The following is a 288,358-nucleotide window of genomic DNA, read 5'->3' as shown; positions in this document are numbered from 1 at the left end:
TCCAGAAGGGTCTGCCTCTCAAGGACCTGGACATGGAGCGCTGAGCATATGCGTTCCAGGACCCTCATCTGGTGTTCCGACAGGTGGCCCCGGCGCCCCTTAGCATCCGCTGCCTTCAGGAGGCACCGGGCCTTGTTGAGGGTCCTGGACCTGAAGTCCTCCCAGCGCTTCTTGACATGTTGGAATTTGTGGACTGCCACCCCCTCCGCATTGATGGCAGTCACGATGTCCGTCCAGATCCTGGTCCGTCCTTCCTTGTCGGTGCGCGAACTTCCGAAGAGGGCATCATACTGCCCCAGGACTTGCTCCACCGGGACACCAACTTCGGTGGCAGTGAAGCTGGGGGCCCTCTGCCTCTCTGGCTGGGGGTTGCCAGTGGTCTCAGATGGTGGTGTGCCCGACATGGCAACCCCAGAGGCAGGTGTGGGTGGGCAACTGGGTCCTGGGGCTGGGCTGTGGAGCGATGGTATCCCAGTCAGGAGTCTTCAGTTCCAGCAGGGGGGGTCACAGCAACTGCACCCCTGGCTGATGTGCAGGCAGCAAATAGCAGGGCACGTGGGCAGCAGGCAGGCAGGCAGCAGCAGATGACAGGTGGGAGCGTGCTCAGGGCTCTGGGGGGCAGGAAAATGGCCTTTAGGGCAGGAGCGTGGTCTTCCATGTGTGTTCCCGTGGCCAGCTTGATACGGAGTGATTTGGCACGTGAAAATCTTGCACGCAGCGTGTAATTCGAGGAAAGACCCTTAGCGCGTGAGCAGGTCAGCGATTTCATTGGACCAAAGGCCCTTCGCGTGTAAGCGCTTCTGTGACATGAGGTGCGGGGGCGTGAGCAGGCGTTTCCCCCATGACGTGGGCATAGTGGATTAGCGCGCGCGCGAAAAAATGCACGTCCCGGTGTGAATGCGTGTAAGCCAAGGAAAGGGCCTAAGTGCGTAATTGACGTGATACGCGCAGGCGTTTCCCTCAGCATGGGTTAAAGGAGAGCGGGGCCAGCAGTTCGCTGTACGTGCCTTTTGTGGAGACCGACGTGTGTTGCTGCTTCCTGTTGTTTCGCGCGCCATCACAACTTCACAGCTATCAAGGACGTATCTCTTCTTTTGGCGGGGGATTGGCTACGTGTGTTTTTCTGCATCGCGCTAGTCAGACGGTGAGTCGCGCACGCTATTTTTCCCACTGCGGGTGCCCCTGTGTATCGCACCGTTTTTGATGTCATAGTAGCCTCCGTGTCCCACGCGTACACGATTTTACTACATCACCGGGGTCACATACAGCCGTGCAGGTGCAGGGGAGCTGTTAACATCTTGCTTCCCATCCCCTTCACCCCAATTGCCCAGGTCAATTGTGGTGTACACCTCCCATTGGCACTACTCCATCTGTGCTGGCACTACTACATCTGTACCATGGTTGGGAGGCCACCAAGGTGAGGGGCGCCTCAGCTGGGTGTACTCCTCGTGGCGGGCGTGGTCAGGGACGTGGCCGGGGTGACCAGGGAGTAGGGGGACTCCAGGGTGTCCAGGGCAGCCGCAGAGGGGGAAGAGGCAGGGGTGCGCCACTTGAGCACGATGTCGTGCCATGTGTCGGTGCAGTCATGCCACCACCCCCTGTGGTTCTGGGAGATGCAGCTTCTGCATCTGGCACTGGCTCCCGTGTGACCCGGCAGTCTGTTCCATCGACTGCCACGGGCCCAAGGGTAGTGGTAGCTGCAGGTGCAGCGGGGACAGTGCCACCCAGGCTCAGGGTCTGCCAGCGAAGCCTGCGTTGGCACTGGAGGAGCCCTTGGAAGATTTCCAACAGGCCAGGAGGGAAACCGTAGGGGCACGCAGGGCTGCCCTGACCAAGACACGTGTCCCTGGGACAGTTATGTCAGCTGCTGCCCCAAACAGCCGGGTGTTGGCAAGTGCAGGGGCAGATGCACCCAACAACACCCCGGTTGTGAGTCTGCCAACCAGGACAGTTGTGGTCAATGACCCTGCCACAGCGGATGTTGCTGTGCAGGGTCCATTAGAGGGCACCCAGCTGCCACTGACAGAAGTCAGGCCTTTGGTCGTCCCTCCACCTGCCACTCCCTTGGCTCAATCCACCGAACCCACTGGCCATACTGGTCAGGGCGGCATTAGCCTGCCAGGGTCTGAGCCACATTCCAAGAGGAGGAAGGTTGCACCTGCAGCACAGGCTGGCACCTCACACACAGCCACGACCTCCTGCACGTCGAGGAAGAAGCCTTTCTGCAACCAGGAACTGGACTTCCACGTGGGCTACGTGCTGGGCCACAGCCGTGACATGCTAGTGGGTGCCAATAGTCAGACTATGGCTGCCCAACGGGATACCCACTGGAAGCATGTTACGGAAAATGTCAGTGCATTCGGCCATGAGGTTGCGCACGCTGCTGTTAGGTGGAAACCTGTGCAGTCCGCTCTGGGACCACTGCAAAAGATTTAGGACTACATGTGTTTGGCAGTAAACCCACTTGGTAGCAGTCTGTACCACACAGATTCACTTGGTAGCTGTGGCTGAGCAGTCAGACTTCTCTCAAGAAATGTTAGGCAGTATGTGGAGTATACAAAATAGGGCAATTTACACAGTAGAACAAGCAGACACGGAACAGAGCTTGGGTGTAAAGATATATATTTATTTATTTATAAAGACACATCTATGAAAAACACACTGGCACTAATGCGGTAAACAACTTCAATCACAATTACTATAAGTATCTCACTCCTCTAACAATAGTTCGACAAGTCTAGGTTCAGCGGCACCACTTATTTGCAGACAGAGGGGAATGCTTTAACCTAGATGGCACTCTAGTATTCGTTAGGATGGGAGAGAAATGGCAGGGTATGAAATCAACTCGGTACCAAAACTTTTACGAACAAATGCAAGACAAGTAAGGCAGGGTCTACTGTAGATCGCAAAGTTCAGAGGCCTGGCCCAATCGGAGAGAGGCAAGGCGATATGTCCCAAAAAGTATCACAGTGGAAATGCACTTCGAGTCTTTGTCGCAAATTGTCACAGAAAGATTGGACCAGTTCAGAACAGAAAGGTAAGAAGGCTTGGAGGCGACCCAATGGAGAGGCAAGGATTAAGATACCTCACGCTAACCGTCACAAGGGAAGCCAGGCGGACACGGTACCTTGTATGTGGCGAGACAGCTCCGGCGGGGGCAGTTGTTCCTGGTGGTGGATGCAAGTCGGGGCTTTGCCAAAAGAAGAGATGATCTCGTCGTCGAAGGAAAGTTGAAGATCATTGCACCACCAGGGAAGAGACCAGCCGCGGAGTGCTCCGTCACATGGCACCACCTTTTGGTCGCGGTGGGGGTTAGTGGCTATCCGGTTGCCGGGGTGCTCAGCACAGGCAATTCGACCACTACGCCCTGGAAGTGAAGAAAAAGCAAAGGGGATTGGTTGTGCCCACCAGTCAGGGGAAGAAGACTCTCCGGCGGGGAGATCTCCTCTGTCGTTGGGAAGTGGTGAGTCGGTTCAGCAGGGCTCCACCGGAGGTGTCGTTGTTGCAGGTCAACTCAGCTTTACCCTCGTCAGATTCTTAGGTCCTGTGGTGACTTCTCAAGATCCAGTCCCAAAAGCCCTGCTTTTATGCAGAAAACCCCCATTCATTCAGCCTAGCTGTCAATCAAAACACGCTAAGTGGTGAGCGGGGTGGCTCACCACTTGGGCCAATCACACCAGAGTGCGACTTGAATTGGCAAGGCAACTCAGTCCAGGGTGCCTAAACCCCCTCCCACACCCCATTTGTGGTACCCAGACAGAATGACACCACTTTGGAGGGCTTCTATGTAGAAGCCCGCCAAAAGTGGAACAAAGGGCTCAACCTTTGGTTCGGAGTTACAGAGACGAACACAGACGCCATTTTAAAAAACGAGTTCTGGCAGAAAATACCAACCGGTAGATTTATTTAAGACAAATAACCCGGCGGTATGTTAGAGATTAACGAGAAAAAGTATTAACCTCCAGCAATGGGAAGAATCCCATAGAGTTATATTTGGGGTCCAATATAACAAGTAGTTTCCACTCCCACCAGCCAAAACTCGACGAGGGGGGATGGGACAGTGCCCCCTCGAATAAAAGACCAGGGGGCAATCAAATTACCCCTACTAGTACTTCCACAATAGGATGGTTTGTACTAGTTCTGTTAGTAAATTTAGGGCTAGTAAAGTCAATGGTGACTTTACATGACCTGGCAGACAGTAGTCAGTCCCAGGGTATGGAGTCTATGGTGGGGGTCCTCTAGGACGCCCCAGTGTTACGGCACGGAGGGTGCGGTGTAACACACATAGCAAAACATACAAGACCCTATGGAGTAAAAGACCCCATAGCCCATAGAACACATTGACATTCAAAGGAATTATCCACATTCATGTCCAAGAGTGGGAGAAAAAGTGTCCCACTCTTGGCAGGATGGAAAAAAACAAACTCCAGTAATCCAGCAAAACTGCTGGGGGACTCACTAGGTTAGGAAATTCAGCCTAAACAGAGAATTCTCCCTAACAGCCGGAAGAGTGCAAAAAGCATGGCAATAACATCAAACACAGCGCTATCGCTAAGCGTGCCTCAAATTACAACTTGACTCTGGTGACTGGCGGTGGGCCTGCACCAGAGGAGGAAGTCCTCACTCCGCATGAATCACTTGTTGCGGAGTTCATACCATCTGAATAGGTCGGAGGAGTGGGAGAGATGCCGGACTTTGATGCCCAGTCCAGTGAGTGTTGATGCGTGTTTGTTGAGGACGTGTGTGTTTTACTTGTGGGATGTGTTGTGCATGATTGCCACTATATGTGAGGTGTACATGGTTCGGATGTGCAAGTAATGCAATGCTTCCGTGATGCATGTCTAATCTGCTGGATGGTGGACATGTGGAGCAGACGGGGATTGTCGGGATCAACACTATTGCATCCTACTCACATGCTGGTTACCAGGATGCCCCTACGGTTCATGTCCCAGCTCACTGGCCCTTCTGCATGTAGCGTGGGGTGACCTTCCACTCAGCCCAGGCACGATGTCATAGCATGACTGATGTGCATGTGTCCTCTGCCTGCATGCGGGTACTCCATGTAGGCATGCTCCCTTGCCCCTCCACCCCCCGCTCTGCACCCCAATTCCACCTTTGCACTGGTCTGCTTCAATATTGCTGTTGGGTACTTCCCTGTTAATGCGTCCTGTGTACATGCAAACTTCCCACAACCAATCTGCCAGACATATGCTGCGTGGTACAGCCTTAGTTCTTGATGCAGGGTATCTCACTTGTACTGTGCAGAGGTCAGATGCCCAGCAGGGACATGAGTGCCCATTCATGCTCCATGTGCATTGCACGCATGCCCCTATGTGTCCTTGACTGGATGATCACTGTAATAAAAGTCCTGGGTGACATACATTGCATGGCGTTTCATCAGCCTTCCCATGTCTACTGTGGCTCAGTACTGCGTTGCACACATGTTTAGGGTCTGACAATCTGGGTGGGTCACAGGCCTCAGCCTGTTTAATGGCCAATGACTCTGTCCAACTGGTGTAGTGTCCTCTTCACACATGGGTGGCCTCCAGACATTTCATCATGTGTCCTGCTTACTGTCCCATCGTCATTTGCAGTGTTGTCACTTGACTCACATGAAGCTGTCGATGCTAGTCAACACTGTCTGTCAATACACAGGTCTATGGTCAGCCTTTTGATACCATGCTAGGCATCCCTGCTTTTGCACTTGGGTGGAGGGGTGCTTTGCTTGTAGATATGCTACCCATTGAATGCACATTGCACATGATGCCTGATGTTGACCTTGCACTGCCTTCACATTTTCTGACACACACCATGGGGTCCTTGTACATGCAGGTAGTGAGTAACATACATATTTGCTGCACTGCATAGACCCACTTCAATGCAGACTGCCACCTTTCAACAGGCCTGATCACAGAAGCAATTCCAAGTTGACCCAGCATGCATGCCAGGTTCTATTTTGTGTGTCACATGTCTGCCTGATGTTGTTGGTGTGTGTGTGTGTGTGTGTTGTGTGCTTCTGACATGTGTAGTGGCCTTTTTTCTCTCTATTTTTCAAATGATGATGCAATGGAGCCGGAGGATGGTGTTGTCATGCCAGGCACAGGGTTGGTAGAACTACATCAACCCGGCACAAGTGGGGTCGTGGGGTGACAGGCCACGAAAACCCCCAAGTGCTACAGGCCTTCTTGTCTCTGGCTGCCTATGAGTCCAGCCCTGATGACGACTCTGACGTCCATGTCGAGTTGGATGAGCATCAGGTCCATGTGTCAGGGGTGAGTGATTCGGATGTGGACACTCCTCTGTCTGCGACACCTGCACTGAGGGGTCAGACAGTCTTGGAATCTCTGCCCATGGTGGATCGGGACGCAGGGTCACCCTCCACACCAGTCACTGATGTGCTTGGGACATCACACCGACGGGGGCATGTATTTGTGCAGTTTCCTTGGGTCCCACAGGGGTCAAGCCCAGCAACACGGTCGCCACGTGCAACCGCTGTATACTGAGTGGGAGCAAGACATGACTGCCAATTCAGAACGGCAGGGGGCAGCAATGGAGAACATCGCTGAGAGCATGGAGCGTGTGGCCCGATCCGTGCTCCCCCCTGCTAGGTAGGTGCTTCTCCAGCAGCAGGCGGCACGGTCCACGGCCCGCTTGCTCAGGCTGGGCATGGCGGCCTCAGACAGGGCACGCCAGGCTGAAATGTCTTCTCTGCGTCAAGCAATTGCTGCTCACGCAGAGGCACACATGGAGGCCCTGAGGGAGGAGTATGCTTCCCTCAGATCCACTCTGGGTGTCCTTCTGATGTCCCAGAGGGAGCGGTCAGAGGAGAGGTTTGCACAGCTTGAGCGTACCATCTCGGCTGAGCTACAGGCTTGCCGGGAGGTACAGCGGTTGCAAAGCCAGGCCTTGCAGGAGGAACTCCGTGTTACACGTGCTACCATGCAAGAGGAAGCATGTGTATCATGGGAGGTTCTGCATGCAAACCTATGTCTCATCGCCACACAGAACCAGGCTCACCCGTCTGGCACACTTGCTGCCAGCGAGGGGCAAGCTGCTGCTAGGCGTGGCCAGGCTACTGTGCCACGTCCTCCTTTCCAGGATGAGCCAGACTCGGATGACCATCTATCTGCCACAAAGGTCGGGCTGTGCAGGCGTAGAGCCCATGGAGGTTTTTTTTGGCTCAGCATCATCGCATGTGGGTGTTGAGCAGCACCCTGTACCGCCCCCTCCTGGGTGCCCCCCCGGGTCATATGTGGCCATTTTTGATTTTTCTTTTAGTTTAGTTTCTGTTTGATAGTTAGTTTAATTAGGGAAAGTAGGTTTTTCGTAAGTAGTGTAATTAGTTACCGTAGTTTAAAATTGCTTGTCTATTGTGCTTTCATGTGACATGTGGTGCTTTGTGGCTTTTGAAAGCATCCACTTTCTGTTCCAGCTGGGCCCTTCAAGCTTGTCTTGTGTATGTGTTTGCAGCTTGGGGTCCTTGACTCACATATGCCACTCCTGCTTCCCTTATCCATGGGCTCGCAAGGATGGTTCGGTGTAACAGCCTATTACACAAGGGCTTTGGACTGTCATATCTGTGGCATGTCTGCTGCTGTGGAACTTGTGTTAACACCCCTAGTGGGGATGATTGGGGTGTTATTGACCACTGTTCTGCTTTTGCTAGATGGGGTGTTTCATGATTCATGTGTACATTCATTGCCATGCATTGTGTAGTATGCTTCTTATCTTTACTGTACATGTGCTTGTTGCAATTCATGCCGTAGATAGTGTGTTCCACACTTTGGCTGTGAAAGACGGACTGTGGTGTGATTTCTGTTGTACATCTCTGACATGGTCCAGTGATGTGATGCCTGAAGAGACACACACAGATGAATCTAATGCATTAATCATGTGTTTGTTTCATGCCCTTTCTGCAGGGGGATGAGCCTCCAGACCACCTTTGCCAGCAGACATGGGCCATTGGACGTCTGGAATCTGGACACGCTTGGTGGTGACCACATGCACATGTGTGCGCAAGCAGAGGCATAAGGATTGCAATCATACATCCGAAAACTGCTGACGTGTTTCAAGGGACTCCAGGCAAGGTGAGCAAAACAGGGGGGCCACAACACAGCAAACCTTCCACCAGGCCAGTTGCACATGTATGCTTAGCAGCAGCACTGAGGGTGAGCTTGGACGAATATTGGTGGTGAAAAGCACAATACAGCTCAGATGTGTTGGTGGACTCATGGCTAGTTGATTGTAAGGTTGTCTGGGGCACCTGCAGGGGCAGTGGCACATTACCTCTGGTCCACCATGGTCCATTGAGGCACTTGTATCACCCAAGTAGCGTTCCAAGATATGGAAAGAAGCAGCTGACAGGGACAGACGGCAAGGGACAGACTCGGGTGCAGTGCATTTCATTTCCATGTAGAATTTGAAACATGCACTGCCTACTTTATTTGGGTCATGGTGGAACACGACTTGTTTGGAAGTCATACCTTGCTATATGCGTCTGTCTGCTTACCCAGGGAACATTGCATGTTGTGTGATTCGTGACACATTTGTGTTCCATTTGCCACGCACCCACCGGCGCCTGACTTACTGCATTGACTATGTATGAACCATCACAAGGGTTATGTTACGTATGGGTACGAAGCATCCACACCAGATTGTCTGTTTGTAGAGTAGTTTGTTACTTTGGGGCATATTTGGTGGTGTGTTTGTGTGTTATGGGAATGCACAGATTTTTAACTGTGGCTCTCTTTGCAGCATTGAGGTGCTCCTGTTACCGGACCTGAGAGTGCGCAGGCAGGAGGCCAGCACTCACACCAGATATAAGTTTCTCTTTGACTTCCATTTCAGTGAATTACTGCTATGTTTATGATGAACAAGTTTGGTATGATTGTGTATGTGTTAATGTGAGTACTACATTCTTGGCCATTCCCTACTTTCCTGTGTCAATCCTACTCCCCTCTCCTGCCCCTCATTCCGGTTATCCAGTATGCCAATGCCTGTCCCGTCTCCATATACCTGACCCTCCTTCCCCACCAGGGTCTCAGAGGCCTGTGTGAGTTTGACTTTGCAGGCACCCAGACCACGGTGGGGGTGGTTGGTTCGTGCCACTCCTGCACCTGTACACGGGAGCAGTGACAGTACACATCCGTTTGTGGTGCTTCATTCTATGTACCACACATGGTACACATCCTGTTGTGACATTGTTTTACTGTGCTACCTTGGTTGTTACGTCATTGTGGTAGTACTTGGCCTTTGTGAGGTACTGCTACTTCAAGTCATCTACTGGAGGCTATTCTGGTTAGTTTTTCTGCCTGCAGGCTTTTTGCTTGGCTTCTGTGTTGGCCTGCTTTGAGTTCTCTTGGATGTAGTGTTTTTGCAAATCAAGGTGGACTCTGAGGGTGCAGGCAACTTTTTACACACAAAGTGGGAGATGGTGATAAAGTGGAAGGGTGATCCTGTGGCCAGGTGAAATTCAAGGATGTAGGCTCCATAACCCCTTTGCAGTTGTTCAGTGGGTCATGGTGATTTGTGAGGGAGGGGTGGTGCTTGGTTGGTGATAGTTTCCTTGCCCTGAAGTGTGATGTGCACCCGGACATTGTAATTGTGGTATCCTATGTACATGATGTGTTCTGCTGATTAATTCCTGTTCATGTGTTGTGTTTACCTTTCAGGTGTGAGGGGATAGTTGTGGTTTGACATGCTGGGGTGTACACATGGTGAATGTTCACATGTGATATGTAGAGGACACTGATGGTCACTTGATTGCAGATACATATGTTGAGTGCATGTCCCTACTGACCCACACACTCGCACGATAATGCATTACATGTACAAGCACCCTTCCATGTCCACGTGTACACTCTGTTTTCCTTCTGGTGCCCACTGTGTCCCTGCAGCACATGTCCTATGACCAGTTTGGGATCCTGTACATGCCCAATTTGCTTTTTGATGTGGTTTGTCGCTTAGATGTGAGTCTCACGGTGTGCATCACGCGCAATGGCTGTTCACTGTGCTGTGCACTGAGCAGTGTGTTGCAGGAGGTGGACACGGCACAAAGAAGCTGCAGTGTTGATTTTTCAATGCACAATGTGCATGTAGACAGGCATTCATTGTTATGTTACAACTTCAACTTTTGGAATGCATTTGGGTATGACTTCTTTTGGGTGGGAGGTTGTTGGTCAGTCATTTCATCTGATTCCATGTCAGGCATCATTTTCTGATGCCAATTTACATTTTTCACATGGCAACGTGTACCTTATTGGTACTGTGTTGGTGAATGGCTATTGCTTGCCATGTCATGTTGTGCTTTGGGAGGGTTTGAGTGACATACCAGTGATAGTCATGGCCTGTTTTGCAGGTGTGTGTGATTCACACCTTGCATGTGTGCCTTTTGGTCACACAGGATTGCTTGTGTTTAAGTAGCTAGGGATGCACACAATGTGGCACTTCCATGGCAACAATCTCAGGGTGGTAAGGTTGTGACAGTTGACTGTCTCTTTGCCATCATTGATTGTCACCTGGTATGTTTTAGGCCTGTGTGCACTCTGCAGGGGTGGGAGTTTACATGAAAAATGTGTCCACAAGCTGGGTCCGGGCATCCTCGCCACGTGCCCTATCCCCACCCATGGGCAGAGCCTGTACCACCACCATGTCCACCGGCACGCCCTGCCGTGTTGCAACATTGTGCAGGACACATGCTGCCACAATGATCCTGCACACTACTGGGGGTGCATAGAGTAGCTGCCCACCAGAGCGGTCAAGGGAGCGGAAGCGTGACTTGAGCACTCCGAATATGCGCTCCACTATGGCCCTGGTTGCAATATGGGCCACGTTGTATCTTACCTGGGGTGGTGTGGTGGGGTTCCGGATTGGCGTCTTCATGTGGTTGGTCAGAGGGTAGGCACTGTCCCCTGGAGAAGTGATAATGGTTTTGATTATTGGGGTTTGCGTATTTGTGTGTGTGTGACATGCATGTATGTGCAAGGGCATTTGTACTCACCTAGGAGCCATGTGTCACCATGCTGCCCAGCTTCCAGGGCCCGGCTCAGGGCAGACATTCTGTATATGAAACTGTCATGGGTGGAGCCAGGGTAGTTTGCATAGACAGAGGTGATGATTCCCTTTGCATCGCATGCCACCTGTACATTGATGGAATGCCAGTGCTTGCGGTTTCGGTAGATGTGCTCAGTGGCCCTAGGTGGACGTAGGGCCATATGGGTACAATCTATGGCACCGAGCACTTTGGGAAAGTGTGCCACCCTGGTCCAGGACAATGGCCTGCCTTTCTGCGGGTGTTCTGGGCATGTACATGTGCCTGCGGACTGAGGGGCGCGCTGTCATGATTGCCAATACCTGGTGTAGGCAGCGTGACTGCGTGGCCTGTGAGACCCCCCCCACTATGGCAGTAGTCCGCTGAAATGACCCAGTGGCCAAAAAATGCAGGACATTGAGCACCTTCTCCAAAGGGTTCAATGCTTGGGAGCAAAGGGTGGGGGATGTAAGGTCATCTTCCCACTCCCTGACCAGGTATAGGATGATACGGGGTGGAAACCTATACCTGACATAGACCTGGTCACCAGGCATGCCAAAAAGGCTTGTCCGTGGTGAAAGAATGCGTGCCCTGGCTATTCTCCTCCTCCTGCGGTGTCCCACGATCAGTGCTGCGAAAAATGGGGCATTCATCGTAGCTGTATATGCGTGTTTGTTTTTTGCGCGCACTTTTATACTGTGCACGGGGACGCTTCCGCCTGCCTTCGTGTGGCGGACACATTCACGCCTGTGTGCGTCTTTTGCCGTGTGCAGGTTTCCTGTATTCGTATCCATGAATACAGGTTGTTTGCGTGCGTTTGGGCGTTCTGTGTAGTTCCCTGCAGTACTTCCCCAGTTACGCCTTCTTTTTCACGCGTTATTCCCCATTCTGCGTGTTACGCCCACTGTTCCGCCTACTTTTGTTGTGTGTGCTGCGCTATGTGCGCTTTTGCTGTGGGCGTAGCGCACGCCGTTTGATGACGTGTGTGCCCGCGTGCGACATGCACCGATTTGGCACACAACCAGTGGGAAACAAGCGCAGCGCCTTCCTTGAATCGCACGCATGCGCGTGCGCTTGCTTTCTCACGCTTGCGCCACCTTGCGCCTGCTTGCGCTGGGATTTTCAGCGCACGTTCGTTCCATGAATCGGCCCCTAAATATCACTGTCCACATGTCCCTGTACCCCCTCTCCATGTGCCACCCCACTATCCCCAAAAACTCTGCAGCAAGAAAAATGTTATGATGAGACTTTACTACCTTCCTCCATTACCATCCATCATGTGCAAACCGCTAATTCCCCCGTATTTGTATCCGTTTCTGCTTCCCCCTCTCTTTCTTAATTTTTATATTTTATACAATAATCAAATATTAGGTGTGTTGTTAGTATATTCCTCTGTGTCCTATTTTTTAAAAAAAGGCAGTTAGGGGGTCCGTGGACAGCACGGCATGTCCGGGATGTCCTCAATTAACCAAAATGGGGGTGTCCTAAGGACACTATACCTGTTCGCACTGTCCTCAATCAAGATGGAAGTACCTTTAGGACACACAAGATATCCTCCGGTCCGTAATTAACCAAAATGGGGGTATCCTAAGGACTCTATACCTGTTTGAATTGGCCGTAGTCAAAATGGGGGTGTCAGCAGAACACTAAAGGCATCAGCATGTTCATAGCTATGCAAAACAAAGTGTCTTAAGAACATTCCCCCTTGTTTGCATTGTTCGTAACTAAAAGAACATATGTCCGTAGAACACATAGCCCGTCCGCCTGTCTGCAAAGTTGTGACGCACATTTGTTTTCTTTGGGGACCTGAACACTGTCCGTAGAACACCTGCATGCATGCGTAGCGCACCTTTGGCCCTATGAACATTGTGCCTGTCTGCAACTGTCCGCCGCACGTGAGGCGCATTTTTAATTAGTTCGAGGACTGGAACACTGTTCATAGACCATCCGCACGCATGCGTACACCCTACCCCGTGCATTTGGTGTCCTACGGACAGCCGTCCCATTCGCCAACGTGTCCTAGACATCATCATGTGACCGCACCCGTGCTAAGTGTAACGAACACTCGCTGGGCCCCCGGACACCTACGAAGTGTTTTTTTCAGAAATCCAAGGTATTTTCCTGGGAAAGTTCACCCTTGGTCATGTCCCACACCATGTCCCCGGCGATCTGTATACTTTATGGCATTTTTTTGCGCCCTTTCTTGGTGTTCGAAGTTTCCTGGGACAGCGCGGGTGTCCATGGACACACTGAAAAATCAGAGCATAGGGAATTAAAATTGAAGTAGTGTACCCCATTTACCATTTGAGGTTGGCTCTGAAAAGAGCCTTTTTTGGTTTGTTTGCAGATGCTTCAGAAACACCTTTTATTTTGTATTTTTTTTTTTGATTTTCCTCCAAAAATCTTCACATTTGCTTCTCCAAAGCAACCCTTAGGTTGCAAAACAGCATGGGATTTCCCAAAAAAGATAATGATATGCCATCTTCCAAAAGTAATCAACATTACCAGAGTCAATGTTGTCATTGTTGCAAAAGAACATGAAAGCTCTAGTCATAAAAGCAAACATACCTCAGTTGATTAAGCACCTACTAACATTTTGCGCAGGACAAAAAACAGAACTATTGTCCCATATTCACCTAGGTATCAAACCAGAAAAATGTATCTTGGCATTTGGAAGTAGTTTCATTACTGCCTGAACCAAGTTTTGCAGATCTTGCAACAAAGTAGGGGCACTGACATAGCCCAAATGCAAACAGTGCAGAACAACCACATGTGGACTATTATACCTAGCCATATCCTGACAAACTTCTAGCATTGCTTGCAAATTAAAGCCATTCACAGCGCACCACACCACCTCCACTCCTTTTGTTTCAAAATGGTTAGCCACATTCCTACATTTAGCATACTGCTCCAAACCATTCACAAACATGCCTCCAAGCCCCACCACCCTGACTTTCTCCACCTCAGCCATCTTCACTACACACAGCCTCTCTCAATACAAAGCAGAACCTCAACACTTGATTGGCTAAGCCTCAGAATACACTCCCATTTCATGCTCGGAAGCCCTGGATGTAGCATGTCCTGTCTATGAACAGCTGCGCTGTCCGTGGAGCGCATAAGTAGCACTGGGCAGCCATTCTACCCTTTCCACTTTACTCTCTGCACCATTCCCTCATTGGCTACTGTTAAGCAGTCACACAACCATCCACCAATCACATGAAAGACCGCTACATCTAACTCCATCATCACAATTCAGCACTTAAGATATACTGTTGATCACTTCGAGTACAATTGTGCTGTCATTGCAAAGCACCTACAGCAACTACTGCTAAACTCTCCAACATTTTTACTTGCAGATTCATGCACATCCACATTCATGAACACAAAGTACAGATATGAATATTTTTTGCACATTACATCATACATGCTATCATTCCGACCCACCTGGAGGGACATTAACTGGAGACAACATTTGTGTCATAAGAATGCATCAGGAAAAGTTGTATTTTCAGTGGGAGAAAATGAAAAATAACAATATTTTTCACGGAATAATCGGGAGTCTCCCACCAAAATCGGGAGATTTGGCATGTATGGTACTGTTGGGTATTTTGTGGAGATTTGGGGCCTGACGGTATTTTATTACTGCCGAAAAATAACTTAGCAATAATCACTCCTCGTATTCAGATTGGGCCCTGTACAACAATAATACAGTGGACATGCATTATTTCAGCACCCAGACATGCATATTTGGTGTGCGTGGTTGGTATGCGTATTTGGTGGTATTTTGGTGAGCATTATTCCCTTGTTTTATTGGTGGCCCCAATGTCCAGAATCCCTTATCTTTGCTTAGATTTTTCGTGTAATCACTAGAGAGACCTCAGGCCTACATTTCAGGAATACCACATTTTCAGTGTTAGTGTTAGTGTGCCACCATGGGCAATCTCACTGAATTATTTACGACAGAGAGCTATATGTGGTAATTTCCAATACCTTATATACGGTAGGGAACTATGTCCAGAGAGTCTCTCTTCCCGTTGGCTCATGTACCTCCAATGAGCTATGCTACAATCACTCACAACTGTTCATACTGAATCTGATCATGCAAAATGACAATTGCACTGTTTAAAAATCTCCCCTCATCAGCACTGTATTGGTAAATAGAAGACACACCACCCGTCTGCTTTCAAATATTTTTCTGTATTATAAAAGTTGCATTTAAACACGATCTCACTCTTTACAGAAATAACTAAAACAGCACATTAACAGCATTGTCTGAAGTACCTGATTTCCATAGGCATTTCAGGTGAAAAATAGTGTGCATTTTTAAATGAGCACGTGTGCTTTTAACTGTAAGAATAGATTTGCATCTTATATGTTAAAATCGTTTTTGACTGAATAGCCTGTCTTTTCTTGTTAATCTGGTAACACATATAGCAATGCACCGCACCCATGTGGTGGTGCTGCAAAAAAAAATTGCTACCTGTGCAGTAGTGCTGTACTCTGTGCTGTTTGCTACCTGTGCAGTAGTGCTGTACTCTGTGCTGTTTGCTACCTGTGCAGTAGTGCTGTACTCTGTGTTGTAACACGCCAAATATCCTTACATACCCTCCTTTTGTTTTTAGAATCTGGCTACGATCCAAGCCAATTCCTAAAAATAATTTGTTCTTTTTCTTCTTTTCACAATATAGCAATCCAATAAAATGAATATTCATGTGCATCAATGAAAAAGTTGCAATCAATACAGTATTCATCTGAGTTCATTAGTTTACAAAATGTTCTACATTTGCCTTCTCAGTGGAAGTGGCATTACTCTAAGTTTAGTTTTTTCAAGTCAATTAAAAACAATGAAATAAAACAACTAACCAAAACAAATAATTAATATAACAAATTAAAATAAATAATTAAAATAAAAAAAACTGGCAGAGAACAGAACATAATTTGCAACATTACCGTGTGATTAAGGCACCGGAATCTCTTTTCCTACTCTGACTGAACATTCTCGTCTCATACACACTTAGCTCCCACACTTATGTAATTACCTTATCTGTTCAGTCAAGTTTTCTTTAGCTGTTCTCTTTCTGAGTGTGGCTCCCTTGAAGATTAACCCCAGTAAAAAGGATCGCCTTTCCTTCTCAAACCGGGGTCATTGCCTGGAATTCTCAGCTTTTGCAGATAGGAATGCTCCAACCAGGAAAAAATAGGTCCTTCCCCCAGCTCTGCCAGATCTTGACTGCCCTTCTCTCTCCGCAAAACTCCCCCCAGCAAAACTCTGATCACTCCCTCTAGCATGATACTTGCTATGACGCTGCTCCAATCAGAATCAATCATGCCATCTCCTCCTTCTCTACACAATGGCTCATTTTTATAGTAATACTTTGTAACCAACTGATTTCCTGTTCTTTAGAGCTCTTTTGCTTCCTGTAATTATGTGGACAGGGCAGCAGAGAGGAGAAAAAAAAATGGATGTGCGTTTAAAAGTTCACTTTCAGAATAGGCCTAATTCTGCAGTGGAGACACATTTTTATTAGTGGATTATGTTTCATTAGTCAGGTTAGTTATGTTATGTTAGTTGTTATTTTCAATTGTGTCTCTCGCACCATAGGCATTTCAGGTGAAAAATAGTGTGCATTTTTAAATGAGCACGTGTGCTTTTAACTGTAAGAATAGATTTGCATCTTATATGTTAAAATCGTTTTTGACTGAATAGCCTGTCTTTTCTTGTTAATCTGGTAACACATATAGCAATGCACCGCACCCTTGTGGTGGTGCTGCAAAAATAAATTGCTACCTGTGCAGTAGTGCTGTACTCTGTGCTGTCTGCTACCTGTGCAGTAGTGCAGTACTCTGTGCTGTTTGCTACCTGTGCAGTAGTGCTGTACTCTGTGTTGTAACACGCCAAATATCCTTACATACCCTCCTTTTGTTTTTAGAATCTGGCTACGATCCAAGCCAATTCCTAAAAATAATTTGTTCTTTTTCTTCTTTTCACAATATAGCAATCCAATAAAATGAATATTCATGTGCATCAATGAAAAAGTTGCAATCAATACAGTATTCATCTGAGTTCATTAGTTTACAAAATGTTCTACATTTGCCTTCTCAGTGGAAGTGGCATTACTCTAAGTTTAGTTTTTTCAAGTCAATTAAAAACAATGAAATAAAACAACTAACCAAAACAAATAATTAATATAACAAATTAAAATAAATAATTAAAATAATAAATACGTGGAACTCCATATGTCAGCACTCTTGTCTGCCTCTGATATGTCCCGACCAGCGATGTTATTTGGTTCATTCGAGTACACTTTCATCTTGGCAATCTTAGATCCATAGGGGTCATCTTTTTCAGCATTCTGGTTATCTTGTCTTCACCTCCACCTGGAGGCAGGCATCTTTTGGTCTTCATCCAGGGGACTCCAGGACTCCATCGTCTCTCCCGTGGGCTCTGATCCCGGAACCTCCGACCAAATAATGTTAATTGTCTAAATCAAAATAGAAAATAAACAAATTAAGTACATAGCATAATACTAACTTCATCCTTTTGCCAAAAATAAAACATGCTTGGTAAAAATATTTCATTTTTTTTTTTTTTTTTCCTGAAATTAAACACAAGTTAAAAGAAAACAAGCAGATATTCAATATTTAACACACTTTCTCTCTGCACACCAACCATCACACCAACCATGAGCTTCCATTATATGTGCATTTATTTATTTATTTATTTATATTATATATTTTTACATATATTACAGTGTTTATGTACCATCATAACAATCAACTTTTTTTTAACTTCTTTGTCACTGCCTCCTGATTACACCCATTTATTTTCTCTTTTTGTGTTCAAGGGACTTTATCTGTTTCTACATGCTCAAGCTGCCTGATCTCATGTCTGGGATGGCATGGTTTGATTTGATTTACATGGACAAACTGCTCTATTGCTGTTTCACCTTCATTTTTCAAAATTTTATAAACCACAGGAGAGACCTTATCTATAATTCGAAATGGCCCCTGCCAGGCTGCTAGAAATTTAGAATTTTTCTGTTTACTTTTCCCAAAATGAAACTTGTACACCTGATCCCCTACACTGTATTCCTTCACTGATGTCTTTTTATCATAATACGATTTTTCACTGTCAGCAGCTCTTTCCAGATTTCTCTGCACAAAAGCAAATGCATGTTGCAAATGCCTCCTCAGTTCATCAATATATTCATGAACTGTGGATGCACTCACAAGGGTTTGCTCATGTGTTCTGTATAGTAGGTGTTGTGGTAACACCATTTTCCTACCTGTTAAGACCTCATGGGGGCTAACACCTGTTGCTTTGGCAGGAGTCGACCTGATTGCCATCAAAACCAACGGTAAACGTAAATCCCAGCTGGAACCTGCTTCTGCCACAAATTTCTTTAAAATATCCACAACAGACCTATTGCTTCTTTCAACTGTACCTGAAGACGCCGCCCGATATGCGATATGTAGTTTCCTTTTCACACCTAGTATTTGCCATACCTTACTCATTAGAGTACTTGTGAAATGACTTCCTCTGTCTGACTCAATTCTTTGTGGCAACCCAAACCTTGAGAACACATGGTTCACCAGCAATGTGGCTGCTGTTTGCGCACTACAATCTGCTGCAGGAATGCATTCAATCCACTTCGACATCAAACATACCACACTCAAAATATAACGGTGTCCCCTGCTCGACCTTTTTAAAGGACCTACATAGTCTATTTGCAAATCTGACCATGGGAGAGTTAGGCCTCTTTTCATCAATGGTGCTCTATGCATTGGTGAAGCAGGTTTAAATTGGGCGCATACTAGACATCCTCTAGTATATAATTCCACATCTTGGGACATATGTGGCCAGTAAGCATAATCTTTTAGTATTTCTAATGTTTTTTGTGAACCTCTATGGCCTGCAGTTATGGCATCATGTGCATGGTGTAGCATTAGTCCTCTGAATGAAAGGGGTACTATCCACTGTATTTGCCCTGTTATGGACTCTCTAATCATGAGTCCATCCTGTAATCTAATTTGTGTTTTGTTCTTTAATAACACCCTCAACTCTTCTTTTCCCATACAATCATTTTCTGTTAAAGGATTTTGTTCGGGGTCTATCAAATGATTATAATAGATTCCCAAAATGTGATCATTCTTTTGTGCCTCAATCAAATCTTGGTCTGGCGTGTCATGACTCCACTGCACCACCGGTTGATCTACCTCCTTTGGTGCTTTAGAACATGTGACTGCATCAATTTGTATTTCACCCATTAAGTAATCAATAGGTAGCAATTCTCCCATCACAGCCTCAATCTTAGCCAGGTGGTCTGCCTTATCATTTCCCTCCTTATCCTCTCCTGGTGTTTTTAAATGCCCACAAATTTTTCTCCAGTATATTGTTAAATTATTTTCTGACACCAATTTGTCTATGGCTTGTATCATTTTTCCATGTTTAAGTGGCTTTTTGTTGTATGTCCCCATGCCTCTTGCTTTCCAACCAGGCAAATACTCCACAAAGCTATTCCGTGCATAGTCACCAGGACAATTTCACTGAACTTTTTATCAACTGCAGTAGCAATTGCTTTATAAATGGCTGCCAATTCCGCCACCTGACTGCTCCTATCTCCAATCCTCATCCCTATACTGGGAACGCCTTCACATTTCAACCAGACATTTCCTATTCCTGCCACTAATTGTTTATTACTGTCATTTTCAATGTGAAAAGCACAACCATCCACATATACAGTTGGCAAATCCTTGCATGTTTTTTCATCAAAAGCTTTGTGTGGTGATTGTTCAAATTCTTGCAAACTAGTTTCCACTTCCATTTCATTTGTTATTTGTTCAGCTGCACAGTCATGTAAGTCAGCTAACCCTTGAGCAATTGGGCTCTTTTTATTTTGTCCATATCTCACTTCTACGGGAAAACCTTGTAATGCCAGCGTCCATGAAGTGATTCTGGATTGTGCTAGATTGCCTGATCTAATTCTTTTACTCTCTAAAAATTGCGAAGGTGGATGATTTGTTTCAATAATCACCTTTTCTCCCTGAACAATGGGGCGGAAATGTTGTAGCGCCCACACAGTGGTTAATAGGGCCTTTTCACATTCATTAAATTTCATTTCAACTTGGGAAAATGCCTTACTTGCATATGCAATGGTTTTGTGATTCAAATCGTGTTTTTGTGATACCACTGCTGACATACAATGTTCAGAAAAACCTATTTCTATAAAGAAATCCCTGTCTTTTTTGGGGTATGCTAAACATGGTGCCTTTACAAGACATTCCTTTAATTTAGCCACTGCATCAGACTGCCCTTTCTCCCATTTCCAGGGAGTATTCAGTTTAAGCAGTTTAGTCAATGGTTGAGTGATTTCTGCATAATTTTCAATGAACTTTCTGTTATAGCCTGTCATCCCTAATAAACTTTTTACTACTTTCACATTTTTAGGATCTTTTATTCTTTGTATGGCCTCTATTTTCTTCTTTTGTGGATTTAGCCCATGTTCAGTCACTTCATGCCCTAGAAAGTTCACTTTTTTCTTGCACCATTGTGCTTTTTGCAAAGATACTTTGGCGCCTGCTTTCTGCAATTGGCCAAGTACATGTCTTATTTCATCAAAATGGCTTTTCAAACTTTCATTTTTTATCAGGACATCGTCCACATAAACTATTGTTCCTCTTTCCGCTGCATCCGGCATGGCCTTTCTCAAAAATATGCCAAATTCACTCCCACTATTGATGTACCCGAACGGAGCTCTAAGCCAGGCATATTGAGTCCTGTCAAATGTAAAGGAAAATAAATTCTGTATCTCCTCTGCCAATGGCACGCACCAATATCCAGAGGTGAGATCTAATGTGGTAAATACATTTGAACCATGTATCTGAGCTAGGCCCTGATCAATGAATGGCAGTGGCCATCTAGATATTGGTACTCTTTTATTTAACTCTCTCAAGTCTGCACATAGCCGCCATTGACCATTTGGCTTCAATACACCTAAAATAGGTGTATTGGATGTGCTATGAATGGGCCTGATGATTCCCCGTGATTCCAAATTTTTAATAATCTCTGCCAATGATTCTAAACATGCCAGCGGTAGTCTATACTGGCGTACAAACACTGGGTTTCTGCTACACCCTTCTGGCAGTGTGGCCACATGTAAATCAGTTAAACCACAATCATAAGCATCTTTTGCAAATACATCCTTAAACTCCATAAATATCTCCCTCAGATTGTCCCTCTCTTCATTGCTTTCACATGCATCCGCTAAGGAGATCTGCTCTTCTACCATTTTGGAAAATTCTGGAAAATCTTCTGGTAAGGGAATCTCGGCGCTTTCTTCTAACTGTGTGGCTGTGTCTTTTTGTAAAGCTGCCACTTTTAAATATTTTGGCATATCAGCTTCCACTTCAATGGGCTGATTTTCTGTTTCATTTTCATTTAAATTAAATATTATGCAATCCTCTTGATGGCAGCACACCGTCTCATTTGAATCATAAGGATATACAGAATGAATTTTAAATATTCCTTTGGGCTGAGAGTCCAGGTGTTCTGGCAACTCGCCCTTGGCATCTACATATTTTTCAGGAATATTCCCAATCACCATGTTATTTAAATCTGCCGTATAATGTGATTTTTGTATGGCCATTCCTAATAGGGAGTTTTCCTCTAAATGAATATCCTGACAACCTTTATAATTTACCATGATTTTTACAGATCCCTCACCAATGTCTACCAATGGAATGTATTCATAATCCAGGCCTTGCTGTTTTATGGACTCATTCAGGCATACAAATGCATCAGAGCCTTTCATCTGCTGTCCATTTTTGCATTTCAGTGTTATTGCAAACTGTTTTGTAAATGCAGGAATAATAGTATTTTTCCTCATTTGTAATTCGATTGCATAAGGAACCAGTTGTGCGCAATGATAAGCCCTTCTTTTGTCTTCAAATTCAGGTGCCGGACCACCTAGGCGTGACCATATTTTTTGATTAAGGAAATCTAACACCATACACATTCTGTGCATGATGTCATTTCCCATGTAAAATTCATTTTGTGCTCCACTCACTATCCATACATTATGGTAAATTGTTTTCTGCCCAATGCTAATTTTAAGCATGCATCTGCCTGCAATTCGGTTTTCAAAGTCTGGACTGTCCAAGCCAGAAACATATTGGTTTTTAATCCTAAATCTCGGGATTTCTTCCCTTTCCATTATTTTTTGCAACAATTTCTCATTAATGAAACTCCTTTCATGTTCAAGCGCTAAAGTGGCTTTTATTGTTTTAAAATAATCATTTATACCAACATGAACCCATGGTTGCTCATCTTCCATGTGTATTTCTGCCAGAGTGGTAATGTGTTTTTCTGAATCTGTTTTAGGAGCAATATTCTGTTTGCACGTTTTCTCTTTTAGATACAAACATAATGTGTGCTCATCTATGGCAGTCTGCCAATCTTTCCTTGGGTCCAAGTATATTTGTACAGGTAGTTTTTCATTGTCGCTCTGCATTTTGTCTTGACACATTAATATGACAGTGACACTAGGTATGCAGCTATTCTGGAGATATACCTCCACAGCATCATTTGTTTTGGCAACGGTGTGACATTCATTTATATTGCTGTTTTGTGATTTTAGTTTCTTAGGCCTCAATGGTTTTTTGGTTAAGGAACACAGCACTCCATTCACCCCATCTATGAGAGGAGACAATCTTTTCAGGCAATCTGTCCCCATCAGAAATGGAATTTCACAAATAGATGTGATCAATACCTCTTGTTTCATTGTGTGCTTTCCTATTTTTATGTCATCCTCAGTTACACCTATGATGGGCACCTCCTCCCCATTAAAGTTATGCACTGGGCCTTGATTTTCCTTCAATGTGATCTGACTCTGTGGAGGCCTCCCTTCATTGATACTCTTTACCAGCTCCTTGGACATAATTGTGGCCTGTGCGCCAGTGTCAATCATAGCAAAGGTGTGGCATTTTTCTTCTACAGTGATGGGTGCATAATATCTGTCCTCAACTTTGTCTAATACACATAAGAAATGTGAATTCTTACTGATTTCAGGGCTCACCTTTCTCAGGTCTTTTTCACTTTTGGCTAAGCACATTGGTAAATGAAAAGACATTTTTCCCTCCTTTTTACCCATTTCTGTGCGAGAGATTTTATTCATTTCTCCATGTTCAGAGGTTTTTTGGAGTGTGGCCACTGTTCGCCCATCCATCTGGGTAACATCAGAGACCACATTACAATCCTCCAACTGAACATGTGTAACAACATCATTCAGCAATTTGTCATTTTTTAATTCTGTGCATTTGTGATCATTTAGTGTAATACCAGCCCTTTCAGCCTCTTCAAAAATATGTGGCTCAAAGAATTCTTCAGGTGATTGACTTGTACCCTCCTTGTGAGTATTTCCTTTTTCTGTCTGTGTTTGGTCATTGTTTTGCTTGCCCAGGGAAGGAGCTATAGCATCCCCACTTACTCCCTGTTCACTGGTATTCCCCATGCATGAGTCATTTTTCTTAAATCTGTTCCTTTGTTCTTTTGGAATTCCTAATGTTTCTTTTTCATTTGTGCAAATCTTTACTGTTTTATTTAGCTCTAAGTTAAACCGTACCTCTTTTTTAGAAGTATTTGCACTTTCAGTCACAATTTGATTTACTGGTACTTTCATTTTTAATCCATTAGGCATCTCAGAGTCGTTATGCAAAATTATATTAGAGCAATCTGTCATTTTGGTACTGCAGTTATCATGAGTACTTAGTCACTTTTCGGAAGCCCCCCGGTCATTGCTATGGCCATCAGCCCCCTCTTTGGAAGGTTGTTTTTGCGCTGTATAGAGCTTTCCTATTTGCTCAGCTAACATTTTCACTTGGGCCTCAAGGCACTGGAACCTTTCCATCTCTCTAGGATCCTCTTTCTGTGGCCTAGGTCGATATTGGTTGTTTTCCCCCTGATTGGATCTATTCTGATATCTCTCAGGTGATTGATGTCGGTTGGGATGGTTTCTGAACTCTTGATTCATTTGTGGAGGGGAGCGGGTTGCACCCATCCTTTGATTATAGTCCCCTGGTGGGGAATCATTGTACTGGCGTGGACTGTAGTTCACGTTTTGCCTCATGTCCTGTCTCTCAGATTGTGGGTACTGGCCCCTAGGTTGATTTCCATTATCAGTAAATCGATCCACATATCGGGGCCTATCCTGATAACCATATATCATGGTGCTGGGATCAAATCTGCTCTGTGTCCCCAATGACTGGTAGGGACCATCATTTCTTTGATCTTGATTTTGTCTCTGGTTATTGTTCATACCTGCCATATCAGGCCGGTATCCTACCCGGGGTCTGTCCCCTAAATACCTAGGGCTGATGTAGCTCTCTCTATTACTAGGATCATGTGATTGGAACATTGGTACAGGAAATGGCGATCTTTGTTGATTACCCCTTTGTTCAGGTGTCACATTATTTTTACCTTGGCTTTGAGCAGACTCAAGGGACATTTTGGCTGACCTGATTTCCATTACTGTGGCTGAGGGTTCTTTAGATTTAGGTCTAGTATCTTTCATTTTATCACTTTCTCTACCCTGACAATAGAGTACCTTATATAGTTTTGTGCTTTGATGTACAATCCATTCAAGGGACTTGTCACGGTCAAATTCACGGACCAATTGGGATATGATGTCTTTCTGTAGCCCATAGAAGTATGCAGTTTTAAACTCATTGGAATTTCAGTCAAAAGATACATCAAAGCGAGAAAATGCTCTTTTTAAGTCTTGTAAAAATTGGCGAGGGGATATATTAGGTCCAGCAGTAATCGTGTACGCGACTTTCTTTGCCTCCTGCAATGACTGAAAAGGAGAAAAATGACGCCTAATTTCTTTTTCAAACTCCAGCCGTGTCATATTCTGCTGTTCATTTAATCCCCTTATAATGCTGGCCGTCGGGGCATCTAAAGTTAAATGAAAATATTGTCTGTACTGTTCCTTAGGTATCTGGAGTGCTTTAAAAATGTCATGCACCGCTTCTAAGTGATCCTCAATGCAGCATTCACCTCCCTTTTTAAATGGTTTGATCAGGGCTTTAATGGATTTCATTATTTTTATGGGGCTACTTGTTGCAATGCATGGAATTGCACTATTTTGTGATTCAATCCTGTTTTCAGGTGTATGAGATTGGTGGCTGCCCCCAATGGGAGTATCAAATCCCCCAAGGGCGCTGCAACCAAGTTCAGTCACCGGCCCAGTCACTGGAGCACTAGCTCTTTGGGCAGAGCTAGAATTCACCTCCACTCCATTGAATGTGGTACCCTGCCGCCTCTCCTGGGACCTGGGAATGCACATTTGCTGTTCTAAGTCCTTACACTTTTTAAGGAGTCTGGTTGCTTCATTTTGCAAATAATTATTTTCATCACTCATTTTATTAATCACCTCCTGCATGTCGCACATTTGCATTTGGCATTCATTGAACTCTTTATTTCTCTTGTCTCTTTCTTGAATCATTTTAATCATTTCTTGTTCTGCACTCTGGAGATCACCTTCTTTTTCACAATGTTCTTTTTGTAAAATCTGCATTTCTGAAACAACCTCATCTTTATCCTGCCTAATGTGATCCACTAAGGCTTTTAAGTGTGCCAATTCTTGCTCACTATCTTCAAATTGTTTCTTGCTTTTGGATAACTGAGTATCAAAGTCTCTGCATTTTAATTGCATGTCTTTTTGGCATACATCCAATTCTGCTCTCAACATTTCCTGATTTTTACTTGCCCCCTCTAATTCAGTCTTTAACCTGATAATTAGCTGAGTATCATTCTCTTGCATTCGCAGGGACTTGTTTAAAATAAACCATATTTTGCCGCATAGCCGTATTAAACAGTCTTTCTCTGCACTTTTATCGGCTGCATTCAATAATCTTGTAAGGCAGACCTGAATTATGCTGCCTTCTGCAAAAATATTGTCTAATTTTTCTTTCTGCACCTCACCCTGAATGCGGTTACTCCATTCCAACGTGCTATTCGATGACCAATTCCCATGTGCAAACAACTTTGCCTCTAAATATTGCACTAGATCTGAGAATGGGGTTTCCCTTTGTGACATTCTGAAATTCGTTTTTAGTGGCACACTGCTATTATAAAATGGGTTCCCTTTAATGTGCAAATGGCAGTGTGAGACACGCTTGCCACGCCCAGTAGGTACTCTATGATCACTTTCCCGGCCTGCAACGCACCATAAATATGTTGGGTATTTTGTGGAGATTTGGGGCCTGACGGTATTTTATTACCGCCGAAAAATAACTTAGCAATAATCACTCCTCGTATTCAGATTGGGCCCTGTACAACAATAATACAGTGGACATGCATTATTTCAGCACCCAGACATGCATATTTGGTGTGCGTGGTTGGTATGCTTATTTGGTGGTATTTTGGTGAGCATTATTCCCTTGTTTTATTGGTGGCCCCAATGTCCAGAATCCCTTAACTTTGCTTAGATTTTTCGTGTAATCACTAGTGAGACCTCAGGCCTACATTTCAGGAATACCACATTTTCAGTGTTAGTGTTAGTGTGCCACCATGGGCAATCTCACTGACTTATTTACGACAGAGAGCTATATGTGGTAATTTCCACTACCTTATATACGGTAGGGAACTATGTCCAGAGAGTCTCTCTTCCCGTTGGCTCATGTACCTCCAACGAGCTATGCTACAATCACTCACAACTGTTCATACTGAATCTGATCATGCAAAATGACAATTGCACTGTTTAAAAATCTCCCCTCATCAGCACTGTATTGGTAAATAGAAGACACACCACCCGTCTGCTTTCAAATATTTTTCTGTATTATAAAAGTTGCATTTAAACACGATCTCACTCTTTACAGAAATAACTAAAACAGCACATTAACAGCATTGTCTGAAATACACTGAAAAAAAAAAACTGGCAGAGAACAGAACATAATTTGCAACATTACCGTGTGATTAAGGCACCGGAATCTCTTTTCCTACTCTGACTGAACATTCTCGTCTCATACACACTTAGCTCCCACACTTATGTAATTACCTTATCTGTTCAGTCAAGTTTTCTTTAGCTGTTCTCTTTCTGAGTGTGGCTCCCTTGAAGATTAACCCCAGTAAAAAGGATCGCCTTTCCTTCTCAAACCGGGGTCATTGCCTGGAATTCTCAGCTTTTGCAGATAGGAATGCTCCAACCAGGAAAAAATAGGTCCTTCCCCCAGCTCTGCCAAATCTTGACTGCCCTTCTCTCTCCTCAAACTCCCCCCAGCAAAACTCTGATCACTCCCTCTAGCATGATACTTGCTATGACGCTGCTCCAATCAGAATCAATCATGCCATTTCCTCCTTCTCTACACAATGGCTCATTTTTATAGTAATACTTTGTAACCAACTGATTTCCTGTTCTTTCGAGCTCTTTTGCTTCCTGTAATTATGTGGACAGGGCAGCAGAGAGGAGAAAAAAAATGGATGTGCGTTTAAAAGTTCACTTTCAGAATAGGCCTAATTCTGCAGTGGAGACACATTTTTATTAGTGGATTATGTTTCATTAGTCAGGTTAGTTATAAGTTATGTTAGTTGTTATTTTCAAATGTGTCTCTCGCACCATAGGCATTTCAGGTGAAAAATAGTGTGCATTTTTAAATGAGCACGTGTGCTTTTAACTGTAAGAATAGATTTGCATCTTATATGTTAAAATCGTTTTTGACTGAATAGCCTGTCTTTTCTTGTTAATCTGGTAACACATATAGCAATGCACCGCACCCTTGTGGTGGTGCTGCAAAAAAAAATTGCTACCTGTGCAGTAGTGCTGTACTCTGTGCTGTTTGCTACCTGTGCAGTAGTGCTGTACTCTGTGCTGTTTGCTACCTGTGCAGTAGTGCTGTACTCTGTGTTGTAACACGCCAAATATCCTTACAGTACAAGTACATCTCTTGTATAACTGCATATAAACAGAGTAACTGACACTTACCCTATGTAACCTGTAAGAAAATCTTACTGTAATTTCTCCCATCTGCTATGATCAAGTGTCACTTGCAAAGTTAGCTGCTCTACAAATTTGTATTCACCCATAATAGTAAATGCAATGTACAAACTGTTATTTTCTTCATTCATTCTATCATTTCTATAACCACTGCCACATATTTAACCACATTTCAACCATTATAGCATGTAATGCAGTATAGTGCATACAATTTACAGACAATTTCCTTTCTGTAGATTCTGCATATTTCACATGCATTCTATCATTTCAACTTCCTTTACAAATGACTATATTAGTAATCAGACACAACACGCATAGCTATCTAACAAAGTGTTATTTCATGTTAAAAGATGGGAGAAATAACTGCATAATTATGGAAAAGGCTTTCTAGTGTGTTATAAAATTACACGCAGCAAGGGTGAGTACATACATCTTTATTTATGCACACAGATAGCCAATATCATTTGAAAGGCTCCCAGCTGAAACAACACCACTGCCTCTGCAACTGTTCCTCCAATCTGCACAGCTCTCTCATTCCAGCTGGTTACCCATTCCGTTCTAGATTTCACAACAGCATTCAACTATGCACAGGTGCAGTCATATCTATCACATCATCTACAAATATGTACAGTGCTGTAAAGAAACACATACAAGATCTCCCCCCTTCCCTTCAGTCTGCAACACAAGCACCAGGTCCTTTCTTGCAGCCCTCATTTCAGATTCTTCCACCTCGAAGCACCACAGAATCACCCAATACCTTAGTAATCACCTACCGAGTAATACGCTGCTGACCCCATCAAATCCTTCTGAATTATTTCCCACACCTTCCCAAATACATACATTGCATACTTTTCCATACAATTCCTGCCATTAACCCTGTAAAAATAGCAAACAAAGCATGCAATTATTTCTTCTATCTCCTAAAATCCAATAACACGGCCTTACAAATCCAAGTGTGCTCTATGTGCTTACTATTGTAATCATTTCTAAAGCACATTCAACTAACAGATACTAAATTAAATATACGAAATGCACATAGGCAAAGAAAAGTGCATGTACATGCTATGCACAGTTATCAGAAAGCATAACTACTGCATAAACAAAGAAATCTATGTCTACATTAACAACAGTGCTATTACCACACATATTTACAAGTTTCCAACCCACACCTTCTTTTTTTCTCCAACAGACCCCAATGACTGCCTACCAAAAACAGACTCTGTAGAAAGCAACGCAAACGTAAACTAAATCAAACTAAAACTCTTCAAAATAAGCATCCACCTCTAGCAGAATGTGGACAAAAAGTTCAAACAAAGCAGCTAATACAGTCATTAAGCGAAACAAAACAAGCTTCCAGTATAGAAACTTTGACTCCTCTTTCAAAATGTAAAACGAAACAGAAAGTGAGTAACAAGACTGCAGCTCCCACTAATGCTACCAGTGCACCTATAAATCGTGATGTACCGGCAAGTAATCATGCCAAAAAAAAAATTTCAGAAACATTTCCCACCACAGAGTCCTTCAGAACCTTATAAAAACAGGAGAGAAATCACGCACAACCCTTAAAACCTACCGTAAAAATTATTCCTAGAAGCTGTCATAGACAGTGCAATCCATCTCAAAAAGGAAATTATTTATTTTAGTTTTAAACAGAATGAAACCACTAACCAAACTAAGCACTAAACTACAAAAAAGAGTTCTCAATAAATGAACTATCAACAAAGATAACTTCACAACCATCTGTGGAAGTGAATGGAGTCACACCATGAGCACATAACCATATTTCAAGAAGCATACAAACAAAAGCAAATAAACCCAATTGCAATACATAGCAGTGGACGAGGGTATGCACAACTTAATAATACCATTATGGAACAGAAACGCTGCTCACACAAATATCCCCAGAAAAATCAGTATCACCTGTCCATTCCACTGAACCAATATGTCCAGTCTACAAATGGTTGTCCACATCAATGTGTAACATTGACAAAAAATCTTTCGCATCTTTACAACAGCCCCTCAATCAGTATGTGAAAGGCAAAGACACATTCGAAATTAAATTACTACAAAATATCGACCCTCTCCAGTTCGCAAATACACGGGACTACAAGGACGTTCATTAGCCTGCATTTCTGGATCTATTTGCAAAAGCACCTTCCACCATATCAAATTGATATCAACACATCATACAACTATAAGAAATCTGGTCCATAAACTGTACTATGCCAAAAGTTCTGCTTTAGCTCTAGTCAACTTAAATAACAATCTTCTACATGGTACAGTCAAACAGCTACTAGAAGAAATAGAGCATATCCAGAGAAAGTATTTTGGAATTGAAAGTCACTTACAAAATGCAATAGATTTACAACAGACTACCAACAAATGTACAGATGGCAACCTTCTATTACACACATACAAAAAAGAAATGCTAAAGTTTAAAAGTACATCTGCTGAAGTACCCAACCCCAGGGCAAGGTGTGCATTACAACACAAATCCATTTGTGTGTATGTTGCCGCAGGACTTTTTATAAAAATAGAACAAATACTGTAGACATAAAGTACAAAATAGAAGCGAATGAAGATTCCAAATTGTTCCAATTAGCTCTCTATCTTATAGCAGAAAACAAATACGAAATTACTGACCGCTTAATACTTTGCAGTTACTGCACTGCAAAACTTGACAACAACCAAACACCTTCACGTGCTATGAAAAATAACTTGGAATTATTCCCATTACCAAAACCCCTGCAACAACTCAACTTACATGAGAGCATCATCATTCAAACAGTGCACCCATTTCAAGCAATAATATGCCTTCAAATAAACTACCTCCCTCTGAATTAGTGAAAGGCATTTGTGGCAAAGTAGTTTATTTGCCATTAGATCTCAAAGATAATGTATACACTCTGGGAGTGCAATGTCCAATAGACCAATCTTTAATTATCTTAGTAAATGGCATACCTACAAAAGACAAAAGAATTTGGCAACAACTTGTGGATTTACATAACGTTAGACAAGCCCTGCAATATCTAAAAGACAACAATGAATACTACAGAGAAATTAATATTGAAGAAAACCTGAGGGAAACCACTGAAATAATTCAATTGTCATCAGACACTGGTCAATTTCAACTTCTAGAACCTTCTACAGAATCCAATCAGCATATAGGAATAAAGTGTAGAAGCATGTGCCTTTCCTCTACTCTTTCCTACTGGCAAAGGAGGAAGGTACAATGATAGACCCACACAAATAACAGCATCAGAATACTGCTCTTTATAAATGTATTCTGAAGACTCAAGATTCCGACAAAACGTGGAATACATAATCTTCCTTCTCTTTGAAAGTGAACTAGCAACTCTATGCTACGGAGTTGCACATGCATTGAAATCAGTTACCCATTTTAAAAGATGTCAACTACGGAATTACTACAAAAAGTGCAAGAAAAAGATCAGATTTTACAGTCAAGCATTACAAATCTTTTAGCAAACATGCATGGTACAAAACAATACTGGTTCTGACGTCACAGAGATGTACGCTGTATGATAAGAAACTTTGGCCCACCCACTTGGTTTGTGACATTAAGTTGGGGAGAATATGCATGGGAAGATTTACACAATTTCATATGCATAGCAAACAAAAATAAAAGAAACATAGATATAAAAACACCAGGAGAACTCTACTCTCTAGATCCTGTGATTGTATCACAATATTTCCATCATCACTTGATTGCTATGCTACACTTCATTTGTAATACAACTGTTCCTCCCCTCGGAGAAGTGCAACACTTCTTTTGGAGAAAAGAATACCAAGCCAGAGGAGCACCACACATCCAAATGCTTTTGTGAAATCCCTTCACAAACAACACATAGTGATCTTCATGCACAAATTTTACAATTTCAAAGACACAAATGTGGGAAATATTGTAATTGCAAATATAAAAAAAAGGGAAATACTACACCAAATGCTGCTTTGGTTTCCCTAGACCGGTATCAACAACAGGTCAAGTAAACAACTTCATGTCTTCAGTTAGACATACTGTCAAATGTAAATCACCTAAGAACACAAATTGCATAAAAAGAACAGAAGAATCAAAATACATCATTTATTACAATGCAATCATTGCCCTCCTATGAAATGCAAAGATAGATGTGCAGTGCATTGCAGACAATTCCACTGCAGTTTCATGATATGTCAAAGCCCACTTAACCAAAGCAGATAAAACAGAGCTTCAGGACCTCTGGGATGACATATCATCTGACAAAACACTATCACAGAAATTGTACAGGTTAGGCATGAAAATGCTCTCTCATAGAGAATTTGGCTGCTATGAAGCTGCAGACTGTTTAACCGGTACTGCCTTATATGGAAAATCTGACATTATAATATGGCTAAGTCTTGGTCCTGCTAAAACTAGAAAAAGAGTTCTCAAATCATACGAGGACATAGAAACAATAGCCAAAAATGATCCCAATAGCCAAGACATTTTGAAAAAATATTTACTAGACACATACTACCCAAAAAGGAGTACCACTTTGGAAAGCATGTGCCTCTACCACATAGCCCAAAACTTCACATACAAAAATAACATTAAACCAGATGAAAAGAAAAGCAGATACAGAGTAGTAAATTGTGAAGGCAGCTTAGTGAAACTTGCCAAACACAGCTTAATTAATCATATCAAATTGTGATTAAAAACTCCTCAACATAAAGACATGTATTAAATGTCCCTGCTACAACGTTTAAACCTTGGGGAAAAGAAGACAAGTTACTAGATACAAATGAATCCTATGAAGACGCTTTCAAAGCAAATGATTACATAACAGATATAAACTTAACACATTACTAAACAATGTTGCACAATGAACAGCAACACAAAGGAGAACTCCAGACCCAACTGGATGTGAACCCTCCTTACAGTAGTCAACCTTCTGTAACAGGAAGCCAAGAACCACTTGGACAGCCACTAATATCAAATGAGGCACAATTATCCATGGCAGAAGTAGAAAACACCATCAGGCCGATTCATGGAATAAATGTGCGCCGAAAATCCCGGCGCAGAGGGGCCAATACGTGCGCTGCGCCGAAAATAAGCGAAAAGCGCAGGGAAACCAGCGCACGTCGATTCATGGAAGTCCGTGCGCAAGAAAAGCAGAGGACGTGCGCTGAAAAAGCGCGCGGCGCAGGCCGGCGCACAGGTCAACCAACGTCGTGCGCCACGGCCACTGCGCTATCACTCCGAGCGCAGCGCACAGCTCTAAAGTAGGCGGAACACAGGGCGGGACACTCGGAATGGGGAATAAAATGGGGCACAACACTCGGAATGGGGAAGAATGTGGGCGGCACGGGGAAAGTATAGGAGGCAAGTGCGCGGAACGCCCACACGCTCGCATACAACACGTATTCATGGAATAGAATAGGGCAAAAAAGCGCACGCTCAAAGCAGCGCACAGGCACAAACAGGCACAAACACGACCGCCACAAGAAAGCAGGCGGTAGCGTCTCTGCGCCTGCAAGAAATGTGCGCTAAAAGGTGCACCAACAAATAGCACCTATATACAGACATGATCAATGTCCAATACTGTGGCCCTCCAGGACAAATGACGTACAAAGGGGTACCCACAAACACAGACACGGGCTGAGAGAAAAAATAAACGTGTGCGTGCATACCGGGGTGCGCGGGAAGTTGCACACGCGATATGGCCGGGTACGTGGATTACAGGGGTGCGCGGGAAGTTCCACACGCGATTAGTCAGGGTACGTGGATTGCAGGGGTGCGCGGGAAGTACCACACGCGATATGGCAGGGTACGTGGATTGCAGGGGTGCGCGGGAAGTTCCACACGCGATATGGCCGGGTACGTGGATATCAGGGGTGCGCGGGAAGTGCCACACGCGATATGGCAGGGTACGTGGATTTCAGGGGTGCGCGGGAAGTTCCACACGCGATATGGGAGGGTACGTGGATTTCAGGGGTGCGCGGGAAGTTCCACACGCGATTAGTCAGGGTACGTGGATTGCAGGGGTGCGCGGGAAGTACCACACGCGATATGGCAGGGTACGTGGATTGCAGGGGTGCGCGGGAAGTTCCACACGCGATATGGCCGGGTACGTGGATTTCAGGGGTGCGCGGGAAGTACCACACGCGATATGGCCGGGTACGTGGATTTCAGGGGTGCGCGGGAAGTTCCACACGCGATATGGCCGGGTACGTGGATTGCAGGGGTGCACGGGAAGTTCCACACGCGATTAGTCAGGGTACGTGGATTTCAGGGGTGCGCGGGAAGTACCACACGCGATATGGCAGGGTACGTGGATTTCAGGGGTGCGCGGGAAGTTCCACACGCGATATGGCCGGGTACGTGGATTTCAGGGGTGCGCGGGAAGTTCCACACGCGATATGTCCGGGTACGTGGATTGCAGGGGTGCGCGGGAAGTTCCACACGCGATTAGTCAGGGTACGTGGATTTCAGGGGTGCGCGGGAAGTACCACACGCGATATGGCAGGGTACGTGGATTGCAGGGGTGCGCGGGAAGTTCCACACGCGATATGGCCGGGTACGTGGATTTCAGGGGTGCGCGGGAAGTACCACACGCGATATGGCCGGGTACGTGGATTTCAGGGGTGCGGGGGAAGTACCACACGCGATATGGCAGGGTACGTGGATTTCAGGGGTGCGCGGGAAGTTCCACACGCGATATGGCAGGGTACGTGGATTTCAGGGGTGCGCGGGAAGTTCCACACGCGATATGGCCGGGTACGTGGATTTCAGGGGTGCGCGGGAAGTTCCACACGCGATATGTCCGGGTACGTGGATTTCAGGGGTGCGCGGGAAGTTCCACACGCGATATGTCCGGGTACGTGGATTGCAGGGGTGCGCGGGAAGTTCCACACGCGATTAGTCAGGGTACGTGGATTTCAGGGGTGCGCGGGAAGTACCACACGCGATATGGCAGGGTACGTGGATTGCAGGGGTGCGCGGGAAGTTCCACACGCGATATGGCCGGGTACGTGGATTTCAGGGGTGCGCGGGAAGTACCACATGCGATATGGCCGGGTACGTGGATTTCAGGGGTGCGCGGGAAGTTCCACACGCGATATGGCCGGGTACGTGGATTGCAGGGGTGCGCGGGAAGTTCCACACGCGATATGGCCGGGTACGTTGATTTCAGGGGTGCGCGGGAAGTTCCACACGCGATATGGCCGGGTACGTGGATTTCAGGGGTGCGCGGGAAGTTCCACACGCGATATGGCCGGGTACGTGGATTGCAGGGGTGCGCGGGAAGTTCCACACGCGATTAGTCAGGGTACGTGGATTTCAGGGGTGCGCGGGAAGTACCACACGCGATATGGCAGGGTACGTGGATTGCAGGGGTGCGCGGGAAGTTCCACACGCGATATGGCCGGGTACGTGGATTTCAGGGGTGCGCGGGAAGTACCACACGCGATATGGCCGGGTACGTGGATTTCAGGGGTGCGCGGGAAGTTCCACACGCGATATGGCCGGGTACGTGGATTTCAGGGGTGCGCGGGAAGTTCCACACGCGATATGGCCGGGTACGTGGATTGCAGGGGTGCGCGGGAAGTTCCACACGCGATATGGCTGTGTGCTCCCAGGCATTACCTGTACACCCTCCACGGCCCCTGCAGGCAGCACACACCACAGGGAACTACCCTGCACACCTGCTCATGTCTCCCACCACCCCCACCCCCCATCCACCAGGGACACCCTCCACCAGGCCCCCACCCATGTCTCCCACCACCCCCACCCCCCATCCACCAGGGACACCCTCCACCAGGCCCCCACCCATGTCTCCCACCACCCCCAGCACTGTGGGGAACCTGCCAGCAGGCCCCCACCCATGTCCAACCCATGTCTCCCACCACCCCCACCCCCAGCACTGTGGGGAACCTGCCAGCAGGCCCCCACCCATGTCCAAACCATGTCTCCCACCACCCCCACCCCCAGCACTGTGGGGAACCTGCCAGCAGGCCCCCACCCATGTCCAACCCATGTCTCCCACCACCCCCACCCCCAGCACTGTGGGGAACCTGCCAGCAGGCCCCCACCCATGTCCAACCCATGTCTCCCACCACCCCCACCCCCAGCACTGTGGGGAACCTGCCAGCAGGCCCCCACCCATGTCCCCCTGGCCCCAGGTCCTGACGATACACAATCATGGCAGTAATGGCCAGCATACCCAGCACAAACACCCAGGCAAGGATTGCATGCACCCACATAGTGAATGCAATCACATGACACAACCCCAAAGGCAAGTATGCAAAAGAACACATGTCTGTCACACACACATACACAATGGGTGCAAGTGAATGTCAAAACCCATATCATGACATGTAAGAAACCAAAGAGAAAATAACACAAGTGTAAGATAATATAAAAATGTATTAAAAACACAAATCAAGAAAACCAATAAAACATACAACTATGTGGCAAAGTAAATAAAAGGTCCATGTCCGAGAACAAAAATGATAAACCAAAAAACAAAGGATTAAAAAATCAATATAATTTGTCCAAAGCAAAACCATGTAGTAGGAAATCAAAGAAAAACCATTACGTCATGGTGTAAACAATAAAAAAATTAAAAAATGTATCTCCCAAAATATAACAATATATACAGGAATGTTCCAGGGTCCATGAGCCCAACTGCACAAATGAAACCTAATGCTAACTAATAAAATAAATATGTACAAAAAAGTGGCCATTGTCCGAGCGGTCCAAAATAATAAAAATAAATAAAGGAAACCTAGCACTAACTAACTAAAAAACTATATACAAAGGCAGCGGGCTAGTCCTGCGGCTCACTTGGTGATGCTGGCCAGGGCATCCTCGAACTCCATGTCAATGTCCTGGAGGCGGGACTCTGTCCTGGCCCCGAGGTCTCGCAGGGACAACCCCATGTGCTCACCAAAATCCCTGCGAGCCTCCTCGAGGCACTCAGCCCGCCTCAATGCCCGATGCATGGAGATCTCCGCCCTGGCCATGGCGAGCCGCTCCTCTTCCGCCCGCTGCCGCTCCGCACCTATCCGCTGGCCAAACTCCTCCCACACGGAACACACCGCCATGCCAGGGTTGCCCTGCCCTCCGGCCGATGCCTGCCCCTCTGATCTTGATGGCCCTGAGCCATGATGCCTCCCACGTCGAGCCCGCTGCTGCCTCCGACGCCACTGCCTCTGCCAGCACGACGGCATCCAGGCTGATGGTAACCACCGACGCCGTCGTGCACGTGCCCTGCCCGATGATGCCGGCACATCTTCCATCTGCTGGGGTCCACTTGCTGTGTCGTCCACCCCTGCTGGACCTCCGACTCCCAACTGTGGCAGGGATGGGATCCCCACCGAGCTGGCTGCATTGGTCGGGGCAGGTCCACAGGGGGCCATGGTGGCATCTTGGCCGGAAGACGGCAAGGAGAACGACCGTTGGATAGCCTGCACAGAGGAGGAGAGGGCCGTCAGATTGGCCAACACATGCAGGAACCCCCCGAACATGGCCGATCCCAATTGGGCCACGTCGGCACGGTGCACTTCGTGATGACGTGCGTGCTCCTCCCGGGAAGCACGCACGTCATCACGAATCACAGCCGTGCGCATCGCGACCCCAATCAGGACCTGCTCCACGCGGCCAGGGGTTCCCACGGCCGCAGGTGGAGGGGAGTCAGTTGACATGGACATCCCCACTACCTGCGGACGGGCCTGGGACGGGGCATCCCTGCTGGTGCATGGTGGTGCACTCACAGGGTCAGGGACAGCGACATGCACAGGCACCTCCACGGTGACCTGTGCTGCCTCCTGCCCCTGGCCCTGGACTGCACCACTTGCACCAGCAGGGATGCTCCCACCAGGCCCCATGTGTGCACCAGTGTCGGCCTCCTCCTCCTCTGTGCAAACCACCAACCTGGATGGCTCCTCACCGTCTCCCGCCGTAGCAGGCCCCTGTGGGGGCTCACCCACCCCTTCCGCTGCAGCCGTGGGGGCATCCCCGCCCCCTTGCTCCACAGCGCCGTCTCCGCCCTCTTCTTCACTAGCCGCTGCGTAGAGGGAGACAAAGGACACAAGCATCAGGCTACTGTAAAATGGTCCCCTAGACAGGAAGCAATAGCAGATGAGCACCCCTGTCAAAGTACACTTCCATCATGTCCCTCCACAACACATGGGTCAGTCCAGGCAAAACACACACAGTAACAGGCATGGTGCATGCCATGCACATTTCCATGCATGTCCAATTGACTCTTGAAACATTCAATGATATGTGACTCACATGCATCATGGCTCATGCATATCACATGCACACACTTCACCTCAGTCACATCCATCTGGCCCCAAACACAACGAACACAGGCGAAACAAGGGTTAGTTGGGTGCGTCACAGAATCTGTGCATTGTCACACACATGTGTCATGCATCCATGGCATGCACAAGTCACAGACACGCAGGTCAGGCACACAGACATGGCTACCATATATGTACCTGGCATCAGCACCCATCCTTCACCCCCATCCATGTCCAGGTACAGAGACTGGCATGCTCTCATGTCCTAAATCTGCATAGGGCTCCCCATGCCACATTTCAACACATGCAACAACCATGTGGGTCACACATCACTGGTCGCACATGCATTACCATGATGTCCCTGCACACATACATGCATACATGGCCCATGGCACACATACAGGCAAGTATCATAGAACCAGCACACCGCAACATGCCCTGTCTCACACAGTAATGCTTGCACACTTACCGCTCAACTCCAGACGGGCCTCCCTCTCAAGGACCTGGGCGTGGAGCGCTGGGCGTACGCGTTCCAGGACCCTCTTCTGGATGGAACTCATGCGGCCCCGGCCCCCCTCCACGAGGCGCCGGGCCTTCACAAGGGTCCTGGACCTCAAGTCCTCCCAGCGCTTCTTGATCTTCTGGACGTTGCGGGTTGCCACCCCCTCCGCGTTGATGGCAACCACACAGTCGGCCCAGATCCTCTCCCGTCCTTCCTTGCTGGCGCGGGACGATCCAAAGAGGGCATCATACTGCCCCAGGACATGCTCCACCAGGACACCAACTTCGGTGGCAGTGAAGCTGGTGCCCCTCTGCCCCTCTGGCCTGGGGTTGCCACTGGTGCCAGATGTCGAAGTGCCCGACATGGCAACCCCAGAGGCAGGTGTGGGTGGGCAACTGGGTCCTGGGGCTGGGCTGTGGAGCGATGTAATCCCAGTTGGGAGTCTTCAGTTCCAGCAGGGGTGGACACAGCAACTGGACCCCTGGAGATGGCTGATGTGCAGGCACCAAATGGCAGGGCACGGTGGCAGCAGGCAGGCAGGCAGGCAGGCAGCAGCAGATAGCACGTGGGAGGCTGCTCAGGGCACTGGGGGGGCAGTAACTCAGCCTTCTGGGCAGGAGCGTGGTGTTCCGTGTGTTTTCGGGTGGCCAGCTTGATACGGAGTGATTTGGCACGTGAAATTCCTGCACGTCAGCGTGAAATCCGAGGAAAGGGCCTTAGCGCGTAAGTGCATCAGCACGCATACGCGATTCTATTGGACCAGAGTCCCTCACCGCGCAAGCGCGTCTGACGTGATCCGCACGGGCGTTCCCCACTCAGCACGTGATGACGGAGCACACGTGGAAATACTGCACGTCAGAGTGTCATCGCGTGTAATTGGCCAAAAGTTCGCGTACACGCGATTGGGCAATGTACGTGTATTACATCGCGTGTAATTGGCCAAAAGTGCGCGTACACGCGATTGGCCAATGTACGTGTATTACATCGCGTGTAATTGGCCAAAAGTGCGCGTACACGCGATTGGCCAATGTACGTGTATTACATCGCGTGTAATTGGCCAAAAGTGCGCGTACACGCGATTGGCCAATGTACGTGTATTACATCGCGTGTAATTGGCCAAAAGTGCGCGTACACGCGATTGGCCTATGTACGTGTATTACAGGGGTGCGCAGGCACTTACACACGCAAGTACGTCAGCGCACCTGTATGCCTGCTGCGTGGGAATTTCCACACGCTATTGGAGTGGGAACTAGATTCCAGGGGTGCGAGGGTCACACGCTCGCCTAGAACACGCGCAAGGCATTAATTTGCGCACTTATCAATAAACAAGCCAGATGCCAGGATGAACATACCGTTCCTAGCAGCTGTGGCAGTGGGCTACCAAAGGAGGAGGAGGAGGAGAGTCAGGGCCAGAATATTCACACCCAGAACCAGCCTATTCGGGATGCCTGATGACCAGGTGTATGGGAGGTACAGGTTTCCAGCACACATCATACTGGACCTGGTCAGTGAGTGGGAGGATGACCTCACATCACCCACCCTGTGCTCCCAAGCACTCAGCCCCCTGCAGAAGGTCCTGAATGTACTGCACTTCTTGGCCACTGGATCCTTTCAGCGGACAAGTGCCATAGTGGGTGGTGTGTCACAGGCCACGCAGTCACGCTGCCTACACCAGGTCTTGAACATCATCACTGCACGGCCATCAGTCCGCAGGCACATATATCTCCCCAGGACTCATGCAGAAAGGCGGACGTGCATCCAGGAATTCTATGGTGTGGCTCAATTCCCCAAAGTGCTTGGTGCAATTGACTGCACACATGTGGCTCTACGTCCACCCAGGGCAACAGAGCACATCTATAGAAACCGCAAGCACTGGCATTCCATCAACGTGCAAGTTGTATGCAATGCCAAGGGAATAATCACATCAGTATATGCCAACTATCCCGGGTCCACCCACGACAGCTTCATCTACAGAATGTCTACACTATGCCGGGACCTGGAGGCTGGCCAGCATGGAGATACATGGCTGCTTGGTGAGCATGAATGCCACTGCACATGCATGCATGTCAGATACTGGGTCATGACACAACACCACTAATGATACCCATCACCACCTCCGCAGGGGACAGTGCCTACCCTATCAGCCCCCACATGATGACCCCAATCCGGAACCCCACCACGCCACCCGAGGTAAGGTACAACACAGCCCACATTGCAACACGGGGCATAGTGGAGCGCACATTCGGAGTGCTGAAGTCACGCTTTCGCTCCCTTGACCGTTCTGGCGGGCAGCTGTTATATGCTCCCCGAATAGTGTGCAGGATCATAGTGGCAGCATGTGTCCTGCACAACGTTGCAACACGCCGGGGCCTGCCCGTGGACATGGTGGTGCCCCCACATCCACAACCACATGCACGCCCGCTGCGCATGGGAGGGGAAAGGGCACGGGGGGTGGCAGCCCGTACGCAACTGGTGGCCAACTTCTTCACCTAGGAATCACAGTGCTGGCTAGTGCACACTGCTCTGGCACATACCATCTGACAATCAATGATGACACTACCTGACAATGTCACAAAATTACTCGACAATAAACTGTCAGATACACATCAGCCTGAGATTGTTAACATGGAAGTGTCACTATGTGTGCACCCCTACCTACACATACACCCGCAATGCATCACAACGAGAAGACACAACTCCATCAATCAAATATGCATTGCCACAGGCGATTCACTACATGACAACATTGCCATGTCACCCATTCCCTTCACAGTCCCGCCACTGAGGACACCATGTCATGGTATGTGAGAGCAAACAAACTGGCCATCACAACATGACACCGGTGTCACAAATAGCAGTGCCCCAAATGGAACATAGCCGCACTTGAACAGCTAACCGCGCTGGAGCCACTACTACACACCTGTGTAAGAGTAATTTCAATCAAATTACACACCAACCCACCTTGAAGCCCACCCAAACAAGACACAATGCATGTAATCAATGGTAGTCTCATTACCTGATTCTGCTGGTATGTCCTCACCGTCCAGATGTACAGTGATGGCGCCACGCAAAAGTGTCAGTGCACATCTACCGACATGTAGTCTGACTCCAGAGAGTATGCCCGTGTGAAGAACTGTGTGAAATACCTGCAAAACATGAGCAACATATGTAAGTAGAGGCACATATCAAACCATCATGCATAGTTAGGTGCAACAACAATGTACACTATGAATGTCTACACAGTATTGACTATGGACTGGCCAACAGCTCATGGGAGTCCAATGTCACCGTGTAATTTGCTGTCACTTGGGCACACCCTTTGCAAGCCCATGTAAACGGAAGCAGGAGGGGTGTGGATGTCTGCTACCCAAGCATCTAAACCAAACTCAGGACAAGCCTGCATGTGCCCAGCCACAATACAGTGTATGCCCAGGTACCCACACAAGGCAACACTCTTGGAAAAGAAAAAAGAAAATTGAGAAAAAATGGCCATGAAAGGGCCGGCGGGGGGGGGGGCACCTATGAGGTCCGAGGACAGGATGCACGCCACAATCCACCTGTGTGGATCATGGGAAACTAAAACACCCCATAGGCTCGTGGCCCACACGGCTACTCTGTTGTGGGAGATGAGTCGCTATCGCTCTGGCCAGACCCTGCAGCTGACTCAGGAGGTGGGGGAGCTGCCTCAGAAGATGGTGTGACAATGGGAGGCAGCCCACGCAAAGCACGAGTTTGCTCCTCCATGGCTGCAAGCAGGCGGGTCTGGTAGTTCTGGTTCTGGGTTATAATCATGCGGAGGTCCCCATGCAGTAACTCCCGGGATGACCTGACCTCCGCACGAGTTGCCTGCATCTCGGCCGAGAGCGTCCGTGTCAGACGCTCCAGCTGCTCCTCTGTCCTTCTATGGGATGAAGCCTCAAGCTCTAACAGGGTCGACCTGAGGTGACGGAATTCTTCCCTCAGGCCTTCCCTGTGGCGCTGGGACTCCATGGAAAGTGATTCCCGCAGAGTCGCCAGTGCCGCCCGCCTGTCCTTGTTGGACGCCAACATATCCTCCCTGTGTGCCTGGCTGATGGACTCTGTAGCCTGCTCCAGTCGCTCCATCAGCCTTTCTGGGGGGACAATGGAAGTGGCCACCCTATCCATGGCCTGTGCAATCATCTCGGATGATGCTGCCTGTTGGTTGGCCATACCGTAGATGGATTGCTCCCAAGCGGTATTGCCAGGTGGCATACGGCCACCACGTTGACGGGCACCACACCTGCCTGGGGCAAGGCGGACTGCGCCTTGCTGTGCCGGCAAGGCCTCAGGCTGCAGGACTGCATTCCCTCTCTGATCTGCAGCCCCAGGAACAGGATCAGAGATTGTGTGGTGTGGCCCTGCATCCGTAACCACCGGAGGCTGAGCTGCCGACACTGACATCCCCATTGAGGGCAATGGCCCGGCTGCAGGTGGGTCGGACAGAGGAGATTCTCTCCCAAGAACACTCACCTGCGACTGCACATAGGTGTCATCCTCCGAGTCTACACCTGAATACTGCTCGGGGGAGGAACCCCCAGAGACACCCCTCGACAGCACGACCTGCAGCACTTGTGGGTTTTCACCCACAAACACACCACGTCCCTCACTTGTGGAAGGTCGGCCCGGGTTGCCCTCCTGGGACGGCTCAACCACCACATCCCCAGCATCAACAAGTGCTTCGTCCCCTGCAAAGACATGAAAGAGAAAAATGGAAACAGGCATTAGCACCATGGCATGCAACAAGGGCTGATGAACAACAGAGGCAGTAGTTCTACGACACATGTCCCACATGACTGGGAGACCTCCTATGCATTCACCATCACTGGGTCTGTAGGGGAGGCTCAGGGCATACAATGTACAGATTGGAGAGCAACGCCTGCTCACCATGCTGCCTAGCACTGCCATCACACATTGGCCGGTGATTGCCATGTCAAAGGCACATGCCATCACACACATGGCATGTGACATAGCCACCAAGTGAAGAGGGAGAGGAGGGCAACTTTTTTGGATTTCTACCACTCTGGTCCTGACATTGCATCATCACATCAATAAGTTGACATGTTGTACATGGATCTGCTAGTCCAAATTGGCCACGATGCACAGTGCCTTGTCTACATCAACAAAATGCAGTAAACAATGAGATTCCACCTCCCCATCACCTGTAAAGGAATCATATAGCATTCGTGAAGCACCGGTCCAGAAATGTATGAAGGTACAGCGGAGCACTGAGGGGTGGTGGGGCAGTAGGGGATGCCAGTCAACAATCCTACTGGTGCTGGTGTCATTCATGTCACGCAAGTGCAGGGGTGGGTGGCACAATGATGTGCAAGGGGAAGTGGCGGCTGGAAGTGCTGTACAAGGTAAGTAGGACTTAACGTCAAGGGCAGATGGTGTTAGGCGCAGACAAGTGCTGGGGGGGGTGGCCTATAGGGGTACAGAGACAATCATGCAGTGCTGTGGGCTCGGAGGGGACAGGGGAGGTACACACTGCATCTGGCTCGGCAAGGTCCTTGCAGATTTCTATCTGTCCTGCAGAGTTGTCACATGCCGCAGATATGTGCCCTTGGATTGGGGATCTCATCTTGGTGAGAAGGGTGAGGCGCTATTGCCTTTGGAGCATGTGGCAGGCCAGTTTGCCAGAGGATGAGCATGATGCAGGACATTCCCTCTCTGCCACCCGGCACCTGTGGTCTGGGTTCACATGATCCGAGTCATGCCAGGACTCTGCATTGGCATGGGGCTTCAGACAGGTGGTCATGACCGTGGCAAAGACATCCAGTGTACCTGACATAGAGTGGAGCATGGAGTGGGCCCTGTCAGGATGGGAGTGAGCCTAAGGGGGAGCTGGATGGGGGGGAGATTTTGGCAGCATGAGCCTCGACTGACACACACTTCATGGGTTGGAATACCAAGAAGGTGTGTGACAGTGGTGAGGGTGGCTTTGCCTGTGGTGTGGTGAGGGTGAGCTGGGAGGAGAGGAGAATGTGATCACTCCAGGAGAGAGGAGTGCAGAGATGGACGGAGAGGGGAAAGTCAGATGAGATCAGAGCATCAAGAGTGTGCCCTGCAGAATGAGTAGGGACAGACGGGAGTCTAGAGGGTGAGAGGGAGTTGCTGAGGTCACAGAAAGGTCACGTGGGGGGGTCAACAAGCATGCAGGTGGATGCGTACAGCAACAAGGAAGAGGATTTCTGTGTCTGGGGACATGAGTGAGGAGGAGAGGTGAGGACACTCAGAAAGGAAGTAGTACATTTGACCAGTTTTCCCAGACACAGTACGCACAGTTTGTGAATGTCAAGGTGTGGTAGAGAGAGACGTCACACAAGCCATTCCAGAGTGGAGTAGGTCTAAGTAGGAGTGACAGTAGCAGGAATACCCTCAGGGAAGCCAAGGGCACACCCCCCCTGCACAGTAGTGGCGGGCAAAGGAGAGGGTCTCCTGAACATCAGGTAGGAGTGTGTGAAGGATGCAGACAGAGCTGGCCGTCAGACATGTTTCCATGAGACCAAGGATGTCAAGGTGCATAACCTCATGTAAGTGACAGATATCGGAGGAATGCCTGATGCAGCCGCAGTGAAAGGAGTGTAATTGTGGAGGAGGTTGACAGCCTTGGAGGACTTACGGGGAGTGCTAGAGATCAGAGGTGCAGCATGTGTAGGAGTTGGAGTGGGAGGCGGAGAAGGATCATGGGAGGGTGCAGGGAGGCAGTGCAGGATTGATGAGGAGAGAGGAGGGGGGACAGCAGGAGAGGTAAGGAAGTTGATGAGATGTGGCTAGCATTTCTCAAGGAGAATGAGGTTGGCCTAAGGGCCTTGGACTGAGATGCTCCCATTACCATGCACATCAATTGTGGCCTCTGAGGGTTGGAAGGAGGCCAGGAGTACACCCCAACGGGTCCCACCATTGATGGTGGAAGAGGAGCAAGGAGAGAGGACAGGGACCATGTGAAGGGTCTATGGGACAGGCAAAGGCATGTATGAGCAGATGTCAGTGAGAGTTGGCTTTGAGTAGGCTCAGATGCACTTGTCAGCAATAGGGTGGGTCTCATTGGAGGGCAGGGTGCCCTCATTTGACTGTTAGCAAGCAGGTGTCGTGAGTAGGGCACGATGGTCTGAACTGTAGAAGTCAGGGAAGATAGACCATGAAGAGCAGCATGGAGTGTGAGGGAATGGGGCTCGAAACCAGACGGTACCAAAGCACACAGGTAGGAGGTGGATGTCAAGGCAACATCCACAGTATGACAGCATGTTGGTAGGCATTTATATACAGAGGACGCATTAGCATGTGGTATCATTGCATGTCAGGCATGTGAAGATGAAACTTGATTGGCTGGGGGAAAGTATAGGAATGGTATGTAAGACATCAGATGAATAGACAGGGGAGTATGAGCAACAATGTAGTGACAAAATGACAATTCAAGGGCAACTTCCATGGTGTAGGGCCATATGTGCACTGTTGCCAGTTGGGATAGTGCTGTGGGAAGATGGTGTTGCACTGAACATACTGGATGAGGCACATGGGTGCCACTATCTACTCTGCCACACACCCCCTTGACAGGCACCCAACATGAATGCTTCACACACACACCATGCACATGGATAATACACACATGCATGTGCACTCACCGGATGATGCCTCGTAATCAGGGAGATCTCCCACACCTTGGAGTTGTCCCTCGGTGACGTAGGATCCAGCTACGGACTCGTGTGGTGTGAGTTCTATTTCCTGTGCTGGGGACCCACCTCCAGTCACCAAGGTTGCGGCATGACTTGAGGCCAGCTTATCCTTTGCCCTGCGCTTAAGGTCATTCCAGCGCTTCTGGCAATCACTAGCTGTGCGCCTCACTACTCCAAGGGCACTTATTCTGTCAGCAATGGTCTGCCAGTGTGCCTGGCGTCTGGCATGTGTGGTCTTGGACCCTGCAACGATGACCATTTCCCTATCATGATCTGACACATACTGAACAAGTGCATTCAGTTCGGCGTCTGTGAAGCTTGGCTTCCTTGATGGGCCGGACTGTGCAGCCGTGCCTGGGGAATCAGCCTGTGCCGGACGTGCACTCTTCCTCTTGCGCTTGGAAGGGGGTGGGGATCCAGAGTGTCCTACGCCGCTGTGGACACTAGGGGCAGGAGCCGTGGTGGACTCAGTACTGGGTGTGTGGGATTGCACACTCAGCATGGGAGTAGGTGCAGGCATTGGGGGTAGTGGGATGGGGTCAGGCCTGATCTGAGGTGCATGAACTAGGACCGACACAGTCTTGGCAGGGTGTATGAGAGGTGGGGTGGATGGAGCCACACCCTGGCTACGGGGGCCAGCAGATGACCTATCTGGCATAGATGCGCGTGCCCTGATGACACCAATGTGCACCGGTGCACGTGCAGTGGACCTGCTGACCTGGATGTCAGCTATGGGATCACCCTCGGACAGGTCTGCTGCCACAATGGGCTGGTCCAACAAGGGCTGATCAGGGTTGGTATCAGCCACATGACCCTCAACTGGGGGGGGGGGCATGGGTGTCCCTGACTGGTCCTCCAGACTGGGGGGGACAGGGGCACCCTGCAAGTCACAACCACGTCCCCTAGTGGATCCTCCACGGCCACCACGTGTGGCTCGGCCACCTTTGCCACCCTTACGGCTTGCACGCCTCCCAACCATGGCACTGATGTTATTGTGCGTATGGGAGTCGGTGTGCACAATTGTCCTGGGCAATTGGGTGTCAAAGGGGTTGGGTACCAGATGGTATTCGTACCCTAGTGCAGTGGCAAGGCTATATGACACCCCTGGGGAAAGATGACGGGTCACGCAACGCACAGGCACCCCAGAAAAGTTAAGGAACGTGCACAATACCCCTCCTAGACCACGTGTGCTGATGGAAAACCCTGCACTACGCTGTGGCATCCAGTAACACAATGAACGTGTGCGTGTCACACGCAGCCTAGATTGACCTCTGAAGGGGTAGGCTACACACGGGGCAAGCACAGAAGTTAGATACGTGCGTGACTCACCGTCTGCCAGGTAAAAGAGCGTGAAAAATGAGCGCGTTTGTTTGGCAACACCCCCGCCAAAAGAAGATGTGTACGCTGTCTGAGGAGACAGGACAACAGTAGAAGGGGACACTGTTTGAGGGAACAGGCCCAGGTAAACCAGTACAAGAGGAAAAAGAGAAAAAGCTGTCAGAGGTAACAGGGAGTACGAACTGGAAACGCCGTGAAGTAAATCGCGTGTGAAACGACAAGAAGTACAGAATTCACCCACTCGCTCTCCACGAAAAGCACGTACAAGGAAATGGTGTTCAACACTACCTTATATACAGGCCCACACGTACAGCGTCACTTACGGCGTGTATGTGCTTGGCCCATGTTCACCAATCACACGCTTTGTCACTTCTGCGTGTGGATCCTTTTTCACCAATCACACGCTTTGACACTCCTGCGTGTAGCTCACTTTTCACCAATCACACGCTTTGTCACTCCTGCGTGTAGATCCATTTTCACCAATCACACGCTTTGTCACTCCTGCGTGTAGATCCATTTTCACCAATCACACGCTTTGACACTGCACGTGCAGGTAACTATAGACGCACATATGCTGGTGACGGGTTTTCGCGCGATTCGCTGAGTGTGGGGTTTTCACGTGCAGATTCACTCCCTATCAGGCTGTCCACGCGTTCAAACACGAAAGACCACGCTCCTGGCCAGGAGGCAAAATTACAGTCCCCCAGAGCCCTGAGCACGCTCCCACCTGCCATCTGCTGCTGCCTGACTGCCTGCTGGCCACGTGCCCCACAGTGCTGGTGGGTGGGGGGGGTGGGAGACATGGGTGGGGGCCTGGTGGAGGGTGCCCCTGGTGGATGGGGGGTGGGGGTGGTGGGAGACATGGGTGGGGGCCTGGTGGAGGGTGCCCCTGGTGGATGGGGGTGCAGGGGGACATGATCAGGTGTGCAGGGTAGTCCCCTGTTTTGTGGGCTGCCTGCAGGGGCCGTGGAGGGTGTACAGGGTACACCTGTGAGGGCCCACCCAGCCTAATCGCGTGTGTAACTTCCCACGCACCCCTGTAATACACGTACCAAGCCAATTCGCGTGTGAGAATTCCCACGCACCCCTGAAATACACGTACCCTGCTGAAGTCGCGTGTAAAACTTCCCGCGCACCCCTGTAATACACGCGCCCAGCCTATTCGCGTGTGGAAATTCCCGCGCACCCCTGAAATACACGCGCCCAGGCTATTCGCGTGTGGAACTTCCCGCGCACCCCTGAAATACAAGTACCCTGCTGTAATCGCGTGTGGGACTTCCCGCGCATCCCTGAAATACACGCGGACAGGCTATTCGCGTGTGGAACTTCCCGCGCACCCCTGAAATACACATACCCTGCTGTAATCGCGTGTGGGACTTCCCGCGCACCCCTGAAATACACGCGCCCAGGCTATTCGCGTGTGGGACTTCCCACGCACCCCTGAAATACACGCGGCCAGGCTATTCGCGTGTGGAACTTCCCGCGCACCCCTGAAATGGACGTAGCCTGGGATTTGACGTGTGAAACTTCCCGCGCACCCTTGAAAATCGCATGGGCCGCTTGCCGTGATGGTCCAGTGTTAGCGCAGCCCCTTGCGCTGGTTTGTGATTTTTATGAGATTTCCCAGCGCAAGGGGCGTTCCTGGGGGCGTAACTGGCGCTGCAGCGAGTCGCTGCGCCACTGTGCACCACGGCTGCCTGGGGAAGCTAAAATCCATGAATACGCTGTGCGCCGGATTCGGTTTTGGCGCACGCGGCTGGCGCAGACTATCGCAGGCGCACGCTGTGCGCCAGCCGCGTGCGCTACTTGTGCGCTGGATTCTATGAATTACCCTGCATATGTCAGTATGAGCAATCTACAGAAGACTTTGCTGTACTGAAATCACAATTAAACAATCAACAGCGTATCATTTTCCAAGAAGTAACAAAACAAATAGAACATGGTGTGCAACATGAAAAAAAAATGTACATGCCAAGATTACAAACCTATACTGCTATACATGACTGGTCAAGCTGGTACAGGCAATACATTCTTAATCAAAATCATTAGCAAGTTCCTCCAACAATTGACAAAGAACAAACTGTCAGCTGTTGTAACTGCCCTCACAGGTTTAGCTGACTATAACATAGGCGGTGTCACATTACACCGATTAGTACTCCTTCCAGTAGAACACCAAAACAAATTAGACTATTGCAAACTTTCTACAGAAGCTGCAATGGAGCTATGCAAAGTTTTCAAACAAATTAAAATGCTGCTAAAGGGATGAGTTGAGCATGGTCTCCAACCTAATGTTGGCTTTGATTCACCACAGACTACAAGATGTCCTCAAAAAACACTACGAAGAGCTGTTTGGAGGAAAACACATTATTGTTTTTGGATATCTTCTTCAATTAACACCAGTGAAACCGAACCTATTTTTAAAACCTTAGGGCACAAACTGTGCCATAAAACTCTTGGCAGCATAGGAAATGTCAACCTTTGGCAACATTTCCAATACAGAGAATTAACAGAAAATATGCATCAGTCTGCAGACCTCACATACGCCAACATTTTAAAAAGTATTAGAGTTGGTGTACTATCTCAAGAAGCACAATCTATATTACAAACCAGTCACAACCAAGGCCATAACTCATGTGCTACTGATGTCATTGAACAATTAGCACACAAAAATGTCAATTCTATGTCCTTGATGCCAACTCTTGCAAGCTGTTCAAAATTTAATGTAACCATGTTAAAAAAAGAAATGCAACCAATAGTTCAAATTGCCTCTACAGACAAACTGGACGTACATGGTATGATACTACCCATGTGTCAACAAGCCACAACAAGGCTAAACACCTTGGAAAACTCTATCTCTAACACAGCTAGTTTGGAGAAAATATTAAAATTATCTTTAAACTGTAGAGTAATGCTCAAACGTAACCTTGACGTGGAGCAAGAACTAGTTAATGGAGCACTTGGCACAGTTGTTGGCTTTCAAACATACCCATGTGACAACAACATTCAGTTTGTCAATATTCTCTTTGACCAACTATCTGAAGTTAAAAGGATAGGACGCTCAACAGCCCGCTTCCTTCTTTTCAAAGACATGTATGTACGCAGAGAACAATTTTCTCTAACTCTAGCATATGCAGTCACCATTCACAAATCACAAGGTCTTACCTCAGATAAAGCATTGATAGATATTGGTTGCGCAGTCTGTAAAGAAGGCATGAACTATGTAGCACTATCACTCTTACGTACACTTGACAGACTATTTCTAATCAACTTTGATACAAGTAAAGTAAATGCTGATATTTCTTGCATTCTAGAATACAATAGACTGTGTTCACTATACACCCCTATCTAAAAACCTATCCTGTTCCGCAAAAAGCAAAACGTTGAAAAAGAAAACTACTTCAGACTCTATCAGGATCTCACAGCAATTTCTCCAAAGAAAGTAATAGAAGCTAATACTTCATCAACGACCACAACTAAAGAAGAATCTGCTGCTCAAAGTAACTCAACTACCTCTTCGAAGAAGCAGCACACACCCCCAACAAATGATTTGGACACAGAACTGTCAGGTCCATTTAAATTTCCAAATATAACTGGTGTAAATTGCTATGAAAATGTAGCAATAAATATTCTATTCAAATTGTCACCAATTTTAGACAACATTTACTTACACGTACTTCTCACCAATTGTGTTTGCAAATGTTAGTCCTCTATAGAGATGCAACCAACAATCCTGACAACGGTTACAGTGTTTCTGGAATAAGGCAGGAATTGGATTACTGTGCTGGAATGATCAAGTTCACTTTAAACTCACAAGAAGATCCACAAGAATGTCTGATTTACTTGCTAAAAGTACTAGCAAACAAAAACATACCTATAAATGAAATCTTACAGATTTCATACATGTGGAAACATACATGCACTCTTTGCAGGCATGTAGTACAAGAAGAAGTTCCTAATGAACGCTTCGTGTATGTATCCATACCTAACTGTGAATCCATTCCAGTTCAGCAACATGTAAAAAATGCAAACCATGGCAGATTATGTACTACCTGCAATTCCGATAATCTTTCCACCTTACAAATACAGACACATAGTAAATATGTAATACTATTGCTTTTACGTTATAATGCAGATGGTATCAAAAAGAACTGCAAGCTGACTGGATTTACACATGGTCAAGTATCACTTGGTAAGAAAACCTTCACAACAATAGGTATAATCTACCACGCAGGAGCCACAACCAATGCAGGTCACTACACTGCATATATAAAAAGAAATGTGGATGGTTCTAATGTAATGATACTACCATTACTCTAAAACAGATATTACCAGCAAATCTTGTAAACACTTACTTAATATTCTTAAAACCAAAATTTAATAACGAATTTGTGTATGAACATAAACAAAACTTGAACTTCAAAACTATAACCAGTTAGAATACGCCAACAGATATCTCACTGCCCCAAGATTCTGTAACAAACAAACAGATACATGAATACCACTAAAATGGAAAAAGAAATAAACAAATAGAAACCACCAATACACCTATTCAATTCCTCCTATTTAAATCAATGAAAGAAATTTAGTGTACCACAATGTAGAACGTTTTTTTTTTTTTTTTTTAATCCAGCATGGATTTCTTCCCACATACCCAATGATTTAATGAACAAACACAGGAACTGAGCAAATTGCACAGTGCACTGGTTTGAACTATAATACTTCTAAAGTACTTACTATTACTATGAGGGTCGACGAAATACAGAAATGTGTACTATTCAATATTCATTATAAACTACCTACACTAACATGTGATTTTTTCTTTTATGACAGTGATTGAAAAAGAATGTCTGCTCCAACTACCCATGTCATGAAAAAACTGCATACAACCACAAAAGGTCAAACAGTAAGTATATAACGATTGGACTCACAAACACCATAGCATAACACACCCATTCAAGCAAACACCTGACCATAAACCACATTCCAAAATGTTTGCTTCCATGGGTATCTTATGCTGCACTGCTTGTTGCCAAACACTACAATCTTGACTGCATGGTCTGGCCAAAACTCTTCATACAGCCTCAACAAAGGAAACAGTAAGGATATAATAATTAAACTCACAAACACTGCAACATAACACAGCCATGCAAACAAACACCTCACCAATAAATACAACTCAAATTGCCTAGAGTCTTCAATATCAACAATCTGAACAGAATCCAACAAACAAACAAACACACATCATCTCACTATCCTATAAACACTATTACACTACTACCAATCAGTACTCACACATATCCCCTAAGCAGCCCACATACCACAATTAAAATGTTTGGTAGCAGTGTAGAGTTATGCTGTGGTGGTTGTGGCCAGGGCTTAGAGTCTTGGGTGAATGGCCTATGGCCTACGGCCTTCAGCCATGCACCCAAGACTCTAGGCCCTGGCCACAACCACCACAGCATGACACACCCATAGAAACAAACTACTACCAAATGACCACAACCCAAACACATAACACAATGTAGGTGATGTCATCAATGATATTTGTGATGTCATATTTCCTGTCCTGGGTGTTAGTGTTAGCAATGCACGTAGATGGTGCGAGTTATGGTTGCTTAGCTTACCATAACTGGCGAATTTCAGGGGTTTTTCGCTTTTACTTGTAACCATAACGTCCTTTTAACAACATTTTATTACTGAATTGCATAGGTTTTTATTAGTGCAACTTAACCATAATGTCCCATTAACAAAGTTTTCTTTTGTAGTGAATTTTGCAGGTTTTTAGAAGGAAAACGTAACCATAATGTCCCTTCGGCAAACCGTTTTTCACTGATTTCCATAGGTGTGCAGTACTGTAAGTGAATGATAACATTACTTTACCAACATTTTTACAATGCATTTATCAGAATTCTAATTGTAACATATAACCATAGTGTAAAGGAACATTTGACTTAACTGCCCACCTGCCAAAGTATTGCACATTAGCATATGCTGGCGCACAGGTCACAATATCATGTGTGTATCGTTGATAGGCCCGAAGGACATTGTATATTGTTGTACTAACTTGTAACCGCAACATTTCCCGTGCACCACTCAACAGGGCAATTGTGCAGCACAATACAAGCAAGAGTGCATACTGAAGTCTCTGGAAGAACAAACCCCATTCCTTCTCAAAAAATGGGGGTAGAATGCCATTAGCAAGCGAGATTGTACGGCAGTAAGCCGTGGTACCAAAAAAGAGGATTTGTTGTCTTTAATCGGAACGCCTCCGGTGTTCCCGTTTGAAGAAAACAAATCCTTTTTCAAGATGGCCACCATGGAAAGGGAAGGCGGGTGTTGCATAGGTGTTGCACAGAAACCCTTTTTCGCTTTCCATTGTAGCTGGCAGTACATATTGTGTGTAAAAATGTGCGTAGAGAGGGCAAAGCAGTAGGCTTCGTACGTCTGGACAAAATACTAACAAAGTTTTTGAAGTAAAGCGCAATTAAATCAGAAATAGTGAAAGAAGACCATTGCCACTAACCTTTAGACACATAATTTTGTAAGGTCACAGGTCGAAAGGTTTGAAGATGTGTCCAGTGGGAGAGTGTAAGCATGTATTATTTTACAAACATTTCATACAGCAAACATTTGTAGTGCACCTTACCTCATTTTTCCTCTTTTAAAAAGATAGCAAAGGTGACAACATAGCGCGTGAAGCCTGAACCAATCTTGGTCATTGAGGCATCTGGGTGACAGAAATTGGCGTGACGGCACGAAAGCATATTAGATGGGTCTGACCGCTGTTTACCCAAACCAAGTGGTATGCAATACCATTCGCGGTAATGTACCGTGCCAGCGTATGGACATGTGTAATGAATATGCTGGGATCTACAAGGTAGCATGACACATTTTGAAGTAGAAGAGCAAATTTTAATAAAAAACACTAACATGTAAGAATTAGTATCGTAGTTTTATTTCACAATAGACTGTGCAAAATGGTCGCCTTTTTCTCATTGCATAGAAATTGAAAGTTTGTGTCTGTGCTGGACAATGACATTTGTAATGGTGATGGAGTCATTGTTGGTTTGGAACACAGAAAGAATGCGTTGTCGGCACTGTAGTTCTTTTCCTCTCACATTCATTGGCATTACAAAATGAATTGCTGTGATGTACTGCATCAGAAAGGATGGTAGGTTATTGAAAATGTTAATGTTACAGGGCACGTTGTTGTTTACCCAGACGGAAACTGTGTGTTGTCGGCACAGTAGTCATTTCCTCACACATTCATTTGCAGGACGATGTCAATCGCTGTGATCTACGACACCAGAAAGGATGGAATGTTACTTCTTATTGCGACAGCTGTATACGGGCATAGAGGTCCAATGCGGTCATCCCATTTAATAATGATGGACAGACAACCGGTAACGGAAAGTTGCATTTTACGGTTAAAAAAACCATCACTGGGGCATTGGAAGCCGTGGCAATCGCAATACGGAAGGAAATAGCTGTGGGAGGAAGAAAAAAAATATCAATATGAAACCTTTGCAAAAAGGAAAGGTGCAACACATAACATTTGTAATAAATAGCAATGTTCGATGGGGCATTGTAGAACGACCATACAAATGGTGACAATTTGCAATCTGCATAATGGGTAAAAAAAATACAATGGCACAGAAATGTCTTAATTCAATGGAAGGAAATGTAGTGACATCCTACAGATGGTGCCAATATGCAATCTGCATAAGGGAGGTATGCCAATAGTAATATAAATGTTGTATGGTAGTAGCTAAGCGACAAAGGAAAAATACAAAAGGTAGCAGTAGGTAACCTCTGCAGAAATCAAAGTTGTAATACATAACATTTGAAGTACATAAAAATGATAAGATTGGAAAGGGCGAGCCATTTTTCAAACGGTGAGAATGTGCAGTCTGCATGATGGGAACAAAAATTAGAGCGGCACAGAAACCTTGTATTTCATTAGTAAGAGCACAAGTTTTTTTGTGGAAAATTAACAAGGTAATGGCAGTTTGTGGTACAGACGTCATAAAGAAACTTACATTATGTGTACAGGTTCCATTGCGTCCGCTACAGGCAGAGAGTAGGTTGTTTGCTGGAAACCTTCTTCGGGAACTGATATTTCATGTGTCGTGCAAAGGTTTTTGAAGGATAACATTATCAAAGGGAATTTGGTTCAAACTGTGACTGCCTGCTTTTTTTTTTGTTGCTTCCCTGTACCCCAAGGTCAAAAAACAAAGGACGCTTATGGGTTTTGAGACATCAGCGGCCATACGGAGCGTGTACTGCAAAAATGAAACCTAGTGACCTTTACTCAGAATGGAAATACATGCTCTTTTTGCAACAACATATCATCAGGCATTCATGAGAAACGTTACTCCCATACAAGAGCAGAAGTGCTGTGTGTATGAATCAGTGCAGGTGGGTGCCTCAGAATGGAAACGGTAGGACAGCAGTCTGACCACAGGACTGTTGTTTATGTCCTGTTACATAGACGCTGTAAGACCTTCTTGCACATTGACTACCAAGTTGCACTTTACGGAATGACTGTGGCAACAAGAATAAACCACTGTTTGACTTGCTACTGCCACATGTAAATAACACTGACCTTTCGACACTGTGTCCCAAAAGGGTTTGTTTGCGGCGATGTCTGCGTACAACACAAAACAAAATGAACATGGCGGGTGGGCGTATCGAGAGAATGAGACGCTCTGCATGCTGTAGCGGAACCAATCGGTGAAAGTGCAACTTGTTTGCGTGCAGCATGCCACGGATTAGCCAATCGAAACCTTCTACACGGAGCGAACAGGGAAATGTGACCGCAAAGCGGACATAGATATTACTAATGTTCTGGCAGCTATTTTTTGGTCATTTTAAAGAAAAGTATTGCACGGAAGGGCACCAACTTTACAAAAGCAGCCTTTCGGGCCCAAGGCCCTGCCACTGCCACAAATTTCGTGAAATCCGTGCAGCGGTCTGGCCTGTAGCCGTACGCAAAGTTTTTCCCCCATTCAGTCTATGGGAAAAAAAGATGTTTTGGGACCCCCCCCCATAACTTTTTCACCCCAGCATCAAACATCACCAAACTTTGCAGACAAATTCAGAGTGGGCCATATACTTTCTCTGCAAGGTTTGGTGAGAATTCGCCCAGGGGGACCGAAGTTGTAAGCCACCCAAAAAGTGCTCTTCCTATGGAAACAGTAACTTAACCATAACTACATGGCCACTACCGTGTATGTATATGTGGCATCACTAATGACATCACATGTGCATTTACTTTTCATGAAAAGTCTGTACAAGGGAGTTTTATTATAATGTTGACAAAAAAGTGTCAAGGATCATTGGAATAAATATCATGAGCTATGTAGTGCATTAAGCAATGCATTGATATAAATAGCATTCTCTTACAGTTTAGTAAGCCACTCATGTATAAACATAAGCATTGTGTGCAGCATACATGATGGAGGTGCAATAATCATAATCTTCCCATGTTGAATAGTGAAATGATAAATGCTTTCTTGTTAGAGTTTTGCGTACTGTGCAACATGTAATAAGTAGCTAATAAAACCCACTTACTACATAATTTCATTATTACATACAAAACACAAAGACAAAACAACACATACAAATATGAGTATATAAAGGGAAAGTGAAGTAGGCAAAAAAGCAGCAGTAGAACCAGAAAGTGTTCATAACCTAACTAATTATCTTTATGCACAGAAATGATTGCTCTGCTGCAAACCTACTACTTCCCTATGTATAACTATCACATGATGTGACTTCACCCTAAAGAAAGTAATGCAAATGCAAATTTGAGCATATCCAGAGAAAGTATAGCAATAAAAAAACAGCAGAACAATAAAAAAGTGTTGATAACCTTACTGATTGTCTTCATACACAGAAAGCATTGCTTTATTTCAAGTGTGTATTTTCCTAATGTATATGTTTCATGTGCTGTCAGTGGACCCTAAGTGAATTATTGTAAGAACATATTTGAAGTATAAGTCTATACATATAGTACGTTTTGAATTTTTTGTTCCTAACTATTACTGGCCAAGATATATCACTAAAGGAAAAGAAAGCGAGTCAGACATGTGATGTAATCAGTGATGTCATCAATGACATTTGTGATGTCATCTTTGATGTCCTGGGTGTTAGCAATACACAATGGTGGCGTGAGTTATGGTTGCTTGGCTTACCATAACCAGCAAATTTCTGGGGTTTTTTGGTCTTACTTTGAACCATAATGTCCCTTTAACAAAGTTTTTTTACTGAATTTCATAGGTTTTTAGTAGCACAACATAACCATAAGGTTCTCTTAACAAAGGTTTTTCATTGAATTCCCTTTAACATAGTTTTTTCAGTGAATTTCATTGTTTTTTTTTTGCAACTTAACCATAACGTCCCCTTAACAAAGTTTTTTCAATGAATTTCACAGGTTTTTATTACTGCAACTTAACCATAACGTCCACTTAACAAAGTTTTTTCATTGAATTCCATAGGTTTTTATTAGCGCACCTTAACCATGATGTCTATGAACATCTGACTTCATGTCAGACCTTCCGGAGAGTTCTTCATTTGACCATATGCTGGCGCGCAGCATGATGACGTGTCTGAGAACCCGTACACACTTTACGATAAGATCTGTGCTTCACGGACAGTTCGGAACTGCATTTTCTACTGATCTAGGAACTTTTAACTTCAAAATTTCCCTTGCACAGCTCCAACACCCATTCCTACTCATCCATTAACAATGTAGTACACAGTACATACTTGTAGCAAAACTGCTATTTATCTTAAAATAGAATCAGCTAATGCCATCTCTCCTCCCCAAGAGACACCACCATTGCTGTAATCAAGGAGCATGAGAAACACTGCCCCTTATCTCAGAAATAACACACACGCAACATTTTCCCCTGTCCACCTGCCCCTCCATATTAGTGTTTGGTGCCTTGTCCCTCATTTCTCTCCCCACTTTTCGTTCTAAGCTCACCTGCCAAAAACAAAATAAATGTTCCTTTAGTAACCACCTTTCACAGTTAAAAAATAGAACTAAATAAAAGTATAGACGCCATCTACTTTATATTTCTCAGTAAAGTACATAGACTCAATAAGATTTTCCAACATTTCCATTTGCATTTTGTCTTATGCTAATGGGAATATTGTGGCATTCATCCTCTGTTCCAGGGACTGGAACGGTGGATAACGGCCCAGCATCCCAAGTTATCAGGCCAAGCGAAGCAAGGGTAGATAACAAGGTCTCTGGACCATTATCCACCCATACCAGCCCCTGACATGGGGGATGAAGGCCAGTAGCAACCTAGGTTTCCAGTGTAGGAAGGAAAATCCTTTTGCAAGATGGCCACCATGGAAAGGGAAGGCAGGGGTTCACACTCTTCTCTTTCCATGGCAGCCTGCAGAAGCCAAAAAGAGAACCCTATGACCATATTACCACAAGCACATTTTTCTTCCCTTTCAAATCCATCCTAATTTCGAATAACTTTACCACAAAGCCAGTCCCAGGTGGACATGGCACTTTAATCCTATGTTTTGTCCCTTGTGGTCATGGCCAGTAGCCAGATTGTCCGGATCATTACCTTATTCCATGACCCAGAAAATCTGGCCACTGCCCATGGCCACAGGCTACCCCTCAGTCACTAAAGGTATACTGCTATTTTTTGTAGGTACATTATGACACTTGTCAAAAAATAAAACACTGGCACATTTCCAAAACCATGCTTGTAGGTCCTTGCCAATGCTCCGTATGCAGGTTTGCTGGAAATACAGCCATATTTTATTTTTTTTAAAGTGTCAAATTTATGCACAGACAAACGTCATATAACCTAGCCCCCACTTGACAAAATCCATTCAGACTTTTACGAAAACATTTACATCTAGATCTATAATCATTTTGCAAACCTTTGTGTAGATTTGTCAAATAGCACCACATTAATAAGCCTTTACAATATTTTGGGACCTCCCCTCTAATTTTGCTCCCTCTTGACAGAATCCCACCAAACTTCGCTAAAACATTTATATCTAGATCTATTATCAGTTTGCCAAATAAAGTGTAGATTCGTCAAATGGCACCTTATTAATAAACCATTACATGATTTTGGGACCCCCCTCTAATTTTGCTCAAGTGTGTGGTTCAGGGGTGTTGCTAGCTCTGGAAAGGATTGGGGGCTAGGCTAATGTTGGGACTGTCGGGACTGGGGGCTAGCTAGTCTTTTGATTGTATCCCTTGAGCTTCTATCCGGGGCTACAACCAAAAGACCCGGGGCTATAGCCCCCTTAGCCACCCCCTAGCAACGCCTCTGGTGTGGTTTCTGAGTGGTTTTATAAGTGAAAGAGAAATATAACTGATTGTAACATTGAAGCTGCACTAGAATAGTCTCATTAGAATGTGTAAAGAAGGTAGATGCCCCCACACAAGTAAGTTTGCCCCTCCCCATCGTCTCTGAAGTTAGCATCTCTGCCAACATTTTGGGGGGGTGCCAATGATGCTTCCTGCCTGGGGTGCAATCTGGTCTAAGACCGGCCCTGTGCACGTGCACAGTAGGAAAAATGTGGGGGCTGCCCTTGCTCGATGATCGTGGCACTGCTAAGGGGTAGGGAAACTTTGCAATGACATAATGCGCCCTACTCCAACATTGATGTAGAAAGTGTTTCTAGCAATAGCCCCATCTATGCTTAGGTGACAGACTCCTTCACTTATGTAGCCTAGGTCTCATGCCTTTTGTGGGATTGTAAGACAATTGTAAAAAGTTGAATAGTTGAAAAAAGAAATTAACAAAGAGGATACATTTTAACATATAAATTGGATGCTTTATTTGGACACTTCTAAAAAACATTGTTGATCAAAGAAACAGATGGTAATCATTTGTACCTGGATTTTAACTGCCCCATGAGCTCTGTTTTAGGTGGACAGGGCACGCTGGCAATGTTTTATGTTTTCTGACAATGTATGTGTACTCGGAACAAAATCACACGCAATTCCATGATTATACATCTCCATCCCTTGAATGCTGAAATGCATTCTCTTTGGCCTGTACTTTAGGCACATATTGTGGAACACCTCCAAATCTACCGTGTGACAAAATGCTGTGAGTCCCGTCAGATCTCTTGAGAGTTTTATCAAACACAATCTTCTCAAGTGCTTTGTGTGGAGGAAAAGATGGAATCAACCACTTCTTCCGTTCCTGCACAGGACTGTTCACAAACATCCTGTTTGGAATTGTGCGACAAAAAAACACCAATTCTTTGCTTCTTGCAGCCATATCCCATCCCATCCTCATCACCCCTCACCGCCCCAGAGATTATTTGATAAGTTTGACAAGTGCAATGTTGTGTTTTTTAATATGTTTTTACCGCAATGTCCGCAGACACCAAACAAGATGGCAGGCGCATCAAAACAATCCCACGCACCTCACGCTTCATCCCAGCCAATCAACGGACACGTTGCATGTTCGCGGACATGACGCAAGCCAATTAGCCAATCGGTGTCCTGTCTGCGGAGCGAAGAGGGAAGTTCGTCTGCGGAGCGGACATAGATATCACACATTTTTTGTGACCTACTTTTTGGTTGTTTTAAAAAAGAACTACCAGACGGATGTTCACCAAATTTACAAAAGCACACTTTTGGGACCAAGCCACTGCTCCTGCCGCAAATTTGGTGAATATCCATCCAACGGTTTGGGCTCTAGGCGTGAGCAAAGTTTTTTCCCCATTCAGTCTATGGGAAAAAAATACATTTTGGGACCCCCCTATAACTTCCCCCCCCCTGGACCAAACCCCACCAAACTTTGCAAAGAAATTATGTGTGGGACATATAATTCTTTTGCAAAGTTTGGTGTGGATTCGTCCAGGGGGAGCAAAGTTACAAGCCGCCCAAAAAGTGTTCTTTCTATGGGTTTAGCAACTTAACTATAACTACACGGCCACTACCATTTCTTTTTATGTATACACGTGTGAAATAGCTTGATCTCTCCCTTATGTCTGCAGCATAAATCTCTTCATCTTAATCCCAAGATGTCCTCAGTCTTCACACTTTCTTGATGCCTTAAAGACTAGTATATATTCTCTTAGTTTCTCCATCTCTTCTCTATTCATCAGCATTTTCTGTTATGACATCACTGGTGATGATGACATTAGCATTCTTCTTTGTCATTCTTTTTCTCTGTTTCTTCAGGGATTTCACTCATACGACCATCATATTGTCTCGTGTGCAGGTATGGTTTTCTCAATGGGAACCTTGCCTCCCATATTCTCCTAGGTATTGGTACTTTTACTGGAATCGCCCATGTTTCTGTTGGGATAATACTTTTATTACTTGTATTAAGCATCAGTTCTTTATGGTCTAACATGTATCTGTACATGTAATCATTTGTACATTGATTCGTTCCTATTCTGTTCTACTGTGAGGTCATGTATTCTCTTTAGAGTTTTGCTCTTTGAGAGCATTCCATATAGAGTCAGTTGGTGCCTGCTGCTTGAGGCAGTGCCTGCTGTCACCATATGTCAAGCTAAATAAATAACTTAATGTACGCACTATTGACCTGGCCCTAATTCTTAACAGTTTCCCACTCTGGGACCCAACATACAGGTGCTGCGGGTGAGATGGTTGAGGTGGGGGTACTTAGCTCCTTCTCTACAAAACCCAGGCCTGGTATGCTGTCTACCCTCACCAAACCATACACATAAAACCATCAGTTGGCAACCTGCCTATCAGCCAGTGCACATTATACAAATGGTTAACATTATAATTATTGATTGAGTGCCACTATAAATGATAAACCCATATGAGTGAGACTTTCATTACGGATAGAAAAGCATAGAGCTGTCCCCAAAGGCATTAATGCACGTGGAATAAAAGTTTCCAATGTGTTTTTTACTGTATTTTTATTATTTTCAATTATTGAAAGTAAATCCTTTCCTTTACCTAAGATTCCTGTACAGAAGAATCCTAAATACCCATATACCAATTGAAATATTAGGTTAGATTCAACAGGTCATTCATGCATGGGAAGACCTTTAAATCATTCATGGGTAGGAATGCTGACAGGTGTGCATGTGCCTGTGTTTCACCTCCTCTTAGGATTTATGAAAATGGATTCTGATTTGTAACTGCCAAGACAGTAACAATTCTTTCATTCTCTTTCACGTCTAAGACATTTTGTTTGTTCCTTTTGAATAAGTTTCTGTTAGTAAGCAGATAGTATCTTAAACGATCGGGTGCATAGGGTGGGTAAACATAGGCTTATTTAGATCAAGTGAATTAATCTGATTCTGTACCATTCATCTTATGTCTTCCCTCAAGAAAGAGAAGAATTCCTTCTCTGCAAACCTGGGTGAAAAATTGGTGCTATAAATTGAATCCTCAGGGTGAGGCCTAGTTTCTGGATGAGTGAGATTTTATGAAGGAGAGAATGTACTTGTTCTTTATAATTTCAAGCTGCCCCGAAAAATGATGCATATAGTATTGTGTATGCTATCTTATAGTTCAAATACTGCTACCTGTGAATCATAATAAACTTGAGTCCCTGGTTGGTAATTAGATCAGACGTTTTGTTAAATGTGTGTAGGCATGTTGTAGAAAGAATTCAATGTTGTATAAATGTGTTCACCTTTCTATGTTGTGCATCATTTATATAAAAATACAAATACTGATTTGGCCTTGTTTTGGCATTCCTTAAGACTGGTGGTCTCCATAATCGACACCTTAATAAAGAACATTTAACGCCTTATGAACCACTAAGCATCTAGCCCCGGTTCTCCTTAAACAAGTATGGCAGGAAACGTATCGATTGTACTACCTCTAGCGATTATTGCCGTTTTTTTTTATTCTTTCACTTATTCTCTTATGAGAAGACAAAGCACCAAGTTTTACTACTGTTGCTCTTTGATCGGAACCCATCACTAATTTCAGCTTGGATTCCCACAAGATACCATTTGAAACAAGCCACACACTGTAAGACATCCGCCACCCTCTTCCTTGGAGGTGGTGGCTTCTAAATAAAGAGCATTTATGCCTAATGAATGATACAAATAAGTTCATCCAAGTGACCATATATACCCTGACACACTTTCCTCTGCTCATTCTTTGACATACCCTACCAGGATTCCACATTCAATGTTCAACCATTACTTCTTTTTGTTTGTCCTGATGATGGCCACCCAAATCCAAGCTCACTAACCCAGCTACCATTGGACGATACACACCTTATGTCAACATTCTTTTCTCCAGTGGCTTATGCCAACACTGGCACTATTATTGGTTGTTTAAATCAACTTGTTCTCTTTGAAACAGACTTTTCAATCCCATAACATTGATGGGAAACGTTTTTACTCTATGCTTGTCTTATACAAAATGTATTGACAACAATGTATGTTGATTTTATGTAACACTTGTATACTTCTTTCGTCCTGTCCAATATTGATTTGTCATTTCACTAATGTCATTATATACATGCATTTGAGAAAAGTCAAATTGATTTGCAAAATAACAGCACAGTTATATGTATTGGTGTGACTCACTGAATTACACAGCTGGGGGGGTTTAGTCATTTGGTCACCCTGATCAATTGTGTCTCTGCTTCTTGTTCTACTTGAATAGGTCAGGGATTTGCCAGGAGCCCTATATACTGCATAGTATTAATCACCTTACATCAAAGTTTAGTAGATAGATACCTGAGAATGCACAGGCACATGACAATACTATACAACGTATATCTTCATTCAACCATTTTTCAGCCTACATGTTCAAAGGTGAAACTAAGGCAAGGTCATGCCACTTTTATCCAGTTACTGTACAAGCAAGACAAGCACACACATAGTCACACAAAGGACAGACACAAGGCCTAATTGAAATCTCTAAAAGAGGTTCCAAAGAAGGGCTCCAAATGAAGGCTGGTGTTTCTTCCTGGTCTGAACAACAGCAGAAATGATTTAATAATTATTTAAATAATAGGGACAGTGTGGATAAATATAAATATGACAAATGTAGGAATGTAGGGATAGACATAAATCAGAGAAAACAATTGGTTGGATGAATTAAAATAGTTGGCAAGGAAACTGACCAGTGAAGTAACTGGTTATCCACGTGCCCCTGCATTCTACGCAGGATGGAGAGCTCATCCTTTAAAAACCTAAGGTGAGATTATTAAAAGAGACATCGGAGGTGATTAGAGGGGAGAACAGTGGGGGGGGGGGGTATCACTCAAATCCACGGGTGGCTAATTCCCTTTCTCCACTTTCAGGAGAATACTTCTTCGGGTCAAGCAGACGAGATTAGGTGGGCTAGTCCAGTCTGTCATCTCTGCACTACGCGTCACGTGGGTGGAAACCGCAGCTGTCCAGTTCCGATCGATGCCCCTGTGGGAGCCAGGTGAGCGTAACAGGAGCCAGAGGATCAGAGACGTGGAGTACTGGATCCTAAAGAGACATGTAATTATGTTTGTTTCTGTTGTCTCAGGATGTAGAAAATAAACATTGAAAATTATAATTAGGGGCAAATTAAGACTTAAGTTAAGGGAGTAAATATCAAAACTGTGATCTAGGGGAATGACTCAAAATAAAGTGAAATGGGAAAGAGCCAGGACAAAGACCACAGTATCCCAGATAGTGGGCACAGCAGCATATTTTACCTACATTAATAATTGACCAGAAACGTGCAAGTATCTAGCAGAATGGAGTTGCATGTTGGCACAGGGAGACACTTCCTTGTCAAAGGTACCTCTGATTTGGTGAAAACTTTACTATGATGCTTCCCATTAAAGGGGAAGAAGGCACAAGTAAAATCAGAAGAAAGTGAAATATCCTTTAAATGGTTTCAGAAATGCTTTAAGCCGGGAATTGAAAATTGGGGGCCAGAAGGTAAAAAATATAATGCTGGTACATGAATTGGAAAAGATAAAGAAATAGAGAAAGAGACAGGGAGGAAGGGTGGGTTTATGGCCACCAGACCCAAGAATACCTGTTACATATTTGTATCAATATTGCATAGAGAAAGGCATGGATAAGGAAGAGAATAGAGAGAATAATTGGGAGGATGTCATTGAGACTTTTGTGGCTTCAAATTAAACTGCAACTACAATGTCACCCATGCACCAGCTGGAGTGTTGCAACCTCAGCTTGAAGGTACACAGCTAGTACAACCCCAAAATGCGATCATTCCAAGTACAGGAGACAAACACAAATACAAGTCCCATCCAGGCAAGCAACTTGTATATCAGCATCTTCGCGTATAAGCCCTTGTAATGGTTCTATGTCCCTACATTGACAACTTTTGTTTTTAAAGTCATTTATAACAAAGAAATGACTTTAAATAAAAACTTCACATATATATTTTTTTAAATGTTGTGGGTCCCCCATGCACCCTCTTTGCTAATGCCATTATCCCTTCCCGACCCTCTTCCAACCCTTTTTAACCTCTGACCCCATATATTTCGTTAGGTATTTTCCAAATAATTGTCTGTGCTGGGACTGGGAGCCAGTGAAGGCTTTGTAGAGCAGGAGAGATGTGGTCCCTGGGCTTGAGGAAATGTCTTGCTGCCCTATTATGGGTTAGCTGGAGGGGTGTCATGGTGGATGAAGGAAGATTAAGGAGGAGGCTGTTGCAATAGTCTAGTCTGCGAGAACCAGATCATGGGTACCATTGAGTCTTTGGGGGAAGATGGGGAAGGGTAGAGTTCCTTTGAGAAGGAAGAGCTGAAAGTAGGGCTTCTTGACAATGGCCTGAATATGAGGGATGAAGGAACGGGAGAAGCAGAAAATAACTCTGAGATTCCTGGCTTTAGAGGAGGGTGCAGGGGGTGAGCTCATGGAAAAAGGCCAGAGTGAAGGGAAGAAGTAGGGTGCAGGGGACTGTAGGAGGTTTTGTCTTTTTGGGGCAAACTCTGGATTTGGCGGTATTTCCTTACAGTGTTATTTTTTCAGTAAACTGGCGGTAAACTGGCCTTACCATTAGAGATAGTTCAGTATTACCCTATTTTGGTGATAATATAGTGTTAGCTTGTATGGGTGGTACATTTTAGTTTTATATTACTTTGTGGTATTTTCAGAATTACCTTATTTTTGTGGTATAGTGGTGAGCATATCTTTTTTATACTACAGCCCCATCATAAAACACACCTTACCTCTATATTGGAATATCTCTTGGTAGCCTGTAGAGAACTCCCCAGACCTATCACACTTTTAGAGAACCCAGTGAGTTTATTCAGAATGCCACCTATTGTATGTGGCTTGTATTACTGGCTTTTTTTTACATCCAGTAACGTATGTATCTCATCTGTCACAGCATTCTTTTCCGCATGCAAAAAAGGACTCATTCACACACACACTTCTGTCTTGCTTATTTGTACACATTTAGTCTTCCCATAGGGGAAATGAGGAAGCACAATTATTTACCACATTGGTATAACACTAGAATTACCCATTGACTCTTCCCCCTAACACATTAAACATGGGAGGCATAAAAAAACAATAAAATGCCCCCAGCTTTGCTTTTAGTTACACTATATTTATGTTATATATAATCCAGTTTACCAATAGTGAGCATAACCTTGTCTCTGGTAACAAAACACAGTGAAGAGAACAAGCATATAGAAACATGGAAGAAATACCAACATTGTGTTCAATTCTTTTTAGAATAAATGCATCAAAAAGATATCAAAAATAAAACACATTGAAAAATGAACTCAGTGTTCATCATTTTTTTAGCCAATGCAAACATGCTTAGAGAGACATATTTTCTTTTTAAAATTAAATGACTACTCTATCCTTCAAAAAATGTATTGCATTTCATACATGCCCACGCTCCTCATCTTTGACTGACTCACCAAAATAAGCGAATTCTGAAGTACTTGTCATCGGAGCCTTATCTATGCGAACCCCCCAGCACACTCTCAGAATACTTAAAAGTCAGGCAGCTCTCCCACTCTCTTTTTATCTTCAAGACTGCAGCCACAAATCTCCCATCCCTGGAAGTCACCATATGCACTCAAGACCCAAGCAGCTATGATCTCTTCATCTCACTTTGCCCATTAAAACAACTCTCCCTGTCTATCAACTGACATCATCTGGCTGTCCCACCTCTCTTTCCCTACCAATCATAGTGCAAGAATGTTTTGTAAAAAAAAACTCTCTCTCTGCTCCAGAACAATGAAAGCTTCATCCCAGCAAAACAATTGTTGCAATTTCCTTTCCTGCTGGTGCATATTTCTGCTTTTCATGAAAAAATTGAATGCATATCACTGTGCTCACGAACTGCATTAGAATGTTAGAGGGATTGGGCTTAATATATTAGTAATACAATTGGTATAAGGTTAGTTAATTATGTATTTCTAATGCAGTTCCACACAGATGAAAACATCCCAATTGTAAAATATGCACATTTTTAAAATGACAGCACACTGTGCTAAATGCTTCCAAAAGTATACCCATCTTTCTGGTTTAGCTGAATGCTTTTTAAACAAATAATGCTTGCTGAAGAACTGTGCCTGGCACCTATTTCTAAATGGCTGCATTGCTATACTGCATACTGCATACTGCCAATAAACGACATGCTTTTAAAAATAATGCTTGCTGAAAAACTGCCTGGCTGCCTTTCCATACTGCATACTGCATACTGGCAGTAAAATCCCCATATATATCCTTACAGGACCCAATAGGGAGAATCTCTGTTTTACTGACATTGAGGCAGAGGTCATTAGCAGTGCACCAGGCTTGGATGGCAGAGAGTCATTCAGGAATAAAGGAAGGTGCATGGGCACCAGTGGGAAGATTGAAGTTGAGTTGTGTGTCATCAGCGTAGGACTGGAAGTTTGGGAGAAAGAGGCAATGAGGCATGTTAGCAGAGAAAGATATATGTTAAAGAGCCTGGGCAATTTCATGGAGCCCTTTGGGACACCAGAGGTGGAGGAGGAAGTATGAGAGGATAAAGGGCCCGGAATGATTTTGGAGGAACTCTCAGTTAGGAAGGAGGTAAGCTGGTCCAGTGCCCATTCCGAGATACCAAGGATATCATGGAACCTTTTTATGAGGATGGAATGGTTCACTGTGTCAAACCGGATGTTTGTTGGCTGGGCAGGAAGGGTCTGCAGAGGGTTTTTTAAGGAGGGGGCACACAAGGGAGTGCTTGAGAGAGGATGGAAAAGAACCAGTAGCAAAGGAGTGGTTGCAGAGATCAGCAAGAGCAGGGTCGAGAGGCGAGATGTTTTCCTTGATGGTTCAGGATGAGCACGGGGCAACCTGTTTAGAAGAGACCTTCATGGAGTTGACAACAATGGTGACTTCTTCAGGGGAGACAGGAGGAGGAGGAGGAGGAAGGAGGAGCGTGAGTGATATTGGGGAGGGGAGGGTTGGAAGAGTGCGTGACAAGGCTGTTCAGAATATCCTGGGTTTTGTAAAAGAAGTGAGAGGCAATTGCATTACAAAGGGACTGCAAAGGAGTACGGGCAGAAGATAATGCGGATGGGTTAGCAAGTTCCCTGCACATTTTGAAGAGTTCAGCCATGTTGTTGGATGCATTGGACACTTGTGCCTGAATGTGTGCTCTTTTATTGGCATGGATGGAGAGGCTGTAGTGTCTCTGGATCAGACGGCATGCCAATTTGTCAGAGGGTGAGCCTGAAGTGTGCCAATTCCAGTCAGCAGACCTACACTTATGTTTTTAGTCTACAAGATCAGAGTCATACCAGGTGTTTCGCTTGGAGGCAGGTTTCAGGCAGATTCTCATGACTGTGGCAAGGATGCCAAGGCTGTTGGTAATGGATTAATAGAGGTTTCTGAGGTCAGAATCAGTGGTAGAGTCTGTGTTGGATGGGCAAGTGGGGGAATGCAGGTGGAAGAGAAGGCAGCAGCTCACGTTGGCAGAGTTTTATGAGGAGTTGTCACAAGTCCATAGGGACCGTGGTGAGAGGTGAGGAGAGAGTGGTCAGAACAGGAGACAGGGGTGACCAGGGGAGTAGAGAGTGTGAGGTTTGATTGGATGATGGCATCTAGCGTGTGTCCAGCAGAATGGGTGGGGCCAGAGGGAAGAATAGAGAGGGATAGGGAGGAGTAGAGGTCAGTGAAGAGGGTGGTTGTTGCACAAAGGGAATCTAAGTGGATGTTGAATTGACCTAGTAGTAGCAGGTTGGAGGTGGTAGAGAGTAGGGAGGTACAAAGTCCGCCCACTCAGAGAGGAACAACAAAGAAGTACCTGGGGGCCGGTAGATGGTAGCAATGGACAAGGTGGAAGAAGGAGAGATGACCAATTTGCATACTAGGCTCTCAAAGGTCGAATAGGGCTGAGTGTGTAGGATGGAAGAAGGAATCCACTATAGGAAGATTACAGCAACCCCACTGCCAGCACAGTCGGGTCAGGGCTTTGCAGTGATCTTAAAGCTGTCGGGTATGAGTGAGTCATAGGATGTAAATGAGCTGGCAGTGAACCAAGTTTCAGTGAGTGCAAGTATGTCCAGGTCAGTGTCTTCAAGGAGAAGGCAGATGCCAGCAGGGTGTTTGATGTCTGAGCGTGAGTTGAAGGTTGCCAGGTGGAGACAACTTCTGCCTTTGAAACAGGACTGTGCCCGTGAAGTAGACATTGATGCAGCAGCTGGATCAGAAGAAGCCGCAAATATGTGGAAGAGAAAGGTGGGAGAGTGGCATTGAGGTGGAGGTCCATAGGTCAGGAGATGGGATAGAGAAAAGAATGTCAGTGAAGATTTCTCTTGAGGATGCACTGACATAGGTGTCTGCAATTGGGAGGCCACGGTTTACATCAAGGATGTCTTTTCTATGCTTTTTCCATCCAGATGCTAATAGTAGCTGCAGCCTAGCATTAGGTGTGGTGGTATTTGATATCAGTTGAATGTGTGCAGTCTGGAGGATGGACACCAAGACCGGTTGCTAGCTGCGTTAGGCCTGTGTCAGACTCTTATGTGTGCAGCTAGGCCGGTTTTCATGGGATATAGCTGCATTTTATTAGCATGATGAGGTGTTTATGGAGTAATGTTCGTATGTGAGCCAGATTGATTGAGGGGTGTAGCTGCACTCTAATTGTGTTTTGGGGTAGAGTAAAGAGTAAGCATAGTTGTATAGGAAGTGAGTGTTTGGATGGAGTTATAATCTAAGGAGCTTGCTATTCTGGATTTCAAGCACGCGTTTGCTTAATAGTGACTTAATAAGCATATTCAGTGGCATCATTGCTTGGGATCTCATTGAGCATTGTCATCGGCCTGCAGGTCTTAGTCGCCTCAGGTGGTCATAGTCGACATTACGGAAAGAGACACATTTTTAAGGCTTTACGGAAGGTAATATATTCTTGGGTGTGTCGAATATGTGGGGGCAGTGAGTTCCACAGAGTTGGGGCCATGGTTGAGAAGGCAGATCCTCCAATCCTGACAGAGTTAGATGTTGTAATCACTAGAAAGAGGGCAGTGCTTGATCTTAAGGTGCGAGATGGGAGGTAGGGTTTTTATTTTCTCTTGTAGGTACATTGGGCTGGTTTTATGCACTTCTCAGTGATTAATGCATAGGGTCTTGAAAGTGGCCCTTTGTCTGACTGGGAGCCAGAAGAGGGTTCAGAGAGTGGGTGAGATGTGGTCTCTGTGTCCCAGGGCGAGGAGCAGTTTTGCAGCAGCGTTTTGGGCTATTTGGAGTTTGTTGAGTTGGTATGCCGGTGCTCCCAGTTATAGATAGTTGGCATAGTCCAGTCTTGACATTACAATAGACATGACTGTGGCAAGTCTGTTGGGGTAGTCGATGTAGGGAAAAATGTGTCTAAGAAGTTTGAGGTGGTAGTGACAGCATTTTGACACGTTGCTGATCTGACAGAAGTTGGTTAGGCCTGAGTCCATAGTGCAGCCTAGGTTTTTCACTATATTGGAGGGGCCGGGAGGTGGGCCGAGGGAGGGGTGCCATGGAAACGGATGTGGGAGAAGGGCAGTGTTTTATCATGGTTCAAAAGGAGGTCGTTTTTTGTCAACCATTAGTCAATATCATGGATATAAGTTTCAAGGTCGGGATGAGGGTTGGTCTTGTGGATTCTTAGGATAATTTGTGTATCATCAACGTAGTTGTAACAGGAGAGGTTGTGTGTGCGGAGATTCCAGGTAGAGTGGTCAGATAGAGGTTGAACAGGAGAGCAGATAGGCATGCGCCCCTTGGGAACTCCAGTGTTCCCCCGAGTGGGCAGTTGAGACAAAAGATTAGAGGTAAGTTATTTGTTTCCTATTGCAGAGGAAGGAGGCAAACCATTTGAGAGCAGTGCCATGGATTCCTAGGGAGTGGAGGGGTTCAAGGAATATTGAATGGTTAACCATGTCAAAGGCTGCAGAGAGATCAAGCAGAATCAGTGCTGCGCAGCCCTCAGAGTCTGCAGTGACCTTGAGATCATCCCAGATCGTGATCAGAGTGGTTTCTGTTCCATGTCTCGGTCTGAAACCTGATTGTGAAGGGTCGAGGAGATTGTAGGATTCTACAATGGAGATGAGCTGGGAGTATGCAGTCCGGACAATGAGGTTTGCAAGAAATCTGGTGTTGGAGATCAGCCTGTAATTCTTGGGGTCCAGGTATGGCTTTTTTAGAAGGTGCTAAACATGCGCTATTTTGAAGCCTTCAGGCAAGATGCCACAGGTGAGAGAGTCATTTTCTTTCGATTTGCACGTTCTCCTGCGCAGGTAGAGGAGAACATTTCTTTCAGGACAGAGGTGGGGCAGGGGTCGAGGGGCGACCCCGAGGGTTTGCTGGCTGATAGAAGGTAAAGGAACTTGTCTCTGGGGATAGGTTTGAAGGAGTCAAAAATAGGTAAAGTGGGCAATCGGGGCAATGGGATCAGGCAGGGTCGGTGAAGGGAAGGGGGAGAGCAATGACAGTTTGGTGTTAATGGTTGCCATCCTGTCAAGTACGGTGTTGAAGAAATGTAGGGAGAGGGAGTAACAGAGTGATTGTGTGGGGGCGGATTGGCCAGAGTTTCATGTAGGTTACACAAATTCCGATATGATCATGTTGAGTTCTTTGCTGCAGTTGCCACAGTTGAGAATTTGTTTATTGTAATAGGCTTTTTTGGCCTTTCGGATATCGGATTTGTAATTCCGGTAGTACAGGGCAAACCTATATCTGCTGAGATCAGTTTAAGTACTTGCCATTTGCGTTCAAGAGAGATATTTTGTTTTCTGACATCCCTCAGGTGTGATGAGAACCATTTGGGGGACGGTCCTTTGTGTAAGGTTTCTGGGTGCAAGGGGGTGAGAGGAATTAATGAGTTGTTAAACCAGGAGTCGAAGGAATCAATGGCTGTGGGTCTATCACAGGGCTGCATAGCAGGGGGACAGAGAAGCATGGCTTCAGCCAGGTCGGGGACCTTGACTTTGTTCCAGCATTTGAGATCAGGGGTGGAGGCCAGGGGAGCTGTAGGAGGAGGGCAGGAGTGTGGATAGAGAAAGGGATGGCAAAGTGGTCAGTCTAGATGAGCGGTTCAGGACAGGATATATAAACCGAGTCATGGGAGGTGAAATTTGTATCAAGGGTGTGCCCACTTGAGTGGGATGGACCAGTGGTATGTTGAGAGAGGTTGAGAGCATCAAGACTGTAAAACAGTGGATGAGTCATGGGGTTGTTGGGCATATCAAACCAGATATTGAAATCTCCCATGAGTGTAAGAGAATTGTGATTTACCTGAATGGTAGCTATAGAGGTTGTTGGCGAAAATTCTGTTGTATCCATGGTGTCTGTAGATGAGTAGGAAGCTGTGGATGAAGGTTGATGGTAGCGAGAGTTTTACCAGAAGGTATTCACAGGAGGTGATGGATGTCTGGGATTCAACGAGTGAGGCGAAGAAATGGGGTTGAAGAGGATTGACACTCCACTACCTCTGGAGGGTCTATTGTGGGTGATAAGCGAGTAGCCAGGGGGGAACGCTTTGTGTGCTACTGTGGCAAAGGGTTCCATGTGTTAATATCCCCGCAAAAATATTGTGATACAAAAATATTGCAATATTTTTGCGGCAATATTGACCCATGGACCCTGCACGGGGCACCCCCGCAACCCCTGCATTCTTTTAAAATGTGTGTGGGACACCCCTGTAACCCCCACTCCCTATGGCGAGACAAACGGCCATATGTATGGCAATATTTTTGGTGGGGATATTTTGTAGGGATACCGTGGCAAAGTTGTCTGAGAACCAGGTTTCAATGATACAAATGAGGTTTGGATTGTCAGTGGATAGGAGGTCAAAGATGCTGTGTCTATTTCTTGCTACGGAGTGGGCATTAAAAAGGATGCATGTCACTTTGTGAAGGGAGGTGGTTTTCGTGATCCTCATCACAGGGGGAGCTTTGCGAACATGGGTGCCCAATGGGGTGGTGGGTGTGGTAGGATCATTCAGGGTGGTAGAGAGCGGTAGAGGCAGGGTAGGGGGAGGGTGGATTCATGTGGACATTTAGTGTCAGGTGAGAGGGTTACGTCGATGGGGGTGGGAAGAGTAGGAAGGCGGAGGTAGGAATGTAAGAGATGAGGGGCGGGTGAGGGATGTTTGGTAGGGTGGAGAGTGCATCATTTAAAGTGTGGGGGTTTAGGTGGCTAGTTTTTCGATTGACTCTGGCAGGCACTGGGTGTTTAGGTGTACTGGGTGAGAAGTCAAGAGCAAGGGAAGTGCGAGAGGGAGAGGGGAGTGTCCGAGGGTAGGGGAGGGAGAGGCTGGGAGGTTGGACTGAAGCAGAAGTGGTGAGGTTTGGAGGGTCGAGGGAGAGGACCAGTTGCATTTTGTGTATTGTGTGGGTTTTTGTTGCCATAGGAATGTGAGAGTGGGAGGGGGGGTGAAAGGGGGAAGGAGAAGAGGCTACCATTCTAGCAAGGACGAGACAAGCTACTTTCAGAGAAGGAAAGGGATATGAAGGGGGTCTATTGGCAGGCGTCAAGTACGGGGTTAAGGGGGAGGGAGAGGGCGGCATGGGAGGTAGGATGAGAGGATGGGGTGCCCCAATGGGCTAAGGGGGAGGGAGAGGGTGGCATGGGAGGTAGGATGAGAGGGTGGGGAGTTCGCCAGAGGGCTAAGGGGGAGGGAGAGGGTGAAGAGTTCCTCCGTGGGCGCAAAGGTGGTGTGGTAGAGGAGGTGGATTCATGCTGTTTGGGGCGCTAGAGAGCTCCTCTGGCTTGTGAATTTGATAATGGGTGTGGTGCATGGGTGGGGGGTATGATCTTGTTCTCAATGGATGCCAGAGGGAAAGTGGATGTTGATGTTCTTGGGAGGAATGAGGAGTGAGGGATGAGTGTTTGAGGAGGCAGGTGTTTGACGCACCAGATAGAGGAGGATGCGGGCCAGTATTCACAGTACAAACATAGGAGGGATTTCTAGGTGTGAGTCAGTGTACCATTAACAATTTCTAAGTGAGCAGCAAAGGCAAGTAAAACACAGTAGTATCTCAGTGGGCACTTTCTAGATGTGAGTCAGTGTGACAAGAACAGTTCTAAGCATGCGGCGTGGACACTAAATTAAATATCTAGCTGTGAATCAATCTAACAACCGCAATTTCTATGTATGTGGTACAGGTGAAAAACCACAGTATTCTCTCAGTGGGCACATCCTAGATGTGAGTAACGCTAACGAGCAATTTTAGGTGTGTGGTGCAGGCAAGTAAATCACAGTAATATCTCAGTGGGCACTTTGTAGATGTGAATCAATGTAAGAAGAATAGTTACTAAGTGTTAAGCGCAGGCAAATAAATCACAATAATGTCTCAGTGGGTACGTTTTAGATGTGAATCAATCTAACAAGAACAGTTTCTTAAGTGAGCGGAACAGGAAAATAAATCACAGTAATATCTCAGTGGTTACTTTTTAGATGTGAATCAATCTAACCAGAACAATATTTAGGTGTGCTGTGCAGGCAAATAAATCACACCAATATCTCAGTGTGCGCCCTTTAGATGTAAATCAGACCAAACAAGAGCAACTCTAGGTGTCGGGCAGAGGCAAAAAAAAAAGAAATCACTGTACTATCTCAGTGTGCACCCTCTAGTGTGCACCCTCTAGATGTGAATTAGACCAAAGAAGATGTGAATCAGTCTAACAAGAACACTTTCTAAGTATGCGGCACAGGTAAAAAAATCACAGTGGGCCTCATTACGACCCTTGCGGAAATGGAAAAATGATGGCGGAAATGCAATACCGCCATCGAACACCGCTCGTTGCGATCATGACCCGTCACCGTAAAGTACGATGCCATTAGCGACACCGCAGTGAACGGCAACGCTAACTGCACCAAGTACGCGCACGCGCGCCTTGCAAAACCGGAATCACCGCCATGGCGCAACGGTACGCGAATTCTGACCCTAGCGGACATGTACTGAACGCCATCAAGCACGTCGTAAAGTACCATTCCGCCATGGCGAGAAATACGGCAACGCGAACCAACCGTAAATGGCCCACTGAGTGCCTGTACTCCACTCCCTGGCCTCATTGCACAACTCCTGGCAGGCGCAATGTACTCACACTATGCAACCAGTGAAATCCACTATTCACCCATGCATGCCAACGTAGAAAAGCATGCAGGGGCTCAAAGCGCCCCGTGAGTGGGCATCCATGTACGGCATGTCACCATAGCCGTACTGACGCAGCACAGGCATGTGAAGGTACAACACATCAAAATGAAAATCAAGAACACATGACACAAAACAACAGTAGTCCCCCATCGCTTGCCACCAGCGCAAGGCAACATCCACAACAGCATCCTGAGGGGGATTGCACCAGCCCTGTACTCATGCCAGTAAACAAACCAACCATCAGCAGAAGCATGTACCACACAAGTCGGCAGAGTGACTGAGCAGCCAGGCTCATCCCAAGAGGGGCCGATGGGAGCTGCAGGGCACAGATGGCATCAATACAGAAGCAATTCCAATGGACATGACCCCAGTCCCCCTCCAACAAACGCACGCAAACACAGTCACCTGTGACCAGCCACATTCTGAACAACCCATCATTCCACCAATCGACCTGGCTGACAGGCACCAGTCGGCCAAAAGCCAATCCCCCGCCCCTGAACAGCACATCATGTAAACAGACACAATGGCAGCCTCTATCCGTGACCATACTGTGCTACGTAGGCAAACGCGGCCAGTACTGTACCACACAACTCAACTCAGAAGGCGGAACACAATGCAGATCATCACGCAATACATACCGCCACAAAGCGAAAATCGCCACATCACCTGCAAAGAACAACGCAACACGACAAATATCGGAATACAATTTAAATGCACATCCAAATGACAAAGGCCCCACATCAATTTGCAAAATCCCACCAAAACAACCATCATCACCGAGGGCTGCATCTGCAATAATTGACCGGCTTCCACTTGTGTGACGCCCTGTACCATCATGGCACACAGGGCTTACATCAACGTTCCAAAAGGCAACATGGAAGCGGCAAGAACCGCAGGTCCGTCCCATGAGGCAGGCACTAGTCGAGCTGAAAGGCCGAAATGTTGCACCTAGCCACCAGTACAGCGTAAGGGCATGTGGCCCATTGGCGATCGTCCCATATGATCGAAATGGTGCTCCACTGATTCACCCGAAGCTGCAGGAGTCGAGAGTAAAAACCATCTGGAGGAGTGGCGTAGAGATGGCATCTGCAATAGGGCAGGAGATACCTGTCACCCAAAAGAAACACAAATCAACCGATTGCATTACGGGTCTCATGATGCATTACAATCTTCATTCAACACACCAAATCCACACCCATATGCATGCTAGCCCACTCCAAAGGAATATACACACCCCTAATCCAGTATCGAATCACAACGAAACCAATCGAGCTAAATACACCATTGGCAACGTCGGTTACTGTGCATGCGTCCGTCAAGATAGAACCCATGACATGGGATTAGTAACGTGCCTAGACACAAGTGTATGAAGGCGCGTCGAGACAGGGAGGATCCGACAAGGGCAGAGAGACGTATGTCCCACTATGGCAGCCTTGCATCACATAACGCAGGGGAAGGGGAGTGAACCAAAAAACCCATGTACATGGCAGACCCTAAACGGATTCATCAGTCCATGCATCCACACATCATTCCCTCATCCCGCAATGAAAACGCATGAATATTCACTCACATAATATGTGAAACTTCCATCGCGTCTGTGCGTAATGCAGTCCGCAAAAACCACTGTGCCCCTGGCCGGATCTGTAGTGTTGTGAAGCAAGATGGATTTGGGAACGTCCTGCCTCATCGTCCACTACGCTATTGCGCATCCCCTTCAATTCATATCATTCATTGCCTGCTCGTTATGGGCCATGTCCCAAGGACATTCTACAATAGAACGTTACATTTCCAGCCAGACCTGTGGGCGTATCCTCGCCGCTACTTCAAAACCCAAAATGCTGGCCTTCGAATTCCTCACTTGCAACATTACGTCGAAAAGGCTTCTGTGAACGCTTGCATTCACAATTACATCAATGTAGTGCGGCTGTGTGTCATGATGCTAACTGGCTGCAATCACAAATGGGACGCCACGCCCGTCGGTGAAGTACGTTACTGTGCTGCATGAGGGTCGGCCATCGATCGAGCCCTACATACCACTGACTCTTCACAGGTATGTAAGCGGCTGCAATCATAGCATGTGTAACAATGGGAGCATAGCATGAAAATCAGTCAAAGTACATCACACTGCCATCGGGATTTGATACATGATTCCAATCCCAAGATGCCATGCGGCCAAATGCAGCCTTACGTGCGGGCCGTGCTCGACCAGAAGGGATTGCATCTGCCACAGATTCATTCAATCAGCACAGGTGGAGGCCATACAGGCCGACAGCACATATATTGCAGACCCAAACCCCTCCCACAACCACTCCCACTCCAAAATGCTACCGGCAGGACTAGCGATGTTGGGCCTGGGGTACCAGATAGCACTGCAAGTGCTACAACTACAAGAAGACGACGAACAACAACAGGTACAACAACCGGGCGCACAGGGGAGACGGAGGAGGAGGAGGAGGAGGAGGGCAAGGCAGGGTCAGCAAGGCCCACAAGCACTGCCACTACCACCACGCAGGCGGCCCGCAATCCCACGCCTCCGAGCCGATCCGTTCAACCTCACTGCTGAGCAGATCCACACCCTCTACCGTTTGGACCGGGACACCATAATCGCCATTGTGGACATGACACATGCTGACCTCGTGAGCATGATAGATAGCCCAACCGCCATCCCACCCCTACTGAAGGTGGTGTCTGCACTCCACTTCCTGGCCACAGGCACCTACCAGCACACAGTGGGACAGTTGCATGGCATTTCACAGCCACTGTTCTCACGGACACTCTTCCAAGTGCACGATGCCCTCCTGAAGCACGCCGACGACCACATCACACTACCACGCACGTACCAGGAGATTACCAACGCTAAAGTGGGATTCCATGCACTTGGCGGCATCCCGGGTTGCATTGGTGCCATCGACTGCACCCATGTTGAATTGGTTGTCCCACATGCCATGGAGGTCCAGTACCGCAACCGGAAACAATTTCATTCAATCAATGTGCAAATGGTGTGTGACTCCAACAAGATATTTACGCATTGTTGTGCCAGATTTCCAGGATCTACCCATGATTCTATGGTCCTGAGGAACACAAGAATACCACGCTACATGGAGCGACACGCAGGGCACAGATCCTGGCTACTCGGTGAGTCTCATTCCATGCATGACATCGTGGCCCATTTGATGCGTCAATGACCTTGCAGGGGGGGGGGGGCTACTTAGCACTATCATTCCACTGACACCCTTCATTCGTCTCATACAGGTGATGCCGGGTATCCACTGAAGAGATGGCTCCTTACACCAATCCGGAACCCACAGAACGAGCATGAGGAGGACTACAACCATGCCCACTCACGTACCCGTGTGGTCATTGAACAGGCATTCGGCCTACTGAAGGCTCGTTTCCGCAGCCTCAGCAGGTCTGGCGGGGCACTCATATACAGCCATGAGAAGGTTTCTAAGATGGTCATGGCATGTGTCATGCTGCACAACATGTGCATTCGTAGGAATGTGCCCATGCCCCCTGACGCTGTACTGCATGCACCTGAAGATGATGATGATGATGAGGGTGGGGATGTGGAGGCACCTCAAGGAGTCCATGAGGCACAGGATGCACGTGCAATCCGACAGAGCATCATAGATGCATGCTTCTAGCAACCACGCATGGTGCCTATTACACGGAAAGGGGACCTGTGGCACTGTGTGTGTGTAGTACAGGCACATTGTGGACTGTACGCCTATGAAGGCCTCGTACGCAAATATCAATGTCCACACATGTCATTGGATGATAATGAGGTGCTGTATTGTTGATGTGATTTGATTTATACACCCTATGGACCCGCCACCCAGTGAAGCCCAACACACCCCCTCCACCCTACTACCTCCCCCCCCCAACACCAGTGTCCAAATATGCATGCTGTCCGTGGGTAGACGCTATTGCAAGCCCCCTCTACGGGTATCAGGGGCACCCCTGCCCGTGGAGCGCAGGTTCCTGCCAGATCTGCGTTGGGGGCTGCCCTGGACGGAACTTGCCACGGATGAGGTCTCTGCCTGCTCGCGTCCATGCATGTCTCTGAGGGTTTGTGAGAGCTCCGAGAGCACACGGCGCACAGCAGCAAGTTCAGCACAGACGTCTTTGGACGTCGCATGCAGTTCCCCCCTCAGGCTCTCGGTGCTTTTCTCCATTTGTGCTCTCAGGCTCTCGGTGCTTCTCTCCATTTCTCCCCTGAGGCTCTCACTACTTTTCTCTATTTGTGCCCTGAGTGTCTCGGTGGATGTTTCCATGGCTGCCCTGGAACCCCCGCATTCATTTGCATGGTCCTTGAGTAGCGTGGACGCTTCCTGCTGTTGCTCGATCAGCAGGTCGAGGGACTGTTGCCTCTGCTGGGCCATGGACATTTGCGGTGGTGTGACAGGGGGGCTGCTCAACACATGTTGCCTTGGCACAGGACTTGTGGGGGTTGGCCAGTCGTCGTCTTCAGGGTGCCCCTGCGTGGTTTCGTCATGGTGTAGGGGATGGAACATGCAGGGGGATTGGGAAAGGTCATGGATGGTACCTACGTCGCCAGCACTGTTTTCCGTGTCGGAGCATGCTGGCATGACAGCTGTGTCACCTATGGTGCTGCTACCACCAGAGGCAGTGCCATCAGATACGTTCTTTGGGGGGACCTGTGGTGCTGGGGTTGTGGACTTGCTGGCTGCTGGGGTGCCTGTTGCAGTCCCCTCCAGTGTGCTGCCACTTGATTCCTGCTGCTGCCGTGTCTTGATCCTTGCACCTGAGGTGGAGGCTCTTGGGACGTTGGTCCTGGCCCTCTTTGCAGGCGTGCTGGTAGGGGTGTCCTGCAGCTCGTCGTTGGTATCGGACCCTGTGGTGGAGTAAAGAGGGGCGAGCGTTAGTTATGGGTCTGTCGGATTTGGAATGGCAACGTATCTAATGCATTGGGGTGGTACATGAGGCTGATTTGGGACTGGGCCTTGGAGGTGGTCTCATTTTCGTGTGGATTGAGGATGCATTCATTTGGCTGCCTGCAGTTAGGGGGTGCATGCTGCACATGTAGGGGTTGTTTATGGCTTCTTGATTGATTTGTTTGTTCATTCTGACTTTTAGAGGGCGCTGTCAGGGCTAAGTATGTATTGCACTATGGGGTCACATGGTACTGCACATGTTCGTGGTTTGTGGATTTCGCATTGTTTCTCTTGGCCAACCTACCTGATTCTCCGGATGTCGGCACTCCTTTCTCCATCCCTCCGACTCCCTCTATGCTCTCCATTCCTATGGTGGAGGCGCAGATTTCCTCCCAGGGGGTCAACTTGATGGGCGACTCTGAACCCCCCCCGGTAGCTGTGGCGATGTTCCTGTTCGCAGAAAGTATGCTGCGTACGCGGATCCGCAGGTCGTCCCACCGCTTGCGACATTGCTGTGGCGTGCGGGGTGTTGTCCCCACCGCGCTTACGCGCTGTGCCACCAGGACCCATATGGCCTTCTTGTTGGCAAGGGCCGTCCTGGTCATTTGACTGGAGAAGACGACGGCGGAATTTTCCTGTAGGGTCTCGGTGAGCACGGTCAGTTCCTCTCGGGAGAAGTGTACCTGCCGCTTGCGGTCACACGCTTTCTTGGCTACCTTTCCCATATTTATTTTTTTAACTGGGGTTGCTAACGGGTTGGGATGTGTGTCAGGGTCGGATTTTTTATGGTTGTGTTGGGATTCGGATTTTATAGTTGTGCGGCGTGCTGTTTCCCGTTCCGGCCACATGCTTTTACTTCCGTTTCCGTATATTTACGGTGGCCGTAATTTGCGGTGCACGCTCGTTACGGTGACCGCTCATTACGGTGACCGCTAAGATGGGTGGCGGTATTGCACCTGGTGCAGCGTACGGCGGCGGTAAGGGCCGTTTTGGGGTCATTTCCGCCATCGCAGCCTTTCGGATTCCGCCATGGCGTAATGCTCGTGCCCGATGGGTCGTGATTGGCCGCACTTTGCTCCTTCGTGCTATGGCGGAAACGCTATTTACGCTGTTGCGGTCCGGTCAGTCAATTTCCGCCAGGGTCGTAATGAGGGCCAGTAACATCTCACTGCGCACTTTCTAGATGTGGGTCAAGCTAACAAGAGCAATTCTAAGTGTGCGGCGCAGGCAAGTGAAATACAGTAAAATCTCAGTGGGCACTTTCTAAATGTGAGTCAATATAGCAAGAGCAGTTTCTAAGGGTGCGGCACAAGCAAATACATCACAGTAATATCTCAGTGGGCCCTTTTCTATGTGAGTTAGTGAAGCAAGAGCAGTTTCTAAGGGTATGGCGCAGGCAAATAAAGCGCAGTCATATTTCAGTGTGCGCCCTCTAGCTGTGAATCAGACCAAACAAAAGCAACTCTAGGTGTGTGGCGCAGGCAAGTAAATCACAGTGTTATCTCACTGGGCACTTTCTAAATGTGAGTCAATATAGCAAGAGCAGTTTCTAAGGGTGCGGCACAGGCAAGTGAGATACAGTAAAATCTCAGTGGGCACTTTCTAAATGTGGGTCAAGCTAACAAGAGCAATTCTAAGTGTGCGGCGCAGGCAAGTGAAATACAGTAATATCTCACTGGGCACTTTCTAAATGTGAGTCAATATAGCAAGAGCAGTTTCTAAGGGTATGGCGCAGGCAAATAAAGCGCAGTCATATTTCAGTGTGCGCCCTCTAGCTGTGAATCAGACCAAACAAAAGCAACTCTAGGTGTGTGGCGCAGGCAAGTAAATCACAGTGTTATCTCACTGGGCACTTTCTAAATGTGAGTCAATATAGCAAGAGCAGTTTCTAAGGGTATGGCGCAGGCAAATAAAGCGCAGTCATCTTTCAGTGTGCGCCCGCTAGCTGTGAATCAGACCAAACAAAAGCAACTCTAGGTGTGTGGCGCAGGCAAGTAAATCACAGTAATATCTCAGTGTGCGCCTTCTAGAGGTGAATCAGACCAAACAAGAGCAACTCTAGGTGTGCAGCACAGTAAATCATAGTAATATCTCAGTGGGCACTTTTTGGATGTGAATCAGTGTAACAAGAACAGTTTTATAAGTGTGTGGCACAGGAAAATAGATCAAAGTATTATCTCACTGGGCAGTTCTCGATGTGCGTTTAGCTAACAAGAGCAATTCTAAGTGTGCGGCACAGGCAAACAAATCACAGTAATATCTCAGTGTGCACCCGCTAGTGTGCGCCCTCAAGATGTGAATCAGACCAACCAAGATGTGAATCAATCTAACAAGAATAATTTCTAAGTATGCGGCACACACAGGTAAATCACAGTAATATCTTAGTGTGCCCTCTGTAGATGTGAATCAGACGAAACAAGAGAAATTCTAGGTGTGTGCACAGGGAAGTAAATCACAGTAATATCTCAGTGGGCACCCTCTAGATGTAAATCAATGTATCAAGAATAGTTACTAAGTGTGAGACACAGGCAAATAAATCACAGTAATATCTCAGTGGGTACTTTTTAGATGTGAATCAATGTAACAAGAATAGTTACTAAGTGTGAGGCGCAGGAAAATATATCACAGTAATAGCTCAGTGGCCACTATTTAGATGTGAATCAATGTAACAAGAACATCTAAGTGATCATCACGGGCAAGTAAAACACAGTAATATCTCAATGGGCACTTTCTAGATGTGAATCAATCTAACAAGAACAATATTTAGGTGTGCGGCACAGGCAGATAAATCACAGTAATATCTCAGTGTGCACCCTCTAAATGTGAATCAGACCAAACAAGAGCAACTCTAGGTGTGGGGCGCAGGCAAGTAAATCACAGTAATATCTTAGTGGGCACTTTCTAGATGTGAGTCAGTTTAGAAGTTTCTAAGGGTGTGGTGCAGGCAAATAAATCACAGTACTATCCCAGTGTGCACCCTCTAGTCGCGCCTTTAGATGTGAATCAGACTAAACAAGATGTGAATTAGTCTAACAAGAACAATTACTAAGTATGCGGCAAAGGTAAATAAATCACAGTATTATCCCAGTGGGCACTTTCTAAATGTGAATCAAGCTAACAAGAGCAATTCTAAAGTGTGCGGTGCAGGCGAGTAAATCACAGTAATATCTCACTGGGCACTTTTTGGATGTGAATCTGTGGAACGAGAACAGTTTTTATGTGTGCGACACAGGAAATAGTTCACAGTAATGTCACAGTGGGCACCTTCTAGAAGCGAATCAAGGGAGTACTAACATTACTTCAATGATGTGGCGCTGATGGGTTCAGAGGGTAGGTAGAGTGGTCGGACCTTGGAGTAGAGTTATTGCTCCACTCCTCACCCAGGCCACACCTACCTTGGTAGTAGCTGCTGGTTGACGGCTGGCCACTAGCTTCCCTTGCTGACACCTGCAGACATGATATGGGGCTGCCTCTGTGTGAGCTGCCCTTTGCCTGGGGCCCTTAGCCACAGGGGCTGCACGGGCAGAGGGCTGCACTAAGAAGGTCAGTTATGACTATCAGATACACCAATCAGGGGAGCGGGAGCGGGCTGGGAGGCGGGATGTGGGTTGGAAGGGATGCATAAACGGATCTGGGGAGGGTGAAGGGACACAGGCGCAGTCGGGACAGGGAGCATTATTTTGAAATATGCAACGCGCTCAAAGCAGTCCTGGGGGCCTTTCCATTCACCTGGGTATGGTCTCAAGGAGGCCGGTAACTAGGCCTAAGCCAAGCACAGAGGCAATAGCCAAACAGGGGAGGGAGGCAGACTGGGAGGAGGGAGGTGGGTTGGAAGGGATGTAGAAATGGGACTGGGGAGGGAGAAGGGACACGGGTGCAGTCTGGGCAGGGAACATTATTTCAAAATATGCAACAGGCTCAAAACAGTCCCGGGGGCCTTTCCACTCACCTGGCTATGGTCTCAAAGAGTAGTGAGGCAGCGAGGAGGCTGTTGACTAGGCCTTAACCAAGCACAGTGGCAATAGCCAATCAGGGGATGGGGGTGTGCTGGGAGGCGGGAGGTGGGTTGGAAGAGATGCAGAAACAGTTCCGGGGAGGGAGAAGGGGCACAGGTGTAGTTGGGGCAGGAAAATTATTTCAAAATATGCAACGGGCTTAAAGCAGTCCCGGGAGCTTTTACACTCACCTGGGTATGGTCTCCAAGAGTGGTGAGGCAGTGAAGAGGCTGGTAACTAGGCCTAAGCCAAGCGCAGAGGCAATAGCCAGTCAGGGGGGAGAGGCGGGCTGGGAGGCAGGATGTGGGTTGGAAGGGATGCAGAAACGGGTCTGGGGAGGGAGAAGGGACACAGGTGCAGTCAGGGCAGGGAACATTATTTCAAAATATGCAATAGGCTCAAATCAATCTCAGGGGCCTTTCCATTCACCTGGGTATGGTCTCAAAGAGTGGCGAGGTGGCGAAGAGGCCGGTGACTAGGCTTAAGCCAAGCGCAGACAATAGCCAATCAGAGGAGTGGGACGGGCTGGGATTCAGGAGGTGGGTTGGAAGGTATGTGGAAACCGGTCCGAGGAGGGGGAAGGGACACTGGTGCAGTCGGGGCAGGGATAATTATTTCAAAATATGCAATGGGCTCAAGCAGTCCCGTGGGCCTTTCCACTCACCTGGCAGAGATGAAGGCGGGAGGAGGGTGGGGGTGTGAGTGATGAAAGGCACAGTTCTGAAACTGATACACAGTTGGCCAAGTGGGTGTTAAGAGTACAGAACAAAATGGCACACCTACATTTGAGTTTCACACTAACATACACAAATAATACAGGCTAATGGAACACCTACATTTGATTTGTACACTTAAAGACACAAACTATGCAGGATAATGGCACACCTAATTTTGATTTTTACACTGACATACACACATAATGCAGGATAATGGCACACCTAAATTCGATTTTTACACTCACAGACACAAATAATGCAGGATAATGGCACACCTAGATTTGATTTTTCCACTAACAGACACAAATAATGCGGGATAATGGCACACCTAAATTTGATTTTTACATTAACAAACACATATAATGCAGGATGACACAGGAATTGCAGTACAGCAGTACAGAGATGGGGTCAGTGGAAATGCTGTTCAGGGAGTGAAAGCAGATTCAAGTTTCACCATAGACCAGGGGACATCTGCAATGTGAATGACTGGAGAGGCAGAGGGAGTGAGTCAAGTAGAGGTGAAGCATCCACCAAGCAACAGACACTACTCACGTAATGGCAAGACAAGGGATGTCACAGTCCATAAGTGCATGGAAGGAGTACCCTACATGAAGGAGAATCTTTGGCTGTAGTTGTAAGAGAATAGGGCTCGGAAACCCAGCCAGGCACTGACAGGAACAGACAGGGCCTTAGTTGTGGGCCTTTATTGGGGGCTGGCTACTGCCTGCCAGTGCTCCCAGTGGTTTAAAGAATAATCCTGCAGCCAATGGGGGGGGGGGCGGGTCAGGCATGCTAGGGAAGGAGGCCCAATTGTAGAAAAAACAGGGTGGCCATCTTGAAAGAATCACTGAGCACCAGGGCACAATACTATAAGTTGGTAAATGGCATGAGAAAACCAACCAAGTCAGAAATGCATGCAGCTGTGAACTAGTAATATGCTTTATATGTGGTGTTAAGTTAAATCAGGCATTTACACAGTGTTCCGCACTCTGCACAAAAATTGATAAAAAATGTGATTTTTTTTTCTCTCAAAGATTTGTTTCCTTGATATTGTCTTCCTTCCTTGTAGCAAGCAAAATGCTGTTTTGGTCAATTAGGAGGGCCCCAGCGCTAACCTTCCGCCAGATGGTCACATGAGGATGGCTCAGTGGGGAGGGGGGACTGGTGGTAGCTGCATCTTTCTTACATGGCAGGGAATGAGGGATGGAACTCCTCACAGGGACGAGATGTGGGCCTTTGTTGGGGGCTAGCTCCTGAAAATCATGTTTGTGAAAATGATTAATTGCAAGCACAAGGAAAAATGAGTTCATTCAAGATTGTCCTGATCATTTGAAGTGTATGTTTACTCATCACTCTAGTATACATAAGCCATCCAAGATGACACAGGGGGCCACAGATCCAGAAATAATTAAATGAGTGCAAGTAAATATCTTTTCAGTGACAGCATTTACAACAGGGGCAGCTGGTGTGTGTGAATGTGGGTGCCGGGGAAGGGGGTCGAGGGGGCAGCTGTCACAAGTGGAACTGGATGACCAAGGTCAAGAAGGGAATGGAGGTCAAGAAGATGATCATCGAATCTGCACAATACACACAATGCATTTATAATAATTAACGCAGTGGGCCTGATTTACAAAACGTTTTTCTATGGGATTGTAAAATGCTTCTGTAAATGAGGCCCTGCTTGGTAATATTGTAAACAAGAGGGGTATTATAAGTTCTGGTGCCAAATTCAGTGCCAACCCCAAGCCGCAGGAGAAGTCCATCCATGTGTTAGGCAGAGAGCTTTTGTGTAAGCTCAGATGCCCAATACACTGCACCCATGATGAGCTATGTTTGAATGCTCAGAGGGCAACCGTGGCTTCACTAGCTGCTCTGCACGGGTCGAAAAACAGCACCACATTGTCTTTTCTCAGAATTTGGATTTGCCAAGGACACATTTATGGTAATGTCTCTGAAGAAGCAAAACATTGAGAAGGGATGGGCCTGAACCAGCAATGGCCCTGAATGTGAGTCTTTTTTGTGAAAATAAAACATGCAAATGAACTATTAAGAGCAGGTGCACGTACATATTTATGTTCTGATTTCTACAGTGTACATTTGTAATAAAAAAAAAATAAAAATGAAAAAAGCTTGTCAGTAGAAGTTACAGCAGTTTTCTAAATATCTTGTATTGGACTTACTTAAAACAACATGCTAATTTGTTCAAATGCACGGCTGAACGTATGTCGCTGTTATCCGATGACGAAGCCTGTGTGACATGGATATGAAATAGCTTCACAGTAGTATATTTTCAAGTTAAACCAATTCAAGGTATGAAAAGGTTGATTGTGTAATTACATTGCCACACAGTCGGAAATCTCTATGTCTACTTTTTTGAATTTTTTCTTAGTTTGGAAAACTCGCCATATGAACAAGTTGAAGGATTAATGTTTGAAATAGTAACATGACTTTGAGGCAGGAACTTCCCAGTGAAGCACATCACCTAAGCTGCTGCTCAACGCTCCAGTGACCTTTGCTGCTCGCCGTAAATCTCGGAGGAGAGTTTTCAATATTGGCGTGAGTGGGAGGTCAGTCTCTAATGCATTCTTCTTTGTACGCTCCAGTAACTGCTTTTGAAGGCACCGAGCACGGTGTGTTCCAGCACAACTCGCCTTCTCTTTAATACCTATTTTATGTTTATTACCGGCCACCTGATGTGTTCCACCATCTGCACGTATTACCGCCTGCCGTGTTGATGGGGGCTTTGGAGAAAGTTCACAGATGGCGCTTCACCAATGCATGGAGAACCGTCTGAGCACTTTTAGTGCTTGCAACATAAATGTCCTCCGTGCACCCACTGGATGAAAGAAAAACAAACTTTAATAAACGCTGGATCCTTAGCATCATGTCTTCTCACCAGTCATTCCTAAATGTCCCAAACTGCTATCACTTCTCCATTGTAAACAAGTATGGGAAGGTGATGCTTATATCTGTGATATCATGAATATCAGGCAGCCAGCGATTCACTGGGCCTCATTACACGGATGGCGGTAAGGGATTACCGGCACTGGTAAGGGCACCGGTGCCGGTAATCCCTTACCGTCCTACTACGAGGTCCCTCAGTGGGTCCCGTCCTTAACGTGTGGTCAGACCATACGTTAAGGACGGGACCCGCTGAGGGACTTCAGAGGAAATAACGGTACCGCTAATTGCGGTACCGTTATTTGCTCCTTCCCCATTCCCAAATGGGAATGGGGAAGGGCCATGGTGAATGGGGAATTACCGCCACCACCAACCTTGGAATGGGGCGGTAACTCCGCCATCACCATGCCGGACTCCGGCAGCAACCATGGCGCTACTAGCGTCATGGTTACTGCCATCCGTGTAATGAGGCCCACTGTATTCTTGTGGTCAATTCTCTTGATTCAACACATCGTTTAGGCTCTGCTAAAATGGATTCTCTTAAAGCAGGGGGAACCTCTGCCAATCAAAGCCACAAGGTCACCAATATATCAGGCTCCCTATTATTATGACACAGAGAATATGTGTGCAAAAACATTGCTGCTTGGATTTAAGACATGTTATGGTAACTTGGTTGCAACATTGATGGCACACCAATGTATCTGGACGTGGTTCACTTGAAGAAAATGTAGTGTACCATTTTGCAAGACCATGACAGGTGACATAATGTCCTGGTAAATAGAACAATTAGACGTATTTGTCATTACAGAAGTCTTTTAACAAAATGTTTTTTTTTGTGTGCAAATTAAACACATGTGCACTTAGAGAACTAATCATCAGAAGTCATTTTGATATACTCTAATGCTTGGGATCATTGGTAACATACATCAAGACCACAGAATGTACCAGCAGACATCTACATCATTGGTGGAAATGACTTCAATCATCGGATGTTTTCATAAAGACCATGTGGTCACTCTGGATGAAACTTCTATATGTCAATACCAAGGTGGCGCATCGCATACATGTCAACATTATCCATTGCAATCGGGAGACACAAGTTCAGTAATGCTTTTAACTTTGCATTCTGGGACTTTCAGTCCTGGATTTATATGGGGGTAACCCAGCATCTGAGGAATGGAAAGGATAATGTTGGCAGGCTTTACATAATGGCTCATGCGCACCTCCCTCCACATCTCTTTATGGAAGTCCTGTCAATGCAAACATGATAGATTTTAGTGATCCCATCTCCTGTACATTTGTATTTGTTCTGAGGCCCACATGGCTACATTGAATTTCGATGCCTCTTTCTCTGTTTAGTCAATGTAAAGATCTCACTGGACCATGCACTGGAAGGGCCACATATGCACTGGAGGTAGACAATGCTGAAACCAGTGTGTGTGACCTAGAGTAAAATGTTGAAACCCACTATAGATTAATGACCCCACTCCAATGCACAATCCACTTTCTTCATTTTACAAAATCTAAGACATCCTCTATACAATAGGTTAATAAAAGGTTCAATTAAACTAGGTGCATTGCCAAGACATGGGATTCATTCTCACTTATGTTATTACTCATATATCACCAGAAAAAAGGCAGTATCAGACAAGAAACCTTTTGTACGAGAGATTGTTGACAGATTGGATGTTGTTTTGAACCAGTGTAACTTCACAACATTGGAACATTAGATGTTACTGCTGCTTTCTTCAAAAACAGAGCACACTTACCTGCTGCTGCCTCTCTGTATACGAGCTCTGCTGCTACCTAACCGCTAGCTTAGAGGAGCAGAGTATATAGCCTCGTAGCCTATAATAGTGGTTCAGCTTGATTGAGCGGCTGCACAGTTGGGTCATGCCCCTCCATGCTTCCCGGGTTTTAGAGTATAGTTGAAAAGGGATAGAGAAGCTCCTGAGAGCACGTTCACACACATGGCAATGCTATTTATTAGTAGTTCGGCTCTGTGAGGAAGCCAGTAGCAGCACACATTTTAAGCAAGGGAGTGAGTGAACGAGTTAATGGCAATATTTGTAAAATGCCACACTGCATAACTTAATTGCCTCTTGGCACTGATTATCATTGAGGAGGAGAGAATGTGGGTGTCATTCAACTAGTCCTGTTAATCTGAAAAAATAAGTATTGCAAAGCTACCTAAAATGAAGATGATTCATCGGTAACCTCATGCGAGGAGAGGAGAGTACGTCACCGCCTGGGGCCCAGATGGAGAAGTGACCATCTCCTACAGAGACACATTGTATTATTAGAGCTTAGTGTGTGAACTGAGGAGTTAACTCGGATGCTGTCTTGTAGATAGGCAGGCACTTGGTTCCAGGGGCATCTATGTATGAGACATAGGGTATTAAACATACTCTTCACACCAAGCCAATGAAATGATTCGGACCTACTAATGGATGGCCACAATTTTTTTTAAGATCAAATGCAAGTCTAAATGTGGCATTCAGTATAACCACTAATGTTTAAATAAAAGAATTGGGACAGCCTGTGTTGAACAAAAGTGAATTGCAGTAGTCAAGAAGGAGGTTAATAACACCTCCTACTTCGATTGCACAATCTTCTTTAGTAATACAGGAAATAATATGCCTCTTTGTTTAAATCTGGAGAAAAAAACACGTTTTTTCAACTGCTTAGTATAAAGGCGGAGAGTCATCGGTGAATCAAAAATAACTCCCAGATTTCTAACTGAAACAGAACATATAGAAACACCTGCCAAGGAGATCAGAACCTTAATAGCCAGAATGATCTGCTTAATGATCACCATCAGGTAAACAACGTGAATCTCAGTGTTGGACTTAACCATCTGTAGTCAGTTATTTTGGCTTGAGTTGTAAAAAATATGGAAAAGGTGCAGCAACGTGAGTGGACAAAGGGTTATTTGTGTTCATGTTTGTGGGTAGGCCCGAAAGGACCTTTCTGCATAATCCTGGAGTAATATACAGTATACGCGATTCGTCCAGACTGAACCTCAGACAAACCTGTTTAAAATGTTAGCTGAAGTTCAACCACACGGCTTTGAAGGGGACACTCTATTGGTGCTCCTTGTGTGTCCCGGGTAGATTTCAAAGATGCAGGAGTTTGCTTTTTGCTTAAGGCAGACATACATCATTTAGGAAACGTTAGAGTGGTTGGGTAGGGTGAACTAGTGAGTGAATGGACCTCAACCAGAGTGATGTAGGGTTGCTCTTGAGTACACAGTGCTCTATGTATCTATGATATGTGTAAATCACATGACTAGAGGTCAAGCATCAGGGTGATGTTTAGAGGGGATGCACCACAGGGTTACAGGGTGCAGGTGTAAGATGGACATTGAAAAGACTGGGGGAGCCGTGAAGGGATGGGGACCTAAAAGAGGCCCACTCATTTTCAAGTCTGAATGCCTTCTGGATTTACATAGATTCAAGAACAGGACTGGAGACACTGTAGCAGACTACATAGACATGGCCGTTCTTACACCTGATTGCACCCCAGGCAGGAAGCATCGTTGGTGCCCCCCCATTCATCAGAATGTGCCCCTCCTCCCCCGACTGGCTCACGTCACTCCCAAACTACACATCTGTTGTGCGACAAAACCCCTCCTCAATATGAATAAATAATTGCTATATAAATGAAGCTAGTTTCATTAGATTGTAATTCAAGTACTTTACAGAAGAATTCTAATGTGAAATCACAGCTGTTGCTGCCCAAGTAAATAGTTTTTCTGTCACCTGCTCTTAGGGAAGCAGTTTCAAACTGTCCGCACTGGCACACTGCAGTGTGACCAGCCTGCAAGGGTCTGAGGGCCCACTGGCCCTGTGTTGCAGCCATGTGTTCTGTTCATACCCCCTCACATGTATTTCACAAGGGGCAATCCTAGACTAATCATATGAATAATTTTCTGATAGTAGGTTATCATTCCAAGATGTGACAGATGGAAATGTGAGGAGAACGTGGTTCTACTTTGTTTCAGGTGGCGACAACAACTCCAGGCAGCGATGTCTCCCAAGACATATCAAGCCGCTGCACAAATGGAGAAAATTCGAAATGGCCCAGAAAACAGAGGCACTTTGACAGCACTCAGGGTATGCGGCGCTAGGCAAACACACCAAAACAAGCCGGTTCCCAAAATCTCCCGGAGACTGGCATATTATGTCGATGAGTATAACCTGGCTGGCTAGCAGTACATGTTGCAAACTTTAGTCTGCATGCCGTGCTCGATCTCCAGGCGCTTGGAATTCCCACCTCCCACTTGAGCTGGCAGCCCTTCATCATTGCCAACAAACGCCCAGTCCTTAATACAGGTCATACATAAAGTAAGAAATAGCCATTTTAAGACAACTGAGCATGCTAGAACGAGTGCAACTAGTTTTAAAATAGATGTGATAACAGACATGGACAACATAATGACAAACTATACAATGACGCCAACCTATTTAGCCGTTCCCATCATGCCTAGTATAAAGTTGATTAAACGTAGCCTCTATACGCAAGACGATATCCCCACTGCCCCTATATGCTGAGTAAACCTCATCAAAAGAATGCAAGTAAGTAGAGGTCTCACACGCATCACATTTTCATAGTTTGACAACATCTGCAGTTCAGTGACCTAGTCCACCTGGGCGCCTAAAAAGATATTGCTTTTTAATGTCACACACTTTAAGGGATTATGCATTGCCTATTCTAATTTTCGGGCATTTTACTCAAATGTGCGTTCTTTTTTTGTAACACAGGCAGCAATTAATACTGTGGAATACGCAGTTTAGCTACCTGTGGTGGGATTACTTTTCAAAAGGAGCTCTATAAGAGAAGAGGGATAATAATAATGATGACTTGGTGCCATACCTGGCTAACCTCCGGATGTTTCCCGGAGACTCAGGAATTTTAACCATTTCTCCAGGTCTCCGGGAAAGACCCGGGAATCTCAGGAATTTTGGTGGAGGACAGCTTTCACTGATTACTTTTTTTTGTTTTGTAATGTTATGCTTGCAGGACTGCACTGCCATGGACTTCCTGCCTGAGTGTGACTTTGTCTCTGCAGTAATGACTGTAACGCTTCCAGCACATTGGCAAAAAGAATGCAGGTGTAGCAAAATAATGCGTGTTTATTTTGCTTCACCTTTCATTCTTTTTGCCGACTTTCAATGCGAACGTGCGTTTCTTTTGCTTTCTTTCCTTTTGCCCAGGTTAGGGTGGACTCAGCCCCATTGAACCACAGCCATCAGGTTTGCAGTCTGGACAACTCACCATTGCACTACATAACCTGATGAAAAAGAACTAAGGTGAAATGTCCAATTTCGGTACTGCAAAATTCAGGGAAAACCTTTGTATTGGTTCTTGGAGTTTACATGTGCACATTTTAACGTGTTGATTTTATGGAAGGCGAATGCCTTTTGTCCTATGCAATTTGGGTGGTTGTGAAAAGGCAATTTAATGAAATATGCCTATTTCAATTGGAAATGCAAATTTCTGACATACATCACATTACAACAGAGTTTACCTTTTTAACATGTGGGCGGAGGCACGCATGTGAAAATGGGCAGAGTTTTGTGTGACTGTGGGCAGTGGATACATTTCAGGAATTTTGATTTTCAAATGTAGGCAGGCATGCTTGGTGCACTGCCGTAGCGTTTCACGCTGGATTCCAACTTCCAAGCGCTGCGCTCTAATAATGGACGTGACCAATAATTATCATTGTCAGAAATTTGACAATGCAGTGAGAATTGCACGTGTACATAGAAACCAAATCTTCAGATTTGTTTGTATTTTTTTCACTTGTTTTTTTTTTTAGAATACTTAAAGCACTCAATGGGGTGCAGCAATGAGTGATAATGCCACAATGCGGACACACTGGGGATACACTGGGTTTACAGGAATCTATGCATTGTTTTCCTGTCTAGCTTCTTTCATTTCCTACGTGTACCATACTACGGTTTACCCTCTAATTATTGTCCCCTCTAAAACATTTTCATTCCCCTTTATTCCTACCTGACACCACCTATGCATGTTTTCACTTATATGTTTACGCCTGTTTACCATGCTCGCAACCATTGTACATTTTCAGTCATGCATTTCCTCCTGTCCTCCTTTCATTGCGCAATTCCTGATACTTATATTACCTTATTTGCCATTTTACACTGTATGTCACTTCTAATCTGTCCTTTCCCCTTTCAAACATTCTCTTTCCCTTGCACTTTTTTCTCTGTCCCATTTCTATGTCTTGCATATTCCTTGTCCATCTGACCTTCTGACAGTAATACAAGACGCCTCTGTTGCAAGTACCCCCTCTTTCCACGGCTTGGGGTGAAAGGGGTTCAGGGTACCCAGTCTCGTGATATAGGGGTGTGACCCCAGTCCTCCTGCACCCACGTTAAAACTCCAAATAAAAAGGGATTCTACATGTGCATTGACATGCAGAATCTTCACAAATGTGCATTATTGTGACAGAATCACGATAATGTACATTTGTCTGAACCAGTGTCTTGCTTACAAAAAGTGGAGGTGCATGAGGAATGAGTAGAGTATGGCAACGTGTAGGGTGATGGAAAAGTAAGAGGACAATCGGTGAAAGTGGGTATCTGGAACTCCATTCAAAAACAAATCCAAATCTGGATTCTGCACTAAAAATGTTCATTTGGAGATTGAACATGATTGCAACAGCCAAGGCGGGCACGTGGTAGGGCAAGACGCATATTAAAGGAAACAGAAACAATAATGACACAGAGAATGGGGATCAGATTAATTATGCAGTCGCCGAGCTGCGTATGCTCCTGCACAATTATCTGCAATTTTGCAAGTTGTGGCTGTCAGTGGGTTTATTAACAAACAATGGGTCCCTTCATTTCCCCAGTCATTCATAAGTGCCAAACAGCAGACAATTTTCTTTTTTAAATTTTTTTTTACTAGTTATGTTTTGAAGAATGAAAACCACGGGAATAGTCGGCCCTAACAATTAAACAAACACTTACCTCTGTGCTGCTGGCTCCACCGGCACTCGCTCCTCTTGTCTGAATGGCAGGGGTGCCAGCCAGCCCCAAACTCAATCTATCAGTGCGCGCGTGCGGCGCGCACATAGCCTGAAGCAGCACCGCACGTGTGGTGCACCCATGATGGGCCTGGCTGGCGCAAGCGGGCCCTGGGGCGGGGAATTAAAAGCAACAAAGAAATGTTTCTAATTTGTCAATTGTTGCCCGGCCTGCCCTGCCTGAGGGCAAAGGCTGCAGGCTGAAGCAGCAGTAATACAACACAGGCGTCATGTAAGTGACATTTGTTGTTTGTTTTGTTTGTGACATAAATTATTTTTTATAATGTCATGATGACATTATAAAACATTATTCTGAATAGGCCTGGCTGGGTGCGGCCTGGCTTTCAGGACTCTGAGCACCACTGCGTGGCGCCCCCTACAGGCTGACAGATGTCAGGCAGCCGCCTGAGCTGCCTGATGCAAGTGAGGAAACCATCATATCTCCTGGTAGCTGCGAGAATGAGCATAGGACGGAAGTGGGCAACATCAATGACTAACAGACCGCTGATTCAGACGAATTTGTGAAGGGAGCTGTCACAAGTATATAAAGCTAGTATATACAGCTATGCACTTTCTGTGGTTTTCTTGAAGGATATAGACTTTGAAACTATTTTCAAAATGTGATGCGTGTCAAAGGAGTCTACCATTCATGAACCACAAATCTCACAATACACTTTTGCTCAAAATCTCTGGCATTTGGGATTCTCCGACCTGGGGTCCAAATTTCATCAGACTTAGGGGATCTCTTCAAAGTAATCTACCCGCCCCTATGGAGGTCGATCAAGCACAACCTGGGACGTTGGTCGAAATACGGCCTCTCATGGAAGGCTCGCCTCAACTCCATCAAAATGGTGATCCTCCCCAAATTCTTGTACCTGTTCCAAATGCTGCCAACCCAGATACCAAACCCATTCCTCCTGGAGATCAAACGGGCCCTTCTCTGTTATCTGTGGGCCGGTAAATCCCATAGAATTGCCTACGACACTCTCACAAGACCCAAAGATGAGGGTGGGGTGGGTTTTCCCTATCTTGACACCTACTATAAAGCGTCACAATTGCGCGTCCTTGTTGACCACTTGATGACTGGCCCAAAGAAACAATGGGTAACGCTAGACAACACACTCTTCTTGCCGGTCACATTGGACGAATGGCTATGGGTCCCCAAGACATCCATTCCAAGAAGGGTTCTGAAACACCCACTGTTGGGAGTGCTGTGGTCTATTCGGAAGGAAGGGGGTTATCTGAGATGGCTCACAACGTGGCCCTCACCTTTGAGCTGCATCTGGGCCCCACCACTTTGGGAAGGGATCAACGAACCACTAGCCTTCCAGCAATGGTATGAGGTGGGTCTTTGTAGGGCCGGACTGTTCTGGGTGGATGGGGTGTTTATTTCTCTAGGTGACTTGAAGGACACCCTGGGCCTCCCTGACCTCTCCCCCTTTCGATATCTACAGCTCAAGAGTGCCCTTACCGAGAGTATATGGGGAGACACACTTAGGCGGGACCTAACCGATTTTGAGAAATTCTTCATAAAGCACAAAGGCACCAAGGGGGTGATATCGCGGCTTTATGGGTTCTTGCTGTTCTCTACCCCACGGGACCCCCCATCTTCCCAAGTACAATGGGGGAAAGACCTGCGCACCCCTATAATGGAAAAGAGATGGACCAAGATCTGTAGGCAGGCAAACCGCTCCACAACTGCACCCCAATACCGCCACCAGGCCCTGAAGTTGATACACAGATGGCACTACCCCCCACAAAGGATAGCCAGAATGAGAAAAGGCTACGACCCCCACTGCTGGAAATGCCATGTTGAAAAGGGAGACTATGTCCATATGTGGTGGCACAGACCTATTGGAGTGAGGTCCTGTCATGGATAAGGGGAGTGGACGGATTGCTGAGAACTCTGTCCCCCTGGCTGGTGTTGTTCGGTATTGAGGTTGAGGGGGGCCCCAAGGTGAAACACAACCACATGTTGCAGGTCATGCTAGTCGCGGCTAGATGCTGCTGGGCCCAGAAATGGAAATCACCCCGACCTCCGGGGGAGGGGGAGTGGGTAGCAAAAACACGAGCAATCTACGATATGGAGTATTTGACCCACCTGATCGATTAATCCAAATCTAACATCAAGGCCCTATGGCTGCCATTTTTTGACAAATACGGGAAAACAGCCTGAGGCACAAGTAACCATCTCAGACGGTTCTCTTAATTGGAACAACAAAATTGGGGCTACCCCCTTGGAGTGGGAGGAGATCGATTGTTATAAGACATGTGACTCTTACATGTTGGACCTTATTTTCTGAGCACCGTTTCTCTTTCGGAAGCAACCCTATGCTCGCATTGTATCCTCAGAGGATGTGCTGGACCCTGTTGTTGTTATCTACCATTAAACCATGGCGTGGGATAGGGGGGGGTGGGTGTGTGAGGTGGGGGGGGAGAGTTGTGACCTCACCTTGTTATATATGGATGTTTGCATTATTTTTTGAATTATGTCATAACTGTAAAATTCCAATAAAACCAAATAAAAAAAAAAATCTCAATTAAAGAAAATAGGTAGAGCTCTGAAGTGAACGGCACAAATTAGACATTTAACAGACGTTTATATCAAACTGTAAGTAGTAAAATGCAATGATCAGTGTCCTTGATTATTACCAGAACCATACACAGTTCTCTTCCAGCACAGAGTGGCAATGACCTACATGTCTGGCCCCATAGTGAGGTCACTAGCCTGAGACGAGTATCCTTCGCCGACGTGGACAGCTGTTTTACCTCATTTGCCCGCAGCTCACTGGTTTGACAAGGGACAAGTGAAGAAAGTGAATCACCATTGTGAGTTTTGTGGTCAAAAATAGTTTACGGTTGACTAACCCAGGAGTAGACTGGCATGACGTATGGTATGAACATACTGACCAAACAATAATCGCTCACACTCACAATTTGAAGTTTGTGACTTTCCGTGACAAACCACTTGAACATTGTGTAGGTGTATGCTTTAAGACCATTTGGAAATTGTCTTGAGTTAAAACGGTCAACTGTATAGTGCACTAAATCATAGAAGTGAGCAGAACAATAGGCGCACACAATCTGTTGCACTGCACTTGGGGTGTTGCCCCATTGGTCAGCCAGAGCTGCTTTGCAACTATTATAAAACGCACGCCGGCAACGATTGACTCATTTGAGAGGAAGAGAGACTGAGAGAGGAACAAGTGAAATCAAAGCGGTCTCTGGAGTACATTGGTGAGTGTACAGGGATGTGAACAGGTCATATTCAGGAAAAGTTGTGGCTTCAGATGTTTTGTTCTGCATTTCCTGTCTTGTCATGCCTTTAATATTGTTTTCCGCACCAGATTATTCTTCGCTATATGTGTCTTGAATGTGTGCATTCCTCACTAGCCTACTCACCCTTCTACTTTCTACTATATTACACTGAGGTGTCCCACTGATTCGCCACTGGAATTTTCTCCCAATTGAATTTTACTGTGGTGTAGTTTTGCTCCTGTCTGTGACACTTTATTTGCGAGTTCACCTCCCTCCCCCAGGACTGTGCTCCTGTGATACCACTGTCATTTCTCCATACAGGCCTTTTTTGATTGTCTTCCCACTGTTAATTTGCCTCTCTCAGATTTTGCTCCCAGGTCACCCACTATTATTTTTCTAATTTTGACCCACTGTGATTTTGCTTCCAGCTTTCCCTCAGCTATTTTCCTCCTTGTTTTCACTAGTGCAGTGTCCTACATTGAGTGGTTTAAAGTAAGTGACCAATGCAAGTGCCATCACCAGAGGTTTCGGGCAGCAGATGACACACCAGTGAGTGTCTTTCTCTTCAAATGAGTGGATTAGAAAAGAGTGGGCAAGAAACATTCAGTGGGTAACACCATCAAGGAGGCCGGGGACGAGCTGATTGTTCCCGAGGGGCACTTTTGTTATTGACACTCATGATTAATATTTTGGGGAGGAAGCATCAGAGATTAAGGAATGGGGGTGACACGCCATTCAGTGAGTACACAACACATTTAGAACAACATATCGACATCTAAAAGAGTCAGAGGGCACATGTTGTGCATGCTCTTTACACTCTTGCAGCAGTACAAGCAGTGTATACCGGGGAGGATAGACTTGCGCATGGTCAACTGAAGTTCCACACCATCTTTTACAAGTTGCTCTGGGGTCAATACAGAGGACAAGTACATACACTGTTACTGCACCTTGACAATGAATATCAAGACACGAAGAGAAGAGGATGCACATTAATTTCCGTCCACTATCTCAGGTGTAGAATGTGGAGCCCTGCAGATCTACTGAAGATCAGGTAAGGAAAACACAAAGTAGTCTCTAAATCTGCTGCCTCCTTCTACTGATAAGTCGCGTGGGAAGGATGATGATGAGAAGGATAATAATCACGAGATGAGAGTCTAGACAGCAACAAACATTGTTGCTGAAAAACAGTTATACAGGTAAGAAGGAGGAGATTTACACAAATTCATGTTATTAGTAGTAGTACAGTTTCTTTATGAAACAGCCTTCTGTTGCAGATTATAGAGCACATCAAAACACCACCCGGAGCATCTAGGACACCAACAGCATCAACACAATCAGCACCATTGTGCCCATGTGAGCCCAGCCGCTGTTCTAGACTACAACAAAGAGAAGAATGTGGCAGTACTTCACTGCCTCTGTTCAATTACACACACTGGGCCTCATCACGAGTTTGGCTGTAACCCTTAAATCCGGTGGTAGCGCTGTTACCGCCAGATTTAAGGGTCCGCCAAATCAGGGCTTCAGCGGATTTCTCCCCAGCCCTGAGCTGGGGGGAAATCTGCTGAAAATTCACGCTCATACCGCCGGCGGGAAATCCACCGGCGGTATGAGCGCAAAATTTCCCTATTGAGCCCCATTGAGCCCAATGGGGAATGGGGCATTCCCGAATGGGCTCAGTGGGGAATGGGGAATCCCAAATCCGCCAAACCCGTGATCCGACGCTAATAGCGCCAATGGGTTTGGCGGTACGGCAGATAGCACCAGCGCTATTAGCGCCGGCGTTACCGCCCAACTCGTGATGAGGCCCACTTTCAGAAAATTATGTGCTGAGGGAAGCTAGAGACCGACTTGGTTACCACATTGATAAAGCAACAGAGGTTGATTTTGTATATACAATTCTGTGTGATGCATTAATAGGTTTGCACTGGCTTAATTACACAAGTGCTATTATCAGAGATTCAGGTAGAGGAAGGCTCATCAGTCAGTGTGACCTGTCCCATTGGGTGACATTCGATAGGAGTAGTGGAAGGAGGTGAGAATACCTGAAGCAGCTTTTGGGAGTAGGGCATTAACCTGAGTTTGATCAAAGGGAATAACTGACATTCGGGGATTTGGATGCTCACTAGTCGTTGTTCATAGTTTGAAGCAAGTAGTTGGGACAGGTTTCATCGGGTGATCATGTGGTTGAGAAGTGGAAAGAGTTGGGAATCATTGAGGTCAGGCTAGATTGTGGGAGAGAAACTCTCACGTTATTGTGCCAGAAGGGATTAGCATATTCAGGGAGGTGTGCGGCACAAAAGTCAGTGTCCTTCTCTTAAGGAAAGTAGGTGAGACAAGTGCCATTGGATCACACCTGATTAAATGAAGGAGTGGAGCCAGAAACCCCTCAGGACAACGTCATGAAGAAACAGACTCTTATGATTTTTCTGCAAGGGTGCAAGCTGGGATTAGGGGAGACTTATAAGACACCAGTCAATGTCTTTCCCTTCAAGCAAGATAAGAAGGTATGCCAGGGTGTCACATCCAGTAGGAAGACCACAGGGAGTAGGTAATCCTCAACGGTGGCTTGTGGGAAAGACACAACCACCTGATTTTTCTGGGATGGAGAAGCAGCACATTGTGATTTGTTTGTCACACGAGTCAGCATCAATATCTTAAAGTGAGTTGACAAGACACCAGCCATTGAGTGACAACTGTGAGAAGGAATGGGTGGAGCGTGGAATCCCTGAACACCGCTTAAGTGAGAGACATGCTTAACTGATTCTGCAAGGAGGTAACAGCAATGTTTCAGGGATGTGGATAACACAGTAGGTGGTGTAAACATTTGAAGTAAATTGAAGCTACCAAGTGACACCTTGAAGAAAAAGGCACACTTGACTGATTTTGCTAGGAATGAGCAGTAAACATTAAGGGAGATGAATGACTCAGAAGTTGGTGTCCTTCTCGTCCTATTGGTGAATATGACACATGTGATTGCATGCCACCTGCAACTGCAAGGAGTTGCAGGATGATCCAGGAATCACTGTTGCCAGCTTGTCAATGGGAGTCCTCATTTTGTAGGGAGAGAGCAGCATAGCTTTAGGGAGTTGGATGAACCACAGTCAATGAATGCCTGACAAATTAGGAACAGTATGTTAGTACCCAAATGACCCAAAGGCAGGGGATAACATGTGTTCCTGGTCTTTTCACTTCTGCAGCAGAACTTGCTGCATGGACATCAGCATTTCATGTGGTCAAATAGTTATCATCCACTCACATTCAACATCCTTGTCACAATCACACCCGCTCGCATGTCTATGTACCAGCAAACGTAAAGGCATGTTCATTGCACCACAATGGCGAACATCCACAAAGACCATCAGGGCTAGACTTGGGAGGTGTGATGATCTTTTTTTTCCAAATTTCAGATAAGAACACCACATTGAGTTGAACCCTTCTGGTAGGAGTGTGAAAATCCTGGGTCTCCATACTTGCTGTAGCATCCACTGATCAGTCAGATAACAGTGATGAGGATGAGATGGATGATGGCCGAGGCAAAGATTCTGATCCATCAGGCTCCAGATGGGATTGAACGTTGGTGCTGGAAAACAGCAAGACTGTAGAGAATAGTGAGAAAGACACCACGGATGCAGAGTTTTAGATAATGGTTCACCTCATGTACAGTGTCTGTAAGAACCAGCTTTCCAGTTGCAGATCAGAAAGTACATCATATCATTATGTGTCATCTAGAATGTCACCGGAACCACCACTACCAGCACCATTCCACCAACATGAGACAAGCATGTATGTTATCACAAAACACATGTCATATGACTTTACCAAACAAAGAATACACAACAACCAAATCCGGGCCTTTGCATACTCTGCTGGAAAACATGGACCCTCTGCTGCCTCTTATACATCAGCTCTATCCACAGACATTGGAAGACGTAAAGATAGCTGGAGTGCATCCCTCCTCATTGCATCAGATAATGAACATACCTCTATATATTGATAGAATTATCTATGAAAATACTGCAAATGTGTTACTGCGTGGGCATTGGATAAAATGTTCTAACCCCTGCACTTCAGCAGTTAATAGCAGTGATCACCCATTGTGTCAGGCCAGTTAGTGGACATGTTTGAACCTGTCCAAATATATTACAAGGGCCACGACTGCCAGCACTTTAGCACTGATAACCTGGATATAATGTTGACAATATACTCTTTGCCCTACATCTTGGCAGTGATCACCATTGCAAATGTCCTTCCCAATTATTTTTTCTCTTGCTTAGCAGTACCTGAATTGTAGAAAGAGGTTATGGCTACAGTGGTGCGGGTGCTACAGCAGTGTCCATAGGACAACAAGTTTGCTTCATCATGGACATGTGGTCCATTGATCAGACATTGGACTTCATGGATATTACAGCAGACAGGCTTGCCTTTCATTCACCGAATAGCCCAAAGGGGTATTTTAGTAATTCAATGGGGAGTAGGTGTATGTAGTTTGGCACCAGGGAATGCTGAACATGTTAGGGCTTCTGGGCAGAAACCACAGATGTTGGAGGAATTGGAGGCACATGGCAAAGTTGACCTTTCAGAAGCTGACAATTTATCAAGTGTCCATGCTGCCTGATTTGCACATATCTTTCATCTCGTGGTTGCATGCTTTATAAGCAATTATGAACCTGTGAAAGAAATGGTAGCTGTGGCCCAAAATACTGGCTCACATTTCAACCAGTTGTGCCACACCAAACATGTATTGTACTAACTGCAGGAGCACCACAAATTGCATCTGCAGTACCTGAGGACTTCAGTGGCCTCCCTTTTCAAATCTACTTTGTGCATGTTGGGCAGCTGATGTGTGCAGTTTAATGCCATTTCATATTAATGCAAAACTCACAGCAGAGCTCGAGATGTGGCATTATTAACTCTGTGTCAGTGGTACCTGTTTTCTAATTTCTGCTCTGCAACTTTTCCAGGTTTACTTGAAGTGCGTTAGCTATGGCATTGAATATCCCAGAGAGGTGCTCCATCTGGTGAGTCAGGGGTGCAGTGCACTCAGCAAGCATCACAAGGAGGAAACACGCAGTCAGCAGAACAAAACGCAGCTAGATCATATTTTGCCAACTACACTGGGAATGTCACGATCAGTACTTTATTGATGGTAGTTGAAAACTTTGTCAACACTATGGGCACAGCATATGGAGAGGAGAATATGTGGAACACCCTCCATAGTGATTCAGGCATCTTGAATACAAAAGGTTCATCAAATGGAACAGACAGTGGACCATCAGCTGCACAAATGATTCAAGCTTATCTACTGAACCCTTAAAATATGGGAAGGGATGGTGACCCATTACAGTATTGGTACATCAGGCAACCCATCTGGCCAGTGGCACATGTGCAGTTTGCAGTGGAATCACTGAGCTACCCGCTGCCTGTGTGCAGTCGAATTGAGCTTTTAGGACTGCAGGGCTAATTGTCTCTAACCACCATAGAAGCCTTGCAGTGTTTCATGTTAGGGAATTAACATTTCAGCCACTTAATTACAAAAGACAATGGAGCAACATCTTCCCACAGCCAACACATAAGCTCGGATGATGATGATGATGTGTTACCTGGTAGATGGCAGATATTGAAAAGTGGAGCTGGGTTGTTTCTTCTGTGTGTGTGGGTGGGAAACGGATAGCTGCAGTAATGACTATGGGGCACTGATCAGTTGCTGTCTCACATCTGCTGTTGACTATTGTGTGAGCAATGTTTATGAACCCATTTGCTGTGCCTTGATAAGTAAACCACTTGTCAAAAATTCTCATGCTTTCCCACAAAGACCCCTTATGGTTCTCAGGTTCTTCCACAGGGTGCAGCAACCCTATATATTTGTGATGTTTATTCGTCTAGTGGAGCACTAGTTCCCAGATTGTGTTGACATTGTGCAGCCTCTCATTGTGGGTCTTACAGGGCACGACCATTCCTAAAGGTTTTCAAGTTCTCCCACAGGGCAGAGCCCAACATAATGTTCTCAGGATCTCTCACAGGTTGCGGCCCCCACCAACGTTTTCTGTTATTTTTTCTCCCAGGGCCTAGACCCCTATTAATGTTCTCATGTTTTTTTCACGGGGCACACACTAAAGGCCTAAGGTGTTTTACCAGTTTGCATCCACTCACTACATTTTGCAGGTTTTTTCATAGGGAGCAAGTGCCCACTATATTTACTGATAGAGTTTTTCCTAAAGTTCCCAAGCTTTTCCACAGAATACTGCCATTGTAACGGTTGTGGAATCTCCCTGTGAAGCCAATCCCTGCCCCATAACTGTATCATTCCTTCTGTGTATACAACACCATAAACATGGGAAGAGAGGCAGAGTTCAATGTGCTCACTCGGGTTGATTGCCACCACTATGTGCTCCAGCCCCCCGTGCCCACATTAAAGACTGTAAGTGCACCCATGCCTCAGAATATAGTTGAGAGGGTCCTGCCAAAAGATGAGCACTGCTGCTGGTGCATTGATCCTAACAACCTGTATAGATGCCACCAGCCACAGGGGCCTGCTCTTGGTCACTGTTGCCAGAAAACCTGCACTTACTGGGCAGGATTGACTGGTGCATAGGTTTTGACATGGTCTGATCAATATTTACACAATTGCGCATGATGTCCCTGGGAAGTTCTGCAACCTTCTCCCTCCCCAACACCACTAGAGAGTTCAATGGTCGAAGATAGGTGTCCCACAGGAGTCGTGAAGGCAGAGTGTTCATTCATTTTGTATACGTTCATGTGAAACCAGATAACATTCTTCCTCATAACTAGAATCTCATTGCATGCTCCTTGGTACTTATTATTTTCTCCTGATTGTCAGTATTTCCCCAGCCAAGAAACATGATGTTCCTCTGTGGTGAAAGAGAAAAAGTAGCCCAACCCCTGGACCAAATGGGCTGTGTGACCGGTTGATGACTGTCCGGCCATGGGCTCCTCCTTACCTATTCTACCGGCCCCACCATGACCAATTGGAGGGAGAGTCCCATCTATCACCTCTTAAGTAACCTCCTCCATGTGCTGCTCCTGTCCTTCAGATAGGTTCACTACCTGCTACAACATATCCACAATCGTTTTCTGCCAATGAGACTCCTCTTCGTGGACCTTCCCCTTAACCTTAGCATCCCTCTCAAATTTATGGGTGGAGACCACTTACCCAGGCAGGACCTGCCCCTTCCATCTCTGCCTCTTTGGCACTAATTAGGGCCTTCTCCAATGGTTCTGTACCCTATGCCAATACTTTTCAGAAGGCCCTTTTCCTAATGACTCTTCCCCCCACCAATCCTGATTCAGAAGATCAGCATTTCTGTGTAGCCCAGACCTGCACACCAGCACCCACAAAGAGTATGAGCCTCCCACGCCATTCATCATGGAGGAATCCACCTGCTGCTGCAATGATAAATGGGGTTCCTTCATCTGCTCCCTTGCAACCTTATTCCACTTCCTCTTTTAGCATTGCATGCACACCATGAGTACTGCAAGTGTTAATAGTCAAATATTGGATCTGTGTGTATCCACCCCGATAACCCAAACGTTGGAAACACCAAAACCACAATGGGAAACAAAGCGCAAACCCAATAAACTTACCAAGCAAATCCTAATAAATACTATACTATACGAATAAAAACAAACAGAACAGCAACTGTGGAGATAAGAGAATAACAAAAAACATGTATGTGGGAACTGGGAAATGGTGACACTTTTTATATTTTTCTGGGTGTCGGTATAAGGGCAGGAAACCATTTTAAATTTCTGTTGAACTGTTGTAAGAGGCAAAAAGGGAAAAGGACCAAAAGGAAAGGGCACTGTATCTATTATTTGATATGGTTGAACATTGCAGCACTGTATCAATATACTGAACATGCATTACAACAGAGCGCACACACATCTCCTACAAAAACACACTAAACACCAAGGAACTAGAGAAAAGACTAAAATCAAACAGCTATAATTGCTAAAAACACCTCAAAGTCCTACTCCAGATATGTAAACACTCCCCCATCTAATACAGTCTACAAGTATGAGCGTGGTCTGTGTACCGCCTCTAGTATAGACTGTAATTGGGCACCACTAATTATGTTAAGGATATTAATCATATATAGAGTTTATTATTTGGTGTACACCAAAAACCTGGAATGTACTCTTTCAGGAACTCATGTGTATACCACAACGGATATAACCCCACGATAATCGGTCACACCGTGGTAGTGAATAAAACTGCAGTTAAATAAAGAGAATCAAAAAGAAGAACCTGGTGGCGTCAATCTCTTATTGGCATTGCCTCAAATTCCATCCATCATACAAAACTTGGGAGTCTTCCCTATAGCCAATTAGTGACAGTCAGAAGGCACAGTGAGCAATGAGGGACAGTGTAAACATGAATTTGAAAGAATAACTAAGAGATTCCATGACAGGGGACTCACAATAGGCAAACTTAATCAAGCATAACTCAAAGTTGGAACAAAATCCTGTGATTCTCATTTCGAGAATATGAAAGACAAGAAACAATCCTCCTCACTAGTATTTGCCACTAAATACTGCATACAAACATCTAAGGTCAAGAAGAGCATGCCTAAACATTGGAACATGTTTGCATGTCATAACACATTACAAGAAATGTCCAGGTAGACACCCATGGTTGCTCATCAAAGGAGCAGTAATTTAAGAGATGTATGTGTACACACTCGGCCAGACCAGACAACAAAACCACCTTGTAAGAAAAAGGGAATCTACCCTTGTCTGGAATGTTGCAATTGCGACAACATTAAAAGCGATACTGTACTTAAACTTAGAACAGGTGAAAATAACAAGCTTAAATAGTGTGCGACTTATGATACCAACAACGTTGTCTATGCCATTACATGCCTGTGTTGACAATAATACCTTGGACAGATATTTCGAAGAGCTCAGGCGAGATGGAATGAGCATCACTCTGGTGTCAGATTAAACAACTCGAACTCAGCAGTAGCAAGGCATGTCAATGAGAACAGAAACCAGATCACACACATGAAATGTCAGCTACTAGAGGTGAAAGAGACAGCGCATCTGAGCAGGGACATTAGTAAATCACTAGTACAAAAAGACCCATATTGGATTCTGTTTCACCTAATGGAATGATGAACAAATGAGTTTAACGTGTTTAGTATCATCAATCAGTACAGATGAATATCTATACAATACTTGTGATTTGATCATGTGCATAATCAATTAAGTACCATAGACACCACACAAAGTGACAAATTCACAGAGTGTTTTCCACTGGGGTTTTGTCATTATAAAACGCATCTGTGAATTAGGCCCAAGGTGTTTAAACACACAGTAGATATTATTTGGTTTCTAACAATTCTGCTCCAGACAAATCAATGTATGCATGTCGTTATGTTCTACTGCTTGATACATTCTGTGAGGTTATTTGAGAGACATACTTGAAGTCTATACTCAAAGTCTATAAGGTAACAGCGATTAACATTTGTATAACATGTGTTTATATTTTTATATAACAGTGATGTTTTCTGATGATTTAATTTCATACACATCTAGACCTGATTAGCATCTCCATCTTCATGTGTATAAAATATTGGGGGTCATTACGAGTTTGGAGGCAGCCATGGCGCTAACAGCGCATTGGCTGCCTCCAAACCCCGGTCTGGGTCCGGTCTGGCTGAATGGGGCCTTACCGGGACATTCCGACCCTATGCGGACCGGTAAGTCCCGATTCAGTTGATCATTCCCCTTTTCCATTTGAGCCCCGGTAGGGCTCAATGGGAATGAGGAAAGCGCTAATAACGGGCGCGAAAAAATGCGGGCCCGTTATTAGCTCCAAGGTCCCTTGACAGGACCTGCAGAGAACGGCTGGTCAGACCAGCCGTTCCTGCCGGGACCCGCTAAGGGACCTCGGAATAGGGCGGTAAGGGTTTACGGGCACCAGCATCATTACCGGTGACCGTTAACCCTTACCACCCAACTCGTGATGACCCCCAATGTCTCTGTTGAACACACCTATACAAAAAAATTAACGAGTATGTGCTTAGAGACTGAGGGCCTCATTACACGGATGGCGGTGGACCAAGGTGCTAACAGCACCTTGGTCCATGCCGGTAAAATACCGGCACCGCCTTGGTGGAAAGGGGAATTACCACCCTATTCCAAGGTTGGTGGGGCGGTAATTCCCCCTTCCCCCATTGCCCTTCCCCATTCCCATTTTTGCCCCATAGGGCATAATGGGAATGGGGAAGGTGCTAATTACGGCACCGCAAATTGTGGTACCGTAATTATCTCCCTGGTCCCTTTGCGGGTTGGTTTTTAACGCCTGCAAAAAGCAGGCGTTAAATTCTCCAACTCGCAAAGGGACCTCGTAGTAAGGCGGTAAGGGTTTACCGGTAAACCCTTACCGCTTACCGTGTAATGAGGCCCTGAGTGAAAACATGTATATATTTAGAAAACAGCAGAAATGCCTCACTTGAAAAAAGAATAAAACAGTAGCATCAGATGGATCTCTTCTAGTGCTAAGAAGCGATACAAATGAGAGGGTCCTGTAATGATAATGATCAATCAGTGATGCACCCCATTAGTGCAACCTTCCCTAAAAGTAATAAAGTATATGAAACTTTCTAAATTACCCTATGGATAGGGCTTGCCTCAGCTATCCGGTGAAAACTGTCAGCCAGTCGCTACAGGACGTAATGGACTGTGTCTCGCTTATAAACAGAATTGTCAAAAATTATGGGTGAACTTGCATGCATATGACGTCATCATGACATGTTGATATACATTTGCGATTGGCCCTGTGTGAGTGGGGTACGTGTATTTCGGGGGTGCGTGGGAAGTTTTACACACGATTGGCCTTGTGTGAGCGGGGTACGTAAATTTCAGGGGTGTGCAGGAAGTTTTACACGCGATTGGCCTTGTGCGAGTGGGGTACGTGTATTTTGGGGGTGCATGGGAAGTTTTACATGCGATTGTCCTTGTGTGAGCGGGGTACATGCATTACGGGGTGCGCAGGAAGTCTTACATGCGATTGGCCTTGTGCGAGCGAGGTACGTGTATTTTGGGGGTGCGCGGGAAGTATTACACGCGATTGGCCTTGTGCGAGGTGGGTACGTGTATTTCGGGGTTGCGCAGGAAGTTTTACATGCGATTGGCCCTGTGCGAGTGGGGTACGTGTATTTCGGGGGTGCGTGGGAAGTTTTACACACGATTGGCCTTGTGTGAGCGGGGTACATGTATTTCGGGGGTGCGTGGGAAGTCTTACACGTGATTGGCCTTGTGCGAGCGGGGTACATGTATTTCGGGGGTGCGCAGGAAGTTTTACACATGATTGGACTTGTGCGAGCGGGGTACGTGTATTTCGGGGGTACGCAGGAAGTTTTATATGCGATTGGCCTTGTGCGAGCGGGGTACATGCATTACGGGGGTGCGCGGGAAGTCTTACACGCGATTGGCCTTGTGCAAGTGGGGTACGTATATTTAAGGGGTGCGTGGGAAGTTTTACACACGATTGGCCTTCTGCGAGCGGGGTACGTGTATTTCGGGGGTGCGTGGGAAGTATTACACGCGATTGGCCTTGTGCGAGGGGGGTACGTGTATTTAGGGGTTGCACGGGAAGTTTTACACGTGATTTGTCTTGTGTGAGTGTGGCACGTGTATTTCCGGGGTGCGTGGGAAGTTTTACACGCAATTGCCCCTGTGCGAGCGGGGTATGTGTATTTCGGGGGTGCGCGTGGAGAATCACACGCGGTAGGCCTTGTGCAAGCGGGGTACGTGTATTTTCGGGGTGTGCGGGTAATTTCACATGTGATTTGGTAGTGTGGGTCCTCCCAGGTGTGCCCTGTACCCCCTCCTCAGCCCCTGCAGCCAGCCCACACCACAGGGGACTACCCTGCACCCCTGGTCATGTCCTGTAGGCTGCCCATCCACCCTGGCCATGCCCCCAGCAGTGAGCACTGACTCATGACCCCCTGCACTCCCACCCCCCCAGCATTGACGGGCACCTGCCAGCAGGCCCCGACTCATGTCCCCCAGCACCCCCAGCCCCCAGCATTGACGGTGAGGCCCCGACTCATGTCCCCATGCACCCCCACCCCCCCAGAATTGACGGGCACCTGCCAGCAGGCACTGACTCATGTCCCCCAGCACCCCCACCCCCACAGCATTGACGGTCAGGCCCCGATTCATGTCCCCCTCCACGTCCACCCCCCCCAGCATTGACGGGCACCTGCCAGCAGGCCCTGACTCATGTGCCCCAGCACCCCCACCCCCAGCATTGACGGTCAGGGCCCGACTCATGTACCCCTGCACTCCCACCCCCCAACATTGACGGGCACCTGCCAGCAGGCCCTGACTCATGTCCCCCAGCTCCCCCACCCCCCCAGCATTGACCGTCAGGCCCCGACCCATGTCCCCCTGCACCCCCACCCCCCAGCATTGACGGGCACCTACCAGCAGGCCCCAACTCATGTCCCCCAGCACCCCCACCCCCATCATTGATGGTCAGGCCCCGACTCATGTTCCCCTGCACCCCCACCCCCCCACCATTGACGGTCAGGCCCCGACTCATGTCCCCCTGCACCCCTGCCCCCCTAGCATTGACGGGTGCCTGCCAGCAGGCCCTGAATCATGTCCCCCAGCACCCCCACACCCCCATCATTGATGGTCAGGCCCCCACTCATGTCCCCCTGCACCCCCAGCATTGACGGGAACCTGCCAGCAGGCCCCGACTCATGTCCCCACCCAACATGTCATCAAGAAGCACATTCATGGGCCTCACGTCCACCAAAATCCCACAGCATGCCACCCCAGTCTAGAGACACAATCAAGTTTACCATCCACCCCACACTGAAAGGCCTATTTCTTGTCACACACCAAAAGTCAACTATGCACATCAACACATGTCCGTCACACGCATACACTGGGTGCCAGTGATTGTGTAAACCCACATTGTGACATGCAGTAAACCAATGAGTAAATACCACACATGGAAGTAGGAAATCAAAATGTATTGTGGACAAAATTAATCCAATGGAAACAAATCATGAAAATAATTTCAAATAAGAAAAAAATGCATGTCCAAAAAAGACAAAAGAAATAGTGATGTCACAATCCAAAGTAATCCAAAATAAAGTTAGTCAAAACTCCTTCTCCACCAAAGCAAATCCAAAGGAAACCAAAATTAAATAATCTATTGATCCATGGTGATGTTCAAAAATGTTTTCTTCCAAGTGACACATTCCAACTATGTACACAGATTGAAACCAGGGTCCATGAGCCCAACAAATGAACTGAAACCTCTAAATAAAACCCTACCTAATTAAAAACTATGTACAAAAACGTGGGGCATTGTCCAAGCATCCCAAAAGAAAAAAAAAGAAAGGAAACCTAACACTATCTAACTATATACAATGGCGGTGGGCATGCCAATCTCCTGGAGGCAGACCACTGCCCTGGCCCCAAGGTCTCTCAGGGATGCAGTCATGGCCTGTTCCAACTCCCTGCGAGTTGCCTCGGGGCACTCAGCCCGCCTCAATGCCCGATGCATGAAGAACTCCGCCCTGAGCATGGTGAGCCGTGCCTCTTCCCCCTGCCGCTGCTACGCATCTATCCGCTGGCCCAACCGCAGCCACACGGAAGACACTCCCATTCCAGGGTCCTCCTGCCCTCTGGCCGATGCCTGCCCCTCTGATGTTGATGGCCCCGAGCCATCAATGCTACCACCTAGAGCCTGCTGCTGCTGTCCATGTGCCCTGTCCGATGTTGCCTGCACATCCTCCATCTGCTGGTCTCCAGTTGCTGGGGTGTCCACCCCTGCTGGACCGCTGATTCCCGACTGTGGCAGGGATGGGATCTCCACCAAGCTGGCTGTGTTGGTTTGGCCAGGTCCACAGGGGGCCCTGGTGGAAACTGGGCCGGAAGACGGCAGGGAGAACAACTGGCTCATAGTCTCCACAGAGGAGGAGAGGTCCGCCAGAGTGCGCGACACATGTAGGAACCCACCGACCAGGGCCCCTCCCAACAGTGCCATGATGCCATGATGCTACGCAGCTCTTCGTGATGGTGTGCATGCTCCCCCCAGGAAGCATGCACATCATCACGAATGTCACGTGTGCGCAACGCAATACCAATCAGGACAGAGCCCATACGGTCATGGGACTCCTCATCCGCAGGTAGTGGAGAGCCAGATGACGTGGGCCTCCCCCCCACCTGCGGACGGGCCTGGGACGGGGTATCCCTGCTGGTGCATGCAGGCAGCAGCAGATGGCAGGTGGGAGTGTGCTCAGGGATCTGGGGGGCAGTAATTCGGCCTTCTGGGCAGGAGTGTGGTCTTCCGTGTGTTGTTGCGTGGCCAGCTTGATACGTCAGCGTGTAATTGGAGGAAAGGCCCTTAGCGCGTAAGCACGTCAGCACACGTACGCGATTTCATTGGATCAAAGGCCCTTAGTGCGCAAGCGCTTCTGTGACGTTACGGGTGCAGTCGTTTCCCTCGTGACATGGGCATAGCGGTTCAGCACGCGTGAAAAAACTGCACGTCCGCGTGTGAATGTGTGTAATCCGAGGAAAGGGCATACGCGTGTAAGTGACGTGACGTGCGCGGGTGTTTCCCTGAGCACGGGTTAAAGGTGTGCAAGGCCAGCAGTTCACTGTATGTGCCTTTTGTGGAGACCGACGTGTGTTCCTGCTTTGTGTTGTTTTGCGCGCCATCACATCTTCACAGCTATCAAGGACGTATCTCTTGTTTTGGCGGGGGTATTGGCTACGCGTGTTTTTCTGCATTGCGCTAGTCAGACGGTGAGTCGCGCACGCTATTTATCCCACTGCCGGTGCCCCTGTGTATCACACCCGTTTTTGTGTGTCCCAGGCATACGCGTTTTTTGTGTTACTGTGTGCCACCGCGTACTGCGGGAGGTTGATTCCACGCACGTAGGCTGCAGGGTTGCGTGCACGGTTTTACTGCAGTATTGGGGTGCCTGAGCGTTGCGTGACCAGTCACTCCATCACCGGGGTCACATACAGCCTTGCAGGTGCAGGGGGTCTGTTAACATCTTGCATCCCACCCCCTTTACCCCAATTGCCCAGGTCAATTGTGGTGTACACCTCCCATTGGCACTACTCCATCTGTGCCGGCACTACTACATCTGTGCCATGGGTGGAAGGCCACCAAAGGTGAGTTGTGCCTCAGCTGGGCATCCTCCTTGTGGCGGGCGTGATCAGGGACGTGGCCGGGGTGACCAGGGAGTAGGCGGACTCCAGGGTGTCCAGGGTGGCTGCAGACGGGGAAGAGGCAGGGGTGCGCCAACTCGGGACGATGTTGTGCCACATGTTGGTGCAGTCATGCCACCACCCCCTGCGGCTCCACAAGATGCAGTTCTCGCATCTGGCACTGGCACACGTGTGACCCGGCAGTCCGTTTCATCGACTGCCACGGGCCCAAGGGTAGTGGTAGCTGCAGGTGCAGCGTGGACACCACCACCCAGGCTCTGGGTCTGCCAGCACAGGCTGTGCTGGCACTTGAGGAGTCCATGGAACATTTCCAGGTGTTCAGGAGGCACACCGTAGGTGCACGCAGGGCTGCCCATACCGAGGCACGTGTCCCTGGGTCTGTAATTCCATCTGCTGGCCCGACCAGCTGGGTGTCAGAAACTGCAGGGGCAGATGCATCCGACACGACCCCGGTTGTGAGTCTACCAACCAGGACAGTCCTGGTCAATGACCCTGACCCAGCGGATGTTGCTGTGCAGGGTCCATTCCAGGGCACCCAGCAGCCACTGATGCAAGTCAGGGCCTCACTCCATGTTCCACCTACCACTCCCTCGGCTCATTCCACCAGTGCCACTGCCCATACTGATCAGGGCGGCATTTGCCAGCCAGGGTCCGGACCAGCGTCCAAGAGGAGGAAGGTTGCACCTGCAGTACAGGCTGGGACCCCAGACACAGCTACGGCCTCCTGCATGCCGAGGAAGAAGCCTCTCTGTAATCAGGAACTGGACTGCCTTGTGGACTATGTGCGGGACCACAACCGTGGCATGCTAGTGGGGCCGAATAGTCAGACTACGGCTGCCCATCGTGATACCCACTGAAAGCAAGTTGCGGAAGATGTGAGTGCATTCGGCCATGAGGTACGCACAGCCCAAGAGTGCAAAAAGCGTTGGGATGACCTCAAACGAAGCACGAAGGTGAAGCGTACCTCAAATTACAACATGACTCTGGTGACTGGCAGTGGGTCGGCACCTGAGGAGGTAGACCTCTCTCCGCACGAGTCACTCGTAGCAGAGTTCTTACCACCACAATTGGTCGAAGGAGTGGGAGAGATGCAGGACTTTGATGCCCAGTCCAGTGAGTGTTGCTGCGTGTTTGTCGAGGCCATGGTTGTTGTACTCGTGTCATGTGTTGGGCATGACTGCCACTACATGTCATGTGTACATGGTTCTCTGTGTGTTCTGTGGAAGATTCAACACCAAAAGGATTGAATGATGCAAGGGTCAGGGTAATTAGACCTATGACAAAAGGGTCAAATTTGTCATACATCATATATATATATATATTTGGTGAAAAATCTTTGTCAAAGGACATTATGGTTAAGTTACGCTACTAAAAACCTATGAAATTCAGTGAAAAAACTTTGTCAAAGGGACGTTATGGTTTCAAGTAAAACCGAAAAACCCTTGAAATTCGCCAGTTATGGTAAGCTAAGCAACCATAACTCGCGCCACCACCGTGCACTGCTAAGACTAACACCCAGGACATCAAAGATGACATCCTTATCTTCCCTGAGTGGATTCCTGCCACTGTCATTCCTATGCAGACCTACTCCTCTGTTGAATGCCTTGTCTGCCGACTCTCTCTCTCCTAGCCATTCCCTTAACGTGGCTACTATCTATCGGCCACCTGGTCAAATTTCCTCCTTCCTCTTTGAGTGGGCGGATCTCTCCTCCTCACTCCTGTACTCAACCACTCAACTCCTCTTTCTTGGAGACTTCAACATCCACCTGGATGCCTCCTGTCCCCCCTCTGGACTCTTTCCCGACCTCTGCAACTCTCTCTCACTCTCTATTCTCCCCTCTGGGCCGACTTATTCTGCAGGGCACACCCTTGATGCCCTGATCTCCTCTGACCTTCCCCTCTCTGTCCCTCTCTTCACTCCTCTCTCCTGGAGTGATCACTTTCTCCTATCCTCCCACCTCACCCTCCCTACCCCACAGGCAAAGCCTCCCTCATCACTGCCACCCTCCTTCTCGGTCATCCGACCCATGAAGCGCGTGTCATTTGAGGCTTTTGCTGCCACCTTCAGGCCCCCCCACTTCGACTGACTCCCACCTTGACACAGCCCTCTCCACGCTCCACTCTGCTATATCCGATAATCTTGAAATCCTTGCCCCTGTCATGAGAATCCGCCTGAAGCCCAAAGCCAAATGTAACTCTTGGTATGACTCAGATCTCGTCACCCTAAAACGCAAGTGCAGGGTGACAGAGAGGAAATGGCGTGCTTCATGTTCATCCTCTGACAAACTGGCCTGCCGCCTGCTCCAAAGGCAATACTGGCTCTCTGTTTTCACCAAGACGAGAGCCTTATCCAAGCCCGCATCTCTGCGGCATCAAACAATTTGGCCGAACTGTTTAAGATCTGCAAGGAGCTGGCCAACCCTGCTGCAGTCTATACCTCTCCTGTCCCCTCCCAGGCCCTCTGCACGGCACTGGCCTCTCACTTCATCTCTAAAACTCAGGACATCCTGTCCTCACTCTCCTACTATCACCTTCCTCCCTCTATTCCCTGCTCTTCCTCTGGCCCTTCTGCAGCCACCCCTCCTCCCTCCTTCTCTGCCTTTCCCCTTTTCTCTGCTGACGAGGTTTCCAGACAAGTATTATCTATGAAAGTCTTGTCGAAACAGGTTCACCCCTGTTCCTCAAAAACTATCAAGGACCACATCGACTCCCTGGGTCCTGCCCTGGCCGAATTTTGCAACCACTCCTTCACCTCTGGAGTCTTCCCATCCCCCCTTAAGCACTCACTTGTGCAACCCCTTCTTAAGAAACCCTCTTCTGACCTCTCCTGCCTGGCGAACTATCGCCCAATCTCCATCAATCCCTTCCTGTGCAAGCTCCTTGAGAAACTGGCAATCTCCCAGCTTAATCTCCATGCTGAATCTCTTGGTAGTCTTCATGACCATCAGTCTGGCTTCAGAGCTGCCAGAAGCACGGAAAGTGCTCTCCTGAACATCCGTGAGGACCTGCTCTCAAACCTTGACTCCAACACTCTGTGTGTTCTCATTCTGCTCGATCTCTCTTCTGCCTTTGATACTGTCAACCATGCCATCCTGCTCAACCATCTCCGTGATAACCTTGGCATCACTGGTCAGGCTCTGGCGTGGCTGACCTCTTTCCTCTCCAATCAACTCTCCCAGGTCCAACTGTGATCCTTCCTCTCTGACATCGTTTTCTCTACCTTTGGTGTCCCCCAGGGATCTAACCTCTCTCTCTGGCTGTTCAACCAGTATCTGGCACTCCTTGCCCACCGCATCGCTGTTCTCTGTCCCAACTTTCAGTGTTATGCAGATGATACCCAGCTCATTTTCGGGCTACCCTCGGCCTCCTCCTCTCCTTCCCTCATCTCAGACTGTCTGTCTGCTATCCAGGAATGGTGTGCCGCCAATGACTATTGCCTTAACGACAGTAAGACTGAGATTCTACTCATCGGCACACCCACTCCCTCCTTCCCTGCAGCTCTCTGGCCGGCGTCTCTTGGCCCTCTTCCTGCTCCTACCTGCAAGGCAAAAAACCTCGGGGTCATCTTCGACTCCACACTCTCCTTCTCTCCTCACATATCTGACGTCTCTAAGCAGTCACACTACCAGCTGCACCTTCTCAGAGGTATTCTTCCTTTCCTCACCTTCCCCCAGAAGCTCACTGTCTCCCGAGCCCTGGTTCTCTCTAAGCTGGACTACTGTAACAGCCTCTATCTAAATCTGCCTGCCTCTACACTCCGCCCTCTACAACTTATCCAGAACAGGACTGCAAGACTTGTCCTTGGCCTCAAGACCACGGACCGAATCTCTCTAGGACTGAAATCTCTACACTGGCTCCCAGTGGCTGCGAGGATTAAGTTCAAAGCCCTCTGCATTTTCCACAAGGCCTTCTGGGGCCTGGGGCCTAAATACCTTCAACTCTCTCTTCCTAAATATCTTCCTTCTCGAGCTCTTCGCTCATCCGCCTCTAACTCCCTCAGGGTCAGCTGCTTCTCTAAGCAATGAGATGGGGGTAGATCTCTCTCCGTAACAGGGGCCTCCCTCTGAAACAGCCTTCCTGCCTCCCTGAAACTTGAGGAGAACCATCTCCAGTTCCGGAAGCACCTCAAAACCTTCCTCTTTGCTTCTGCTTTCTCTCCCCCTCTCCCCTGTTAATTCTTGACTGAAATTGCACTGAATCTGCAACTGGGCCACTCTCATCGATCTCGGTCCCTTGCCCAGCCACTCTCCACTTGCACTGCCTCCCTGGCAACCCTTGCAAAGTGGGACTGTCTCTGTATCCCTACAGCCCCCTTCCCAGCACTTGTCTGCACTTCCCCTGCACTTGCCACCAGCTGGCCTTTTTATTATTTATTATTATTCTACTTACCCTGTACTGCACCTTTCCCCCCTCCCTTTCCCCTTGTACTTTTCCCTTCCCTCTACCCATGCACTTGCACGATCTGAATGAAACCTGGCCTAGTAGGATTGTTTGTCTGTCCTCCCTTTGTTCCCCCCTCCCTTCCTCATCACGCCTTGAAACACTGTGCATAGGCACATTACAAATGCCATATCATATCATATCATATCATATCATATCATGTTTAGGGTGTCACAGTCTGTGTGGGGCACAGTCCTCCCCCAGTTTCAGGCCCACTGACTCTGTCCAACTGGTGTAGTGGGTCTTGCACACATGGGTGTACTACTGAGGGTTTGTCATGTGTCCTGCTTACTGTCCCATCATCATCTGCTGTGTTGTCAGTTGACTCAGATGATGCCATTGATGCTAGTCAACACTGGCTGCCAATACACAGGTCTCTGGTCACCCTTTTGCTACCATGCAAGGCATCCTTGGATTTTCACTCGGGGGGGTTTGCTTGTAGCCATGCAACCCATTCCATGCACATTGCACGTGATGGCTGAACTTGCCCATGCACTGCCTTCACGTGTTTTGATACACATCATGAAGTACTTGTTCTTGTAGCTAGTGAGTAAAGTACACATGTTCTGCACTGCATGAACCCACTTCTGAGACATTTAACACCGTTCTACATGTGTACTCACTGATGCAATGTCAAATTGACCAGGCATGCATGGCAGGTTCTCTTTTGTGTGTGACATGTCTTCTTCATGTGTTGGCTGTCTGTGTGATGGCCATGTGTGACTGTGTTATGTGCTTCTAACATGTATGCTAATGTTGTTTTCTCTCCACTCTTCAGATGATGACACAATGGAGGCAGAGGATGGTGTTGTCATGCCAGGCACAGGGTTGTTATCACAACCACAACCCGGCACAAGTGGGGGTCGTGGGGTGGTAGACCACGAGCACCCACGTGTGCTACAGTCCATCTTGTCTTTGGCTGGCAATGAGTCCAGCCCAGATGACCACTCTGACGACCATGTCGAGTTGGATGTGCATCAGGTCCATACGTCAGGGGTGAGTGATTCTGATGTGGACACTCCTCTTATCGCAACACCTGCACTGAGGGCCAGACGGTGGTGGGACCTCTGCCTGTGGTGGATCGGGACACAGGGTCACCCTCCACACCAGTCGCTGATTGCCTGGGACATCACGTAGACGGGGGCATGTAGTCGTGCAGCCGCGGGCGATGCCAACCCAGTGAAGATGCCAGGTCCTTGGGTCCCGCAGGTGTCAAGCCCAGCAACGTGGTGGCCACGCGCCACTGAGGTATACTGAGTGGGAGCAAGACATGATTGCCAATTCAGAACATCAGGGGGCAGCATTTGATAACATCGCTGTGAGCATGGAACGTGTGGCCCAATCCATGCTCCCCCTGCCAGGCAGGTGCTTCTCCAGTGGCAGGCGGCGCAATCCACGGCCAGCTCACTCATGCTGGGCATGGCGGCCTCTGACAGGGCACGCCAGGCTGAAATGTTATCTCTGCGTCAAGCAATTACTGCTTACACAGAGGCACACATGGAGGACCTGAGGGCTGAGTATCAGTCCCTCAGATCAACTCTGGGTACCCTCTTGACGTCCCAGACGGTGCGGTCGGAGGAGAGGTTTGAGCAGCTTGAGCATACCATCTCGGCTGAGCTAGGTGCTTGCCGGGAGGAAGCATCAGTTGTCCAGCCAGACCAGGCAGGAAGAACTCCATGTTACATGTGTTACCTTGCAAGAGGAAGCACGTGTATCACGGGAGGTTCTGCATGCAGACCTGCGTGTCATTGCCACACAGAACCAGGCTCACCCATCCGGCAGACGAGGGGCAAGATGTGCCTAAGTGTGGTCGGGCTCCTGTCCCTCGTCCTCCTATTCTGGATGAGGCAGACTCGGGCGACGAAATATCTCCCACACAGGTCACGCTGTGCAGGCGTTGAGCCCATGGAGTTTTTTTTTTTGCCTCAACGTCATCACATGTGGGTGTTGAGGTGCACCCTGTACCTCCCCCCTCCGAGGTGCCTCCCTCACATGTCCTATGTGGCCATTTTTGATTTTTGATTTTAGTTTAGTTAGTTAATATCAACTATTTGATAGTAATTTTAATTAGGTTATGTAGGTTGTTCATTGTTAGTTTAATTAGTTAATATAGTTTAATATTTGTCTATTGTGCTTTCATGTGATGGTGTGGTGCTTTGTGGTTTTTGAAAGCATCCACTGTCTGTTCCAGCTGGGCCCTTCAAGCTTGTCTTGTGTATGTGTTTGCAGCTTGGGGTCCTGACTCACATAGGCCACTCCTGCTTCGCTTATCCATGGGCTCGCTAGGATGGTTCGGTGTAACAAAATATTACACAAGGGCTTTGGACTCGCCTCATAACTGTGGCCTGTCTGCCGCTGTACTACTTGTGTTAACACCCCTAGTCGGATTGGTTGCATTTCATCCACCCGATGTCTGTAATGAATTTGGGTGAGTATGTGATTGTTTTATCCATTAATTGATGTGGATTGTGATGTATGTCATTTTCTTGCCTATATATGTGCTTGATGCACTTCATGCTGTAGACAGTAGCCTGCACCCTTGGCCTGTCAAAGTGACACTGATGGTGGGAGGAGTTTGGATGTAGCTCTGTAACCTGGCCCTGTGACAACCAGCATGTAGGCACACACACAAGGAAGTTTCCAGCCTTATTGCCTTGTTTAATGCCCTTTCTGCAGGAAGATGAGCCTCCAAACTACCTTTGGCAGCAGACAAAGGGACAAGTAATCCAGGAAACTGGCCACGTTCGTTGGTGCAGACGTGTGGATGTGTGCGCAAGCAGATGCACAGGGCTTGTGCACAGACGTCCGACAGAAGCAGACGTGTTTCCAGGAGTTCCTGGCAAGGTGAGCAACACAAGGGCCCACGCCGCAGACCACCTTCCACGAGGCCACTTGCACATAGATGCTAAGTAGCACCTGTGCTGGGGTCCTTTGCCAGGCATTGTTGGAGAAGCACACAGTACAGCTGACATGCGTTGAGGGCCACATGGCAAGTGCCTTTGGAAGTTGTCAGGGGCACACGCAGGGGCCATCAAACATATCCTCAAGTACCCCCTGCTCCATTGAAGCAGAGTAATTAGGGTAGTAGCCTTCCTAGCCAGGAACAAATACAGTGCACAGGGACGACCAGCGAGGCACAGATTTGTGGTGAGTGCATGTCATTTGCATGTGCAAATTGCCACGTGCACTACCTATTTGAATCAGCGGCGGCCAGAATAAAACTTGTACTGAAGTTGCACCTTGCTATATGCGTCTAGCAGCTCACCCAGGGACCATTATATCATGTCTGATTTTTTACCCATTGGTCTTCCATTTCCCGCGCGGCCACATGCGCCAGCCTTACTGCATTTACAGTGTATGTGCCATCGGCGGGCCAAGCTAACGTATGGGTACATGGCAGCAGACAGGTGTGTTTGTTTGTGGAGAAGTCACTTACTTTAGGGCATGGATGGGGTTGTGTGTGTGTGTTGTAAACACACATTCAGATTAGTAACTCACGCTCTCTTTGCAGCATTGAAGTGCTCCTGTTACAGGACCTGAGAGTGCGCAGGCAGGAGGCAAGCACCCACCCCAGGGATAAGTGTCTCTTTGGCTTGCATTTGACTGATTTGGTACAATGATTAACATGTTTGCTGTAATTGAGTATGTGCTTTACTGAATAGTTGTATTTTGCCTACTTTCCCTTGCAAATCCACATTCACTCTCCTGCCCCTCTTTCCGGTTATCCTGAATACCAATGCCTGTCCATGCAACATACCCCTGACCCTCCTTCCCCGCTGGGGTCTCAGAGGCCTGTGTTAGTTTGACCTTGCAGGCGCCCAGACCACGGAGGGGGTGGTTGGTTCGTGCTACTCCTGTGCCTGGACACCGGAGCTGTGACACTACCCATCAGTTGTTGCATCATCATTGTATGTAATGTACCGTAAATGGTACCCATCCTATTGGACCATTGTTCAACTGTGCTACCTTGGTTGTTCTATCATTGTGCTTGTACATGTGCTTTGACATTTCCTACTACTTCAAGTCATCTACTGGATACTCTTACAGGGTGTTTTGTTGCTTACAGCCTTTTTCCCTGCTTTGTGGTTTTGCCTACTTGGTGATATCTGCGGTTTGTTAATTTTACCAGACAAGGTGGGCTCTGAGGGGGCTGGACCCTATTTACACGCAAGGTGGAACATGGAGACCAAGGGGTAGGGTGATCCTGTAGCCAGGAAGAAAGAAGGCTACATACCCCAGAGACAGTTGTGCAGAAGGTCACGGTGATGTGTAAGGGAGGGCCTTTTGTTGTTGGATAGTTAGCTTGGCCTACAGTGTTTTGGACACTCTGACATTGTAATTGTGGGGTATTATGTACATGATGTGTTCTGCTGCTCAATGCCTGTTCCTGTGTTACCTTTAGTTTTCAGGTGTCAGGTGATTGGTGTGGTTTGACATGCTGGGGTGTTCACATGCGCAATGTTCACATGTGATGTGTACAGGGCACAGAGGGTCACTTGATTTCACATGCATATATTGAGTGCATGTCCCTAATGACACACACAGTTGCACGATGATCCACCACACGTACATCCACGCTTCCATGGCCACAAGTGCACACAGATTGCATTCTCAGGCCCGCAGTGTCCATGCAGCACATCATCTATTTCCACTTGGGTACCCTGTGCATGCGTCATTTGGTGGTAGATTTCATTGGTCTTTTCCATGTGATGCTCAAGGTGTATCTGCAACACTATGGCTGATCAAAGTGCTGTGTGCTGAGCAGTGTGTTGCAGGAGACACACACAGCACACAGGTTTGTAAGTCGGGATTTTGCCATGCCCAATGTGCATGTGAACGGGCATTCAGTGTTGTGTTCATGCTACGACTGTTGGAAAGCATTTGTGTCTGACTTTGTATGTGTGGGAGGTTGTTGGTCAGTCATTTCATTTGATTCCATGGCCGACATCATTGTCTGTTGCCATTTTTCATGTATGACATGTCACTTTGTATGTTATTGGTCATGGTTTGGCCTTTTGCTATTGCATGCAATGTCATGGTGTAGCAGACAAGGGTGACGTGGTTTGGGAGGGTTTGGGTGACATACCAGGGATTGTGATGGACTGTTTTGCAGGGGTGTGTGATACACACCTTGCATGTGTTCCTTTTGGTCACACAGGATTGGTTATGTTTAAGTAGCCAGGGATGCACACAATGTAGCACTTCCGTGGCAACATTCCCAGGGTGGTAAGGTTGTGACAGTTGACTGTCTCTTTGTCATCATCGATTGTCACCTGGTATGTGCCAGGACTCTGTGCACTCCGCAGGGGTGACAGTTTAGGTGAAGAATGCGGCCACAAGCTGGGTCCGGGCTGCCTCGCCATGTGCCCTGTCCCCTCCCATGGGTAGCGCCTGTGCCTGTGGTTGTGGATGTGGGGGCACCACCATGTCCACCGGTACCTCCCGCCATGTTGCAACATTGTGCAGGACACATGCTGCCACAATGATCCTGCACACTACTGGGGGTGCATATAGTAGTTGCCCACCAGAGCGGTCAAGGGAACGGAAGCGTGACTTGAGCACTCTGAATGTGCGCTACCCTATGCCCCTGGTTGCAATATGGGCATCGTTGTATCTTATCTGGGGTGGTGTGGTGGGGTTCCGGATTGGCATCATCATGAGGTTGCTCAGAGGGTAGGCACTGTCCCCTGGGGAGGTGATAATAGTTGAGATTATTAGGGTTTGGGTATTTGTCTGTGTGTGACTTGCATGCATGTGCACAGGCATTTGTACTCACCTAGGAGCCATGTGTCACCATGCTGCCCAGCTTCCAGGGCCCGGCTCAGGGCGGACATTCTGTATATGAAACTGTCATGGGTGGAGCCAGGGTACTTTTCATAGACAGCGGTGATGATTCCTTTAGCATCACATACAACCTGCACGTTGATGGAATGCCAGTGCTTGCGGGTTCGATAGATGTGTTCAGTGGCCCTAGGTGGACGTAGCGCCACACGGGTGCAATCTATGGCACCAAGCACTTTGGGGAAGTGTGCCACTCTGTAAAAGTCCTGGACCACGGCCTGCCTTTCTGCTGGTGTTCTGGGCATGTATATATGCCTGCGGACTGACGGGCGTGCAGTGATGATTGCCAACACCTGGTGTAGGCAGCATGACTGTGTGGCCTGTGAGACCCCACCCACTATGGCAGTAGTCCTCTGAAATGACCCAGTGGCCAAAAAATGCAGGACATTGAGCTCCTTCTCCTAGGGGCTCAATGCTTGGGAGCACAGGGTGGGGGATGTAAGGTCATCTTCCCACTCCCTGACGAGGTCTAGGATGATACGAGGTGAAAACCTATACCTCCCATAGACGTGGTCATTAGACATCCCAAAACGGCTAGTCCAGGGGAAAAACATGCAGGCCCTGGCTATTCTCCTCCTCCTGCGGTGTCCCACGATCCGTGCTGCGACAAATGGGGCATTCATCGTAGCTGTATATACATGTTTGTTGTTTACGCGCACTTTTATACTGTGCGTGGGGATGCTTCCGCCTGCCTTTGTGTGGCGGACGCGTTGACACCTATGCGCGTCTTTTGCCATGCGCGGGTTTCCCATATTTGAAACCATGAATACGGGTTGTTCGCGTGCATGTGGGCGTTCCGTGTATTTCCCTGCAGTAGTTCCCCAGTTACGCCTTCTTTTTCACGCATTGTTCCCCATTCCGCATGTTACGCCCTGTGTCCCGTCCCCTTTTTGGTGTGTGCGCAGACATTGTGCGCTTCCCCTGTGCGCGTTGCGAACGGCGTTCAGGATGTTGCAATGACGTGTGCACCCGTGTGTGCCACGCAGAGGTTTGGCACACATCCCGAGAAAAACATGCGCGCTTCCTTTTTCACGCTTGTGCCTGCTTGCGCCAGCCTGTTGGCATTAAGGCCATACAATTGACCTTTTTGTGCGCTATTTGTTCCATAACATCAGTTGCACATGCATTATCGCCATAAAGTGTATGTATATGCTGGTTTTTCAATACAACTTGTGCTTCTTGCGATAATACACCAACTCTAATACTGTTTCAGATGTTGGCATAAGTGAAATCTGCAGATTGCTGCATGTTCTCAGTTAATTCTCTGTATTGGAAATGTTGCCAAAGGTTAACATTACGTATGCTACCAACAGTTTTCCGGCAGAGTTTGTGGCCTAAGGTTTTAAAAATCAGTTCACCTTTCACTGGTGTCAATTGTAGAAGATCTCCGAAAACGGTAATGTGTTTCCCTGCAAAGAGTCCTTCGTTATTATTTTTAAGTACTTCTTGCAATCTGAGATGAATCAAAGCCAACATTAGGTTGGAGACCATGCTCACTTCATCTATTAGTAAAATTTTAATTTGGTTCAATACTCTACATAATTCCATTGCAGCTTCTGCAGAAAGTTTGTAGTAGTCTAATTTATTTTGATGCTCTACTGGAAGCAGTAGTAATCGGTGTAAAGTCACACCGCCTATGTTGTAGGCAGCTAAACCTGTGGGGGCCGTTACAACAGCTGACAGTTTGTTGTTTGTTAATTGTTGAGGGAACTTGCTGATGATTTTGATTAAGAATGTTTTCCCTGATCCAGCTTCACCACTGACGTACAGCTGTATAGGTTTGTAATTTTGGCAGGTACATTCTTTATTTTCGTGTTGTACACCATGTACAATTTGTTTTGTTACGTCTTCAAAAATGGAGCGCTGATCTTTGTTAAGTTTTGCTTGTTGTACAGTTAAGTCTTCTGTATCTTCTTAATACTGATACATGGTGTTTTCTACTTCTGCCATAGCTACTTCAGCCTCATTTGCTATTAGTGGTTGTCCTAATATGTTCTTGACTTCCTGTTACAGAAGGTTGACTACTGTCAGAAGAGTCTTTATCTAGTTGGGCCTGAAGTTCTTCTTCCTGTTCCTGCTCATTGTGTAACATTGTTTTGTACTGCGTAAAGTTCACATTGGTGATAGTGCTTTTATTTGCTTTGAAAACATCTTCATAGCACTCATAATTATCTAGTATTTCTTCCTCTTTTCTACATGGTTTGAAAAGTTGTAACAGAGACATTTAATGCAGTTCTTTCTGTTGAGGAGTTTTTAATGACAATTTTACATGATTAATTAAGCTTTGTTTGTTAACTTTCACTAAGCTCCCTTCACAATCGGTCACTCTATATCTACGTTTGCTTTCATCGGGTTTTACATTATTTTTGTATGCAAAGGTTTGAGCTATGTGGTATAGACATATGCTTTCCAGAGTGGTACTCCTGTTTGGATAGTATGTGTCCAGTGAATTGTTTTTTAGAATGTCTTGGCTGTTGGGATCATTTCTGGCAATTTTTTCTATGTCCTCATATGATTTTAACACTCTTTTTCTAATTTTGCAGGACCAAGACTGAGCCATACTATGTTGTCTGATTTTCCATACAAAGCAGTGCCGGTTAAACGATCTGCTGCTTCATAGGCCCCACATTCTCTATGGGAGGGCATTTTTATGCCTAAGCTGTACAATTTCTGTGATAATGTTTTGTCTGATGCTAGGTCATCCCAGAGGTCTTGAAGCTCTGTTTTTTTCTGCTTTTGTTCAGTAGGCTGTAACATATCGTGCAACAGCAGTTGAATTGTCTGCAATGTACTGCACATCTATGTTTGCATTCCTTAACAGGGCAATGATTGGATTGTAATCATCGATATATTTTGATTATTCCCTTCTTTTTAAGTAATACGTGTTTGTTAGGTGATATACCTTTAACACTATGTCGAAATGAAGACATGAAGTTGTTTACTACATCTGTTTCTGTAAGTGGTCTAGGGAAACCAAAGTGGCATTTGGTGTTAGTATTTACCTTTGTTTTTGTATTTGCTGCGACAATATTTGCCACATTTGTGTCTTTGAAATTGTAAAATCTGCCCATGCAGCTCTCTATGTGTTGTTGTGAAGGGATTTCACATGTGACATATTTTTGGATAAACTGCAAAACAGTGCTATCACTGTCGCGCCCTAATTTCGGTGCACCTTTGATCCCTAACAGCATGTGAATATGTGATGCTCCTCCTCTTGCTTGATATTCTTTTCTGCAAAAGAAGTGCTGCACTTCTCCAAGGGGAGGAACAGTTTTATTGCAAGTACAGTCTAGCATTGCAATGAAACAATGATGGAAATATCTTGAGACATTAACTGAATCTAGAGAGCAAAGTTCTCCAGGTGTTAATATATGTATGTTGTTTTTGTTGCTGTTTGCTATGCGTAGGAACTCATATAAATCTTCCCATGCATATTTTGCACAACTTAGCGTAACAAACCAAGTCGTGGTCCAAGGTTTCTAATCATGCAAGGCACGTCTCTGTGCCGTCTGAACCAGTATTCCTTTGTACCACGCATGTTTGCAAACAAATTTGTTATACTTGATTGTAAAACCTCATCTTTTTCCTGTACTTTTTGTATTAACTGCGTAGCTGACATATTTTGAAAGTGGGTTCCAGATTTAAGAATGTGTGTAACTCCATAACATAGTGTTGCTAATTCACATTCATAGAGTAGATGGAATATGTATTCCACATTTTGTCTAAATCTGGGATCTTGCAAATACATTGGTAATGAGCCGTATTCTGATGCACCAATCTGAGTGGGTCTATCATCGTATCTTCCACCTTTGCCCGTAGGAAATAGCAGTGGAAAAGCATGTGCTTCTATACTTTTTTTCCAAATACTCATTTGGTGACCCTTTGGTTTGTCGCATTTGGTAAGTTTCTAGTGCATCATCTATGCTTTCATTGGAATGCAATGGATGAATTGTGTAATGGTCCAAAAGAGTGGATACTGTAGCTGGATCCAGAAGTTTGAATTGTCCAGTTTTTGGATGGCTCATGAATTATTTCAGTTGTTTCCCTTAAGCTTTCATCAATATTTTTTTCCTTGTAGTACTCATTATTGTCTTTTAGATATTGGAATGCTTGTCTAACTTTGTGTAAGTCCACTAATTGTTGCCAACTTGTTTTGTCCTTGTTTGGTACTCCATTTACCAAGACTATAAAAGAATGCTCTATTGAACGTTCCACTCCTAGAGTGTGTACATTTTCGGTTAGATCTAATGGCAAATAAACTACTTTGCCACAAATGCCTTTCAACAATTAGGAGGAAGGTAAATTTGCTGTTTTTGGATGAAGCCGTATAATTGCTTGAAATGGGTGAACTGTTTGAATTATTATGCCGTCATAAAAATTGAGCTGAGGCAGGATTTTTGGTAATGGAAACAATTCCAAATTATTTGTACTAGCACGTGAAGGAGTGTGGTTGTTGTCTAAGTAACTGCAACATACTAGGTGTTCAGTTATTTCATATTTGTTTTCAGCTAAAAGGTACAAAACTAATTCAAACCATTTAGAGTCTTCATTGTCTTCTATTTTGTATACTATGTCCACATTTTTTGTGTTCCTTTTGTAAAACGTTCTGCGGCAACACACACACACATGGTTTGGTACTTCAGCCGATGACCTTTTAAATTTTACTATTTCTTTTCATTTTGTAAGTGGTTCTCACTTCCAAAATATTTTTTCTGAATACGGTCAATTTTTACTTGTAGGTATTTGGGTGTACCATGCAGAAGAGTGGTATTTGAATTGCCTAATTCTGAAGCTGGACTTTTTGCATAGCATATTTTATAAACTAAATTTCTTACATTCGAATGAAGTACTGATATTCTTTTGATATCATGGAAGGTACTTTTGCAAATAGGCCCAGAAATGCAGGCTAATGAATGTCCTTTTAGTCCTGTGTCTTTCCGCACTGGAAACAAATATCCATATTTTGCAGCACTTTCATTTTACTTTTGTCTTTACCTTTTACATATTGATTGAGGATCTGACGTAAAGATATGAAAGCTTTGTTTGGAATGGCACACATTGATGTGCACAGCCATTTGTATACTTATGGTGTGATTCTGCTGAATCGATAGGTAATTCTGAGTTTTCAGGAGATAGTTTTGTAAGCAGTGTTTCTTGTTCCATGATGGTAGTATTGATTTTCTCATACCCTCGTCTACTGCTATGGATGGCAATTGTGTTTGTTTGATTTTGTTTGTATGCTTCTTCATTAAAATATGGCTCTGTGGTTGTTGTGTGACTCCATTCACCACCACAAACATGCAAGAAATTATATTTGTTCACATTCCATTTATTGCTGAGATCCTTTTGTAGTTTGGTAATTAGTTTTGTTAGTGCTTTCATCCAACTTCCTTTTGAGAAGGTTTGCACTGTCCATGAGAGCTTGTAGGATTAACTTTCTACGGTAGGTTTTAAGGGGTGAGGATGATTATGGTCCTCGTCTTAGTAGATTCTGAAGGACTCTGTGACAAAACATTTTTTGCTAAAATACTTTTTTTACTATGGGTTCTTCTTACACTATCAGGATCATTAGGAACATTGTTAGCTGTACTGGCAGCCGTTTTTTTGACAACATTTCTGTGTTTGTGACACCTTTTGATGGAGGAGGTACTGTTTCGGTAGTTGAGAATTCCTTTATTTTGTTACCCAACTGCATTAGCTGGTTGGTACCAAGATTCTCTACAAACTCTACAACAGGTGGATGCTTACATTAGGCACCTTTATTTTTATTTGCTCTAATTCTGCGTTCCTTTCTACGGAGTTGCTTTTTGGTAGGCATTCTTTGGTGTCTGTTGAGAAAAAAAATATACTTTTGTCTGTTGTCCAATGTATGTGTGCAGTGTGCATGTCTGCATGAGTCTGATGGGGAAGCTCTTTGTCATGGTGTGTGAACGTGCAGTGAACTCTAGCAATGATTTGGTAAGGCTACTTTACTGTATGTATACTACTACAATGTGCTTCAGATGAGAGTACCAAGTGGCCTACTTGTGACGAGAATCATTATTAATAACCGAAATGCCAAAAACTTGCTACAGCAACTTCTTTTCACAATATAACCTTCTAAGGATTACGTATGTTATTTGAGTACCAAACACACAGGGATTTGTCAGCCATTCTGCCTGTTATTCTTTGTTCAATAAATGGATATTTGTAGGTAGAATGTTTTACAAATCAATGCTTGCTTTGGTGCTCAAAATAAACAAATAACCCATGCAGCCTCTTTGAGGAGTAGTTACAATATAAAGGTTGTACTGTACTTACTTTTTTGTGCAAGATGATCAGGTTTCCTCGGATATGTCGTCTGCAGTGTAGATGCTGTTGATTCTCAGGAGAGTAGTCTTTACTGCGAATTTTCAAAAAAATCAATTACTTTGTGTTTTTGCAGCAGTGATGACACTGTAGACATTATTTATGCTTCTTTTGTCAGAGCATTCAACTTTCATATTTAAACCCAGTGCATGTGTACATTTCACATCACTCTGTGCAGTCTTTGCATAGTACTTGCAATATGGCACTTGAAAGTCCTTCAAAATAGCTAAAACGTTTAAGGGTATGGAAATGCCTTGTTGTTTACAAAGTGTACTATGCATAGGAGAGAGGTTTGTAAGCGATAGGGCATAGTACTAGATGGGGAAACATGTTCTACTTGTAAATTAAAAGCACAATGTCGAAAAATCGGAAGACCCTCAGAAGGAAATGTCACCATCACAATAGGGAGCGCTTACTATTCTCATACAATCACATTGCAAGTAGTATTACTGTAGGCCGTAGAGTACACAACTCCGACGTTTTCACATACAAAATTGACTTCTGCCCTAAATAGACATGCTTGCAACGTATGAACAGGTTATGTGGAAGACAGTAAGCAGTCGTGCGATTTGTTAATGACAAATCAAACATCTTGCACTTTAAAGGGGGAGCGTTGTTATGTATTCCCTATGGACATTTAGCGGCATTATTTTGTCTGAATTAAATCATAAGTATTCCACATGTTCTATGATTAATATATACATACCTGTACTCTATACTCATGCATGTGGACATGCATGGAGCTGTACGTAGAAATTTGCAATCCTTGCACAGTAGCTTATGAAGTAGGTGCTTTGCAATGGTATGCGACTTCCATTAAGAATCATCGACAGTAATTTTGAAGTGCGCAATGTTGATGATGGAGTTAAAATTAGTGATGTTCTATGTGATTGGTGGATGATTGGGCGACCGCTTGGTTGCGTCCAATGAGGGACTCGCTTTGGTACCATTGTAGAAAGGGTGCAAGGACTGGGTAAGAGTTACGTGCCGCACGTAGGCAACGCTTGTCCGCTGGTAGGGCGTGTCACACGCGGGTTTCTACAGCAAATCCTGCATTGAAAGGCGACTGTAGGCATCAGCCAATCAGATGTTCACATTACTCTTTTGTGTCGAAAGACGGTGCGCACACTGAACATGGCAGAGGTGGAGAGGGTCTGGGTTTTGATGCTTGGGGACATTTTTGTGCTAGGCTTACAACACTATGCCGAGAGTAGGCATGTGGCACACCATTTCGATGTGAGAGGAGCGGAGGTGGAGTGGAGCGCTGACACTGATGCCAATGCTTCGGCAATTCTGCAAGTTTGTAGAGACATGCGTAGAATGACCACTCCTCATATGGTAATTTTGCACTACGGTGCTTGCCATTTGGTATTCGTGACTTCACATACTTTGTTGGCAGATTTGGCACAGTTGGTTGAAGCACTCATGACTATCTTCCCAACAATGAAAGTAATATTTTCTGCTTTACTCCCGAGAGTACAATGGAACAACAAATCTGTTTCCTGTCCAGATCAAAGCATCGGGAAGTGTATCATCAATCGTGGCATGCGTGCATTCATGCTACGAGCTGGTATTTTTTTTGCAGCCACGATAACATTGCTCCAAGCAATGCGGATTACTTTGATGGAGATGGTGTTGCGCTATCTTTTTTGGGAAATGTGATGTTCTTTTGGAACGTACGGCTTGCTTTAGAGAAGGTTCTGTAATGTTTGCAAGAGTAAAGCAAGGACAAAAAATACAAAAAAATAGATAAAATACCAGATGTCTGTATGGTATCTGGCCAAAAAAAAAAAAAACAGCTCTTTTCAGAGCCTATCTTAAAGGGGAAAAAGGGGAATAGTACTTTAATGTACCGTTGCCACACTCTTATCCTGTACATGTCCGTGAACATGGCGGTAGTTAGCAGCCAGCACGTATCACCACCGGGGATTCAAGGGTGGAGCCGCATTTAAATGAGAATGAGCGGAGATAGCGATTGGTCCATAAAGTTCAGTAGGTGTGTTCTGACTGATGTACTTTAGTAATACCATCTTCTCCCTCACAGGCTTTGGGAGACTCGTGGTTGAGAGTGCATGCTGAAAGCTGCAGTTTATCTACAAATCTCGGATTTCCTCATGCGGAAGTGCACTGGCATGGCGTGCGTGGCATGAGATGGCTGGACTTGGTACCTCTCTGTGTTACTTTACTAACAGAGCGTCCTCCAGATATACTGATCATTCATTGCGGAGGAAACAGTTTAGACCATGTATCTGGAAATTCTTTGCAATTTGCAATGAAGGAAGGACTCGCAAAGCTCATAGACATGTTTTCAAATTATTAAATAATTTTATCCTGTATTGCACAAAGACAAATATGGCTGCGTTCTTCTGCGTTTGGTCCACAAATGGAGAAAGCGAGACGCAATGAAAATAAGGCTCTATGTGCCTTTTTAAGAGATGTTGGCATGTCCTCCTTCCACAATGAAAACATTTTCTATCGCAGCACTTTCATTTTCCGCAGAGATGGAGTCCACCTCACATATGCTGGTAATCAGATCTTTCTTCGCAATGTGCAAAATGCATTGCAAACTCGTTTGCAATCACACTAACCTATCTGACAATCCGTTTTCCGCAATCCACAGTTTTTGACCCACACAACACACCACCGAAAGGCTCTTTTCAGAGCCGCCACTTACTCTCAACGTACACTTTATTGCGTTTGCTCTGCTTGCACCCTCCCTTTTTTCCCCTACGACTGTCCGCAAACTTTTTCAGAACTCTGCAGGGGTCTACGACCGTCACTTCATAGTTCTATTGTTATACTGAGAAAGGTGGCTCTGAAAAGAGCCTTTTCTGTAATTGTTGTTGTTTTTACTTGCATTGCTTAACAGCACACGGCACACTAGGAGAAGAGGCCCAAGGAGGGTAAGGAAGGGACACCAGCCACGGGGATAAAAAAGGGCACCTGAACAGAGAAAGATTTACGGTGAGCTTTATTTAGGTAAGGGACAGATCTTCTGGTGCTCTGTGACTGCAGCCTCAAAAGCACTATGAAAACTCTCCCCCCTGCAGAGTACTGCATCACAATACGTGCACACTACTGTCACCTTTGAAAGGTAAGGGTCACAGCATTGCGAATGGCTTGTGATGCAGCTGGAGGGAGGCGCACCCCCACAGGAGTGTCTCTTGTGGTGGGAAGATCGGACACCGAGGATGCTGTGGAGGAACTCAAACGCCTACACTCTTCACATGGCACCACCTTGCGAATGTCCACAGTGTGGAACGAAGTGAGGTGTCGCTTCAAGGTTGTTGCACCAAAACTGTATGCAACAAATCTCCCGTGACTCAGCACCACCTCGCACTGGTCACACTTCACCAGGTTCGCACGTGCTTTTGGTACTCTCCCATAAACGGAAAACAACCGCCACACCCATGACTCCCGCCGAGTGCTCCTAGTGTGAAGTTCCTCCACTTCATTCACTTCCTCCTCTTCTTCCTCGATCTCTACATCCTCACCCATATATCTCTCTGCAGGCCCTTGGTGAGGTGGTGGTGGCGGGTTTGGGGTGGTGCAGAGGCTAATGACCCAACAGCAGCCATGGTAGCCATACCGATTAGTTTCCTTTTGGTCACTACAGCAGTAAAGGCAGCACACCTCAATCTGCTATAGTTAGAAGGACAATGAAGATGCGCTCGGGGCTGTGGCCTTTTGTAGGGGTGCAGGGGTGTGCCTCGTGACCGTCTTCATCCCTACAAAGCGGTACACAAATTTTACACAGCATGTCCTGAGGTGAGCCATTGTCTGGGATGTGTGATATTACATTTTTACACTCTTCAATACTTTGCCTTGTGTCTACAAGTTCTTTTGTATTGTTGCGGAAGCACACCAACCGTGCAAATTAGTCCCCACACTCAGCATAGGTGCGGTCACATGATGACTTCCTCAACACATCCGCGACAGTAATGAAAGTCCCCTGGACAGCACATGCAAAGAATCAAATGTGCGCATGCTCACATGTGTCCTACGGACAGTGTTCGGGTTCTCAAAGTAATTCAAAGTGCGACACCAGTGAGACGGACAGTTAGGGACAGGCACGATGTTCGCTATACTCACGTTTGTACTGTGTATGTGCACGCATGCTATGTTCACTGTACGGACAGTTCCAGTGTCCATTTTGTTTGCCTACGAACTTGCTGGCCACCGCGCCTGTTCCACGGACGGCACCATTTTGGCTGCACCCGATACGGACTTCTATACTGTCCATCACACACTCCCATTTTTCTCATTTACACCCATTCCGGACATCTGGTGTGTTCTACGAACATGTATCATCTCGTTTCCAAGCGGTACGGCGAGGTACTATATCCTTTGGACATCACTTTCTGTTAATGTACGCACAATTTCAACAAATGGTGCAGTCACACATCACATCCCTCTTACTTGACATTAGTAAGGGTATGTGTACTGCATTTACAGCACCCACATTCCATTCCTTGCGGATAGGTCGAACAGGCGTGCTGTTCGCGAACATTTTACGTCTTTTTAAAAAAAAGATTTACACACAAACTCTTTCTCTACAACTACTGTACAAAAACATTTAAATCACACACACACACATCAATCTAAAGAAATAGCAGGGGAAGCGGACACTGAAACAAATATGGGGGAATTAGGATTCAACACAGGCTGGTTATGAGGAGAAGATTTGTGAGGGGAAGAAGGGATGGATATTTCGTCAAGACATCTATTTTCCTGTTCAAGGTTTGGGAAAGGTTCATTAGGGAATGGAGAAGCAGGGCAGGTGCAGGTGGGGCAATGGTAACAAACTTTTCCTCTCACACAGTCCTCCACAAACTCCCATAAACTTTTAAAATTCTTGTTCAATATGTCAATTTTCTGCTCTATCCTTTTTATCCTGTCTTCTTCTGTCTCATTTGTTTCCCTTTCTTCTTTTCTTTCCTGGTCTGTTAAAATAAAAAATACATAAGTTGAATGCCTCTAAAACACTTGTCACTATTTTGCATATGCAGAGCAATGTGTACCATTATTGTCACTGTCTTCAGACATTTCCCCATGCGGGAAATACTCCTCCAGCCACTCCAAAGTACTAACCATTTCTGAGTCAAAACAACAGAAAGAAATTATTATTTCTACACCACATACCAAAACAAAACCTCACCCATATAAAAAAATGACCTGCACTCACTCTTTTGCTGTAATCTCCCTTTGTCCTACTGCATCCGTCCACTGTTGATCCAGGCTGCAGAGTTTCTGTGAAGTGATTACGCTGAAGGCATCCTTTTTTTTATGGTGCCATCCACTTCATTCTACATGGTTATTAAATGTGTCATTTTCTTGTCCCAGCTTCAGGTTTCCATATTTACTTATTACTACTTCTAATATCTTTATGTCCTTCTTCTACGTTGCACACTTTTTGTGTAAGACAATAGTACATTTTCAGCTACCCCCTGCCTCTTTGGGTAATGTTGATCCTGTCCAACCCCGTCCGCAAACAGGCGCTCAGTCCGTTCCTTTCCAATATCAATAGGGAGGGGGTTCTGTATGTCCTATGTAAAATGCATGTCAAGTACGTAGATTATACGACATATCTCTCAAAATCACATGATTACAGTGTATATTCTGCTCAACAACTTCATTGCCACAATTTCATGCTTAAGTTCCACCTTCCAAAAACCTATACATTTCCCTACAAAAAAACTTTGTTAAGGGGACATTATGGTTAAGTTGCCCTCCCAAAAACCAGTGAAATTCACTACAAAAAAAAACTTTGTTGAGGGGACGTTATGGTTAAGTTGCCCTAACAAAAACCTGTACACTTCACTACAAAAAACTTTCCACCTCCCTTTTATGCTTCAAATTAAAACCAAAAAACCCCTGAAATTCAACAGTTATGGTAAACTAAGCCCCCAACCCTGCCACCACCCCTGTGCACTGCTAACACTAACACCCAGACCATGAAAAATGTAATCTCAAATGTCAATGATGACATCAATGACGACATCACGTGTTTAGCCCCTTTCTTTTCCTTCCCTGGCATACTTATATATGTACATTCAGTAAATACATTTCACTAAAGGAATGTTATACTTCACAGTGCAACCAAACACCACTGGACATTCCCCCATTATAGTAAGCTAATCAACCATAACTAGCACCATCTACGTGCATTGCTAAGACTAACACCCAGGACATCAAAGATGACATCACAAATATCATTGATGACATCACTGATGGCATCACAAATGAAAATAATATCCCTAAAACATCCCTACCTACAAGGGGTTATTGCTATTATGTTGGTAGCAAGATGTCAGGGGTGATTGTGTAATGTTACACATGTAATAACTACCTCACAAATCTAGACTTAATACACACTTGTGCTACAACAAACAATACATATGACGACCCAATGCATGTAACTGAACGGCACATACAGGGAAACTGAAGTAGGGTAGAAAGAACTAGCAGCATCCCACAGTTTATCTTCCTGTATACAAATTAATTGTGTGTTTGAGGCCTGCTATTGCCCAATGCATGTGCATCATGAGCTGACACCAGACCCTAATGAAAGTACTTTAAGAACACACGACAAGGGTAACGTTTTGCTATACAGCACCTTTTCAATTTTCATATTGTGCTGGTCAGTGAATAAAACCACCTAGCCTACATTTTTCAATGCACCAAAATAAGTGCGGCACACATGTGGTGTCTATTTGGCACACTATTTGTGTTCAACTATACCATAGTTACACTATTGGGCACATTTCCTAGGTTCAACTATATAAGAGCGGTGATATTTTGCACACTTTTTAGAATTAACTATACCACCGTGATGATATGAGGCACACTTTCAGAATTCAAAATTAAACTATAACACAGTTACACTATTAGGTACACTATTCAGGCTCAATTATATCGCAGTTATGCTTTTGGGCACACTTTCTAAATTCAACTATACCACAGTGGTGATATTAGGCATACTTTCTAGTTTTAACTATACCACAGTGATGATATTAGGCACACTTTCTAGCTTTGACTGTACCATACTGATGATATTATGCACACTTTCTAGTTTTAACTATACCACAGTGATGAAATTAGGCAAACATTCAGAATTCAACTATATCACAGTTACGCTATTAGGTACACTTTCTAAGTTCAAACTTTGACGCTATTAGGCACAGTATCAAATTCAGCTATACCACGGTGATGTTACTAGGTTCACTTTCTAAATTTGACCTTGGTACAGTGAGGCTAATTAGGCACACTTCTAAATTCTTTCTAAATTTAAGTTTTTGCACAGTGATGATATTAGGCACAGTTATGCCATTGGGTAGAATTTCTAGGTTCAGGCTTTGGCACAGTGGCGCTATTTGGTACACTTTCTGAATTCATTTATACCACAGCGACGCTGTTAGACACACTTATTTAAATTCAACTATACCACAGTTACGCTATTAGGCATACTTTCTTAATTTAACTATGCCACAGTGATGATATTAGGCACATTTTCTTAATTACCACAGTGGTGATATTAGGCACACTGTCTAAGTTCAACTATACAACAGTTGTGCTATTATGCACACTATCTAAGTTAAACTATTCCACAGTTGATGTTATGCACACTTTCTAAGTTCAATTATACCACTGGATGATATTAGGCACACTTTCTAGGTTCAACTATACCACAGGTTGATATTATGTACACTTTCTAAATTGGACTATACCACAGGTTGATGTTATGCGCACGTTTTAAGTTCAACTATACCCCAGGATGATGTTATGCAGACTTTCTAAGTTCAACTATATCACAGGATGATATTATGCTCACTTTCTAAGTTCAACTATACCACACTTACACTATTATGCTCACTTTCTAAGTTAAACTATACCACATGATGATGTTATGCATACTTTCTAAGTTAAACTTTACCACAGGATGATGTTATGCACACTTTCTAAGTTCAACTATACCACAGGATGATATTAGGCACACTTTCAAAAATCAACTATACCACTGGATGATGTTATGCACACTTTCTAGGTTCAACTGTACCACAGGATGATATTATGAACACTTTCTAAGTTCAACTATACCTCTGTTATGCTATTGTGCACACTTTCTAAGTTAAACTATACCACAGTATGATTTTATGCACACTTTCTAAGTTCAACTATACTACAGCATGATATTATGCACACTTTCGAAGTCAACTATACCACAGGATGGTATTAGGCACACTTTCTAAGTCAATTATACCACAGCATGATATTAAGCATACTTTCTAAGTTCAGCTATACCACAGGATGATATTAGGCACACTTTCTAAGTTCAACTATACCTCTGTTACGCTATTGTGCACACATTCTAAGTTAAACTATACCACAGTATGATTTTATTCACACTTTCTAAGTTCAACTATGCCACAGGATGATATTAGGCATACTTTCTAAGTTCAACTATACCACAGGATATTATGCACACTTTCTAGGTTCAACTATGCCACAGTGATGATGTTATGCACACTTTCTAAGTTCAGCTATACCACAGGATGATATTAGGTACACTTTCTAGGTTCAACTGTGCCACAGGATGATGTTGGGCACACTTTCTAAGTTCAACTATACCACAGTTACGCTATTATACACACTTTCTAAGATCAACTATACCACAGGATGATTTTAGGCACTCTTTCTAAGTTGAAACTTTGGCACAGTGAAGGTGTAATGGTACACTCAATGATAATTGTGTAGACTATCTAGATGTGAGATTCAACACAGTTGAGTAATTTCGGCACACTCATTCTAATTGGGAATACATTCTAGCTGCAGGATTTACAACAGTAGGGTTTCTAGGTTGAGTGGTAGGGTTGTCTGGCATGAAGTAATTGCTTCAGTCCCCACCCTTGCCACACTTACTTTTTGGTTGTTGCTCGTTGACATCAGGCTATTAGGTTCCTGCTTCTCCGTCTCTTTGGAGCTGTCCTTTGCCTTGGGGCCCTTAGCCAAAGGTGGCTGCACGGGCAGAGGGCTGCCCTTGGAAGGTCGGTAATGGCCTGGGCAACACAGCTAATGGGCCATTCACAGGGCGGATGGGCGGGAAGAACTAGGAAGTGGGATGGGAAAGGGGCTGTAGGAGTGAGATTGGGGTGGAGGATAAGTAAAGGCAGCTAGCTTAGGGTTATGGGCGCACAAATATGCTGCTGAACGGATGTGTACTCATCAGGTTGATGCGCATCCAATCAGGGTTGGGGGCACGCACTCAGATCAGGAAGCGGATGCAGGGAAGGGAAAATGCCGCTCACAGAGCCTGGGGGTATGCTTGTGGCGGAATAAGGGTCAAAATGGGGTCACAGGACCCAGATGCACTCACCTGCTGCACGGATTACAAATGGAAGCAGCTTAGAGGCAGCAAGTTGTTAGATTTGAGGCAGGGAGGAGAATTAGCCAATCATGGTTGGGGGCGGGCACTCAGATCAGGAAGCAGGTGCAGGGAAGGAAGAATTCTGCTCACAGAGCTAGGGGGCATGCTTATGGCAGAATAAGGGCCAAAATGCAGTTGCAGGACCGAGATGCACTCACCTGGTGCACGGATTACAAATGGAATAGGCTCGGAGGCAGCGAGTTGTTAGATTCGAGGCAGGGAAGATATTAGCCATTCAGGGTTGGGGGTGGGCACTCAGATTCGGAAGCGGGTGCAGGGAAGGGAAAATACTGCTCACGGAGCCTGGGGGCATGCTTTTGGCAAAATAAGGGCCAACATGGGGTTGCAGGACCCAGATGCACTCACCTGCTGCACGGATTACAAATGGAAGTAGCTTGGGGGCAGCGAGTTGTTAGATTCGAGGCAGGGAGGATATTAGCCAATCAGGGTTGGGGGCGGGCACTCAGATCAGGAAGTGGGTGCAGGGAAGGGAGAATGCTGCTCACATAGCCAGGGGGCACGCTTGTGGTGGAATAAGGGCAAAAATGGGGTTGTACGACCAAGATGCACTCACCTGCTGCACGGATTACACAAATTAGAATTGGAAGCAGCTTGGGGGCAGCAAGTTGTTAGATTCCAGGCAGGGAGAATATTAGCCAATCAGGGTTAGGGGCAGGCACTCAGATCTGTGTTGACACTCTAAACACGATGAATACTGAAAGATGCAGTCCTGAAACTCCTGTTTCTATGGTACCTTGTAGTTACCAACCAGTAGTTCTTTCAGGGGGTTTATGAAAAGATCAGGGATGGTCCACCCAACACCCAGCACCTGATTTACAGAGACATTACTGGTAGGGTCTTTGGGGAGAATAATGGAGGGTTATTCTGCACCTTCCCCCTGAATAACATTAAGGATTCTTAACTGGCTGCATTTCAGTGTGTGTCAGGGTTCTGTCAGTCTTACTATCAACAGAAAGTGGGAAAGAAACAAGGTTGGCACTGTGGCTCCATAAATAACTGTAATATTAACCATTTTAGAATTGTTTACTGGTGGGGAGGTAAAATGGCAAACAAGGGTCTTATGTTGTGGAGGGGTGTGTAGACATGCTGCCAGGTATGGAGTTCGCATTTTGGGAAAGCAGGATGCTAGGTTAGAGTCTGTAAAAGGAATACATCTTTTGTTGTGCCAGCTTGTTCCTGGCACTTAATTCAATGCCATGCTGCCTACTCTATACCTTTGCTCTATCAATGAATGCTCTAGATTCCCCACCTCTATACATTGGTTTAAAGCTAAACATGGGGTTGAACGTGAGAAGATGGCTATAGCCTGATGTCAAATTGCAAACTTGGACACAAGGAATACTGGGCTCTAATCCCACCTATCACATTTCACCAAATTATATTATCCTGGTAAATTCATGTTACTACTTTGGTATGTGGGGAACGTTCTCATGGCCATGGCACTTTAAAAAACCACAAACATAGCTCAGCGATATGTTGCATGAATGTCAAAAATGTTTACTATATGTTCTTGAAAATGTGTGGATGTGGGAGAGGATGGTATTGAGTGTGGTTGTTCTGGAAGTTGGGGCTCCTGCATTGTGGACTGGGGCCACTCGACCATGGGGCAGCAAGTTGTACTTGCCCCCAAGGCCAAATGTTGCCAGTCCCCGCCTGACTTATTACTTATTACTTATCCCCACCTGCTTTCTTGTTCATGAATCCCTGGCCCATTTTGAGACCCTGTCACAGTGGAAGGCTTAAAAAGCCTGAACACTCCTGAGCTCTAGACAGTTTTCATGTTCATATACATTTGGCATGAAAGGACACACATAGGTGCTCTCAAACTACTGTAAAGGGAGGAATGAACATGTTTACTTTTCATTGAATTATGAACATAAACCATTCAAACAACCTTCTAAGTTCTTAGGTAGGTGTGTGGTGCTCAGAAGTCTGGCCACCCAAAATGTCATCAAATTTCCAATATCCCTATTGGACCATGAATGAACCCCAGATCGTTTAGTGACTCATAGCAGAGTCCATTTCAACACTGCAGAAATGCAAAGATAACAACATATCCCATAATAGTACCACCTTGCATGTTCCATCAGCAAATTAATATGTTTAGAGAATGAACCACTTTCGGGAGAACAGCATACATCTAGAATTTGAGTTCATGAAGGTTCCATTTGTGATGAAGAGAGATCAGAAGGCAGCCAACCCATTAACCCCACATTGATTATCAATAAATGAAGGGGTGAATGTAGACACATGTGCTGCTCTGCAATGTGTGAGTATGAACCACGTTTCATCATGTTATATCATGACTTAGGAAGGTGTGTCAAAGAGGTTCATGTTCAACAAGGCAACAAAGTACAAGTCAAGAAATTCAAAAGTGTGTCCAAGAAGATGATGAGATTCCATCCTGCCCAGCTAGTGGTTGGCAATGGGAAGCACACAGTTATACTTGAAGGTGGAGAATGATGGTCAGGCAGTGACATTACAAAGTAAAATTTGAGGTGAGTTGCAGATAGAATGTTCAATGATTATGATCACACCCAGGAGGTCACTAGATTATGGAGAAGCCCTAGACAGAAGGGCCCACCTTATGGCCATTGAGAGTTTTCTTGTTTTTGATATACCTTGATATAACTCGATATACATTGCTTGTCTCCTTACTTAAAATTCATAGGGTATCAGGAGAGAGAGGTCGTGATCTTAACACACAGTCCAGCAAACATTTGGGGATTTGGTGACACCAGAGCTCCAGGGTCATATGTATTTCTTCAAAGAGCAGCAATATGTCCTGTTAGCTGGATGTGAGGTCAGGAGCTACAGGGTGCTCTGGATAAAAGTTCAAGATAAACTTAAACATTGTAATGTACATTTCACTACTGACTTTGTCTGCAAATCTTTTAATATTCTACAGTATACAATTGTTTGTCCTGTAAATACCTACTCACTAATTATCTAATGGAAGACATGGCCCTCATTACAAGTTAACCAGTAGCCTGCTGGTAGCACCAACAGGTTACTGGCAGACTTGCCTTACCGGCGCCCGATATCCCTAAGTTACCGAGATATTACAGGTACCAGCAATGGTGTTAAGTTCCCATTCCATGGAGTCCGACAGCACTCCATGGAAGGTTTTGTCCCCATCACCGGCACCGGTAGCAGTGGTGACGGTGATGACGGAAATTCCTTGATGGTAGGGTCTATACTCTCTGCAGGTCAGGCCTGCTGGTAGTTCACTGCCCCTACCAGCAAACTCAGAGAGTGCTGGTCTAGTAACAATGCCAGATCTGGTTTTACCAGCATTTATTTTGACATTGTTACCAGACCAGAACACTCATAATGAGGGCCATATAGTGTGGTTTTTGATGACTTTGTATAAATAGTCTGATTATTCACTATGATAAAGTGTCACAGTGTTTCTGACACCCCACATAAATTCCTAATTGTGGTGCCTTGGCTGATCAACCAGAGATTACATGACCAAAAACAATGCACTTAAAGAGAGACTAAAACCTCCTTGTAATGACAGTGGGTGTCCTTGGGTACTGTACGCTATTGCTATTTTCTTGCTTGCATTCATTCAACTACCAATCATTTCTCTCCTGGATTTGCTCAAAATCTCTGTATTAGTTTAGTTTAGTTAGTTTAGTTTATTATTTGTATAGCGCCACCTGGCCCTGGGGCATCCAGGCGCTTGAATTGATTACAACATAACAATATAATGCAGCATGGTCCGTAGGTGGACACCACAGAAAGTTTAGAGCATTATCGAACAGTTACAGGTAATGTGCAAGGTATTGCAAACAAGGCAGAATTTACACGGGTTGCAGGCAGTAGGTGCGATAATAGGGAGATGGGCGTTCTAGGCTTCTTTGGTCAGTAACCAGGTTTTGGCACTGTGTCTGAATCTATGAAAGGATGGTTCAGATCTAAGATCGCATGGTAGTGTGTTCCATAGTTTAGTGGCAAGCACAGGGAAGCTAGAGCCTCCTGCCTTTTGGAGTTTGTATCTGGGGATATTTAAGCAGTGTGTTTGAGCTGATCTGGTTGGACGAGATGGGGTGTGGTGAGTGAAGTTGTCGGATAGGTATCTGGGCTCTTGGTTAGATAGGCATTTGTGAGTGAGTGAGAGGGTTTTATATTAAATTATCTGCGGTAAAGATAGCCATTGGCATGAACGTCTGACGTCGGAGATGTGATTATGTTTGGGTATGTTCAGGGCTGCTCGAAGGGCGTTATTTTGGATAACTTGCAGCTTATTAATGTTTTTTTCTGGCTGGTGCCCAGGTATAGAGCGTTACAATAATGGACTTTGGAAAGGACTAGCGCTCTAGCTAAGGTGGTGCAGTTGGAGGGTGAGAGGTATTAAAATGATTATCTTCCCTTTGTGTTGAACCTCTCCGCTTGGAACTGCAAAAACATATTATTTCAGCAGTGTCCGATTCCTACAGCCCACATTTAGGTGCTGATAATACCACAAGTGAAACTAAAAATCTCTACTTGAATTCATACAACTATTGACACATCACCAACCTTTACACTGTGACCACATTGACATAGAAAGAAGGTGTCCAAAATCAAACCTGCTTTTCCTCTAACCATGAAACAGAGATCAGCTTCTTTAACATCTGGAACATGTCTACCAAGCCCATTACTGGATTGCCTAGATCCTAGGACCCACATTCAGTCAGCAGATGTGGACAGGCTTATTTAATTATAAACACTGGATTACACAATGCAAGACACACTTTGATGAATTAAATAGAGATATTATTCTATTGAGCAAGCTTCCCTTTACCTAGCATCTCTGTACCCTGATAACCTAGTCTGTAGGGGGTGCTGCTCCATTTAAAAAATGTGACGCATTGTGAGGTTCGTATTGACACAGTTATGGATCTGGAACAAAGGTCAGAGTGGCTTTAAAAATGTCCATGCATTCCTGAAACCTCAGATGCTGTTTATGTGAACTGTTCACAGATGGACTTTGGTTAGGCCAGTGGGGCAGTGCTCGCCAACATTCATTCTGGATGATGCAAGGATGTGAACTTCCACATAATTCATAACTCAAATGTCTTGAAGTGGACATGGACATCACTCAAAAGTAACACAAGTGAGGCAAATAAAAAAGGACAATTGTTTGTTTGTTTGTTTATTCACTTATTACGCGCGCCAGACCCAGAGGTAATAGGGCGCGATAGAATCAAAATGCAAGGCTTACATAGTTATGCAGTAAACTGGTATGTACAAATATAATGCAAAAAGGCTTCAAAATATACAAAATGCACGATTGAATCTAAATGCGAGGCTTACAAAGTTATGCAGTAAACAGGTATGTACAAATATAATGCAAAAGGCTTCAAAATATACAAAATACAAGTTAAAGTAAGAATATGACATCAATATAGCTACCGTAATGTATCATGTACAAATATACAATTTCCAGAAAACTACACTCCAAAGAGCAGTAAGGCTTGCACATAGGGTGTGCTAAATGAAATTACAGCAATATACAATAGTGAAATATATACAATGAAATATACTAATTGTAGCATGTAACGCTCCTTAGTATAATTGGATTCGAGGGTGAGCAGGATTCCACTTAGATTCCAGGTGGAGATAGGAAGTTGAGTGAGTTAGGTGAGTGAGGGGGAATACGTAATTCCACAATTGAACCGGATATATTTCTAATGAAGATTTAAAGTTCTAGATCTGGAGATAATGGGTCTCATTATGGGTTTGGCGGTAACCCTAACAGTGCTACCGACGGATTGCTGCTGGTACCATAAATAATTACCTGTGTCTGACTTCCCGGTGCCACCGGGAGATTCCAAGTCCGGCTGCCGGGAAGTCAGGCGCCAGTAATTTTGTTAATCCCCATTCCCATAGAGTCCCATAGGAGAGAGAAAATGCTAGGCCACATGGTTAAAAAGTTAAGAGTGACTTTAGTCTATGTGGAGAAAAGGGTTGAACATTGAGCAATTTAAAGAGATACAATACGAAGGTGCCCTTTCAGTGTGAGCATAGAAAGAGTGATAAATTGGATATTATAAACAGTGGGCCTCATTATGAGCCTGGTGGTAGCCTTGCCTGTAGTACAGGCACGGCTGCCGCCGGTATTCATCTTTTTTCTGGTTCTCAGAAAAGGGCAATTACCGGGTCATTACGACCTTGCCGGACCCGGTAATTGCCCTTATCTGGGCACTGGAAAAAAAACTTCCCCATGGGGAAGGTGGTGGCACCGGTACCATTAAAAATGGTACTGGTGCTACTGTCATGTTCTGCTCGCAGGTGCCCGTATGGCCACCAGGTCAGACCTGGTGGCTGCAAAGGCACCCTCGAGCAGAACTCGTAGTTTGCTGGTACGTAACTACGGTACTGGCAAGCTTACCGGTACAGTTGTTACTGTACCAGCAAACTCATAATGAGGCCCAGTGGCTTTTCGCAGGATACCGTGCATTCCTCCAATAAACACATTTTTCTGAAATGACTGTTGATTTTCTATAGTTTATTGTCTTGAATGAGTTATTCTATTTAAAGCATATCTTAATGAAACTTAAGACCTAAACATGAATGATGAGTTATCAAATTGTAGCTTAACTAACGGGCCTCATTACAAGGTTGGTACTGCGGTAATAATGATACTGGTAAGGTAATACTGGCATCATATACTGGACTGGTGCATTACGACCCGTTGTGACTGGGCAGCGCCTACCCGATATGAGCACGGGCATGCGACAGCCATGCCAGTAACACCGGCTTGTCGTAAGGATGTGATCATTACCAGTTGCAAGGACATGCACTTACCGGCATCAAGATGCCGGCAAGAATGGTCACCATGATGCTGGCAATACAAGCATCGCGGGACAGGAGTTAATAACAATCTGCTGGGTTACAAACTGCCACAGGTGCTCATAATCAGCATAGGTGGAGGCAATGGAGTCAGGAACAGTACAAAAGGAGCACACCCACACACCACACCCCTTCCAAGTGCAAAATGATACCACTAGCAGTTGCAATGCAGGAACTGGAGAACATGCCTGCATTGCTACTACTCCAGCAGGCACTAGACCAAGGAATGCAGAGGAGGCGCAGGAGGAGAACGAGGGTGAGACTGGGTCAGAATATACCACCATTGCAGGCGGTGGTACCCCGCAGGCAGCCACCCATCCCTTGCATAAGGGCCAGTACATTTGACTTAACACCTGCACAGATCCACACCCTGTACAGCGTGGACAGGGACAAAATACACACAATTGTGGATCTCATTCACAATGACCTGGTCAGCCTGATCAACATATGTACCGCCATCCCCCCTCTGCTGAAGGAAGTGTCTGTTCTCCACTTCCTTGCCACAGTCACCTAACAGCACATAGTAGGGCAACTACATGGTATCTCACAACCATGTTTCTCCTGTGTGCTTAACAAGGTGCTGTATGTACTCCTGAAACACGCAAGGCCCCACATATCGCTACCACAGACTGTGGAGGAGGTGAATGCCACCAGAATTGCATTCTATGCACTGGCAGGCATGCCAAACGTCATTGGTGTCCTCGACTGCACCCATGTGTAGCTGGTAGTCTGGCATGTCGTGGAGTTAGTGTACTGCAACTGGAATCTCTACCACTTCCTGAATGTCCAGACGGTGTGTGATGCAAGCCAGATAATAACGCCCTGTAGTGCAAGATTCCCGGGATCCACTCATGATGCAATGGTGTTGCGCAACTCCATGCTTCCCCGCTGCATGGAACAACATGCTTCACAATGTGCCTGGCTGCTGGGTAAGACCAACCACAAGGCCATGGGGGTTGTTGTTGGGGGGTCCCACAAGCATATGCAACCTGTCTGCCGGCTGGGACATGGGGGTTGTTGTTTGGGGGGCACAAGCATATGCAACCTGTCTGCCGGCTGGGCCATGGGGGTTGTTTTTAGGGGGGACACTGTCCTGGGTGTTAAACACTGTGTCCCCAATGATTACGACAGGATGCGTGAGACTGACAATGGATGCAGACGTGCCATGGCCGCACAGCTATGTGTAAATGATAGCTACAAACACAACACCCACCCCTGCACATACACATGGTACATTACCAGACCTTAGCCACAGGTACCACAATGCACCAACCTGCAGCCACAATGCATAATTCACATGAGCGCAGCAAAGTACAGCGCAGCTCATGCAGCCATATTTGAGCCAAATCCAACTGCCTCTCAGGGAATCCCCTGTCACTACAAACCACCATGCCATCCCGTGCACCTGAAGGGACACTTTAAAAACCAATGGGACATGGATGTAGAAAATAGAATTCTGCAAGTAGTCAACACCACTGACACATGTCTGAGTGCTGCAGGCCCAATACACAGAACCTCACTTCCACCATGCCAGTTGACACCCAGCGCCATCACAGAAACATCTCCCTACACTGGCAGACCATACCACCAATTCCATTGTGCCATGGTCACATGGGTTAAGGCATTGACAGACATGTACAGGGCGATATCAAATATTTGAAAGCATGATTGCCAAAACAACTTGTATCATGTTGCACATCAGGGAAATCCATCATACAGTGCCCTTCATGCATACTGAATCTTCCTCTGCAACAAAGCCATCACATCTGTGTGAGTGCTGTATTGGGTGTTACGGTCCCTAAGACCTGAACATTACCCATGCTCCCCGACCACGGATCAACATCATGTACACCAACCTGAGTGTTGCTCTAATTAAATGGCAGTACCTGGCAGTGAAGATCTCTTGCCATTCACCACAAACAATGTACAGTCAGTGTACACAAGTAATACCAAAAACCCTCACAATCAAATTATCTATTTCTCTCATACAGGTGATGCTGGGTATCATCTGAAGCCGTGGCTCCTCAACCCTGTAAGGCATCCACTGAACAGGAACGAAGAAGACTACACCGGTGTGATGATTGAGCAGACTCTTGGGCTGTTCAAGGTACGGTTTCGCTGTCTCAGCAGGTCGGGCAGGGCACTCATATATGAGCCAGAGAAGGTGGGCAAAATTGTTTTGGTATGTGCCATGCTGCACAACATGTGCATCCGTCGTAATGTACCCCTGCCCCCTGAGATGGACCAAATTCCACCGGTATGAGGAAGATGATGCACATCGGCCACAGCAGAATGTGTCTGAAGGACGTGCTGTGCGCCAAGCTTTGATTGCACAATATTTCGGATGGACTGGGTTACACAAGACACTGGGAATGATGAACACTGGGCACTGTTAAGAAATACAATTACACACACTCAATAATCAATGTCCATTCATGTGTTCTTCATATGCACATCAGGTGTATTAATCAAATTTGACCTATGTACAATTAACAGGTATGAATGTGGACCTCAACCCTTTCATGTTCTACAAAGTACCCCTATCCCTCAACACCTTCACACACCCAAACCCCCACCCCCACACCCCATACCTCAACACCCCCACACACCCATGCCCCCCAACCCCCATCCCTCAACACCTCCCACACAGCCACGCCCCTGCACCCAATCCAAGTCCAACTGTACTCCCGCCTGCATGTGTGTCCGGCTACTCATGGCCCCTTCTAGATGGAGGGTGTTTCTCCTCTGGTCGGTGTATGCTGCACAGCAACCTACTCACCGGGCTCATCTGGGTCTAGCTCGCCGGGGTTGTGCTTGCCGATTGTGGGGGTTGTGGCTCGGCTGGTGCAGCGTGATGTTGGGCCATGGTGGCAGCCAACTGTGTGTGTGCCTGCGTCACGGATGCCATGCCTTCACGCACCCGCCTAGCCACACGGTAGACAGCATGTGTGACTGACTGTCTGGGTGTTGTCATGATGGGCCCAGCATGTGGCTTCTCCTTCTGCAAGGTATTGTTTCACCATGTCGTGCATGTCCTGCTGGCACTCCTCCTTGCGGGTCATCTGGCCCTCATGGTCCTCTATGGTAGGTCCAGCTGGTGGTTACACAGGAGGTGAGGGGGTCTTCTTTGAGGGCTGAATGTATCTTCGGGCATCTCTTCCCCAGAGCTGCAAACACCAGATCCATGGCCCAATGAGGAATGTGGTGAGTGCAGCATGGTTGGTGTTGCTTCAATGTCCTCTGACATGCAATGGTCTGCTGTGTCCGCCTCGTCCTATTGCTCGTCCTCCTCCACACTGTGTTGGGTGGATTGAGCCACCTCACCAAGGTCACTTGTGGGCATTGACTGCAGCCCCTCGACATTGCTGCCTTCTGATTATCCCTCCTCATCCACATGAGGTGTCTGATGTGGGGCAAGGGTTTTCTTGACTGTGACCTTTGTGGCCGGTGTGCCTTTTGCCATGTGTGCCTTGATGGCATAAATGTTTCCTGCCTGCGGCACATTAAAAGGTTTCGGAGCTGGCTGCTCCTCAGGTTCTCTGGCCTGTGCGCCCTGTGTGCTGGGGTGCTGTGGCTCGGGAGCAGTGGTGCACCGCTGGCCAGCCCTTGAAGTCAACGGCCTGGTGCCATCATCATCCCCTCTGCTCCTGCGTGCTGGTGTTGACTTTGTTATTGCAGTGTGTTTGGCATTGCTGTCTGATCCCGTGCCTGTGGGGGATGGAGAGGCAGGGCATCAGTCATGGGTGAAGGTACACCCTACATAGATTGATTTTAGTAAATTTTGAGTACTATACACTGTTGTGTGCATATTGGAGGGGCGGCCATGGTTCTTACAGGAGTTGGGGGTTAAGGGTGCAGTGTTTGTCCATCCTTCTGGCGCAGCCATGATGTCCATGGTGTCTGTTGGGTGGCCTACAGGTGTGCTGTGGCTTATGTGCTGTAGCCGTTGCCTCAGGTGCTGCGTGCCATGTGCTGTTTGATTGGGGCTCAGGTGTGCATTCGGTAGTAGAGATGTGTGCACCACGCAATGAGATGGCACAGTGGTGAGGCCTGCCTCTCTACGGTGATGCTTATGTCTGTTTTTGCACGCAGATGGGGCTTGTGTTTGCAATTGAGGACTCTTGTGGTTTGTGTCAGTGGGGTTTGTTGTGTGTTTTTGTGACAGGGATGTAGCATTTTTCTCAGGGCTGACTTTAGGTGGGAGGTGATGGGTGAACTATTTGCTGTCATCTACTTGCCATTTGGACACCACCATTGTATTTAGGGGTTGTGTGTGTCTTCACTTTTGTATTATGCTTAGGGTCACTCACCGTCATCAGCCTATGATGGGGCTCCCATCTCAGCATGCCCGATTCCTTTGATGGCCTCCATGTCAATCACTGAGCTGCAGGTGTCCTCCCACCTTCCAAGTTTAATGGGTGAGGAAGCTCTGCCACCCGTTGCTGGGCCTGTCTACGCTTGGCTGACAGGATGTCATGGACATGCACTCACAGATTGTCCCACCTTTTTCGGCAGTCTTTTACACGGCGTGGTGTTGTCCCCGATTGTATACGAATTGTTAGTTTTACAACTGTTCGAATTACCATTGACCTTTTCACAATTGACCGAATTGTGAAGGTCAATTGTAACATATATGTGGGGGAAAACCCCCCGCAGCCCCCCACCCAATGCCAAACCCCCAAAACCCATATATATATATATATATATATATATTCAGTGAACAAACTTTGTTAAAGGGACGTTAAGGTTCCAAGTAAAACCGAAAAACCCTTGAAATTCGCCAGTTATGGTAAGCTAAGCAACCATAACTCGCGCCACCACCGTGCACTGCTAAGACTAACACCCACAACATCAAAGATGACATCACAAATGTCATTGATGTCCATGCATGACTTCTGAAACCAAAAATCCCCAGATGTAACTCCCGATGTCCGCGAACTACCGCCATGTCCTCGGACATATCGTAACATGAACAGCCCTTCTACCATTTCCACTTCACTCTCTCTGCCATTCCCTCATTGGATGTAGCTAAGAAATCACATGTCCATGCACCAATAACATTCAAGACCTCTACATCTAACTGCATCATCATAGATCAGCACTGCAAATGTACTGTGAATCTCTCTGAGTACAAGTGTCATATCATTGGCAAGCACCATCTACCAGAAATACTGTACAAGTCTCCAAGATTTCTACTTGCAGCTCCATGCATATCCATATGCATGAACACAAACCTCAGGTATGCATATTTTCTGTACAGTAGATGAACACATTTTCAAACAGACTTTTAGCTTGTGTAATCTGTAAAAGGAATTTACTGTATTTTTTTCAATATCCTAAAATCAACTATCACTTATAAACCTTTATACTATTTACTTTCTTTATACACACACACTCAAATCATGTTAAACTAACATTTTTAAATGAAATATATAGACTATATGTATTCAAACAAATTTGCATGCATGCAAGCACAATCTATGTTTAAATCTTTAAAAAAATACTTATACAATTTCATATTTTTTGTTTTTATTTATTTATTTACTTAATTACTTTCATTTAGACATGACATTGAGGCCCTATTACCTAGAACAGCTTAGTTACAGAAATAGTGGTATTTACTGGTATATTATAAATTTCACAAGACATAGTAAAGATAATTTTGTTGCTACAGTTAGTCATTCGATACAATTTGTTCATTAAGAGCATATCATATGTGCTGAACTGATGCAATGTATCTTATGTAAATAAATTAGTTTAATGGTTTTAAAGAAGGCACTGAGGATTTCAATTAAAAAAATCAATATCTAAATTAAAAACAGTGCTATATACAACAAAGTTACTAATTTGAAGTGTTTACAATTGCAGTGAAGACCAGTCTCCTGAAAAGAAGCAGCCGAATTCGAAGAACAAAGAAGAACTAAGAAGTTACCTGTTAATTTAAGAAAAAAAGTAAGTAGAATATCACCATAATATTTGTATTATTACTCAAACATACTATAATGTTAATACAAGCTATTTATGTGCCTAAAAATAGAGATTGTGCACCATTCTGTCCAAAAATCCCCATGTCTTAAACAGCGATTTACAGCCAGAATGGACCACAAATTCCTATTTTTCGACACACAAATTACCCAACTCAACCGCTAGAATTTAGATGTTATTGAACAAACAACTGTTTTACTTGTATAGCATTAGATATACTATGTATACTTCTCCACACCACTAGCTTACTTTTTTCTGTCCTCTGAACACCAGTTTAGTAACACATTCATTTAATAATACCCATCCCTTGTATTTGTAGTTCCCAATGCACAATCACACACCATTACATACATCTTTATCATCTTACTTAAACACTCATGCACACACCACACATACATTGCAGAACACCCCAACCCATACCTTCTTTATTTTTTTCAACAGACCCTAATGAATGCCTACCAAAAGTCAAGTCCGTAGAAAGCAACGCAAAAGTAGAACAAATGAAAATAAAAGTGTCCAACATAAGCATCCATCTCTAGCAGAATTTGTAAAACAAGTTGAAACAAAACAGTTAATACAGTCATTTAGTGAAACACAAGAAGTTTCAAGTACAAAAACTTTGCCTCCTCTATCAAAATGTAAAACAAACCAAAAACCAATTAACAGAAAATCAGCTATCACTACAGATAAAACTACTTCAAATTTTAATATAGTGCAACGTAAGCATACCAAGAAAAGTATTTTAGCCAAAATATACCATCACAAAGTCCTTCAAAATCTTATAAAAACAGGAGAGAAATCAAGATCAATGCTTAAAACCTATCGTAGGAAACTAATCTTAGAAGCGTTGATGGACAGTGCAATTCTTCTCAAAAGAAAGTTATTTATTTTACTGTTAAACAAAATGAAACCACTAACAAAACTAATAACTAAATTACAAAAAAGACTTCTCAATAAGCAAAATGTCAACAGAAAGAACTTCTTAAGTATCTGCGGAGGTGAATGGAATCACACTACGAGCACAGAACCATATTTTAATGAAGAAGCGTACAAACAAAAGCAAACAAATACAATTGCCATACATAGCAGTCGTCGAGGTTATGAAAAAGTGAATAATACCATAATGGAACAAGAAGTACTCCTTACAAAAATATGCCCTGAAAACTTAGAATTACCCCTCCATTCAACTGAATCAGAACGTCTAGTGTACAAATGGCCATGCACGTCAATGTGTAACATTCCCAAACAATGTTTCAAATCTTTACGCCAATTCCTCAATAAATATGTAAAAAGCAAAGACAAAATCAAAATTAAATTACTGCAAAATATGGACACCTGTCCAGTGCGCAAGTACAAAGGACTACAAGGACATTCATTGGCCTGCATTACGGGACCTACTTGTAAAACCACTTTCCATGATATCAAAAGGATATCAACACATCATTAAACTATAAGAAATCTAGTCTATAAACTGTACTATGCTAAAAGTCCTGCTTTAGCACTAGCAAAGTTAAATAACATCCTTCTACATGGTACAGCAAAATACCTACTTGAAGAAATTCACTATATCCAGAAATAATATTTTGGAAGTGAAAGCCATTTACAGAATGAAATAGCTTTAAACCAATTAAGCAACAATTCTACACATGGCAACCTTTTGCTAAACACATACAAAAAAGAAATACTAAAATTTAAAAGTACATCAGCTGAAGTACCAAACCATGTATGTGTATGTTGCCGTAGAACTTTTTATAAATGTAACACAAAAACTGTAGACCTAGCATACAAAATAGAAGACAATGAAGATTCTAAATGGTTTGAATTAGCTCTGTACCTTGTAGCAGAAAACAAATACGAAATAACTGAGCCCTTAATACTTTGCAGTTACTGCACTACAAAACTTGACAACAACTAAACTCCTTCATGTGCTATCACAAATAATTTGGAATTATACCCAGTACCAAAACCCCTACAACAACTTAATTTATATGAGAGCATCATAATTCAAACAGTACACCCATTTCAAGCAATAATATGCCTTCAACCAAAAACAGCAAAATTACCTCCCTCTGAATTGGTAAAAGGCATTTGTGGAAAAGTAGTTTATTTACCATTAGATCTAAAAGAAAATGTGCATACTCTAGGAGTGCAACGTCCAATGCAGCAATCTTTAATTATATTAGTAAATGGAGTACCTACAAAAGACAAAACAATATGGCAACAGCTGGTAGATTTATATAAAGTTAGACAAGCCTTCCAATATCTTAAAGAGAATAATGAATATTACAAAGAAATTAATATTGAAGAAAACTTGAAAGATACAACTGAAATAATTCAAGAAACACAAGAAGCTGGTCAATTTGAGCTACTAGATCCTGCTACAATAACAAATACTTTAGACCATTATACAATTTATCCTTTGCACTGTAATGACACCGTAGAAGATGTACTGGAAACTTACCGAATGCGCCAAACAAAATGATGGCCAATCAGCATATGGGAAAAAAGTATAGAAGCACATGCTTTTCCTCTACTCTTTCCTACTGGCAAAGTCGGAAGGTATGATGATAGACCTATTCAAATATCAGCTTCAGAACACCGCTCATTACGGATGTATTCTGAAGATCCCAGATTTAGACAAAATGTGGAACACATATTCCACCTACTCTTTGAAAGTGAACTAGCAACTTTATGTTACAGAGTTGCACACATATTAAAATCAGGATCATACTTTCAAAATATGACAGCTACACAATTATTAGAAAAAGTGCAACAAAAGGATGAGGTTTTACAATCAAATATTACAAATCTATTACCAAATATGTGTGGTACTAAAGAGTACTGGTTTCGACGTCATGGATATGTACGTTGTATGATCAGAAACCTTGGCCCACCCACTTGGTTTCTTATATTAAGTTGTGCAGAATATACATGGGAAGATTTACATGATTTCCTACACATATCAAATAAAAACAAAACAAACATAGATATACTAACACCTGGAGAACTTTGTTCTTTTGATCCTGTTAATGTTTCAAGATATTTTCACCATCGCTTCATTGCTATGCTATATTTTATTTGTAATAAAACTGTTCCTCCCCTTGGAGAAGTGCAACACTTCTTTTGGAGAAAAGAATACCAAGCCAGAGGAGCACCACATATCCACATGCTTTTATGGATTAAAGATGCTCCTAAATGTGGTCAAGACAGTGATGCCACTGTTTTACAGTTTATTGACAAATATGTCACTTGTGAAATTCCATCAGAAGCCACAAATAGTGATCTTCATGCACAAATTTTACAATTTCAAAGACACAAATGTGGAAAATATTGTCGTCGCAAATGCAAAAACAAAGGGAAATACTACACCAAATGCCGATTTGGTTTCCCTAGACCAGTTACAAATACAGGTCAAGTGAACAACCTCATGTCTTCAGTTAGACATAGTGTTAAAGGTAAGTCACCTAAAAATACATATTACATATAAAGAAAAGAAGAAGAACAATATATCAATGATTATAATGCAATCATTGCCCACTTATGGAATGCAAACATAGATGTGCAGTACATTGCAGACAATTCTACTGCAATTGCACGATATGTCACAGCATACTTAACTAAAGCAGAAAAGACAGAGCTCCAATACCTCTGGAATGACCTGTCATCAGATAAAACAGTATCTCAGAAATTATACAGCTTGGGCATAAAAATGCTCACCCATAGAGGATGTGGATCATATGAAGCAGCTGATTGTTTAACTGGTTCTGCATTGTATGGCAAATCGGAAAATACAGTATGGCTAAGTCTTGGTCCAGCTAAATCTAGAAAAAGAGTTCTAAAATCATATGAAGATATAGAAACAATAGCCAAACATGATCCCAACAGCCAAGACATTTTAAAAAACAATTTATTGGACACATACTACCCAAACAGAAGTAATACTTTGGAAAACATGTGTCTATACCACATAGCCCAAAACTACACATACAAAAATAATATAAAACCTGATGAAAAAAAGGTAAATATAGAGTGACAAACTGTGAAGGCAGCTTAGTTAAACTCACTAAACCAAATTTAATTAATCATATCAAATTGTCATTAAAGACTCCTCAACATAAAGAAGTATATTACATGTCCCTGCTACAACTCTTCAAACCATGGTGAAAAGAAGATCAATTACTAGATACCTCTGACTCATATTAGGATGCTTTCAAAGCAAACTAAAGCACTATAACTGATGTAAACTTTACACAGTACAAAATAATGTTGCACAATGAACAGCAACACGAAGAAGAACTCCAAGCCCAACTAGATAAGGACACTCCTGACAGTAGTCAACCTTCTGTAACAGGAAGCCAAGAACCACTGGGAGAACCACTAATAATAAATGAGGCAGAATTAGCTATGATAGAAGTAGAAAACACCATGCGTCAGTATGAAGATAAAGAAGACTTAACTATACTACAATCAAAACTAAACAATTAACAAAGTAGCATTTTTCAAGAAGTAACAAAACAAATTGCACATGGTGTAAAACATGAAAATAAAGAATGTTCCTGCCATAATTATAAACCTATACTACTGTACGTCAGTGGTGAAGCTGGTTCTAACAAAACATTCCTAATCAAAATCATTAGTAAGTTCCTTCAACAATTAACAAACAACAAACTGTCAGCTGTTGTCACTACCCCACAGGTTTAGCTGCCTACAACATAGGTGGTGTTACATTACACTGATTACTACTATTACCAGTAGAACACCAGAACAAATTAGACTATTGCAAACTTTCTGCAGAAGCTGCAATGGAATTACGCAGAGTATTGAAACAAATGAAAATGCTACTAATAGATGAAGTGAGCATGGTCTCCAACCTGATGTTAGCTTTGATTCACCTCAGATTACAAGAAGTTCTCAAAACAGACTATGAAGAGCTCTTTGCAGGAGAGCACATTATTGTTTTTGGAGATCTGCTTCAATTAACACCAGTAAAAGGTGAGCCAATTTTTAAAACATTAGGACACAAACTCTGCCGTAAAACTGTTGGCAGCATTGGAAATGTCAACCTTTGGCAACATTTCCAATACAGAGAATTAACAGAAAACATGCAGCAATCTGCAGATCTCACTTATGCCAACATTTTAAAAAGTATCAGAGTGTACTTTCTAAAGAAGCAGAAGCAATATTGAAAACCTGGCACAATAATGCACTTTATGGAGATAATGCATGTGCTACAGATGTTATGGAACAATTAGCCCACAAAAATGTCAATTGTATGGCCTTAATGCCAACTCTTGCAAGCTCTTTTCAAATTCAATGAAATCATTCTAAGTAAAGAAATGCAACCAATCATGGAAATTAGCACCACAGACAAACTAGATGTACATGGTATGACACTACCCATGTGTGACCAAGCCACAACAAGACTAAATAGTTTAGAAAAATCAATCTCAAACACAGCAGGCTTAGAAAAGATATTAAAATTATCCTTAAATTGCAGAGTAATGCTTAAACGTAACCTTGACGTGGACCAAGGACTAGTTAATGGAGCACTGGGTACAGTTGTTGGCTTTCAAACATACCCATGCAACAACAAAATTCAGTTTGTGAATATACTCTTTGAAAAACTTTCAGAAGTAAAAAGGATAGGACGCTCAACAGCTAGATTCCTTCTCTTCAAAGATATGTATGTACGCAGAGAACAATTTTCTCTAACTCTTGCATACGCAGTCACGATTCATAAATCACAAGGTCTTACCCTAGACAAAGCAATGATAGATATTGGTAACACAGTCTTTAAAGAAGACATGAGCTATGTAGCACTATCACGCTTACGTACACTTGACGGTCTATTTCTAATCAACTTTGATGCAAGTAAAATAAACGCTGATATTCCTTGCAATTTAGAATACAATAGACTTTGCTCACTATACACCCCCGACCTAAACACATATTCTGTTCCACAAAAAGTAAAACGTTATACAAGAAAAATAAATCAAACAGAAATGCAACAGGATGTCACTGCAAATCCTCCAAAGAGAGTAAAATAAACTAATACTTCATCAAGTACCACAAGCAAAAAAGAATCAATCAGGGAAAGTAAACCAGGTACTTCTTTAAAGAAGGAAGACAAACTCCAAAAAAAGCGGTTAGATACAGAACTACCTGGACCATTTAAATTCTCAAATATAGTTGGTGTAAATTGCTATGCAAATGTAGCAATGAATATTCTATTTTAATTACCACCAATTGTTGACAACAGTTACTTACACAGCACAGACCCATTGTGTTTGCAAATGTTAGTACTTCACAGAAATGGAGCAAACAATCCTGACAACATGTATAGTGTTTATGGAATAAGACAACAATTGGACTACGGTGCTGGAATGGTGAAATTCACTATAAACTCACAGGAAGATCCACAAGAATTTCTAATGTACTTACTACAAGTACTGGAAAACAAAAACATACCTACAAATGAAATCTTTCAGACTTCATACATGTGGAAACATACATGCACTTTCTGCAACAATGTGACACAAGAAGAAATCCCCAATGAACGCTTCATATATATATATCAATACCAAATTGTGAATCCATTCCATTTCAGCGACTTGTACAAAATGCAAACCATGGCAGATTATGCTCTACCTGCAATTCAGATAATCGCTCCACGTTAGTAATACAGACACATAGTAAATACATAATACTAATGCTTCTACGTTACAGTGCAGATGGTACCAAAAACAACTGCAAGCTGATCGGATTCACACATGGTCAAATATCACTTGGTAAGAAAACCTTCACAACAATAGGTATAATCTACCACGCAGGAGCCACAACCAATTCAGGGCATTATACTGCATATATAAAAAAAGAAATATGGATGATTTGAATGTAATGATAGTACCATTACTCTAAAGCAGAGATTACCAGGAAATCTTACAAATGCTTATTTGATGTTCTTAAAACCAAAATTTGACAACTAAACTGTATTTAAACCCTAAGTAAACTTGTGTTAATAAAATATAAACTGTTAGAATACTCCAAAAGCTATCTAACTGCTCAAAGATTCTACAACAACTAATCAGATAAATGAATACCACTAAATTAGACCAAAAAATACATAGTTAGAATACGCCAATTGGTATCTAAATGTCCCAGAATTTAACAATATCCAAATAGATAAATCAATACCACTAAAATATATTAAAAAAAAATAGACAGTTAGAATACGCCAATTGGTATCTAACTGCTCCAAAATAGTATAATATCAAAACAAATAAATAATATGTTACTGCTCCAAAAAATACAAGCCAAAGTATAAAGCATTAGCCCGAAACAACAAGTGAACAAAACTGTAGCATAACACAAAACAGTTTTTTTTTAATCCAACTTGGATTTTTCTTTCTCCCACAGACCCAATGATTTTAGCAACAAATACAGAAACTGAGCAAATTAAATTGCACAGTACTCTGATTTGTAATCTACTAAATATCAGGGTCCAAAAAAAAAAAAATATTGATTATACAATGTAATAAGTCATTACAAAATACTAATACTAACATGCTATTTTCTTTTAGCACAGAAATTAACAAGAAATACATGTACTCTGGATACTAGACCAAACAGTAAGTATACAATAATAAGGAGAACCATAGCAGCATATCACATCCATAGTATCTAATACCTTTGTTCCTTATGAATTTGTTTTTCACCCAAAGTTATAAGCAAATATGAATGTGATATGCTGCGGTGGTTGTTGCCAGGGCATAGAGTCTTGGGTGCATGGGCATGCACCCAAGACTCTATGCCCTGGCAACAACCACCGCAGCATATCACATCCATAGAGTCAAACATTTCAACTATGGTCTATGGAAACCTTTAATGCCCGCGGACATTATGGGCCTCATTACGACCCTGGCGGTAAGGGGTTTACGCCAGCGTTAGCTGCGCCGACCCCTTACCGCCAATTACGAGGTCCCTTAGCGCCATGGCGCTTTTAACACCTGCTTTTAGCAGGTGTTAAAATCCATGGCGCTAAGGGACCATGGAGTTGATTACGCCACCGTAATTTACGGTGGCGTAATTAACGCCTTCCCCACTCCCATTATGCCCTATGGGGCAAAAATGGGAATGGGGAAGGGTAAATGGGGATTGGGGACTTACCGCCCCGCCGACCTCGGAATGGGGCGGTAAGTCCGCCAACCACCATGGCGTAAACGTAGTTTACGCCATGGCGGTAAAGTCACAACCCAGGCGGTAACTTACCGCCTGGGTTGTAATGAGGCCCTATGAGTGTTCTTAGAACACTTTCAACTTGCCAGCGAACAATACGGACAATGTTTTCAGGACACCCCCTACGAACATTTCAGAACAACGCGATAGTTCTTAGAACACTTTCAACTTGACAACGAACAATACGGACAATGTCCTCAGAACACCCCCATTTCGTTTATTTGCAAACATTTCAGGACACCATGAGTATTCTAAGAACACATTCAACTTGACAGAGAACAATACGAACAGCATCTTCAGGAGACCCGCTACGAACATTTCAGAACAACGCGAGAGTTCTTAGAACACATTCAACTTGACAGAGAACAATACGGACAGCGTCCTCAGGACACCCCCATTTTGTTTATTTGCGAACATTTCAGGACACTGCGAGTGTTCTTAGAACACATTCAACTTGCCAGCGAACAATACGGACTACGCCTTCAGGACACCCCCTACGAACATTCCAGGACACAGCGAGTGTTCTTAGAAACGTCTTCAGAACACCCCCATTTTGTTTATTTGCAAACATTTCAGGACACCGCGAGTGTTCTTAGAACACATTCAACTTGACAGAGAACAATACGGACAGCGTCCTCAGGACACCCCCTACGAACATTCCCCGGACACCGCAAGTGTTCTTAGAAGCGTCTTCAGAACACCACCATCTTGTATATTTGCGAACATTTCAGGACACCGCGAGTGTTCTTAGAACACATTCAACTTGACAACGAACAATACGGACAGTGTCCTCAGAACACCCCCATTTCGTTTATTTGCGAACAGTTCAGGACACCATGAGTGTTCTAAGAACACATTCAACTTGACAGAGAACCATACGAACAGCATCTTCAGGACACCCCCTATGAAAATTTCAGAACAACGAGAGAGTTCTTAGAACACATTCAACTTGCCAGCGAACAATATGGACTACGCCTTCAGGACACCCCCTACGAACATTCCAGGACACCGCGAGTGTTCTTAGAAACATCTTCAGAACACCCCCATTTTGTTTATTTGCGAACATTTCAGGACACCGTGAGTGTTCTTAGAACACATTCAACTTGACAGAGAACAATACGGACAGCGTCCTCAGGACACCCCCTACGAACATTCCCAGGACACCGCAAGTGTTCTTAGAAGCGTCTTCAGAAGACCACCATCTTGTTTATTAGCGTAAATTTCTGGACACCGCGAGTGTTGTTTGAACACATTCAACTTGACAGAGAACAATACGGACAGTGTCTTCGGGGCATCCCCATTTTGTTTATTTGCGAACATTTCAGGACACCGCAAGTGTTCTTAGAACACATTCAACTTGTCAGCCACAACACCCATTCATATTTGCGAACATTTCAGGACACAGCGAGTGTTCGACAACGTCTTCAGAACAACCCCATTTTGTGTATTTGCGAACATTTCAGGACACCGCGAGTGTTCTTAGAAAATATTCAACTTGACAGAGAACAATACGGACAGCGTCCTCAGGACACCCCCATTTTGTTTATTTGCGAACATTTCAGGACACTGCGAGTGTTCTTAGAACAGTTTCAGTTTGCTTGCGAACAAAACGGACACATATTGAGTCCTCAGAACACCCCCCATTCAGTTTATTTAGAACATTTCTGAACACCTGTGATGTCCGCAGACAAGTCAAACACAAAAAGAACGTCTAACACATAAAAAAACACAACTTTCATCCTATCTCATACACTCCCACCCTCCCCACATACTCCTACACACCAACACACTCTACTAAATACAAATTTTGAATAAAGTCTCATTGCGCTGTCCATGGATGACCGCAAATCCAAGATGGCGGGCACTACCGAAAATCTGACGCGCTTCACGCTCCACGCCGTCCAGTCAGCGAACACGTTGCATGTCCGTGAACATCATGCAAGCCGATTGGCCAATCAGGACACTGTCCGCGGAGCGAACAGGGAAGTGTGTCCGCGGACCGAACACAGATATCACTACCTAATTTTTGGTCATTTTAAAAAAAAACTACTGGACGGATTTTCACCAAATTTCCAAAAGCACGCTTTTGGGACCAAGCCGCTGCTCCTGGTCCAAATTTGGTGAAAATCCGTCCAGCGGTTTGGGCTGTAGACGCGAGCAAAAAAAAATTCCCATTCAGTCTATGGGAAAAAAAAAGTTTTGGGACCCCCCCTCTAACTTTGACCCCCCCTGGACGAATCCTCACCAAACTTTGCAAAAAAAATCTGAGTGAACCAAATACTTTTTTTGCAAAGTTTGGTGAGGATTCGTCCAGGGAGAGCGAAGTTATAAGCCACCCAAAAAGTGCACTTCCTATGGAAACACCAACTTAACCATAACTACATGGCCACTACTGTGGCCATGTAATATATTACATTAAGTTGCTGTTTCCGCGGACTGGGACGGTGATTGGGCCAGCAGCTTGCGTGATGTCGGCGGACATCTGACATGCTCTCTCATTGGATGCGGTGAAAGCGTGCAGTGCGTCTTGCTTCAGAGACGCCTGCCATCTTTCTTTCCTGCATGAGAGGCTTTGTCAGGTGAGCAGGAGCATGTCTGTCTCCTGTTCCTCCCACCCCCGCTCATTCCCCGTGTCTGCCCCACCCCCCGCTCATGCCCCAAGTGGCCTTTCTGTCCCCCCCTCCCCGCTCATGCCCCGTGTGTCCTTCCTGTCCCCCCACCCCCGCTCATGCTCCGTGTGTCCCCTGTTCCTCCAACCCCCCGCTCACGCCATCGCACACAGTGGCTAGCGGAGGGCCGAGGAGTGGGATATGCTGCACAAACTCATGTCCGTGCGGCATGTCTGTGTTTTTGTTTGTCCCCACCACCCCCCGCTCATGCCCCGTGTGTCTCTATCCCTCCCCCACCCCCCGCTCATGCCTCATGTGTCTCTCTCACTTCCCCCCACCCCCCGCTCATGCCCCGTGTGTCTCTCTACCTCCCTCCACCCCGCTCATGCCCCGTGTGTTTCTCTCCCTCCCCCGCCCCCCGCTCATGCCCGTGTGTGTCTTTCCCTCCCCCACCCCCGCTCATGCCCCGTGTGTGTCTCTCTGTCCCCCCCACCCCAGCCCCGTGTGTCTCTCTCCCTCCCATCCGCCCCCCGCTCACCCCCCACTCATGCCTCGTGTGTCTCTCTCCCTCCCCCCACCCCCCACTCATGCCCCGTGTGTCTCTCCCCTCCCACCCACCCCCTGCTCATGCCCCATGTGTCTCTCCCCTCACACCCACCACCTGCTCATGCCCCGTGTGTCTCTCCCCTCCCACCCACCCCCTGCTCATGCCCCGTGTTTCTCTATACCTCCCACCCACCCCGCGATCATGCCCCGTTTGTCTCTATTCCTCCCACCCACCCCCCTGCTCATGCCCCGTTTGTCTCTATACCTCCTACCCACACCCCGCTCATGCCCCGTGTGTCTCTATAACTCCCACCCACCGTCCGCTCATGCCCAGTGTGTCTCTATCCCTCCCACCCACCCCCCGCTCATGCCTCGTGTCTCTCTATCCCACCCAACCCCGCTCATGCCCCGTGTGTCTCTATCCCTCCCACTCACCCCCCGACTCATGCCCCGTGTGTCTCTATCCCTCCCACCTCCCCGCTCATGCCCCCTGTGTCTCTATCCCTCCCGCCCCCCCGCTCATGTCCCGTGTGTCTATCCCCTCCCGCCCACCCCCTGCTCATGCCCCGTGTGTCTCTCCCCTCCCACCCACCCCCTGCTCATGCTCCGTGTGTCTCTCCCCTCCCAGCCAACCCCTGCTCATGCCCCGAGTGACTCTATCCCTCCCACCCACCCACCCCGCGCTCATGCCCCGTTTGTCTCTATAACTGTCACCCACCCCCCGCTCGTGCCCCGTTTGTCTCTATCCATCCCACCCACCCCTCACTCATGCCCCGTTTGTCTCTATCCCTCCCACCCACCCCCCGCTCATGCCCAGTTTGTCTCTATCCCTCCCACCCAACCCCCGCTCATGCCCCGTGTTCTCTCTCCCTCCCCCCACCCCGCTCATGCCCCGTGTGTGTCTTTCCCTCCCCCCACCCTACCCCCGCTCATGCCCCGTGTGTGTCTCTCCATCCCCCCACCCCCGTTCATGCCCCGTGTGTCTCTCTCCCTCCCACCCGCCCCCCGCTCACACACCTGCTCATGCCTCGTGTGTCTTTCTCCCTCCCCCCATCCCCCACTCATGCCCCGTGTGTCTCTAGCCCTCCCCCCACCCCCGCTCATGCCCCATGTGTGTCTCTCCCTCCCCACACCCCCCGCTCAAGCCCTGTGTGTTTCTCTCCCTCCCCCCACCCCCGCTCATGCCCCATGTGTGTCTCTCCCTCCCCCCACCCCCTGCTCATGCCCCGTGTGTCTCTCCCCCCACCCCCCACTCATGCCCCGTGTCTCTAGCCCTCCCCCTACCCCCGCTCATGCCCCATGTGTGTCTCTCCCTCCCCACACCCCCCGCTCAAGCCCTGTGTGTTTCTCTCCCTCCCCCCACCACCGCTCATGCCCCATGTGTGTCTCTCTCTCCCCCCACCCCCTGCTCATGCCCCGTGTGTCTCTCCCCCCACCCCCCGCTCATACCCCTAGAACCCACCTACCCACCCCCCACTCATGTCCCGTGTGTCTCTCCCCACACACCCACCCCCTGCTCATGCCCCGTGTGGCTCTCCCCTCCCACCCACCCCCTGCTCATGCCCCGTGTCTCTAGCCCTCCCACCCACACCGCGCTCATGCCCCATGTGTCTCTAGCCCTCCCACCCGCCCCCGCTCATGCCCCGTGTGTCTATCACCTCCCACCCACCCCCTGCTCATGCCCCTTGTGTCTCTCCCCTCCCACCCACTCCCTGCTCATGCCCTGTGTGTCTCTCCCCTCCCACCCACCCCCTGCTCATGCCCCGTGTGTCTCTCCCCTCCCACCCATCCCCCGCTCATGCCCCGTGTGTCTCTCCCCTCCCACCCATCCCCCGCTCATACCCCTAGAACGCACCCACCGCCCCCGCTCATGCCCCGTGTGTCTCTCCCCTCCCACCCACCCCCTGCTCATGCCCCGTGTGTCTCTCCCCTCCCACCCACTCCCTGCTAATGCCCCGTGTGTCTTTCCCCTCCCACCCACCCTCTGCTCATGCCCCATATGTCTCTCCCCTCCCACCCACCACCTGCTCATGCCCCATGTGTCTCTACCCTCCCACCCACCCCCTGCTCATGCCCGTGTGTCTCTATACCTCCCACCCACCCCACGCTCATGCCCCGTTTGTCTCTATCCCTCCCACCCAACCCCCTCTCATGCCCTGTTTGTCTCTATACCTCCCACCCACCCCCCACTCATGCCACGTTTGTCTCTATATCTCCCACCCACCCCCCGCTCATGCCCCGTGTGTCTCTATCCCTCCCACCTACCCTCTGCTCATGCCTCGTGTGTCTCTATCCCTCCCAGCCACCCCCCGCTCATGCCCCATGTGTCTCTATGGCTCCCACCCACCCCTCGCTCATACCCCGTGTGTCTCTATCCCTCCCACCCAACCCCCACTCATGCCCCGTGTGTCTCTATCCCTCCCACCCCCCCGCTCATGCCCCCTGTGTCTCTATCCCTCCTGCCCCCTCGCTCATGTCCCATGTGTCTATCCCCTCCCGCCCACCCCCCGCTCATGCCCCGTGTGTCTATCCCCTCCCGCACACCCCCTGCTCATGCCCCGTGTGTCTCTCCCCTCCCACCCACCCCCTGCTCATGCCCCGTGTGTCTCTCACCTCCCACCCACCCCCTGCTCATGCCCATGTGTCTCTACCCTCCCACCCACCCCCTGCTCATGCCCCGAGTGTCTCTATCCCTCCCACCCACCCCGCGCTCATGCCCCGTTTGTCTCTATAACTGTCACCCACCCCCCGCTCGTGCCCCGTTTGTCTCTATCCGTCCCACCCAGCCCTCGCTCATGCCCCGTTTGTCTCTATCCCTCCCACCCACCCCCCGCTCATGCCCAGTTTGTCACTATTCCTACCACCCGAACACCGCTCATGCCCCGTGTGTCTCTCTCCCTCCCCCCGTCCCCTGCTCATGCCCCGTGTGTCTCTCTCCCTCCCCCGCTCATGCCCCGTGTGTTTCTCTCCCTCCCCCCACCCCGCTCATGCCCCGTGTGTTTCTCTCCCTCCCCCACCCCGCTCATGCCACGTGTGTGTATTTCCCTCCACCCACCCTACCCCCACTCATGCCCCGTGTGTGTCTCTCCGTCCCCCCACCCCCGCTCATGCCCCGTGTGTCTCTCTCCCTCCCGCCCGCCCCCCGCTCACCCCCTGCTCATGCCTCGTGTGTCTCTCTCCCTCCCCCCACCCCCCACTCATGCCCCGTGTGTCTCTAGCCCTCCCCCCACCCCCGCTCATGCCCCATGTGTGTCTCTCCCTCCCCACACCCCCCGCTCAAGCACTGTGTGTTTCTCTCCCTCCCCACACCCCCGCTCATGCCCCATGTGTGTCTCTCCCTCCCCCACCCCCTGCTCATGCCCTGTGTTTCTCTCTCCCCACCCCCCACTCATGCCCCGTGTCTATAGCCCTCCCCCCACCCCCGCTCATGCCCCATGTGTGTCTCTCCCTCCCCACACCCCCGCTCAAGCCCTGTGTGTTTCTCTCCCTCCCCCACCCCCGCTCATGCCCCATGTGTGTCTCTCCCTCCCCCACCCCCTGCTCTTTCCCCGTGTGTCTCTCCCCCCACCCCCCGCTCATACCCCTAGAACCCACCTACCCACCCCCCGCTCATGTCCCGTGTGTCTCTCCCCACTCACCCACCCCCTGCTCATGCCCCGTGTGGCTCTCAGCTCCCACCCACCCCCTGCTCATGCCCTGTGTCTCTAGCCCTCCCACCCACCCCCCGCTCATGCCCCATGTGTCTCTAGCCCTCCCACCCGCCCCCGCTCATGCCGCGTGCGTCTATCCCCTCCCACCCACCCCCTGCTCATGCCCCGTGTGTCTCTCCCCTCCCACCCACTCCCTGCTCATGCACTGTATGTCTCTCCCCTCCCACCCACCCTCTGCTCATGCCCCGTGTGTCTCTCCCCTCCCACCCATCCCCCGCTCATACCCCTAGAATGCACCCACCCACACCTAGCTCATGCCCCGTGTGTCTCTCCCCTCTCACCCACCCCCTGCTCATGCCCCGTGTGGCTCTCCCCTCCCACCCACCCCCTGCTCATGCCCCGTGTCTCTAGCCCTCCCACCCACCCCCCGCTCATGCCTCGTGTGTCTCTAGCCCTCCCACCGCCCCCGCTCATGCCCCGTGTGTCTCTCCCCTCCCACCCACCCCCTGCTCATGCCCCGTGTGTCTCTCCCCTCCCACCCACTCCCTGCTCATGCCCTGTGTGTCTCTCCCCTCCCACCCACCCCCTGCTCATGCCCCGTGTGTCTCTCCCCTCCCACCCACCACCTGCTCATGCCCCATGTGTCTCTACCCTCCCACCCACCCCCTGCTCATGCCCTGTGTGTCTCTATACCTCCCACCCACCCCACGCTCATGCCCTGTTTGTCTCTAACCCTCCCACCCACCCCCCTGCTCATGCCCCGTTTGTCTCTATACCTTCCACCCACCCCCCACTCATGCCACGTTTGTCTCTATATCTCCCACCCACCCCCCGCTCATTCCCCGTGTGTCTCTATCCCTCTCACCCACCCTCCGCTCATGCCTCGTGTGTCTCTATCCCTCCCACCCACCCCCCGCTCATGCCCCATGTGTCTCTATGGCTCCCACCCACCCCTTGCTCATACCCCGTGTGTCTCTATCCCTCCCACCCACCCCCCGCTCATGCCCCGTGTGTCTGTATCCCTCCCACCCCCCGCTCATGCCCCCTGTGTCTCTATCCCTCCCGCCCCCCCGCACATGCCCCGTGTGTCTATCCCCTCCCGCCCACCCCCCGCTCATACCCCGTGTGTCTCTATCCCTCCCACCCCCTGCTCATGCCCCGTGTGTCTATCCCCTCCCGCCCACCCCCCGCTCATGCCCCGTGTGTCTATCCCCTCCCGCCCACCACCGGCTCATGCCCCGTGTGTCTCTCCCCTCCCACCCACCCCCTGCTCATGCCCCGTGTGTCTCTCCCCTCCCACCCACCCCGTGCTCATGCCCCGTGTGTCTCTATCATCCCACCCACCCCCTGCTCATGCCCCGTGTGTCTCTATCCCTCAAACCCACCCCATGCTCATGCCCCGTTTGTCTCTATAACTGTCACCCACCCCCCGCTCGTGCCCCGTTTGTCTCTATCCCTCCCACCCACCCCTCACTCATGCCCCGTTTGTCTATACCTCCCACCCACCCCTGCCTCATGCCCAGTTTGTCTCTATCCATCCCACCCAACCCCCGCTCATGCCCCGTGTGTCTCTCTCCCTCCCCCCACCCCCCGCTCATGCCTCATGTGTCTCTCTCACTCCCCCCAATCCCCGCACATGCCCCGTGTATCTCTCTACCTCCCCCCCACCCCCGCTCATGCCCCGTGTGTCTCTCTCCCTCCCCCACCCCCGCTCATGCCCCGTGTGTTTCTCTCCCTCCCCCCACCCCACTCATGCCCCGTGTGTGTCTTTCCCTCCCCCCACACTACCCCCGCTCATACCCCGTGTGTGTCACTCCATCCCCCCACCCCCGCTCATGCCCCGTGTGTCTCTCTCCCTCCCGCCCACCCCCAGCTCACCCCCTGCTCCTGCCTTGTGGGTCTCTCTCCCTCCCCCCACCCCCCACTCATGCCCCGTGTGTCTCTAGCCCTCCCACCCACCGCCCGCTCATGCCCCGTGGGTCTCTAGCCCTCCCACCCACCCCCCGCTCAAGCCCTGTGTGTTTCTCTCCCTCCCCCCACCCCCGCTCATGCCCCATGTGTGTCTCTCCCTCCCCCCACCCCCTGCTCATGCCCCGTGTGTCTCTCCCCCACCCCCTACTCATGCCCCATGTGTCTCTAGTCCTCCCACCCACCCCCCGCTCATACCCCTAGAACCCACCCACCCACCCCCCGCTCATGTCCCGTGTGTCTCTCCCCACTCACCCACCCCCTGCTCATGCCCCGTGTGGCTCTCCCCTCCCCACCCACCCCCTGCTCATGCCCCGTGTCTCTAGCCCTCCCACCCACCCCGCGCTCATGCCCCATGTGTCTCTAGCCCTCCCACCGGCCCCCGCTCATGCCCCGTGTGTCTATCCCCTCCCACCCACCCCCTGCTCATGCTCCGTGTGTCTCTCCCCTCCCACCCACTCCCTGCTCATGCCCTGTGTGTCTCTCCCCTCCCACCCACCCCCTGCTCATGCCCCGTGTCTCTAGTGCTCCCACCCACCCCCGCTCATGCCCTGTGTGTCTCTAGCCCTCCCACCGCCCCCGCTCACGCCCCGTGTGTCTCTCCGCCCCCACCCACCCCCTGCTCATGCCCTGTGTGTCTCTCCCCTCCCACCCACTCCCTGCTCATGCCCCGTGTGTCTCTCACCTCCCACCCACCCCCTGCTCATGCCCCGTGTGTCTCTCCCCTCCCACCCACAACCTGCTCATGCCCTGTATGTCTCTACCCTCCCACCCACCCCCTGCTCATGCCCCGTGTGTCTCTATACCTCCCACCCACCCCGCGCTCATGCCCCGTTTGTCTCTATCCCTCCCACCCACCCCCTGCTCATGCCTCATTTGTCTCTATACCTCACACCCACCCCCCACTCATGCCCCGTTTGTCTCTATATCTCCCACCCACCCCCGCTCATGCCCCGTGTGTCTCTATCCCTCACACCCACCCTCCGCTCATGCCCCGTGTGTCTCTATCCCTCCCACCCCCCGCTCATGCCCCCTGTGTCTCTATCCCTCCCGCCCCACTGCTCATGCCCCGTGTGTCTATCCCCTCCCGCCCACCCCCCGCTCATGCCCCGTGTGTCTATCCCTTCCCGCCCACCCCCTGCTCACGCCCCGTGTGTCTCTCTCCTCCCTCCCAACCACTGCTCATGCCCCATGTGTCTCTACCCTCCCACCCACACCCTGCTCAGGCCCCGTGTGTCTCTCAACTCCCACCCACCCCCTGCTCATGCCCCAAGTGTCTCTATCCCTCCCACCCAGCCAGCGCTCATGCCCCGTTTGTCTCTATAACTCCCACCCACCCCCCGCTCGTGCCCCGTTTGTCTCTATCCCGACCACCCACCCCCCGCTCATGCCCCGTTTGTCTCTATCCCTCCCACCCAACCCCCGCTCATGCCCCGTGTGTCTCTCTCCCTCCCCCACCCCCTGCTCATGCCCCGTGTTTCTCTCTATCTCCCCCCCACCCCCGCTCATGCCCCATGTGTCTCTCTCCCTCCCCCCACCCCCGCTCATGCCCTGTGTGTTTCTCTCCCTCCCCCCCACCCCCGCTCATGCCCCGTGTGTCTCTCCCCTCCCACCCATCCCCCGCTCATACCCCTAGAACGCACCAACCCACACCTAGCTCATGCCCCGTGTGTCTCTCCCCTCCCACCCACCCCCTGCTCATGCCCCGAGTGACTCTATTACTCCCACCCACCCTGCGCTCATGCCCCGTTTGTCTCATAACTGTCACCCACCCCCCGCTCGTGCCCCGTTTGTCTCTATCCCTCCCACCCACCCCTCACTCATGCCCCGTTTGTCTCTATCCCTCCCACCCACACCCCGCTCATGCCCAGTTTGTCTCTATCACTCCCACCCAACCCCCGCTCATGCCCCGTGTGTCTCTCTCCCTCACCCCACCCCTGCTCATGCCTCATGTGTCTCTCTCACTCCCCCCAATCCCCGCACATGCCCCGTGTATCTCTCTACCTCCCCCCCAACCCCGCTCATGCCCCGTGTGTCTCTCTCCCTCCCCCACCCCCGCTCATGCCCCGTGTGTTTCTCTCCCTCCCCCCACCCCACTCATGCCCCGTGTGTGTCTTTCCCTCCCCCCACCCTACCCCCGCTCATGCCCCGAGTGTGTCTCTCCGTCCCCCCACCCCCGCTCATGCCCCGTGTGTCTCTCTCCCTGCCGCCCGCCCCCCGCTCACCCCCTGCTCATGCCTCGTGTGTCTCTCTCCCTCCCCCCATCCCCCACTCATGCCCCGTGTGTCTCTAGCCCTCCCCCCACCCCCGCTCATGCCCCATGTGTGTCTCTCCCTCCCCACACCCCCCGCTCAAGCCCTGTGTGTTTCTCTCCCTCCCCCCACCCCCGCTCATGCCCCATGTGTGTCTCTCCCTCCCCCCACCCCCTGTTCATGCCCCGTGTGTCTCTCCCCCCACCCCCCACTCATGCCCCATGTCTCTAGCCCTCCCCCCACCCCCGCTCATGCCCCATGTGTGTCTCTACCTCCCCACACCCCCCGCTCAAGCCCTGTGTGTTTCTCTCCCTCCCCCCACCACCGCTCATGCCCCATGTGTGTCTCTCCCTCCCCCCACCCCCTGCTCATGCCCCGTGTGTCTCCCCCCACCCCCCGCTCATACCCCTAGAACCCACCTACCCACCCCCCACTCATGTCCCGTGTGTCTCTCCCCACACACCCACCCCCTGCTCATGCCCCGTGTGGCTCTCCCCTCCCACCCACCCCCTGCTCATGCCCCGTGTCTCTAGCCCTCCCACCCACACCGCGCTCATGCCCCATGTGTCTCTAGCCCTCCCACCCACCCCCGCTCATGCCCGTATGTCTATCCCCTCCCACCCACCCCCTGCTCATGCCCCTTGTGTCTCTCCCCTCCCACCCACTCCCTGCTCATGCCCTGTGTGTCTCTAATCCTCCCACCAACCCCCTGCTCATGCCCCGTGTGTCTCTCCCCTCCCACCCATCCCCCGCTCATGCCCCGTGTGTCTCTCCCCTCCCACCCATCCCCTGCTCATACCCCTAGAACGCACCCACCACCCCCGCTCATGCCACGTGTGTCTCTCCCCTCCCACCCTCCCCTGCTCATGCCCCGTGTGTCTCTCCCCTCCCACCCACTCCCTGCTAATGCCCCGTGTGTCTCTCCCCTCCCACCCACCCCCTGCTCATTCCCCATGTGTCTCTCCCCTCCCACCCACCACCTGCTCATGCCCCATGTGTCTCTACCCTCCCACCCACCCCCTGCTCATGCCCGTGTGTCTCTATACCTCCCACCCACCCCACGCTCATGCCCCGTTTGTCTCTATCCCTCCCACCCACCCCCCTGCTCATGCCCCGTTTGTCTCTATACCTCCCACCCACCCCCCACTCATGCCACGTTTGTCTCTATTTCTCCCACCCACCCCCCGCTCATGCCCCGTGTGTCTCTATCCCTCCCAACCACCCTCTGCTCATGCCCCGTGTGTCTCTATCCCTCCCACCCACCCCCCGCTCATGCCCCATGTGTCTCTATGGCTCCCACCCACCCCTCGCTCGTACCCCGTGTGTCTCTATCCCTCCCACCCAACCCCCACTCATGCCCCGTGTGTCTCTATCCCTCCCACCCCCCCGCTCATGCCCCCTGTGTCTCTATCCCTCCCGCCCCCCGCTCATGTCCCATGTGTCTATCCCCTCCCGCCCACCCCCGCTCATGCCCCGTGTGTCTATCCCCTCCCACACACCCCCTGCTCATGCCCCGTGTGTGTCTCCCCTCCCACCCACCCCCTGCTCATGCCCCGTGTGTCTCTCACCTCCCACCCACCCCCTGCTCATGCCCGTGTGTCTCTCCCCTCTCACCCACCCCCTGCTCATGCCCCGAGTGTCTCTATCCCTCCCACCCACCCCGCGCTCATGCCCCGTTTGTCTCTATAACTGTCACCCACCCCCCGCTCGTGCCCCGTTTGTCTCTATCCCTCCCACCCACCCCTCGCTCATGCCCCGTTTGTCTCTATCCCTCCCACCCACCCCCCGCTCATGCCCAGTTTGTCTCTATCCCTACCACCCAACCCCCGCTCATGCCCCGTGTGTCTCTCTCCCTCCCCCCGTCCCCCGCTCATGCCTCATGTGTCTCTCTCACTCCCCCCCAATCCCCGCACATACCCCGTGTATCTCTCTACCTCCCCCCACCCCCGCTCATGCCCCGTGTGTGTCTCTCCCTCCCCCACCCCCGCTCATGCCCCGTGTGTTTCTCTCCCTCCCCCACCCCGCTCATGCCACGTGTGTGTATTTCCCTCCCCCCACCCTACCCCCACTCATGCCCCGTGTGTGTCTCTCCGTCCCCCCACCCCCGCTCATGCCCCGTGTGTCTCTCTCCCTCCCGCCCGCCCCCCGCTCCCCCCCTGCTCATGCCTCGTGTGTCTCTCTCCCTCCCCCCACCCCCCACTCATGCCCCGTGTGTCTCTAGCCCTCCCCCCACCCCCGCTCATGCCCCATGTGTGTCTCTCCCTCCCCACACCCCCCGCTCAAGCCCTGTGTGTTTCTCTCCCTCGCCACACCCCCGCTCATGCCCCATGTGTGTCTCTCCCTCCCCCCACCCCCTGCTCATGCCCTGGTTTCTCTCCCCCCACCCCCCACTCATGCCCCGTGTCTCTAGCCCTCCCCCCACCCCCGCTCATGCCCCATGTGTGTCTCTCCCTCCCCACACCCCCCGCTCAAGCCCTGTGTGTTTCTCTCCCTCCCCCCACCCCCGCTCATGCCCCATGTGTGTCTCTCCCTCCCCCACCCCCTGCTCTTTCCCCGTGTGTCTCTCCCCCCACCCCCCGCTCATACCCCTAGAACCCACCTACCCACCCCCCGCTCATGTCCCGTGTGTCTCTCCCCACTCACCCACCCCCTGCTCATGCCCCGTGTGGCTCTCCCCTCCCACCCACCCCCTGCTCATGCCCTGTGTCTCTAGCCCTCCCACCCACCCCCCGCTCATGCCCCATGTGTCTCTAGCCCTCCCACCCGCCTCTGCTCATGCTCCGTGCGTCTATCCCCTCCCACCCACCCCCTGCTCATGCCCCGTGTGTCTCTCCCCTCCCACCCACTCCCTGCTCATGCCCTGTGTGTCTCGACCCTCCCACCCACCCTCTGCTCATGCCCCGTGTGTCTCTCCCCTCCCACCAATCCCCCGCTCATACCCCTAGAACGCACCCGCCCACACCTAGCTCATGCCCCGTGTGTCTCTCCCCTCTCACCCACCCCCTGCTCATGCCCCGTGTGGCTCTCCCCTCCCACCCACCCCCTGCTCATGCCCCGTGTCTCTAGCCCTCCCACCCACCCCCCGCTCATGCCCCGTGTGTCTCTCCCCTCCCACCCACCCCCTGCTCATGCCCCGTGTGTCTCTCCCCTCCCACCCACTCCCTGCTCATGCCCTGTGTGTCTCTCCCTCCCACCCACCCCCTGCTCATGCCCCGTGTGTCTCTCACCTCCCACCCACCACCTGCTCATGCCCCATGTGTCTCTACCCTCCCACCCACCCCCTGCTCATGTCCCGTGTGTCTCTATACCTCCCACCCACCCCACGCTCATGCCCTGTTTGTCTCTAACCCTCCCACCCACCCCCCTGCTCATGCCCCGTTTGTCTCTATACCTCCCACCCACCCCCCACTCATGCCACGTTTGTCTCTATATCTCCCACCCACCCCCCGCTCATGCCCCGTGTGTCTCTATCCCTCCCACCCACCCTCCGCTCATGCCCCGTTTGTTTCTATCCCTCCCACCCACCCCCCGCTCATGCCCCATGTGTCTCTATGGCTCCCACCCACCCCTTGCTCATACCCCGTGTGTCTCTATCCCTCCCACCCACCCCCCGCTCATGCCCCGTGTGTCTCTATCCCTCCCACCCCCCGCTCATGCCCCCTGTGTCTCTATTCCTCCCGCCCCCCCGCACATGCCCCGTGTGTCTATCCCCTCCCGCCCACCCCCCGCTCATGCCCCGTGTGTCTCTATCCCTCCCACCCCCCACTCATGCCCCGTGTGTCTATCCCCTCCCGCCCACCCCCCGCTCATGCCCAGTGTGTCTATCACCCGGCTCATGCCCCGTGTGTCTCTCCCCTCCAACCCACCCCCTGCTCATGCCCCGTGTGTCTCTCCCCTCCCACCCACCCCCTGCTCATGCCCCGTGTGTCTCAATCATCCCACCCACCCCCTGCTCATGCCCCGTGTGTCTCTATCCCTCCCACCCACCCCGCGCTCATGCCCCGTTTGTCTCTATAACTGTCACCCACCCCCCGCTCGTGCCCCGTTTGTCTCTATCCCTCCCACCCACCCCTCACTCACGCCCCGTTTGTCTCTATACCTCCCACCCACCCCTGCCTCATGCCCAGTTTGTCTCTATCCCTCCCACCCAACCCCCGCTCATGCCCCGTGTGTCTCTCTCCCTCCCCCCACCCCCCGCTCATGCCTCATGTGTCTCTCTCACTCCCCCCAATCCCCGCACATGCCCCGTGTATCTCTCTACCTCCCCCCCACCCCCGCTCATGCCCCGTGTGTCTCTCTCCCTCCCCCACCCCCGCTCATGCCCCGTGTGTTTCTCTCCCTCCCCCCACCCCGCTCATGCCCCGTGTGTGTCTTTCCCTCCCCCCACACTACCCCCGCTCATACCCCGTGTGTGTCTCTCCATCCCGCCCGCCCCCCGCTCAACCCCTGCTCCTGCCTCGTGTGTCTCTCTCCCCCCACCCCCCACTCATGCCCCGTGTGTCTCTAGCCCTCCCACCCACCGCCCGCTCATGCCCCGTGTGTCTCTAGCCCTCCCACCCACCCCCCGCTCAAGCCCTGTGTGTTTCTCTCCCTCCCCCCACCCCCGCTCATGCCCCATGTGTGTCTCTCCCTCCCCCCACCCCCTGCTCATGCCCCGTGTGTCTCTCTCCCTCCCGCCCGCCCCCCGCTCAACCCCTGCTCCTGCCTCGTGTGTCTCTCTCCCTCCCCCCACCCCCCACTCATGCCCCGTGTGTCTCTAGCCCTCCCACCCACCGCCCGCTCATGCCCCGTGTGTCTCTAGCCCTCCCACCCACCCCCCGCTCAAGCCCTGTGTGTTTCTCTCCCTCCCCCCACCCCCGCTCATGCCCCATGTGTGTCTCTCCCTCCCCCCACCCCCTGCTCATGCCCCGTGTGTCTCTCCCCCACCCCCTACTCATGCCCCGTGTGTCTCTAGTCCTCCCACCCACCCCCCGTTCATACCCCTAGAACCCACCCACCCACCCCCCGCTCATGTCCCGTGTGTCTCTCCCCACTCACCCACCCCCTGCTCATGCCCCGTGTGGCTCTCCCCTCCCCACCCACCCCCTGCTCATGCCCCGTGTCTCTAGCCCTCCCACCCACCCCGCGCTCATGCCCCATGTGTCTCTAGCCCTCCCACCGGCCCCCGCTCATGCCCCGTGTGTCTATCCCCTCCCACCCACCCCCTGCTCATGCTCCGTGTGTCTCTCCCCTCCCACCCACTCCCTGCTCATGCCCTGTGTGTTTCTCCCCTCCCACCCACCCCCTGCTCATGCCCCATGTCTCTAGTGCTCCCACCCACCCCCGCTCATGCCCTGTGTGTCTCTAGCCCTCCCACTGCCCCCGCTCACGCCCCATGTGTCTCTCCCCTCCCACCCACCCCCTGCTCATGCCCCGTGTGTCTCTCCCCTCCCACCCACTCCCTGCTCATGCCCCGTGTGTCTCTGACCTCCCACCCACCCCCTGCTCATGCCCCGTGTGTCTCTCCCCTCCCACCCACAACCTGCTCATGCCCCGTATGTCTCTACCCTCCCACCCACCCCCTGCTCATGCCCCGTGTGTCTCTATACCTCCCACCCACCCCGCACTCATGCCCCGTTTGTCTCTATCCCTCCCACCCACCCCCCTGCTCTTGCCCCATTTGTCTCTATACCTCCAACCCACTCCCCACTCATGCCCCGTTTGTCTCTATATCTCCCACCCACCCCCGCTCATGCCCCATGTGTCTTTATCCCTCACACCCACCCTCCGCTCATGCCCCGTGTGTCTCTATCCCTCCCACCCCCCGCTCATGCCCCCTGTGTCTCTATCCCTCCCGCCCCAGTGCTCATGCCCCGTGTGTCTATCCCCTCCCGCCCACCCCCCGCTCATGCCCCGTGTGTCTATCCCCTCCCGCGCACCCCCTGCTCACGCCCCGTGTGTCTCTACCCTCCCTCCCAACCACTGCTCATGCCCCATGTGTCTCTACCCTCCCACCCACCCCCTGCTCAGGCCCCGTGTGTCTCTCCCCTCCCACCCACCCCCTGCTCATGCCCCAAGTGTCTCTATCCCTCCCACCCAGCCAGCGCTCATGCCCCGTTTGTCTCTATAACTCCCACCCACCCCCCGCTCGTGCCCCGTTTGTCTCTATCCCGACCACCCACCCCCCGCTCATGCCCCGTTTGTCTCTATCCCTCCCACCCAACCCCCGCTCATGCCCTGTGTGTCTCTCTCCCTCCCCCACCCCCGCTCATGCCTCATGTGTCTCTTTCACTCCCCCCACCCCCTGCTCATGCCCCGTGTTTCTCTCTATCTCCCCCCCACCCCCGCTCATGCCCCATGTGTCTCTCTCCCTCCCCTCACCCCCTCTCATGCCCTGTGTGTTTCTCTCCCTCCCCCCCACCCCCGCTCATCCCCCGTGTGTGTCTTTCCCTCCCCCTACCGCACCCTCGCTCATGCCCCGTGTGTGTCTCTCCGTCTCCACCACTCCCGCTCATGCCCCGTGTGTCTCTCTCCCTCCAGCCCGCCCCCTGCTCACCCCCCACTCATGCCTCGTGTGTCTCTCTCCCTCCCCCCACCCCCACTCATGCCCCGTGTGTCTCTAACCCTCCCACCCACCCTCCGCTCATGCCCCGTGTTTCTCTAGCCCTACCACCGACCCCCCGCTCATGCCCTGTGTGTTTGTCTCCCTCCCCCCACCCCTGCTCATGCCCCGTGTGTGTCTCTCCCTCCCCCCACCCCCTGCTCATGCCCTGTGTGTCTCTCCCCCACCCCCTACTCATGCCCCGTGTGTCTCTAGCCCAAAGCTCCCACCACCCTCTCATACCCCTAGATCCCACCCACCCACCCCCCGCTCATGCCCCGTGTGTCTCTCCCCTCTCACCCACCACCTGCTCATGCCCCGTGTGGCTCTCAACTCCCACCCACCCCCTGCTCATGCCCCGTGTCTCTAGCACTCCCACCCAACCCCCTGCTCATGCCCCGTGTGTCTCCGCCCTCCAACCCGCTCCCTGCTCATGCACCGTGTGTCTCTCTACTCCTACTCACCCCCTGCGCATGCCCTGTGTGTCTCTCCCCTCCCACCCACCCCCTGCTCATGCCCCGTGTGTCTCTCCCCTCCCACCCACCCCCTGCTCATGCCCCGTGTGTCTCTATACCTCCCACCCACCCACCCCGCTCTCATGCCCCGTGGGTCTCTCCTGTTACCCCCACCCCATCTCATGCCCTGTGTCTCTCTCTCTCCTGTTACCCCCCACCCCCCTCTCATGCCCCGTGTCTCTCTCCTGTTGCCCTCCACCCCCCGGTCATGCCCCATGTCTCCCTTCTGTTGCCCCCACCCCCGGTCATGCTTGTGTCTCTCTCCTGTTACCCCCCACCCCCCTCTCATGCCCCGTGTCTCTCTCCTGTTACCCCCCAACCCCTCTCATGCCCTGTGTCTCTCTCCTGTTACCCCCCACCCCCTCTCATGCCCTGTGTCTCTCTCCTGTTACCCCCCACCGCCTCTCATGCCCCATGTCTCTCTCCTGTTGCCCCCCACCCCCGATCATGGCCCGTGTCTCCCTGCTGTTTCCCCCCACCCCCCTCTCATGCCCCGTGTCTCTCTCCTGTTACCCCACCCCATCTCATGCCCTGTGTCTCTCTCCTGTTACCCCCCACCCCCCTCTCATGCCCGTGTCTCTCTCCTGTTGCCCCCCACCCCCCGGTCATGCCCCGTGTCTCCCTTCTGTTTCCCCCCCACCCCCCGGTCATGCCCCGTGTCTCTCTGCTGTTGCCCCCACACCCCGGTCATGCTCGTGTCTCTCTCCTGTTACCCCCCACCCCCCTCTCATGCCCCATGTCTCCCTCGTGTTCCCCCTACCTCCCGCTCATGCCCTGTGTCTCTCTCCTGTTACCCCACCCTCTCTCATGCCCTGTGTCTCTCTCCTGTTACCCCCCACCCCCCTCTCATGCCCCATGTCTCTCTCCTGTTGCCCCCCACCCCCCGGTCATGCCCCATGTCTGCCTTCTGTTTCCCCCCCACCCCCCGGTCATGCCTCGTGTCTCTCTGCTGTTGCCCCCACCCCCGGTCATGCTCTTGTCTCTCTCCTGTTACCCCCCCACCCCCCTCTCATGCCCCATGTCTCCCTCGTGTTCCCCCTACCTCCCGCTCATGCCCCGTGTCTCCCTGCTGTTGCCCCCCGCTCATGCCCCGTGTCTCTCTCATGTTACCCCCCACCCCCACTCATGCCCCTTGTCTCCCTCCTGTTGCCCCCACCTCCCGCTCATGCCCCGTGTCTCTCTTCTGTTACCCCCCACCCCCCTCTCATGCCCCGTGTCTCCCTCGTTTTCCCCCTGCCCCCCGCTCATGCACTGTGTCTCCCTGCTGTTGCCCCCCACCCCCCACTCATGCCCGTGTCTCTCTCCTGTTGCCCCCACCCCCCGCTCATGCCCCGTGTCTCTCTCCTGTTGCCCCCACCCCCCGGTCATGTCCCGTGTCTCCCTTCTGTTGCCCCCACCACCCGATCATGTCCCGTGTCTCCCTGCTGTTGCCCTCCCACCCCCCTCTCATGCCCCGTGTCTCTCTCCTGTTACCCCCACCCTCCTTCATGCCCCTTGTCTCCCTGCTGTTGCCCCCCACCCTCCGCTCATGCCCCGTGTCTCCCTGCTGTTTCCCCCGCTCATGCCCTGTGTCTCCCCTGTTCCACCCCAACCCCCGCTCATGCCGCGTCTCCCTCCTTTTCTCCCCCACCCCCCACTCATGCCCCGTATTTCCCCTGTTCCCCCACCCCACGCTCTTGCCCCGTGTCTCCCCTGTTCTCCCCCACCCCCCGCTCATGCCCCGTGTCTCCCTGCTGTTGCCCCCCACCCCCCTCTCATGCCCCGTGTCTCTCTCCTGTTCCCCCCACCCCCCGGTCATGCCCCATGTCTCCCTGCTGTTGCCCCCCACCCCCTGCTCATGCCCCGTGTCTCTCTCTCTTGTTACCCAAAACCCCCCTTCTCTTGCCCCGTGTCTCTCTCCTGTTACCATCCCACCCACCGGTCATGCCTCGTGTCTCCCTGCTGTTGCCCTCCACCCCGCTCATGCCCCGTGTCTCCCTGCTGTTGCCTCCCACCCCCTGCTCATGCCCCACGTCTCTCTCTCCTGTTACGCCCACCCCCCTCTCATGCCCCGTTTCTCTCTCCTATTACCCCCCACCCCCTCTCATGCCCCGTGTCTCTCTCCTGTTGCCCCCAGCCCCCGATCATGCCCTGTGTCTCCCTGCTGTTTCCCCCGCTCATGCCCTGTGTCTCTCTCATGTTACCCCCCACCCCTGCTCATGCCCCTTGTCTCTCTCCTGTTGCCCCCCACCCCCCGGTCCTGCCCCGTGTCTCCCTCCTGTTGCCCCCCACCTCCCGCTCATGCCCGTGTCTCCCTGCTGTTGCCCCCCACCCCCCTCTCATGCCCCGTGTCTCTCTCCTGTTCCCCCCACCCCCCGGTCATGCCCCATGTCTCCCTGCTGTTGCCCCCCACCCCCTGCTCATGCCCCGTGTCTCTCTCTCCTGTTACCCAAAACCTCCCTTCTCTTGCCCCGTGTCTCTCTCCTGTTACCCCCCCACCCACCGGTCATGCCTCGTGTCTCCCTGCTGTTGCCCCCCACCCCGCTCATGCCCCGTGTCTCCCTGCTGTTGCCCCCCACCCCCCTCTCATGCCCCGTGTCTCTCTCCTGTTCCCCCCACCCCCCGGTCATGCCCCATGTCTCCCTGCTGTTGCCCCCCACCCCCTGCTCATGCCCCGTGTCTCTCTCTCCTGTTACCCAAAACCCCCCTTCTCTTGCCCCGTGTCTCTCTCCTGTTACCCCCCCACCCACCGGTCATGCCTCGTGTCTCCCTGCTGTTGCCCCCCACCCCGCTCATGCGCCGTGTCTCCCTGCTGTTGCCTCCCACCCCCTGCTCATGCCCCACGTCTCTCTCTCCTGTTACGCCCACCCCCCTCTCATGCCCCGTTTCTCTCTCCTATTACCCCCCACCCCCTCTCATGCCCCGTGTCTCTCTCCTGTTGCCCCCAGCCCCCGATCATGCCCTGTGTCTCCCTGCTGTTTCCCCCGCTCATGCCCCGTGTCTCTCTCATGTTACCCCCCACCCCTGCTCATGCCCCTTGTCTCTCTCCTGTTGCCCCCCACCCCCCGGTCCTGCCCCGTGTCTCCCTCCTGTTGCCCCCCACCTCCCGCTCATGCCCGTGTCTCTCTTCTGTTACCCCTCACCCCCCTCTCATGCCCCGTGTCTCCCTCGTTTTCCCCCCGCCCCCCGCTCATGCACCGTGTCTCCCTGCTGTTGCCCCCCACCCCCACTCATGCCCCGTGTCGCTCTCCTGTTGCCCCCACCCCCGCTCATGCCCCGTGTCTCTCTCCTGTTGCCCCCCACCCCCCGGTCATGTCCCGTGTCTCCCTTCTGTTGCCCCCCACCCCTGGTCATGTCCCGTGTCTCCCTGCTGTTGCCCTCCCACCCCCCTCTCATGCCCCGTGTCTCTCTCCTGTTGCCCCCACCCTCCTTTCATGCCCCGTGTCTCCCTGCTGTTGCCCCCCTTCCCCCGCTCACCCCGTGTCTCCCTGCTGTTTCCCCCCGCTCATGCCCTGTGTCTCCCCTGTTCCACCCCAACCCCCGCTCATGCCGTGTCTCCCTCCTTTTCCCCCCCACCCCCCACTCATGCCCCGTATTTGCCCTGTTCCCCCACCCCACGCTTATGCCCCGTGTCTCCCCTGTTCCCCCCCCCGCTCATGCCCTGTGTCTCCCTGCTGTTGCCCCCCACCCCCCTCTCATGCCCTGTGTCTCTCTCCTGTTCCCCCCACCCCCGGTCATGCCCCATGTCTCCCTGCTGTTGCCCCCCACCCCGCGCTCATGCCCAGTGTCTCTCTCTCCTGTTACCCACCCACCCCTGCTCATGCCCCGTGTGTCTCTATCCCTCCCACCCACCTCCCGCTCATGCCCTGTGTGTCTCTATCCCTCCCCCCACTCCCCGCTCATGCCCGTGTTTCTCGATCCCCTCCAGCCCACCACCCGCTCATGCCCCATGTGTCTCTAACCCTCCCACCCACCCTCACTCATGCCCCGTGTGTCTCTATCCCTCCCACCCCCCGCTCATGCCCCGTGTGTCTCTATCCCTCCCGCCCCCCCGCTCATGCCCCATGTGTCTATCCCCTCCCGCCCAACCCCCGCTCATGCCCCGTGTGTCTATCCCCTCCCGCCCACCCCCCGCTCAGGCCCTGTGTGTCTCTATCCCCTCCCGCCCACCCCGCGCTCATGCCCCGTGTGTCTCCCTTCTGTTGCCCCCCACCACCCGGTCATGTCCCGTGTCTCCCTGCTGTTGCCCTCCCACCCCCCTCTCATGCCCCGTGTCTCTCACCTGTTACCCCCACCCTCCTTTCATGCCCCGTGTCTCCCTGCTGTTGCCCCCGACCCCCCGCTCATGCCCCGTGTCTCCCTGCTGTTTCCCCCGCTCATGCCCTGTGTCTCTCCTGTTCCACCCCAACCCCCGCTCATGCCGTGTCTCCCTCCTTTTCTCCCCCACCCACCACTCATGCCCCGTATTTCCCCTGTCCCCCCACCCCACGCTCATGCCCCGTGTCTCCCCTGTTCCCCCCCACACCCCACTCATGCCCCGTGTCTCCCTGCTGTTGCCCCCCACCCCCCTCTCATGCCCCGTGTCTCTCTCCTGTTCCCCCCACCCCCGGACATGCCCCATGTCTCCCTGCTGTTGCCCCCACCCCCCGCTCATTCCCCGTGTCTCTCTCTCCTGTTATCCACCACCCCCCCTCTCATGCCCCATGTCTCTCTCCTGTTGCCCCCCCACCCACCGGTCATGCCTCGTGTCTCCCTGCTGTTGCCCCCCACCCCACTCATGCCCCGTGTCTCCCTGCTGTTGCCCCCCACCCCCTGCTCATGCCCCACGTCTCTCTCTCTCCTGTTACCCCCCACCCCCTCTCATGTCCCGTTTCTCTCTCCTGTTACCCCCCACCCCCTCTCATGCCCCGTGTCTCTCTCCTGGAGCCCACCACCCCCCGATCATGCCCCGTGTCTCCCGCTGTTTCCCCCACACCCCGCTCATGCCCCGTGTCTCTCTCCTGTTACCCCCACCCTCCTCTCATGCCCCGTGTCTCTCTCCTGTTGCCCCCCACCCCCCGCTCATGCCCCGTGTCTCTCTCTTGTTGCCCCCACCCCCGGTCCTGCCCTGTATCTCCCTCCTGTTGCCCCCCACCTCCCGCTCATGCCCCGTGTCTCCCTCCTGTTGCCCCCCACCTCCCGCTCATGCCCTGTTGTGTTCTCTTTATACACCCCGCCTTCCCTTTCCATGGTGGCCATCTTGGTAAAAGATTTTCCTTCCTGCGGCGTCCCGGTTTGGGAAGAAAAATCTTTTTTTTTTACCGCCTGGGGTTCCCACTTTGAGGACCTAAGATGCTAGTGGTCTCCATCTATTGAAAAGGATGTTATGGTGACGTGGCACTAATAAAAACCTATGAAATGCAGTAAAAAAAAAATGTGTTAAAGGGACGTTATGGTTAAGTTGCACTAATAAAAACCTATGAAATACAATGAAAAAACTTTGTTAAAGGGACGTTATGGTTAAGTTGCGCTCCTAAAAACCTATGAAATTCAGTGAAAAAAACTTTGTTAAAGGGACGTTATGGTTCCAAGTAAAACCGAAAAACCCTTGAAATTCCCCAGTTATGGTAAGCTAAGCAACCATAACTCGTGCCACCACCGTGCACTGCTAAGACTAACACCCACAACATCAAAGATGACATCACAAATGTCATTGATGACATCACTGATGACATCACATGTCTGGCTCAATCTTTTTTCTTTTGCTGACATATCTAGGCCACATGGTTTTCTTCAGTAACAGTCAGAAAGTAAAACATTTATTTTATTTGTAGACGTATCCTTCAAGTAGGTTCTTACAGTAATTCCCTTAGAGTCCAGTCACATCATATGAAACATATACATAGGGAAGACACAAGCTTGAACGACAGCAATCCTTTTTGTGCATAAAGATAATCAATAGACTTATCAGCACTTTCTGATAGTTCTGTTGTTTTTTTATGGCTGTACATTCCCTGTATATGGTCATATTTGTATACATTGTACTCACACTACTTTCCTTAGGGTCCAATCACATCAAGTGATACATATACATAGGGTAAATAGCAGCTTTGAAACAGCAATCATGTATTTGCATGGAAATAATCAGTTAGGTTATGAATTGTTTATGCTACTACTTGTGCTTTTTTGCTAACTTCACTTTCCCTGTATATACCCATATTGGTATGTGTTCTTGTCTCTTTGTGTTTTGTCTATAGTAATGCAATTATGTAATACATGGGTTTTATTAGCTACTTATTACATATTTCACAGTACACAAAAATCTATTAAGAAAACAATTATCATTTCATTATTCAACATATTAACATTACGAATATTATACCTTCATCTTGTACGCTGCACACAATGCTATGTTTCTGCATGAGTAGCTTAGTATACTAGATAGAACCCCATAATAGAATGCTATTTATATCAATGCATCGTTCAATGCACTAATTAGGGTATGATATTTATTGCAATGATCCTTGACACTTTTTTCGCAACATTATAATAAGAATCCCTTGTACACATATTTCATGAAAAGTACATACACATGTGATGTCATCAGTGATGTCATCAATGACATTTGTGAAGTCATCTTTGATGTTGTGGGTGTTAGTCTTAGCAGTGCACAGTGGTGGCGTGAGTTATGGTTACTTAGCTTACCATAACTGGCAAATTTCAAGGGTTTTTCGGTTTTACTTGGAACCATAATGTCCCTTTAACAAAGTTTTTTCACTGTAATATATATATATATATATATATATATATATATATGGTCAATTGTGAAAAGGTCAATTGTGACCCTTTAAATTCGGTCAATTGTTCATTCGAACAATTGTAAACGAACAATTTGGGTAATACAGTTGTCCCCACAGCAGAAACCTTCTGAGCCACCTCCTCCCAGATTTGTTTCTTCTGTATTTGGGCAGTACGGCGCAGGTCTGGGCAGAACACCACATCCGCATGCTGGACCAGGGTGTCTGCCAGCATGTTTAGTTTGTTGTCACAAAACTGTGGCTTACGCAGACGAGATGTGACTTTGTGGGTGGCCTGCGACATTTACTTGCTGGCAGGGTACACAGTTAGCAATTCCAGGTCCTATGGGCAGAGGACTGCAATGGATTGTGTTTTTCAAGGTGGCCACGGGAGCATTTCCCACTCTGATGCAATGACGTTGCTTCCGGTACCAGCACTTCCGATGCTGGTACGAACGGATCCTGTATGAACAGTACCATTCTGTCCGGCATCTAAGATGACGGTGCCCGTGCCTGTGGATTGGAGGATGCCGCCATCAGGGGATTGCCAGTGCAGCTGGTACTGGCATGCCGCTATGTGCGCATAAGCTGACTAGGAATCAAACGTTGATTCCGGAAACACGGACACGGTTACAATGGCATGCCGGTAATTTCCAATTGTTTCCGCCAGCTCGTAATGAGGCCCATTTGTATTGCCCACAAAAAATGTCACATTTATGGAAATGTACCATTGTTTTTTGTTTTTTTTATGAAAGGGATAGTAGCTCAAGTGGTAGCACAAATGTAATGCTACATGGTCTTGGATAGTGCACCTTTGCCATTTTGGTGGCCTCTTGTCACATACATATATACAAGCAAACTTGGTATGTGCTAGGTTGAATTTATTGTGCACCTTACCACCACACATCCACAAAAAGAATACATAGACATTTTCTCTCCACATACTGTATTGTCATTATTAATATCATTATTATCACTGCCATCATCATGTTTAAAGAATTTATTGATTGCAGACCTAAGTCCGGAAAGCAACAGAGCCCTTACATGTGATATTGTGGTAATTACTCAAGTCATTGTTCCCTGGAGCTGCTACAGAAGTGAGTGTGTGTATGTTCTGCAATTAACACGAATCAATAGAAGTACCTCATATTTGATGAAGATGAACTTTCTTAAATTTAGAGAGAACTTTTTACTCATTGATCCTAAAGAGTTAATATGGATAGAGCAAAAAGAAAAGACACCAAATTAAACTATGACTACTGTACCCAAGCTCAGTTTCAGCCAGAAAATAAAATGACAGCAAGGAGGCACACAATCGCTAACTGATACAGAATATCTTACTTAATTCAAGTGATTGCCAGCTGACCATTTTTTGTCAGCTACAAAGAATCTTGAAGTCATCCATGAGGCTTATTGCCCACATGAGTAACTGCACACAGTAGTGGGTAACGAAATGTGTATCTGTTGAGGTACCACAAAGAACATGTTGGCAGGAAACAGACTCCTTGCGTAGAATTAGGCCCAAACAGTACCTTGAGTAGCAGGCACCCAAGCCGGTTCACCAGCAACAAGGCAAAGGATGGGAATGGGCCTCATTACGAGTCCAGCGGTAACCGAGCTGGAAAAACCGGCAGGTTACCACTGAACTCGTATTACCATTCCACCTCTATGATTCCCGGAATCACTGGTGCATTACGACCCTGGTGATCCGAGAATTCGGAGGCAGAATTGTGTAAGTCCTCATTCCCATGGAGCCCCATAGGATTCCATGGGGATGGGGACAATGGAAACACTGGTTCTGTCTATGACAGAGCCGGTGTTTCCATATCTGCCTGCAGGCGGGTGGTATTAAACCCGCCAGGTCAGATCTGGCGGGAGTGACACCTCCCAGCAGATAAGCAAAAACACCAGGGCACACCTTTACTTTAGAGAAGAATTTAACAAAATGTGTTTGAAGTAACCTTTTAAGATTTAAAGAAATTTTTGAGGTGCGGGGGAGAAAAAGCTCAACCTTGGCAACTAGGTTGGAAAAATGGAAGGACAAAAGTGACACCTCCCGCCTGCAGGATGCTTAATCAGCCGGTCCGGAAAGAACAGTGGCAGCAGTTTTACCACCAGCGTTCTTTCCGGAATGGCAGGATCGTAATGAGGCCCATTCTCTGGTAGAAAGTTGGTCATGATAGAAACTGAAAGGACTGCATCTGACCTCTCTTCACACTGTACGATTATCACCTTAATGTTATTACGACCTGATCAGTAGCGTTGTCTGATGATTTGGTGATTAGAAGAAACTTCCTTCTTAATGAAACAAAGCAGGTTTTATACAGGTGTCTTGCTTCTCTGTTGCTCGGTTCGTAAACCTTCCCTAGTCTGTCTTGTAAGCAGAACTTGCATTATTGACTTTCGAAGCAGGCCCACAGTGTATTGTCCGCATTGCTAATGTCCAATGTCCCTGGCTTACTGTTTCTAAACAAATTATATCTTTTTGAATGAACTGATATTGTTTTACTTTTGGATCCCAAATTCACTGCAAGGTGAAAGCTGTCAACAAGTCTGTTGGGATTTGCCTTGGTCTGGACCTTCTTTGATGCTTGTGAAATAAAAATATTTTTCAATGAGGCGTAGTCGCCCATGACCTTAGCTGTTTCAAGCAAACTTGATCTAGAGATTGTACTGTTATCAAGTATTCCGGGCACAGTGCTTAGAACTCACCTACACAGGTATGTGTACATTTCAGAACGCATCGAGGTGCTCATTATAAGCCCCACAAACCTGTCACTTGAAGCTTGGTGTTCAGCAATTCTGCACGGAGAGAGTGAAGTGTCTGTGCAGTACTATGGGTTTTTCACACAACTGGTGGTAAAGGAAGCATATTCTTAGAAACAATTCCTGCATTATGTTATAGAGGACGAGTCCATATGTATCCCATTTTGTATATTGCACAGATGTGCCATTTTTTACAATTTTCTCAATGCCATTGCAAAATGGAAGCAAAGATGGGCATCTCAGATATATGTTCACCCACTTCGTATTTCCTCATGCCAAAATGTGTTTACGTACAGAAAAGAGAAGCACCACTGCTTCTTTTCACTATATGAAGGAAAATTCGAGTTGAGTTAAATATTGCAGCAAACATATGACTGATTAAATAGACCACTTGTTCTTGTAAGATACACAATTGTAATGACGGCCTGAGGGCTTGATTCACAGAGCTATTTTCAGTGGGATTGCACCATTATAACAGGCTTCTGTGAATCAGGTCCTTTGTGTTTTACAATTAAGGCAAGCTCAATAGTCTTCTGCTTATCTACAATGGTTGACCGATACCAGAAAGAAAGTCTCGATTCAAAGATGTTCTTCCTTATATTTTGTACATGTGCCAGTTATTTGCATGGAGGCTGGATTGGGACATTTGACTTCAAGGCACTCTAAGGTTACTATAGAGTATCTAGAGTGTCATATTCCGAGATGCCTTGCGTGAAGAAGTGTTCTTTCCTGCTGTGGTCACTGTGTATCATGCTTTAAGTGTTATGAACAACTAAGCATGATTATTTGATCATGGCATCCCCAAATCATTGGATTGCATAATAGATACATACCACCCGAACCAGAGAACAATGGAATGGGAAGGGGACGTTTGCTTCTAAGCTTTGTCCTCCTAACTCGAAATGTTTCCCCTGGTTTGAACATCAGATACCTTTAGGTGGGGCACCAAGACTGTTGAATGCAATTTATGCAATGTATGGAAGTTCCTAAATCCCTACATGCAGCCCTTTTCCACAATTACAAAGCCTTTGCTTTAACACAAACAAATTGACTTGATTAGTGAAATGCTTGTGTGGGAATTAATAACAAATATTAGTCTCAGCTAGCTTATTAGTGCCCCAAAAATTACACTGCTTGCATAGCTAAATATTATTTTGTCAATAGTGTATGAAAGAAGGAAGGGTGTCTTTAATACCTTCATATGGCACCTACTCATGGAATTCACTCTTTTACTTTTTTGATGAAAAGCAGTGCCAGATTTCACTGAAAGGTACACGTGGCTAATACTGATGATAGAAAGGCATTTTCCTACTGCTCAGTCAACTAAACATATATCATTGCTTGGAAAATCACATGTCCTCTAGGGATTGAGAATACGCCTAGTTTTCAAAATAATTGGTAGTATGAATGGCACATATATTGATACACATATGGACTCAGACTTAACACTGTCACATCACATCAGTGACGAAATCCTACTACCTACTCCTGCACTCTTTCCAACGCATATTCCCCTACCATCCCACACAGTCACGGCAAACTCACCTATCGTCCATTCATGCCTAGACTACTTTAACACACTACACCTAGGGGTCCCTCCATCACAATTCAGGAAACTCCAACAGGAGCAAGGCTCCTCCTTGCCCTAGACTCCAGAGAACACTACACATCTGCACTCTGTATCCTTCTCTGTCTGCCAATCGTGTGACAATCCACTTTCAAGGCAATGTGCACAACCCACCGAGCAATGCACAGCACAGGACAAGAATATCTACAGCACAAACCCACACTCTATAGCCCCACAAGAATCCTGAGATCAGGCACAGCTCTGCTTCTTGTCATGCCAGTCACAGAGTCGAGCAGACTAGGGGGATCCTCATTCTCCAACAAAACTCCCACCACCTGGAACTCGATTCCATATATCATCCACCTCAATTTCCAGAAGGCTCTGAAGACCTGACTCTTCCCTTCTGCATTCTGACTGACCTAGTCCACCTACCGGGTCAAGTGGGCATCAGATAAGCCACCCGAGGAGACTACAAGACAGTACCTAGCATGCAATGAAAGGAGTCCAGTTAGTATGCCTGATACGTTTTACATAACGTCATTGTAGCTAGATATCAGCCTCGATTCAATGGTACATATGGAACTCCATCCCAATGGAACATAGCTGTACCCTTCCTGGGGCAGAGCCATTCGTTCACACTCATCTGCAATAACCACCACCCAACTTCACATCACACATTGCCACTCCCATAATACTTAGCCACTCTTACCTACCTTGAAGCAGGCTTAAAAATGCACACACACATTCTAGAATCCTCCTTCAAATCTCACACCTCAGACTTTGGTCCTCCAAGGACGATCACCTGACAGCACTTTGAGGTCATACCAATGGCAATAGGCACTACACAGATGCCATATAACATAACAGAACATAATGTCAAAACAGGGAGGCCTGCACCTTTCCATACATTCCCCCAGATGGCAGCATTCTGAAAATACTTAAGGAATGGAATTAATAGGATCTTCCACAATCGGCCATTTGTCAGCATTTCTGCACACATTGAGCACCAGAACAAGATGATTAACCCATTCATTTTGTTTAGAGTTCATAAGGGATATGTTTGCCCATAGTGATGTTTTATCTGCACCTAGAAGGAGTGACTTTAGCTTCAATGGGCCTCATTACGAGTTGGGCGCAAAGGGATACCGGGCACCGGTAAGGACACCGGTGCCGGTAATCCCTTTTTGCCCTATTCCGAGGTCCCTTTACGGGTCCCGCTAAGGCCGGCCTGTTTTACCAGGCAGCCTTAGCTGGAGCCGCAAAAGGTCCAGGGAGAAAATAACGGTACCGCAAATTGCGGTACCGTTATTTGCACCTTTCCCATTCCCATTGAGCCCTATGGGGGCTGAAATGTGAATGGGGAATGGTATTTTCAATGGGACTTACCGGTCCCACAAAGGTCCGACTAGACCGGTAAGTCCACATTGAATGAGGGCGAGCTCGGTACCGTTATTGGAGGCAGCCATGGCTTCCTCCAATCTCGGAATGAGGCGAAATGACTGTAATGGCTATATCATCATGAGGTAAGATTCTGAGTGGGATGAAGAATGCATCCATGTGCAGAATCAACCGTCGTGCAATGGGCACACAGACGGGTAAAACAGATAGCTGCATTTTGTCCTTGAGGAGCCCCAAGATCTAAAGGATTCTGTTCACAAATTATGCAGCATCTAAGAAAGCAGCCCACCTTACATCAAACATGATCAACCCTGAAAAGATGCAGCCCATAGTAGTTAATTGCAGACTGTTCTAACAATTGCGCTTAACTATTTTACAAGCTGAGACTTACTGATCTTTTCAGGTGCAGACCATTAGAACAAGAAGGTGGAGTTACAGAGACCACCAGTCGCAGTTGCAGTGGAAGAAGAAAGGAAATGGAGACGCCACAGCCACCGCTATCTTTGAAGTGGATGTTGGTCTTGAGAAGGTCTCCAAGATTTATGGCCATAATTGCAGAGGTTGTACAGCTGGAGGCAGTGTTGTAACAGGCTTTCCCCCTATAGAGAGAGGCTCTCCTGATTGCGTGTTGTGTCCCAGTGACTGATGAGCACCGGTGTGAACTGGGAGTGAGAACATCTCCTTTTCCGATTGGTGCGGGCCGTGGATAAACCAAAACAGTCCAGCATGCAGGAGGGAGCATAAGAGGCAGAACGAGCAGTGGCAGCGGATCAAACGGACACCGGTGCAGAAAGCAGTTAGTTTACCATTATTGGGTAATCCCGGTGAAGCAGGCAAAAATAACCACTTGCCAAAATCAGAAAAGAGGCTCCACCACACAGTATATCAGTGCCTGGAAAAGTATGGAGCCTAGTCGGGATACCGCAACTGGAAGCTCTACCACTTCCTGAATGTCCAGACGGTGTGTGATGCAAGCCAGATAATAACGCCCTGCAGTGCAAGATTCCCAGGATCCACTCATGATGCAATGGTGTTGCGCAACTCCATGCTTCCCCGCTACATGGAACGACATGGTGACCAACGTGCCTGGCTGCTTGTTAAGACCAACCACAAGGCCATGGGGGTTGTTGTTGGGGGGCCCACAAGCATATGCAACCTGTCTGCCGGCTGGGCAATGGGCAGTTGTTGTATTGGGGGCGCAAGCATATGCAACCTGTCTGCCAGCTGGGCATGGGGGTTGTTTTTGGGGGGGGACACCGTCCTGGGTGTTAAACACTGTGCAATGATTATGACAGGATGCGTGAGACTGACAATGGATGCAGACGTGCCATGGCCGCACAGCTATGTGTAAATGGTAGCTACAAACACAGCACCCACCCTTGCACATACACATGGTACATCATCAGACTTGAGCCACAGGTACCACAATGCACCAACCTGCAGCCACAATGCATAATTCACATGAGCGCAGCAAAGTACAGCACAGCTCATGCAGCCATATTTGAGCCAAATCCTACTGCCTCTCAGGGAATCCCCTGTCACCACACACCGCCATCCCGTGCACATGAAGGGACACTTTAAAAACCAATGGGACATGGATGTAGAAAATAGAATTCTGCAAGTAGTCAACACCACTGGCACATGTCTGAGTGCTGCAGGCCCAATACACAGAACCCTTACTTCCACCATGCCAGTTGACACCCAGCGCCATCACAGAAACGTCTCCCTACACTGGCAGGCCATACCACCAATTCCATGGTGCCATGGTCACATGGGTGAAGGCATTGATGGACATGTACATGGCGATATCAAATATTTGAAAGCATGATTGCCAAAACAACGTGTATCATGTTGCACATCAGGGAAATCCATCACCCAGTACCCTTCATGCATACTGAATCTTCCTCTGCAACACAGCCATCACATCTGTGTGTGTGCCTGAATCGGGTGTTAAGATCCATAAGACCTGAACGCACCCATGTTCCCCAACCACGGATCAACATCATGTACACCAACCTGAGTGTTGCTCTGATTAATTGGCAATAGCTGGCAGTGAAGATCTCTTGCATTTCACCACAAACAATGTACAGTCAGTGTACACAATACCAAAAACCCTCACAATCAAATTATCTATTTCTCTCATACAGGTGATGCTGGGTATCACCAGATGCCGTGGCTCCTCACCCCTATAAGGCATCCACTCAACAGGAACGAAGAAGACTACTCCGGTGTGATGATTGAGCAGACTCTTGGGCTGTTCACGGTACAGTTTCGCTGCCTCAGCAGGTCGGGTGCGGCACTCATATACGAGCCAGAGAAGGTGGGAAAAATTGTTTTGGTATGTGCCATGCTGCACAACATGTGCATCTGTCGCAATGTACCCCTGCCCCCTGACATGGATCAAATTCCACCCGGAATGGGGAAGATGATGCACATCGGCCACAGCAGAATATGTCTGAAGGACGTGCTGTGCGCCAAGCTTTGATTGCATAATTTTTCGGATGGACTGGGTTACACAAGACACTGGGAATGGTGTACACTAGGCACTGTTAAGAAATACAGTTACACACACTCAATAATCAATGTCCAGTCATGTGTTCTTCATATGCACATCAGGTGTATTAATCAAATTTGACCTATGTACAATTAACAGGTATGAATGTGGAACTCAACCCTTTCATGTTCTACAAAGTACCCCTATCCCTCAACACCCCGACACACCCACACCACCACTCCCACACCCGATACCTCAACACTCGCACACACCCATGCCCCCCAACCCCCAAACCCCATCCCTCAACACCTCCCACACAGCCATGCCCCTGCACCCAATCCAAGTCCAACTGTACTCCCGCCTGTATGTGTGTCCGGCTACTGATGGCCCCTTTTAGATGGAGGGTGTTTCTCCTCTGGCCGGTGTATACTGCGCATCAACCTACGCACCGGGCTCATCTGGGTCGAGCTCGCCGGGGTTGTTCTTGCCGATTGTGGGGGTTGTGGCTCGGCCAGTGCAGCGTGATGTTGGGCCATGGTGGCAGCCAACTGTGTGAGCGCCTGCGTCACGGATGCCATGCCTTCACGCACCCGCCTGGCCACACGGTAGACAGCATGTGTGACTGACTGGGTGTTGTCATAATGGGCCCAGCATGTGGCTTCCCCTTCTGCAAGGTTTTGTTTCACCATGTCATGCATGTCCTGCTGGCACTCCTCCTTGCGGGTCATCTGGCCATCTGGCCCTCATGGTCCCCTAGTAGGTCCAGCTGGTGGTTACACAGGAGGTGAGGGGGTCTTCTTTGAGGGCTGCAACCACCAGATCCATGGCCCAATGAGGAATGTGGTGAGTGCAGCATAGTTGGTGTTGCTTCAATGTCCTCTGACATGCAATGGTCTGCTGTGTCCGCCTCGTCCTGTTGCTCGTCCTCCTCCACGCTTTGTTGGGTGGATTGAGCCACTTCACCAAGGTCACTTGTGGGCATTGACTGTGGCCCCTCGACATTGCTGCCTTCTGGTTATCCCTCCTCATCCACATGAGGTGTCTGATATGGGGCAAGGGTTTTCTTGACTGTGACCCCTTTGTGGCCGGTGTGCCTTTTGCCATGTGTGCCTTGATGGCATCAATGTTTCCTGCTTGCGGCACATTACTAGGTGTCGGAGCTGGCTGCTCCTCAGGTTCTCTGGCCTGTGTGCCCTGTGTGCTGGTGTGCTGTGGCTGGGAGCGGTGGTACGCCGCTGGCCAGCTCTTGAAGTCAACGGCCTGGTGCCATCATTATCCCCTCTGCTCCTGTGTGCTGGTGTTGACTTTGTTATTGCGGTGTGTTCGGCATTGCTGTCTGATCCCGTGCCTGTGGGGCATGGAGAAGCAGGGCATCAGTCATGGGTGAAGGTACACCCTACATAGATTGATTTTAGTAAATTTTGAGTACTATATATTGTTGTGTGCATGTTGGAGGGGCGGCCATGGTGCTTACAGGAGTTGGGGGTGGAGGGTGCAGAGTTTGTCCATCCTTCTGGGTCAGCCATGATGTCCATGGTGTCTGTTGGGTGTACTACAGGTGTGCTGTTGCTTGTGTGCTGTAGCCATGCCTCAGGTGCTGCGTGCCATGTGCTGTTTGATTGGGGCTCAGGTGTGCATTCGGTAGTAGAGCTGTGTGCACCACGCAATGAGATGGCACAGTGGTGAGGCCTGCATCTCTACGATGATGCATATGTGTGTTTTTGCACGGAGATGGTGCTTGTGTTTGCAATTGGGGACTCTTGTGGTTTGTGTCAGTGGGGTTTGTTGTGTGTTTTTGTGACAGGGATGTAGCATGTTACTCGGGGCTGACTTTAGGTGGGAGGTGATGGGTAAACTATTTCCTGTCATCTACTTGCCATTTGGACTCCACCATTGTATTTAGGGGTTCTGTGTGTCTTCAATTTGTATTATGCTTAGGGTCACTCACCGTCATCAGCCGACGATGGGGCTCCCATCTCAGCATGCCCAATTCCTTTGATGGCCTCCATGTCAATCACTGAGCTGCAGGTGTCCTCCCACCTTGCAAGGTTAATGGGTGAGGATGCTCCGCCACCTGTTGCTGGGCCTGGCTACGGTTGGCTGACAGGATGTCGTGGACATGCAGTCACAGATTGTCCCACCTTTTTCGGCAGTCTTTTAGACGGCGTGGTGTTGTCCCCACAGCAGAAACCTTCTGGGCCACCTCCTCCCAGATGTGTTTCTTCTGTATTTGGGCAGTACGGCGCAGGTCTGGGTAGAACACCACATCCGCATGCTGGACCAGGGTTTCTGCAAGCATGTTTAGTTTGTTGTCATTAACTGTGGCTCACGCAGACAAGGTGTGCCTTTGCGGGTGGCCTGTGACATTTACTTGCTGGCAGGGTACACAGTTAGCAATTCCAGGTCCTGTGGGTAGAGGATTGCAATGGATTGTGTTTTTCAAGGTGGCCATGGGAGCATTTCCCACTCCGATGCAATGTCGTTGCTTCCGGTACCAGCACTTCCGATGCTGGTACGAACGGTTCCGGTATGAACATACCATTCTGTCCGGCATCTAAGATGCCGGTGCCCGTGTGTGTGGCATGGATGATGCTGCCATCAGGGGATTGCCAGTGCAGCTGCTACTTGGCAAGCCGGTATGTGTGCGTAAGATGACTAGGAATCAAATATTGATTCCGGCAGCAGTGCAACACGGAGACGGTTACAAAGGCATGCCGGTAATTTTCAATTCTTTCCGCCCAACTTGGAATGAGGCCCAATTGTATTTTCCACAACAAATGTCACATTTATGGAAATGTACCTTTGTTTTTTGTTTCATTTTATGCAAGGGATAGTAGCTCAAGTGGTAGCACAAATGTAATGCTACATGATCTTGGATAGTGCACTTTTGCCATTTTGGTGGTCTTTTGGCACATACATATATACAAGCAAACCTGGTATGTGCTAGGTTGAATTTATTGTGCACCTTACCACCACACATCCACAAAAATAATCCATGCACATTTTCTCTCCACACACTGTATTATCATTATTAATATCATTATGATCACTAAAATCATCATATTTAGAGAATTTATTGAGTGCAGACCTAAGTCTGGAAAGCAACAGAGCCCTTATATGTGATATCGTGGAAATTACTCAAGTAAATGTTCCCTGGAGCTGCTACAGAAGTGAGTGTGTGTATGTTCTGCAATTAACACGAATCAATAGAAGGACATCATATATGATGAAGATGAACTTTCTTAAATTTAGGGAGAACTTTTTACTCATTGATCCTAAAGAGTTAATATGGATAGAGCAAAAAGGAAAGACGCCAAATTAAACTATGACTACTGTACCCAAGCTCAGTTTCAGCCAGAAAATAAAATGACAGCAAAGGCTTGCTTATGCAGTAGAAGAAAGAAGAGTCACACAATAGCTAACTGATACAGAATATCTTACTTAATTCAAGTGATTGCCAGCTGACCATTTTTTGTCAGCTACAAAGAATCTTAAAATCATCCATGAGGCTTATTGCATACATGAGTAACTGCACACAGTAGTGGGTAACGAAATGTGTATCTGTTGAGGTACCACATAGAACATGTTGGCAGGAAATAGACTCCTTTCGTATAATTAGGCCCAAACAGCACCTTGAGTAGCAGGCACCCATGCCGGTTCACCAGCAACAAGGCAAAGGATGGGAATGGGCCTCATTATGAGTCAGGCGGTAACTGAGCCGAAAAACCGGAAGGTTACAACTGGACTCGTATTACCATTCCGCCTCTGTGATTCCCGGAATCACTGGGGTATTACGACCCTGGCGACCCGGGAATTCCGGAGGCAGAATTGTGCAAGTCCCCTTTCCCATGGAGCCCCATAGGACTCCATGGGGATGGGGACAATGGAAACACTGGTTCTGTCTATGACAGAGCCAGTGTTTCCATATCCGCCTGCAGAAGGCGGGTGGTGTTAAACCCGCCAGGTCAGACCTGGCGGGAGTGACACCTCCCAGCAGATAAGCAAAAACACCAGGGCACACCTTTACTTTAGAGAAGAATTTAACAAAATGTGTTTGAAGTAACCTTTTAAGATTTAAAGAAATGTTTGAGGTGCGGGGGAGAAAAAGCTCAACCTTGGCAACTAGATGTTCTTCCTTATATATTGTACATGTGCCAGTAATTTGCATGGAGGCTGGATTGGGACCTTTGCCTTCAAGGCACTCTAAGGTTACTCTAGACTATCTAGAGTGTCATATTCCGAGATGCCTTGAGTGAAGAAGTGTTCTTTCCTGCTGTGGTCACTGTGTATCATGCTTTAAGTGTTATGAACAACTAAGCATGATTATTTGATCATGTCATCCCCAAATCATTGGATTGCATAATAGATACACACCACTCGAACCAGAGAACAATGGAATGGGAAGGGGACGTTTGCTTCTAAGCTTTGTCCTCCTAATTCGAAATGTTTCCCCTGGTTTGAACATCAGATGCCTTTTGGTGGGGCACCAAGAGTGATGAAGGCAATTTATACAATGTATTGAAGTTCCTACAACCCTACATGCAGCCCTTTTCCACAATTACAAAGCCTACTAATTGACTTGATTAGTGAAATGCTTGTGTGAGAATTAATAACAAATATTAGTCTCAGCTAGCTTATTAGTGCCCCAAAAATTACAACGCAAAAATGTCAGAGTTGTTGCACTTCTTGCATAGCTAAATATTATTTTGTGAATAGTATATGAAAGAAGGAAGGGTGTCTTAAATACTACAAATCCTTCATATGGCACCTACTCATGGAATTCACTATTTTACTTGTTAGATGCCAGAGGTCACTGAAAGGTACACATGGCTAATACTGATGATAGAAAGGCATGTTCCTACTGCTCAGTCAACTAAACATATATCATTGCTTGGAAAATCAAATGTCCTCTAGGGATTGAGAATACGTCTAGTTTTCAAAATAATTGGTAGTATGAATGGCACATATATTGATACACAAATGGACTCAGACTTAACACTGTCACATCACATCAGTGACAGAATCCTGCTACCTACACCTGCACTCTCTCCAACACATATTCCTCTACCATCCCACAAAGTCACGGCAAACTCACCTATCGTCCACTCATGCCTAGACTACTTTAACACACTATACCTAGGGGTCCCTCCTTCACAATTCAGGAAACTCCAACAGGTTCAACATATTGCAGCAAGGCTCCTCCTTGCCCTAGACCCCAGAGAACACAACACATCTGCACTGTATCCTTCACTGGCTGCCAATCGTGTGACGATCCACTTTCAAGGCAATGTGCATAACCCACCGAGCATTGCACAGCACAGGACAAGAATATCTACAGCACAAACCCACACCCTATAGCCCCACAAGAATCCCAAGATCAGGCACAGCTCTACTTCTTGTCTTCCCAGTCACAGAATCGAGCATACTAGGGGGATCCTCATTCTCCAACCAAACTCCCACCACCTGGAACTCGATTCCATTTATCATCCACCTCACTTTCCAGAAGGCTCTCAAGACCTGACTCTTCCCTTCTGCATTCTGACTGACCTAGTCCACCTCCCTGGTCAACTGTGCATCAGATAAGCCACCCGAGTAGACTACAAGACAGTACCTAGCACGCAATGAAAGCAGTCCAGTTAATATGCCTGATACGATTTGCATAACCTCATTGTAACTAGATATCAGCCTCGATTCAATGGTACATATGGAACTCCATCCCAATGGAACATAGCTGTACCCTTCCTGGGGCAGAGACACCCTCTCACACTCATCTGCAATAACCACCACCCAACTTCACATCACACATTGCCACTCCCATAAGACTTAGCCACTCTTACCTACCTTTGAGCAGGCTTAAAAATGCACACACACATTCTAGAATCCTCCTTCAAATCTCACACCTCAGACTTTGGTCCTCCAAGGGCGTTCACCTGACAGTACTTTGAGGTCATACCAATGGCAATAGGCACTATACAAATGCCATATAACATAACAGAACATAATGTCAAAACAGGGAGGCCTGTACCTTTCCATACATTCCCCCAGGTGGCAGCATTCTGAAAATACTTATGGAGATAGAATTATTACGATCTTCCACATTGGGCCATTTGTCAGCATTTCTGCACACATTGAGCACCAGAACAAGTTGATTAACCCATTCATTTTGTTTAGAGTTCATAAGGGATATGTTTACCCATAGTGATGTTTTATCTGTACTTAGAAGGAGTAACTTTAGCTTCAATTGGCCTCATTACAAGTTGGGCGCAAAGGGATACCGGGCACGGTAAGGACACCGGTGCCGGTAATCCCTTTTTGCCCTATTCCGAGGTCCCTTTACGGGTCCCGCTAAGGCCACCTGGTTTTACCAGGCGGCCTAAGCCAGAGCCGCAAATGGTCCAAGGAGAAAATAACGGTACCGCAAATTGCGGTACCGTTATTTGCACCTTCCCCATTCCCATTGAGCCCTATGGGGGCTTAAATGGAAATGGGGAATGGTATTTTCAATGGGACTTACCGGTCCCGCAAAGGTCCGACTAGACCGGTAAGTCCACATTGATTGAGGACAGACTTGGTACCGTTATTGGAGGCAGCATTGGCTATCTCCAATTTCGGAATGAGGCCCAATGACTGTAATGGCTATATCATCATGAGGTAAGATTCTGAGTAGGATGAAGAATGCATCCATGTGCAGATTCAACCGTCGTGCAATGGGCACACAGACGGGTAGTACAGATAGCTGTATTTTGTCCTTGAGGAGCTCCAAGATCTAAAGGATTCTGTTCACAAATTATGCAGCATCTAAGAAAGCAGCCCACCTTACATCAAACATGATCAACCCTGAAAAGATGCAGCCCATAGTAGTTAATTGCAGAATGTTCTAACAATTGCACTTAACTTTTTTACAAGCTGAGACTTACTGATCTTTTCAGGTGCAGACCATTAGAACAACAAGGTGGAGTTACAGAGACCACCAGTCGCAGTTGCAGTGGAAGAAGAAAGGAAATGGAGACGCCACAGCCACCGCTATCTTTGAAGTGGATGTCGGTCCTGAGAAGGTCTCCAAGATTTATGGCCATAATTGCAGAGGTTGTACAGCTGGAGGCAGTGTTGTAACAGGCTTTTCCCCTGGAGAGAGAGGCTCTCCTGATTGCGTGTTGTGTCCCCGTGGCTGATGAGCATCGGTGTGAACTGGGAGTGAGAACATCTCCTTTTCCAATTGGTGTGGGCCGTGGGTAAACCAAAACAGTCCAGCATGCAGGAGGCAGCACAAGAGGCAGAACGAGCAGTGGCAGCGGATCAAACGGACACCGGTGCAGAAAGCAGTGAGTTTACCATTATTGGGTAATCCCGGTGAAGCAGGCAAAAATAACCACTTGCCAAAATCAGAAAAGAGGCTCCACCACACAGTATATCAGTGCCTGGAAAAGTATGGAGCCTAGTCGGGATTGATATGGCCGGTTCCCTTTAGGAAACATCAAACAGGAACAAATATATAGTTGCTACCACTAATCACTTCTTCAAGTGGACTGAAGCAACAGCTGTTCCAGACAAGAGTGGCAAGCCAGTGGCACATTTGTTTGTACTCCATTATTTGTGGCTTTGGCTGTATGGATACTCTGATTAGAGACCAGGAGTGAGGGTTTGTAAACTCGATAATCGACAACCTGATGGAGTATTTTCAAACAGATCACTGCATTTCATCTGCCAACCACTCACAAACATATGGCCAATGGGAATGTGAGATTCGAACACTCAAAGAAACTCTTAGTAAGCTTGCCAATGACCAAGGAAACAACTGGGACAGGTGCATCCCCAGTATTCTGTTTGCCTATCACAAATCTGTGCATGCCTCAACTGAGTGCACTCAATTTGAGGTCATGTATGGATGGAAGGCCAAGCTTCCCTTAGACCTCAAGATGAAATTGTGGGCCACATGTCCCTTTCAAATGATGCCACCCCTGATGTTTTGTTTATGCTGACAATCATCCATGAAAAGCTCTGTTCAGTACCAATGTCCACCCTGCCCAGGAAGCATGCCTTTAATCGCTAACACAACAGCAACAAAGACATCACTGCTGGTTCCACCATTTATATACAGAATCAGCACTTATTCATTGCATGGGTTCAAAGATGGAAACACACTGGATTGGACCCTACACAGTTGTGGAATCCTTAACAAGGGACAAGTTAAACTTAAGAACAATAAGACCGGCAGCATACTGAGCAACACCTACCACAACAGCAACCTTAAGATTTACCAGTATGCAGAGGCTTCTACACCACCCCAGTTCCCTGATGATTATCCCAGTGGCTCTGCTGATGAATGCCCAAAGCAAAAGACACTCAAAAGACCACTCGAACAACCAGACAAAGATGACATATTATCTTAAAAAAACACAATCAGACCAAGGTTTTCAACCCACTGCCAAGTTCAAGAAGGAAGTATTTTAGCATCACTCTTGGCCTTACTTTTGGTAATGCTGTAAGAACAGGAGACCTTGGACAACCAACACTTATATATAAAACCAAAGGTGATGGGAACTGCTACTTCCGGGCCATCACTTACATCTTGACATGATCAGAAAACAATTACTCCCTTCTAAGAGATAAAGTCATCCATCACATGAACACTGCCTTGACGAAAGAACTACATGACTACATGAACCAAGATGTGAATGAATATGTAAACACTTCTGGCATCTCTTGTGATAGAGTCTGGGCAACAGATGTCGAGATCATGGCCACAGCAAATCTATTGAGTTGTGACATCATCATCCACACAAAAGTCGGTGAATCCATGGATTAGAACACTAATCCTGCAAACTTCATTCTGCATTCAACAACAGAACATGCACTTTATCTTGAAAACAAGCATAATAATGTTGATGTTGTTATCAGTGTTGAACTTTGAACAGTTATATTAGAACGAGAATTATAGAGTGTTACACATGTGCTTTTATTTTAATGTGCAAATACTACTGAGATGTATGGTACTAATCCTTGATCTTTATGTGAAGTTTATTATTTTTTCTGATTAAAGTTTTTATGGTTGGAGCAATCAAAGTCTATGGCCCTCGTTAAAACCTTTCTGGTCCAGAAACAATGGTGCCGGTAAGCTTACCGGAACCGTTCTTTCCGGACTGGCAAAGTACAAGCCTGGTGGGCGGGTGCCCTCCCGCCTGGCAGGTCTGACTTGCCAGGCAGACTGGCACTCACCCACAGACTTTCACGAAAGCACTGGCATTATTATTAAAAGTGCTAGTTCTTCTGTGTTCCCCATTTCCATTGAGTCCTATGGGAATGAAATGGGAAATATGTTACCAGCGACTGACTTACCGGCAGCCGGGGTTGTCAACCCTGGTGTTACCAGCAAGTCAGGTGCTGGTAACTGTTTACGGGTCCAGCAGCTACCTGCCGGATTTACCGGCACAGTTATCGCCGGACCCGTAATGAGGGCCTATGTGTTTACAGTTTTAAAAAAATGTTGCCAAATTTAGTAATGCATGTGTCTATCACTGAACGTTATTCATATCATGGGGGTATAATTTGGCCTACAGGGGCATGATTTGGCCTAGGCCATAATATACCCCAGAGTATAAATTGATCCAGGCGATAATATACCCAGGTATAATCTAGCCTAGACCATAATATACCCGGGTATAATCTAGCATGGGGGTATACTACAGCCTGTTACACCAGTATGCTTTGTGATTGACCTCTGGCTACTGATAACAATTTTGAATACCAAACTAATATTAAGAAGTCACAATGGAAAGATACGAACTTTATAAAAAGACAAGACAAGAACGTTTACAATCATTGCTATCAAAGCCAACACTATTGCCAAAGTAAAGAGAGGGCAATACTAAAGCAAGCTAACTATAACCACCATTTACAAAGTAAATAGGGGGCAATACTGAAGCAAGCTATAATAACCACCATTGCCAAAGTAAAGAGGGGCAATACTTCAAAGAGCTTATCATCCATATTGGCTAAATAACAAAAGAACATTATTGCAGACAGATTGTAACCATTATTGCCGGAGTGCTGAAAAGGCAACAGTTGAACAAGATATCAAGAAGCATTTCCAAAGCCAAGAAAGGACAAGTGTAATAAAGAAACTTTGGGGATCATTATGACTGTGCCAGTCGGGTAACAAAGGTCCCGGTAAGCCTACCAGCACTGTTGTTACCGGACAGGCACAATACAACTCTGCGTGTGGGTTCCATCAGGCCTGCCGGGGTCAGACCTGCCGGGTGGGATGGCACCCGCTTGCAGAGTTCTCACTGGAGCACTGACACCTTTGTTAATGCTGCCAGTGCTCATGTGTCTCCATGACCGCAGCCCCACCAACCCACCCCTGTTATCCACTGCACCTACCCTGCATCCTATTTCAGTGTCCACTATGCCCTCATAATGTGACCATTGGCCAGTGCTCCATGCTCCACAATCCATTGGGCATTGGCTTCGGCCATGCCGCATTCCCCAATAGGCAAATTAGAGTAAACATTTTTCCTTGCTGAGGGCCAGGCCCACTGTCCAGGCAGAAAAGTTATATAGATATTTGTTGTACCTACTTTCTGACAAAAAAGTAAACACAGGACAGTTTTGCAAAAGCATGCTTTTAGGTCTTTGCTGATGCTCCTCACACAAGCTTGCTACATTCCTGTCCAGCACTTCGGGCTGCAGCCACAAGCAGAATTTTGTTTCCATTTCAAACCTAGGGTTTCGGCTGTGCCGTATGCCCCAAAAAGTAAATTAGAGTAGGCATTTGTCCTTGCTGAGGGCCAGGCCCACTGTCCATGCACCAAAGTTATATCACTATCTTTTGTACTTAATTTTTTTTTCACTATGGAAACATAAAACACAAGACAGATTTGAAAAAGCATGCTTTCAGGTCCTTGCTGATGCTCCTTGTGCCGGTTTTTCTAATCCAGTCTAGCACTTAAGGCTGTAGCGGCAAGCACAATATTTGTTCCCATTCAAACCTAGGGCTTCGGCTATGGTGCATGCATCAGTAAGCAAATCAGAGTACACATTTGTCTTTGATCAGGGTCAGTCCCATTTCCCAGACAACATAATTATATCACAATTTTGTGTACCTACATTTTGACACTTTAGAAAAAAAAACAGGACAGATGTGCAAAACCATGTTTTGAGGTCCTTGCTGATGCTCCTCGCGATTATTTGCTACAATCCTGTCCAGCACTTCGGCAGTAGCCACAAGCAGAATATTTTCCCCTTTCAAACCTATCCCAATTTCGAAAAACTTTGCCACATAGCTGGTCCCTGGTGGCCATGCCCACTTTAACCCCATTGGCTGTCCCTCATGGTCATGGCCAGTAGCCAGATAATCTGGGTCATAGCCCTTGGCCATGACCCAGACATTCGGGCCACTGCTCATGGCCACAGGCTATACCTCAGTCACCAAACGTATATCACTTTATTTTGTACCTACATTATGACACTTTTCCAAAAATAAAACACGGACACATTTGCCAAACCATGCTTTTGGGTCCTTGCCAATGCTCCATGCACAATTTTGCTGCAAATCCATCCATGGGCCTCATTACAAGTTTGGAGGTAGCCATGTCTGTAATACAGGCAGCCTACCTCGAAACTCGTGAAAAAATCCAGCACCCACGAATGGGCAATTACCAGGGTATTCTGGCCCTGCTGGACCCGGTAATTGCCCTTTCGCGGGTGACCCCGAATGTAGCACTGGCACCAATCATTACGGTGCCTGTGCTGCAGGCATGCTGTGCTCGCGGGTGCCTTTCATTCCTCCAGGTCAGACACACTCGGAGTTTGCCTGTCTGAATACAATGGTACCGGCTAGCTTACCAGTACCATTGTATCCGGACCGGCAAACTCGTAATGAGCTCCCATGTTTTATTTTTTGAAAAGTGTCAAAATGTACATAGAAAAAAGATTCATATAATTTAGCCCCCTACTTAACAAAATCCATTCAGATACACACATTCAAAGTTGGGTCTATAATCTTTCTGAAAACGTTTGTACAGATTTGTCAAACAGAAACAAAGATATAAGCCATCTAAACATTTTGAGAACCCCTTCTAGTTTTGTCCTCTGTTGACAAAATCCCACCAAGTTTTGGAAAACCATTCAAATCTCAGTCTGAAATCGTTTTGCAAAATTTTGTGTAGATGTATCAAACAGCAGCAAATGTATAAGTCTTTCAAATATTTTGTGACCCCCCTCTAGTTTTCCCCCTCTTTCGGGACAGCAACAAACTTTGCATAACCATTCAGGATCAGTTCTAAAATGATATTGCAGTTTCATTGAGTTTCAATGAGTGGCGCCAAAGTTAAAATCCATCCAAAAACGGCTTTTCACCAACCCTGTAATGCAGAAATATGCATGGATGTCCCTGAACATCTGAGATTTTTGCGAACATCACAGGAAGGTCCCCGAACATCTGAGATGATTTTGGACATTGGAGGAGAAAAAACGTAAGATTTTTGGCTATTTATGCCCATATCCCATCCCATCCTCATCACCCCTCACCTCCCCAGAGATAGTTTCATTAGTTTGGCAAGTGCAATTTATGTTTCCTGATAGGTGTTTACTGCGATGTCCATGACTAAGAGCGCTGTCCAGGAATCCAACATGGCGTCCATTTCAAAAGTTTTGACACACCTCACGTTTTTAACCGACCAATCAGCGGGCGCATACAATGTCCACAAACATCACACTGCTCTCTGATTGGTCCAGAGGCATCGGTGGACCCAGAATCAGGAAGTGAGTCCGTGGTCCGGACCCAAATATCACAATTCTTTTTTACCAACTTTTTGGGCATTTAAAAATAAAAAAAAAACTACTGAACCGATTTACAACAAATTTACAAAACCACACAAATTGGGGCCAAGCCTCCGCTCCTAGCACATATTTGGTGAAAATCCGTCCCGCAGTTTTGGCTGTAGGTATGAGCAAAACATGTTTTGCATTGTGTCTATGAGGATTTCCACTCATTTTGAGACCCCACCTATAACTTTTCAACCACCAAACAAAACCGCACCAAACTTCACAATGTCATTCGGAGTTGGCCATATACTTTATTGCTAAGTTTGGTGAGAATTCGTCCGGGAGCAGGGGGGATTTATAAGGCTCCCAAAAAGTGCTCTTTCTATGAATTGAGCAACTTAATCATAACTACAGAGCAGCTACAGCAGGCCCTGTAATATACTTTAATAAAACAATCAAGAAAGTAAATAACTTACTAGGAAAGAACCAAGAAAATATCAAACCTTTGTAAAGAACACAGAAAATGCAGATTTTGTAGAGAATTGCACTCTGCTTATTTGATCAGGGGAAATCAGGCAATCAATTGAAGCAATGCCATTTTAATGGATATGGCTTTGCAAGAACATGTGCAACAAGGATCTTTTAAGCTAGCATGGCCCCTAAATTGGAAAGGGGGCCTCTTGACAGTGTTGTGTTCTTAGTCTTATGAGGTTCGACAGTGTGAAACTGGGCTTCTTGGTGCTCTACTTGTTGTCAACCCGTGTTTGAGATGCTGCACATTGTGTTGATACAGCTGAAAGTCTGTGTCCAGTTACATTTAAAACAGTGCTCACTTTGATTTTGATTCAAATGGTCCAACTCGTTCAGATCGGTAGTTGAGTCGATTCTAGAGAATGCACTCATTTCAAGGTCAGCGGCACAAGAAAAAAGTTGTGTTCATTCCTTTCTGGCACTTTTTTTGCAAGTGACAGCATTACTGCCATTTTTCCTGCACCGTCAAATGATACACTTGGAGGTAAAGTGGTAGATTTACCTCCAGCAAGAACAGGAAGGTACATCTGCCACATTATCTCTAAAAATTGGCAGATATATCACACCGTAAATCCACCAGTGGTAAATACACTAAAAATCCCCATGGAGTCCACTGGACTCCAAAAAAGGGGAATTACCACCACTTGTAACCCCGTGGTAAACCCAGGGGGCCAAGAGCCGGAATTGTTATTCAAGATTGGTAATAATTTGTCTCTAAATTACCAACACATTCTTAATGAGGCGCAATACTACCACTGGGTCAAATTGTTAATGCAATGGCTTCCAGCAGTTTGAGTCAATGGGCCTCATTATGAGACCAGTGGTAGCCGTGCCAGTAAAAAAACAGCACGTCGGCCGCCGGAATCATTTTTTTTGTGGCGCCCGGGAATGGGCAATTACGGGGCATTACGGCCCCACCAGACCCGGTAATTGCCTATTCTCGGGCGCCGTAAAAAATGACTCCCCATTGTCATTTGAGTCCCAATGGACTCAGTGGGAAAGGGGAGGCCGGTGCATCTGGCATGGTCTGCTTGCGGCGTCTAGCCCGCCCGCCAGCTCAGACCTTGCTTGTATTTTGTATTTTGTTTTATTTAGAACGCGCAAACCATCAGGCCTGGAGGCATCCGAGCGCAATTTGTATAAAGTTACAGAAATGCATATACACAGACATAAAAATTACATTACATTAACTGACATATTAACAGGGTTTCTATCTACATATATTACAGTGGTTTCAGTGCCGCTAAGACTTAACAGTGGATATACCCATTGGGTTTACAGTAAAAAATAGTAGCGGAGGTCATCGGGTCAGGGTGTGTAAGACAAGGGCGCTGCGCATGTCTTAAAGCTGGTCGAAAAGCCAGGATTTGGTTTTGGCCTTGAATGTGTTGAATGAGACTTCAGCTCTGATTGTAGCGGGGAGGGAGTTCCATAGCTTAGAGGCTAGGACAGGGAAACTCGAGCCCCCCGCTTTTTGCAGTTTAAATCTAGGGATCGATAGACAGTGGGACTAGGCAGTTCTGAGTGGTCAGGAGGCCGAGTGGCACGACAGCCAAGTGCAAAGGTAGATAGAGCCTTGTTAGCCAAGCATTTGTGTGTAAGGGCTAGTGATTTTAGTGAGATTCTCTGCTTGACAGGTAACCATTTTAGGTTGCTTCTAGGTGCTGAAGTGTGGTGGTTGCGGGGAATGTTTAGGGCAGCACGAATGGCATTATTCTGGGTAGTTTTGAGTTTATTTAAGTTCTCTTGGCTGGTGCCTAAGTAAAGCGCACTACAATAATCAATTTTAGCCATGATGAGGGTTCTAGCTAGTGTGACACTGTTAGGGGTGGTAAGAAACGGTCTGCAAGCTGCAATGAGTTTGTATGTATATGCAGAAGCAGATCTGACAGCATTTATGTGTCGGGATAATGATAGAGTGGCGTCAAGGCAAATACCTAACGTTTCAGTGTCTTTTGAGACTCGTATGGTGTTACCGTCTATGGTAAATGACTGATAGGACGGCTCTAGTTTGCTCAGGCGTTGAGCAGTGCCCAGGATCAGGAGATCCGTCTTGTCGTCATTTAGGCATAACTGGTGTTGGGCCATCCAAGCTTGGATAACCAGGTAGACGTTGTTGAGGGCCTTGGTGTCAGCTAGATAATCACCTGTGATGGGAATGAGTATCTGGGTGTCGTCCGCATAGTTAGTGTAGGAGACACCCAGATAGTCAAGCACATCAAAGAGTGGTTTCGTGAAGATGTTATAGAGTGTAGGTGACACGCAAGATCGCTGAGGTATGCCACAGTGAATTGGGGAAGGGTCCGCGGCTGCGGATGGGGAAAAGACCCTCATAGATCTATTGCTTAAAAAGGATTTGATCCAGGCTGCAGCAGAGGACGAGAAGTTGGCAGCAGAGTGGAGGTGCCTGCATAGGATCTGGTGATTGACCAAATCAAATGCAGCTGAAAGGTCGAGAAGTAGTAGCATAGCTAGTTTACCCTGATCCTTCAAAACCTCAATTTGGCTTTTTAGGTCTATTAACGCAGTTTCCGTCCCGTGTCTGGGGCGGAATCCGGATTGTTGTAGACCTAGCAAGTTGTTAGATTCCAAGTAATCTTGGATCTGAAGGTATGCTGCGCGGTCTAAAATCTTAAGCAAAAACAGAACTGTGGTGATAGGTCGGAAGTTAGTAGGTATGCTGGGGTCTAGGGATAGTTTTTTGAGCAGTGGGATCACCCAAGAGTCCTTAAAGTTGTCCGGGACAATACCTGTTTTAAAGGCGGAGTTGATGAAGGCCGTACTGAATGGGGCCAGATCATGTGCAGAGTCCTTAATGATGGGAGCTGGGCAAGGGTCACATTGGCAGTTGGAAGGTTTAATTCTCAGGATGATATTTTCTACCTAGGTAACAGTGAGCGGTGAGAAGGCAAATGGTTTGATGTTAGCAGTGTCTAGAGGGAGGGCCCTAGCAGGGGAATGTGAGCGGTTGTCGAGCTTCAGGCTGTCCTGCTTGTCTTTAATTTTAGCTCGTAGCATAGAGATTTTATTTAGTAAGGCTGCTTGAATGTTAGCACACCATTTACTATCTTTCTTGCAGGTGTCTGGGGGGGGAGACTGGAGTTTCTAGCTCTTTTAGGATTCTGAAGAAATCCTAAAAAGGCTGTGAAAAGGCACCTGCGAGCAGACCTCTTAGTTTGCCGGTCCGGTAACAACGGTACCAGCAAGCTTACCGGTACTATTGTTACTGTTCCAGGAAACTCATAATGAGGCCCAATGTTTAAGTTGGGTTGAGGTGGAGACCTGTTGGTTTTATGCAGTGCTTGACTGTGAGGTGATGTTCGAGATGAAATGGCGAATATCGCTGCAGGTGCAAAGTGACCTCAAGCATGTTTGAAGATGCAGGTCATCAGTTTGAAGATACAGGAATGCCAAAAGCAGCACAGCAGATTCTGTCGGATCAAAGGGCATTGAGTGTGGTTCACAGGGAGTAGAAAGCTGGCTGAACAGGATTCCTACTGCTCTTGGATGTTCTGGTTTCTAGGAGGCACATCCAAGGGCTCCAGGACAGGGCAAATCCTTTTGTTCTGCACTCTCACGCCAGAGAGTCTTGGTGGTACCTACAGGGGATTCTGTGAGGAATCTGGTGCCAGTTCATCTGGGAAAGGCACATACTTTGATCCTAACAACAGTAGCCCCCACGGTTCACACGGGATTGTTATGGGAAATATCTCTCCTCTTCCTTGGACGCCTTCTATCTTCACCTCACTGTTGGATTACTTTGGAATAGACTGCACTTCCAAAAGAGGTCCAATTAATTTGTCTTGTCTCCATGAGAGTAAAAAATGAATCACAGTCTGAGTGGCAATGCTTTCCTTGTAAATGATCACTGGTGATTGGACAAAAGCAAGCATGCTATAAAATGTCCAATTTCTGTTGCACTAACAAGTGGCCCTTGCCTTTTTGCATCATATCCAGGGGGGCTTGTTCTGCAGAAAATTGATCGGACAGGAAGAAAAGAAGGCCTCAAAGAAAAAAATACAATACCCCATTTTCAGTTCCATTTTTCCCTCTGTGGCTACTCCAATCCCTTCCCTTTGCATATATGCAAATTCAAAGGGGCTGTGATATGCAGCAGCCTGATTTGAGGACAGTTTTTGTTATGTGAGTGTGTCTTTGAGAGCAGGGTTTCCATAAGACCTCCTGGTGAGAGCACTCATACTTGGGAGTCATTAACCTTATATATGGGCATTCAAAGGAAACAGTATCTGCCTATTAATTATTTCATTTGCTGAAATGGAGACTGCCAGTCTGTCATGATAAGGCATTGCCCTCCCACAGCCGGTCTTGGCTCACAGGCTTGTATGTAATGAATATGGTGTGGCTTTAATAATGGTGTGTTCTTATCAGTCACCCTTCCATAATCAGGCATAGTTAATACTTCACGTTTGCCTTGTCACCAGATGAATAGGCAGCCATTATTACATATTGGATCAGAGGTGCAGAAGTTAAATTGCATCCTTTTCCTGCAATTACCTTGAGTCAAAGCAGCTGTCAGGAATGTACATGTGTATTTTGAACTTACCCTGCAGTAATGCTTTTGGCGTGGAATATTTTGAATGGGGCATCTGTAAAGAAGACTCTCCATTCAAAAACAGCATTAGCAGCAACATTGTGTTTATTCAAAAATGCTGTCTTGTCATTCCCTTCTGGCATCCTGTCACAGAGTCACACCATCAAGTCACTCTGCAGAGAGGGATGCATGGAGTAGCAGCAAAGAGTGCAGTTTTGTTTTACATCAAAGGCCCATAGCTCTGTGAAATATGGGCTCAGCAGAAACCAGACACTGACCCTTTGAAGAACCAGGGATGAAACAGGAGCTCAGGGACTTCAGATTAGAGCAAGTTCTATTGAGAGCGTAGCCAGGGTCACATGTCCAAGTTAGTACAAAGTGCAGCATGATATTCCACTGAAAGGCCGTATGCTGGGAGGGTAGTACCAAGGTTCACCTTCACTGTTCAGTTGTTGCACAAAGATTAAGCAGACACAGAAAAGACAGCAGCTGACTAATGGAAAAAAGATCCCTTGATGTATCAATGGATATAGGTATGGCATAATGTGGGTTCTGTTCCTCAGAGAGGTATTACTCCACCTTCAGGATTCTTGGAGTCCAAAGGATGTAGGTGCATAACTTTACTCAACATCTTCCTCTAGTCAGTTATCCCTTTGGATGATTCACAATTAACGGGGTAATTCATAGAATTCAGCGCACAAGTGGCGCATGTGGCTGGCGCACAGTGTGCACATGGAACTTTTTGGGCCAGCCGCGTGCGCTAAAATCCATTTCCGTGGACAGCGTATTCATGAATTTTAACATCCAAAACCAGCCGTGGCACAGAGTGGCGCACCGACCCTGCAGCAGTGTCATTTACGCCTCCAACCCCTCCCCGTGCGCCATGTACAGAACACAAATCCCGTACATGGCGTACAGGCTCACAACCTCGAAAATGCCTGTAAAACTCCCCACGCACCCCTCTGAATACACGTACCCCGCTGCGCGGGTAGTCCCACACACGATTGTCCCTGTGCGAGTGGGGTATGTGCATTACTGGTGTTCGCAGGAAGTTTCACACGCGATTGGCCCTGTGCGAGCGGGGTACGTGTATTACTGCGGATCGCGGGAAGTTTCACACGCGATTGTCCCTGTAAGAGCGGGGTACGTGTATTACTGGGGTTCGCGGGAAGTTTCACACGCGATTGTCCCTGTGCGAGCGGGGTACGTGTATTACTGGGGTTCGCGGGAAGTTTCACACGCGATTGGCTCTGTGCGAGCGGGGTATGTGTATTACTGGGGATCGCGGGAAGTTTCACACGCGATTGTCCCTGTGCGAGTGGGGTACGTGTATTACTGCGGTTCACGGGAAGTTTCACACGCGATTGGCCCTGTGCGAGCGGGGTACGTGTATTACTGGGGTTCGCGGGAAGTTTCACACGCGATTGGCCATGTGCAAGCGGGGTACGTGTATTACTGGGGATTGCGGGAAGTTTCACACGTGATTGTCCCTGTGTGAGCGGGTATGTGTATTACTGTGGTTCACGGGAAGTTTCACATGCGATTGGCGCTGTGTGAGCGGGGTACATGTATTACTGGGGTTCGTGTGAAGTTTCACACGCAATTTTGCTGTCAGAGCGGGGTACGTGTATCCAGCGTGGTGCGCGGGGAGTCCTACACGTGAATTGGCAGTGGCAGTCCTCCCAGGTGTCCCCTCTACCCCCTCCATGGCCCCTGCAGGCAGCCCACACCAGAGGGGACTACCCTGCACCCCTGGTCATGTCCCGCAGGCAGCCCATCCACCATGGGCATGCCCCCAGCCAAGCCACATGTCACCTTGCAATATGATCACCAATTCATGTCCCCCTGCACCCCCACCCCCCAGCAGTGAGGGGCACCTGCCAGCAGGCCCCCACTCATGTCCCCCAGCGTCTCCACCCCCCAACATTGATGGGCACCTGCCAACAGGCCCCCACTCATGTCCCCCTGCGCCCCCACCCCCCAGCAGTGAGGGGCACCTGTCAGCAGGCCCCCATTCATGCCCCACTCATGTCCCCCTTCACCCCCACCCCCCAGCAGTGAGGGTCACCTGCCAGCAGGCCTCCACTCATGTCCCCCTGCACCCCTACCCCCCCAGCAGTGAGGGGCACCTGCCAGCAGACCCCCACTCATGTCCCCCTGTGCCCCCACCCCCCAGCAGTGAGGGGCACCTGTCAGCAGGCCCCCACTCATGTCCCACTCATGTCCCCCTGCACCCGCACCCCCCAGCAGTGAGGGGCACCTGCCAGCAGGCCCCCACTCATGTTCTCCTCCACCCCTACCCCCCCAGCAGTGAGGGGCACCTGCCAGCAGGCCCCCACTCATGTCCCCCTGTACCCCCACCCCCCAGCAGTGAGGGGCACTTGCCAGCAGGCCCCCACTCATGTCCCACTCATGTCCCCTGCACCCCCACACCCCAGCAGTGAGGGCCACCTGCCAGCAGGCCCCCACTCATGTCCCACTCATGTCCCCCTGCGCCCCCACCCCCCAGCAGTGAGGGGCACCAGCCAGCATGCCCCCACTCATGTCCCCCTGCGCCCCCACCCCCCAGCAGTGAGGGGCACCTGCTAGCAGGCCCCCACTCATGTCCCCCTGCTCCCCCACCCCCCAGCAGCGAGGGGCACCTGCCAGCAGGCCCCCACTCATGTCACCATGCACCCCCACCCCCTCAACAGTGAGGGTCACCTGCCAGCAGGCCCCCACTCATTCCCCCCCAACATGTCAACATGACCCACAATCATGGCCCTCATGGCCACCAAAATCCCACGGCATGCCACCCCTGCCCAAATAACCAACCAAGCATAACATATACCCCACATTGAAATGCACATTACATGAAACAACCCAAATGTCATGTATGTACATCAACACATGTCCGTCACACACACACAATGGGTGCCAGTGAATGTGAAAACCCACATCATGACATGCATGAAACCAATGAGAGAATACCACACATTGAAGTACGGGACAAAATGTATTGAACAAAAAATGTGGTGAAAGAAAATCAAATAACAAACAATGGACATAAGGAAAACAATGCAGAATGCCACATAATGATAAAAAAAGGAAATCAGAATCCAAAATATATTAAATCAAAAATTTCTCCAAAGTCTCCTTCCAACAGAGCAAATCCAAACAGAAATGAAAAAGTAAAATCCATTGCTCCATGGAAAAATCAAAAAAGAAAATGCCGACAAATCCACACTCCAACTATTTTGAAGGATGAAATCCTGGGCCCATGAGCCCAAATGTCCAAATGAAACCTACAAAAATACACTAACTAATGAAGAACTATATACAAAAATGTGGGGTATTGTCCAAGCGTCCCAAAAACAAAATGAAAACCAAAATGAAACCTAACACTAACTAACTAACTAACTAACTAACTATTTACAATGGCAGCAGGCTAGTCCGACGGCTAACTTTTGGATGTCCCGGGCCAGGGCATCATCGAACTCCCGCTCAATGTCCTGGAGGTGGTCCACTTCCATGGCCCCGAGGGTTCGCAGGGATGATGACATGTGGCCTTCAACTCCCTGCGAATTGCCTCGAGGCACTCGGCCCACCTCAGTGCCCTCCGCATGGAGTTCTCCGCCCTGACCATTGTGAGCCGTGCCTCTTCCGCCCGCTGCCACTCCACATCTATGGCGTGGCCCAACCACTGCCACACGGAAGACACTTGCAATCCTGGGTCCTCTTGCACTCTAGCCAATGCCTGCCTTTCCGATGTTGAAGGCCCCGAGCCATCAATGCTCTCACCATGTTGCTGCTGCTGCTGTGCCTGTGCCTGCGCCCTGGCTCTTGCTGCCTGCACGTCCTCCTCCGGCTGGGGTGCAGTATTGCACCAGGCAGCACCATCCATACACATACAACAGCATCAGCATCCGAAGATGAGCCTGACGTCACATGAAACACGGGGAGTACACAACACACGCACCAACACACTTACATGCATGTGTGTATGTCCACCAACTGTCAGAGTGATGAGATCGCCATCCATGTCACATCTGGCATTCAGCCTTCTTCATGTCAGTGCCACATGCATCCATGTTGCATCTCAGTTGCACACTTATCAAATACACACACATGCACATGTACACAGTGCAGATACATGCAGCTGGATCCAACATCCATGTGTGACACCACAACCATGCCAATGTACATACACAGTAATTCAAACATGTGTGCTCCCACATCTGCATTTGGCCTGCATGCTAACCCACACATACACAATCCATGTGTCTCACACATGAGAGGACTCGTGTGCGTCAGCCTCATGCCCCCGTATATACACATCCATACATGGCCCTACAAAAACACATGTGCAACCTGCACACTACTGGCACACCACGACACGCACAGCGTCCAATCAGTATGCATGTACACTTACCGCTCGACTCCAGACGGGTCTGCCTCTCAAGGATCTGGACATGGAGCGCTGGGCATATGCGTTCCAGGACCCTCATTTGGTGGTCGGACAGGTGGCCCCGGCGCCCCTTGGCATCCGCTGCCTTCAAGAGGCGCCGGGCCTTGTCGAGGGTCCTGTACCTGAAGTCCTCCCAGCGCTTCTTGACATGTTTGATGTCGCGGACTGCCACCCCCTCCTCGTTGATGGCAGTCATGATGTCCATCCAGATCCTGGTCCGTCCTTCATAGTCGGCGCAAGAACTTCCAAAGAGGGCATCCTTCTGCCCCAGGACTTGCTCCACCAGTACACCAACTTCCCTGGCACTGAAGCTGGTGGCCCTCTGCCTCTCTTGCTGGGGGTTGCCAGTGTTGCCAGATGGTGGTGTGCCCGACATGGCAACCCCAGAGGCAGGTGTGGATGGGCAACTGGGTCCTGGGGCTGGGCTGTGGAGCGATGGAATCCCAGTTGGGAGTCTTCAGTTCCAGCAGGGGTGGTTACAACAACTGCACCCCTGCAGATGGATGATGTGCAGGCAGCAAATAGAAGGGCACGTGGCCAGCAGGTAGGCAGGCAGCAGCAGATGGCAGGTGGGAGCGTGCTTGGGGTTCTGGGGGGCAGTAATTTGGCCTTCTGGGCAGGAGCGTGGTCTTCCGTGTGTTGTTGCGTGTCCAGCTTGATATGGAGTGATTTGGCACGTGAAAATCTTGCACGTCTGCGTGTAATTTGAGGAAAGGCCTTTAGCGGGTAAGCGCGTCTGTGACGTTACGCGCGCAAGCGTTTCCCTCGTGACTTGGTCAAAGTGGCTCATGGCGTGTGAAAGAACTGCATGTCTGCGTGTGAATGCGTGTAATCCGAGGAAAGGGCCTACACGTATGTGACATGACGCGCGCAGGCTTTTCCCTCAACACGGGTGCATGTTCATCGTACACGTCCAAAAACTGCACGTCTGAGTGTCAGCTCATGTAATTGGAGGAAAGGGCCTTAGCGCATACACGCGTAAGTGACGTTGTACGTGTGGGCCGCTTTAAAAGGTACATGTAGGACCCCATTTCCTTGTACGTGCTTTTCATGGAGAGCGAGTGGGTGAATTCTGTACTTCTTGTCGGTTCACACGCGATTACTTCACAGCGTTTCAAGTTCGTACTCCCTGTTACCTCTGACAGCGTTCATTTTTTATTTGGGCCTGTTTCCTCAAGCAGTGTTCACTTCTTCTTTTTTCCTGTCTCCTCAGACAGCGTACAATTCTTCTTTTGGTGGGGTTGTTGCCAACGGACACACGCGCATCTTTTTCACGTTCTTTTTCCAGGCAGACAGTGAGTTGCGCACGTATTTACCAACTGTGCTTGTCCCCGTGTGTCGCGTACCCCTTCCGAGGTCATTGTAGGCTGCGTGTAACCCGCATACGCTTATTTTTGTGTTCCTGGGTGCCACAGCGTAGTGTGGGTTAATTTTTCCACGCATGTGTTCTACGAGGGGTTGCGTGCACATTATTTTTTGTTTTCGGGGTGCCTGTGCGTTATGTGACCCGTCATCTTCCCCCAGAGGTTACAGACAGCCTTGCTAGAGCACTAGGGTACGATTTCCATCTAGTACCCTACCCCTTTTTCCCCCAGGACAATCATTTACTGCTACTCCCATATGCACAACAACATCAGTGCCATGCTTGGGAGGCGACCAAGCGGTAAGGGAAGCAAAGGTGGCCGACCTCCAAAAGGTGGGTGTGGTGGGCGCGGTAGGGGATGTGGCCAGGATTTGCAGGGTGCCCCTAGACCCCCATGTGTGGAGGACCAATCAGGGACACCCATGCCCCCCCCATGGTTGTGGGAAACGTAGCTGACACCATCCCAGCTCAGCCCTTGTTGGACCAGCCCATTGTGGCACCTGAACCGGCACAGGATGACTCCCAGGCTGACTTCCAGGTCGGCAAGTCTAAGCCACGTGTGGTGGTGCAAGTTGGTGTCACCAGGCCACGTGGATCTGGGGCAGCAATGTGATCTGCTGCCCCAAGTAGGCAGGGTGGGGAGGCTGCAGGTGCAGCTGCAGCTCTATCCACCCCAGCTCTGGATCTCCCAGCCGGGACAGTGTCGGTCCAGGTCCATCAAACCGACGTTGCCCCAGCCAACATCACACTTCAGCCAATGCCTGCACCAAGACCTATGGTCATTGTGCATTCGCACACTCCTAGTACCCAGTCCACCGGCGCTTCTGCCCCCTACTGACCAGAGCAGCGTAAGACCCTCAGGCCCCGCTCCACCTTTGAAAAAGAGGAAGAAGGGTGCTCTGGCACTACAGGCTGAGACCCCAGACACGGCTACACACTCTGGCACATCAAGGAAGGCTAGCTTTAATGACGCTGAACTTGATGCACTTGCGGCCTATGTGTTGGCACATAGCCGCAAAATGGTGGTGACTGCAGGGTGCAAGACCACACCTGGTCAATGTAGGGCACACTGGCAGACCATCGCGGACCGCATAAGTACCCTTGGATTTGTGAGGCGCACAGCTGATGATTGCTACAAGCGGTGGAATGACCTGAAACGCAGAGCAAAGAACAAGCTGGCCTCAAATCATGCCGCTACTCTGGTGACTGGCGGTGGGTCTCCACCAGAGGACAATGAACTCACTGAACATGAGTCTGTTGCTGGGACCTTTGTCACAGAGGAACAGATCCAAGGCGTGGGAGAGCTACCTGATTACGAGGAATTGTCCGGTGAGTGACCATGCATGTGTGTGTAATCCATGTGTATGTTGTTTGGGTGACGCGTTCTGATTGAGTGCCAGGTGAGGGTGTGTACTCCTGAGTGTTAAGGGTCACCCATGTGCTTCCTCCAATACATTCACGTGCCTTTGATTTGGGTATGACAGTATCCCTTCTGCCCACAGTAGCCAATTCGCCCCACATTACTGCTGTTGCCCTTGAACTATCATCTTGCAACAACATTGTTCTGATTTTTTCTGTGTTCATTCAGGCTGATTGTTTACATCATCCCATTTTTCATATGCTTTTTTCATACCTAATGCCACATATGTGACACGCTTCTGTCATTGTTTACAACTCACATTGTGCCACATTAGTTACCTGGTTATTTGAATGATTAGACCATTCAGGGCGAGAGAGTATTGGCCTGCTGAAATTTATTTTTAGGGCCTGTTTGCATGTGGAACATGATAGTTGTTTCCTGTCATGTTGAAGTGACCAACCATTGATGTGTACATCTGCCTACAATCACTGTATTCTTGTACACTGGATGTGTTGCAGTGTGTGGCACATGCATATTTTGCAACACTATTCCTCATTAATCTTCTCATCATGTCCATGTGACATGGATGTGTGACAGTACTCATTCACTGACATATCGCTGTAGTTGTCTAATTTACCATGGCTATGCTACATGACATCTGTGTGCTGGCATGTGTCATGTATGTGTATTGGATATGCCACTCACAGGCTGATGTGTGATGCCAGTGCTACACAACATGCTGCGAATGTGTTGCTTTTCAATTTTGGTGTCCTCATTGTCTGCCTATTTGACTCCCCTTCAAACTCATTGACAGTGCATGCATGCCAGGTTATAGTCATGTGGGACATGTGTAAACCATGTACGGGATCTCTGTCTTATCAGGCCTATGTGTGTGCTATGGTGCTCATGCCTGTTTCCATTTCATGTTTTTGCAGGAGATGACACACTTGATGCTGGTGAGGTTCAGGAGATGGTGCAGACCCAGGAGGATTCTCAGCCATGACCAAGCACCAGTGGGGGACGTGGTGTGTTGGTTTGTGAAAACACTTTGGTACTGCAGACCATACTGTTGAGGGGTGTCTCTGGGTGCAGCTCCCCAGACCTCTATTCAGGTGCTGAGTCGGATGATGAGACTTATGTGCTGTCGCAGGTCAGTGCTTCTGGCAGGGATTCTGTTCTGTCCAACCCACCTGCACCAGGGGTAGAACCATCTATGGGGAAGTCAGTGTTGGTAGGTCCGCCTTTGGTGTTACGGATGCAGGGTCACGCTCCACAGCATCTGATCCTGTTCCTGGGCCAGCAGATCAGAGGGGGAATGCAGTCCTGCAGCCTCAGGCAGTGCCAGCACAGCAAGGTGCAGATCGCCTTGCCCCGAACAGGTGTGGTGCCCACCGACGCGGTGGCTGTGCGCCACCAGGCAATACTGTATGGGAAAACTCCATGTACGGAATGGCAACCCAACAGGCAGCATCAGTAGAAATGATGGCTCAGGCAATGGAGATGGTGGCCACTTCCATTATCCCCCCTGAAAGGCAGATGGAGCAACAACAGCAGGCAACAGACTCCATTTGCCAATCACACAGGGAAGACATGTTGGCGTCCAACAGGGACCGACGGGCGGCACTGGAGACTCTGCACGAATCCATATCAATAGAGTCACAGGGCCACAGGGAAGCCCTGAGGGTAGAACTCCATAACCTCAGGCAGAGTCTGTTTGAACTTGAGGCTTCCCGATATCTTAGGGCAGAACAGCAGCTGGAGCAGGTCACACGTTCGCTCTCAGCTGAGCTGCAGACAACACGTGAGGAGATCCGGGCATCACGCGAGGCCATGCGTGCAGAAGTGCAGGCAACCCATGAGGAGCTGCATGGGGATCTCCGCACTTTAATCCTCCAGAATCAGACCTTCCAGACCTGCATGCTTGCTGCCATGGAGGACCATACCAGGGCTTTGCGTGGGCTGCCTCCCATAGTGCCACCACCTCCTGATGCAGCAGCAGAGGGAGAAGAGAGCGACAGCAGTTCTCCCTCAATGGCATAGCCGTGCAGGCCATGAGCCCATGGAGGTATTTTTTTTTTCGCAACATCCACGCAGGTGGGTGTTGATGTGCACCCTGTCCTCAAACCTCCTGGGTGGCCTCCCCCTCCCCCCCTGGCCCCCACATGGGCATTTTTATTTTTTCTACAATGTGTTGCTTTGTGTGACTCCCGTGGGCATCCACTGTATTTGGCTGGGCACATGCAGGCTTGTCCTGAGTTTGGGTTAGATGCTTGGGTTCGTGACAGACACACCCCTCCTGCTTCCCGTTTCCATGGGCTTGCAAAGGGTCTGACCAAGTGACAGTGACTTACACAGTGACATTGGGCTCCCATGAGCTGTGTGGGCAGTCTGTAGTCAATACTGTGTGGACATCCCTAGTGGGTATTGTTGTATTGTACACTGCATGGTGTATTGATATTTGCGTGTGCATCCATGTCTTTCTCCTAATTTGCAGGTTCCTTCCTCATGTCTTCACAAGGCCATCTCCTTTGCAGATGGAGTTCATGTTGTATGCAGTACACTGACACATTTGCGTGGCAGCAACACTCTACAGTTGGAAGGGGTCGATGTACTGGCTTATTCAGGTTGTAAGACTTCCACTACTTTGACTCAGTACTGTCATGTTTTTGCCATGTTTCACGGTGTGTTGCTGTATTGTGTTGCTGGTAAGTATTTGTTCATGTGTGCTGTTTGTTATTGATTACTGGGAGCATATTGTCTGTGGGCAGTTTCCATTTGGGACAGTGCACTTTGTGACACTTGTGTCAGGTCTTGTGCATTGCTTTGTTTGCTTTCACATTGCATGACATGCCATGGTGTGTTGGATGGCGGAGCTGGGGAGGGGTTGGGTGACATGGCGCTGTTTTCATGTTATATTTTGCAAGGGGGTAATCAATTTAGCAGCATAGATGTATGTCTTATTATGACACAGCATTGGTGGTGTTTTGGTAGGTAGGGATGCACACAATGTAACACTTCCAGGTGGCCAATCTCAGGCTGGTATGGTTGTGACAGTTGACTGTCCCTTATGTCATCATCATTGATTGTCAGCTGGTATGTGCCAGGGCTGTGTGCACTCCACAGGGGTGTGATTTTAGGTGAAGTAATTAGCCACCAGCTGCGTACAGGCTGTCTCACCACGTGCCCTTTCCCCTCTCATGCGCAGCGGCCGTGCATGTGGTTGGGGATGTGGGGGCACCACCATGTCCACCGGCAGGCCCCGGCGTGTTGCAACGTTGTGCAGGACACATGCTGCCACTATGATCCTGCACACTACTGGGAGAGCGTATAGCAGCTGCCCACCAGAGCGGTCAAGGGACGCAAAAGCGTGACTTGAGCACTCCGAATGTGCGCTCCACTATGCCCCGGGTTGCAATATGGGCTGTGTTGTATCTTACCTCGGGTGGTGTGGTGGGGTTCCGAATTGGTGTCATCATGTGGGTGCTCAGATGGTAGGCACTGTCCCCTGGGGAGGTGGTGATGGGTATCATTAGTGGGGTTGTGACATTACTCAGTATCTGACATGCATGCATGTGCAGTGGCATTTATACTCACCAAGCAGCCATGTATCACCATACCGCCCAGCTTCTAGGTCCCGGTTTAGGGTTGACATTCTGTAAATTAAACTGTCATGGGTGGACCCTGGATAGTTGGCATATACTGAGGTGATGATTCTCTTGGCATCACATACTACCTGCACGTTGATGGAATGCCAGTGCTTGCGGTTTCTATAGATGTGCTCCGTTGCCCTGGGGGGACGGAGAGCCACATGGGTGCTATCGATGGCACTTAGCACTTTGGGGAATTGTGCCACCCCGTAGAAATCCTGGATGGCAGCCTGCCTTTCTGCAGGTGTTCTGGGCAGGTATATGTGCCTGCGGACTGATGGGCGTGCAGTCATGATGGCCAACACCTGGTGTAGGCAGCATGACTGCGTGGCCTGTGACACCACCCCCACTATAGCACTTGTCCGCTGAAATGATCCAGTGGCCAAGAAGTGCAGTAAATTGAGCACCTTTTCCCGGGGGCTCAGTGCTTGGGAGCACAGGGTGGGTGATGTGAGGTCATCCTCCCACTCACTCATCAGGTCGAGTATTATGTGAGGTGAAAACCTGTACCTACCATACACCTGGTCATCAGGCATCCCAAAAAGGCTGGTTCTGTGTGTAAAAATTATGGGCCTGACTATCCTCCTCCTCCTCCTGCGGTATCCCACGACCACTGCTGTGAGGAACAGTATATTCATCTTAGCGTCTGAGCTTGTCTGTTGTTTGCGCACACTTTTATGCTGCGCGGGTGCACGTACGCCTGCTTCCTGTTCCTGTTTCCGGATTAGCACGTCTTTTTTGGTGCACTCATTTGCCACGTTTGATTCCATGAATACGTGTTGTAGGTGCGCGTGTGGGCATTCCGCGCATTTGCCTCTTGTACTTCCCCCGTGACGCCCACATTTTCATGCGTTGTTCCCCATTCCGCGTGTTACACCCTGTGTTGCGCCTACTTTTGTTGTGTGCGCCGCGTATGTGCGCTTTTGCTGTGCGCGTAGCGCACTCTGTTTGAAGACGTGTGGGCCAGCGTGAGCCATGCCGGATTTTAGCACACATCCATGGATTTACACGCGCACGGACTTCCACGAATCGCTGTGCGTGGGTTTCGCTGCGATTTTCGCACTTGTGCTGTGAATCGCACGCTTTCGAACGCTTGCGCAGAAATTTTCAGCACACATTAATTCCATGAATCAGCCTGTAAACCTCAGAAGTTGCCAGAGTGCTGGTGCAGACGGTCAGCTTGTATGCCCAAACCAAAGGGTACAGTATGATCGTAACGTCGATTCATGCGTTCATGTTCCATTCACACTTTTGGAGGCCAGTCAAGCAGTTATATTTGCAAAACACACACACACACAATTGTATGCATATTCAATAGTCAGGGAATGTAGTTTCCAGGCGAATCCCAGGCTGACAATCGTTTCAGGCAACCACAGGTGTACACCCAACCATCTGCATTTGTAAGCTACTAACTGGCTCTCAAGCTAGAAATGGCATACATTGTTATTTGTGGTCTCCACCCAAAGACACAAGGTCACCAAAATACAAATTCCTGTCTCCTTGATTTCCAAATAACCAGTGGCTCAATTTTGTGAGCCTTCAGAAAAAAAACGTCTTGCAATGAGGAAAAATGGTGACATCTTATGCAGCTACTGTTTTATAGTGCTGTGCCATCAATCAGAAAAGAGTAATTGCCTGGTTAGGTGCTATGATTTATCCTTATGGTTACCAACACCTTTGGCATCCAGAAGGTCGCCAAAGGGCACAAAGAAGAGCTGCCTCCACAGTGCGAACTGAATGGGACCCACTATGAAAAGACGGACAGACAGAAGCATCACACAACGTTAAGGGACCAGACTTGTCTGCCATTAAATTAAGTATTTATAATAGTATCAATCTTGAGAGTATGTGTATTTTGATAAAAGTTCATAAGTCATCACTTCCTTTCATTGAATCAATTATGATGACACCCCTGTTACTATGCTTATTCACATTCAATTCAACCAAATACTTAAACACCAATATGAAACAGTTAACTCCTGAAAGCTTAACCTGCACATCATGTCAAACCTATTCTGCATCACATTCACCGTGACTTAAAGAATGCCAATGAAGACGTCATTTTTCTGAAACCTATGATTTTGCTTGACTCCTACACCTGAGCTATGTACTCTCTTGTGAAACTTTGAAAATTGCAAGGTACGCTCCAAGACATATGGATGGGAGAATTAGAGTGTAAGCAGGATTCGAAGAAACATGAATTCTGCTTCCATTTCAGCGTCTGGCGTTTCACATCTCTTCTAACAGCAAGCACATTTAGATTGATGCTTGTCCATTGAATTCCGGCTTCTGCAGCTTCCTTGAGCATTCAAACAATCATTGATTGAGTAGCCAGCTCTAATGAGTGCATATCACTGGGTCTATTTATTTTGCTTGAAGACAAAATGGAATCCAATTAAGTGCGAAAAGGCCTCCACTGAGGTTTTTTTCATTTGTCTCCTTAGGGAGCCAACAATCTATAGCTTTATCAATCATTGAGTGAATCAAGAGTGTTATCTCTCAACGGGTCTATGGGTATTTTGTTCTGTATTCTCAAACAAGGTTTTCTAAAAGCCTGAGAAAGTTTTGTAGCTAATATCTGGCGAACTAACATCACAAAATAATGAACATGTCTCTTGTGGTACCATATCATCAGACGAGTAGCAAGCACACTAAGGGCCTGATTATGGGGTTTGTGTTAATACCACCTAACGGTATGGCCATTCCCTCATGCAGTAAGTATACAGCAACTTCAAATAGCTCCGTGATTCGGATTCATGTGAAAACTTCCGTTATTTCTGATTTTGGAGCCGCAAAGGACCCCATGGTGTTTTCATGTTGCCACATGTGGTAATTAAAACATATGGGGCCTCATTCCGAGTCTGGCGCTAACCAATGATGCTATTAGCGCCTTGGTCGGCGCCGGACCCGTACCGGCACCGCCCTGGTGGAATGGGAAATTACCACCCTATTCCGAGTTGACCAGGGCGGTAATTTCCCATTCCCCAGGGCTCTTCCCCATTCCCAAATGAGCCCCCATAGGGCTCAATGGGAATGGGGAAATTGCAAATAACGGTGACCGTACCTTACGGTCACCGTTATTGGCTTAAAAGCCCCTTTGCGCCCTCGTCCCTAACGCCTGCTAAAAGCAGGCGTTAGGGACGAGGGCGCAAAGGGAACTCCGAATGTGGCGGTAAGGGATTACCGGCACCAGTCTCGTTAACGGTGACCGGTATCCCTTACCCCCATACTCAGAATGAGGCCCATGGTGAGTGTGAAGGTAATTACGCAGAACTTGGCAGAGTAGTAAAACATCCTGAAATTTAGAACACTGGGCATCATTATGATCCTGCTGGTCTGGTAAAAAAAGTGCAGGTATTTACATATACCAGCAATTTACCGGACTGGCCGAGTACAAGTATGCCGGTGGGGGTAACCTAACTTACCACCAGCCAAGAGCTGGAGGTAACTCAGGCCCCCACTGGCATAAAGGAGCTGGTATTTTATAAAAGCCCCATGGAGTCCTATGCCACTCCATGCAATGGGGATTTACCACTGGTTCAGGTGCCTGGAATATCCCGGTATTAGTGGGATATCAGGTGGTGGATTTTCCGCCAGGTTACTGGCACATTTTAAATGAGTCCCTCTGCATGTTATAATGTTTTAAAACTACCGTCAACCTTGTAATCATACCCTAAAGCTGTCCTTCACAGTTTGCTTCTGTAGATTCTGAAATCTCAGCTATAAATTACTGTCTTGGAAAAAGTCCAAACAGTAGTATATTTAGAGCCTGATTCACAAAACAGTGGAGTAATGTGTCAGAGGATAGTCTCTATCACAACTGTTAACATGGAATGTGGTACAACCTCTCCTTGCATTAAGAAATGTATGGTGGGCACATCTCCCAAAATGACGTGAATGAGTGCATCTCTAATTTATTTATTTGCAAAGTATGATATAGTTTAATAAATACTTTTTGTACATTTAAAATTATAAAACCAGTTTCTTCACAGTGTAAGGAAGAATATTACAATAATAACAATACAAACATCATCACAGCGGAAGGAACAGAAGTACAAAAAACATAATTATCTACAAACTCACAGCCTCTAATTATTGTTCGATGTAAGAGTTTCAATTCTAATCCACATTTTAGTGAAGTTATATATCAAATTGATTCTGTTCCCTTCCATTTATTTGACACAAACAGCTTTAGAATCGAGCAAGGTATCACTTGTTGCACTTTCAAGTAGCACAGTAGAGCTCCTCTTAGTCAAAGCGTCACAAGTTAACAGTAGATGCCTTACAGATCCACAAACACAATTTTACAAGTTCACATATTTCTTGGTATGGACCTTCATGTACCTAAAACCTCAAAAGTATTAACCAAATAAAATGTAATTCGAACATATTTGTGCATACTCCAATTATTGGGATACAGAACTGCATAGGATCCAGGTTTAGAGTAGTTTGAATACTGTTGGACATAATCACTAGCCATTATTTTAGTAAAAACATCAACCAAGTATTGCTTGCGTGCCAGCTCATAAATCATGGGGCCTCATTATAAGTTTGCCGGTCTGGGAACTACAATACCAGTAAGCATGCATGTACCGTAGTTCCCAGACTGGCCAATGACGAGTTGTGCTCGCGAGTGTCTTTCTGCCTGCCATGTCGGACCTGGCGGGCAGAAAGGCACATGCGAGCACAGCATGTCGGATGCCTCCCCATTCCCATTCAGCCCTAGGGAGCCGAATGGGAAATGGGAGCATCTTTTCCAGCACCTGCAAATGGGCAATTACTGGTTCCGGCAGGGCTGTGATGACGCAGTAATTGCCCATTCGCAGCCACCAGAAATTTTCAGAAGTTTGACGGCAGCCTGCTGGTTTTACCGTCAAGGCTACCGCCAAACTTCTAATGAGGCCCATGGACTTAGTGATTAATTTATTACTGGAAAATTCCGTAGGTATAATATCAAACAATTGAAACCAATGATCCAATTACAATTTCAATGTTCGTACCACCACGGATTTCTCACCCTACATCTCAGGTCGTGATAAGTGCATTTAGGTGTAACAATAAACAATGAACTTTCTGAGACAGCATTAACTTGAAAATAAAATTAAGCTTGTTGACCAGTATATAACTGAATATAGGAGGGATCTGAAATTCAAGAAACCCAGAGTCAATTGAAAAAGATACAGGCAATCCAAGAAGCTTCTTTATTCATTTCCTTTCATTTCCTTTCAAGTTCTATATGGGGAGTAGCGCATATTTCGATGCCAAAAACTATCAGGGAGTGTATTTTAGCTTTATACACTTGAACTATTGAAGGCTTGGTGGTAACCCGCCAGTGCTATCGGCGGGTTGCTGCCAACCTTGTAACGCCGTTCCTGCCACCTGATGTCCCGGTGTCACTGGGACATTACCAATTGCGGCGGCCTGGGATGTCAGGCGGCGAGAACTGTAAGTCCCAAGTCATGTGAAGTCCCATAGGACTCTACGTGAATGGGAACACAGAAGCACCATCAACTTTGCTAACAATGCCGGTGCTTTAGTGAGAAATATGCCTGCATGGGTCGGCCTGCCGGGATATCCGGCTTATGCAGGCATTCTCGTAGTCTGGATATCTGGTATTTCCCATCTGCCAGACTTAGAATGAGGACCAATGCGTCTCCAGGGTTACTCCCAGCAATTTTTTTAATAACAAAGATCAGTTGGGTTACTCTTATTCCTAGATGGGGCATATGGTTCTTCCATGTTATATATTCATCAAACATGAGACCCACATAATTAAAAGTTCTGACTTGGTCAATCTTAGCTGTGTCAATAGTCAAGGGACATTGCTTATTCGTTTTTTCCTCCTGTGCAGAATACCTTGACTTTGGTCATATTGATGTTAATGTTTTAGTCATTTAATTTTACATAGGCACAAAGGTTATTCATAAGAATTTGGAGGCCCCGTGGTGTAGAGTCAAACAATACCAAATCATCAGCATAATCTAACCACAATAGACTATGCTGTCCTAATTTAAGAGGCTAGCAGTTAACATTCACCTTGTTGCCTGCAAGATCTTCCAAGTATAAATGAAAACGCAATGGAGTTAAAATACCTCCTTGTTTTAGTCCGACCGTCATATCAAAGAAAGGAGTAAAAGCAGCAGAGGTGAACATCCTAATTTTGATTTTAGTAGATGAATATAAAGCAATGATAATTCTAAGCAGCCCTAATGGTATGCCCCAGTCATAGAGTTTCTGCCACAGTCTTACCCTACAAATATTATCAAAAGCTGTGCTGAAGTCTATGAAAGTGGCATAAGTCTTTTGTTTCCTAGTTTTCCAATTATACTCAATTATATTAATTAAAATAAGTAAATTGGTTAGTGTGCCTGCTCCTTTCATGAAACCGGTCTGATCAGACCACAGAAAAATAATTTGCCCAAACCAAGAGCAGTCTGGCAGTCACTCTACTCCATGACTACTCTACACCTCTGCTCCACAATACAAGTCCCCAACACCCCACCTCACTCCACACTTCTCCACATCATTACACCACCAATCAATTCCACCAGTTCACACTACAACTTCACACCACCATCACATCCTTATCATGCCGCCATTAACGCAACTACTCTAATCTACCACCACATACCAACATCATTCCACATCACTATCCCTTCACTTTACTAATCCACCCCAACCCAACATTTCACAACGCCACCTAAACACTCCACACCTCTAGGACATTACAAACCATCTCAACAGACTACCACTCCATGAGATGGATTGACATTTGGCAAGTGTGCAGAAGCCTTTGAGTTTTTGTTGTTTGCTAATGTAATTAAATAATGTGGGTAATTCCTTCTCTGAAAGGGAAATCTGTTGATCAGGTTCCCCTTTCCTAATCTTCTCACCAACATCATACTGTGTACCTGTGACCTGCTGCATCAGAATCCTGATCTGCAGCATCACATCTACCAGTGGCAGGCAGCAGGTTCAGAGATCATATCTGCCCATTTGACAACTGCACTGACAGCTAAGTCTCTGCACCACAGGGGCTGCATTTAAGATATGCACCACATGGGCTGCATTTAAGATATGCACCCCGGAACCAAAATCCTGATGATGATGATTATACGCAGCATAAGTAGAGGCAGAGTCATCTCTAAATGTAAGCCAGAACTTTGTTAGGTCATGGTGCATGACACTTCTCATAATCATTGCAGCCACATCCAGTTTGAAACCACGCATGTTTCTCAGTTCAGCTATGGAAGGGGGAAGTGTTTCCTTCCGACACAAGCTGGACCTTACCCTACTGGCAGAAATGTAAACTAGGGGGATATCCTCTGTGTGTTCCTTTGAAAGGTCAGGCAACACCCTTTCCCCGGAAAAGCCACTCCACAGGAAACAGGTCAGGGAAAAGGAATCAAAAGGGAACACCCATTCACAAAAGGTGTTCTGCATATCCAAAGGCCTTTGATCCTATTGAGAAGGGAATGGGTGTAGACAGAGATAGCTCTTACAGTTGTTACCATCCTGTTTCTCCATGCCTCTGCATCTACCTCTTGGCCCCTCCACTTCAACTAGCACAAAGCACTTTGGGTGTGATGCCTTAAGGGCAGGGTCCACTTCTTTCACTAACAGGGATTGGAACCGTAAAGCAATCTAACTTTAGTCCAATCACCTGTAGATGCATACCCTTAAAGGAAGGGTTCTCACGCCAATTCTTTGAATCACTTCTTGAAACACTTTGTGTAGGCGCGTTATAAATTCCATATCATATCATATCATATCATAATCATCTTTTGAACTTCAACCTTTCAAGAAGATTTCACTGGACCTCTGTTGGGAGAGTTGATCTTTCCAAAGTCCTCCGCCATTGAGTTGAAGGCAGAGTGTCCAAATCAGATGCAAGCTCTATTCCCTAATCACTAACAGGGACCATTGAGGTGACCTGCCGCTGGGACAAGATCTGCTTCTCTGCAAGCCACAACAGTTCCCAGGACCTGACTGCATTTTAGGAAACCTGCATTTGCGGACCAGCCTCCTTAGTGCTTGGGAGAATGAGAACAAGGACCAAAATGTATCTTTGAGCCTCTGTGTTGGGACTTATAGAAACCAGAGAACCAAACAATCCAGTAATCGTATGTTCACCAGTCAAACTACTTTGGATTCTGTCCCAATTTAATGCCTCCACACTTACAAGACCCTGTGTAGCTGCTTTTGGCTCACCACCATCTCAAACCACTTTGCTGGTTGATTGAACAAGTTCACCACCATGCCAGCTAACCATGTTGTTACCTCGGCTCAAACCAGATGTTCTTCATTATAGCTGCAGCCTTGGAACCGCTGTACCACCTCCATTACCTTCATTACTGATCTTCAGTGACAGTTGACCAGGCCATGGTGGCACCTTTAGACAATGATCTTTGAATGCTGCATCAAATTGCTAACAACTATCTGCTCATTCATTCACCAGTATCCTTGCTGTCATCTAGAAGGTCGAATTGACAATGGGGGACCTCACGATCTGCACCACTTCAAGAAGCATTTCTAACCACAGCATATTCCTGCCACTATCCGGCTCTATACCTGCTCACCACTAGGACCCAACCAGCTACTTCCCTTGAACACTTCAACCGGATGCGCCTGCACCAAACAAACCAACCCATTGACTTCCTCCGAGATGTTTAATCAAAAATCGATCCTGCTCGACGAACAAGGTCACCACTTCAAACCCATACTGCATTTCAAAACAAACTGCTACAGTGTTGCTCATCAATCCTTACTAGCAGGTCCACCTGTCTCGAATCGGTTGGACTCCCTACGGCTCTGGACACATTCAAACCGGCATTGGTCGAGTGCCGCATTTGAACTCCTGAACTCCCATATTGTACCGGGCTTGATGCCCTCTGCATGCTTGCATTAACTATGACGCACAGTCCTCAAACTTGGTTTGACCCAGTTGCACAACAGCTCGAAGCCTGATTTGATGCTGTCCAAATGCCAAGAAATGCAAAAAGGTACTTTTGACTATTAACTGCTCCCTTGGTCCAATTCTGAAACCTAGAGACTGATTAGGTCACTAATTCCCCTTTTCCATCCAAGAAACATTTCCTTTTAATGAACATTGTGCTTTTTATTTGCCTTAATCCTGGATTCATTGTTCAAAGTGCAGCACTGTTCTTTCTTTGATTAGTCTCTGTTATTTCCTCAGGAGTGGGTTTAGTGTATCTTTTTTCTATTTAGTTGTTTTGCAGATGCTGTGTTCTATTAAAGTATATCTATTTCTAGAGAACCTTGATTGGACATTCAAATAATTATGTACTGTTCTACTTTTCTGTTGGGTCACTACTGAATCACATTCACACACCTACTAGGAGCATAGCCTTCCCTCAGCCCACATTAATACAACAAATGAAGGTGGTTATACTTGTTTTGCCTTTACGATGGCAATGGCACTTGGATTGCAGAAATGTGAGGGCTGACTGGGCATTTTGTCCTTGACCCATACTAGTACTCCCACAGAGTAAAATCCAATTCATCACACTCTACACCACCAACAACAACCTCATCTCACTGCATACTGCCATTATATACCACCACACTCCACTTCACAACACATTACCACAACACCACACCAGTATGATACAGCTCTAAGCATCACACCACCAGCTCACACCAAAACTTTACATCAGCACTGCATACAACAAAGCTACCCTTCCACTCTTCACAAACACTCCACACCATCCTCTCCAAACCATTCTGAACCACCACACCATTTCATACCACCACACTGCTATTCCAATCCATGCCACCATGCCATGACACCATACCACCACATCCTTACATCTCAATACTATTTTTGTACACTTCCCCTCCAAACCACCACTCTACACCACCATCATTCCACACCACCACTCCAAAAATCCAAACCTCACTCCAAATCAGCAATTCTTGCAACTACTTTCTAGCACAACACAACTCACACAACCATCGCACACCACCTCTTCCCATTGCCACTGATCAACACCACCATAATGCCACAACACAATGTCATCACTCCACCACGCCACTACACACAACCACACAATTGAACCCAGCACATTACTTCATGACACCATTTTACCTCCCAATATAAATAACCCAATTTATACTGTCACTCTCACATTCCCCACATGCATTTTTCTTTTCTTCTTTATTCATCTTATATCACCACATCTTCCATTCGGCTCATCTTGGTTTGGTATTCATGGACCGTTTTTTCCAGTCAATTTTGTCCTTTTTTGGGCTGGCTTGCAACAGGTTCCTGGGCTATTTATTTCAAAGGCCAGACATGTTTAATGTTTCTTTTGTCACAGAAATCTTGAATTATCCCAAAGAACAATTTAAGCATGGTGGTACCCGGAGTTGAACCGGGGTCACAAGGATGGGGGAGTTTTTGTGGGGAATGTCTGGAAATTGGGCATTTTGGCTGGGTCCCTCGATCATCTCTCTGCTCATAGGATTGGATGCCGCCAACCTCTTGATGTATACTTCATTTCTTATGTCCACCTGTAATAAAAAAAAACTGATTGAGTTTCCTTTGAAAAACAAATTTGTCTTTATCATCAATCATTTTTCAACCCTTCAAAAACCTACTCTTGTGTGTCTGGCAAACATTCCAAATGCATTTCCAACGTCGCAATTTAAAGGGCACTCATACTAAACTTACCTGGAACGACAGACAACCCCAACATCCTCTCCTAACTGACGAAACCCAAAGGTTATAGAAACAAGTGAAAGCGCTCAGATATTTTAACATTAACAATGAAGGACAGACAAAGAGGAGACCCTTTCCCAACCATATTAGCCGTCTTCAAAACAATTCCAAAATTAAAACTCATCGAGGCACAAGAAATCAAATCTCTCTACATCATTAAAATCTGAAAGATGGACACAGTAACCATAAATGTACCATTACAGATTATCAAGGAAACCATATGGGAGGCAAAAGATATAGTAAATCAACAGGGTTTCAGACTACCTGTCAGTAAACCACAAAGGTCCACAAGAGATAGACAACATCTCCTCTTCAAAATTTAAAAATACAAACAGTAAATCCCTTGCTTCATTTGGTAAAGATGGTGGTGTGGAATACCAGAGGGTGTAAACATCTCATGAGAATGAACAAAAATCATCAATTTTATGCCTGTGATCTCATTATTTTGCAGGAAACCTGAATAACAATATAGCCTATGTGGCCCAACTATGAGATATGCTGGGCACCTGCCGTTAACAACCCAAAGGCAGACCCAGCGGGCCTCCTAATAGCACTTAAACTAGACTTGGATTGCAAATTATCATCCTGGATCTCCTCCCATCCCTGTAGTCAATTGTCAAAACTTATTTTCTCAAACCCTCTGCACCCTCTGGCATCCCACACTGCCATTCTAAACCTTTATTGGAACCCAGTGCTTTTGTCTGATTATGAATTATTTAACCATGTAAATCACATGCTAGATCTTTTTGCAAATGAACCAGACTGTCATACTACACTAATTGCAGGAGACATAAACACAAGATGCATCACTTCTAATGACCTTATGCTCACCCCCAGAGCAACTAGGTGGATGAACCTAATGGAAGAAAGAAACCTCACCCTTCTTAATGGAACTATTGAAGGTGACACCCCACCCTGTCCAACCTTGAAGAGTGACAAATCTGTTGCAATCTTGGACTATGTGTTTATTTCAACACAAGCGATTCATCACATTGAGAAACGTACCATCAATCCTACAATAGACAGCGATCACACTATCTTACAGACAGTCTGGGTACAAATGTCTTGCCACACGCAACAATACTATAAGCCTGCCGTGCAACTTGTAGAAGGGAGAAACAGAATTAAATTGACCATACCCAAACTAAATAATCTATTAGATGAATTACATAATGACTCCCAAACCGAAGATAGGAAATTTCTTCAAACTTTGTGCTCATCATATAAACATACTCTAAATCTATTAATCGAGAAACCCTGGTCTGTACCGCAGCCAGTCATGTGCCAAAAACATAAATATGACGCTGACTTCATGAATAGAAAAGCAAAGATGAGGAGGGAATTAAAAAATATAAAATCCACTAACCTCGCAGATTATAAAAAAAGGCTGCTAAGAACTGCACCATAGATAAGAAATTTTTAAAACAGCATAAATCATCCAAGATCCAACAAGCCAATCAACACATTCTCACAGCTCTAGCATCAAAAGCCATTGCACAAATATGGCACCTCTTCAGAGAGGGAACTAACACCAGCACACCATCGCTTTTCCTAAATGTGATAGGTGAACAAACCTGGGTCAACCATTTCACCACCCTTTGTGAAGACCCATCCACCTCTATTAATACTGTGAGCTCCTATAAAAAATGAACTAAAATGTTGAAGATTGACCACACGGACATCCTATGCAAATTAAAAAATGTAGCTCCTCGAGAGCGCTGGGACTCAATGGACTTTCAAATGCTACACTGAAAGCTCATCCCAAGCAGAGGGCCTCAATTTTGCATGCAATATTTTAAACTGCGACTCAGTCGGGTACAATTCCTGCCTCATGGAAACAATCAATACTCATTCCAATATTCAAAAAGGGAGACTAGAATTTACCATGTAACTATAAACCACTTGCCCTTTTGGACACCCCTGGTAAAATATTTGCCCAAATGGTACTTAGAGACTTAAACAAATGGCTGAAATCAGCAAACATGATGGACATTCATTAGTCTGAATTTGTATCTAGTCTGGGCACAGCTGTTAACCTACTCATTATATCTGCTCTAAAAAAGCAAGTAGTAACATCAAAACAACCGATATACTTTGCATTTTTAGATTTCAAAGCAAGCGTTTGATTCTATCTCACAAGCCCTTCTCTGGCAAAAATTAGCAGAAGCAGGTTGCCCATCTTACATTCCAAATGTATTAAAGAAATTTTACACCAAAACATCCATCCAAGTGAAATTAAATCAAGAAGGACATTTATCTCGATCCATTCATACATATCGTGATGTTAAACAGGGATGCATTCTTTCATCTACCCTCTTCAATTTTTACATTAGAGACATCCATAAACATCTAAACTCTATTCAAGCCTATCCACCCAAACTTGGACTTCACCGAAAAGCGTGACTACCATATGTGGATGGTCTTATCTTAGTGAACCAGACCCCTATTGGTCTCCAGAGACAACTTCAAGCACTGCAAAAATATGCTTTGGAAAACATGCTCATGATTAATACCAGCAAATCCAACATATTGAAAATGCAGTGCACTAGAGGAAGAAATAAAATATGCACTTTTGCATGGACTATATGCACTCAGACTCCAGATATCATCCACAAGTACAAATACATATGCCAAAGCATTAATGATAACAGAATTGATACACTATACAAATGTGAGATGAAATATAAAATGGAATCCTTGTGCTCGCAAGCCAAGTTAGTGCATCGAAAATATGGTAAATTTTCCTGCCTTCCATTGCTAAAGTTCTATAAGCAAAATGTCTTCCCTGCAATAACATGGTGCACAAGCCAAACTCCCCGGAAGCCATCCAGACTGGGACTATTTAGAAGGTGTGTTCTGGAAGACCACACCGTCCATACCAAAACCTTTCTCCATCCAAGTAATTTGCTATGAATTAGGACTGATCTCGCTTAGGGCCGTCTTCTCTTGGTACTCTATAATGCTTTTCAGATAATGCATAATGAAAGCAATGTTCAAATCCACCTTAATACCAGTTCTAGCACTGGTTGTAGAAATCAACCATGACAAACTGTTAGACACTTGGAAAGAATACTGCATCCTGACTATGAAACAAGCTAACACTGATAAAAACATACTAATCACTAACCCAGAGCTCACCAAGTGAAATCTTTGGTACTTTGATTGGACCAGCAACAGGGAAAAATGTACCCAATACAAGGTCTTTGCTTTGGGAACTTTCTCCCAAAAATGTTTAACCAACTTCTAAATATCTACAGAAATTCCCAGATCAAACGTATTGCCCTCTCTGGGCACTTTGCACTTCTGGATAGGGAAGGCATGCTGGAGACCAAGCAGGAAGACATCAAGTGACTCAGGCTGAATTTCAAAGATATCTCTTTAATTCTTCTCAGGACACAGCAAACAGCATACAGCAGGATCACCAACAACAATGAATCTGAGCTCTGGATTTAGCTCTTTTTCTACTGTTTCAAAAGCTGATGTAATTTAATAAAAATTCAAAACATTTGTTGGTCACCTCAGCTGCCACTTATCAGTTCCACAAAACAAGTCTGGACCTGTTTCATTTAGTTTAATTTAGACCATTGGATTTTCCATGAACTGCTGTGAGGGAATTGTATAATTATTTCAGCATGATTTTGCAAAACTCAACAATTTTTAGTTTTGAGCATACATCTTAGAGTTTGCCTGACTTTGGCTTAGCCAAAATGGCCGACCAAATTATAAAATGACAGACCTCCTATTTTTACTGATAACTTAAGTTCTGTTCAGTTTTGAACCTAGAATTTTTTGGTAACTCTGATACATTTATGCTACCAAACATGTGCTTCACTTGGCAAGGCATTGTGACCCCAAAATATATGTCACAATACAATATGTTTGTTTGGCCTTTTAAGCACTACAATTTTAATTTTTGCAATACTGAAACTATTGATCAACCCGATAAGTTATCTACATTCAGCTTGAGGGGGTGGGGTCTACCTTCTATACACACACACTTAATGGATTGTGTTTTAATCTATAGCCTCAAAAAGTGCTGCTACTGGCCCGGTCAAAGGATCAAAAATCCAAACCTATGTGCAGATTTTGTAATCTGGGCTTGCATCCAGAGACACTAGGACATTGGCTTGTACAATGCACTAACGTGATCTCACTATGAAAAGAACATGTTTACAAAATGTTCTTTGACTATTTATTTATTCATTTATTTATTCTCTAACGTCCCATCATATGTGGACCATGATTTTTAATGCACAACACATATCTCTAAATCTAGCTAGAATTAATGTTTTACTGAGACTACACTTATAAAAGCATCTATTGATTCTGATAGAAAAAAAAACTCTTACCGTGTGTCTGAATATATCAGATATAAATGCATGCTGATCATCACCTTCTATCTTAGAATCTTTCCTGCCATCAACTTCCAAGCAGCTACATAGGTATGGAATTGATGTATAACATGCACCTTGCTGTCATGACCATGTAGTTAATTCCTCTACAGTTAGAACAATTTCAGTGATTGTGGCTAGTCCATATCATGCCCACATCAAATCTCATTCTCATTGTACATGTTTGTAACTTACATGTGAATTCCATATGAATGTATTCATGTAACTGTGATGCTGGAAATGTATCGGAGGGACAGGGCCTCCGTATCCTTGTCCTTTACTGCTTTTCATCGTGTGTTCTGTCGTGTTTTCTGCACAGGAGTTCATGTGGAACTCCTGGCGGTTCAGCTCTCTTTCTTTTGGTTTGGGGAACGGACCTTTGGGATACCTTTATGGCACCCATCGGTGGGGGGTACAACCCTGTTCCCCTAGTGTATGTTTTTGGGCACCTGTGGGTGGCCCACAGAGCAGGGTATGGGCTGGTGGCAGCTCCATGCTGAATTTGAGAGGTGCGCGGAGTATCCTCCATTTTGGGATACCCCGGCCCTGCCATTGGGATCAGTTGATTCCTGATGGAAAACAAGATGGCCCTGGTGGCCTCTTGTTTTCTATTCCCATTACCCTGTTTTCCCAAAGTCCTGGGAAGCCCTGACTCTATCCCTTCCCCCTGATTGGCTGTTGGATGGAAGTGCCATATATGGTGTTGTTGTGAAGGCCCGGCCAGACTAGCTGGAGCCTTCCCGGTGATGTATGTTGTGGGTACCTCCTGTGGGTGGGACCTGGGTGAATAGAGTGTGTGACGAATATGCATTCTGTTTTGTGGGTGTCTAGTATCTGGTGGTTGACACAATGACTGAGACAACCCTGCCCGAAACCGGTATGAATGCAGCTTGGAGTGTTGAATGGCTCGGTACTTGTCCCAATACACATAAGGTGTTGTGAGTGTCTGGAGAGAAGTGAATGACCTGAATACCTCGTGTGCCTGATTGGCTGCCTGCCTGCATGAATGCCCGTAGTCGTGATTGGATGCTTGAGTGTGACCCAGCGGAATGAATGGGAGATCCACAGTATATATGGGGACCTCTCACTGCTAGGAATCGTGTTCAAAAGCTGAAGTCCACCACAACGAGTAACTGGATTAACTGACGCTTGACCTTGAAGCCCTGCTGGACGAGAAGAATTGCTGTTGCTCTCCTTCACAATCTGAAAGCTGCTGTGCCTCCAAGGACTGACCCAGAGAGGACCTGGTAAGGCGCCCTCTTCCCGAGCTACGAGGGACCATCGTGCACAGCTGATCTTTGCCAACGCTCCCTGGTAGACAGACCTACGACAGGCTGCCGACCCGATACGGGGACTGCTGCGGAACTCCAAGTAGAAGCACTCGGACTGTTGTCCGCCACTGTCAACGACCGCCGTCGCTGAACGGAGCCGCTGTGCTCCCGTTTGCCTACGAACTTCCTTGATCATCGGACGCTCTCGTCTGCATCGTCATCCGCTTGTCTCCCGCTGGAGAAGGCCTGACCATCGACGCGCCGAGGAGCATCCACCGGTGGGTTTCATACCACCTACAGACCGCAGAGACGCCGACGACTCAACGCCCTTGCTGGGCCACAGTTCTTCATCATCTCTTTGTGGTCTAGAACTATTGTCACCGAGGTGCCCCGCACGCCTCTTCCTTGCAGGACGCTAACGCTCTGTCGTCGACGAGCACTGCTAGGAACGAAGCGGCCACTTCCCTGCCATAGTTCACCCTATTCACCGTTGAATGTTCGACGACCCGTGACTCCTGCCTTAAAGGGAGGGCACTCAAGAAGGGCGGTCGATTCCCCGACACCAAACGCCAAGTTCCCCGACACCTCTCGACGATCCGTGGCTCCCACCTGAAAGGGAGGAACTCAAGAAGGATTGGTCGGCGCATCGTCGGAGAACTCTACTCCACCAGGTACATTGGGGGGTAAAACCTTAATAGGAAGACGTAAGACTTTATCGAACATTATATGGACTGGGTTTGTGCTATATATCTTTATTTACAGGTTGCCCTGGTGGGGGGATCTCCACACAGAACTGTGCATAGTGGTAGGGGTCAGCATTCTGCCTATTGTTTCAACCATCTTACGTTCCTGCCTATCTCTATTGCTGGTTTCCTCGTTATTAATCTGTGTGAAATGTTTAACCGTACAGTTGATGCACTTTAATGAGATTCGATAACATTAGTGGTACCACTCTAGACGTGTATATATTTATCATTATTGACTTCCAAGTACAAAGTGCGTTATTGTGATCGTGTAAATACCTTTGAATATTAATTATATAAAGACTGTGTTTTCAGTAATACAGTGTGTGGACATTCCTTTGTGGGGGTTCGGGGACTACACTGTACTTAAGAACCAGCCTGCATCACCTCCTGAGAAGATAGGCCTTGCTTGCTCGATTACGTTACCAATAATAGAGAATCTTGGCTGGTGTCCTCTGTGCCTCTCCTCTACCATATTGAGAGCAGAAGTACAGACACCCCCTACCGGTCTTTACACTGGTGGCAGCGGTGGGATGCTTATGGTTTTAAGACTCAGTGTATAACCGTGCCACTTACAAAGTATCCGCACTTTATTCAATTAAGGTTTGGGTGTGTACAAAATAACTGCATTACAAGCAATGGAGTCTATTGCGAATGGTAAATTGACTCGGATGAGCTTAGAGGCTATCCAGAGTGCTTGTGAAGCCAGGGAGTTAGACTTTGTGGATAAGTCTAGGGCTGAGCTGATAGCTGCCCTGGTGGACTACCAGACCGAAGGTGAAACTCTTGATGAGGGGGGAATGCAACCAATGAGGACTCTGCCCCTGGGGTTTCTACTGAATCTGTTTCTGGGAATGCCACCATTACTGCTGCTTCTGTTCCGAACCCCAGCAATACCTTGGAGCTTGAGTTATTAAGGATGAAATTGGCCTTTGAATATCGCAAGTTGGAAATAGATGCTGAGTTTAAGAAAGAGGAGCTGGCGCAACAAGTGGAACTCAAGAATAGGGATCTTGAACTCAAAGACAAGGACACTGAATGTCAGGGAATCCAGTTAGAGAAAGCTCGAGTGGAGACTTCAGCGAAACCCAGTGAGAGTGTCAGGTCCCCAGCCACTAAATTTATGAAGGATTTGGTTGGTGTGTTTTCGGAGGGTTCTGCTATGCTCCAATGGATTGAAGCGTTTGAAATGGCTTGTGCAATTCATGATGTTGACTAAAGAGATTGGGCTAAGTGTTTGCTAAGCAGAGTGCCGCAAACTGGATATGACTGTATTCTGAAGCTGAGTGTGGAAGAAAGGTGTCAGTATGAGTGTATGAAATCTGCTTTGATTGCCAAGTTTGGCAAGACGCCTACCCAATACCTTAAAAGGTTCAGGGATTTTAAGAAAAGAGAGAATGTGTCTTGGGTCGACTGGGTGAGTGCTGCACACATGAATATGATGGGGTGGATTGACGGTTACAAGGTGAAAACTTTGCTGAATTGTCCCACCTGTTGTTTTTTGAGCATTTTTCTGAAGCCTGTTCACCAGAGCTGTGTCATTATGTTGCTGACCAGAACATTTTGGATCCCTTTAAGCTGGCTAGGTTGGCTGACAAGTGGGTCTCCCACCGGGTGTCCCCTAAGGACTCCATTGGGAAGGACAAGGGCAAAGAAAAGGGGGCCTCTCAGAAAGCTGAGGAGTCCCAAAAGCAGTCACAGTCGAATAAACCTAAACCCTCCTCTCCTAAGACCCAAAAATCTAGTGGGGTAAGTCATCTGTGGGTGGGAATAAGAGTAGTGGTCCACCTGCTGCAAAACAGGCTCCCGGTGGTTCCAGTACCGTACCCCACACTCCCGGCACTTGTTGGGACTGTGGGGCTCTGGATCACAAAAGGGGTGACTCCAAGTGTAAAGGTAAGGCACTCGGAGTACAGGCTGTCAGCCTGCCTTACCCTTACCCCATGTCTGAGGTGGAGGCCACCGTCCTCCCCTCCTCTACCGGAATCACTTTTGGTGCTCCCGTAGAGATTTCCTTAGTGTCCCTTGGGGCCTGGGACCAGTACGCGGAAGTACTGGCGACTATCCCACAGAACACCCGTAGATTTTTGAGAAGTGTCCTCCTGAATGACCAGCCTTCCACTGGTTTGAGAGACACTGGGGCAAGCATGACAGTGGTGGACAGGACCCTGCTCAAGCCAGAGGACTATATAGATGCTCCTCTGAGAACCACCAGATTAGCTGGTGGGCCTCCCAAATTATCGCCTGTAGCCCGAGTCACCCTCGTAATTGGAGACAAGACAGCAAAGCTTCCTGTCCTGGTTCAGGACAACGTACCTGCTAACATTCTGTTAGTTAACGATCTAGTCGAGTTGGAATTGATCACGGATGGTCTTCCCATGACTGCTGCTGCGGTCTGTAGGTTACAGGTGACACTGGGTCTGGCTGTGAGTCAGGTACCCGAGCCGAAGGCGCAGCCTAAGGCACGACGAAGGAAGAGCAAGAAGGCCACCTCTGTGGAGGGAGCCCCTTCTCTTCCTGCTGTTCCTACAGCACCCATTGGGATCCATGCTCCGGACGGGCTGGGTCCAGTGGTAAACCCCGTCTCAACTCCTGTGGGAGAAGAGCCAGAAGACCCTCCTGTGGGAGAGGTTCTCAACCCGGAGGATCATCCCGATCTTAAATGCTTGTTGGCTGAAGGGGGACCCTCCCGGGCAGACTTCTGTAAAGGACAGAGAGAGTGTCCCTCTCTCGAGTGTCTGAGGAAACAGGCCCTGTCCCAGGCACAAGGCGAAGTGCCTAGGACTTTCCAGATTTACTGGGAGGGTGAGCTCCTTGTTAGTGAGCCCACTAAGCCTGAACCTGGTGCCCTCAAGAGGTCAGTGGTACCCCAGGTTTACAGGCCCTTCCTACTGCAGTTGGCGCATAAGGTGCCCTTGGCTGATCATCTTGGTACCAAGAAGACTAAGCAGAGGCTTTCTGCCCATTTCTACTGGCCTAGGATGGGAGTAGAAGTGGAATCCCACTGCAGGACCTGCCCAACTTGTCAGTTGTCTGGCAAGACTGGAGGCAGTGTCATTGCCCCTCTGCAGACATTGCCAGTGGTTGGCACACCGTTTGAGAGGGTGGGCATCGACATCGTCGGTCCCCTTGACCCTCCCACATCAGGTGGACATCGGTTCATCATGGTTTTGGTAGATCATGCCACCAGGTACCCTGAGGCTATACCCCTTCGGACTGTTACTGCCAAGGTGGTTGCCCGGGCCCTCCTGGGCATTTTCACCCACGTTGGATTCCCCAAGGAGGTTGTCTCTGACCGAGGATCCAACTTCATGTCTAGTTACATGAAAACCATGTGGAAAGAATGCAGGGTAACCTACAAGTTCTCCACATCTTACCACCCCAGACCAATGGTCTGGTTGAGAGATTTAATAAAACTCTCAAGGGCATGCTAGGTGCTTTGAAAGAGCCCCTAAGGAGGAAATGGGATCTCCTCCTGCCATGCCTGCTGTTTGCTTAGTGAGAGGTACCTCAAGAGGGTGTTGGTTTCAGCCCCTTTGAGTTGCTCTTTGGACATCCCGTGAGGGGGCCCCTCGCCTTGATCAGAGAAGGTTTGGAAGCCACCCATCCCGGTCCCGCCAAGCAAGTGGGGGACTATGTGTTAGGCCTCAGACAGAGGATGACATAGATGATGGGTCAAGCAACGGCGAATCTCAAGGCTAGCCAGGAATTGAACAAATACTGGCATGATCTTAAAGCATCACAAGTGGAGTGGACTCCGGGACAGGAGGTCCTCGTGATGGAGCCTACTAAGCCTCGGGCATTGGCAGATAAATGGACTGGACACTTCCGGATAGTCTGCAAGATGGGCGAGGTCAATTGTCTGGTTGACATGGGAATCCCAGGGGTAGCCCCTCAGGTATTCCATGTTAATAGGCTCAAGCCGTTCCACAGGCGAGCAGAAGTCTCATGTCTCTTGCTGGCTTCAGAGCAAGAAGAGGATGAGAGTGAGCCCCTTCCTGATTTGCTGCATAGCAACCCTCAGGATGGCTCCGTGGAGGGAGTGCAGCTCTCTCCAGATTTGACAACCGAGCAGCAGAGGGCCTGCAGGACTTTGCTCCGGCAGTATGCCTCTCTGTTTTCGCTGACGTCAGGCCTTATACCGTGGTGTAAGCACGAGATTGACACTGGTGACAGCGTGCCTGTCAGGAGCAGGAGTTACCGAATGTCAGATACGGTTAAGAACCACATCCAGGCTGAGGTCACCAAGATGTTGAATCTGGGTGTTATTGAACCCTCAACCAGTCCCTGGTCCAGTCCAGTGATCCTTGTCCCCAAGGCAAGTTCCCAGGCCGGTACCAAGGATTGGAGGTTCTGTGTGGACTACCGAGGAGTCAATGATGTCACCAAAACTGACGCGCACCCACTGCCCGGGCTGATGAGCTCATGGACACCGTAGGTGCTGCCAAATTTGTGAGCACCTTTGACCTCACCTCAGGCTATTAGCAACTAGCTCTGACAGACCATGCCAGGGAAAAGACGGCGTTCTCCACCCCAGAGGGACTCTACCAGTTTAGGGTCATGCCTTTTCGGTTAAAGAATGCCCCTGCCACCTTCCAGAGATTGGTCAATCATGCTCTCAGTGGGCTGGAAGCCTTTTGTGTGGCTTATTTAGACGACATTGCTGTCTACAGTTCCACTTGGGAAGAGCACTTGACACATCTGTGTAGAGTGTTGCAGGCCTTAAAAAGGGCTAACCTCACTATGAAGGCCACCAAGTGCCAGATAGCTCAGGGGAAAGTCACGTATCTTGGTCATGAGGTAGGAGGGGGTCAAATCCAACCTCTCCCCAGTAAGGTACAGGATGTACAAGACTGGGAGACTCCCACTACTCAAACCCAGGTGAGAGTCTTTTTGGGTCTCACTGGGTACTATCGAAATTTCATGGCGGACTATGGAACAATAGCTGCACCACTGACAGCTCTGACTTCACCCAAGGAGCCTAGGAAGGTCAAGTGGACTGAAGACTGTCAGAGGGCCTTTAAAAGCTTGAAAGAAAGTCTGTGTCGGGCACCCGTGTTGTGTGCGCCTGACTACAGCCGACCCTTTATCGTCCAGATGGATGCCTGCGACACCGGAATTGGAGCTGTCTTGTCCCAGTTAGATGACAAAGGGAGAGAACATCCTATCATATTCATCAGTAGACAACTCAAGGGTAGAGAACTTAGGTGGGCTACTGTTGAAAAGGAGTGTTTTAGTATAGTTTGGAGCCTTAGGCTTTTTAGGCCCTACCTTACGGGGTCTACCTTCAAGGTCCAAACAGATCATAAGCCCCTAAAGTGGCTTATGCAGATGAAGGGTGAGACCCCGAAACTGCTCAGGTGGTCCATTAGCCTGCAAGGGCTGGACTTCACCATAGAGCACAGACCAGGGAAGAGTCACGATAATGCAGATGGCCTTTCCAGAAGGTATGTCGACCGTCTGGATGAGGGTGTCTATCCCGTGGGAGATTAGGCACCCTCCACTTCAATCTGGTGGGGGGCACTGTGATGCTGGAAATGCATCGGAGGGACAGGGCCTCTGTATCCTTGTCCTTTAGTGATTTTCATCGTGAGTTCTGTCGTGTTTTCCACGCAGGAGTTCATGTGGGACTCCTGGCGGTGCAGCTCTCTTTCTTTTGGTTTGGTGAACGGACCTGTGGGATACCCTTATGGCACCCATGGGTGGGGGGTACAACCCTGTGCCCCTAGTGTATGTTTTTGGGTACCTGTGGGTGGCCCACAGAGCAGGGTATGGGCTGGTGGCAGCTCCATGCTGAATTTGACAGGTGCGCAGAGTATCCTCCATTTTGGGATTCCCCGGCCCTGCCATTGGGATCAGTTGATTCCTGATGGAAAACAAGATGGCCCCGGTGGCCTCTTGCTTTCTCTTACCCATTACCTTTTTTTTCCCAAAGTCCTGAGAAGCCCTGACTCTGTCCCTTCCCCCTGACTGGCTGTTGGATGGAAGTGCCATATATGGTGTTGTTGTGAAGGCCAGCCAGACTAGCTGGAGCCTTCCCGGTGATGTATGTTGTGGGTACCTCCTGTGGGTGGGACCTGGGCGAATAGAGTGTGTGATGAATATGCATTCTCTGTTGTGGGTGTCTAGTATCTGGTGGTTGACACAATGACTGAGACAACCCTGCCCAAAACCAGTATGAATGCAGCTTGGAATGTTGAATGGCTCGGTACTCGTCCGAATACACATAACTTGTTGTGAGTGTCTGGAGAGAAGTGAATGGCCTGAATACCTTCTGTGCCTGATTGGCTGCCTGCCTGCATGCATGCCCGTAGTCGTGATCGGATGCTTGAGTGTGACCCAGCGGAATGAATGGGAGATCCACAGTATATCTGGGGACCTCTCACTGCTAGGAATCGTGTTCAGAAGCTGAAGTCCACTACGACGAGTAACTAGATTAACTGACGCTTGACCTTGAAGCCCTGCTGGACGAGAAGAATTGCTGTTGCTCTCCTTCACAATCTGAAAGCTGCTGTGCCTCCAAGGACTGACCCAGAAAGGACCTGGTAAGGCGCCCTCTTCCCGAGCTACGAGGGACCATCGTGCACAGCTGATCTTTGCCAACGCTCCCTGGTAGACAGACCTACGACAGGCTGCCGACCCGATACAGGGACTGCTGCAGAACTCCAAGGAGAAGCACTCGGACTGTTGTCCGCCACTGTCAACGACCGCCGTCGCTGACCGGAGCCGCCATGCTCCCGTTTCCCTACAAACTTCACTGATCATCGGATGCTCTCGTCTGCATCGTCATCCGCTTGTCTCCCGCTGGAGAAGGCCCGACCATCGACGCGCCGAGGAGCATCCACCGGTGGGTTTCCCACCACCTACAGACCGCAGAGACGCCGACGACTCAACGCCCTTGCTGAGCCACAGTTCTTCATCATCTCTTTGCGGTCCAGAACTATTGTCACTGAGGTGCCCCGCATGCCTCTTCCTTGCAGGACGCCAACGCTCTGTTGTCGACGAGCACCGCTAGGAACGAAGCGGCCACTTCCCTGCCATAGTTCACCCTGTTCACTGTCGGATGTTCGACGACACGTGACTCCTGCCTTAAAGGGAGGGCACTCAAGAAGGGCGGTTGATTCCCTGACACCGAATGCCAATTTCCCCAACACCTCTCGACGATCCGTGGCTCCCACCTGAAAGGGAGGCACTCAAGAAGGATCGGTCGGCGCATCGTTGGAGAACTCTACTCCACCAGGTACATTGGGGGGGGTGAAACCTTAATAGGAAGACATAAGACTTTATCGAACATTATATGGACTGGGTTTGTGCTATATATCTTTATTTACAGGTTGCCCAGGTGGGGGGATCTCCACACAGAACTGTGCCTAGTGGTAGGGGTCAGCATTCTGCCTATTGTTTCAACCATCTTACGTTCCTGCCTATCTCTATTGCTGGTTTCCTCGTTATTAATCTGTGTGACATTTTAACCGTACAGTTGATGCACTTTAATGAGATTCGATAACATTAGTGGTACCACTCTAGACGTGTATATATTTATCATTATTGACTTCCAAGTACAAAGTGCGTTATTGTGATCGTGTAAATACCTTTGAATATTAATTATATAAAGACTGTGTTTTCAGTAATACAGTGTTTGGACATTCCTTTGTGGGGGTTCGGGGAGTACACTTAAGAACTTAAGTGTACTTAAGAACCAGCCTGCATCACCTCCTGAGAAGCTAGGCCTTGATTGCTCGACTACTTTACCAATAATAGAGAATCTTGGCTGGGGTCCTCTGTGCCTCTCCTCTACCATATAGAGAGCAGAAGTACAGACACCCCATACCGGTCTTTACAGTAACATATTAAGAATTTGATGATGATGATTGAATATATGTATTTTATGTTTTTATTGTACATGTTTGAGCATATATTTATTTGAACAGTTGTGATTCACAGCTAAAACAAATCAAATAAAAAAAAAAATGGATTGAAAAGAATGACCTGGCAGCTGATGTCCAAGGATGTCTACATCATACCAACCCCTCAAAAAAAAGTGTTGAAGAAGTGCATTAAAATGCAAGTGAAAATCCAGCAACAAAACATTACACACAATGTTCCTTTAGCTTAAAAAACAAGACATGCATGAGCCTCTTTACAGATTTGATGGGTGCAGGAGAAAAGTGGTGGTAATTCCCCCTTGTTCCCGCACTGTCAAATTACAAGTTTGCTGGTGGGGTGGCTTGATTTACCTCCAGCTAAAAGCTGGAGGTAGTTTGGGCACCCCACTGGCAAAAAAAAACAGCCAGCATTACGGTAATACCGGCAATCCCCCATGGAGTCCTGTGGACTCCGTGGAATGGGGATAAAACTACTGTAGTAAAACTACTATCCCAAATAAACAATCAAGCAACCCATACATCTCTCTCTCTCTCTCTCTCTCTCTCTCTCTCTCTCTCTCTTTTTCTCTCTCTCTCTCTCTCTCCACACACAAACACACACACCACATTCTGTTCCAGACTTATCATTTCTAGATTTGAAGTCTACTAGTGCTCTGAGTACAGATGTCACTAATCGTTTTTGTCTGCAATCATTTGCTTGCAGACATGTTTCAAATTACTGGGAAACTAGAGCCCACATTTTAACGACGTTCTCACCGATACATGTTAAATGGATTCAAAAATTGCAATCACCAAATCAATTGGCTTTTCCAATTCTTGTTTATCTAAAGTAGTGTGAGATTGTGTACGTGGCTACATACACAATCTCCAGCCTTCTTAATGATGCACCAGCTGCACATATTTTCAAAAAGGAATAATCAGCCATCAATGGAATTATTTGCTTCCATGGCTAGTGAAAGGTCGCTTACATTCGAACTTTCTTCTCAATAATGCATGTGTTATTGCACCTTCTAATCTACTTTGCATGCATGGTTCAATACATTATTTTCATTGATTCACGGACATCAACTTTAAAATGTTGCTTCCAGTGAAAGAAGGTGATCATTCATTCAAGTTCTAGGCATGCAAGCTTTCTCTTTTGAAACACGCCTTTGCTGACCACCTATGCAAACATCAAGCCAGTCATAGGATAGACAAAAAAAAAAAAAAACAATTCACGGATTTATGTTTTTCCAATACCTCCAACATTGTCATGAAATATTAATTGGCAAAGTGTTGTGTCTTTTGGGACAAACACGTACTCTATAGAAACAATATTATGAACTGAAAATATGAATTTCATCTGGTTCTGCTTCAGACATCCTTGGCTCTGTGGGAAATCAAACACAGAGAAGAACAATCACTGATCTCATTTTCAAACTGCAAACACAGGCTTTAATTACAAAAGCCTTTACAATTTCAATTAGTGTTAACTATATATTAAAAAGGCTTGTGGAATACATGGGCATAGTTCTGTTTTTAGGCAAGTTGCAACTTTTACAGCAATAGCTTGCCTCTCTTCCTGGCACAATGCTCTTACAGACTGAGGCAGTAATCCTAACTGAAACGCATACAGCACTCAAAACTGATTATACTCTGTAATACATGCAATATTTGCCGAAATCTTTCAAACACAAAGACATATAAAACGGACGCTCTCTGTACATGGGACACGCCCTATAAGACATGCTGCCAGGACCTTCAATGAAATGGTGATACAGGCTGGGGAAAGACAAAACCCTCCCGAATCCCTCTCTGGAACTCCATTGAAGGGGATACCTTCCATTATCTGTAGTCCACACAGGGCATCAGAGATCCTCCACGGTCTCGGACAAAATAAATAGTCGTCACACTGGGGATAGCGAATTTCTAATAAAGGCTTTCTCTAGGTTGACCTACAAGTATTTACGTAGTCTTCATCCTATTTGGTAGAGCCTATCTGCATCAGGTACCAATTCAATAGGACAGTCGAACAACCTCTGTGGGGTACTTAGATGGGAAGGTGGTCTCAGCGAAGGCCCAGTCAACCAGTGGGTTATGCTGTGTAAGCAGCAGTTAGGGAAGTAGGTGACCTGCTGAGGTAGCCATGAACGTCGGTCCTGTTTCCATACAAACCTCCCCTTTCTGCCATACACATTGTTGTGCTAACCGTTTTCGGAAATATGTAAATTGTATGGAGAATTGTTGTTCTAGAATATGTCCTGACCCTTCTGCATTCCAAGAGTCTGGGTAATGATAAAAACTGCAAAACACAGGTCAAAATGACTTGTAATAAGAAAAGAGCATGCCCTTTGACATAGGACTGCTTTGGCTCAAACTATGCCCATCTCTTGTGAACGAGACATCCCGTTTCTTGATCATTGGAGGCACTCTCTCACAGCAAAGGCATCTTTTTTCCTTATGTCTGCACTCTTTTTCTGTGGTCCTAATGGTATGTTTGCTGGTTCCTGCCTGCATGGGTTCCGATGTATAAGGAGTCTGGCCGCCTGAGTTGCCTGGTCTAATATAGAAAGGAACTTAGTGTCGTAAGTGGCTGCATTTGCGAGACGAGACAAGAATGTGTTGTACGGCTTGACACGTTACTGCTACCGTGCTACTACGTCCTTTCCTCTAGCTGACTGCTGAATGCTGTATGCTGCTTGTATGCTGAGGGTGCTGGGGCCGTGGACGCTGGGGAGAAACTCCTTCCTCTTGCTGGCAACTTGCCAGCTACTTCTGCTGCTGCTTCTTCTATCAGTGACTGGTGAAGAACCCGAGGTGTGGGATTTGGCTATCCTTAGACACCCTAATCTTGGAATTCTTCGCAATACCACTCTGCTATACAATCACTATCCCTGAAGGTAAGCCCCACAACCCCCAACCACCAACCACCAACCCCCAAACCCTATAACGCATAATCCCTTACCGAGACTGCCGAAGTGAGTGCAATCAGCACCCTGCAGTGGTGGGGACAAAGGGATTGGTTGGGGTAAGGTGGGGTAAGGCAACATTGCAATATTACAATATTGCATGGAGTGGAGTGTTTGATGGCCTGAGCTGAGCTGGCCTGTGTTGGCATGTGTGTGCATAGGTGGTGTATACCCTCACACAGTGCTATCGTTGGCCTCTGTAAACTAAGCATAATCCTGCCATATATGTTGTTGACCTACTATGCTGTTTTTCTTCTGCTGCCTGCCGGCTCATCTGCTATTACTCCAAGCGAAGGAGAAAAGTGACTGACACTGAAAACTTTGAAAACTCTGCAGAACGCAGAAGCACGTTGCCCATTTAAGATACCTATTTGCCAGAGGAGGTGCAGAGTCCAGTCGCTCACCAGTCAATTGACTGTCCAGGGCAACAAGCTTGGAAAACCGTCCAGGAAAAGCATCAGCACCATGATTGAGAACAAGAAAGAACAAGAAGGCTACAGAGTGCCCATGCTCGGCAGATGACTGATATGCTGCATGAAGAGGTAGGTGCTTTGTCTGTCCAAGGGGAGGTGTAAATGCAAGCTGAACCACTCCCCTGAAGCGTGGCCTCTCCAGCCCCCACCTCCCTTTTGTACCTTCCTTGACAGAAAACATCATTTCGGGCGATCAACTACGTTCTCCTTTTGGGACACATTGTGCAGCCCTATCCCTGACTAGGAGAGGTTCCTTGTCTGGTATTCCACTGGATCCTTCTCAGGTAGGCATTGAGGACCCGCGGAGCAGGAAAGTGCAAAACTTAACTCTTTTTACTTCAGTTACCTCATCAACAAAGTCAACAGATTGTTTAAACCAACCTTATCACTCTGAATTACATGGTGCTGCATTGGCTACCCCAGCCTCCCTGGCTATATCTCTAGTCCTGTTCCATGCACAAGGGCAAGGGCAGACTTATATATATGGGGGTGCGGGTCCAGACAAATTCCAACAGACCATAGACTTCATTAGCCCGAGGGGGAACTCTAATTACATACAATGTCGGCTCGCACCCACAAGATGTCTTTGGAGGTGTACTAATGAGGTCCCTTCCTGCTGTACACAAAAGGTTATCTCCAATAAAGTGTCGCCCTTTGGAAATGGGTTCTTTTGTTTCCTCTATAAAATCGATGGACGGTCTGGTTATACCAGTTGGACAGAACACAGTCCAACGACTCTCCAGCCATCTGAAGTAGTCAGCCCCAGACCAAATGGAGATGGAAAGGTGGACCTCCACTGGGCCTGGGCTGGGAGGCAGACATCCTGACAAAGTCACCACCGCTTTTCCGGAGAACAATACTTACTAGCAGAATTAGCAACAGGAAGCTTACGGAACATGAACTCTTGGAGGGAGTGGTGGTGTTTGAGACGAGGGCCTTGCCTCGAAAGGCTAACTCCCCGGTAGATTCTTTGATGGGATTCAGAGCCCTAGCACAAAAAAGATCTTGCACAGAATTAATCCAGCTGTATCAGGTGGGATCTACTAGAGAGGAGACAATGTGTTCTCCTAATATTAATGAGCTAAACCTCTGTAGTGATCTTGGAAAGCTGCTTCAGTCACCTGATGTTCAGAATGCTCCAAATATAAACAGCAATTTTTGCCAGGATATTGATGTTTTCACAAAGAAGATTGATGCTATGACAGCGGCCGCTAGAATGACTAACAATACCGAAACTATTAGGAGTTCTCCAACCCAGAGGGTACCATTAGAGATCAAAACAGCAAACTCCCAAAAATCTCCATTAGGATCTTTACTTGACACAAGACCACAACAACCCCATGAAGTCTCTTATGAAAATACAAACAATCCCCAGACGGCACATACCTCAAGGACCCGGTGATCTCTGTAAACCTAGACTCATCAAATGCTGCCCTAGAGGACATCCCGTACAGATCCTACATAATGGGTAAGTCTGGGCATCGACACTCAGGTATGGATGTCTTTAGCCAGATGTCAGTGGTTACAATCACAATGGCTCCATTTATACAGCTTTACAAGGCATTACATGATACCCTTAAATATCAGACAACCTTACTGACTATGCTTGATGCTAAAATAATATTAAAATAAAGGGTTTTGTTATGGCTTCTAAAGACACAAGAGAAGGGAGACCAATGGACCTCATGGGTGTTCCTCCAGGTGAAGTCAATGAAAGTGAGTGAACAACCCTGAAGAATAGGCTTCCTCTGCCAATGGCAGAGTCTGATCTTCCAGGAAAGCCTCCTGAGTGTCTTAACACTGGCTTGGTTCCCCGTTCTCACCCTCAGCTTCTTGATCATAGCATCTCATCGGGGAGGTGCAGGCTGACCACCTGACACAGAGCCTTCTTCTATCGCAGCAGCCGAAGAGAATGGTAGATCCAAAGGTGCCAACAAAGAAAAAGACCTCCCAAAATCCTTTTTAGTTTTTGAACAACATAAGCCTGTCCCGACAGGCCAATAAAGCAACTAAAACTGTCTAGGATGTTCCACTTAAAAGACTCCAGAAACTTCCTGAGGAAAGATTCTTTCCCTGTGGCTGTTTCTGTAGTGATTATTAATCAGCAGGTTCATCTAGGAAAATCTTCTATGTGTAAAAACCTGGAGAGTGAACAAAACAAGAGTACTCATTGAGGACGACAGAGCCATACTACTGTACCTCACTATCCACTCCGTAGGCACCGAGGATGATGTCATACACAATGACCAACTTGAGGGCCTGGATTCGGGGTCAATTATGCCAGCGGATTTGAGGTCATTTGGTAAAATCCACCTTTTGCCCTTACAAGAATTACTGACATTAGCTGAAAAGAGAGAGATTGCAATCAGGAAACACAATATGATCAACCTAAAAAGTGATCTGGATGGGGCTTCCAGGGGAAGTGGGATCAGTCTACATGAAATTCCCCTACCCTCTCTGCCTCTACAAGGAAAGACTTGTAGGGCCTTTAACATTCCACTCCTAAAATGAGCTAGCTTTTTTAAACAGCCAGAAAATATATTTGTGTCCTGATGTCTGTGAGCCCACAAAACTGCTTGTAACCGATTCAAGGTGTGGAGGATCCTCCCAGTCTTTGGTTCTCCAATATGATGCTAAACCAGACAGAGGGGACTGCCGTCTACTCAGACTGGAGAGGGTGGTTGACCAAGGGGAAGAGTGTATATTAGACAGGTTTAATGTGATACAACATGAACAAAAAGTAGTACTTCTCTCAGTGCGCCAACTATCTACTTCAATAACCTACTTGGGTCATTGCCTTCTTTTTATAGTACTTAACATATACACCAATTCCACAATATGTCCTTTTTGATTAATATATTTTATTCATTTAATTATAGAACCCCTTTTACTTTAGTGGATCATCAGGAGAGCTTCAACATCAGCCAAAACACAAAAATAAATATAGTGAAATAATAATCAAAATTGTCACCATAAACATTTTTATAAAACGTACATATATTTTCCCATATGCTAAGTACTAATAACTCACCGTTTATTTTTCATTCAGTATCCAGCTCGAAGAATATTTGAAAGATTTTTAATCTCCATCTTATTTGTATATCAAATGTATAGGGGACCAGTTTCTGTGATTTCCACCTAAGATCCGTTTTGTAGTAGTTTGTCACATCATAGTGACCCTATTCTAAGCTAAATTGGATGCTGAGCTAAAACTAATGGATCTGTTTTTAGATCAGCTGCACATACCTTATTTAAGAAGTGCCAAGGTGATCCACTTGTCCCCCAGCGATACACGCTTGAGGACAAAATGTCGGCCATTTATTTTCTTAGCGTCATGACATCATCATATTTGAATGTACGATGATGTCATTACGCCCGACGTTCATGGCTATTTTAGTTTGGCTGCTGTGTGCTTTGTGCTCATTTTGTTTCTCCGCTTTTCTTCGGATGTCAGTCATAAGCACGAATAAATAATCTTGCATACTGTACTTTATAATGGCCGTCTTTGTTTTCTTCAACTGAGTTGCCCTGATTATGTCACTCATTTTATACAAATAAGCCTATAATAATATTAGCATCTTATTTTCCAACTTTTTTGGGAACTAATGTACATACCATTCAGTCATTTTAATTTAGATTTTACTGAATTTGCTGCAAGGCTCGATGATTACATTACATTCACTTTTCAAAATATAAATACAGAAAAAGAAATGTTCATTTTCATTTTCTACCAATTTCCAATCAAATTAACGGCCAATTGAACATTTCAGTTTCACTGTTTAAATCAGCTTGGCACGTGTCCATCTCGCATATCCATTTCACCTCTCTTCGTCTTAACTGTTGTTCTCTGTTTCCTCCTTGTGGTGGTATATTCACCTTTTCTAGTCCCAAAAATGTTTCTTCTGATTCCGAATGTTCCACACAAACATGTAATGCCATGGGGTATTCTGACTCTTTATTTTTGATGGCCCTCATATGCTACAATAATCGTATTTTAAGGGTGCCGATAGTACTTAAAATTGTTCACACACACACACACTTAATTCCATAAAAAACATATTTGGTGTTGCAATTTATTGAGTTATGTTCTTGTTCTTGCCATTTGGCAGTGTCACACATTCAGTGCCATTCATGATTTGCGGGCAAAGTTTACAATTGCCACATTTATGGTTTCCTGTTGGTCTTTTCAAGCTAAGTAGTCTACAAAGATCCTTTTGTTGTTCTGGTTTCAGAAAACCTGGGTTGATCCAATTCTTGATTGTTAAGGACTTTTGAAAGATTACTTTGGTTTTTCCTCCAAAAACTTTCTTACATTGTGATCAATCCTGAGGATATTCCAATGATTTTTAGGATAGCTTTAATAATTTGAGCATCAGTACTGTATGTTGTTATAAAGTTAACCTTTGGGGTTTTTTGTTAGCTTCTTTTGGTTTGTCGGTTAGTAGAACATCTTGTGTGACTTTTTTGGCTTTCTTAACTGCTTTATGTAGGTTCTTCGGTTTATAGTCCCTTTGATGAAATGTGCTTATCATTTCATTAACATGTTCTTCATTGGTTTTATCTTTGCTGCAATTCCTTTTTATTCTCAAAATCTCCACATAAGGGATGCTGTTAATTCTGTGGTGCAGATCATTACTTTGGGCATGTAATATACTGTTACCAGCTGTTGGTTTTGTGTATAAACTGGTTTGTATGTTTTGCTCTTTTATATATAATTGTAAATCCAAATATTTAATTGTTTCCAGACTTTCCTGCATTGTGAATGTTATGTTATATTCATTATTGTTTAGATAGTCAATGTAAGTCAAGATTGTGGCTTTTTCTCCTTCCCAAATTATCAAAATGTCATCTATAAATCACCCCCAGAATATTACATTATGCTTTTTGTTGAATGCCTCATGTTTCCATGCATGATTGATTTTGAAGTGGCCCATAAATAAGTTGGCATAAGGGGATCAAGCCTTGCCATTGGCAGTAGAGTTTATTGTCAAAGCTAAAGATATTGCGCCTCATTACGAGTCCGGCGGTAACCGTGCCTGAAATTCCGGCAGGTTACCACAGGACTCGTATTACCATTCCGCCTCCGTGATTCCCGGAATCACCTGGGCATTACGATCCCGGTGTCCCAGGAATTCCGGAGGCGGAATTCAGTAAATCTCCATTCCCATTGAGTGCCATAGGACTCAATGGGAATGGGGAAGTGGAAACACCGGCACCATCTTGTGATGGTGCCGGTGTTTCCACGTCCTCCTACAGGTGGGTGGTGTTCAGGTCAGACCTGGCGGGAATCACACCACCCACCTGCAGTACTCGAGATCACCCGGTCCGGAAACAACTGTGGCGGCCGGTTTACTGCCACGGTTATATCCAGACCGGGTGACTCGTAATGAGGCCCATTTTTATTTAGAGCAAATTCTAACATTGATATTATCATTCCATTTTGCTGTTTGTACGATATTGATCTCATTTTCAAAAAGCATTCAGTGCTCTTGATCCCCATGTCATGTTGTATACTTGTATAAAGAGAAACGACATCTAGAATTACAGATATCTAGCTTTGTTCCCATGGAATTGATTCCAAATGTTGGATGACTAGTTTAGTTTCTCGAACAAATTATGCTATGCCTGATGCCAGTTGTTGTAAAAATGTGCCTATATATTGTGATATTCTCTTCACGAGTGATAGGCCTACATGGTGGAAATGTGGAATATTTTTTATGGATTTTATGGAGAAAATAAATGGTCGCCATAACAAGACATAATCAGGGTAATTCATAGAATCCAGCGCACAAGTAGCGCACGCGGCTGGCGCACAGCGTGCGCCTGCGATAGTCTGCGCCAGGCACGTGCGCTAAAACAGATTTCCGCGCACAGCGTATTCATGGATTTCAAGCTCCCAAACCAGCCGTGGCGCAGAGAATCGCAGCGAGCCTGCAGCAGCGCCAGTAACGCCCCCAAGAACGCCCTCGCGCAAGGAAAAGCCATCAAAATCGCTAAATCATCGCTAAGGGCTGCGCTAACCCTGGACCACTTCACAGGGCAGGCAAACAAGGAAAGCAAAGCGGGCAATCTTCAAATCAGGAGTACGCGGGAAGTACTACACGCGACTAGGCAGGGAACGTGAATTACAGGGGTACGCGGGAATCATCACACGCGAACAGCCAGGGTGCGTGTATTACAGGGGTACGCGTGAAGTAGAACACGCGATAGGCCAGGGAACGTGTATTACAGGGGTACGCGGGAATTATCACACGCGAACAGCCAGGGTGCGTGTATTACAGGGGTAGCGGGAAGTTCAACACGCGATTGGCCAGGGAACGTGTATTACAGGGGTACGCGTGAAGTAGAACACGCGATAGGCCAGGGAACGTGTATCACAGGGGTACGCGGGAATTATCACACGCGAACAGCCAGGGTGCGTGTATTACAGGGGTAGCGGGAAGTTCAACACGCGATTGGCCAGGGTACGTGTATCACAGGGGTGCGTGGGAATTATCACATGCGAATAGGCTGGGTGGGCCCTCACAGGTGTACCCTGTACACCCTCCACGGCCCCTGCAGGCAGCCCACAAAACAGTGGACTACCCTGCACACCTGATCATGTCCCCCTGCACCCCCATCCACCAGGGGCACCCTCCACCAGGCCCCCACCCATGTCTCCCACCACCCCCACCCCCCAGCAGTGCAGGGGCACCTGCCATCAGGCCCCCACCCATGTCTCCCACCACCCCCACCCCCCATCCACCAGGGGCACCCTCCACCAGGCCCCCACCCATGTCTCCCACCACCCCCACCCACCAGCACTGTGGGGCACGTGGCCAGCAGGCAGTCAGGCAGCAGCAGATGGCAGGTGGGAGCGTGCTCAGGGCTCTGGGGGACTTTAATTCGGCCTCCTGGCCAGGAGCGTGGTCTTTCATGTTTGAACGCGTGGACAGCCTGATAGGGAGTGATTTTGCACGTGAAAACCCCACACTCAGCGAATCGCGCGAAAACCCGTCACCAGCATATGTGCGTCTATAGTTACCTGCACGTGCAGTGTCAAAGCGTGTGATTGGTGAAAATGGATCTACACGCAGGAGTGACAAAGCGTGTGATTGGTGAAAAGTGAGCTACACGCAGGAGTGTCAAAGCGTGTGATTGGTGAAAAAGGATCCACACGCAGGAGTGACAAAGCGTGTGATTGGTGAAAAGTGAGCTACACGCAGGAGTGTCAAAGCGTGTGATTGGTGAAAAAGGATCCACACGCAGAAGTGACAAAGCGTGTGATTGGTGAACATGGGCCAAGCACGTACACGCCGTAAGTGACGCTGTACGTGTGGGCCTGTATATAAGGTAGTGTTGAACACCATTTCCTTGTACGTGCTTTTCGTGGAGAGCGAGTGGGTGAATTCTGTACTTCTTGTCGTTTCACACGCGATTTACTTCACGGCGTTTCCAGTTCGTACTCCCTGTTACCTCTGACAGCTTTTTCTCTTTTTCCTCTTGTACTGGTTTACCTGGGCCTGTTCCCTCAAACAGTGTCCCCTTCTACTGTTGTCCTGTCTCCTCAGACAGCGTACACATCTTCTTTTGGCGGGGGTGTTGCCAACCAAACGCGCTCATTTTTCACGCTCTTTTACCTGGCAGACGGTGAGTCACGCACGTATCTAACTTCTGTGCTTGCCCCGTGTGTAGCCTACCCCTTCAGAGGTCATTCTAGGCTGCGTGTGACACGCATACGTTCATTGTGTTACTGGATGCCACAGCGTAGTGCAGGGTTTTCCATCAGCACACGTGGTCTAGGAGGGGTATTGTGCACGTTCCTTAACTTTTTTGGGGTGCCTGTGCGTTGCGTGACCCGTCATCTTTCCCCAGGGGTGTCATATAGCCTTGCCACTGCACTAGGGTACGAATACCATCTGGTACCCAACCCCTTTGACACCCAATTGCCCAGGACAATTGTGCACACCGACTCCCATACGCACAATACCATCAGTGCCATGGTTGGGAGGCGTGCAAGCCGTAAGGGTTGCAAAGGTGGCCGAGCCACACGTGGTGGCCGTGGAGGATCCACTAGGGGACGTGGTTGTGACTTGCAGGGTGCCCCTGTCCCCCCCAGTCTGGAGGACCAGTCAGGGACACCCATGCCCCCCCCCCCCCAGTTGAGAGTCATGTGGCTGATACCAACCCTGATCAGCCCTTGTCGGACCAGGCCATTGTGGCACCAGACCTGTCCGAGGGTGATCCCATCGCTGACATCCAGGTCAGCAGGTCCACTGCACGTGCACCGGTGCACATTGGTGTCATCAGGGCACGCGCATCTATGCCAGATAGGTCATCTGCTGGCCCCCGTAGCCAGGGTGTGGCTCCATCCACCCCACCTCTCATACACCCTGCCAAGACTGTGTCGGTCCTAGTTCATGCACCTCAGATCAGGCCTGACCCCATCCCACTACCCCCAATGCCTGCACCTACTCCCATGCTGAGTGGGCAATCCCACACACCCAGTACTGAGTCCACCACGGCTCCTGCCCCTAGTGTCCACAGCGGCGTAGGACACTCTGGATCCCCACCCCCTTCCAAGCGCAAGAGGAAGAGTGCACGTCCGGCACAGGCTGATGCCCCAGGCACGGCTGCACAGTCCGGCCCATCAAGGAAGCCAAGCTTCACAGACGCCGAACTGAATGCACTTGTTCAGTATGTGTCAGATCATGATAGGGAAATGGTCATCGTTGCAGGGTCCAAGACCACACATGCCAGACGCCAGGCACACTGGCAGACCATTGCTGACAGAATAAGTGCCCTTGGAGTAGTGAGGCGCACAGCTAGTGATTGCCAGAAGCGCTGGAATGACCTTAAGCGCAGGGCAAAGGATAAGCTGGCCTCAAGTCATGCCGCAACCTTGGTGACTGGAGGTGGGTCCCCAGCACAGGAAATAGAACTCACACCACACGAGTCCGTAGCTGGATCCTACGTCACCGAGGGACAACTCCAAGGTGTGGGAGATCTCCCTGATTACGAGGCATCATCCGGTGAGTGCACATGCATGTGTGTATTATCCATGTGCATGGTGTGTGTGTGAAGCATTCATGTTGGGTGCCTGTCAAGGGGGTGTGTGGCAGAGTTGATAGTGGCACACATGTGCCTCATCCAGTATGTTCAGTGCAACACCATCTGCCCACAGCACTATCCCTACTGGCAACAGTGCACATATGGGCCGACACCATGGAAGTTGCCCTTGAATTGTCATTTTGTCACTACATTGTTGCTCATACTCCCCTGTCTATTCATCTGATGTCTTACATACCATTCCTATACTTTCCCCCAGCCATTCAAGTTTCATCTTCACATGCCTGACATGCAATGATACCACATGCTAATGCGTCCTCTGTATATAAATGCCAACCAACATGCTGTCATACTGTGGATGTTGCCTTGACATCCACCTCCTACCTGTGGGCTTTGGTACCGTCTGGTTTCGAGCCCCATTCCCTCACACTCCATGCTGCTCTTCATGGTCTATCTTCCATGACTTCTACAGTTCAGACCATCGTGCCCTACTCACGACACCTGCTTGCCAAAAGTCAAATGACGGCACCCTGCCCTCCAATGCGACCCACCCTATTGCTGACCAGTGCATCTGAGCCTACTCAAAGCTAACTCTCACTGACATCTGCTCATACATGCCTTTGCCTGTCCCATAGACCCTTCACATGGTCCCTGTCCTCTCTCCTTGCTCCTCTTCCACCATCAATGGTGGGACCCGTTGGGGTGTACTCCTGGCCTCCTTCCAATCCTCAGAGGCCACTATTGATGTGCATGGTAATGGGAGCGTCTCAGTCCAAGGCCCTTAGGCCAACCTCAATCTCCTTGAGAAATGCTACCCACATCTCATCAACTTCCTTACCTCTCCTGCTGTCCCCCCTCCTCTCTCCTCATCAATCCTGCACTGCCTCCCTGCACCCTCCCATGAACCTTCTCCGCCTCCCACTCCAACTCCTACACATGCTGCACCTCTGATCTCTAGCACTCCCCGTAAGTCCTACAAGGCTGTCAACCTCCTCCACAATTACACTCCTTTCACTGCGGCTGCATCAGGCATTCCTCCGATATCTGTCACTTACATGAGGTTATGCACCTTGACATCCTTGGTCTCATGGAAACATGTCTGACGGCCAGCTCTGTCTGCATCCTTCACACACTCCTACCTGATGTTCAGGAGACCCTCTCCTTGGCCCGCCACTACTGTGCAGGGGGGGTGTGCCCTTGGCTTCCCTGAGGGTATTCCTGCCACTGTCACTCCTACTTAGACCTACTCCACTCTGGAATGGCTTGTGTGACGTCTCTCTCCACCACACCTTGACATTCACAAACTGTGCGTACTGTGTCTGGGAAAACTGGTCAAATGTACTACTTCCTTTCTGAGTGTCCTCACCTCTCCTCCTCACTCATGTCCCCAGACACAGAAATCCTCTTCCTTGGTGCTGTACGCATCCACCTGCATGCTTGTTGACGCCCCCACGTGACCTTTCTGTGACCTCAGCAACTCCCTCTCACCCTCTAGACTCCCGTCTGTCCCTACTCATTCTGCAGGGCACACTCTTGATGCTCTGATCTCATCTGACTTTCCCCTCTCCGTCCATCTCTGCACTCCTCTCTCCTGGAGTGATCACATTCTCCTATCCTCCCAGCTCACCCTCACCACCCCACAGGCAAAGCCACCCTCACCACTGTCACACACCTTCTTGGTATTCCGACCCATGAAGTGTGTGTCAGTCGAGGCTCATGCTGCCAAAATCTCCCCCCCATCCAGCTCCCCCTTAGGCTCACTCCCATCCTGACAGGGCCCACTCCATGCTCCACTCCATGTCAGGTACACTGGATGTCTTTGCCACGGTCATGACCACCTGTCTGAAGCCCCATGCCAATGCAGAGTCCTGGCATGACTCGGATCTTGTGAACCCAAACCACAGGTGCCGGGTGGCAGAGAGGGAATGTCCTGCATCATGGCCATCCTCTGGCAAACTGGCCTGCCACATGCTCCAAAGGCAATAGCGCCTCACCCTTTTCACCAAGATGAGATCCCCAATCCAAGGGCACATATCTGCGGCATGTGACAACTCTGCAGGACACATAGAAATCTGCAAGGACCTTGCCGAGCCAGATGCAGTGTGTACCTCCCCTGTCCCCTCCGAGCCCACAGCACTGCATGATTGTCTCTGTACCCCTATAGGCCACCCCCCCAGCACTTGTCTGCGCCTAACACCATCTGCCCTTGACGTCAAGTCCTACTTACCTTGTACAGCACTTCCAGCCGCCACTTCCCCTTGCACTTCATTGTGCCACCCACCCCTGCACTTGCGTGACATGAATGAGACCAGCACCAGTAGGATTGTTGACTGGCATCCCCTTCTGCCCCACCACCCCTCAGTGCTCCGCTGTACCTTCATACATTTCTGGACCGGTGCTTCACGAATGCAATATGAATCCTTTACAGGTGATGGGGAGGTGGAATCACATTGTTTACTGCATTTTGTTGATGTAGACAAGGCACTGTGCATCGTGGCCAATTTGGACTAGCAGATCCATTTACAACATGTTTACTTATTGATGTGACGATGCAATGTCAGGACCAGAGTGGTTGAAATCCAAAAAAGTAGCCCTCCTCTCCCTCTTCACTTGGTGGCTATGTCACATGCCATGTGTGTGATGGCATGTGCCTTTGACATGGCAATCACCGGCCAATGTGTGATGGCAGTGCTAGGCAGCATGGTGAGCAGGCGTTGCTCTCCAATCTGTACATTGTATGCCCTGAGCCTCCCCTACAGACCCAGTGATGGTGAATGCATAGGAAGTCTCCCAGTCATGTGGGACATGTGTCGTAGAACTACTGCCTCTGTTGTTCATCAGCCCTTGTTGCATGCCATGATGCTAATGCCTGTTTCCATTTTTCTCTTTCATGTCTTTGCAGGGGACGAAGCACTTGTTGATGCTGGGGATGTGGTGGTTGAGCCGTCCCAGGAGGGCAACCCGGGCCGACCTACCACAAGTGAGGGACGTGGTGTGTTTGTGGGTGAAAACCCACAAGTGCTGCAGGTCGTGCTGTCGAGGGGTGTCTCTGGGGGTTCCTCCCCCGAGCAGTATTCAGGTGTAGACTCGGAGGATGACACCTATGTGCAGTCGCAGGTGAGTGTTCTTGGGAGAGAATCTCCTCTGTCCGACCCACCTGCAGCCGGGCCATTGCCCTCAATGGGGATGTCAGTGTCGGCAGATCAGCCTCCGGTGGTTACGGATGCAGGGCCACACCACCCAATCTCTGATCCTGTTCCTGGGGCTGCAGATCAGAGAGGGAATGCAGTCCTGCAGCCTGAGGCCTTGCCGGCACAGCAAGGCGCAGTCCGCCTTGCCCCAGGCAGGTGTGGTGCCCGTCAACGTGGTGGCCGTATGCCACCTGGCAATACCGTTTGGGAGCAATCCATCTACGGTATGGCCACCCAACAGGCAGCATCATCCGAGATGATTGCACAGGCCATGGATAGGGTGGCCACTTCCATTGTCCCCCCAGAAAGGCTGATGGAGCGACTGGAGCAGGCTACAGAGTCCATCTGCCAGGCACACAGGGAGGATATGTTGGCGTCCAACATGGACAGGCGGGCGGCACTGGCGACTCTGCGGGAATCACTTTCCATGGAGTCCCAGTGCCACAGGGAAGGCCTGAGGGAAGAACTCCGTCACCTCAGGTCGACCCTGTTAGAGCTTGAGGCTTCATCCCATAGAAGGACAGAGGAGCAGCTGGAGCGTCTGACACGGACGCTCTCGGCCGAGATGCAGGCAACTCGTGCGGAGGTCAGGTCATCCCGGGAGTTACTGCATGGGGACCTCCGCATGATTATAACCCAGAACCAGAACTACCAGACCCGCCTGCTTGCAGCCATGGAGGAGCAAACTCGTGCTTTGCGTGGGCTGCCTCCCATTGTCACACCATCTTCTGAGGCAGCTCCCCCACCTCCAGAGTCAGCTGCAGGGTCTGGCCAGAGCCATAGCGACTCATCTCCCACAACAGAGTAGCCGTGTGGGCCACGAGCCTATGGGGTGTTTTAGTTTCCCATGATCCACACAGGTGGATTGTGGCGTGCATCCTGTCCTCGGACCTCATAGGTGGCCCCCCCCCCCCCCGCCGGCCCTTTCATGGCCATTTTTTCTCAATTTTATTTTTATTTTGCAAGAGTGTTGCCTTGTGTGGGTACCTGGGCATACACTGTATTGTGGCTGGGCACATGCAGGCTTGTCCTGAGCTTGGTTTCGATGCTTGGGTAGCAGACATCCACACCCCTCCTGCTTCCGTTTCCATGGGCTTGCAAAGGGTGTGCCCAAGTGACAGCAAATTACACGGTGACATTGGACTCCCATGAGCTGTTGGCCAGTCCATAGTCAATACTGTGTAGACATTCATAGTGTTCATTGTTGTTGCACCTAACTATGCATGATGGTTTGATATGTGCCTCTACTTACATATGTTGCTCATGTTTTGCAGGTATTTCACACAGATCTTCACAAGGGCATACTCTCTGGAGTCAGACTACATGTCGGTAGATGTGCACTGACACTTTTGCATGGCGCCATCACTGTACATCTGGACGGTGAGGACATACCAGCAGAATCAGGTAATGAGACTACCATTGATTACATGCATTGTGTCTTGTTTGGGTGGGCTTCAGGGTGGGTTGGTGTGTAATTTGATTGAAATTACTCTTACACAGGTGTGTAGTAGTGGCTCCAGGGCGGTTAGCTGCTCAAGTGCGGCTATGTTCCATTTGGGGCACTGCTATTTGTGACACTGGTGTCATGTTGTGATGGCCAGTTTGTTTGCTGTCACATACCATGACATGGTGTCCTCAGTGGCGGGACTGTGAAGGGAATGGGTGACATGGCAATGTTGTCATGTAGTGAATTGCTTGTGGCAATGCATATTTGATTGATGGAGTTGTGTCTTTGCGTTGTGATGCATTGCTGGTGTATGTGTAGCTAGGGGTGCACACATATTGACACTTCCATGTTAACAATCTCAGGCTGATGTGTATCTGACAGTTTATTGTCAAGTAATTTTCAGACATTGTCAGGTAGTGTCATCATTGATTGTCAGATGGTATGTGCCAGAGCAGTGTGCACTAGCCAGCACTGTGATTCCTAGGTGAAGAAGTTGGCCACCAGTTGCGTACGGGCTGCCTCCCCCCGTGCCCTTTCCCCTCCCATGCGCAGCGGCCGTGCATGTGGTTGTGGATGTGGGGGCACCACCATGTCCACGGGCAGGCCCCGGCGTGTTGCAACGTTGTGCAGGACACATGCTGCCACTATGATCCTGCACACTATTCGGGGAGCATATAACAGCTGCCCGCCAGAAAGGTCAAGGGAGCGAAAGCGTGACTTGAGCACTCCGAATGTGCGCTCCACTATGCCCCGTGTTGCAATGTGGGCTGTGTTGTACCTTACCTGGGGTGGCGTGGTGGGGTTCCGGATTGGGGTCATCATGTGGGGGCTGATAGGGTAGGCACTGTCCCCTGCGGAGGTGGTGATGGGTATCATTAGTGGTGTTGTGTCATGACCCAGTATCTGACATGCATGCATGTGCAGTGGCATTCATGCTCACCAAGCAGCCATGTATCTCCATGCTGGCCAGCCTCTAGGTCCCGGCATAGGGTAGACATTCTGTAGATGAAGCTGTCGTGGGTGGACCCTGGATAGTTGGCATATACTGATGTGATTATTCCCTTGGCATTGCATACAACTTGCACGTTGATGGAATGCCAGTGCTTGCGGTTTCTATAGATGTGCTCTGTTGCCCTGGGTGGACGTAGAGCCACATGTGTGCAGTCAATTGCACCAAGCACTTTGGGGAATTGAGCCACACCATAGAATTCCTGGATGCACGTCCGCCTTTCTGCATGAGTCCTGGGGAGATATATGTGCCTGCGGACTGATGGCCGTGCAGTGATGATGTTCAAGACCTGGTGTAGGCAGCGTGACTGCGTGGCCTGTGACACACCACCCACTATGGCACTTGTCCGCTGAAAGGATCCAGTGGCCAAGAAGTGAAGTACATTCAGGACCTTCTGCAGGGGGCTGAGTGCTTGGGAGCACAGGGTGGGTGATGTGAGGTCATCCTCCCACTCACTGACCAGGTCCAGTATGATGTGTGCTGGAAACCTGTACCTCCCATACACCTGGTCATCAGGCATCCCGAATAGGCTGGTTCTGGGTGTGAATATTCTGGCCCTGACTCTCCTCCTCCTCCTCCTTTGGTAGCCCACTGCCACTGCTGCTAGGAACGGTATGTTCATCCTGGCATCTGGCTTGTTTATTGAAAAGTGCGCAAATTAATGCCTTGCGCGTGTTGTAGGCGAGCGTGTGAGCCTCGCACCCCTGGAATCGAGTTCCCACTCCAATCGCGTGTGGAAATTCCCACGCAGCAGGCATACAGGTGCGCTGACGTACTTGCGTGTGTAAGTGGTCGCGCACCCCTGAAATACACGTACTTAGGCCAATGGCGTGTACGCGCACTTTTGGCCAATTACACGTGATGAAATACACGTACATAGGCCAATGGCGTGTACGCGCACTTTTGGCCAATTACACGCGATGACACTCTGACGTGCAGTATTTCCACGTGTGCTCCGTCTTCACGTGCTGAGTGGGGAACGCCCGTGCGGATCACGTCAGACGCGCTTACGCGATGAGGGACTCTGGTCCAATAGAATCGCGTATGCGTGCTGACGCACTTACGCGCTAAGGGCCTTTCCTCGGATTTCACGCTGACGTGCAGGAATTTCACGTGCCAAATCACTCCGTATCAAGCTGGCCACCCGAAAACACACGGAACACCACGCTCCTGCCCCGAAGGCCGAGTTACTGCCCCCCCAGTGCCCTGAGCAGCCTCCCACGTGCTATCTGCTGCTGCCTGCCTGCCTGCCTGCCTGCTGCCACCGTGCCCTGCCATTTGGTGCCTGCACATCAGCCATCTGCAGGGGTCCAGTTGCTGTGTCCACCCCTGCTGGAACTGAAGACTCCCAACTGGGATTACATCGCTCCACAGCCCAGCCCCAGGACCCAGTTGCCCACCCACACCTGCCTCTGGGGTTGCCATGTCGGGCACTTCCACATCTGGCACCAGTGGCAACCCCAGGCTAGAGGGGCAGAGGGGCACCAGCTTCACTGCCACCGAAGTTGGTGTCCTGGTGGAGCATGTCCTGGGGCAGTATGATGCCCTCTTTGGATCGTCCCGCGCCAGCAAGGAAGGACGGGAGAGGATCTGGGCCGACTGTGTGGTTGCCATCAACGCGGAGGGGGTGGCAACCCGCAACGTCTTGAAGATCAAGAAGTGCTGGGAGGACTTGAGGTCCAGGACCCTTGTGAAGGCCCGGCGCCTCGTGGAGGGGGGCCGGGGCCACATGAGTTCCATCCAGAAGAGGGTCCTGGAACGCGTACGCCCAGCGCTCCACGCCCAGATCCTTGAGAGGGAGACCCGTCTGGAGTTGAGCGGTAAGTGTCCAAGCATTACTGTGTGAGACAGGGCATGTTGCGGTGTGCTGGTTCTATGATACTTGCCTGTATGTGTGCCATGGGCCATGTATGCATGTATGTGTGCTGGGACATCATGGTAATGCATGTGCGACCAGTGATGTGTGACCCACATGGTTGTTGCATGTGTTGAAATGCGGCATGGGGAGCACTATGCAGATTTGGGACATGAGAGCATGCCAGTCTCTGTACCTGGACATGGATGGGGGTGAAGGATGGGTGCTGATGCCAGGTACATATATGGTAGCCATGTCTGTGTGCCTGACCTGCATGTCTGTGACTTGTGCATGCCATGGATGCATGACACATGTGTGTGACAATGCACAGATTCAGTGACGCACCCAACTTACCCTTGTTTCGCCTGTGTTCGGTGTGATTGGGGCCAGATGGATGTGACTGAGGTGAAGTGTGTGCATGTGATATGCATGAGCCATGATGCATGTGAGTTACATATCATTGAATGTTTCAAGAGTCAATTGGTCATGCATGGAAATGTGCATGGCATGCACCATGCCTGTTACTGTGTGTGTTTTGCCTGGACTGACCCATGTGTTGTGGAGGGACATGATGGAAGTGTACTTTGACAGGGGTGCTCATCTGCTATTGCTTCCTGTCTAGGGGACCATTGTACAGTAGCCTGATGCTTGTGTCCTTTGTCTCCCTCTACGCAGCGGCTAGTGAAGAAGAGGGCGGAGACGGCGCTGTGGAGCAAGGCGGCGGGGATGCCCCCACGGCTGCAGCGGAAGGGGTGGGTGAGCCCCCACAGGGGCCTGCTACGGCGGGAGACGGTGAGGAGCCATCCAGGTTGGTGGTTTGCACAGAGGAGGAGGAGGCCGACACTGGTGCACACATGGGGCCTGGTGGGAGCATCCCTGCTGGTGCAAGTGGTGCAGTCCAGGGCCAGGGGCAGGAGGCAGCACAGGTCACCGTGGAGGTGCCTGTGCATGTCGCTGTCCCTGACCCTGTGAGTGCACCACCATGCACCAGCAGGGATGCCCCGTCCCAGGCCCGTCCGCAGGTAGAGGGGATGTCCATGTCAACTGACTCCCCTCCACCTGCGGCCGTGGGAACCCCTGGCCGCGTGGAGCAGGTCCTGATTGGGGTCGCGATGCGCACGGCTGTGATTCGTGATGCCGTGCGTGCTTCCCGGGAGGAGCACGCACGTCATCACGAAGTGCACCGTGCCGACGTGGCCCAATTGGGATCGGCCATGTTCGGGGGGTTCCTGCATGTGTTGGCCAATCTGACGGCCCTCTCCTCCTCTGTGCAGGCTATCCACCGGTCGTTCTCCTTGCCGTCTTCCGGCCCAGATGCCACCATGGCCCCCTGTGGACCTGCCCCGACCAATGCAGCCAGCTCGGTGGGGATCCCATCCCTGCCGCAGTTGGGAGTCGGAGGTCCAGCAGGGGTGGACAACACAGCAAGTGGACCCCAGCAGATGGAAGATGTGCCGGCATCATCGGGCAGGGCACGTGCACGACGGCGTCGGTGGTTACCATCAGCCTGGATGCCGTCGTGCTGGCAGAGGCAGTGGCGTCGGAGGCAGCAGCGGGCTCGACGTGGGAGGCATCATGGCTCAGGGCCATCAAGATCAGAGGGGCAGGCATCGGCCGGAGGGCAGGGCAACCCTGGCATGGCGGTGTGTTCCGTGTGGGAGGAGTTTGGCCAGCGGATAGGTGCGGAGCGGCAGCGGGCGGAAGAGGAGCGGCTCGCCATGGCCAGGGCGGAGATCTCCATGCGTCAGGCATTGAGGCGGGCTGAGTGCCTCGAGGAGGCTCGCAGGGAATTTGGTGAGCACATGGGGTTGTCCCTGCGAGACCTCGGGGCCAGGACTGAGTCCCGCCTCCAGGACATTGACATGGAGTTCGAGGATGCCCTGGCCAGCATCACCAAGTGAGCCGCAGGACTAGCCTGCTGCCTTTGTATATAGTTTTTTAGTTAGTTAGTGCTAGGTTTCCTTTATTTCTTTTTATTAATTTGGACCGCTTGGACAATGGCCACTTTTTTGTACATATTTTTTTAATTAGTTAGTATTAGGTTTCATTAGTGGTGTTGGGCTCATGGACCCTTGAACATTCCTGTATATATTGTTATTTTTTGGGAGATACATTTTTTGAATTTCATATTGTTTACACCATGTCGTAATGGTTTTTCTTTGATTTCATGCTACATGTGTTTGCTTTGGACAAAATCTATTGATTTTTCTATCCTTTGTTTTTTGATTTATCATTTTTGTTCTCGGACATGGACCTTTTATTTACTTTGCCAGATAGTTGTATTAGTTTACTTATTTTTTGTTTTTAATACATTTTTATATTATCTTACACTTGTGTCATTTTTTATTTGGTTTCTTACATGTCATGATATGGGTTTTGACATTCACTTGCACCCATTGTGTATGTGTGTGTGACGGACATGTGTTCTTTTGCATACTTGCCTTTGGGGTTGTGTCATGTGATTGCATTCACTATGTGGGTGCATGCAATCCTTGCCTGGGTGTTTGTGCTGGGTATGCTGGCCATTACTGCCATTATTGTGTATCGTCAGGACCTGGGGCCAGGGGGACATGGGTGGGGGCCTGGTGGAGGGTGCCCCTGGTGGATGGGGGGTGGGGGTGGTGGGAGACATGGGTTGGACATGGGTGGGGGCCTGCTGGCAGGTTCCCCTCAGTGCTGGGGGTGGGGGTGGTGGGAGACATGGGTGGGGGCCTGGTGGAGGGTGCCCCTGGTGGATGGGGGGTGGGGGTGGTGGGAGACATGGGTTGGACATGGGTGGGGGCCTGCTGGCAGGTTCCCCACAGTGCTGGGGGTGGGGGTGGTGGGAGACATGGGTGGGGGCCTGGTGGAGGGTGCCCCTGGTGGATGGGGGGTGGGGGTGGTGGGAGACATGGGTTGGACATGGGTGGGGGCCTGCTGGCAGGTTCCCCACAGTGCTGGGGGTGGGGTGGTGGGAGACATGGGTGGGGGCCTGGTGGAGGGTGCCCCTGGTGGATGGGGGGTGGGGGTGGTGGGAGACATGGGTTGGACATGGGTGGGGGCCTGCTGGCAGGTTCCCCACAGTGCTGGGGGTGGGGGTGGTGGGAGACATGGGTGGGGGCCTGGTGGAGGGTGTCCCTGGTGGATGGGGGGTTGGGGGTGGTGGGAGACATGGGTTGGACATGGGTTGGGGCCTGCTGGCAGGTTCCCCACAGTGCTGGGGGTGGGGGTGGTGGGAGACATGGGTGGGGGCCTGGTGGAGGGTGCCCCTGGTGGATGGGGGGTGGGGGTGGTGGGAGACATGGGTTGGACATGGGTGGGGGCCTGCTGGCAGGTTCCCCACAGTGCTGGGGGTGGGGGTGGTGGGAGACATGGGTGGGGGCCTGGTGGAGGGTGTCCCTGGTGGATGGGGGGTTGGGGGTGGTGGGAGACATGGGTTGGACATGGGTGGGGGCCTGCTGGCAGGTTCCCCACAGTGCTGGGGGTGGGGGTGGTGGGAGACATGGGTGGGGGCCTGGTGGAGGGTGCCCCTGGTGGATGGGGGGTGGGGGTGGTGGGAGACATGGGTTGGACATGGGTGGGGGCCTGGTGGAGGGTGTCCCTGGTGGATGGGGGGTGGGGGTGGTGGGAGACATGAGCAGGTGTGCAGGGTAGTTCCCTGTGGTGTGTGCTGCCTGCAGGGGCCGTGGAGGGTGTACAGGTAATGCCTGGGAGCACACAGCCAATTCGCGTGTGGAACTTCACGCGCACTCCTGAAATCCACGTACCCGGCCATATCGCGTGTGCAACTTCCCGCGCACCCCTGCAATCCACGTACCCGGCCATATCGCGTGTGGAACTTCCCGCGCACCCCTGAAATCCACGTACCCTGCCATATCGCGTGTGCAACTTCCCGCGCACCCCTGCAATCCACGTAGCCGGCCATTTCGCGTGTGGAACTTCCCACGCACCCCTGCAATCCACGTACCCTGCCATATCGCGTGTGGAACTTCCCGCGCACCCCTGAAATCCACGTACCCGGCCATATCGCGTGTGGAACTTCCCGCGCACCCCTGAAATCCACGTAGCCGGCCATATCGCGTGTGCAACTTCCCGCGCACCCCTGAAATCCACGTACCCGGCCATATCGCGTGTGGAAGTTCCCACGCACCCCTGAAATCCACGTAGCCGGCCATTTCGCGTGTGGAACTTCCCGCGCACCCCTGCAATCCACGTACCCGGCCATATCGCGTGTGCAACTTCCCGCGCACCCCTGAAATCCACGTAGCCGGCCATTTCGCGTGTGGAACTTCCCGCGCACCCCTGCAATCCACGTACCCTGCCATATCGCGTGTGGAACTTCCCGCGCACCCCTGAAATCCACGTACCCGGCCATATCGCGTGTGGAACTTCCCGCGCACCCCTGAAATCCACGTACCCGGCCATATCGCGTGTGGAACTTCCCGCGCACCCCTGAAATCCACGTACCCGGCCATATCGCGTGTGGAACTTCCCGCGCACCCCTGGAAACCACGTAGCCGGCCATTTCGCGTGTGGAACTTCCCGCGCACCCCTGAAATCCACGTACCCGGCCATATCGCGTGTGCAACTTCCCGCGCACCCCTGGAATCCACGTAGCCGGCCATTTCGCGTGTGGAACTTCCCGCGCACCCCTGGAATCCACGTACCCGACCATATCGCGTGTGCAACTTCCCGCGCACCCCTGGAATCCACGTAGCCGGCCATTTCGCGTGTGCAACTTGCCGCGCACCCCTGGAATCCACGTACCCGGCCATATCGCGTGTGCAACATCCCGCGCACCCCTGCAATCCACGTAGCCGGCCATTTCGCGTGTGCAACTTGCCGCGCACCCCTGTAATCCACGTAGCCGGCCATATCGCGTGTGGAACTTCCCGCGCACCCCTGCAATCCACGTAGCCGGCCATATCGCGTGTGGAACTTCCCGCGCACCCCTGCAATCCACGTACCCTGCCATATCGCGTGTGGAACTTCCCGCGCACCCCTGAAATCCACGTAGCCGGACATATCGCGTGTGCAACTTACCACGCACCCCTGAAATCCACGTAGCCGGCCATATCGCGTGTGGAACTTCCCGCGCACCCCTGCAATCCACGTACCCGGCCATATCGCGTGTGCAACTTACCGCGCACCCCGGTATGCACGCACACGTTTATTTTTTCTCTCTGCGCGTGTCTGTGTTTGTGGGTACCCCTTTGTACGTCATTTGTCCTGGAGGGCCACAGTATTGGACATTGATCATGTCTGTATATAGGTGCTATTTGTTGGCGCACCTTTTAGCGCACATTTCTTGCAGGCGCAGAGACGCTACCGCCTGCTTTCTTGTGGCGGTCGTGTTTGTGCCTGTTTGTGCCTGTGCGCTGCTTTGAGCGTGCGCTTTTTTGCCCTATTCTATTCCATGAATACGTGTTGTATGCGAGCGTGTGGGCGTTCCGCGCACTTGCCTCCTGAACTTTCCCCGTGCCGCCCACATTCTTCCCCATTCCGAGTGTTGTGCCCCATTTTATTCCCCATTCCGAGTGTCCCGCCCTGTGTCCCGCCTACTTTAGAGCTGTGCGCTGCGCTCGGAGTGATGGCGCAGTGGCCGTGGCGCACGACGTTGGTTGACCTGTGCGCCGGCCTGCGCCGCGCGCTTTTTCCGCGCACGTCCTCTGCTTTTCTTGCGCAGGGACTTCCATGAATCGACGTGCGCTGGTTTCCCTGCGCTTTGCGCTAATTTTAGGCGCAGCGCACGTATTGGCCCCTCTGCACCGGGATTTTCGGCGCACATTTATTCCATGAATCGGCCTGAATATGTTTAAGTAGAGAAATTCATATTCCCCTAATAGGTCTTCATCAGTTCATACTTTACTCTTCTCTTGCCAAATTGTTTGTAAATCCGGTACCAGATTTCTGGTACCATTCTTGATTATTCAGATGCAGATTTCCTTCTCTAACATAATCTGTGTGATTCATAAGCACTATTCGTCCTCCCATATCTGCCATCTTTGTTATTATCTCTTGGTTTTTCTACAACTCCTGGATAGCTTGTTTTTCTTTCAAAGTTATGTGTGTCGTATTTTAAAATGTTTGTTGGCAAGGTAGTTCTCTCTCAAATCCTTACAAATTGCTTTTTGAAATAAATCAATGATATTGTTCTCTGGTAAAGAAGGTATGGACTTGGATTGAGGTTTTAATGTTGTTTCTTCAGATAGGTTTGTCTCTAATTCTTGTTCCTCAGTGAATCTATTTACAATGTAGTTTTCTTCTCCTGCCAGGTTAAGTAGGTTGACTGTATTTTCTACAAGGTCATTCGTTAGTTCAGATGCAATTTGCATTGTTTGCCTCACTTTCATTTTATGTGGACTTTCCTCAAAGAACTGTTTTAATTTCAATCTTCTACAAAATTGCAGAACATCCAATTGGGTTTCAAAGTTGTCTGCTCTACACCTAGGGCTTAATGATAGTCCTTTGTTTAGTGCTGATTTAAGAGCATAATTAACCTGATAGTTTGATAAGTTAATTACTGATTGTTGCCTCTTTTTTGGGATCTCGTTTCCATTCTTAGCATGTTTCCACCTTGCTTTCTTTATTCCTCCCCTCTTCCCTCTCTTCTGTATAGGATTGTTGTTGAGGTACTTTGATTTTGAGCTCTTATTAGTCCAGAGTGGGTCTTTTCTAAATTTGGTGTAGTTACATCTGAACTTAGTTTGTATCATCTTAACTCATCTAAAAAACGGGCAATCCACATTTTCTGTTGATACATTCAAATGTTCTGATTGTCCTTTTTGCTGTCACTTGTAGATGCGATGTCTGATGATTGTGATGTATTGGAACCTTCAGTGGCTGTTCTTAATGTATATCTAGTATTATATCCACTTTTAAAATCATATTTTCTTTGAAATGTGTAGACTCTTTTTTCCTTAAAATCATTTTCATCCCGAATAAACTTTTTAGTTTTTTCTGTTTATGATCATTAGCAAAGTTTGCTAAATATTCATCCAAAATCTGGTAATTTTTAAATGTAAATTCTGGATAGTTCAATTTTTCAATCCTTTCTTTTAGGGCAGTAATTTCCTTTATGGTACGTTCATGTACCAATGAAGATTGGTTAATAATTCTTACAATCATCTATTTTCATGTTTTGATTAATAAATCTTCACAATCACTAAGTGCAGCTTTGTCCTCTTCTTCAAACGATTGGAAAATGCATATACGTAACCCTCCATGTATAGGTCCAACTTCAAGATACATTTTTAGGGTTTTAATTTCCCACCATTTTGACAGCTGACATCACCAGCTGTTCAAAGAGATATCTTAACGATGTTGAACTGCTCGATGAAGTGTTTGTTTTTGTACATTGTCGGTGTCTTAAAAACAGTTCTTCTGCCTCAGCAAAACTTTTCTGATATTCATCTGTCATACTGCTTATTGATTTGTTTATGTAAGTTTGGAGCAACAAATGTTTAATAATATTTTGTTGTGTACAAATTCTTAGTGCTTATTGCTTTCAAATTTGTGGTAAAAAAATGCTTTCCGTTAGTGTTTCTTAATATTTGTGTTCTTTGATTCAGCCCAGGAAGTTTATTGAACCATTGTTTATACTTAATAGATTGTCAGTCAATATGGGGTTCCCATTTATGGTGAGTCTGAATCTCCTTGTTTCTTTATAGTTGTCTGCATGAGGTGCACCAATATTGTGAATGTCAAATATTTGTAAGCATCATGAACAAAAGGTTGTACTTCTCTCAGTGCGCCAAAGGGGAGACACCGGGAGCAGAGGCTGATTTCACCTGTTTACAAGAAGGATGGTTAACCAACAAAACCAGAGTGGATGGCTTTGTGACTTTTCTAAATCCAGCAACTACAACGGGTCTAGGCTGTCCTACCGTGGGAGTACGGATCCCGGTTAGGACTGGTTCTGACTTTCAGGTAACCAAATCTATTAACCATGGCCACTATATTCAGCAAACTATTCTTAAAAAGTCCCATAATTCGGTAAAGGCCCGGGCTACAGGATGCAAATATTTGACCTTAATTAACATCTAGTGGAACATGGCAAAGACGGGGACAAAGCTGATGCTGCAATGCAGGGCACCATTAGAACACCATGCCTTAAATCGGTTCAAAAAGGCAAAAATTGGAATTTGCTAAAGAAGTCCTGCAATCTCCATCTTTTAAATGGCTATTTTGAAAAGAACAAGCACTGCAATCCAACCTGGCAGCGAGGGGTCCAATCTTCTGTGATAGACTTTCTTTTGTCACACAAGACTTTATAGTGATCAGAACCTGCTTAAAATATCCTGACTGAGAGAGCAGGCAAGGCCTTCATTACTTGCCCCAAGAAAAGTAGAATTAACAAACAACAGATCCAGGCTGAAGATGTCAAAACTGGACATCAAAAAGTTGAGTCGGGGCCTGGCAAGAAACTCCATGACTAGAACTTCTCCTGAATTTAATCTGTCAGTAGACAATGAGCTGCTGCTGACCTCATACAAGGTCCAGACTGCACAATCTGTGGGACAGAAACAAGGTCACCATCATGGCTGCGACAAAGAGGTTGCGGCCAAAAAGAGGGCCCTAAGAAAAGACTTGGGCATGTTCAAGTGAGCACAACCCACCTCAGCTCGGTAAGTGGTGGGTAGTCTAAAGAAAATCTGTAACAGCTCGATAAGGGGACACAAGAACAAGATGATCCAGAGAGACACCCAGAGGACTTTGAGAGCTTTAGAACAATAAAATGCACCTGCCATTTGGACCATCAATATTTTAACGGGACCCTGCAAGAATCTTCCACTGATAAACGAAGTTGCAGAAAGTACCTGGGTTAGCTTCTTCTCGACTCTCTTTGCAGCACGGCATATACTGAAAGAGATCACATATGCACAACTGCTTGGGACCCTGTAATATCACTCAGACAATTTGATTACTCTGATAACTCAATCAAAACCTTCAACAGATGGTCTTTTGAATGTAATACTGAAAGAAAACCCAGAACAATGGGCTTTGTCCTGGACAAGATTGTGAGAGGGATCTTGCCATCAAGATGTGTGACTAATTCCTGGCAGTAGGCAATTGTGGTGGTGATCTTTAAGACTGGTGACAGGGGCGACCCCAACAACTACCGCCCAATTACACTACTTGATGTATTAGGGAAACATTATGCTACAGTGCTGCTTAAGAGATTGTGCAAGTGGGCAATGACAAGATCCTTTTCAATCTGGGTCCACTAACGGACTCGGGACTTCCCTACCAATCGTGTTTCTATCGCTCCTGATGAGCAGAGCTCAAGAAATGAACCATAAGACGTATATTGCATTTGTCGATCCATCAAAGGCATTTGACGGAAACAGTAGGAACCGCCTATGGAACAAATTCTTAACATGGAGCTGCCCAGAGGATTTGGTCGCCCAGATAAAAGCCTTGCATACAAGCTTTTTCTGCAGAATCTGATTAAATGCCAAAAGTCTTTTTAAGCAAGAAGATCGCAATAGGCCGTGTAGTTAAGCAGGGGTGGTCCTTAGTTCAGACATTATTTAATCTCTATATTGCAGACATGGCTGCTGCTATGGCAAACGGTAGGTGTTTTCCCCCAAATATCAGTGAGGTCAACGTCAACCGGCTCCTGTACGCAGATGATTCGGTACTGTTTGACACTAATACCATAGGCCTACAGACGCAATTAAACTGTTTGATTGACTGCACTGCTATAAATGGCTTAGAGGTGAACCTAGGGAAAACTAAGACCCTAGTCATGCAGAAGAATGGAAGGAAATGGAACAATGATTTACTTGGTGCTTAGGGCACGAGAAAATCGAAGTCATTGATGCCTTCCAATATCTAGGAGTATTAATCTGTACAAACTTGACTCAAACTAAAATGACTCAAACTCTAAGGCAAAAAATGTGTGCCTTGGTGAACCAAGCTAAAATTTTGAAGCACAGATTGTGTGGTTTCGCTTTATTGCCTCTGGTTGAGTTCTACAAAGCAAAAGTGGTGCCTATGGTGATCTACGGTGCTAACGCTGTTGGAATGTTAGCAATTCCAACAAAACAATGGCCGGTATTAGAAGGCCTCTATTGGGAAAGAGTGTTGGGACTTCTGAAATGTACCCCAATCCAGATCATCAGAAGAGAATTGGGCCTGATCTCTGTGAAGAGAGAAGTAGCTGGAAAATTATACCCTCCTTGGGAGGTATTCAGAACCTAGTCGCCCCTTGATGTTAAAAGTAATAGAAGCAGAAATAGTGTCAGGGAACAGTTGGGTGGGGATGTTGTGGCATCAGTCACGTACATCTCTCCTAGAAGATATGGAGTCCACCATTGAAGATTTGGTGTGTAACCCATCTAAAATTAAGAAAAAACTATGTGAAAGAGACTGGATCACAACTAAGCTACGATTTTGCAGGCTCTGCAAGGAAGCAGGTATCGGGGAAAACCTTTTCCACTTCAGTATTTGTTGTCCTGGTTTAACCAAACTGAGGTCACTTTATTTTGCAAAAATTGTGGAATGTGCTCCATCCCACACGGCAGAAGACTGATGGTTCAAACTACTAAGAGGGGAAAAAATGACCTTAACTATCGTCACGGTAAAATTCCTGGAGATCTGTCTGGGTCCGAAAGTGGCCTTAACATCTAGGACCAGGACGAAAATGCTGGCTCTCTAAAGAGATTAACATCTATGGGAGGGGATTCTTTTTCTTTGGAATTCTTTGTGATTTACTAATTTTTTTTTATATTAAACTATTTTAAGCAATAAAAAAGAAAAACTTTTCAATTTTCCCACTTCCTTCCTCCCTTTCTAGCCAGCTGCTGTTGTTCAATTGTAACGTCAATTCAATCAATTATTTTTAGAATGTGGGTTAGTTTACTGGTAAAGCTAGGGTGTATTTTAGTTTTTCGTTTAAACCCTGATATAAAGTGGCAGCCTACGACCCATTTGTTCACTAGGCTTCTCCCTTTGGTGAACTCGTGTCACAAAAGTAATAAGGTTTGATGCCCCTTGACATGATGTTAATAGGTCTAAATGTTTTTGAGCTGCTTGTTTTGCAACATAGATTTGAAGGGGTGTACAAACTGAACATTGTTTTGTATTATTGCCTCTTTTTCCCAAATCAAAAGTGTAGCCCACGGAATAGGACGAAATGTCAGAGTTAAAATTACTGACCCCACCAAAAGACCTAACACACACACCACGAAAAGTTCCACTACCAAAAGTTCGAACTTATTGTGGTATGTGTTTAGGTGTTTCGGTGGGGTCGGTATGGGGCTTGGGGGGTGTCCCCCGCAACACTCCACTCACTACAGTAAGCGGGGGTTGCAGGGGACACCCCCTAAAACCCCACCAGAACAAAACAAAACAAAAAGCAGGGGGCTGCGGGGGTGTCCCCCACAACACTCCGCTCACTATACTGTATAGTATAGTGAGTGGTATAGTGAGAGTGGTGTTGCGGGGGACTCCCCCGCAGCTCACACTAGCCAAAAAAGAAAAAAAAAAAAAAAAAAAGAAGCTGGGGGCTGCAGGGCTGTACCCCGCAACACCCCGCTCAATATACAATACAGTATAGTGGGCGGGGGTTGCAGGGGATACCCCCTCAGCTCACCCAAGCATTAGTATTTTTTTTTTTAAAGGACCTTGCAGTGCCGGTTCTCGATCACGGAAGTGAAAGGGAAGCGGTGCTGCAGGGACACAGCGCATCAGGAAAGGTAAGTAGGGGGTAAGGGTGTGGTGGGGTGTGAGTGAGGGTGTGCGTGAGGGTGTGTGTGAGGGTGTCAGTGAGGAAATCTGCGTGATTTTTAATGGAAATGTTCGCATGGGAAATGTACGAACATTTCCCATGCGAATATTTCTGTCGTGGGAAAATCAGCCGTGGATAAATCACGGAGATCCGTAGCCCACGCAAATGTGTCCTATGATAAGTTTGACATGATAAAGGTAAACTGTGCAGTGCCCATTTCAAACTGTGATGGTCTATTTGAGAAGAACACAGCTCTTCACAAATAGACACAGCTGCTACTATCATCAAGGACTCTGACGAATATATGGTGACCTAAAACTGATCGGACTAATTCTGTCAGGTGCTGAACAGAAATGTGCATACACCTTAGTGTAATGTTCATTGAAACATGTTATCGCTAATAAGAATATGTCTGTTAGTTTCCACTTCCATTTTACAAAATCGAAACAGTCTTTGCTCACTATGCATCTTAACCCAAGCACCAGTGTACTCCAGGACCGGTAGCAGATTCAGATGGAGATAAAGAATAACTGCCTGAAGGCATACTACAGAGTTTGTTTAAATAGCTGCAAGGTTTTTGAGGGCAAGTGAATCTGTACTGTAGTGGCCAAATCTGTGTGAGCAGTGTTACCAGTCCTGCAACGTGGATGTCCAGAAAATTTATGGAGTATGGACCTAGAAACAGGGCCTTTGTGGGGGATCTTCACAAAGAGCTTGCAAAAGGTCATCTTCCAAAGCATCAACAAAGAAGTCAGCCCCAACTCCAGCCTTAAAGTTTCTACTGGAGCTGAGGAAGGGAGCCTCAAGACAGATATTTATATCTTACCCTCAATTCCAATTAACCAAAGAACAGAATGCACAGGAAGAGACTCAAGGCCATACAGTACACATGGAATAATGGCCTTCGTGTACACCTCCAAGAAACCCTTGGTGGAACCTCCACCAACATCATTGACAAAACTCTCAATCACCTGACACTTACGTGTGGCTTTAAGAGATATGTCGATCTTATAACGCAGAGATGAGGGGTTGCACAGAAAGGGGAGACACAGATGGGTAGGACTATGTGCCTCGTGTTTGTGTTTGTATTTTTGTTGGTGTATGTGTCCTATGATGTTAGGGGCGGGGGGTGCTGTGATAATGCACAGTGATTAGCTGTGTCCATAAGGGTGCAGAGTCGTGAATGGCTGTTAGTTGATTGTTTATCTATTGTGTTGGTGTGTATTTGTGTAGTGCTGATGGATTTATGGGCTATGTGCCAGGGAGTTCCCTCTAGTGTTGTTTCCAGAATCTCAGAGAGGTGTTAGGGTGTGAACATTAGATTAATCCTTGGCATTGTTTATGTGTAGTGTGGCTAGCCCCATGTCATGTATATAAGTATTGGTTATGTTGGAGGAGCAGGAAGGGGGAAATGGGGTTAGTAAGTCGGTCGATTTGGCAATGCCTCTGGTGTGAGTCTTTGGTTGCTGCTCAACGGTATCTACCAACGTTCTTGGTTGTGGTTCATTGGCCCATCTCGTCTTCTCTCCAGGTCAGGAGGATGGCTTCCCCTGCGGTTATGGCGGCAGATGGACGGTCATTCCTAGTCTGCTACCCAGACCTTACCCAGGCAGTTTTGACTTCAACTATGATGGGGTGGAAATTTCAGCAGTTATCTAATGCAGCTTCCATATCTACCACATAAAGATTAAACAAGAGGGGGCGAAGACACACCCCTGCTTGAGTCCCTTGTTTGTAGTCACAGTGGCTAAAATGTGGCCATCTTGTGAGAGTCTAACCATAACAGAGGTATTGGCAGAAAGTGGCTTGATGAAATAGAGACAAAGAGAGTTAAATCAAATGATGATACGGTCTAAGAAACTTCAGGGAAGGGAATACAGCATGTTCCTACCCATGCCAGGACTCCCCGAGCAGGAGCTGGAACAAACAGGTGGCCAGTTGGTACCCCAATATTTGTTACTGATTTCCTGAAAGCTGCAACACAAGAACAGACAATTAAAAAGGGCTTCAATACATGAATGCAAGGAACCATAGCATATAATTTGCTCCACACCCATTGTTAGGCAGAATTATATGCAGTACCCTATGGGAACACCGCACACAATTAAGACTACAAGTGAAAGTCAAATTCATCTTTGGTACAAGCCTGCACTACACAGTAAAGTGGTAGCAATGGCTGAGCAGCCAGACCTATCTCAAGAGTAAGTGAGCAATATCAAATAGTTACACAAAGGACAGCAATTACTATGATTCAAACAAACACTGACTCAAGGTTTCTGAGTAAAAGAATATACATTTATTTACACATCAGTTGTATAACATTTCACTAAAGTAAAGCAGTTGAAAAATCACGTTACTAGTACACCACACCACTCCCAATAGTTTCCAGACAAGTTAAGCTCACAAAATGAAGTGCGAACAAAATGGCACTCTGGCAATTAAAAAGGGAGGGGAAAACAAAGATAGGCATAAATTGAGTAGCACCAACAAGTAAGTAAGCAGGGCAATCTAGAAAGAGGAACTACAGTGATGGAACCAAATCAAATAAGCTTAGGGCCAAAGTCAATAGGACAAAAGTATTTTGCTCAAGATCACACAGTTCAGGGTAGTTCGCGGTTAAGACTTTGCCAAGAGTTCCAGATGAAGTTGGTCAGCGGAAAAGTTAGTTTAAAGAGAAGAGAAGGACAAGCCTTTCAGTTGGCGAAAGGTTTCACACACCTACACTGCTGCTGAACGAAACGCACAACCGGATTTGCACAGTACCTTTAAATGGAGAAGAAGCTGTAGCTGAGGCAGACGTTCCTGGTAGTTCCTGCAGGCTCATGGTTCCTGAAGCGACTGTCGGACTGACACAAAGTAGGAAGACTGGAGCTGCACTACCCAGGGAAAAAACCAGCAGCAGAGCAAAGCAACAAATAAAAGGTGTGCTACTTAAAACCCAAGCAGGGCCCGACCTTCCTGGCTATCCGGCCCACTGTAGCTCTGTACAGCAAATTCGACCAGAGGAGGGAGTCCTGGCTTGCAGTTTGGGCAAACTGGTTGGTCCCACCAGCTCAGGGGTAGAAGATTCCTGGAGGATCTACTCTGTCGTCAGAGTTTGAGGATTCGGACCTACAGCAGGGCTTCACTGGGTGATTCAGTCATGGTAGGGGTCCTCTTCCGTCAGCTCCTCATTGGTTCTTTCGTTCCAGTGGCGACTTTGCCTTTCCAGACCCAGAGACCTGCTTTTTATACAGTTTTCCGCCATTCACACAACCTGGCTGTCAATCACACAGCAGGATGGCTGTCCCAATGGGAGAGTCACCACAGCCAATCATTTCAGAGTGCAACATCGGTCTCCAAGGAGACCCTGTGCAGGGAATCCTAAATCCCTCCCTCACAATCTGTCCCCCCAGACATACAGGCTCCTAAGGAGGGCTTAGAAGCCAGAGAAAAGACAGTGAACAAAGGAATCAAACCTGGTTTGGCGCGCACAGTAAAACACGAGAAAGACATTTACAAAAATAAATGGCGAATAAACCCAGCCGGAACCGTAATAAAACATATATGGTCTAGCGGGTTTAAGTTCGAGGCTACCACGAGAGCCTAAAACAATACCAAGGTTATTTAAGTTAACCGCGGTAGGAAAAATAGGGTAATTACCACTGCCACCAGCCAAGTCTTGATGAAAAGTGAGTGAAACAATGCTCCAAGAGAAACAGACAAAAAGGGATAAGTATTAACTCTTTCCAGTAGTCCATGTAAGATGGTTTGTACTGAGTCTGTGGTTTTACAGAGGCTAATAAAGTTAATGGCAACTTTATGTGTTCTGGGAGACAGTAGTAATTCCCAGAAAATGGAGTCTGAGTTGGGAAGTCTAAAAGACAACCCTGTGTCACTGCCCTAAAGGTGCTGTGTAACACGCAGTAAAAAGATGATGCCTGTGGAGTAGGTGAGGCTCCACAGTCTATGAACAAAAACATGTTAAAAACACACAGCAAAAACACATGTAAGAGTGGGAAAAAAGCTCACACTCTTATCAGGTGAAAAAATAAATCCTAGAAATCCAGCAAAGCTGCTGAGGAACTCAGTAGGTAAGGGATATTAGCCATTCTGGAGAATTCTCCCTAACACCCATCTCCTGCCCCTGCCTACTAACCTTAGTGGCAGGGATCCACTCAAGCATAGTACAACAGTAGGAGAATAACGAAGTGGGCATGCTATTTCCACATCAGTCATGGCCAGAGTAATCTCTGAGGATCGAACAGAGTCCACAGCATTTATAGGCTCCAGAGAATAGGGCAGCAAGGTAGCAAGGCTGAACCGCAACAAAGACGTAAATGTATGCAGGGAAGGGGGGCAGAGAGTAAACAGGAAACAGGCATTGGGAAGGAAGAACAGCTCATCCAGGGATCCTGACATAGGATCCTATGCTCATGATCTGTAGTAAGCGTTCAGAGTGTGGCTCATGTCTGTGGGTCTGTAGTAATGGTCGGAAAAAAAGGCACTGTCCAGAGAAAGGAAAAATAGCCAGGATGTCCACAGGAAGAGTTGACAGGCAATCCTTACCTGTGTATATTTTCATTCTATAGCCATAATTCTTATTTGTTCTTCTTCTTGTACTATTCTCCACCCTATCTCTTTATTGACTGACATCTTACAATGTATTTATCGCTATGCAGCTCTACTGTCTTCTAGCAATAAACATCCTTGTTTCCAGTTTCCATTGTCCTGCTTACCTGCTGCCTTCTTTCCTATGCCTGATGACAAATGCCCTCGTTAAGGACAGTGTGATGTACATCACAACACTGCCACATCTAAACATACGCCTTGAAACTTGTGGTCTGTGGTTGGACAGGCAGAACGCAGAGGAAACCTTGTTTTTCACAAAACATAGCTTTAAATTTCTGCAATCATGTCTAGGTTCTTTCTTTAATGTGTGGGCCACTATTGTGTTCAAACTCAACAAAATCAAACTCAAAGAAGGTACTCTGAGTCTGAGCATCAAAAGTAACCATTTGACCAAAAGATCATTCTCTAGTATGAACTCTACATTCCAAGTGTGGTACATCATAACTCAAAAGTTGACACATAAAGGGTCATCACGAGATGGGCGGTAACCCTAAAATCTGGAGGTAATGCTATTACCTCTGCATTTAAGGGTCCACCCAATCATGAGTCTGGCAGCATTTACCTCCAGCTCTAAGCTTTGGGTAAAGGTGCCAACTTAACGCCCACTTTCAGGTGCAATTGGCGTGGCTCTATTAACATGTGCTAATTGTGCTGAAAATGCCCCATTGGCTCCAACTGACCCAATGGGGAATGGGGAATACCCATTACCGCCCAACCCTTGATCTGGCGCTAATAGCGCCAGACCAGGTGGTGGTAATGCTATTAACGTGGGCGGTATACCGGGGGTAATACCGCTGGGATACCGCCCAACTCGTGATGAGGCCCACAGGCCCACAGTCTCAAAACAAACTCTGAACCTTCTGTATGAGAAATTAACTTGTACACGTTGAAGCGATTACAATGGCAATAATGGCAATCTAACACATCCATTGGCTAACGTTTAAAAAAACTTTTTCATTTTCATTGACATTTTTGCAGAAATAACCCTTTCATATTCTGCAATAGCAGAAACAAACAAACACCTCATGTATTTTGCTTTCTTGCGACATCACTTCTGGTCCCGTTCATCCATCATGATATATATTGGAAATGACTCTCATTCTTGATTTCATGCTCACACCACATTCCATCTATCGTACTCTAATGCTTTTCCTCATTTCTGTATATTTAAGATCTGGAGAATACCTCATTTAGACAGCTAGTTTATAATACTGGAAATATCATCATAGGGTATTATTTTATGTACTGCCAACAGAGAACCAAGTATATTACTTTTTAGGTTGAAACACTGGCTATGCTTTTTCAAAAGTCAACAGTAGGAGATCAGCAAAAACAACCTATGTTTTCCTCCGACAGTTCTTCATAGTAAGTGTTCAACACCTTCCTGCTTTCTCAAATCTACAGAAGCTAGCAGGCATTTGGGACCAGGCTACCTTCATCAACAATGAGTCTTTTAATGTTCCTGAGTACTCAGCATAGTATTCCTCACAGTCCATCATTACTCTTCTACTGACACCACCTCTTCATCATAGTCGCACTTTACCCTTACTCCATCATCCCACATCGTAATCATTGTCCCTTATTACCTGTAGCCCAGCATCCCCTCTTTTCTTCACATTGATCCTTTCTTTTACTCCTGCATCTCCCCGTTAAAAGGCAATTTCTCTTTACCATTCCCAAGGCATCCCGCATCCTCATCATATGCCACAATATCCATGGTATTCCGTATCTTCATCACAGCTTTTCATTACCCCAGACACACATTATTCCCATCAAAGTGCCTCATTACCATTCTATTGTTCATCCTCATAACAATCCCTCATTATATTCACATAGATCATCCTCATCATGGTCCTTCATTACCCCTGCAACTCTGATATTTGTCACACTACTTCATTACATCCGGTTTTCCACCTTAATGTGGCATGCCCCCTGCTCAACACAGTCTCTCATTACACCTACCCAGGCACCCCCCAGCATCATCATAGTGACTCATTTTGCTTACCCTGGCATCCATCAAACTCATCAGAGTACCTCATTTGCCTTGCCCTAGCATTCCACCTCCTTGTTTCGGTTTAGCATTACACGGTCCCTGGTTTCCACCCTCCTTGTTTACCCTTAGACCAGATTCATACTTATGTCAGTATCCTTTGTTACTCATGTGACTAACTTGTGTTTCAATCCCCCAAATGCATTATACACCTCCAGAAAGTACATCTATGACATGGGAATTCTCATGGACAGGCATGTTTGCCAGTCCTCACTAAATATGCATTGAGCTACAGCCTGGTGCTTCCCAAATGACGGATACGTCAGCTGGTGGAGATGTGATCCATCTGATGAAGAATATAACATTATGTTTTGCCTCTTGAAAATTACATTGAAGGTGAAGGAATCTGTCAATATGTATAGGTAGATGATATCCAATTCCATCTTCTCTCGAGGCCCACTCCTCAAAGTAGACATCTCCTTGTAAAGCCCTCCTCACCTCAAAACCAGGCCATCTGGTGTCTAACTCCATTAGAAGAACTGGTGCGTAGCCAGAAATGGCCATGCCAGTTTACATATTCATGTTTTGAAGCCACCAGTGAAGTTCTGTCAGTTTTTCGGTCACCAAAGGGAGTAACCTATTATTATTATTTTTTTTTTGTATTGTGGTTTACATTGTAAAAACACAAATAAATAAAGAAATAGTAATTCATTTCTATACCTCAAATTAGAAAAAGAAATAACTCATGTGTATTATATTGCTATGTAACCAATTTTTAAAACATGTTAATTCATATTCATATAACAAGTAAGATGTATAAAAAAGTAAATCTACTCTTGGGTCGTAGATTAGATAAAACACTACAAACAGCATATCCTAAAAACTATGTCCAGTTTATCTGTTTCAGAAATGTGATCACTGCAATTGTAAGCTTGTTTCCTCCCCACGACAATCTCAACCAAAAGTCTTCCATACCAATCTAGTTCACGTCTGAGACATAACAGCTAAATGCTTTTACTTGTAATTCATAAAGAGATTCACAGTCAATTGAAAGGTGCTTTAGGGCTTGAATACTGGCGCCACTGTTGTAAATTGAGCAGAGTTCAGATATATTATGGGAATGATCTCTGACAATTCTGATCTAGTTGTTAAGTACCAAATTCATACAGAACCGTAAAAATTCAGACTTGAGGGTATCCTTAAATTGAACATTATAATAGTATGTTGGCATTTATATAGCGCTACAAACACTCGAGTATCTGAGCGCTGCTTATTATTACCCACTGTGTGTGGTGCTCATTTATCGAGTTCGGATGGATGAAAGGCTGAGTTTGGCCTTGCCGGGATTCGAACCTGCGTTATCAGGCTCTACACGGATGTCAAAGCGAGTGCTCTACTCGCTGTGCCACTTGACCGGCAATTGTTTCATTCCAATCATTTTTGAGTAGAAGATCTTTAATCCTAGTTGGATTTTCACAAAGGTCCACAGTTCTATAGTCCATGGTGCTCAAAACAAAATCTGTCTGGCTAAAAAAATCAACAATGGGACCAGATGTAAAATATAAAGATTCATCACATGAGGAGAGAATATTTCTGTAAAAATACATCACTCTTCAATCCAGTGAGCCTTCATAGATGTTAAACCTAGCTCATGTTTCAATGCAGTGATCACCAAAGTGTTAAGGAGATTCAAAGCTTTTTTCCAAACAACAGATTCTATCACATTCAATT

The sequence above is a fragment of the Ambystoma mexicanum genome, chromosome 1q (assembly GCF_040938575.1).
Source record: "Ambystoma mexicanum isolate Mex_15411 chromosome 1q, UKY_AmexF1_1, whole genome shotgun sequence".
Lineage (NCBI taxonomy): Eukaryota > Metazoa > Chordata > Amphibia > Caudata > Ambystomatidae > Ambystoma > Ambystoma mexicanum.
Note: the sequence above shows the minus strand (reverse complement) of the source record.